Source organism: Puma concolor, chromosome E2 (genome assembly GCF_028749965.1).
Source record: "Puma concolor isolate L17-30 chromosome E2, mPumCon1.1.hap2, whole genome shotgun sequence".
In the NCBI taxonomy this organism is placed as follows: Eukaryota; Metazoa; Chordata; class Mammalia; order Carnivora; family Felidae; genus Puma; species Puma concolor.
In genome coordinates, this window is record NC_141681.1 from 47,515,281 (window position 1) to 47,788,236 (window position 272,956).

Consider the following 272,956-nt stretch of genomic DNA (forward strand, 5'->3'; position numbering starts at 1 on the left):
AAGGCTTGATGGCGGGACCCGCCTTATGAATCATTCATGATATGGCCCCGCCCACAGGCGGAGAACGCGCGCTCACGCGGGAGAGGGGACGCGGCTCGTACTTGGGCCGAAAGGGTGGTCCGGGAAGTGGACTCTGCGCAGGCGCCGAGCTCCCCTGGGCGGGTCTCAGCCCTTTCCTGGTTAGGAGGCGCGCGCGCGCGCGGGAGGGCGGCGGCGGCGGCGCGGTGCGCAAGCGCGGCAGGCAGTGCGCAGGCGCTGGGGGAGGGCGGGCTGAAGCAGCTGAAGCGGCGGCGGCGGCGGCGGCGGCGGAGGCTCGGGCAGAGGGGCGGGAGCTGCGGCGGGAGCGGACGGGCTGGTGGGCGAGCAAGAGGCGGCGGAATGGTGGACTACCACGCGGCGAACCAGTCGTACCAGTACGGCCCCAGCAGCGGGGGCAATGGCGCCGGCGGCGGAGGCAGCATGGGCGACTACATGGCCCAAGAAGACGACTGGGACCGGGACCTGCTGCTGGACCCGGCCTGGGAGAAGCAGCAGCGCAAGGTGCGCGGCCCGCGGGCCGGACGGGCTGGAAGGGGCGCTTCCGAGGGAGGCTGGGGGCCGGAGAGGGGGTTGGAGGGTCTTGAGAGACAATTGGAGGGGTCTGTGATGGGAATCGGGGGTGTTGAGAAGGAATTGGCGGGATTGGGAAGGGGTTTGGAGTCCTGAGAAGGAATTGTAGAACTTGGGCAAGGAATTGAGAGTCTGAAGAAATCATTGGCGGCCTAGTAGGGAATATGGAAGTCTGAAAAAACGAATCAGAGAGCCCGATGAAGGAATTGGACGGTCTGGGCGGGATATTGGGGGAAATCGAGAGAAGCTTGTAGCCTCTAAAATGGAATTGGGGTCTAAGGCGGGGTGGAAGGTTCAGAGGATGGTTGGGGGGTGCGGAGAGAAACGGGGGAGTTCTGGAATTCGTGGGCCAGGATGGAATTAATGTCGGGGAGCCTGAACAGGAGCTCGAAGATGGAGGGGGTTATTTGGAGTGCAGAAAGGTCCGAAGGTTGGGGTTGGGGGGAGTTCTAAAGGGGATGGAGATTCTGGAAGTCTGAAGATGGAGTAGGGGTGCTAAGAAAGGACTGTGGAGTCTGAAGAGTAGTGGGGGGGGGGGGAGACCTGGGAGACTTGGAAGATGAGAGGGGCAGAGGAAAGAAGTGGGTGTGAGACTGTGGCATGGGGTGTGAGGATGCGCAGGGGTGCGAACAGAAGAAGGGAGCCGTAAGAAGTGCTTGAAGGGTTGAGGATTATTTGGAGTGCCCTGTTCTAAAGGGAAGAGGAGAAGATTGGGAAGCAGGAGGAGTGAGGAATTGATGAACCGGGTGAAGGGGATGGTCCCTGGAGTGTTTGAAGAGGGGATTCTGAAGAACTGATTCAAGGTTGAAAAGCTAGGTAGGGGGTTGGATGGAGCCTAAGGAAAAGGTAGTGTGGAAAAGGTGAGCATGGTGGAGAGAATGTGAGCGACGGAATGGCGGGTAATGGGAGGGAGGTTAGTTTAGGAAAATGAAAGTCTCATTAGGAACACAGTGTGTGAGATGGACCGAGGAAGAGGAAGGAATTTGGAGGGGGGAGGGCTTTTAGAGGCGCAGTCCCGGGACTGCAAAGTGGGGTGGTGGGGGGAGGGAGAATAAGGGAGGAAGCGGCGAGTGTCCAGGAAGAATTGCGTCTTTGGGGGGAAAGGGGTGAAGGGACCCTAAAGCAGCGTCTGTTTTCAGGTGGCATGTTGGGGTGTGGAAGCAACTTAGGGGGGACCACAGTAGTGAAAGGGAGATCAAAAGGAGTGGGAGGCCCAGAGGAGGTAATTGGGGGGGGGGGGGGCGGGATAATTCAAGGTGGTTGAGGAGGGGAGCTCTCATGACAGAAGAGAGGGTTTGAGTGTGTGCAGGAAGAGCCAAAGAAAGGAGTGTGTTGGGTGGGTGTGTGTGTTGGGAGGGGTTGTGTAACGTGTGTGTGAAGAGAGTAGCAGGTACTCGAAGTTAGAGGCTTGTAATATGTTCTGGAGATCTGGGTTTCCTTCCCAGCTTTGTTGCTAATCAGTTTTGTGGCCCTGGGCAAGACCCTTGCTCTCTTAGTGCAGTTCTGTCATGTGTAAAATGAGGGGGGGCCGAAGGAGGCCCTTCTGTGATGCTGCAAAGATGGATGTGGCTGGTATTGGGACCTTGGAGGGTGGGCTTGGTGGAGTTTTTCAGGAACGTGGCGGGCAGACTCAAGGTGTTTGAGCGGTGAGCTGAGGAACGAGAGTGGAGAGTGTGACTGGAAGCCTCTTGAGGGTGTGAATTGGCACTCAGGGTCTCTTTGCAGGCCCCCCCGCCCCCCCAAGCATGGAGGGAGAGGGTGAAAGGAGCAGCTGTTCCAAGGCAGCCTGGGGTGGGGCCTGGCATAACCTTGAGTAAATTCCCAGCCTCTGCTTGAATTTCCTCGTCGGTAGTGGGGGTGGTGGTGGTCTTATCCATTGAGCCACCTACCTCAGGGTGGGCAGCTTGAGATAATCTGAACTATAAATGCTTTTTGAGGGTAGAGTGAGGTCTAGCCAGCAGCCACAACAATAATTTATTGCCTGAGGCAGTGCTGGGTTGGAAAAGGTTAAGAGTTGCCAAGAGACTTGGAAAGTCGGGAGAGGGACAGGGGACCACAGGATTATTTTCGAGAATTTCTGGGATCTGTCTTCTCCGGCTCCGGGTGCATGGGAAGGTGAATCCCTCTTTTCTCTCAGGTACTGGAGGTGAGGGAACCTTCCTTTTCCTTCCCTTCCTGTCTTCTACCCTTCCCCAAATGACTCCTTTTGCTAGCTCACTTCCACTCCCTTCTGGGAGTTAGGGTGTGTGCTCCTTCGTGGTTATAGTCTCCCTTGCACACTGGGTGAGGCCGGGGCGCCATTCATGTCTGCCTGGGTGGGAACGAGGACTCAATGGAACCCCAAGGCCTCGCTGCTCTGTGTTATTTTCCCTCTTCCTTTCCTTAAGGACTGGGCAAGGTTGAGGGAAAGGGTCGCTCACAGCATCCTCTAATACAAGTTGCTTACAGTTCTCGGTGAGGACCAGATTCTAGTATGTCCAGCTTTATACCTACTGCAGCAGATATTTACATGTAACTGTTCTTTGCAGGAAAATATTGCTTCGCTGCTGTGCACTCTTCTGTTATGGACCAGGGATCCTTTATGAAGGGGGGGGAGGGGGTAATGGAAAAGAATATATACATAAGTTTGGACTGTCCTTTCCCTTCTAAGAGGACTCTCCCCCTCCCCGCCCCCTGCTCCCTCCAAACAGTCTGGCTGAGTTTTTCGACATTACAGTGTCGCTTTAGTGAATAACAGGTTGCCCTTCTTGCCTCTCCAAGGCTGAGCCCCTGGCACTTGTGCATATACTCACATACTCTGAAAATCTGTGTCCAGGATAGCTGTAGTCCCTTCAAGTGTGTGGAATTGAATTCTTCTAGGGATTAGGCAAGGGTTGGTTCGAGTCAGGGTGTGTGTGTGTGGCTTCCGGTGAAGCCATTTGCCCTGACTTCTGAGACCCCTGTAACCAAGGCATTACCTGATAAGTAGGTTATGCAACATTTCTGACGTGGAAGGTCCTAGATTTTCTCCTGGGGATGGGCGAAGGACTGGTCTGGTTTTTGAGCAGATTCTCCAGCAATTACAGTTCTCGGCCACAGTTCTTTCTCCTAGTTGCCAAAAGGGGCCTGGGTAGCCTTGCTGCTACCCCTGCTCTCCAGGACAGGAGAGGTCTCTTGACAGCTCGTCCAGAACCTCCTCAGTAGATCAAGAAGAAATGCCTCCTTTGCTGGGCTTGCATGTTCATTGAAACATCACTGCTCACAGGGCAGGGCCTCACTGTTTAGATCCCTGACCTTTGGCTCCGGCTGTATTAAGGGTGAGTTAATTATTTGAACGTTCTGATGGTGTTTTGTTTTTCTCCGACAGGTTTTTTTTGTTGTTTTTTTTTTTTTTTTTTTTAAGGCTAACAATAGACGCCCCAAAGTAGCCATCTGTTATTTTGTTCCATTACTTTAATTGCTTCCCTCTTAGGATCTGGCTAAGACTGACAGGTCCTTAGCAGCTTTTAAAATTAAATAACATACCTACAAAAAATAAATAAATACATACATAAATCGATGACAAAAACTTAAACGAACTTAACTGTCATCTAGAAATGAGACTGCAAATATGGGAGGGGGACAGCTATGCTCCGCTCTCTCGGGAGACGGGTGGGGGAAGCCACTGAGCCACTAGCACTCTATTCCCTCCCCATCCCCTGACACTGTGTTTCGGAACACAGCTTTTCTGATGACTGCCAAAGAGGGGAGGTGTTGGGGGAATGGCCCCGGGAGTAACAGTGCCCCTGGTAGCCACTCACACTCACTCAGTCGAGAGCTGGTCTGTGAAGTGGGAGTGGTGCCTGCTGATACATCTAATCCTAGGCGGTCCAGGGTGGCAACCCAGGGTTGCCCTCTGCCTTTTGAAACACCCTCCCTGGTTCCAGCTTCCAAGACCAACAAGGAGGCTACCCTGGCAGCAGGGAGCTGACTCACCCTCCGGGTTGGGACTGGGGCTAAATGGTTTTATTTAAGGGCAGCCAATTGCCTGGCCTCAAGCAGACTTCCTTGTGGGGAAAGCGTTTGGTGACATGTTGGAGGAAAACAGCCCTGGAAATGAGGGTGATGTTTTAATATCGGTGTTGCTGGTGCTGTTAAACTCCCGAGATGCATTCAGGGAGGTCATTTGAGAGGTGCGAGTGCACTCTCAAAACGTCTTTTTAATCAGATTTCAGGGGAGCAGGGACCAGTCTGCATTCTGGTCTTAAGCCTCTGGGGTGGGGACCTCTGTCATTTAAAATTTAAACACATACTCCAGCCATGGCAGACTTTGGCCAGACGGCACTGTTTTCCAGTTACCTTAGTGAGTAGCAAGAGGACAGTAAAGCGAGTGGAACCAAAAGAGAATTGATTTGAGAAGGCGCAAGGAATTTCTGAGACTGTTGAGATGAATACGTTTGGCTTTTGCTGTATTGGTTGACAGTGTGCTGGGATTTGTACAAGCCTTTGACCAAATCTTAGGGTTCTTAAAACAAGGATTCCCTTACTGCCTCCACTGGGGGGGGAGGGGAAGGGCAAAAATAATAAGCGAGCAGCAGTTTGCACTAGTATCAATTGCTCCTTCAAGTTTTCTGAATAGCTAAGTAGCAACATGTTTAGCTCTTCCCTGGCATTTTGTATATTTTAACTTATTTATTGTGTGTGAGAGAGAGAGTGTGCACGCGAGCAGGGGAGGGGCAGAGAGAGAATCCCGAGAAGGCTCTGCACCGTCAGCTCAGAGCCTGATGCCGGGTTTGAACTCACAAACTGTAAGATCATGACCTGAGCCAAAATCAAGAGTCAGACACTTAACTGACTGAGCCACCCAGGCACCCCTAGTATATTCTAGACCAGTGTTTCCCCCCAGTTTATCCCTATTTTCTTCCCTTAGTGATGTCCATAGTCTCATCAGTCACATTCAAGTCCCTTCCCTCAGTTCACTCCCACTGCTTTTATTTATATATTTATTTTATGGAATAACAAAATACTCATGTTACCTTGTTTAAGCTCCTCTTCACCCCTTTTCTTTTTCCATGGAAATAAGAGGCAAGTGATAGCAAGGTGGTCATTCAATGGCAGTGGTGGCTGAAACACAGGTAGGTAGGCAGGCGGAAGTTTCTGCTTGAGCAGATTTCAAATTCTGTCATCCATGGAGGTTTGAAAGAAGTCTTTATAGCACGGGTGGTTTGAGAGTCCAAGATTAGTCCTCGTTTAGGAGGAGTTTAAAGTTTAAAACATCAAAGCACAGTTAGAAGGAAACTTAGTTTTACAGTGTTGGCAGTCTAGACGCCAATGGCCAGAATTTGTTATAAAGTGTCTGAAAGTGGCACAGTAACATGTGCTTTTCTTCAGGAAGGTTTATGAGTTACATTTTAGTCACTATCTCAGGTATCAAGGAGTGTTAGGGTTAGTGGATCAAGAGAAACAATCGTTTTAAATTCCAGACTCTGTAAAGAGTCATCTTATTGGGTGGAAAATTAACCAGCTGGCTGGGAGGAGAAGGATCTTGCCTCCCTCCATCCAGAAAGTGAAATCTTCATGTGAATTTAACTGGCAAGGGTGTCTTTACATCCGTGCTGGTGGGAAGTTTTATCCAAGTAGCGGTCTCCCTGGGATTATAAAAATCTGAGACATTTGTCTTGGTGTTGTGCCTTTTTTGGTTGTGTTCTTTCACGTCCTTCCCCCTCCCCTTCCTCTGTAAACAATCGATGCATTAACTTGGAATGTCCAGGGAAAGTCTTGAAAAGCTGGTTGGTGTAACTTGGTTGCCTTCTCTTTAGTGTGAGCAGCAGTTACTCTGGAAGAAGCCAGTGGCCTTTTTCTTAGGTGTAATTTATTGAAGTGACTGGGAAGCCAATGGATTGAGCTTATTTGGGATTCGCTATTTGCCACCTATTTCTGTGCTGGCATCTGCGTTTCTGGGATGAGCCCCATCCCCCCAAGAGTGAGGAACCATCCTGCGTTTCCAGAAGAGACGTGATTCCCCCAGCCAGAGCAGCTGCCGCCCCTGCCTCCTCGCACCTGCCCTTGTCTCCCTGTTTCCTAAACTTTAGTCATTTGTGATTTTTTCATACCATTTAAAATTTTTTATACACTTAAAACTTTCTTTAAGTCAATTTGCCTTAGTTTTAAAAGGAAAAGTTATATAAGTATGATAAATGAAAAACTCAGCCTCCCTGGCCATAAATAGAAGGAAACTGCGAAAATAAACATGCTGAGAACCAAACAATGTCCTTAAATTCTAGCTAGGTTTTATTCCTGCTGAAGGCTCTGGGCCTGAGGCCTGTTCTCTTTGTTAAAAAGAGAGATTGGCAAGTGTCAGTGAGGTGCTAAAGACCACCGTACCAAGCAGAGACTTTCTCTTTGAAGTAATCAGAAGGTTTACAAGAATATCAAAGGAATAAGCTCATGGTGATTCAAGGGTTAATGTAGGATGTGAATAATCCTTAAAATCTCCCAAGTGTGCATGCCACACTTGGAAAAAACGATCTCATTCAACCCTGGAAACATTCCAGGCAGAGTGACTTACCCAGGAACACACACCCAACCGTGCTGTACTTGAACACATCACTCAAGATCACAAGACTCTGGATTTATCTCTGCTTTCAAATGTTACGCGTTTTTGTTTGTTTTTGAAGAAAGCAGGGCCACTTTGTAAATACAAGAATTGTGGGCTTATCGCTTGCTCCTCACACAGCTTTCTTTTTAAGGCTCTGGCTTTCTTACACATAACATACACACTGAAAGTTTGGCTGCCCCCAGGAATAAACTGCACTGCTGTCCTGTTTGGGTATCTGAATCTTAGATTCTAAAAGGAAAGCAGTGCCCTCCTGCCGAGTTAAGAAAGGCTTATTTAAATGTTTTTCTTCCAAATAGCAGAGCAGAACAGATTCTTTGTTTTCCAGTGGAACTATGGACACAGGGCAGAAGTAGTTGGAAGTGGCCGTTACTACTTGGGGAACACAATGAAGTCATCTTGGGAAATATCGTTGACGGTGTTGAAATGATTGAATGGGATGCTAGAACACCAGCCACACAATAGCATTTGTGTCTTCAGCTTCGGGCAGGAATAAAGAAGACATTGTGGTTTGTTTTATGCTTTTTAAAGTCCCCCCCCCCCCCCCGAAGGTGTGGGTCTGAGTGATGTCTGTCACTGGCTTTCTAGTGGGTTTTTCTTTTCATCTTTCCCCCCCTCCTTGATGGCTGTTGAGAGTGGGTGGAAGCCACATTTCTAGGTGGATGGGAGGCTGTGCCAGGGGCAGGCGGTAGGCCTTGCTCCTCGTTCTCCACAAAGAGAACACATTTGGTTTTTTAATCTCCAAAAAAGCCTAAGATAGAGGGTTTTCATATCCTACCTCCTGAGTAGTGACTCTGATTTATAAATATCTTAATTAGCAGCCATCCAGGAGGGGGGCATAGCAGGAAGTAAAATGGATATATTTCTTTTCTCTTTTTTAAAAAATTATGTATATTTCATTTCGATGGCAGAGAAGGCCAAGTTGAGATTAGAAGAACCATCACGGGAGGAAGCTTGAAAGTGATTCAACCACCAGCCATGCTGGGAGGCTGAGGGGGTGTCACTCTAGGAGAGTTTGTGGGTCTTCAACCTGTGTTATTGAAACGACAGGCTTTTACCAAACGCCGAGGGTGGTGTTGGAAGTCTGCTTCAGTCAGTGTCATTGCCTCAGTCTGTGCGTGTGTAATAGTCAACATGTAAGTCTCTGATCAAAATCTGGGTATGAGTAAAAGGTGTTTAGTTGATGTCACCATGGAAACTGAGTCACTTATTGTTTTGGGGAGCGCCTCCATCCCAGAGGCAGCACTAATGGTGGAATGTTGGGCTGTTGGGCAGAAATCTGCCGCCAGCCGGTCTCCCAGGAAAGTCTCCACAGGCACAGTGGCCATGCTGGGTGGGTGGATGAGAAGCTTGTTTCCTGGTGCAGGAATCGGGCCGGGCCATTTTATCCCTGAAGGGCGTGCGTTTGCGCATGAGAGCGGGAGAAGAAAAAGAGTCCACCATGAAAGCCACTGTTGGCTTTGTGGCTGGGATGTGTGCTTTTTCTCCAGGCATTTAGAGTTGGAATCTCAGCTATGTGACTTCTTAATAGCAGGGCAGAATGTGCCTGCATCTTTTGCCTGCTTTCACAAACACTGACAAATTAAAAAGAACTCTGAAGTTTCCAGCAAATCCCAAGTGCAGTTCATTCCATGATAACATTAAAAACAAAAAAATCTACATCCTTCCTACCCCAACTCTGACAGTAAATAAACTTTTTTCTCCCTGTTACTTCCCCCTCTTTCCTTTAAGGGATTGAATACGTTTACATTAAACTCTGAATCTGATGAAAATATTTAAATGCTTTTACAAAGTACTTATTTGGCTCTTGCTGGCATGGATTGTGTTTGGAAGAGTCAGGTTTTCTGTTTTGTTTTGTTTTGTTTTGTTTTTTTAATTTTGTAGGCTTGTATGGTCTTCCAGTTCTGCCTTATGATATAAACTCAGTTTCAGAATTCAAAATGTCTGGAAGCAGCTGGTTTTCCAGGCTGGTTCAAGGGCGGTCTGATGAATCAACCCTTCTTACAGGCTGTCTGCTAACCAGTCCTGGAAGGTCTCCAGACGGTAAACATCACCAGGATTGTGAGGCAGGTTTTTTTTTCTTTTTCTTTTTCTTTTTTTTTGGTCATTTGAGCTATGCTGCCAAGTCTGGGAGGGTTTGACTTTCTGTAAAACAGAAAGGTCTGTATCAAGATGTCTTTTTCAGAGATGTCAGGCCTGAAGTCACCCAGCGCTATGTCTGCTGGTAGAGTGAGAGGAAATACCTAGCCTGATTTGGGGAGTGCGTTCTTGACCATTTTGGGAAACCGATTTTCCCCTTCCTTTTGTAACTTTCTTTAACTCACTGACACAAAGGCAGTCTGCAGAAAAGAATCCAGTCCGTCGATCCATTCTGGGGACGGTTGGCCCCAAGCTGCGTAATGTCAAGGAGCGGGGCCCGGCTCTTACCTGCTGCCCAGAAACACCGTAGAGATTCAAAGGGAACAAGCTTTCACCATAAAAATAGAAGACTCACTGCTCATTGAGTTCTCTTTTTGCAGCTACCTTAGACTTGAGAAAGTTCTGGGCCTCTTTAATAAACAACCACAAAGCAATGCTTGCCAAATACGGCCTGCTCCAGGGCTACAGGGTTAGCTTAGGAGACAGCTTTCTTGCCTAAAAATAAATGCGTGTTCCTATCAAACATTCCAAGCATTGTTTAAACATGAGACTTCTGAGTAGTAGTTCAGGCTTTGTGGGTTCACTTATATCAGAATGTGGGCAGTTTGGGGAGCCAGCTCCCCATTTTGGGATTGGCCAGTGGCCACCAAGGAAATCAGATGACCAAATGCAAACCATCTTCCATCTCATTTCTATATATTCTTGATCTATTTATAGGCTGATGGGGGAGACAGAGAGCAGGCATATAAGCAAAACTAGGCAATTTCAGACAAGATGGCGTGATGGGGGTGTCAATTAAATAATAATAGTCGCTAGCGTGTTACCCTGTGCTCGACTCTACCCTAAGCGCTCTACCTGGACTGTGAGGTAGGTATTGTTACCCTGACCAGACAGGTGCGGAAATGGGAGTTTAAGTCACTTACTCGAGTGACGGTGCCAGGATTGGAACCTGGAAGGTCTGGTTTTCAAGCCTGTGCTCCTGTATCTACATATACTACAGTCTGGTGATTGGGAATGGCTTGGGGAGAGGTGGGTGAGGGGACTAGGGCACAGCGCAGGCACTTTCGATCCAGAAGAAGATCTTGGAAGACATGATATTTTAGCTATTCCCTAAGGGATGAGGGAGGGAGCCAAGAAAGCATTATGGGTAGGCTGTTCCAAGCAGGGGGACGAATGTGTGGAGGCCATGAGGAACAGAAAGAAGGGCAGAGTGGCCATGTAGAAAAGGGCATGTAGAAAAGACAGTCACAGCTCTCTCAGAGCTTTTTTGTTGGAAATGGCGATGAGGCCTAGAGTCTACAAATTCAGTGCCTCTTAGATTCCATTAGTCCAGGAACCTCATGCTTCCAGGATTCTGGCCCTGCACCCCTTTCCTCTCGGGGCCCCTGGACCGGCCAAACCAGAACTGACTTCTGAAGTGGGAATCCTGGGACCGTGGAGCATGAAACTAAACAAAAGCTTCAATTATCTCTGTGCTCATTGCTGCAGTAGACACCTGTGTTTGATTAAAGCGTTGGTAACTTTCGAGTCTGGCGTTTTACAGCACCGTGGACTCATGTGGCCTTGTACTGTCTCTCGTAGAGAACTTAACTCTTACCCTCTGAACAAATTCCAGTTCCCTTCAGTCCCATCAAGAGACCGCTTGATTTATAAAGCATCTCTGGTAAAATGTTGTGGTTGCCTCTTTGAAGTGGGAAGCCAGGGAGCCTGATTTTTTTAACTGGCTCTTCTCCTGGGACTTCCCTTTCTCTGTAAATCCCTCTTCCATTTACTCAGTATTTCCGCCTTGTTTCTTTTGGTCAGGTGCAGCCGTAGCTAGCGTGGTCCTAGTTCCGGGAGACGTACATGCAGGCTGATTGGTTCTGAGACGTTCAGCTTTCCGTACCCCACTGGAAGCCAATCCAGTAACACCGTGGATTTCATTTTGCCCATGGCTGCCCATCTGAAGGCACGCCTGTCGGACTAGTTGTGTGGCTTTCACTCAGGGTGGGAGGAACAGCGACACAGCTCTGGGCTGTCGGTGGACACTGTGTACACACAGCACCCAGCAAGAAGCTGAGTTCACAGACCGTAAAGCGTCCACCTTGAACGTGGGCTGGGATTCCCTTTGCCCTGCCCTTTGTGCAGTTCGGCAGCAAAAATCATCCCTGTTGACAGACTAGAGAGGAGTGAATGAATATGAAACCGCCCTGTGATGGCATGGCCAGCCAGCTTCTTGGGCTGGAAAGAAGATGGCGAGGTTTCCACTCTCCTGGCAGAGTACCCATGTGAACTTGTTAAATCTTTTAAGTAGCTGTACAGGAGGGGAGATAAGTGCATGTGTTTTTATCCTTACCGCCTTAAATACAAAAATAAAACCTCCCCTTTGTAAAACCAGTTCAGAGTGGGAAGAAAGTGTAATGGCAAATGGAAAACGTGGCCAATTATATGGAGTCCTACCCCACGTCTGGGGTACAGCTGTAAGTTTCCACGGTGGGTGGCTTATTATGCATTTATGCTGAGCTGAACCTGCTCCAGGCTGTTCCTGCAGATAGAAAAGGAAAGGCTTGGGGGTGGGGGGGGTGGGGGGGGGTGAAAGAGCTGTCTCTTTCCATCACACTGTAAAGACTCAGAAGGTCTTTTGAAAGACTTTAGCACTTGTCACTTAGGTAGCAGAATTGGGGGCCGCAGAGCAAAGTGGGTCTGCATTTTATAGCCAGCCAGCATGTTGTGTAACATGAGTTGGGGCTTCATGGGCTGTGGAGTCCAGCACTCAGGTAGAAACATGACCGCCAGGGCCAGACAGCAACCCTCGCTGGGCCCCTCTGCAGAGCGGAGCTCCGCACTGAGCCTTCAGGGTTATGAGAGAAACCGGAGACCTAGCCCATGCTCTCAAGGAGCTCACGGTGTAGATGGGGAGAGAGCAAAGCCGCATGAGACTTCAGAAGGACACTAAGCTGCACGCCGACGAGCCCGCAGCACTCTAGCTGTGTCCCGGGAGAGCAAAGGGGTGAATAAGGGCAGGTGGGGTCAGTCATGGAAACTTTCATAAAGGAGGTGAGTGTTCAGGAGGGGTCGGCCTTTGCCCCAGCTGTGCACAGGTTTCTGGGGGAAGTATTAGGGGGTCTCTTGTGTGCGACTGAACAGTAGCCCTTAGATGTGTCTTACGAGCAGTCCTACCACTTCCTTCCGCTGATGAGCATTGTCTTTGGGGAGTTTCACGTTTGAGGCACCATGCTCGGTATATCTTAGCCATGCCTTGAAACCTCTGAACAGCCAGATCCCAGGGTCCGAATCCATATCCGTTCACAGGGCCTGTCACTTTCACGGCTGTCGTGGGCAGGCCAGACGTCCCACGTGGGAGTCTGCCCTGACTAAGCCTTTCCAGGGCATTTGTCTTCAGCTTGCTGATGGTCCCTTCACAATAAGCACAGGCCTGAGAAAAAGGAAGGGAGAGAGACTCGCTTCTTCGGTCCAGGAGTCTCTCCAAGCCTTGCGCCTCGTGGCCCATCCGGGTGTGTGATGTCACCACTGCCTCCTAGTCCAGACGACCACTCAGTTCTGTACTGAGATCACAGAAATGAGTAGGGTTGGTCCCCGACAGCCTGGTTGGTTGGTGTGCCACAGTTAACATGCTGTCCCTGGAATGAGGGTGGCCTGGAAGCGTTCTGCCTTGAAAGTTTATTCTTGCCTGCCAAGCTCGGCTTACAGGTGCTATTTTTTTCTTTAAATAAATGCCTTAGAGCTGGCTTGTGGAACTTAGACTTCCCATCCCAGGAAATACTCCAGTGTGTTTAAAAAAAAAAAAAAAAATACATTCATTCAGGTGCTCATGGCCAACTGTGTGATTCAACTAGTGCAGTGCCCTTGATATGCTTTTCCAAGATTGACATACTTGAGTTGCAGTCTGTGGCCCCATTGCAAGATAAGGTCAGGGTGGCTGCCCCATGCCTCGTTCTTTGTGTGGTTCCGGGTTGGGTTTTTCTCCCTTCAGTCATGATGCTTGAGAGCTGTGACACAGCTCGGCTCATGCAGGTGAAGTAGCAGCTGAAATCATCCAGTAGAACCTGGCCTCCTCCTTTAGACTGCCTGGGATCAGTAGGTTTGCTGTGGAAGGATTTGGTGGCAATGGTGAGGGGGGCAGGTGTTCCCCAGAATGAGCCAGTCTTTGTAGCTTGGCACCTAACTCTTTGTGCCGTTATGGAGAGAGAGCTGCAGGATATTAGCAGAGCCGGTGTGTTTCTTTATCCAGCTTATTATGGCTGCAAGGCGGGGTCCGCCTGACCATCCTTCGGGGGGGGGGGGGGGGACTTTTCCCCACTTCTGAAAGGCTGCAATGGAAGTGGACTTCCTTCGAGGAGAGAACCTGGGGCTCATTAGTTGTCGTTGGAGAACGCTTGCTCTGCCCACCTTTTGGGAGAGCTTTCTGGGGGAGGAGTTGCAGAATTTATAGGGTCACCAAGTTTCATGCGCGAACCCAGGCTCTGGGAAGAGCTGCCTGCTTAGCTAGTGGGTTAACCGATAGCACCCAGCCTACCCACCAGACTAGAGGAGGCGGCTCAGATGTCACTGGGATTCAGGCTGTCTCTTGGCCCAAGCAGCTGCAGCCTGGGAGGGGGCGTTGAGGGTGCTGAGCTCCTGTGGGAGGGGGTTCCTGTGCTTCCATCTCCATACTTGGTTCTGGTGACGGGACCAGAGGAAGTGAAAGGTGTGCGGTGGGAGGAGGGTCAGAGCACAGCCTTTAGAGGGAGACAGACCTGGGTTCTGCACCCATGCCCTCCACCTACTGGCTGTGTGACCCTGGGCAGGTGATAGAGGTTAAACCTCAGTGTCCTCCTTTGAACAGGATCATCATCCTACCTCAACAGGCTGACTCTAGAATTAAATGAGATAGTATATGTAAAACACCTGGCCCGGTGCCTGACACATTGTGCTCAATAAATGTAGCTTCTTAATGATTACAGCGGCTCACCATCCTGCGTGCAGGTGGGCCCTGCTTCTCGTATCTTCTCTTTAAAGGAGTTAAAGGGACCTGCTGAGACGTGCAGTTCAGTGGAAAGCCACAACATGTGCCCGCATTCCTAAGGTGCCCCCCCAGGGAGCTCTGAACCCTAAAACCTAGCCAGTACCTTCAAAGACGAATCCTCTGTCAAGTGACAACCCGCACTTGAGCCGTAAGTGACACAACCTCTCCCCAGCTTCTGAGGCCATCTGTGCCTCATTGCCTAGGAGGTAGCTTCTTGTTTCTGAGTTGCGAGTCCTGAACGGTTTCGTGTCTGGATGAGCCATAGGCAGTGCTGGCAAGGCTTTTTCATGAGTAACGCACAGCTTGTTATTAAGTTTGGGATAAGCCCAGGGGCTCTTTCCCTGGGTCCCCTTCTTTCCCTGTCCCCTTTCCTGCAAAGCAAAAAAAAAAAAAAAAAAAAAAAAACTTTATCCAGTCAAATTAGAAACAACCTCCAGCTTTGGGTCAGCCTGCTTTCTCTCAACTGGTAAGATGTAGAAAGAGGAGGAGCCTTTCGCTACTAACCCCCAAAATAATGATCCAGAAATGCTATCAAACGGCATAGAGGCGTGCGGGAGCCTGCGCCCAGTTGCTGACCCGGAACATGGGACCTTCTCTAGAGGGCTTAGCGGAGCCATGCCCCTTTCAGGCTCCTTCCCCGGTGCTTCTCACGCCTGCCGCTCCATCCTCTTTACCGCCTTCCTCCTGCCCCCCCTTCCCGAGGTCATTTCCTGATGCCATTCCTCAACTTAGCCCCTATCCCCCCCAAAAGCAATCAAATCCATAACCTAATAAGGCAAAAGAATGAGGAGAATGTCCGCCTCCCAGCCTCTCCCCTAACAGGGCGCAGGGCCGCAGCAAATTTGGAAATTGGAAAATGTTACAATGGAGGGGGCAACTGACTGGTGGGAGGGCTGGGCGTGCAGGCGGGACCCTGCCGGAGGGCCACCGGTTTGCGCCTTCCAAATCCAGCCGTGCACACCCCTCACACGGTAAAGTGTACCGAAAGGAACAGCCGAGTCAGCTGCACCTCCTGTCGGGATTCTCGCAAGGAGGAGAACCAGAGAACCGAAGGCACCGACATGAAGAGTCCTCAGTGGGAACCCCCTCGGAGAGGCACCCCTCGGTCACGACTGGGACTCTGCAAATCCAAACACTTTCTCCCTCTGAGATGAGCAGTTTTCTTCCCCTTGACTGTGCCAGGGTTAATTTAGCCTGAGCGTTAATTAAAACATGTCGACACTTAGAGTGGGGCCCCCCCAGAAACCTGTCACCCCTCCTACATCATTATCCTGGGCAAATTGACCTTCTCTGACGCAGTTTCCATTCTCCACTCAGGAGGAGGAACAAGCCCCTCTCTGCCTGGGAGCCTGGGGTGGGGTGGCTGGCTGGGCCAGACCTACTTTGTTTTGGAAGGTCAAGCTTAGTAATTAACCTGAACGCTTCTGGGAGGGGGGTGAAGGAGAAGGAACCAGCGCTAAAGATGTGCCAGGTCTTTCAAATTGCTAATTATCAGCAGGCATGAGGTCATACGTAAATATATCTAATTCTTTAGCTGTAATTAAGGTGCTCATTAAAAGCGCAGGGAAGTTTTGTTTTTTTTAAAGGAAAAAACACAAAAAGCCTTTGTTTCGACTTGACAGGATGGCTCAAAACAGGCGGAGGACTCAAGGCACAGGACTAGTTTCCTGCCTTAAGAACCTTTACAGGAAATTCACTGAAAACAATATTCTTGACCCTGCCAAAGAGGCAAACCTGGGGTGATGTCATTGTTTGAAGCTGTCACTGTGAGCCTGGCTTTGGGGGAGGAGGGTTGGTGGGATTAAAAAAGGAGTATGTGAGAGAGAGAGGGAGAGGGAGAGAGAGAGAGAGAGTGAGTGTGTGTGTGTGTGTGTGTGTGTGTGTGTGTGTGTGTGTTTAGCTGTCTGTACAAGAGGCAAGTCCATTGAAAAGCAGGGCAGGAGGGAAATCACAAGTGGGGGTCTTTGAAATATTCTTAGCTGTATTCAACTTTTCCAAGTTTAAAAAATTCTCTTACTATTTTTGCTCCTCAAAACGCTGCTGCCTTTTTTAAGAGACAGCCTTTTCTGAGCTGTTCCGCATTTAGTGCTTTCCTTTATAGTTGGATTTGTGGCCCACAAGGCAGGGCGCTGAGTTCGGCACTAGGTAAATGCTGCTGCTTTTCTGAGAACAAGAGGCCCCATCGTGGAGCGTGGAAGCCGAGACACAGGACTAGTTTAGTGTATCTGTTTCTTCCGCAAAAACCATTCTGGAAAACTACCCAATGCCAGTGAGTTGGCATCTATAAGTTGTTAATCTTCCCATGTGCCTCCAGGAACCGTCTGGAGCATCTCTGAAAAAAGGACAAACTTAGCATCTTGTCATTTTTCTTCTGGCTGGAAGTCTAACAGAGAGGCATAAACACAGTCTTAAAATGAAAGCAACAAAAATAAACTCAAACCAGCCCTGCATGAAGACATTAATGTAAAATATGCAAGCTGGCTTACTAGTTATGCGGCAGAAGACAGTCATAAGAAGATCCAGGCCTGGTTAAGGCGAGTTACGTCTTTTGAGGTGTCTTTTCCGTAGAATTCCAAATAAACCACGGGTGATTTACGCAGATGAGGTTATAATACGGTGTCTCATTTCATCCTTGCATAGTCCAGTTTCTTGATAAACCTCTGCAGTGCTAATACAGGAGCAGGGTACAGTTTAGAGTGCCCCCCACATGGTCCTCTCCTTAAACAACATCCTAACAGCTTTAGAGGGAAGTTTGGGGATTCAGTAGGAAATCCATGTAAGTTTCCTGGGGTTCACATCCTATGATCTGTTAGTATTCTTTCTTCCCCCGTCCACTCAACTGTTAGGTTAGAGATATAGCAAGAAAGAAAACCAGCGTAGCTCCTGTCCTCATAGAAGTTACATTCTGGAGGGGAAGATGGGCAATGAAATCAATAGTGAAAATGAACTGGATATTAGGGTGACATGTGCATGTGAATTTGGCCTTTGGTTTACTGTTCTCTTCGACATTGACCTCCAGGTGAGTCCTGAGTGTTTGGTTCCTGGTGTGTGGTTTCATAAGTTCCCCAAGGCTGAAGAGTCACCTTGGGATCCAGCCTTTCCTGGAACTATCCTGGTTTGAGACATGTTGCTGGAAAGAAATAACAGATGTAGGCAAGAAAGATGCTTCTCCTGGTCAAGGAAGCCAGAGTACGCCGGTGTCCCCTACCAGTGGCATTTAGACTTTGTGTGGGGGAAAAGCCTTGGTGGCTCAGTCTGGTCTTGAGTGGACGGATAGAAGAGTCTCAAAGCTGTAAGCCTGCTGTTTTTACTTAGATTGTGTGTGTATGTGAGGCAGCTGAGGGGGAGCTGGTGGAGATCATGATGGGGTGGTGGCAAAAACCACAGCCATTGCCTGGGAAGATTGTTGCCCTTGGATTTGCTCGGGCCACTGCTTGATTCTGGAGCTGCTCTGGGCATCTGGAGCCGTGGATTTATGGTAACTGGCAGGAACTGAGCCCCGCATGGCCTCAGGAAGTTGGTGAGGTTAGCACTGCTTTTTGATGGGCTGGTAACAGTCCCAGGGCTGACAGGTCATGCTTGTAGTTTTGTTCTTTGGGAGCATTCTGGAAATCATCTCTTGGAATGCTAGCTCGCTTGCTGATGAGGTAGAAGCAAGAGTTGAGGGAAGGAGGGAGAGGCAATTGCTGCCCAGCCAAAAATCTCAAGGCTCGGTCTTCAATGTATGGAAACTTTAGTGCTTTTCTGATCTTTAGTGGAAATAGCTGTTCACTCTTAGCACCAGTGGGAAAGTGTTGGCAGCCAAAGGGGGGTCATTCCTCTTGGGCCCCACGGAGCCAGTATATCCTGTGTGTCTAACATTTTCCTGACCATACCTTTGCCCCATCTCAGCCTCCCAGCCCCACTATTTGGAAAGAATGGCTCCTAGGTCTCCCAAGGAATTTAGTGTTTGTACTCTAGGGAGTTGGGGACCACGCAACACCCTCCACTCCCACCTGGGATTTCAGGTTGTCTCTGGGTCTTTGGGAGCACAGCATGGTGGGGTGGAGGCCACAGGAAGCTGGAAGTTGCAGGGAGGGGGTGCGCTTTGTCCTGGCCTGTAGCTTGTCATTCTGGGTGGGTGGTCCTGTCATTTGAGCCATTGTGAGAGGAATGGATGTGAGTGCTCCTGGTTTTCCTCTGGAGCTGAGGGACTGCTGTCCTGGATTATCATAGGGCAGGTGACAAAAACCAGTGAAGCAGCCTGGGTAGGGGTGGGGCAGCCACAATTCAACCCGTCTGATTGTGGCCAGGTGGGAATGAAGGCCTGGGACTTCATTTCCCAAGAATTTGGAACATAGTTTTATGAGGCAATTAGTTCAACTTAAAAGAAAAAAACCTGCAAACCATACAAAATGGAGCCTTTTGGGCCCCAAGAGTTACCCATTTGTGACCTCTGACCTTGGACATTTGCGTGCTCTTGATCCTGTCTGCCTCTCCTTCGAAAGTTCCTTCTTTCCTCTTGACTGGATTTCTGCTGCTTAATCCTCTTATTGAGAAGGCGAAAATCCATTTTCTTTTGCTCCTTGTTAACAGCTCTGATAAAAGGTGGTTGAAATGAATGGCAGTGAAAACGAGTTGCCTTATCTGTGATTTTCCATCTTTGGACCCTTCCATTTCCTTCCCCTCCACCCCGCCCCCCTTACCATAGATAATTAATTATTAGTAGGCTCTTCAAAATTCCTGTCACCGTGTGCTTGTTTTTAGGACCTGGCTCCATGTTTCTGTGAACAAAAATAGCAGAAAGTGTTTTTTTGTTGTTGTTTTTGCTTTAGAAGGCCCCATACAGCACTTGGATACAAAGGTGGCTGTTCTGCACACACAGTGACCCGGTGAACAATGCCAACGTTCAAAATAAACAGCCAGTTCAAAGTTTGCACCTAAGCAGCAGGTGTACAGAAATACTTAGGATGGATCACTTAAATTTGACTTCTGGAAGATACTGGCAATCTAGGTTTTGTGAAAGAGACCCAATTCTGAGATCTTTGTAGACAGGCCACAATGTGACACTAACTACTGATGAGGGTTGACGGATTTCTGAAAAATAGGATATACTAAGTGTGCGGTAAATTTGTCGATTTAAAAAATTTGACACTTACCCGTGAAAAATTCATATGTATTTTTTTTTTTCTAAGCTCTAATTGAGGCCCTTGTCAATTGTACGAATGGTCCCACAGAAAAGGATCCTTGTTGAACTTTGCATTTGAATTCGTCTGTCTGGGAAAAGCCAGGAAACTCTCCATAAAGGCATGGCTCTCAACTTTAACTTTTTTGGGCTCTGTTGCCTCCGCACTGGCTTGAGTATTTCCTGGCTCAATTGTTTTCTCAAGCTGGCCTTGGGTCCTTAGATGTTATTTGTGTGCCTAGAAATAGCTGGAGGAAAAATGGTTGTAATGCTTCACATTTCACGTTGCTCACAGGCTCTCCGCGGATGGAAACTCTCTCTGCAAGGGAAAGCGCTTCCCACCCAGAAAACCCGCTGGGTGCTGGAGCCTTCACTATATACCCCGGTGAGGAGGATGAGAAAGCTTCTAGCTGTCCACAGACTGTCAGGCCAAGGTTCCTTAGGATAGGGCTCAAAGCAGTAGAAGTTCTCCTGCTGCCACTCACATGGACCATGGGGGGGGGGGGGGACAAGGTTGTGTATTTTTTGATCTATGTCCTTTTGGTGGATTTGGAATGAACGGAGGAGGAAGGGAGTGAATTATGGAGAAGGGAGAGGTAGAGAAACACATCAATAAGGAGCAGAGGGTGAAGCCTTCTCACTAGTTTTAATTTATTTTATTTTTTATTTTTTCTTCTCACCAGTTTTAAGTAATTGATCCCAGCATGATTGATGGAGAAGATGGGGTGGTCCATCCACTAATTGTGTGTTTCTGTGTGTGTGTGTGTGTGTGTGTGTGTGTGTGTGTGTGTGTGTGTTTTAAGAGCTCTGCATTTTTTTTCTTAATGTTTATTTTTGAGAGAGAGAGAGGGAGAAGAGCGCACATGGGGGAGGGGCAGGGGGGGGAGATAGAGACTCTGAAGCAGACCTGCACTGTCAATTCAGAGCCCAACACAGGGCTTGAACTCATGAACTGTTGAGATCATGACCTGAGCCACCCACGTGCCCCCATCCATTCATTATTTACTGAGCATTTATCCAGTATGTGTCTGTCATAAACAGGTTACTGGGTAAAATCAAATATGCCTTTCTGTCCTCATGGAGCTTGTAGCCCAGTGGGGAAGATTGGCCCTTAAATAGCAACAACAGCAAAAATCCCAAATATTTAGGGTCTTGCAAGATGTGATCACTTTTATGAAGAAAAAGAGCAGAGCCCTTTAAGAGGGTACAGTGGGGCAGTTTGCTGTAGTTTGAGTAAGAGCCATTAGGGGATGGTGACTGGTTAATGAGACCTGGAGGGTGAGCAGCGGCCAGTTGGGGAGAAGAATGTCACAGGCAGGAGGACCTGAGGAGCGTGGGAAGAGAGGGAGAATGGGACCAGGGTGGCTGGGCCGAGTGGGGAGGGTAATGTGAGATGAGGTCGGAAAGGTGACGGTAGCCAGAACGTGCCTCCAGTCAGGATCTAGGGTTTTATTCTAAAAATTTTTTTTTATTTTACATTTATTTATTTTTGAGAAACAGAGTGAGACAAAGTGTGAGTGGGGGAGGGGCAGAGAGAGAAGGAGACACAGAATCTGAAGCAGGCTCCAGGCTCTGAACAAGCGGTCAGCACAGAGCCTGATGCGGGGCTCGAACCCACGAACTGTGAGATCATGACCTGAGCCGAAGTCAGACGCTCAACCGACTGAGCCACCCAGGCGTCCCAAGGGTTTTGTTCTAAATGCAGTTGAGAAAGCGTTGATTCCATAAATACTGATTTCGTGCCAGTCACTGTTTGGGGCACTGAGTACATAGCTGTGAAGAAAACCAGCAACACCAGCCCTTGCCTTCATGGGGCTCCCAGTCAAGTGGAACACCATGGAAGCATGTCTGTCTGTATTTCTTTCTTTTCTTTTCTTTTCTTTCTTTCTTTCTTTCTTTCTTTCTTTCTTTCTTTCTTTCTTTCCGTTTATATATATATTTTTGGGAGAGAGCACACAAGTGCAAGCAGGGGAGGGGCAGAGAGAGAGGGAGGGAGGGAATTCCAAGCAGGCTCTGCGCTGGCAGCTTAGAGCCTTGGTGGGGCTTAATCTCACGAACCCGTGAGATCCTGAGCTGAATTCAAGAGTCGGACACCTAATTGACTGAGCCTCCCAGGCGCCCCGATTGTGTTTTTCGGTGGAAGTGTGGCTGATGCACAATGTTCCATTAGTTTCAGGCATATGGCAGTAGTGATTGACAACTCTGTATGTTTTGCTGTGCTCACCACGGGTATAGCTGCCACCGGCCACCATAGAACACTATCACAGGACCACTTACTATGTTCCCTATGCTGTACTTTTTATCCCCATGACTTACTCATTCCATAACTGGAAGCCTGTACCTCCCACTCCCCTTCAGCCATTTTGCTCATCCTCCTTCCTCCTCCCCTCTGGCAACCATCGGTTTGTCCTCTGTATTTGTGGGTCTGTTTCTGCAATTTATTCATTTGTTGTTGTTGTTGTTGTTGTTGTTTTTTAGATTCCACATAATAAGTGTGTATTTGTCTTGCTCAGTCTGACTTGACTTAGCATAAGTCATCCACGTTAGGTCCATCCACGTTATTGCAGATGACAAGATCCCATTTCTTTTTTATGACTGAGTAATATTCCAGTGTGTGTGTGTGTGTGTGTGTGTGTGTGTGTGTGTGTGTGTGTGTGAGAGAGAGAGAGAGAGAGAGAGAGAGAGAGAATACACCATATCTTTATTCATCCATCTATCGATGAATACTTGCTTTGCTTCCATATGTTGGCAGTTGTAGATAACGCCACAGTAAACATAGGGTTTCGGCTTTTATTTCCACCTTACAAATGAGGCAAAAGATTCAGAGAGGTTGTGTGACTTGCCCAAGGGCACTCAGTCAGTAAACAGGAGAACCAAGAATCATACCGTGCTCTTGTTTGTCTTTCTGGGTATTTCTCCCATGCCGGGGCTGAGTGGTTGGTTTGCGTCTCTCTGACTTCATGTCCCTGGTAGTAGGACTTAGAGCAGAGCTCATGGCAGTCCTCCACGGACGTCAGGCATGTATTGGCACCAGAGCACCTACGATCTGGGTACTGGAGAACGGGGTATGGCAAGAGGACAGAGTTGGTGATGCCCCTGCTTCAGTAGCTGAGAGTCATGCCGGTCCACGGGCATTTCACCTTCACTTCTGTGTCTTAGATTGGATACAAGCATTTGGCTGAGCAGCTCGTCCAGGGGAGCCTGTCTAAACAGTGGTGTGGCGCTGGAGAGTTGACTCTCTGGCCAGACTAGGTGATGGCAGTAGGAGTTGTTCTCTGTGTTGCTGGTGGGAGGTGCCCAGCTACATTCCTTTGCAGACAAGCACAAACTAGATACTTTTGAGATTGAAGGCCTAAAACCAGCCAAAGAATTAATTCTGGTCTGAAAAGCATATGGTGAGAGTACAGCTAACCTGGCTTGGTTGTTGCTTCCTCGACTTTGTCGCTTATTTAATAAGCCTAGAAATGTGTCTCAAGAGGAAGGATTTTTGTGAACATCTTAAGCCATGTTCCTTATGGCTGACAGTAGAGGCCCCCGGCTAGCTAGGGCTCAACTCCCATTTTGCTGTCGTGTGCACTGCGGTTCGTGAGGTGCTGGGCAGAGGTTTCAGCTGCCACCATGGGGTTTTCTGATGAAAGGTCAGCTAGGTGGACCCAACTCTTCATCACCCAGCTAGGAGGCCTTGTAGCAGAGCAAGAGCAGAGCCTGGACACGGGGGCTCCTGCGGTGCACTGCGGGGCCAAGCGGAGGCCCGAAGTTGGTCCTGCTGTGTTCTCAGGCTCTCTCTGGCCTCGGAGGCTGTAGGCACGAACGTAGGCCGTGAAGCCAGAGAGGCTCTAATGCTGATCCTGGCCCTGTACTTACTGCCCGAGGCACCTTGGGCAAGGAAGCCTCGATTTCCTCACCTACAAAATGGGGCCAGTGATGTATCTTCCTAAGGCTTGTCAGGATCCAGCGAGGTGATGGTGTGGGGCTCGTCTGGCATGTGGTAGAGATCAGTACATGATGGCTGTTTTAATTACTAGTCTGTCTACTAGGATGGAGGTTGGGATGGAGTCTTTCTGAGGTTTCATCCTGTGGGATGTAGAGTCCCAATAAGAGTAGGGTGGGGTCAGGGACTATTTTTCAACTAGGAAACTGCAGCCAAAGATCTAAAGGAAGAGTGCTGTCTTAGGTGTAAATTTGAAGCCAGCTGCTCTTTGAAGATTGGCCTTGAGTTCTAGCAAGTTCAGCTGCTAGGTATGTCCGCATTAAGCATTGAAGGGGTCCTGGAAGTGAGTTTCCTAGAAAGAGGCAGCAATCTATTACTCATCCTGATTATGTCAGATGCAGGGCGGTGGATGGAGCCCCTGTGGCTTAGGGGCAGACTCCGTATTGCTGGCTGAGAAAGCCAAGGCGGGGAGAACGTGCGCCTTGTATGGCAGTGGCCTGCGAGTGGGCTGCAGACCTCGCTGAGAGAGGCCGCTGAGAGAGGCCGGTGGGCCCCTTAGGGCCTCTGAGGAGGAAGCTAGTGAGGTATTCTGTGTCCCTGCTGAGCACCGCATGTGTCCTTCCCTCTGGGAAGCCCCCCCCCCACCCCCTACCCCCCCTCCCGCCCTCCGGCAGGGCGTCTGTGGCCGGATGTGGAAGGTAAACAGGCAGCCAGCCCTTCTGCTCTACACTGCAGACAGGCCCAGAAAGGCCCCAAAGGCGCAAGCTGCAGCTTTTCATCTCAGGAAGCCTTGAGGTCCTCCTGGCTCTCCTGAAGCAGCCTCACTGTCCCTTTGCCAGGGCAGAACCAGGTGCTCCAGCGTCTGGGTGCCAGCGTGGCCAGGTGCTGATGATGCAGTTTGAGTAACAACCCCAGGCCCTCCTGTCCACTCTCTACTTGGGAGCCAGATAACATCCTGCTTGAAATCTCGATCGGTATCCCTTGCCCTTGGGACCAAATCTGGAAGTCCCCTCGGCCCTGTAGGACCTCCTCTCCCCTTCCCGTCCGACCACTATGCTCCAGGCACACCAGCTGCCTCTACTCCATGCTCTTTCCCACTTTCCTGCCTTCCCTCTCCAAATCCCCAATAATCCCAGCTCTTGCTCATTCTTTTTTTTTTTCATTCTTTTTTTTTTTAATGTTTATTTTGAGAGAAAGAGAGCACACACGTTCGGGGGAGGGGCAGAGAGAGAGAGAGCGAGAGAGAGAGAGAGAGAGAGAGAGAGAGAGAGAGAATCCCAAGCAGGCTCACCACTGTCAGTGTAGAGCCAGACACAGGGCCTGAACTCAGGAACCAAACCATGAGATCATGACCTGAGCCGATATCAAGTCGGGACACTTAACCAACCAAGCACCCAGGCGCCCCTTTTTTTCATTCTTTAGATCTAAGTTTATACTCCTCTTTGTTGGGAAGTCGTACCTGACCCCTCCAGCCTAAGGTTCGGTCCCTCTCTTAGGGGCATGTCTATTACCTCTACTTATCCCTCTAGGCTGAACCAACCTTTGCTCTCTCTGCTCACCGTGAGACTGTGAGGGCCTTGAGAACAGAGGCTGGATCTGTTTTGTCCACTGCTGTATCATGGGACAGGGTCTGCCAGATACAGGTGCTCAGTAAATAAATATCTATTGAATGAACAGACAAATAGCCAGCCCATCAGCCACCTCTCCACCCATCACTTGTTTTAATGTCTCTTGTGGGACAGTGCCTCTGTTTGGTGTTAGGGGTAGAGATTGATTGCCCGCAAGCCATCCTCTGAGAAGGAGGGTACTGTCACTCCCCAAGACCAGGCCGTCTCTGCAGGCCAGTTGAATCCCATCTAAAAGCTGGCCCTGTTGTAAGCTGTGTGCTCTGGAAGGTCCTAAGAAGTCCTCCCCTGGGTCACTTCCAGCCACAGTAGCCAGCTGTCCTCACGGAGTTGAGCGTCAATGCCTGTAGTGATGAAGCACAAATAGGATGCTTTTTGAGTGGGGAAAGGGGGGAAATCATCGTTAGAACAGAATCCTATTCTGTGCAAATATTTAACAAGCTAGATGTCCACACATTGTGTGCCAGGCACGGGTCTAGGCAGCAGGGACACAACGGTGATCGTGACAAGAAGAAGGCCCCTGCTCTCAAAATGGTATGGGTGGCTAAATGCAGGGAGACCTGTCTTTTTTTCTTTTTTTAAACTTTTTCTTTTTAGACAGAAATTGCTACCTGTAAGTCAAATTAACTTATATAGTAAGAGACAGTGAAGTGTTTTGTTTCTAGGGATAGCTAAAAACATCAAAACATAGCCCTGTGGTTTAGCAGACTAGCGACCTTCCTGAAACCCAGCTCACTATTGTACCGTGTTCTGAGGTAGCCCACTTGTCTCCGTGTCCTGAGCTGAGCCTGGAGACAGACGTGCAATACCAGGAAAGGAAGCGCGGTCTGGGCTATGTTTGGTGGTCATCGTTATTTCTGGAGCATTGGCAGAGAAGTCCGTACCATGGAAAATCTAGAGAAAGATAGGCTACACGATGTGGTTGAGCAGAATTCGATAGCTGCCCGTGGCTCTCCAGGCTCTCCATGGGACCCAGAACGACAGGCCACCCTGTGTCAGCTGTCAGGCTTGGCCTTGAGCTTTGTCTGCCTCGTCCCTCCACACCTTGTCACTGTTGGCGAGAGCCATCCTGGGGAATCGGCCACTCTGTGTTCCCGAGTCCGCGCCCCTGGGACCTTCTCTCTGTTCGGGACACAAAACCTGAGACTGTTTTTCCTTTTAAATGCAACTTTGTTCTGCAGGAGAGGAGAAAGGCAAGAAAGAGAGTGCTTGTTCATTTGACGATAGTGAGGTGTGGTCTGATACCCCTTTGAAAAGGGCCTCTTTGCCCCAGCGGCCTTTACCGGGTAATGAGAGGAGGGGGGCCCAGGGAACTCAGTGGGAAACTGAAGCCGGAGGGGAGGGTGAGTTCAGCTTCTACCTCGGAGCAGTGGAGTCTGCGTCTTTGTAGGAAAACAGAATGGTGCCGGATGGCCCACAAGGGAGGTTCTGTCCTGGGAAAAAGAAATGTCCTTGGATGTTGGCCTTCGGGCATTTAAAAAATCTGTAAGCCTTTGCTCCTCACTTCCCGTATACTTCTCAGCCCGCACAGCTCCTGCAGTCTGCTCTCCGCCATCTCTAGAGACTGGCTGGCTTCCACCTCCGAGGGGTGTGTGCGGCACCGCCTGGTCTGGATGGGTTTGTCCCTTCCCGTGTGCCAGGCATTGTGGTAGGAGCTGGGGATTCAGGTGGTGGCGCCTGCCCTCCTTTCTCAATCTCTGTGCAGTGCGTGATCTTCTCAAAACCCTCACACGCACCCACATGAGCACGTGTAGAAGTAGGGAGAATCGTAGGTACCCATCACCCAGCAGAGCAGCAGTTGTCAACATTTTGCCAAACTTGTTTTCATCATCTCCCAGCACGTTCCCCACTTCAGATTATTTTAAAGGCCACTCCAGACATCACTTATAAATGCTCCAGTGTGTTGGTCTGATATGGATATATGTATTTTATATAACCACGCCCTGTTACACTTGATGCTTCTGACCATGTCTTAAGGAAAAACCCAGAAACTCCTCCCCTTTGCCTTTCTTGACATCACCTTCTTTCTACTTTTCCGACTCTTCCTTCCCTCCCCTATCTCTGGCTCCTTTCCCTTTCCCTGCCTCTTAAATGTGGGCATTTCACAGTGTCCTTTTTCCCCCGGAGGATTTTATCCACCCTCCTCCCTGGCGTCTGGTGTCACCTCTCAGTGCATGACTCCCGTGTCTCTAGTCCCGACACACCTGTCGCTCTCCCATGCAATTATTTGCTCACACATCACTGTCCCCTGTTAGACTCTGACGTCCTTTGTGGGAGAACCTGGTCTATCTCCTCCCTGAACGCCTCGCACCAGCACCGCGCCCAACCATGGGAGAAGCTCAGGAGATGTTTGAATGGGTGACCGAGTAAGTGAATGCCTGTGGCATATCCCAAATAAACTTGTTTTCCAGAGCCTGCCTCGGGTCTTTCGTACCTGGCTTTGACATTGCCCCGTCCGTAGGTCATCCAGGTCAGCAGCCATGTTTTAACTGATTTCTTTCTCTGAATCCTAAGCTTCCTCCTTTCCTTTGCCACCGCTGCTGTCCTGACTCAAGACCACACACTTAAAAGTGCAGATTGTAGTCAGGCTTGGCATGACTTGCCGTGCCACCATTCACTGCCTTGAGCTGTGTGACTTCGGGGAAGTGCCTTAACTGCTCTGTGAGGATAGTGCCTGCCTCCGTGGGCTGTGGTCGGACCTCAGTGAGTTAACACTGGTGTGCCCTTTGCTCCACGTCTGTTACCCAGGAAGTGCTCTGACATCCGCTCCCAGCATCATCCCTGTTGTACCGTCCTTGCCCAGGCCTCCTGCTGCGGCCTCCCAGCTGGCCTCACTCCAGGCCCCTGGTTCATCTTGGTAGTGCCGTGAACATTATCTTTCTGAGACACTCACATCTAATCGGGTCACTGAGAAGCCTGCCCCACTGGCCAGAGAGCAACTTCTGAGTTCTTCAGCCTCTGTCTACCTTCTGACCCCAACTGACACCATCCCCTGCCACTTCTGAGGGGTCCCCAAACATCTGCATGTTTGTGTTTTTCGCTCTCGATGTTCCCACTACGTGGACCGACCTTCTTCCCAGGTCATCACCCTATCAGAATAGTGCTCCTCTTTCACAGCCCAGATCAGGTGTCACCTGCCCTCCGCTGTCCTCGGACCATACCGCCCGCCCTGCAGCGACTGGTTTTCCAGTGGCCCTCTCCAGCAGGACTGTGCACACCTCCAGGGTGGAACTGTCAGGTTCTGCAGGTCTCCCCAGACCCTTGGCTGTGATTCTCTTTACCTGAATCTCCGCTCCCCCAGGAAGTGGGAAAGCTACCTGAAGGCCAGTGTCACCTTAGTAGATGTTCAGTTAAATAAACAGTATTTTTCATGGTCTCCGCCTGTAGCTCTTTCTTTTTTGTTTTCTTGTCCCAGAGGAGAGGGTGCTATGGAAGTTAGAACTTATGGCAAGGGTTTGCTCCCACCGGAGAGAATGGCCGCCTACTTTGGCAACCCTGCTGTGAATTCAGGCTGCCTTTCTGTGGTTCTCCCCATCAGGTTCCATCTGTGGGCACCAGGCCAGACCCTGGGCGAACTTTGGGATACAGGCCTTCTTATCTTCCCTTTGTTTGTCGCTCCACCTTCCAGAAGGGAGCAGGCCTCCACCGTCAGGAATGGCAGCACATGTGGTGTGTGCCTTCCTCCAGCCGCCTGCCACCCACGGAGCAGAGAGGATCAAAGGCTTTAGCAGGGGAGGGGTGGGAAGGGCTTTCACGCCAGTGGTGCCAGAACTCCTCTTTCCCCTTCCGGAGCCCCACGGACAGAGCCGGGTCTTCCACTTGATCCGGTGGGATGTAGGGACTACCGTGGAAGGGCCGCAACCATTTGGAATAGATTTTGCACGGAGGATTTAAGATTTAAGGCAATGACATTTTTCAGCAGCACAACTGTTTTTCAAGTTGAATCTCACATGTCTCTGCCATATTATAAAATAGATAAAAGGAGCTGCTGAGGTTAAATTTGAGGAGGGGGCACCTGCCCTCACCCCCGGCACCCCTGAAGGCAGAGCTCTTTGGGGGAGGCTGTTTGAAAATCGCCTCTTGGTATGACTTTCAATTCTCCACTCTTGTTGGCCATGGAGTGTCCCTTTGTGAAGCCCATCGTGGTTCGCCCTCAGGCCTCTGTGTTTCTAAAGAAGGTAGCCGAGGGTGGTGCGTGGGTGATGGTCACCTCGTAGCCCTGGCTTCCTGGTCGTGTGGAGAGCAAGGTTTTGACAGAGGGCAGCACATGATAGTGGCTCTGCCTTCGGGGTCCTCTCCATCTTCACTGCTGTAACCCTGCCATCCGCACGGCCACCAGGGGGGTCTTCCTGCACCATAAATCGGGTCATGCTGCTCCCCCTGTGAGATCCTCCAGAGACTTCCTGTTGGTCTTAGAATGAGACCAGACCTCCCCGCCCCAACCCCGCCCCCGCCCCCATGGCCTGTAGGACACCCTGTGAACCAGCCCCTTCTGCTTGTCCTCCCTCTGTTCCAGCCATGCTCCTACTCAGTCAGTTGGCTCTTCTTGTTTGTTTAGGCTCGTTAGTCACCTCCACAGAGAGGTCTTCCTTGATTGGCTGAACTTGATTTTCGCCTCAGCTGCCCCCTCCTCCAGTTGCTCTTGCCACATTGCCCTGTTTAATTGCACCACCACAGTCCAATATCTTCTTTTCTGTTTCTTACCTCCTCCACTAGAGCGGAAACTTCGTGAGGGCCGGGAAGTTTGTCCGTTTTAATCTCAGTGCTCAGAATAATAGGTGGCATGTGTAGACACCCGATACATTTTTTTTTTTTTTTTTGAGAGAGAGAGAGAACATGCAAGAGAGAGTGGGGGGGAGGGGCAGAGAGAGGGGGACAGGGATCTGACACGGGCTCGAACTCATGAACCTTGAGATCACGACCTGAGCTGAAGTCAGACACTTAACCAACTGAGCCTCCCAGGTGCCCCAACACCGAATACATTTTAAGATTAGAATAAATGCTTGAGAGTTTGGGAAGGGCTCAGAGAAGTGTCTCCTCCTTCTGTGGGCCGGGGGCTGCCTGGGAAGGGTGTTCGATGCCAGCATTTTGGGCCCAAGCTGGGATGACTCCAGAATCCTGGGAGGCCCAGCCACCTTCTTTGGTTCTCACGCAGTGTCGAGGCACTGAGACCTGACCATCTTGTTCCCTGCTGGGTGGAAAGCCCGTGCCTGGCAGCACAGCTCCCGTCTCTCCTTTTTGGACTCCTCTGGGAGAGAGCAGGTGGTCGGGGCTCTCTGAACCCATAGAGGACTGGCTGTTCTGCTCCAGCCTGAAATTGATTTCCTCCAGGCCCTGCCTTGAACCAGGCCCTGTGAACAGAGGGAGGGGTCTAACCCAGGCCTCTCCTGCCACGTGTGAGGAGAGTGATAGAGCCACTTGGCCTGGGAGCCACCAACCTCCCCCCACTTCTAGAAGGCACACAATGGCAGTTGGGCTGCACCTTTGTTTTATGAGTCACCAGTGATAGCCTGTCATAAATTGTTATTTCCTATACTTTCAGAGCTTTATCAGGCCTCTCCTATGCAATCCGGGATTTGATGCAGGGTCAGTTAACACATTGTGTCGAAATCTGTCATTGTGCCCATATAAGGCAAACTCCTCGGGTTACTTTTTACCTTGGCAGAATCACAGGAATGTCAAGGTAACCAGGCCACCTCAGCATAGCTCTGATTCTCGTTGGGTCACCTGACTAGCCCTCCCTCTCCCATGACTCACCCTGCGGCCCAGCGCTGGGCCTCTGGTGCTGGCGGAGGATGGCATTGGCCAAGGGCCTCCGGGACTGCATTTGGTTTTGTGTCTTCGTTAGAGTGGATCGGATGAGAGAAAATATGTGAGGTACCTCACGTGGGGCCCGACACGGCAACAACCAGAAACAGAAAGCAGTCTCAGCCAGACTTGAGGTTGGTTAGGAGACGTGTGGATCCTGACCCTGACGCCTCCCAGCTGTGTGACTGTGGCAGATTGCTTCAGCTTTTAGCCTTATCTGTAAAATGTCGAGCATTGAGAACAAATTCTGGTAAGCAGTAAGTGTTCAATAAATGTGAGTCACTTGTACAGTTAGATTAGGGTGGGCCTTATACCCGACCCAGTCATAAAAACACCTCTTGCTGTCTTCGTCGATGGTTCGGCTCCTTAGCAGCGCTGATGGGGCAGGTGGACTGGTAGGCTGAGTCCTCCCTGGAAAGCCGAACCCACATCTTCACAGTGGTGCTCCATTACCTCCCCTCTTCCCAACGCACACGTGCACACAAAGGCACTCCTGTTGTGATGGGGCCGGGAGTCAGATCTGCCCCTGAGAGTGGCAGGGACCTCCCTGTCCTCTGACATCACACTGCTCCTGGAGACAGTCGCCCCTTACTGCGGTTTGGCGGGACCTCAGTGCCAGCCCCAGGAAGGCCTGTAGGTGGGGCGAGCCAGAGTGAGAGTCTAGCCCTGTCACTGTGCCAGGGTAAACGGTTTCACCATTTTTAATGGAGCAATTATGAGTCAGAGGTTTCAGTCTCTCTTTACTGGTTCCTCCCAGTCCTGTAATTACCCTTTGGCTATAGAACCTTCTTTTCGTTTCTCTTTTTTAAAGAAAAAATCCTCCTGAGACATGGGTTGATATTGTCTGTCTTGTATATTCAGGGGGACTAAGATGGAGTGAATATGGTAAAGGAAAAAAGAGGCCCCCCAAATCGAGAATGATTTCTTAGCCCACAGAAATTGTGCCCCCCACCCCCCACCGTCACAGGGCCAGGAAGTAGAGCTAGAGCCTGCTCACGTGAGGCTAAGGTCTAGAGTGGATAACTCTGAACACCACCAGTTACCTCTTGGCAAACTCCAAAATCTAAGCCAGGAATTTCTGGTCTGAGGCACCTCCCAGATTGACGATGGATTCATTCACTCTCTCAGCCAGTACTCACTGAGCCCATGTTCAGTGCCAGCCCCAAAGAGGAGTTGCACTGAGCCTCAGGAGAGGGCGGGCAGGCTGACGAGTACCCAGCACCTCCATGGGCCGCCTGCCAGGGCTCGTCCACTCAGAGATGAGAGGAATTGATCACGCAGATAATGCCCTCCCTATATTCTCGCGGCCTGCTTCTCAAAGGGATCATCTTACTCCCAGGCCTGAGAGCGGGAAGCCAGTGGGACAGAGCGCCCATGAAACAAGTGCATGTCCGTGAGCGCCGCCCCAGGCTCCGGTTTCCCCCACTGTGTCAAGAGCACAGATTTTCAGACCAGTCCAGTTCTGCCCTAGCCATGTCACTCACTCCAGACACCCCTCCCTGCCTTCACTGGAGGAGGTTTCTGACCTGATCGGTGGACCATTAAGTCAGAATGTTCCAAGACAAGAAAAAGGAAAAAGGATCACCAAGGAGTTTCGTGGTCAAAAGCGAAACCTGCACCACTGTTAGAAATCACTTGTAGGCCCAGCATGATTGCCCTTCCACCACCAAGGCCCAGTTTGTGGATCATGTAAGTTCCAGCAGGAAGCAGGCTGTCTTGCTAGAAGGTGAACAGAGGGAGAAATGGTGGTGTTTGCCCATATGCCCCTGCCTGCACACTCTTCTCACTTCTCAGTTCTGTTGGGGAGTCACTGGGGTGGGCCTCGGCTCAGGACGGAAGAAGCACTCGCCTGAATGACACTTGCGTCCCCTCAGTGCCCCCTCTGACCTTTTCTCCCCACATGCCAAATGCCTGTTATCTAGATAAGCAAGTTCATAGGCGGATTTGTCCATGATAAAACGTTGATTCTAAAGACTGGTTTTCTTAGGCACCTGTTCGGATTCCAAGACACACAGTCTAGGGGCCAGAATTGGCTCACTTGGCTATCTGTTTGAAGGATCAGAGTTTAAACCAGACGATCTTTAATCTCCCTTCCTACCCCGAAACCTGAGCTCAACTGTAAGCCATTGAAAGTAAATGGGGTTTTTGTAGCTCAGACTCCCTGTTCTCCAGGTGAAGGGCCCCTGTGCCTGATCGTTTCACAGCAAAATGCCACATTGGGCCAGAGGAGGCGGAGGGCATGTCCCCAGTCTGCTGCTGCCCTAATTTAAAAACTGCCTTTTGGGAGGTGGAAGTTTTCTTTCTCTTTTAAAGGTAGCTATTTCAGGTAGGCCTCACCCATCTCTTCTTCCTGTTAAAAAGCTTTCTTTTGAGAGCTGAGTGCCGCCTTCCACCTCCACCCCGTGGCCCCCACCTGCCTTTAGTTCAGACCCTTATCTCCCTGTGTACTCTCTGTGGGGAGGACCCAGTTCTTTGGAGTGTAATCTGAGTAGCTTTGGGTTGGTTGGTTGGTTGGTTGGTTGGTTTTCCATGTGTGGGATAGCTCCTGAAAAGGTCTGTTTGAGAATAGGGCACCTCCCTACCCTGGGCTGCCTACCCCCTGCTTCTCTGAGATTTCTTTTAGCTCCAAGGTCCAGTTCAGTCTAACAAATCCAAGGGTTGCGTAGTTCTAACTGGGCCTTGTATTCCTTCCTCACTTAGAGAATGCGAGAGTTTAATAAATTAGAGTGGTGGTTCTCAACCCTGGCAACGTTTTAGGCTCACTTGGTAAGCTTCCTGAATTCTGTTGCTCAAGACCCACCTTCAGGTCCTTCATTAGGCCTGGGGTGAAGTTTTGGCATTATTATGAAACTCTGAGGTCCATATATTTATTGTCAATTGATTTCCAGCAAGAGTAAAAGACATATTCAATGGGGAAAGAGTAGTCTTTTCAATAAATAGTGCTAAGACAACTGGATATCCACACGCAAATAATGGATGGAGTTGGACCCCTACCTCACACCATATACAAGATAACTCCAACTGGATCAAATATCTAAATATAAGAACTAAAACCATAAAACTTAGAAGAAAACGTAAGCATAAATCTTTGTGACCGTGGGGGCACTTGGGTGGCTCAGTCGGTTAAGTGTCCAACTCTTGATTTTGGCTCAGGTCATGATCTTACAGTTGTGAGATTGAGTCCTGCATCAGGCTCCGTGCTGAGTATAGAGCCTGCTTAAGATTCTCTCCCTCTGTCCTTCCCCTGCTTGCGCATACATGTGTGTGCTCTATCAAAAATAATAATAATAATAATTTTTAAAAATCTGTGTGATCTTGGATTAGGCAATGTTTATTAGATAGGACACCAAAAACACAAGCAACCAAAGAAAAATAGTTATATTAGACTTAGTGACAATTAAAAACTTTTTTTGCTTCAAAGGACACTCAGAAGGTAAAAGTAAAAAGACAATCTTCAGGATGGGAGAGAACATTTACAAATCATATATCTGATAAGAGTCTAGTGTCCAGAATATATAAAGAATGCCTGCAACATATCAATGAAAAGACAAATAACCCGTTAAAAAATGGACTAGAAGACAGATTTTCCAAAGAGGTTAATCAGATGCTCAGCATCATTAATTATTAGGGAAATGCAAATGAGACACCACCTCACACCCACTAGGAAGACTATAATCAAAAAGTCAGATAATAACAAGTGTTGGCAAGGATGTGGAGAAATTGGAATGCTCATATGTTGCTGATGGGAATGTAAAATGATGAAGCCTCTTTGGAAAACAGCTTGGTAGTTCCTCAAACGATTGAACGTAGAGTTGCCATATGATCCAGCAGTTAGACACCTAGGTATATACCCAGGGGAATTGGAAACACGTTGGCGCAAAAGCTTACACATGAATGTTTGTAGCAGCATTATTCATAATAGCATAAGTAGGAATGACCCAAATGTCCATCAACTTGAGAATGAATGGATAAACAAAATATGAGACATCCATAAAATAGAGTATTACTCAGACAAGAAGTGATGAAACACTCACTGATACAGGCTACAACGTGGGTTAACCTGGAAAGCACAATGAAAGAAGCCAGACACAAAGGTTACATACTGTATAATTCCATTTATATGAAATGTTCATAAAAGGCAAATGCATAGAGACAGAAAGTAGATTAGCAGTTGCCAGGAGCTAGCGGGGAAGGGGAGATAGGGAGTGCTCACAGTTTTGGGGTGATAAAAATGGTCTGGGATTAGATACTGGTGATAATTGTACAGCCTCATGAATAAGTTAAAGCTCACTGATTTTTATACTTTAAAAGGGTGGGTTTTATGGTATGTGAATTACAACTCAGTTTTAAAAAATTGGCTCTCCAAACTGTGCACTTGATTAAAAAGAATACACGCATACCTATGATACAGCAACTCTGCTTCCATATTGCGTTAGTTATCTACTGCTGGGTAGCAAATTGCCTCAAAGCCTGGTGGCTGAAAACAATATTCATTGTCTTAAAAACTGAGAGAGAGAGAAAATAACAAAAACCAGAAGAACTCACAGGTAATTCTAAGGTACAGCCAGGGTCGAGGACCTCTGGACTTCAAGGATCTCGGGAAGTGTGAAAAACCAGGTCTGATCATTATATTCCTTTGGTTTGGTAGTCGCGTGGCCAGGCTAAGGGAAGGGAGGTTTGGGGGAAGACCACTTTGTGTCGGCCGCCAGAGTGTAGCCAGCAATACTGGGGGTGTGTGGCTTCGCCCCTTTGGAACAGGAACTACACAGTAACGAATGGAACATCTACTGATCACTTACTCTCCGCAGGCTGTGCGTATTGCCCTATTGAATGCTCACACCGTGCCTCCTATTACCTTCATTTTACAAAGGAGGAAACTGAAGCTGAGGGAGATGACCTCTGTTTTCTAAGGCCTCGCAGAGTAAGTGGCGTGGCGAGGCGAGGATTTGAAGCCATGTTTGAGATTCGAGAGCCCTTGCTCTGGAGCACTGTGCCACTCTGTCCTCTCCTCAGCCTGCCTCGTAGCCTGCCCACTGCTACCCACCGCCTAGGTCCCGCCCTTGAGCCAGGGTCTCTGCAAGTCCAGTGGCCTTGATGCCTGAGTGAATGAGGCTCCTGAGGGTTCGCTCCTGTCCTTCTGTTGGAGTGGCAAGCCGCGAGCAGCATCTTCCGTGTCTTGCGTGTGGAATATCTGTAGCCCCAGGATTTATTTTTGTGAACTTTTGAAAGCAAGCAGTGTTAGCCCTAAATCTTGGGACTCTCACCAGTACAAAATGGGATTAGAAACCATGAAGTCATAAATGACTAGACATGAGAGGCCCCAAACACATTCCATTCATTGTAGGATTTACTAAGGACTAACTGTGCAAGGCAGTGGGGTCCTGCGGCAAACAGGACTCGGCTCTCATAGAGATTCTGGTAGGCTTGGGAGGAAGACTGGTTCTGGACAAAGGACATAATTTCTGAGAGAAATAAGTACAATGAATATGACCTACCGGAGTAAAGTGATTGTATGGTGCAGATGTCAAGGGCAAGGAAGACCTGGGGTGATGTCATCTGAGGGAAGTCCTGAGTGATGAGAAATAACGGGCCCTGTAAAGACCTACAGGAAAGTTTTCGACGAGCGCTTATTGCGAGGTAGGAACTACACGCAAGTCAGTCTGTTGGAGCGACAGCGTGCTCGCTTTCTGGTGCTTTACAGGGTGACTGGCCGAGGCAGGAACGTTGGCTGCCGGGGAGGGGGTGTGGGGGAAAGCTGGTTTCTGGATGGACACGCAGGACCTTTGGAATGTTCACTACTCCACTCTGCGGTATTTATACCTCTCCTCCGACTGGGAAGTCAGAGCTTTTTTGTGTAGGCTGAGAAAAGTCCGAATAAGGCAGCGTCGGGCCAGGACATAAGCAACATTCCATATTTCCCTGTAATTGCTTTCAAATTAGGTGATGTCGTCATGGGGCAGGCACACACAGCATGCCTGCTCTGCCCCTGGCTGGCTATGGATTGAGTCCTGGGCGGGCAGCTCACTGTGTCCCCGGTGCTGCGAAACCACCAGCCTCAGTTTCCCGTCCTGGCGGGGCTGCATCCATCTACGTTGTGGCCACGTTATCATGACCAGTCCGTTATCTGTTCTCAGCCTGCTCCCTGGTTTCTGTCCCCTTCAGATCTGGTAAAGGCAGTGGGTCTTCAAAAATAGTACTCACACATACGATCTCAGAACCGTCCAGAGGCTCACAGATCCCCTTGCTCCCTGGACGGTCCGTGTGGATGTTGCCAGGGTGATCGCCTTTTTGCCTGAGCCACTGGCAACCCAGATTCCCTTCGGCTGAGCTGTCGAGCCCTGAAAGGGCCTTTATGGTGGGAGCAGTTTCTGCTTTCAGGAACTGAAAAGATGCCCCGCTGGGGCTAGGCCTTGTCTGAAGCCTGGCAGTGGCCAGGCAGATGGGTGATAAGAAGGCTGGATGCCTGTCCTAGGAATAAATAGCCGTCCCTCCCTTGTGTCCAAGCCCCAGACACCCTTCCTGAGGACCCGTGGAAGCAGGAACCATGGGCAGCATCAGAGGCCACAGCAGGCAAGGTGGGAGTTCAGGAAGTGGGACGGCGCCCTCCCCCTCAAGGCAGCTGATGCCCCAGCGGAGCGGCAAACCCGACACGGTATTGCAGAGACGGGGTCTGAAAACTCCCAGCACCGTAGGGAGCCCTGTCTTGCCTCCGTGTACCCTGGGGGAGTTTGCCGTGACCAATTGCAGTCAGTCCTGGGCCTTGTGGGTCAGGCTGTCGGCCCGGGCTGTCCCGCGAAGGGGGTGGGCAGCGTACACGGTGGAAGGCGGGGGATGCGGTGTGAGGCAGCAAAGAGCTTTTCCTAAAATCGTGTGAAGCGTGGAGTCAATGGAATCCACATGTGAGCATCTGCCGCGTGAGTAGAAATAGTGCAGCCTTCGACCCTGGTCCGGGAGCCCTCTTTGCCGGGGCCGATCCTTGAAGCCAGTATGCTCGCCCCCGCCAAGGGACTGGGCTGAGCCTGCTTCCAGACCCAGACTGACTTTGCAAGAGACTCCCTTTATTCTGGGTTCAGTGGAATCCCAGCTCCCAACAGACATTTCCCTCCACACCACCCCCTTCAGTACTATGACCGTGTTTTGTAACAGGGAACGTGTTTTGTAACAGGAAGTCGTTGAGAAGAAGAGGGAAGGAAAGTTTTTTCAGCTGGGCAGCCTCATCCCACCAGGACCCTTTCCTCTCGCACTCACCATCACTGTGCCCACTGGAATGCCACTTGGTTGCTCTGTCTTAAGATGTTTGCTTCGGATTCAGTACTGCCCCAGAGTAGACAGGGTTTACCTCTTTGGGTTGGAGGAAGGAGTCATTGATGAATGGCTCATTAAAGCCCCCTGCTGCCACATTCCCGGCTGCTTAGGTCACCTCCAGAACAATATCCATCATTCATTCACCCAGCCACCCCACATCCTGGCCACTGGGAGGGGTCCTTGTGACACAGGAAGGACTTTATGGCCAGTGATGGCCTCCTCTCCCTCCCCCCACATACAGAGTGACAAAGCAGAAACCGCCCAGGGGCCCCTCTGAAGCTTGCAGTCCCCGGTGCACCACCGCACTGGGAGTGGTGACTGGGTCCCAAAGGAGCCAACAAGCTCCTCTTTCTCTTCTGCCGGCCCTCCCTCTCCCCCACTCACACCCTGTGCTATTTTAGCAACAAGAGAAGAATCTTGAACAGGCTGCCAGTGTGCAGAGGCAAGTTCTAAAGCCTCTTCTCTGTGGTTTTTTTTTTCACGTGTGTTCTCAAAGACAGACAAGTCCACATCCTTCCTTCCTCCCCAGATAGGCCGAGGGCTGGGCTCAGGCTCCCTTCTCACAATGGCAAGGACAGGCTGGGAGCAACAGGGCCACCACTGGCTTTGTTTTCGCTGCCTCACAGTGGGTCCAGGCCACCCTTGAAGAAGTAGGGGAGCTTTTGGAGGCATAGCTCTGCCTGCCCACCTCACTGTGTGAGCTCCCCTCCAGCTTGGGGGCTGAGGTGGGGCTGGGGCCTTCCTAACTCTGCTCTGCTGGCTCTGCTTTGCCAAGCGTACTTAGCGTCCCACTCAGGCCTTGTGGATGAGCGGCCGCCCCAAGTTTGAAACTGTTGATGAGCTCTGTGACCTTGGGCAAGTCACTTACCCCTCCTCACCTCAGTTTCCTCATCTGTAAAATGGAGATGATAATTTACACGATCATGAGGTTGGAGGTTTTAAAGAGTCCCTATGTAGAAATGGTAGGAAGCAGTAATTAGCGATGATTGCATAATTACCTTTAGCATGCCCCCCCCCCCAAATGTAAATTCTGCATCTGTTTCGCTTCTTCCCATGCCCAGTGTCTAGTAGGGGTTCCAAGTTGGGAATCAACCAAGTAAATTCATTGAGCACCTGAGGACAGGGCCACTGTTCTGAGTCCGTGCTTACCATGAAAATGGCCTTAACAGTAAAGCCTAGCTGAGCTCGATGCTCTTTGTCTTTTCCTCCTCCCACAGGGTGCCAGTAGCTCTGAACAACCCCCCCCCCCCCCAATAAAATAGAAACACTGAGCTTGTCTTTCTCAGTCACGACAGTTAGTATCTCCAGCATGGCTCCTCTGTCTTCCTCCCACTGCCGAGTTTCTCTTGGAGGCTTTTTACTCTCTTTTTTCCTGGTCCTCACGCATTGACCCTTGCCCCCTTCAGCTCTGTCCTCAGCCAGCAGCAGCCAATGTGACCTTTGGAAGGCCCTGTGAGGTAGGCCCCACCAGCCTCATGGCACAGCTTGCTCTACCTTGTTCCCTCTTTTTCTCTCTCCAGCCTCCTGGAGGGCCTTTGCACATGCTGTTCTTGTTATTTGCACAGTCTCCCTTATTTTTTGTCTTCACTCATTCTCAGTCCTATCAGAGTGGGAGAATTACCTCGGAAACTACCCCGTGTCTGCCCCTACCTAGATCAGGAGCTTGCATGCTGAATGGTCTTTCGCTCCCTTTCTGGGGGCAGCGGGGAAGAGGGCAAACGCATGACACCTTGGAGTGGGGCCTCTGGGGCTCAGAGGACCTGGCTTTAAGTCCGGCTCTGTAACTTTCCAGGTGCGTGACTCCCTGTGGTCAAGTCACAACACCTGTCCGACCCTTGGTTTCCTCATCTGTAAAATGAGCCCGTAGTGGCTCCTACCCCACAAGATAGTTATGCAGCTGGGAGAAATTAATACGTGACAAAGTGCCTAGAACAGTGCCCGGCACGTAGTGAGCTCTATAGAGGTGGCTGCTCCGGTCATTACTATTACTTTTCCTGCGGCTGTTATTTCTGTAGCTGAGCGGTCGCTTGATTACTGACATCCTCTCCCTGTTCAGACTGGGTGCTCCGTGAGAGTGCAGGCTGTGTCCACTTTTGCTCACTCCTCTGTCCTCGACACAGGACCTGGCCTGGGGTCGACCCCCAGCAAATGCTTGTCAAGGGAGTGGACGTGTTCCAACCCCACGGAAGCCTGGGGCATGCGGAGCAGTGGAACCTGTCAGCCGTTGGCTCAGCTGTTGGCTCTGTGGCTCAGCTGTTGGCTCTGTAGCTCAACGCTCTGAGAATTTTGCACAGCGGTGGGTGGTGTGGTGGGCACACGAGGCCTCTGTCTATTGAAACCACCCCTCCACACTGTCTACCCCACGCATCTTAGCCTAAACTGGTAGGGAGAGGAAGTGTCGAGTAGAGAGTCATTCTTGTGGCCAACTAGGAACAACCGAATGTTTAATGTCCCGTTCAAATCCCAGCTCCTCCTGCCCAGTCACTGCGTAAAGAAGTGGTGGTCTGGGGTTGATTCGTTCCCTGAAGATGGCCTTGTGAGGGCCCGTTCTCCTCGTCTGTGAGCCTCGAGTGTCAGCACGTGCCCGTCATCTTCCAGAAGGAGAAAACAGCCACGTGGGGCATAGGGGTGGGAGGCCTGTCGGTGGGGTTTCCATTCTGTCTGTGGCCGGCTCAGGAGAGAGTTCTTCCTTCTCGCCACCCAGGCCAGGCAAGCGGATACGCTTCCTAAGCACCTGCTCGGTATTCTGCTGAGGACGCTGCCTGCTTCCAGCTAGGGACACAGAAGTACAGGGCATAGTGACCGTTGACTTGAAAACAGGTCTTTTTTTGGACATACGTGTAATCCTGAGTGCTGACAGAATCTGTGCCAGGCACAGTTAAGTGATTAACTTGCATTATGTTGTTCGATCTTTATTTAAGAGAAGTTAACTGTCCCCACTTCATCATCGGACAACGTGAGGCTCATTGCTTATCCAGGGCTACCCTTCGGGCAGGTTGCCTCACCCGGCAGAGGCCAGATTTGAACCCAGGTCCGTGTGAGCCCCAAGCCCCAGAGCTCTTACGTGCTCCCCAGAGAAGATGAGCAAAGGATGGGGTACACGTTTGTGAGGACAGATAGCCTGAACCCCACGAGGCGAGTTTTGTTCCCAGCCTCCACAGGAAGAGGGTTTCCTGCAATTTCATTTCCTATCCAAACCATGGAGGTGGGGTAAGGGCCTTTGCAGAGAGGGAAGCAGCCACTGTGCATGCAGACAATTCATCTGGCATTAACTTTATGCCAGGTACTGTGTCGGGTGCTTTAAAGCCTCTCGCCCACTTAATCCTTGCAGCAGCTATGGGAGGTAGATTCTGGTGAGTCCATCGGACAGAAGGAAACTGAGGTGTAAGTAGGTCCGGGAGTTGGCATTGAGACCCAGACCTGTGCCCTTTGAGAGCACGTGGGCATAACCCAGGCAGGCTGAGGTGACGAGGGCTGCCGTTTAGACACGTTTCTGGCCCTGCGTGCAGACCAGGGGCCTACATCTTGGCCCCAGCAGCACTGGAGCACTGGGGAGCTTGCCCTCTGGGAATCGCCCTCTTCCGTCCTCAGCCTTGGGATACGATCGGTCGCTTTGCCACTCGCAGGTATCTTTCAGGTACGCGCACGGGCAGAGGCCGGCTTTCCTGGCCACTTCCTGCCCCAGCCCGGCCTGCTGCCGCCCACTGGTCTGTAGGACGGCTGAGTCGCGTCTCGCTGCCCAGCACCGCAGCTGGCTGTGCCTCAGACATTACAAGGGACGGAAGTCCTGCCCCCTTGGAGCTTGCACACGTGCAGGCAACCTCTAGTAACACACGGAATGACTAGAGAATGCTTTTGAGAGCGGCCGGGGGCTGCGTGGTGGCCAGGGCAGACAGGGGAAGGAGAGGATACTCTGGAAGCAGTGGCAGGATTTCAGGAAAGGAGGAGATCTGGGGAGGCACAGCGACGACCGGGGCCGTCATGTGCTCTGCGGGCTCCGCCATCGCGAATCCTCACGCTGACCGTGACTTGGGTGCTGTCCTCACCACCATGTTACAGACGGGGAGGCAGATGTTAAGGAAGGTCGGATGATGTTTCCATATGAGTAGTGTAACCAGCAGTCTGGCTCTGGTTTGTCTGAATTCAGAGCTGTATAGAGGGGGTTGGGGAATGAGGCAGAGAAGGCACATTCCTGCTTCCTCAGTGTGAGCACCTGCTTGGTGGCCAGAGTTCAGGCATGTGCGGAGGCAGAGGACAACACCCAACTGTAAGAGCCCGAGAGAAAGGTGCTATGATACCTGTGCAGAGGAGGGAGCATCCGAGTCAGAATCGGGTCGGGGTGAGCCAGTCGGTGTGGACGTCTCAGAGGAGCTGTGCTTCAGGCTGATCTTGAGGGATCAGCAGGTGCCAGTTTAGGAGAGGCGGAGGCAGGGTACAGGCACCCTTACTGAGGGGACAGCTCCACACAGGATGGGGTCTGTGTCCCCCGTGCAGAGGAACTCTTCACATCCACCGTTTGGGTTTGGAAGGAAACCTCATGCCCATCCTCGCTGCACGGCGTGTTGATTAGGCGGCTCCTTTGTCTGGGAGGGGCCTAGTGTTACGTCTGAATGAGCAGGAGTGGTAACAGTTGTCAAAACACATGGTGCTCCGCCAGAGGCTCCTTGGAAGCCCCTCGCCCCCCACGTGGCCTCTGCCTGCGCCTGGGCATGGAGCGTGTGCTTGTACGCTCCTGGCCCTCCGCCCACATCCATGCTGGCCACTGCAGATGGAGGTGGCAGGGTGGGGTGCGGGTTACGGGGGTTCTGTGAGAAACAGAAGCATGGCATTTTTCCCAGACCCTGCTGTGGGAGGCTAATTGGGCCGGTTTCCCCAGAAGGTGTCTAGACACGTCCACCTTTAACTGATGTGACGCGCTTCCTGGGGGCTGATGTCCGGTGACATGCCCGGCCAGCGGGGCCTGAGTGGCTGGTGCCCTGTACTGGGTGTTCTGGAGTTGGGATTTGGGATTTGGGTTGTTGTTTGTGGCCCTCTGAACCCGAATGCATCCTTTCATGTCCCAGCATCTGCGTGCCCTGTGTTTCAGACACTTCCTCAGATATGGCTGTCTAACTCTGGTGGGGGGGTGCCTACCTCCACTTGCCTTCCAGCCTCCTTAAGCTCCCCTAAGGTTTGGAAGGGTGGGATGTGGAATGTCCTCCCAAGGAATAGAGGCTTGCGCAGGGCTCAGAGGCTCTATGCTCCCGGTCTTTTAGGGGAGGCGCTTGCTGCCAGGCCACCCAAAACTCCAAGAGAGACTGACTTGAAGAAAACCTTACATTTACAGCAGGCTTTTATTTTCCATCTGCTTTCCTGTCTCAGGTCATCTCTGTGCCGGCAATGGCTCCTACCTGAGAGGGAAGGAAGCCAGCACCGGCTAGGACCTGTGGTCTCATCTGCCTGCTCGGGTCGGGGGAGGTGGTGAAGGGCTCTGTGTATCTGTCCCAAAGAATGTAAGAGCAGGGACCCTGTGTCTCGTTTCCATACCCGGGGTCTGGCGCTGAGTCACATTTGCGTGACTGGGTTCTAGTCCATGCTGTGCCACTTATCATCCAGACAATCGTGCGGTGGGTCTGCTAACTACCCTGAGCCTCGGTTTCCTCAGATTGACTTGCCTGGGTTGTTTAAGGATCAGAAACAGTGTATAGGAAGGCCCCGTGGTGGCCACTGTTGTCCCAGGGTCGGGGTGGTGGCCCAGCCCTTTTGTTAGAAGGCCCCAACAGTCACACTGACCCTCCAGGCCTCTCTCTCATGCTTCCCCAGACGTTCACAGCCTGGTGCAACTCCCACCTGAGGAAGGCTGGCACACAGATCGAGAACATCGATGAGGACTTTCGAGACGGGCTCAAGCTCATGCTCCTTCTGGAGGTCATTTCAGGTGAGTCTCCTGTGCAACGCAGCACACCCCACACCTGGAACAGGTGCCCTGTGCCACGTCCCGGGGACTCGGCCCACCCCAGCTGTCCCTAAGCTGCTGGGAAGAGACTGAGGCTTTGAACGACTGCACTGCAGCGCATCCAGGCGCTGGCCTGTGGGGGGAGGGCGGGCCAGAGTGCCATGGCGGCCAGTTCTGGAGGGCAGTAGGGACATTAAAGTTTCCCTTTCTCCCCCTCTTTCTCGGGGCGTGGCTCTCAGGTGAGCGGTTACCTAAGCCGGAGCGGGGCAAGATGAGAGTGCACAAAATCAACAATGTGAACAAAGCCCTGGACTTCATCGCCAGCAAAGGAGTCAAGCTGGTCTCCATCGGAGCAGAAGGTGAGCGGGGATGGGACAGCTCGGTCCCTGACTTGCAGGCTCAGAGCCTCAACCTCTGTACTCCAAGCAGGAGTTGTGTGGGTGGCAGAGAGAGCACTTGGTGGGGTATAAAGCCCCAGTATATACCCCAGCAGTGACCACAGTGACTGCCCTCGATGTGATCATTGGGTCCCCAAGCTCCTCCTCCCTTCCACCCACAGAATAATCTAACACTCGGGAATCCAGTGCCCCCAGTTATGTAGGGCAGGCCTCTTCTACAGGGCAGGAATGACTTTGTCCTGGACCCTGGACACCCTCATTGGCCCTTGTGCTGGGCCTCAGAAACACTGACAGTCACATCACCTGGCGTCCCTGTGCCTGGAGCACCTTTGCCCTTTGGCCCTGCCTGGTATCTGGAGATCTCAGGGGAGAAGGACTTTCGAGGCCCGGTGTCAGGGCTCTGGGGTGGGGAGTGCAGGTCCAAAGGTCAGTAACCAGACTTTTCTGGCTGCAGGACCTGAGGGAGTTTGGCCCCTGACTGGATACCCAGGACCCTCTGTGCCCCATGGGGACACCCAATACTGCGATTCTTCATTCTAGACCTTTCCACTAGAGCAACAACACGCTGCCCTCCAGCAGCCAGCTCGTCTCGAGCTCACAGGCGCTTTTGGAGATGAGGCGAGGCCTGATGGAGCCCAGAAGCTCCCTGTCAGCTTGCACTCACAGTTCAGCTCATTAGAGCAGGATTTCCTACACCCTGACATCCATGTTGTCCCAGCTTCTAGAAAAACAAAGAAAACTAATTGCTGTTAATGACAGGGCTCTGAGAGGTTGGCCAAGACTTGAGGCCAGAGTGTGCGTACTGAGTTCCAAGGCTCTGCCCCGGCTGGGACCTCTCGGGGAGGGGTGCCAAGCGTCACATGCCACAGTTGAGGTGGTTGGTGTTTGTTTAAAAAACAGCAAAACCCCCAAAATCAGTCGGCCTTCAGATTTTCTGTCCTTGCATGGATCTTTCCTCCTGGCTCCACTCCAGCCTCCTGCTTCTCACAGCTGCACTTACTTTGCTCAAATGCTAGCCTGTAAATACAGAGGGGTTAGAGGAGAGACCCGGTGGCATGCATCAGTCTTCATTTGGAGAAAAACTCCGTCTAAAAATGTTCTGCGTTCGTGCCCAGATTGGTTCACTCCCAGTCCCTGTGACCGCTGGGCCCCGGGAGAAAGCTGGAAAGCAGCTACTAGAGGTGCCCCGAGGGCTTCAGAATACCTGAGAGCCCCAGCCCCTGCCCTGCCTCCCATCGCCCTACCCTCCGCATGGTCTGGGCCGTAGCCAAAACATGACTGTCTTGTGGGGGCACAGCTATAGGTCCGGGAAGCGTCTGGTGCATGTGTCATGAGAGAATCCGTCTTCCTCCTGATGGGAGCTCTCTGAGCCCTCCATGATCAGCTTCCTTATGCAGCCGGCTGGGTGTGGGAGCTCCAGCCGCCTGTCCAGACTGCGTGCGTTCCCCTGCTGTGGAGTGCCTGGCACTTGGGAGGAACGCAGCATAGGTTTCCTGACTGGATGTCTCTGCCCTTGCCCCAGGCTGGAGAGACTCTGCCTGGTTTCCCTGTATGGGGTTCTTAGCCCTGGGAAAGGGCCCGGCAGACATTGTGTCCTTCCGTCCTTCCCCTGCCTCTGGGCAGTGGACTGTGCTTATTTTCTTATCCTGACACTCTCAAGACGAAAACCACCCTCTGCCATCAACCTGTGGCTTCTAGGGGGCGGAGGGAGGTTCTCCTCCGTTGTGGCTGATGGGCCCCACCCTTTCCTCTCGAGTGTGTCCTTGGGGAAGGCCTGGCCCTGTCCCCTGGGTGATCACTCTATCTCCTTTCCAAATCAAGCCCACCCTGGAGTTTTCTGTTCTCGAGGGTCTGTGAGCAAGGTCTCTCTTCCTGCACCTGCCGTGCTGAGACGTTGGGGTGCGGAAGGCATTTAGAGGGCTGCAGAGGCACATCTGGCTGGCAGACTCAGGGATGAGGCCACTTGCACTTCTCTTACCCAGCAGTAGACACATGGCGCCCTGAGCGTCGCCAAGATGATTTTTCTGTAAGCTACTGAAGCTGAAGACCATGTGGTACAGACCTTTAAGGCAACTCCCAGAAGTTTGAGAGTAGTTGTTCGGTTAGTGAAGAAAGCATGTACCTTCCCGGCTGGGCCTGGGGGCCGCTCTCCCTGTCCTGCAGCATCCTGTCTTTCACAAGGGCCGAGGCCAGGTACTGAGGGGCGATCTCAAAGGCAGGCAGTGAACAAGTAAACCAGCACATACGTGGTTACAAATGATGGTTAGCATGTGAGGGGCAGAGCAGGGTGCTGGCGAGAGAGGGGCACTGGGCGGGCACCTTCAGATTGGTGGTCGGTGGGGGTTATTTCGGAGAGGTGACAGCAGAGGCTTAGGGGATGGGAAGGACAGCCATCCGAGGAAAGGGTCAAGGGGTGCACTTCGTGAGGTCCTTCTAGCAAGAAAGCCTGGCTTGCCGAAAGGACACGGCCGGGGTGTGCCGGGCATCAAGGGGCAGGGTCACCCAGGGCAGGATTTGTAAGTGGGATTTGAGAACATGGGCTTCATTTTAGATGTAGTTGGGCTTCGGGCAGGTGAGTGGCACAAATCTGATGCACCTTTTAGGGGCGCCTGGGTGGTGCAGTCGGTTAAGCGTCCGACTTCAGCCAGGTCACGATCTTGCGGTCCGTGAGTTCGAGCCCCGCATCAGGCTCTGGGCTGATGGCTCAGAGCCTGGAGCCTGTTTCGATTCTGTGTCTCCCTCTCTCTCTGCCCCTCCCCCGCTCATGCTCTGTCTCTCTCTGTCCCAAAAATAAATAAACGTTGAAAAAAAAAATTTTTTTTTAAAGTGGGCACCCTGGCTGTTGTGTGGAGGTGGACTGCACGGGGCACGGAGGGGGAGGTGGTGTGTCGAGCTCTCGGGGGGAGACCACAGTGGCCTGAACAATGGTGGCAGCAGTGAGGTTGGAAGGAAGTGGGCAGATTCTCAACAGTAGTGCAGCACGCACCCGCCATGGGGAGACGCACCCTTGACGGCACGAGGGAGGTGCACACAGAGGGCTGGGAGTGCGGGCCCAGTGCCTGGGACACGTGTCAGGGAGGAGCGCTCTTTTGAGCTGGGCGAGACGATGGGCTGGCCGGGTGAGAACAGGCCTGCGTGGCGGACAGCACGTGCACGGGGGCCCGCAGGTGCTGAGCAGCAGAAGGCTTGGGGGACGGTGCTTCCCAGTGTCCGTGTAGCGTCTCCCAGGGAGGGTGGCGAACAGGCCTGGACGGCTCCCGTTGGACCATCGGAGCTAATCTCTATGTAGAGCCAGAAGGAGTCCCCTCTGGTTTCAGCAACCTTCTCACCCTCTGCCCCCTTCCGTGCATGCAGAGATTGTGGACGGCAACGCAAAGATGACCCTGGGAATGATCTGGACCATCATCCTCAGGTTCGCCATCCAGGACATCTCTGTGGAAGGTGAGAGCCTAAGGCCTGGCAAAGAACAGCCTCTTCTCCCTGTCCTGGTCCTGTCCAGGTTGGGGTGCGTTAGATGGTGATTTGGGGGTTTTGTCTTCATGCTTGAGGCTCTTCCGTGTTTCCCGGCATCACTCGCGGGGCCTGGCCCCGTGCAAGAGTGGTTAGTGAGATCTGGCCGGGGCTGTGGGTGAAGGGTCCCCAGCCAGCCGCCCAGCTCTGGCATCCACCCAGAGCCCTCTGGCTCCCATGGTCTCCGTCTCAGCGGACCCTCACACGACGCTTGTTGAGTGGGCATGAATGTCCCCATTTTCCAGTCAAGGAATCTGAGTCGCAGGGCAGACCAGTGGCAGAGTCAGGCCTGGCCTGGTTTTTTCGCGTTAGCGCCTACATGTTTCCGTTTGACACCCCCACCCTCAGACCTTTGCCTCCGTGAACCTGGGGCCAGTCCCTCCAAGCATGTGTGTGTGCTATGGTGTGAGCACAGTCATCCCGGCCAGCTTGGGGAGCGGGTTCCCGCAAAGGCCGCAGCGGTGACCCTGCACTCCGCGCTCCCGGAGCCGCCCACGGGGAGCAGACAGATGCCCTGGGCCCCTCCCTCACCACTTCCCTGAAGCCGCCGCCACATCTGGGAGACCCCGGGTGTGCAAGGCCCGGCGCTCAGGCCCCTTGGCTGGTTCTTCACCGTTCAGAAGAGTCCAAGGCCAGCATCAGGGGCTTGTTTGGCAGTGTGTTCTGGAGGGTAAAGGGACAGGCTTTGTGGGCAGAGACGTGGCGTGGTGTCCGGCCCTGGCCTGTCCTGTCACTACCACTTCCTGGGGTGACCCCGGGCAAGTGACTTCTCAGGGCTCGGTGTGCAGGCCAGTGGTTGGGATCAGCAGAGGTCTGCCGGGTGTCTGGAACAGGAGGGCCTCTTCCTGCTGGCCCTGCTGCTCTTCCGTCTGACTCCTGTGCCTGGGCTGAAAGTCTCGTTCGACGGGGCCGGGTTGTGGGGATGGGGTTTTGACCCCGCGCTCACCGTCCTTGTGCGTTCTGCAGAGACCTCCGCCAAGGAAGGGCTGCTTCTCTGGTGCCAGAGGAAGACGGCCCCATACAAGAATGTCAACGTGCAGAACTTCCACATCAGGTGAGTGCCCGGCCAGAGCACTCCAGCCCACCGCCTTCCCTCATCTCGCCCCAGGATGGAGTCCCATCCTCCCATTTGGCCCTCTTTCCCTTTCCCTGGTTCTGTCCCATGGGTCAGGGCGCACGCACTGGTCTCCCACGGTGGGCTGTTGCCCTCCACTGTAGGCCCATCCCATTCGGCGGGGTCTTGCACGTACAGGGCTCAGCAGGTCATGGCCATCCCGGAGGCCAGCACTCACTCATAAAGTACTAGCCACGGGTCAGGCGCCGGGCTAAGCGTTTACGTGTATTCACTCATTCAGTCCTCATAACAACCCAGCGAAGTGTAGCTACTCTTACTACCCCGCCTTACAGACATGGAAACTGAGGGAGTAGGAGATTATGGGACTTGCCCAAGGTCACACTGACGTTAAGTGCCAGAGGTGGGATCTCACCCCAGACCAGCTGGCTCTAGCAGTCATGCTCACGGCCACTCTGCCAGACGGTCTCCTTGCAGTGCCCGGCGCACGCACTATCTCAGTAAATGGGAATTAATTGTTCCTATGGGTGCCCCAGGCTATCAACACTTACGTCATGGGGAGAGGGCCCTCCTTTTAACCTTTGTCTTTCCATCCCCAGCTGGAAGGATGGCCTTGCCTTCAATGCACTGATCCACCGACACAGACCCGAGCTGATCGAGTATGACAAGCTGAGAAAGGTTTGCCTCTTGCACATCCCTCAGTGACCCAGAGATCCACAGAGTCTGACCCTGACTCTGGGTCACCTCTTCCACGCCCGTCTATTGCTGGCATCCAAAGGAGGATTCTGTGCTCACATGGGCAGGCTAAGAGGGCCTTGTGCCAGCCTGGGCCACCCAGGCTTGGTGGCTGATTCTTACCTCCCTTGCTCCCCTTGGGGACTATCCCCTTCTCCCCTTATGGGCATTGCGACTGCCCACGGTTATTTTGGGGCCTGGCCGGCCGTGCCTTCTGGGTCCCCTTCCTTAACCTTTTAGACTCTAGAAGCATTTCCTCTCTGCCTAGTGGAGAAAAAGGCTGAAGAATTCCAAGCCATCACTACCAGCAGGTGTTTCCCATGCAGGTTTCCATTCTCATTTGCCTTTACAAAGCTTGTGAGCCCGTAAGACCAAGGTCCTGCCCTCCAGGAGCTCCCAGCCAGTGGAGAAGGTGGGATAGTGTGTCCAGAGCAAACCAGCCCCATGAGGCCATGCACATGTGCTCAGGCTGAATGAGGGTGGGAAGTGGGTAGGGCCAGAGAGGTACTGCAGAGGAAGGAGGCCATGGTGAGCTGGCATGGTCCAGGAAGGGCCTCTGGAGGAGGAGGCAGCCTAGAGCCAAGGGGAGGGCATTCCCAGTGGGGGAAGCACGAGCCTGCACTTGACCTGTTCAAGCCCCTCTGAGGAATCGAATTGGGCTCTAGCTGAACATCAACTAAGGCACATGAGCGAGGGTCTTTAATCCTAGGAACAGTGGGGAGACCGTGTGAAGGCTGGACCATGGGAGCTCTCGGCTTACCCCTAACCTGTCACCCCCACGGTGTTCTCTCAGGTCTGGACCACACTTTCTGGGTTTCAGGACAAAGGTCTCAATCTGGGGGCCAGAGGGCTGGAAGTTGTGAGAAAAGAGCACACCTGCATTTTCTCTGGGGGAAAGGTCCACGCTTTTTCCCACAAAGATTCCCAGATGCATTCCTTTGAGGATTGACTGTATGTGGGTGCCCTCCTCCCCAATCCCCATAGCAGCACAGGGGGCCGAGAAGTGCCTAAAGAAGCCTTTCTAGCCCTGCCCCTTTCCAGGATGCCTCCCTTCCAGGCCTGCCTCGTTCTGTGCTCCTGCACCCTGCCCCTGACAAAGTCCTTCCTCCCTCCTTCACCTCCCTCCTCCCAGGATGACCCTGTCACCAACCTGAACAATGCCTTTGAAGTGGCCGAGAAATATCTAGACATCCCCAAGATGTTGGATGCAGAGGGTAAGTACATCCCTTTTGTTCAGTCACCACCCTGTTCTGCGGGCATGTGTTGCGGTAACTTCAAGGAGCTGGCGGCGCCAGTGAGAAGGGCTGGATGAATCTGGGTGAACCGGGGACAGTGGTGCTCCCTGGGAGCCAGAGAGGGAGCAGTCTGAGCAGACCAGTCAGGCTCAGGGATGGGGAAGCAGGGGAAGGAGGAGCTGGAAGATGACTGGTTGTGGGGGCCACGTCTCAGAACAGGACCCGCGTGTCCTGCTGGGGCCCTGTCGGAGTCCTGCCCCTCTCGTGGGATGGGCAAGCCAGGTGGCCAGGGAGGGGCTGGCTCCTGCAGACATCCAAGGCCGCTGTCTTCCCTGCTTGCCCCCGGCGTGGAGTCTGGAGTCCATCAAAGCGGAGTGTTTGTTTTTCCTTTCCGGCTTTGCTCCGTTTCCCAGCCGTGCACCACCCCCAGCCAGGACCCATGTCTCTGGCCTCTGGTGGCCCCGGGGGTTGACTGTCCAGCAGCCCCTTGAGGCCATTCTCAAAGAGAGGAAGTGGCCTCATTTTAATCCAGTTCCCACAGCCTTGGCCTTTCTAGAGACCACAGGGAATGGAAGGGCTGAGGGTATGGACAAGTCTCCTGGAGTCACTGGGGGTCACTGAATCCATTCTGAGGGTCCTTCTCCTGGGATGCCTGTGGCCTTAGGAGACTTTGGATCCCAGTGAGTGACCACCTCTCCCCCGCCCCCCACGCCCGCCCCTACTTGGGCAGTTTAACCCTTGTCGTTCACTTACAGACATCGTGAACACGGCCCGGCCCGACGAGAAGGCCATAATGACCTATGTGTCCAGCTTCTACCATGCCTTTTCGGGAGCGCAGAAGGTACCGGGCAGGGCCAGGCAGGCCCACCTCGCCGCCACTGCCCAATGCCGCCGCTGCCTCTCGCCTCCCACGCTCACCTCATTTCTCTTGCAGACGGCAGTGGCCTCTCTCCGACTGGAAGCCATCCCCCCCCGACTCCAGGCATCACTGCCCGTTTAGTCTTTGCTCACGGTATCTTTTGAGTGCCTGACCTGTGCCAGGCTATTCCAGGCACTGAGGATACAGTAGTGACTGAGTCAGGCAGGATCCCTGCTCTCATGGAGCTTACATTCCAGTGGGCATGGCCAACAACAGACATGTCCACAGATAAAAAGTCATTTCACATGGTGATAAGCACAGTAGAGCACGTAGGGCAGGATGGTGGGATAGAGATATCTGTGGGGCTGCTTCAGCTGGGGGCCCTGACAGGAGGCTTCTGCTGGGTGACGTGGGCAGCCACTTGGAGTGATGAGCAGGTGCTGCCGGATGAAGATCAGCAGGAAAAGCATTCCAAGCAGAGGGTAGAGCAAGTGCAAAGGCCCTGAGGCAGAAATGAGCTTGGCTTATTCAGGGAAGAGTGGAGAGGGAAAAAATGAGGTTGGAGATAATAACAGTGCCATGGTGTGTAGAATCACCATAGTCTGAGATCCGGAGTTCCATTCTAAGGGCCCTAGGAGACCGTTTGGTGGTCTGTTCTGGGGTAGTAGGTAGTTAATGTAAGACGTGATCTTACTGATGTTTCCAGAAAGATCAGTTAGCTTTTGACCCTTCTAGCCCTAAACCAGTCTTCCTTTTTTTCTTTTTTTTTTTAAATTCATTTCTTTACTAGAGAGAAAGAGAACAAGCAAATGGGGGAGCGGCAGAGAGGGAGAGGGAGAGTCCCAAGCAGGCTCTGCACTGTCAGTGTGCAGAGCCCAAGGCGGGGCTCGAACTCATGAACCATAAGATCATGACCTGAGCCGAAATCAAGAGTCGGATGCTTAACCGATTGAGCTACCCAGACGCCCCTTCCTTTGCCAGTAGCTAGTGTCACAAACCCAGGTCTGGTTAGAAAAGGACTCCACCTGTTCAGACTTCCCTCTTTCCCTCTACAAAACCTCAGCGATCCGTGTCCACACAGCCGGAGCCGGGGTTTGGCTTCCAGTCCAGAGCAAGCGCTATTCCTCCCGCATGAGCCTAGGGTCCGGCCCCGGCCGCCCTCCCTGCATCTTTCACTCTCTCCTGCCTCTCTCTCTCTCTTTCTCTCTCTCTCTGCGCAGATATTGTAGGCACTCTGAGGCCAGATGAGAAAGCCATCATGACTTACGTGTCCTGCTTCTACCACGCTTTCTCGGGGGCTCAAAAGGTGAGCTGGGGCGGGAGCACCCCTCGCTGCTGTGCCTGCAGACTTGCCCTCACTCTCCCCCGCATGTCCCCACCACCCACTTGTGGTTGGAGCCCCAGCATGGGGACTGACCTGGGTCGGGTTCTCGTGACTGTGGGCCTCTGGTTCCACCATTGAGCCTGCAGTCCAGTGCAGACACGGCACCGATATTCTCCCCGTGAATACGTTCCCCCCACTGCCAGGAGGGTGGTGGCATCCCAGCGGCTCTGGGTGGTCGAATCCCAGCAGAGCTGCAGTGCGGGCACTCGGTTGCCCTGCCCTCTCCGTGATCCACACCCAGACGCTTGCCCACCGCGCTGGCATCTCACTGGGGCTCCTTCCCTCCCAAATGCCCCAGGAAAGGCTTGGCATGAGCAGGTTAGACTCTCCTCTCAGCCTGTACCTGCCCACCCAGTTTGCCAGGCCCCTGTCCTTGGCGGCCCCGCTGACAGGAGCGGAGCATCAGAAGTGTCTGTTCCCAGCAGTGGCTGTCCGCTTCCATGGGAGAGAGGCCTGCTTGGAGGCCTGTGCACCTGTGTGCCCTCCCCTTGCCTCCTGGTCTCTGGTCTTGGGCAGTAGTATCCTCCCAATGACGTGATTTTGTGTCACCGATTAGAAACGGGCGGGGAAGAGGAGAAATTAGCTCTTGTTTCTTGAACACTTACTACGTGCTGGCAGTCCTCCAAGGACTCTGCACCTACAGGTTCTGGGACGGTCCTGCACACACCCCCGGGGCGTGGGTGCCAGTATCTTCACTTAAAAGGGGAGGAGACTGAAGTTCAGAGAGGTCACAGGGCAGGGGCTGCACCTGCTATTGCCTGTGGACCCTGCTCTGCCACCTCTTGGCAGTGTGACCTTGGATGGGTCACTTCCTCCGTTTCCCCATCTGTAGGAGGGTGAAACGAGTGCATGTAGGCAACGGGGTGAGTTAAAACCGCGCTGAGCCCCGTAAGTGCTCAGTAAATCATCGGGTGGCTGGAACAGCCTTGCAGGGCCTGCCCGTGCCCACCGTGGTCCTTCCAGCCCCGTGGCCAGAAACAGCTTCTCATAGCCTCTCACCACCTACCCAGCGTGTGACTGCAGCTCCTGTTTGGCGTGTTCTGCTGGAGGGCAGAGGAGGGGGGTGGGGGCGGGCAGCCACGGAAGATTCCAGGACTCAGACCCTGACTGACGGCACGTTGGCCACTGGACTCGCCGCTCTGCAGGCCCGAGCCAGCCCCGGCCCACCGCATCCCCCCCCCTTCTGCCCGGACCGCCCTCCTGTGCTCAGAGCCGAGCTCCGCTGTGGTTGGGGCTGGGCAGCCTTGAGGGATTTGTGGGAGTGGATACTGGCAGGAAAGCTCAGGCCAGAGCATCGGGCGTTTTTGAGGCAGCTGGGCCCCTCTTATGCGAGAAGCTGTTGGGAGCTGCCCATTCACCAAGGGACGTGCCACCTCCAGGCTTCTCCAGCACCGAGTCTGGCTTCCTCCGGCCTGTGTTTACGTCTCAAGACAGCCTTGTGATGCTTTTATTATTGCTTCTTGTCCTCGGGGACTCCATCCTGTCTCTTAAAAGAGTGCTCTCTGGCATTTGTTTTGTTTTATAAATACAAGGTGAACCCCAGGCCTGGCACCAAGCATGACTGTTCCCTCCTGATAGTTTATTTCTAGTCACTAAGCATTTACTCCTTATTCCTTTGTTCACTCACTCATTCATCAACTCTGAGTACCTAAAACATACCAAGCCCTGAGCTGGGTGCCGGGAATTCATCTGTGAAGCAGAGCACCGCTGACTAGCAGCTCCTGCCTTCGTGGGTCTGCCCGGCACGGTGGGTCTGAACATGGGGTGCCCGTTGTGTCTCCGAGCCAGCGGTCAGGGACTGACCTCTGGGACTCCCCCCACAAGCTGTGACCTTAGCTCTGCTTCCTGCACTCACCGGGGCTGGATGTTTATTGGCCGAGGCCCCTGTGCACCTCATCTCTGAGGAGCACTGCCTGGGGCTGCTGCTGTGTGTCCTGCGGCCTGACTCACGGTGTGTGCCCGTGTGCACACACACCAATCTCCGCTGGTCCCCACTCACCTCCCCGCCGGTCCCAGAAGCAGTGTGTGGATGGGAGAGGCTGGGCGTCGGTGCCTGCCGCTCGCGGGTCTGGAGCCATCCCCAAGCCTCTCTGTTTTCCTTCCCCGCCACTCTGTAGACCCTCCTCACTATTTCTGTTCCTGTTCTGTTGCCGTTTCAACTTCTCCTCTTGGACCCTTTCTGTGCTTCTTGAAAGGTACCTGGTCTTTCCTCTCCCCGTGTGGCGCCCCCCTTGCTCTCCTTCTTCTCCGCTCCTTGCATTCCCTCCCCCCTCCGCCCAAAGCAGGATGAGGGAGGACGTTGTCCTGTAGTTCTGAGCAGAGACTGGTCAGTCTCCACCACTCCCTGCTCTCTGGAGCGTGGCTCCCTTCTGCCCCCAGGATTGTGACTTCTGCCCAATGAGCCATCAACACCCACCTCCGAGGGGGGAATTAGGAAAGGCACACGTGTGCTTTGCCTGTGCACTGACCACGGACTTCTCTGGAGGGCACCATGCAGCTATCCAGTGCTTGGCCTTTCTGCCATGGACCTTCCCACCCAGGGCGAGACTCCAGGGCCAGGCCTAGCTAAGGTCCCCTCCGACACACAAGCCTTACCCAGCCTTCCTCCCTGAGGACCTGTTTATCCACTTCCCCATAGTGGGAGGGCTTTCCGGCCCTCAGCACCTCCGGGGTCCAGGCTGAGGGGCCCAGCTATCCGGGGAGGGGGTGGTGCCTTAGCAGTAGGGTATGGGGACTCCGGCGGAGCCTTTCAGGACATGGCTGCTCAGGGTACTGTCTTGCTGGAGCTGTGCTTCTCTCCTTCCTTCCTTGGGGAGTGCTGTGTGGGCTGTGGATGAGCCAGCTTCCAGGGGATGAGCCCTTCAGGAGGGAGGGTCACCAGCCCTCAGGCGGCCCTGACTGTGGTCTTCCTCTGCCCCAGGCGGAGACTGCTGCCAACCGGATCTGCAAGGTGCTGGCCGTGAACCAGGAGAATGAGCACCTCATGGAAGATTATGAGAGGCTGGCCAGCGACGTAAGTGCCACTCATCCCGCCCCTGGTGGCCCCACTAGAGCAGGAGGATTGGGTCACCTCTCGTTACCCTTGGCCGCAGGTCATGTGAAGCTTGCTGAGGGGCGAGCAGGTATGGCAGTGACACTTTCTAGATGAAGCTGGTATGTGACCTTCCAGGCTAGTTTCACAAGGCCTTAAGGGTCAGGCTGGCGTGTCACCTTGCTCCCTGGCTCCCTCCGTCTTGAGCTTGGGTTCTTACAGAGGTACTCAAGGAGAGTTCTTGAACACCCCCACCAGACACGGTGACAGGACTGGGCCTTGTCGTGGCGGGCCCTGTGCTCTCCACAACCGCCCTGGGAGGAGGGAACTCCTGTTACCCCCTTCTCCAAGCGGAGAAACAGACCCAGAGAGACTCAAGCACCAGGCATGCGGCTGGTGCAGTAGAGAGCCGGGGTTTGAACCCAGGCAGTCCCACTCCAGAGCCTGAACCCAGAAAGTCAGCTGGGAATGTGGGTGTTTAGTAATTGTCTTCTGGATTCCCTCCTGTGTGTTGAAAATTTCCATATTAAAAAAACAAAAGCATTGAAGCTCCCCGAGAGCCATGGTTTGACTGCTCTTCCAGACTAGTGGTTCCCAGACTTTGAAGTTGCATGGATCAGGAATATTTGGAAAAGTATTTGACAGCCAAACTATAGTGACCAGCTTTTTGTTTTGCCAAGTTAAGGATATTTTTAAAAGAAAAGGCTAACCAAGGTGCCTGATTGGCTCACTTGGTGGAGTGTGCAACTCTTGATCTTGGGGTTGTGATTCGAGCTCCACGTTGGGTATACAGATTACTTAAAAAAAAAAAAAAGAAAAAAGAAAAAGCTACCATTTGTTACCACCATCCTTTCTATCACCAAGAAAAAGTTAAAAGGTTATATCTTGGGATCCCATCCCTTCCTAAGAAAGGGCATTTGGCTCCTTGCATCAAGATATAAAGACACATAGATACCTTTTTCCTTGCTTTTTTCTTTTTGCCAGAACTTGGCATTTGGGAACCACTTCTTTTAAGTGTATCTACGGTAGACAATAGCTGGTTTTACTCTTCTAGAATGCCCGGTTTGTTTGCTTGTTTATACCCGGGCCTCACTCTATATGACAGATACAAGCGGCTCATCAAAACACACGTCACTTTTTTTTTTTTCAATTTTGCTTTCAAATTGAAAGGCCGTGCATGCTGCCTTGGCCTCCTTAGAGGAAGCCTGGCATGCGGTGGGCTCTTCCCTTGATGCGCTTACGGCCCACGAACGAGGCAGTGAGACGTCTCTCTCAGACGATGCTGAGCTCACTGAAATGGCGCTAGTGAGGTCATGTGGTGGGAGGTGATGGGAGGGATGCTGGAGTTGAGGCCCCCTTAGATCCGAGAAGAAGGAAGACCGGGAACAACGGCATGAACAGGAAGTAAGCAGAGAACAGCACGGCGGCTCACAGGGGGCGTGCATCCCCGTACTTCCCGGCCGTAGGATCCCAGTGGGGATCATGGGGAAGCCAGGCTGGGGAGCGGGGGTGATCCCCGAGACGGGACCCCTGAAGACCCATATCCCTTGCACCCGTGCGCGGGGCGAGGCCCTTCCCGGCACCCTGAGGCTTGTCGCGGGCCCACAGCTCCTGGAGTGGATCCGACGCACCATCCCCTGGCTGGAGGACCGCGTGCCGCAGAAGACCATGCAGGAGATGCAGCAGAAGCTGGAGGACTTCCGGGACTACCGGCGCGTCCACAAGCCGCCCAAGGTGCAGGAGAAGTGCCAGCTGGAGATCAACTTCAACACACTGCAGACCAAGCTGCGCCTCAGCAACCGGCCTGCCTTCATGCCCTCCGAGGGCAGGATGGTCTCGGTGAGCGCCGGGGGGGGGGGGGGGGGGGGGAGACCGGGGCCCGGGAGGCATAGCCCAACTCCCAGGCCAGCCTGTGGCCTGCAGAACTGCAGAGGGGCGGCTCTATACCACCCCAGGCTTATCGCAGGGCCAGCGCTGGCTTTCTTAACTAACAGGCACAGCCTATGGGGTGCAGGGGTGTGGTAGGGGGCCCGCTTGACCCTTCACCGCGGTCCACCTCCCCCATCACTCCTTAGAATTTTAAACCCACCCCCAAACCCACACCTTATTTTGTGTGGCATTATTTCACTTTGGACCCCCAGTTGGCCATGATTCCAGACCACCATGTGCTCAAGGCCCCTTTTCAGGAGAGGGATGGTATTCAGCGGACAGTCACCAGGCTCTCGTAGCGCCATCCATGGCATTCATTCATTGTCACTTATTCATTTAATGCAAAAACTGGATCGCACCTGCCGTGTGCCGGGGCCCGTCTAGACATCTGGATACAGCAAAGCAGGGGATAGAGGTGACCCCAGCCCCTTGCTGCTGCCCGCCTTCACCTCAGCATCCCTGGCCCCTTTGTGAGCCCTGTCCTCTCGTGTCCTCATAGGATATCAATAATGGCTGGCAGCACCTGGAGCAGGCAGAGAAAGGCTACGAGGAGTGGCTGCTGAATGAGATCCGCAGGCTGGAGCGGCTCGACCACCTGGCAGAGAAGTTCCGGCAGAAGGCCTCCATCCATGAGGCCTGGACCGATGGTACGGTCCCCCAGCTCCCTCGGGCACATGCACGCGTGTGCACCCACAGCGCCTCCTGTGTTGTTGGGTCTGTTTGTCAGACCCCCTTTTCCTGCTGCTTGGGGATGAGCCTGTCAGAAATGCCATTTCTGGGTTCACCCGGCCCCAGGCAGCAAGCAACACTTTGGAGCCAGGTCCTCCTTGCCGCCCACCCTGCTCTGGCCTCAGAGATTACTTCCAGGTGGGCCCCTTCCTGGATGATTGGAGGCTGTCATCTAGGAATGCGGCCGAACTTTATGCGACTCCATCGAGAAGTGACCCTATCCCTGTCCACTCTGCCGTGTCCTCCCCGAGGATGGTGGCCGTGCCGGGGCAAGGGAGTGGGCTCTCCCTTGTGACTGTGGACTTCACACTGAAGAGCGCGTGCTGGTTGGGCCTGTGTGCCTGAGCTTGGTCCTTAAGGGCAAGGCCAGGGAGCCGCCTCTTAGTTCTGTTGCCTGAGCTGCAGATGGAGCTTGCTGACCACCTGTGCCCCCCCCCCGGAGCTCCTCCTCCCCCGCAGCCACCTGTTCCCCGGCTCTGGGTGTGGGATCCCATCACATCCCCGGCCCTCGGTCAGGACCCGCACCGTGGTTGAGATCCCGAATTCCAGAGGTCTGAAAGCCTTTGGAAAATGGCCAGTGCCTGGGAAAGCCAAGAGCCGGGACTCATGCCCTCTCACTCTGGCTGCCTCCCTCCCGACTATGCCCTACCACCACCGCTCTTCCTGGCTGATGTCACACTTCTTGTGTTGCTCAGTGTGAGGTTTCATCCTTCCACCCCCACCGTCCCCCACGAGGCCCTCACTGAGCCTCTGGGGGCTCCTCCAGCCCCCATCTACCCAGCTGTGGGGCAGGCGGCCCCAGCACTGGCCAGATGCTGAGATCTTGCTAGAAGCACCCATTCGGAGCCCACCCCGCCCCCGCCGGCCTTCGAGCATGCTACTCTGTGGGATCCGTAGACCTGGGCCTACGTCCCCCATGTCCCTGGCTGCAGTTCAACTGATGCCCTCCTCACACCAGTGCAGGCCTCCGTTTTCCAGCAGCAGCGGCCAGATCCAGAGCAATACCCTAATCCAGCCTCTGCTGGGGAAAGAATGCGGAGGAGGCGACGAAGAGCCAGCTCGGGCCAGGGATGCAGGCGCCTCCTGCCTTGCAGAGGCGGCGTCCACGATGAGGGGGGTGTTGTCATTTGGTCCATCCCCTCATTTATTCATTCATTCGCCTCTTCCTTGAGCACAGCAGCTTCCCAGGTGGGCGAGGTCCCTGCCCAGGGAACTGACGAGCCAGCCGACCCTGGCATTTCTTTAGTCAGGGGGCCCTTGCGCACACAAGTGGGTTTTACAGCATCCGTGTTCCCCAGCTGGACTCCGCTCTCTCCTCCTGTCATTATCCATGTCTTGCATCTCCATTGTCTTCCCACCAGCGCTAGGTGGCTTCCCCATGGACCTCCCTTGGCCCATGTTATCAGCTCTTCAGTCCCTCACCTGGAGCCGCAGGAGGCTCTGGGAAGATGGTTTCCTGAGGCCGAGGGGTGTGGGTGTGATGGCCCGCCAGAGTTCCTTTCCTGGGAACGACTGGGACTGGCCTTCACTCAAAGGAGAAGTTGGCTCAGCCCCTAGCCAGGGCCCAACTGGTTCAGCGGCCTCCACACGCCCCTGTCGCACCCCTGCCTCCCTGCAGGCGCTTTGGCATCTGGCCTTCCGCCTCGCGTCAGCCTGGAGCCCCCAGGCGGGCTTGCCCACTCTCGTTCCCAAGACCTGAAGCTTCTGTCCCCTGAACCACTCGATTGTGCAACACGGGAGGACAGACTGACCTCCTGGCCCCTCTGTACTCCTGGGATCCAGCGGTAGTGGCCTTCTTTCCCCGGAGGGGTGGGCCCAGAGAGCGGGTTGAGCCACCATCATTCTGTGCCTCCCTCACCACCCGCCACAGCCTGCCGGGGCAAGGGTCCAGGTGGATGCTTTGCAGAGGGTTTTGGATTCTCTGGGGGAAAAGATAAAAATGAGCCCCTGGGTCCCTACTGTGGCTTCCCCTTGGCCTGAATCCAAGGCATCCATGGCCCCGGGCCATTCCTCCCGGATCCCCCCGCCCCGCCCGTGCACCCCTTGCCAGCTCTGTTGCAGAAACTCTGCTGAGGCAGAGAAGCGGTAACCTACTATTTGTGGTTCCCACCCTTGGGAGACAGCAGTTTGGGGAAGGGAATTGCAAGCTTGCCTTTGTGGCTAAGCCTCCTGCCCCAATGCCAGGCCCTGTCCTCGGGGTGGAGGAGATGCGATGGTGCTGGTTCGGCGCCCACCCTTCCCAAACGTCACCTCACTGAGACTGGACACCGCCGTCGGCCCCATTTTACAGATGAGGGGACAGGTGGGGAAAGGCCACGTGCCGTCCCTCCGCTCTGCGTTGCCGCTCTGGTGCCAAGCTGAGTGAGGAGCAGGGTCTCTGAGCTGCCACTCCAGGGGTACCCTGAGGTGGCTTGCCTGAAGCAGAACACCTTGAGGAGCCGGGGGTCCCAGTCACCTTCCCAGGCTGGCATTCTGCTCCCCCCACGTCTGCGATACCGCACCGCACCGCGCTTGCAGGGCTTACTTACTTGAGCTTCTGTCCTGGGGTATGTAATTAGCCAGGCTCCAGGACTAATAACAGTGTTCCTCTCTTCCTTCAAAGGGCCTGACAATGGGCCCCACCTCACTGCACACAGAAGGCCCGTGGGGATGGCGTAGGACACGTAGGTGTGTGATAGGACCCCACCCCGAGGGAGTGGGGCCCCTGGAGAACTCTGACACTCTCACACTTGCCCTCCCGTTGCTCTGCTGAGGCCTGGGCTGCACCCCCTGCCGCCTCTCCAGATGTCAGCCCTCCACAGATGGGTCCACCTTGGCAACCGTGGGAGAACTGTCCAGTTCTGGTCCACCAATAAAGGGCCCTAAGTTCGGAGCACGCAGGTTGGATTGGGATATCTGTCTCAGACCCACTGGCCCCACAGTGTCTCCTAGCTCCGTCCAGGATATACTTGGGCTTAGAGATCCCTTGAAAAGGCAAGGAAAAAGGTTCTGGAAGTTTCTAGCCTTCACAGCACCATCCCCAGTGAGGCAGGATGTAAGGTCCGTACCCCGTTTCCTTCCCTGTGGTCAGACGACCCTCTGGACTCCCACTGCCCTGTTGTCCGAACACCTCCTGCCGTCTGCCCCACCCCAGGAAAGGAGGCCATGCTGAAGCATCGGGACTACGAGACGGCCACCCTGTCAGACATCAAAGCCCTCATCCGAAAGCACGAGGCCTTCGAGAGCGACCTGGCCGCACACCAGGACCGCGTGGAGCAGATCGCAGCAATTGCCCAAGAGCTCAAGTATGTGTGGCCCGTCGTGTCCCTGCCCCACTGTGGGGGCAACGTCCCGAGGTCCAGCCCTCTCCACCCCCACCGTCTCGTTTCAGATGTCAGGGAAGGGCTTAAGGGATGATGCCCACCTTGTCTTAACCCCAGAGGAGGATAGTGGGACCTGTATTCTCAGGCAGAAGGTCTCTGAGCCCTTTCCTGATTGCTTAGGCTGTAGTAGTCCCTGAGACTCTACCTTTTGCCTGCCACACCAACCAGGACCCCCACCCCCACCCCCGCCCCCTGATGTGGTGGGCAGCCTAGCCCCTGCTGTTGCCACCCGCTCCGCCCTAAGGGGACTGGTCTGCACAGAGAGCCCATTGTTCTGCCCGGCCCCTTTCCTCTCTCGCTCAGAATACGCTTATTGTGCGAGCTTCCAGGCAGCGGGGTTCTTTGCCCTCCGTTCCCCGCCCCAGTCAGATAAACTTGTGCACACAATTAGTACACTGAACCTCCAGAGCCGGTGAATGGAGCCTTATTCCACCAGCACAGCGGCCAACGGCAGGGACGGCCCAGGGAGCGGGAGGCCGAGGCCATTACTTCATGGAAAATCTGCAGGCCCTGGAGGGGCGGCAAGGCTCCCAAAATAGCCGTCTGCTCAAAAATAGGATGCTTGGCTGGAGCTGCCCTTTCCGCAGACACCCCCACCCTGCCGGTCATCACTAAGGTTCTGCTTGCTCCTATGAGGCCAGCAGTGGTGCCTGGTGGAGCCCCTCGCCAGGCAGGGCCTGTTTCCTCCCTGACTCGCGCCCTCAGCACTGCCCAGTTGCTTTGAGGGTTCCCCATTTGCTCACTCGTGAGGCCTTCACCGTACTGGGAAGACACAGTCTCTACTGGTCACTATTAGGGGCACCTCTAGGGGTCTTGCAGCCTCTTCTAGGGTTGAGCCTCTGTCCCTGGCACACCCAGGTCGAGGAGAGTGAGGTCACATGTGAGATGCTCATAGGGGTCACGGGAGGTGGGCGTGTTCCACCACTGACAGGCGAGCTCCTAGAAGCTGGTGGGAAACAGTCTTGGAGTAAGTCCGTGGGCACAGAGAACGCTGTGTGGGACCTGTTACCCAGAGCCGGGGAGCAGGTGGTCACTGAGACAGCTTTTCTGGACCGTGGTGGCCCTGGACTGTTTGGGGTGCTGTCTGTTCCCCCCCAAAGATGAGTCAGAGAGCCAAGTGCTGGCCAGGGTGAGCCTGGACAGACAGCCTGGCTGAGCGTTGGTTAACAGCAACAAAAACTCAGAGCACTCGGTGCTCTACACGCACCAGCTCGTGTAATCCCTCAGCAGCCCCATGTTATGGAAGGGGAACTGAGGCACAGAGAGGCCAAGAGACTTGCCCAAGGTCACACTGCTGGGGAGTAGTTGAGACAGGACCAGAGCTCAGGCTGCCTACCCCTCTGTGGAGCACAGCCTTGTTGCCCCTCCTAGCCCCTTCTGGCCCCTGTGTCCCATCTGCCTGTCAGAGTCACCAGATGGTCCCCAGCCCCATCCCATGTCCTGTTCCTCCCAAAGTCGTTCCCTGCTGCCCACCCCTCATCAAGCCCCCAAGGTTTTGCCTGTACCCCGACTCCCTGGGAACCTCCCACTAAGAGGATCCGGTTCTGGAGCCCAGAGACTGATGGGAGGGGCAGAAGGCCATGCTGGTGGCTGAGGGGCCAAGGACTATTGTGACAGTCCACGTTTTTCTTAGGTATGTTGCTAGTTGCTTAGAATGACATTGCAGGCTCATTATCCATTTTTTCTTAGTGCCCATTAAAATAAAATAAACCGCTTTAGGGGAGCCTGGGTGGTTCAGTTGGTTAAGCATCTGACTCTTGGTTTCAGCTTAGGATTTCAGCAGCACCGACAGTACAGAGCCTGCTTGGGATTTCTCTCTCTCTGTCCCTCCCCAGGTCTTTCTCTCTCTCTCAAAATAAATAACCAAAAAGATTTTTTTTAATGAATAAACCCCTTTAACATCGCTGTTGCTACATTTACCTACTGGGTACCAGGGACTGTTCTCAGCACTTCATGTGCGCTAGATAACTGGATCTCCATGGTATCCCCACGCCTGTTTCACAGATGGGAAAACTGAGGTATCCAGAATAGGGAATTCACGCATTCGGGGTCACACAAGTAGAAAATCAAAGAGCCGGGATTCAAACCGAGGGAATTTGGCACCCATCCTTTAAACAGCGTGCTCTGCTAGACTTTTTTAAGCAAACAAAGCAATTAGATACAAGCTTCGTTGGGGGCCTCTGCATTAGTGTGTGGTGAGCCCTCCACCCCCACCCCTGCTGCCCCTCTGTTACCCCCTCCTACATTCCTCCTACCTGGGGAGGGTCATGGGCTAGCGGGGTCATTGAAGACTGATCACCTTAAATGTTCGTGTCCCCCGGCGCCAGGGGGAGGGCAGGACCCAGCACAGCCTTGACTGCCCCCTGCTGGGTGTCACTGCCCATGCTGTCCCCCCCCACCCCCACCCCCGCAGTGAGTTGGACTACTATGACTCCCACAATGTCAACACCCGGTGCCAGAAGATCTGCGACCAGTGGGACGCCCTTGGCTCTCTGACCCACAGCCGCAGGGAAGCCCTGGAGGTGAGGAGGGGCGACGTCCCCCGTGGAGCCCTGTGCCCCGAGACTCTCAGGACTGGGGGAGGGTGTGGGCGATGCCTGGACTCTTGAGCTTCCCCTGATGCTCCCTGAGGGAATATTCTCTGACCCTTTGGGGCCCTCGACCACCATCCACCCGCTCACCTCTGTCCCTTCCCTGCCCCGTATACCAGAAAACAGAGAAGCAGCTGGAGACCATTGACCAGCTGCATCTGGAGTATGCCAAGCGGGCAGCCCCCTTCAACAACTGGATGGAGAGCGCCATGGAGGACCTGCAGGACATGTTCATCGTCCACACCATCGAGGAGATCGAGGTCCGCTCCCACCCGCGCTTCTTGTGGGACTTCCAAGGGCCCGGGCTGCCCCTCACTCCTCCTTCTCCTTCCAGGGCCTGATCTCCGCCCACGACCAGTTCAAGTCGACACTGCCAGATGCCGACAGGGAGCGGGAGGCCATCCTGGCCATCCACAAGGAGGCCCAGAGGATCGCCGAGAGCAACCACATCAAACTGTCGGGCAGTAACCCCTATACCACCGTCACCCCGCAGATCATCAACTCCAAGTGGGAGAAGGTGGGCAGGCTCGCTGGTGGGACCAGGGCAGGGCTGGCCGGGTGAGGGCCCCGCCCCCGCCCCCTGCCGACTGCTGGTGCTCACACCCCCCACCCTCCCCCAGGTGCAACAGCTGGTGCCCAAGCGGGACCACGCCCTCCTAGAGGAGCAGAGCAAGCAGCAGTCCAACGAGCACCTCCGCCGCCAGTTCGCCAGCCAGGCCAACGTCGTGGGGCCCTGGATCCAGACCAAGATGGAGGTGAGGAGCCGGCGCCCCTCGCAGCAGGTCCCCGGGGCTCCCTGGTGGGTCTGCCGGGGCTCCCGCTCCGGGAGCGACAGCAGCCTCAGGATTGGGAGAGTCAGTGATTTCGTTGCTGGAAGTGGCAGCACCAGCCAGAGGGAATCTTGGTGGAGGAGGCAGGTGGAGGAGGGTTTGAGCCTCGGCCCTGCCCTGCCCGCTGACCAGGAGGTCAGGTACAATGTAACTTTTCCTTGGTGTTCTCATCTCCGAAAGGGGGTGGAAACAGCCCTGGCACTGCCTCAGCAGATGCTTAGGGCACTGCTCCGTGGTGGCCCCGTTACGAGCACTGGTGTCTCGGGCTGGGCGGTCCGAGCACAGACCTCTATGGCGGGCTCACCAGTGACCCTTGGGTCCCGGCCCAGGGAGCCTGTAATGATGCTGACGGCAGCTCTGGGTGTGCCTGGTGTGCCTTCCGAGTGCTCACCGCACGCCAGGCACCATGCTGGGAGGGGGCTGCGTGGCCACCGTGGGAACTCACGCTTCAGGTACTCGTGCTCAGAAGCACAGATTCTGAAGCCGGCCAGGCCTGGGTCCAGATCCTGCCCCTGCCTCTCACTGTGAACAGTTGCCATCTTTGGGCCTCACAGGGAGTCGAGGGAGTGCGGAGGTTGGGCATGGCGAGCCTTGGTCCAGAAACCGCCCCCGTGGCCGGTCGTGGCCGAGCGTCCGGTAGCCTCCCCGACTCAGCAGCACCCCATCCCATGCAGGAGATCGGGCGCATCTCCATCGAGATGAACGGGACCCTGGAGGACCAGCTGAACCACCTGAAGCGCTACGAGCGCAGCATCGTGGACTACAAGCCGAATCTGGACCTGCTCGAGCAACAGCACCAGCTCATCCAGGAGGCGCTCATCTTCGACAACAAGCACACCAACTACACCATGGAGGTAGGCCCGCCGGCCGCGCGGCCCAGGCCTTTATTCCAGACGGTTTTGCTCAGTAGAAAAGACGTCTGCCACTTTTTCTCTCTCCTTTTTCTCTGACCGAAAACACTAGATCAAGTGTGTACACATTTTTAAAAAATCAGTTTCCCACAATTCTTCCGTCACCGTGACAACACGGCCTCAGGACGCCCCCTGGAAGAGCCGGGAGGGGAGCACCTGCCCCACTGTGAGCTCAGCAGTTTTGTTCTATCCAGTCGGCGCGTGCACCCGCTTGCCGTGCCCAGGTTGAAGCGTCAGCCTCTTGGTAGCCTGAGCTTGTCCACAGTGACACTTTACCATTAAAATGCACAGATCAGAGAAACCCAGTGTTTCCCCAGAAAGCTGGTTAAACGCCGCCCACCATACCTCTGCGGCTTCCATGTGGATGCCGCACAGGTGCTGGGCCCTGGCCCTCACTGCTTCCGTCACAGGAGGACCCGAGCGCTTGGCAGGGGCACGGGGCGGTGCCGGGCCGGTATCCCCATGTGCACACGCGGTGCGCCGGAGAGCCTGGGGCTGGGGGCGTTTGGGAGAGCCAGGGCCAGCCCACCTCCGGGCCGCACGCCCTGTGTGAGGAGGGCCGGGTTCCAAGCCCCTGGCGGCCGCGGCTGCGGTAGACTTGGAGGCCGCCCCGGCCTGAGCCGTGGTCATCCCCTCGCCCCACCCCCAGCACATCCGCGTGGGCTGGGAGCAGCTGCTCACCACCATCGCCCGCACCATCAACGAGGTGGAGAACCAGATCCTCACCCGCGATGCCAAGGGCATCAGCCAGGAGCAGATGCAGGAGTTCCGGGCGTCCTTCAACCACTTCGACAAGGTGAGCGGTTTCCTCTGCCCCTGGCGTCTTCCCTCCCTGCTGTCGTCGTCCCATCCTGCCCCCACCGTCTCTGCATCTGTCCGTTCACCTCACAGTGCTGAGTACCAGTCACCACTCAGCGGGCTGGCAGGGCCCTGGCCGGCAGAGGGGGTGCAGGGGTGCGTCACCTTGACCCACAGCCTAGGTAGGGTTCCTCAGGATGAGGAAGGGGGGGGGTCCCAAGTCCTGGCCCCGGGGCCGTGCGTCCTCGCCAACCTGCCCATGAGACCCTGGGATGGACTCGGTCCTGGCACACCCGAGATCTGAGACCTGACCGTGCACCTGGCCCCCGCACACACAGAGCATTCTGAAAATTCAGGTCTGGTCTGGCAGGCCCGCTAGGAAGGCCCTGAGCGCCTGAGTTGGCTGCATTCCCCACCTGCCCTGCTGGGCCCGCGCATCACGAGGTGCACGCTCAGCTCTGCACTGTCTGGCGGGGACCTGGTGTCCCAAGCAGGATGGAGTGTAATCTTTTTCTCCCACCCCAAATCCCAGAGGCCAGGAGAGCGCCCTGTTCCCCCCGCCCAGGAGCCCCAGGACTCAGTGCTCAGTTCTGTACCACTCAGCTCCCACCCCTGCTCTGGCCGAGGCCTTGGGCAGAGGCCTCTGACCGCCCTCCCCCCGCTCCACCGTCCCTGGCCATCACCTTGTCCATGTCACCTCTAACTCTGTGTTTCCCCCCCCGATGTGTTCCCCTCCCCCCGCCCTCTGCATGTGACCCTGGCCCCTCTCCCCACGTCTCCGTGCCGGCCTGGTCTCCACACCGCCCCTCGCACACACCCGCCTTCGGACGCCCGGCAGGACCACGGCGGGGCGCTGGGGCCGGAGGAGTTCAAGGCCTGCCTCATCAGCCTGGGCTACGACGTGGAAAATGACCGGCAGGTACGCGCCCCCCTGGGCCCCAGCGGACTGTGGCATTAACTGCTCTTCTCTCTCTCTCTCCTTCTCTCTGTCTCCCCCCTCCCTCTCGCCACTCCACCCCTTGCCATGTGTGTGCCATTTCACCGGCTCTCTTGCCTCCTCCCTGCCCTGTGTCTCTCTGGACACCTTCCCCCTTACCTGGTCTCTCGGGGCCACCTCTGTCTCCCCGGCTCCCACCACTGTCCTGTTTCCCTGCTGTGCACATGGGGCGGCCCCTCTTGCCTACTCTGGGCCTGGCCTCCTCTGCTGTCCCTGCGTCCTCGAGCAGAAGCAGACAGGCAGCATGGACTCCGATGACTTCAGGGCTCTGCTTATCTCCACAGGATACAGCCTGGTATGCAGCCTCTGCCTCCCCCTCGCTGCTGTGCCTCTCCTCCCCCACTCCTCTGCCCCCTCTTCTCTGCGCAGCCTCCCCCCTCCTCCTCACCGCCTCCAGAGTTTCCGTGTCCTCGGGGACACTCCCCCACCAGAGCAGCGCGGCCTCGCCGCCTCCTCCTCTGCTGCCTCTGCTGGGCTGGGGTCTCTCCGATGACTCCCTGAGCTGCCCACCTCCTTTTCTGGAAGTCTCCAGAGAGAGGAGGTCAGGCCTCTGGCTCTCTCCCCTTTCTCTTTCTCTCTCTTTCTTTCTTTCTTCCCTACCCTCCAGAGCTAAGTCGTGAGCCTCGGGCTGAGGAGCAGTAGACTTGTTTGATCCATTTCCCAACTCCCACTTCCCAAAAACGTGGGTGGGGAGGACAGAGGGAGCATATCCCCAGTCTGGGCGAGTGGGCCCTTGGCCTGGGGAGCCAGAGCCCGTGGAGGCGGGCGGATGGCACGGGCTGACGGCAGGTGGCCCTGCTCTCCTGGCTCCGTTCCACTAGGCCGGGCCCTGCCCCGCTCCAATGCAGCCTGTCCCCCACCCCACTCCCCCTTGCAGGGCGACGCTGAGTTCAACCGCATCATGAGTGTGGTTGACCCCAACCACAGCGGCCTCGTGACCTTCCAAGCCTTCATTGACTTCATGTCAAGGGAGACCACCGACACAGACACGGCCGACCAAGTCATTGCCTCCTTCAAGGTCCTGGCAGGGGACAAGGTAAGCAGGAAAGGAAACCCCGGGGGCACCTGGGCTCCCGGCAGGGAGGGGCCCTTGCAGCCAGGACTGGGAGAGGGGGGCTGGGCAGAGCCGGTGGGGGTGGGGGTGGCTCACAGTCCCACCCTCCCACCCCTAGAACTTCATCACGGCCGAGGAGCTGCGGAGAGAACTGCCCCCCGACCAGGCCGAGTACTGCATCGCTCGCATGGCGCCGTACCAGGGCCCTGATGCTGTGCCTGGCGCCCTCGACTATAAGTCCTTCTCCACAGCCCTGTACGGAGAGAGTGACCTGTGAGGCCCCCACTGGAGAAACCCCAACCGAACGCCCCCTCCTCACAGCCTCCAGGAGGGGCTGGGGGAGCCCTCCGCCCTTCTCCCCGCTGTGGGGGCCTCCCAGGTCCTGTTCCTCTGACTCTGTATCTATGCAAAGCACTCTGTCAGTTCTTTCCGGGGGGTGGGGGTGGGGGTGGGGGGTGGGGTGGGCAGGGAGGGGCTGGGGCAGGCTCTCTCCTCTCTCTTTGTCTGTTGGCCCCCTCCCCCTGCATAGAGGTGAGGGAGACTTTCGGGGTCAGCGCTTCTGGTCTGGTAAATATATATGATGTGTTGTTTTGTTTTTTAACTATGTGGAGGGGACCATGGATTCCCACAGCAAAACAGGTCCCCTCCAGGCCCTAGGAATGCCCCCCACACTTTGTCCCTTCCCCTTGCCTACCCCCACCCACCACCACCACCACCACCACCACCACCACCACCACCACCACGAGGTCCCTTCAAGGCCTCCCACATCCAGGCCAAAGCCCTACGTGCCTTGTCCAGGAACCGCCCTGGCCTGCCGTGGGCCCTGCAGTGGGCCCAGCAGAGGGCGACACAGCTGCCCTACAGGAAAGAGGACCCCGCCTTGCTCCCTTCTTCCCTCTCCCCTCACCTGCGATTGCCAGGAGATGAGGGGGTGCAACTCAGCACCCTCCTTTTCTGCAATGGAGGAGTAGGGTTGGGCAGACCAGCCTCTCACCCCCACCCCCAGCCAGCCCCCACCTTGCTTTGTCCAGACATGTATATCTCTCAGATTTTTCTAAGGACCAAAAAGCAAAAACAAAAAAACAAAAAAAAAACAAAAAAAAAGAAAAAACACAAAACAACAAAAACAAAAAATGCACACACAAGAAAAACCTATAAAAAAGGAATTAAAAACTTTCAGAGAATTACTATTTACTTTATTAACTTACGGATTTATTATATAAATATATATTCACCTAGCAACACATCCTTGCCGCCTTCTGCTCTCATGATGAAGACATAGCTGATCTGCCGCCCTCCCCCAGCCCCTTCCCGCTTTTCCTCTCTGCCGTCTGTCATTGGGCATGGGTCTCTGGGGACCCTCCCGAGGTGGAGGGTGGGCTGCTGGCCTGGCTGCCTGTTAGTTGATGGGTTTTTCTCCCTCCCCCTCCTCCCCCCTCCCCATTTTTGAGTTTATTCTGATTGATTTGATTTTTTTTTTTTTTCTCGGTTTCTGGATAAACCACCCTTCTTGGGGACAGGATAATAAAACATGTAATATTTTTCAGAAGGATTCCTACGGTGTTCTCTCTTTTTCTGTCTCCCGTCTCCGTTCTCTGCTTAGCAGAGCCACGGGAGAACCTCTTCCCAGAGCAAGGCTGGGCCTGGGAGATCCCCGTCCCCGTGACTGTAAAAATGGGTGCTACCGGGGACCCGCTCTTGCCAGGCTCCGAGCGCTAAGTCGTGTAGCCTGCGCGAGAAGAGTGCCGTCGCCATCCCCGCGTCCGGATGGGGAGAGCAAAGCGCAGAGAAGTGCAGGGAGCCGCGTGGCCAGCATCGCCCGGCTGGTGGGCACTGGAGCCAGAAGCCTCTCCAGGCAGGCTGGCTCCCGCGGCGACGCTCCGAACCGCCGCTTCGCGCCAGAGCACCGGCCCCGCGTGCCGGGCAGAGGCGGAGGGGGTCCCGGCGGCTCTTCCGCCTCTGGCCGCAGGTGCTGCTAGGAGAAGGTGGCCACCTCCATCCACTGGGGGAGAGAGGACCGCCGGCTCGAGGCAGAGGTCCCTGGGGAGGACGCCCACCCGGCCGCCCCGAGCCGCTCCCTCCGGCCCAGGCTCACCTGTCTGCGGGTCAGGCAGACGACGCCCTCACCTCCCTCCAGCTGCCGGCTGCAGTGGCCTGTGCGGAGAGGGCGGGTTGAGCACCCGCCGGGGCGCGTGGGAGACCTCCTCCCCCTGGCCCACCCGCGCCCGGGCGGCACTCACGGAAGACGCAGGTGAGCTGGGCTGCGCACGACACGAAGCGCTCGAAGTCCACCTGCAGGCGGCTGTCCCGGTAGCGGCTGGTGAGGGCCTGGGTCAGCTGGTTGTTCAGGTGGAAGCCTAGGGGAGGCCACCGCTGAGCCTCGGCCGTCCCCGTGAGCCCCACCTCAGCGCCGCGCCCCACCGCGACTCTCCCCGGGGAAGACACCGAGCTGCTCCCGCCCCTCGAAGCCCAGCTCTGCCTCGTCCCCGCCGTGCGGCCGCGGGCAGCTCCCTTCACTTCTCCGTGCCGCGGCTTTCTCCTCTGTCAGACGGGGACGGTGACGGCCCCGACCCCGCAAGGCTGTGCGAAGATGCCCCACGTAGAGCTCAGAACAGTGGCACACAACGACTGTGTGTCAGTCTTATTGTTCTTTAAATTCTGGTGAGTTTCTGCTAATGGACCCTGGAGGATGTTTCTGTGCAGCAAAACGTCGTCAGTCCCACACAGAGCCTCTCTTCATACCCCTACCAGAGGCAATTTCTAAACTTTAGAAATCACCTGATAAAAATCACCTCTGATGACACATCTCAATAGGCTTTTGACAAGGCTTTTGACAGACCGCGTTGCAGGTCAGGTAACCCTCCGAGAGGCAGGGCTGCAGGACGGCTCCCCCTTCCCCCACGTGGCCACATAAACGCAGTTCTGAGGACAATTTCATGGGCTTCTGCTGCCTCCTAAAGCCCATCTCTGCCCCCTGTTCTGTGCCTTCGTTCACCAAAGAAACGCTTGTCTGGTGCCATCACCTGCTGGGCCTCGTGTGAGGTGCTGTGAACGGCCCGGAGGAGGTCGGGGGCCTGCAGCCCCACCCTGGCAGTGTGACCTCCCACAGCCCCCCGGCCTTCATCTGCCCTGAGCCAGGGGGGACCCTGGCCGGAGCCCAAGAAGAGGCCAGAACCCGTCAGCTGCCCCCTCACATTCCTACTGACCTCTCATGCAGACTGCTTCCTCTGGCCACTCTCGTGTGCTGCCTGGTGTGGGGTCCTGCCCGGGATCCCCTGCCGCTTGGGAAACCCCTCACGTGGTTCACTAGGTCCCTGCGACCCCTCCCCAGGGCCCCCATTGTCCTTAACCGCCCAGTGGCCTTCGCAGACCACGCCTCATCTACCCCTCCAACCCCTCCTGCACTTGGGCTTTGCGCTTTGTCTTGCCTCCCTGGTACGCGATGTTCCTTCTGCCCAGAACGCTCCTAAGCCTTGTGCCGCCTCCTTCAGGAAGCCCTCTCCGATCCCCCCGCCCTTCCCGCCTGCAGTGTGGAGCACCTCCTTGGCTCCCTGTGTCCACCCCGTCCCCACCCTGACCCCTCTGGGCTGTCCCTGTCCTTGGTGACTCTGGAAGCCGCTGGAGGTAAGGGAAGGGTTTCCGGTCACCACCAAACCCCCAGCGTCAGCCGGCACAGGACCAGAAGCAGAGCAGGTGTCCGGGGAACACGCAGAGTGCGGCTGAGCTGCACCAGGTCGCTTTTCTTGCTGACCTCCCTCCCCGAGACCGCCCACCATATCCAGGGGCCCCTGGAGCTTGCTTCCTGCTGGTCCCCTCCCCGGCGCTCCCTCCTCCATACACAGTGGGACCTTCCCTTTGCTCTTGGCTCCAGCCCCCCACATACCCTGACCTTAGACTTGCCTTATCTCCTTCCTCTCCTACATATTAAAAAAACGATTTTTCCAAGAGCCTAGGTCCTCATGAGGCCTCATAGAGCTTTGCTTTCTCACCCCACTGATCTTTCCTCTCTGACCACTGCCATCTCCCCACCCTCCTCCTCTGGCCACACCAGCCCCCTCTCTCATGTCCATTACCTGGCCCCTTGAAGCTGTTGCAGCGGGGCCCACGCTCTGATCTCAGGGCCTTTGCACAGGCTGCCCCTTCTGTCTAGACCACACCTGGTCCTGTGTCCCCGAGGTTCAGTCTCCCTTAGCACCCTGGTCCTTCCCTGACCGCTGTGTCCCAGGCCACCACCCCCCCCACACACACACACACATACACCTGCTTTCTTTTCCCGCCATAGCATGTGTTACCATCTGACCCAGATGATCTTGTTCGTCGCCTGTGTGCGGCACCAGAACGTCAACCCCCACCCGCAAGAGCGCTTTATCAGTCTTCTGCCTAGATTAACACCAGGCACGGACAAGAGGCCCAGTAATACGAACAGCACAAACCCTCCATCACCCCACGCTCTCGCCTCTGCTTCTGTCCGCCCGGGACTCCATTTCTGTCTCTGTGCCACACCTCCCAGCCTTCTATCTGACTCCATCTCCCCTCCGCTTGGGCTTTCTTGCATGTCTCTGGACTTCAAAGGTTCTCCCCCAGGGCCCCCCTGCCTCTCAGACTGGGTCACAGGCGGTCAGGCTTGCCTCCCATCCCCCATGTCTCACCCTGGGCTTCCGCTGTGGCAGATGAGCCCTGGGGAGGGGGGCGGCGGGGGCGGGGGGGGGGGCGACAGGGAGTTCCCTTCTGGTCCCAGCCCCTTCACGCACACACGCACATCCCTAACTTGCTTCAGAGCCCAGGGAAAGCCTTGCTCCCTGGCTCCGCCCCCTCGGGCCGGATTTTGTGCTACACAGAGGGAATGAGGCTGTTCCTCTCCTGGAAGAAGCCAGCCTTTCCTAAACCTTTGCCGGGGCAGTAACTAGAAGCAGCTTCCCCCCAGCGCTGAGCCCTGCAGGCTCCTCCCAGCTGCCCTGTGTCCTGGCCATTTTACACGGAGACTCCCTCAAGGAGAGGGACTCAGGTGCCCAAGGCCCCCCAGGGAGTAAGTACAGGCAGGATTCCAGCCCAAACTCAGGGGAATATGGGCCATTTTACCACAATGCCCTGGGGACCGGTGCCCGTCAGACACGGGCTCCCAGGCTTCCCCTCTCTTCCCCTTCTGGGAGGCCCTGCTCCAGGCCCCCAGCACCCTCCCGGGCCCATCCCCCCTCGCGCCCCGTCTCCCGAGGGCATCCAGTCCCGGCCAAGAGCTGGCAGCAAACCAAGGTGAGCAGGCAGCCAGGCCTGCGAGAGTGCAGCAGGTAGGCAAGGGAGCAGACCCGGCCCCGTGGCCCCGCCGCACACACCTGCCGCATTCAGCGCCAGCCTCAGCTCGTACGAGTTCATGGTTCCAGAGGCGTCCTCATCGAACTTGTCAAATGTGGCCTGGGCGGGGAGGCACGGGTCAGTCCCACCCCCCGAGCCCCCCAAGCCCCCTGAAAGGGGGACCTTGGAGGCCAGTCAGCCTGGGTGCCCACCCAGCTCCCTTTCTTCCTGGCTTCGGGCCCTGGGCAGGCAGCTCTACCACTTTGAGCCCGTTTCCCAGTCTGTGAAATGGGAATACTAGTAACGGCCAGACGGATTCCACCCACCAGGGGCTTCGAGAGGGCTCGGCACAGGGAGGCCCTGGACCACTCCCTCCTCCCGGGGCCGGAGAGGCGGGAATTAACACCTCCCGCTGGCAGACAAAGGCCCCTCAAGGGGAGGTGACTTGCCTAAGGTCGCAAGGCCAGAGGGGGGCCGACCTGGGAGCCGGGATTTCAAACCAGGACCAGAGCCTGTGTTTTCCACCCCTGAGCCACTTAGTGCCCCTGGAGGGACCACAGAAGGGCAGGTGGGACAAGGCCAGATCCCTCCAAGTCGTCCCTCCACGTTGGTATGACGTGGTCCACTTTCTCCTCCCCTGGGGCCCCGCGAGCCCACAGGGCACCTATGTCCTCGTTAGTAAAAGTGCCTTACCTTCCGGGAGGAGGTGGCTCCCCCAACCCTCCCCCCCTTACCTGCCACTCCAGGAGATGGCCCCAGAGCTGCTGGAAGTGGTGCAGGGTGAGGCTTTGCCCGTTCTGGGGATGGGGCATCTGGTTAAAGTCATTGTCCCCAGAAGGGGGACACGGGCCCCAGCATGCCCATCCTCCCCGTCCAGGCACTGCCCCCCTCATATACCCCAAAACACCGCAGCAGCTGCTCACAGGTCCTGAGCCCAATCTCTCGAGGGGTCCGGGCGTGGGACCTGGCTGCAGGAAACAAACGAAGCCGAGTACTTCCTGTGAGCTGGCCGTCATCACAAGTGCTGGGGACTGCCGCTATCCCCTACCGCTGTCCTCACGCCAGCAACTGAGGCTCAGAGAGCCAAGTGACCGCCGGGAACTGGCAGAGCCGACATGTGAACCCAGGCAAGGGGATTCCAAGCCCCTCGTGGCAGCTACGCCCCCTGCCTCCCTTCGAGAAAGGGGGTCCTTTTGAGTGGGGTGGCCTCAGTCCTGCCACAGGCCCCACACGTGGGAAGACGCTGTCAGGCTGAGTCCAGGGCTCCCGTGACCTGACTCCCAGCAGCATCATGAATTAACACACATGGGGGGTCCGTGGGGTCCACCCCGATCCCCAACTCACCAGGCTCCAGGGCGATGCTTAATAAGGTCTGGAGCTGAGGGGCGCTGAGTGCTTCCTCCTGCTCAAGGAGAGAGAAGGTGTGAGGCCATTCACTCAGGCCATTCGACAACACAGCACAGCTGGGGGCTGACCAAATTAGCATGCTGGGTGATGCTGGGGACACCGCAGTGACAGAGAGCTCATGGTCCAGGGAGAGCTAGAGACCTGTCCCCAGAGCAGACAGGGCTGCAGTGGAGAAGCACTGGGCCCCTGGAGTCCACAGCAGGCCTGCAGTTGACCAGCCCCGGGGGGAGAGTGTGGGAGAGCTTCCAGAGAAGGGCATGTTAGAAAGATGAGGCTTTAGCCGGGGCAGGGGGTGTGAAGGGAGAGAGGGCCATCCAGGCAAAGGTACACAGACTGAGCAAAGGCCCTGAGGCAGGGAAGAGCTGTGAGCATTTTGAGAGCAGAAAGTCAGGAGATTTAAGCACAGAGGGATGGAGAAACTAAAGCAAAATGAGACACCCAGGATGGTGGGGGCGGGGGGGTGTCGGTGTCCAAGGGGAGGGGTGGACTCCCTCTGCCCGGTCCCCCCATCCTCACCTCTCCGGCCAGCTCCTGAAATAGCTGCTCCAGCCCCAGCTCCAGGGGAACGTAGGGGACCTGTGGGGCAGGGTGGGGGTGGCATGGAGTTTAGTGCCGGCCCAGAGGACCCCCACCCGGTCCTGCCCCGCAGTGCCCATCCCCTGCAGCCCCTCACCAGGAGGGCGTGCAGGTCGGCGCTGATGACGTCATCGATCTCCCTGCAAATGACACAAGGAAAGTGGGGGAGGGGACGCTCCCCCCCCCCCCCCCGCGTCTGGGGCCCTGGGCAGATCCCCGCGGGGGTCCCGGGAAGCGGGGCCCTGGGGCTCCCGAGGGCGGGTCCGGGTGCCCCGGCTCACACGGCGGTGTGGCGGCGCTCGGAGAAGACGCGCAGCGTGAAGTCGGCCTCGTCGCCGGTGCGGGCGGCGCTGGGCACCACCAGGTAGTGGCCGGGGCGCAGGCGGCAGCGGCGGCTCACGTCGCGGCGGGCGCAGAAAGGCGAGCGGTCGGCGCGCAGCAGGCCGGGCAGGAGCGCGCGGCTGCGCGGGGAGTCCCACAGGCCCAGCAGCTGCGGGGCCAATGCGGCGCGATCGTGACCGTGACCCGGGCCGCCCGCGGTCACGCTGTCCGCCCGCCGCCCTGGCGCCGGGTGCCCGAGCCCCCGGGGCCGGGATCTGGGGGACCCCGCCGCGACCCACCTCCTCGGGGATCTGTAAGGAGGAAGAACGGGGCGAGTCAGACAGAGCCCCCCACACCTCCCTCTTCTTCCCATTCCCCCATCATCACGCCCCTGCCCCTCAGTCCCTGTCCCGGCCAGCCCATCTGCGACCCCCGCTGGACCGGGCTCCCGTCTGCGCCCTCGGCGACCTTCCCTGCCCCTCGTTCCCCACCCCCCACCCCCATGCCCTCGGCTCTGTCCTGTCTCTGACCTCCACCCCTTCAGCCTTCCCAGCCCCTCCACGCCTGTCCCCTGCTGCTTCCGCTAAGCCTTGGGGTCCCACCTGGAACACGTGGAAACCCACGGTGAGGTAAGTGAGGCCCTGGGCCCTCAGGCGCCTGCGGTTGCGCTGGATGAGTGACAGAAGGACGGTGCACTTGGGGATGCGGCCACCCCTCGCAGGGCCCCACGCTCCTGCCGCCCCCCAGCCCCCCCAGGGCCCCTCCTCATCATCGTCCTCTTCCTCATCGGGCTCCAGCAGCGTCAGTCGGAACTGGGGGTTGGTCCAGAAGGTCTCTAGCGGACGGGAGAGAGAGGGGGTCACCCGGCCTGCCACAGCCCTCCCCCCCTTGCTCGCTTCTTGGGGCGCCCTCCAGGCCTCACCGTTGCCAGGCTGGCTCCCGCCAGAGTTGAAGCCCCGCACCCAGCGGCCTTGGAAAGTGTGGATGTGCCAGCCACCCCCCGCTGGGCTCGGGCCCAGCACCTCGGGGCTCAGCGAGCAGACCTGGACGGTGTTGAAGCATCGGACGAAGTCCTCCAGCCCCATCCTGCCGGGTGGCCAGCGCTCAGGTCCTCCCCAGCCGCCACCTCCCCGGGGCCCCCGTCTGCCAAAGACCCCAGGATGACCCCCCCCCCCAACCACAACCCTCCCCGATTCCTCAAACATCGCCAAGTACCCATCAGTCCACCAGATGGTACCGCGTCTCCGGAAGGAACCCCAGATCGCTGAGCCCCCCAGCTCCCCCGGATCTCTCCAAGTCCCCGGCAATGCCCCACAGACAACCGAGCTCCATACACTCCTCCCCAATATTGCCAAACTGCCTTCAGCCCCCAAACATCAAGACCCTTGGGCTCTCAGCAGCTGGTATCCTTAAGCCCCTTAAAATGCCCCCGACACCAGCAAGCCTCCTACAATGGCCCTAAATGTTAGCCAGCCCCCTTCAGCCCTCCAAAGATTACTGCTCTTCCCAGTTCCCCTAATATTACTGCGAATTCTTCCTCGACTCCCCCAGATAGAACCCAACCCCGAAGTTACCACCATATGGACAGTTTCTAGCTGTTAAGACTCGTCCCCGTGAACGAGTCCCGTGTCCCTTCGAGCAGGCTTCGCCCCCTCCCTGAGCCCCGTCGGCCTGGCGCTGGTCCAGAGGCAGGGCTGGGCTGGGCTCCTCACCAGAACTCGCCATCCTCCTTTTTGACCAGCAGGGTGTCTCGGCACTCGGCGGGGAGCGCGTCCCAGCGTGGGCAGCTAGGGAGACTGGGGTGTGAGGGGAGGGCGGGCGGGTCCGAGCCCCCCGCCCACCCCGGATCCATCCCACCTGTCGCTCCAGGCCCCGGTCCACTCCACGCGGCCCCATGGGTTCCGCAGCCGCAGCAGCCGCACCTTGGTGAAGCCCAGGGACACCTGAGGACGGCATCATCCGTGGGCGGTGGCGCCGAGGCACCCCTGTAGCCCGTTCGCGGGGGATACTCACCTTGTATGTGCCCGTGACTGAATACGCGTGTCCCTTCACCAGCCCATCTTCGGTGCGGTACTCGCCCCGATCACTCTGGGCGGAGGACAGGGGATGCTGAGGCCACGATGGGGGGACAAGAGAGTGGCTGCTCCTCTCTGCCCCCCCCTTCTCCTGCCACCACAGCAGGAGTCAACCAGAGCTCCGAGAGGGCGTCAGATGGGGGAGTGAAGGCGAGAGGGGAAGGAGAGAGAGGAAGAGGAAGATGAGACAAAAATACTTGGAGAGGACAGAGACGTAGACAGAGAGAAAGATGCAGGCCAGAGACTGAAGGAGGCAGAGAAACCCAAAGGACCGGGAATCAGTAACTGAGCACAGGATTAAGCAAATGAATGAGTGAAGGAATTAGACCAATTCAGCGAATGACTATGTGATGGGGTCACAGATGAACGTATGACTCAAGCTGAGCCCACGAAAGTCAATCCTAAGACTTTCGCTGAAATTCTCAGAAAGAGGCTTTGCCTTAAAAAAAGCGGGGGCGGGGGCGGGCGCCTGGGTGGCTCAGTCGGTTAGGCCTCCGACTTCAGCTCGGGTCATCGGCTCAGGTCATGATCTCGCGGTCCGTGAGTTCGAGCCCCGCATCGGGCTCTGTGCTGACAGCTCAGAGCCTGGAGCCTGTTTCAGATTCTGTGTCTCCCTCTCTCTCTGACCCTCCCCTGTTCATACTCTGCCTCTCTCTGTCTCAAAAATAAACAAACATTAAAAAAAATTTTTTTTTTAAAAAACCACTTAAATAATAATAAAAACCGCTGGGGTGGTAGGAGGGACCCGCAGTTGTGGGAGCCCTTCGGAGCCCATGAGAGGAATGCCCCCCCAGGAATGAAACTAATCCGGAACCAGGAATAGAAAAACACATTCTCAACATCCACTGGATGAGCACCTGGATTCAGCTGTGCCTGAAGCCCGTTTGGTTATGAGAGCAAATACATTTCCTTTTGACTTGCCGGAGTTGGATGGGTGAGAAAGACCAGCCAACAGTGAACAGAACAGAGAAGAAGGCACAGGAGCCCACCCCCCCCCCCACCCCTCTCAAGCCCTGACTGTGCCCTGGTCCTGATGGGGGTTCCCATGGGGGTCTGACTCTCTCACCAGGGCAGTGGCGCCCACGAGGGACTCCTTGGCCAAGGCATGGCGCAGGGCAGAGAAGAGGCCTGGGGTGTCTCGCCTCAGGTAGAGTACCTCGCCCACGCCGCCTGTGAAGTCCACGAAGGCCTCATTCATGTGGCCGCCTCGCATCACCTCATAGGAGCCGTGGAGCCTGTGGGGGCAGGTCCGGGGTGGGAACGTCTCGGGCATGTAGGAGCATCTCACGCGCCGTCCCCGCCCCGGGACCTGGGGTCCCCTGGGGTGTGCGGGTCCAGGGGGCCAACCCTGACATCTGCAGACTCCCAAGGTGGGTAGGGGACTGTGGCACAGTCTGGAAGCCCTTGGAGATTGGACCTGTGGTCCCTGGGCCACAGGACTGTGTGATGTGGGAGATCACAGGAGACCTCTGCCAGAATTCTGGGCATCCCGGGAGCCGTGTCTGAAACTCTGAGTCTCCGGGAGATGTCTGCGTTGGGGGTGATCTCCATGGGGCTTGTGGGGGATTTCAGAGCCACAGCGTGGAGAAAAGCAAAGATCGAGGGTTCCATGGACTCCACTCAATATTTGGGAGGTGCTTTGGGCTTCCCAGTATAGTAGGAGAGATTTTTTTTCTGGATTCTCAGGTCCCCCAAGGGGGGAGATCTTAGCTCTGGTGGCTCCAGGGCCCGAGAGAGGAGATTTCAGGCTCCTGAGGAATTGCGAGTGTTGGTGGGTCTCTAGGAACGTTTTGTGTGAAATGTGGCTAGAGGGAGGTATTGATAATTTGGAGGCCCTCAGGGGATGGTGTGACCTCAGGGGCCTGGGAGCCGTGACGTGGTTGGGGACCCCTGGCGGGCTGTGTAGAGGGTCCCAGCCGTCCGCCTCCGGGGACCCCTTGTGGGGTGGGGCCTGCCAGCCGGGACGTGTGCTGGGTCCTTACTTGGCATAGGCCTTTTCCAGGAGCGGGGCCCAGAACTCGTTCCGCTGATCCGAGCGCACGAACATCAGCTTCCCGTCACGCACCGGCAGCCTGTCGTCCACCACGACGTCCACCCAGCGGCCAAACTGCCAGAGCTGGTGAGAGAAGGGCAGGGTCCAGGCTTCCAAGGACCCCACCCTCCGACCCCAAGCCCTGCCGCACCGGCCCGTGAATTACAGCCCCAAGGGGACAGTGTCAATGTCACCGTGGGGGAGACTGAGGCATGAACAGAGGTCCTGAGCTTTACCTGGAAGTGGAAGACACCTGCGTAGCCCCCTTGGAACCCCTGTCCAGGGGGCACCACCCGGCACAGGAGCCGGGGATACAGAGTGAGGGAGGCAGCGGCCGCAAGAAACCAGCAGTTACCTGGGGGGAGAGATGAGGACTGGGGGAGCCTGGAAAGAGGGAGACTGAGGCGTGGGGAGAGGAGAGCCTGAGGGGGAGACCCAGGGGCCGAGCCGGCAGGGACCCAGCTGCAACTTGCCGGCTCTGGCGGCCCCAGAGGGGTTCGGTGGTCTTACCTAGACGCCCCTGACACACGTCTGTTCGGCTCATATCCTCACAGATGAACTGGGGCTCGGCGCAAAACTCCTGGGGGGGTTGGGGGATTCCAGGCCTCAGCCAGGAAAGGGAGGGAAGGAGCAACTGAGAGGTCCGATGCCTGGGTCCCCTCCTGCCCTCGCTGCTCCAGGGCAATGAGCGCCTCCAACCCCGGGAGAGGCTTGTAAAGCCCGTGGACAGGGATTCGGCTTCCCTGGGCCTCGCCAGACCCGGGAGTCACGACAGCCAGCCCTCCTCCTCGTATCCGGGGCTCCCAGTCTCCTCCTCCCTCAGACCCAGGGGCCCAGCCCCCACAGCCCCCTCCTCCCTCGGACCCAGAAGCTCAGCACCCCGACAGCCCCCTCCTCCCTCAGACCCAGCGGCCCAGCCCCCACAGCCCCCAGCCACACATTACATGGGGCCTCAGCCATTCCACCCCTTTGGCCTTCTCCGAGTCCGGCCCCAGCTCATCGTAGCCAAGGGCATCGGGGCCAGCAGGGAAGTAAGGATCGCAGAACAGGATTCCCTCATCCAGGCAGGCTGCTCGGATTGCCTCGTATCTCTGGCCCCGAAAGGGCTTCGGGCCCCTGGTTCCAGGCCCTGCCTCCTCGTCCACCAGCTGGATAGTGACCCTCCTGCTGCCACACGCCATCGGGACACTCTGGGCTCCCAGGCTGGCCCCCGGGCCCTTTAACCTCCTGAGTCATGGGGGTGGGGCCTCCCCTCCATCAGAGCTCCGATGGGGGTCTTTAGGCAGCAAGGAGCCTTCCCTTGTTAATACTAATTGATGGTTTGGGGTGCTAGGCAGCGGGACGCCTCTTCTGTGGTTTCCTCCCCAGGGCGTGGGGCCTTCAGTTGTGGCTGGGCCAGAAACTTAATGGGCTTGGCCAACAGCAGGAGGGAAGGCGGGCAGAGCTGAGGGACAGAGAGTCCTGGAAGGAGGTCAGTGCGGGGGTGTGTTTCTGCCATCTCGTCCCTGCCTCTCCCTCTGTGGAGCTGGGGCCGCAGGGGTGAGGAGGGCGGTGTGTTTATCCTGCGTGTCTCCATCTCTCCTCGTCTCTCCATCAGACGGTTTCTCTCTCTGCCGTGGTGTCTCTCTTCTCTGTCTCGGCCTCACTGTCTCTGTCTCTGTCCATCTCTGTTGTCTCCTTTTGTCTTCCTCTGCTTTTATTTTCGCTGTTGTTGTTTTTAGCTCTGTTTTGGTTTTTGTCACTATATCTGTGTCTCTGTCTGTATCTCCCTCTGTCTCCATCCCTCTCTCCATATCTCTTTGGGGGTGTCTCGTTCTCTCTGTACCTTCTGTCTGGTGCATGCCTCCCAGTCCGTCCCTCACCACCCTTTTCTCTGCCCTGTAGCTTCTCAGGTCACCCACGGTGGACCCCGGGCCCCCTCTGGCTCACTCCTCCTGGGCCACCAGGACCCTGTCTCCCCCTTCCCCGACACGGCAGACCTCGGCCTGTTTGCCCCACACAGGGCTGACTGTGGAGGGCCCACTCTGCACCTACCTGCCCCGGGTCGGGAGGTGGGCCCACCGTGACCGTGACCGTGACCAGTGACACCCCACCCTACCCACGCGCCGCTCAGGGTCCAGTGGAGCGATATTTCCCCAAAAGGAAGCTGGAGCCTTTGGAAGAAGTGATAGAAATTGGTTCTGAGAGGCCACAAACTCACCAGTCTGGGTCCTGGCAGACTTTTACCCCCAGCGGGGGTCCCCTGCACTGTCACCTCTGTGGCAAGAGATGTCCCTGAGTCCTCAGGCATTCTTCCCTCCGAATGCACCGAAAGACACTGTCTGAGCCCCTGGCTGTGTGGCCACCAAACAGGGATCATAAAACAGGGTACTGTCCTGTAGAATTGCCAAGGCCACCCCCTCCCTCCCCCCACCCCCCGCCATGTGAGGCAGGTGACAGTGGTTTGGAACACCTGCCAGGGTTAAGAGCCAAGGGGCTGGGGTTCATGCCACTTACAGACTGTGTGTCTTGGGCAAGTCACTTAACCTCTCTGTGCCTCAGTTTCCTCATGTCTACAACAGGAACGATAACAATAGGACCAACGTCAGAGGGTTGTCGTGAGAAGCAAATGAGTGAACCCGAGGGACATGTTCAGAGCAGCACCTGACACGTGGATGCTCAGGAAACAGCTGTTCCCAGTGCATCTGAGGCCCCCATTCCCACCGAGAGGTCACAGCCCTTTCCCCTGTTTGCCCCCCAAGTACTACTACTAACAGTAGGAGGAAGCATTGAATAAAACCTGACACCTGGCAGTGAGCAGGAAACTGCCTGTGGAGACTGCCTGTCAGATCACAGACCGTTCGCCACCTGCCCGGCCCCTCCTGGCCTCCGTCCGCAGGTCCCCGCAGGTCCCCGCTGGCCACAGCTCTTCCTAGCTCCCTGCCGGCTGCCTGCCCTGGTGCAAGGCTCTGATCACATCCCACGAACAAGAGTTCGCTTGATTCTCCATCTCCCTCCTTACGTCCAGGGTCCCAGATACGCCTTCCCCCGCCAACGAAAGAAAAACGCATTGATGCCAGAGTCCTCCTGGACGTCTGTTGCTTTGGGAGCCGAGTATCCTCCACCGCTTTTTCTGGAATCGGCACCCCCAATACGTTTTGGGGATCCAAGGGTCCTTTAGTCTCAAGCCGTGTGGCTCCAGGACGGCTGGCCCCTCCCTCTAGCTCCGGGGAGGGGCGTTTGACCCAAACCAGCCAATCGGAGCAGCGCAGCCCTGGCCACACCCCCTGCTATTCCTGGGAGACTCCGGGCACGTGGCTTCTCTTTCTCTGGGTCCGGGAAGCTGGCGGGAGGGAAACCCGGAGCAGCCAGACTCCACCTCGGCCACCTTTGTCCTGAGACCCGTCCTGAGAATGAGGACAGCGCTGAGCAAAGCACCTCCAGGCGACAGGGAAAGATTCCATGAGCATAGTCTCTCAATGCGGATGTGCTTGAAGCCAGACTTTTACATTCAAGGAGCCAAGAAATTCTGCCCCTCTATTTTCCCCAGTTTTAATTTCAATTTAACGGTCTTTTTCTTTGTCGCTAGAAACCAAAAGAAACCTTTCCAATTTTCCGGGCATGATTTCTGCAACCATGCCCAGGACACTAATTCCCTACGGAGTAAGAGATCAGGTACTAGTTTCCTCCATTTCTACCCCTTACATAACCCGCAAAGTGTTCTTGCTTCACCAAGTTAGGGCTGCACTTGAGCCATTAAGACCAAAAAAAAAAAAAAAAAAAAAAAAAAAAAAAAAAAAATATATATATATATATATATATATATATATATATATATATATCTGTTACACACATAACAAATGGCAAATGCTTACTTTTTTTTTTTTAATTTTTTAAATGTTTATTTCTTTGAGAGAGAGAGAAGGAGACACAGATTCCGAAGCAGACTCCGACTCTGAGCTGTCAGCACAGAACCCGACGCGGGGCTCACACTCATGAACCGTGAGATGACGAGGAACTGAAGTCAGACGCTCAACCGACGGAGCCGCCCAGGCGCCCCAGAGCATGGCTTGTTTTTTGGTTTTTGGTTTTGTTTGTTTAATATTCTCCCATGGTGTAGAATTCCTTCTGAGAGGTTTTCTTGTAACAAATTACCCAGTAGTGAGCTTGTGTGAGGGGAAAGTCCTACCTCCAATTCCTGGCAGCTACTGATCCCTCCCCGGGGAGAACTGAGATCTGAACACAATACTGGGCTTACACCGATTAGCAGCTAGAGGCGAGTGTGCTGGAGAACGAAGGCCACCCCGACGGGGGAGCAGAGCGGAGACCTGCCCCGTCTGGACTAGCCAGAGACAGAGCAGTCGCTGACGATGATTCATAGGTAGGAACAAAAATAGCTTTGCAACCTGTCCTATAAGGTGTTTTTTTTTTTTTTTTAATGTATATTTATTTTTGAGAGAGAGAGGGAGAGGGAATTCGAGCAGAAGAAGGGCAACGAGAAGGTGAGAGAGAGAATTCCTAAGCAGACTCTGCACCGTCAGCGCAGAGCCTGATGTGGGGTTCGAACCCACGATCCATGAGGTCATGCCCTGAGCTGAAATCCAGAGCTGGACCCTTAACTGACTGAGCCACTCAGGCGCCCCTGATGTAATTTTGATGAAGTCCCCGCAGGCTATCCTTCTAGGTGCTCTGAACTCACCTTTCATGAAAGGTTCATTTCAGGGGCACCTGACCACATCCTTGAGGACCATTCGGTTAGCCATAGAGCTAACCAGGCAACTAGGGTCCTTCTGGAACCATCGAGCGATCACAGGATGATTTAGAATTCATGCCTTGGGCACCATTCCTGAAGGTGAATGATGAAGGTTCAGTAGATTCTGTTATTGTTTTTTGTTTGATTATTTTAAATGTTTTAGTTTTATTCTATTTTGAGAGAGAGAGAGAGAGAGAGAAAGCACAAGCAGGGGAAGGGCAGAAAGAATCCCAAGCAGGCTCCTCACTGAGGATGCGGGGCTTGAACTCACGAACCATGAGATCATGACCTGAGCTGAAGTTGGATGCTTACCCAACTGAGCCACCCAGGCGCCCTGAAGGTTCACTGGATTCTTACATACTGCTCAAACAAGGGTGGGGAGTATCTGAAATATTTGAGCCAACATTGCATGTTACCAGTTTCACCAATAACAGCCCATTTTTACACACATTACATTAACTTTTCTTTTTTTAAGTAAACTCTATGCCCAACGTGGGGCTTGAACGCATGACCCTGAGATCAAGGGTCCTTTGCTCTACCGACTGAGCCAGCCAGGGCACCCCCACTAAGTTAATCATTAATAAGCCACTCGATACACAAATGAAAACCCACTTCTAACATTTGTCATGCTAATTAATGGAGTCTCTTGTGTTTCTCAAAGGTAAATAGTTGAAGCTCTTGTAGTAACTGTCTATCGGACTTTTCACCGCATGCTGGCTATTTTGGAAGTGCGGATTTCGGCTTAGGTCACCTGAGGGTCCCTAGAGCATACCTTAATGACACATGTATTTGTATTGTCCTGTGTCTTAGGTTGAGTTCCTTAGAAGCGGACCCAGAGACAAAGAACTGCCTGCAAAAAGGCTCTTGTGGACCCTGAGGCGATACCCCCAAAAGGAAGTGAGGGGGGCAGGATTGGGCTGAGGGACGACTTGGTTGAGATAAGCCTCAGACAATGCTATGAGGAGACTTGGAGCCGGGGTGGCCACTCTACTGCTTGTCCCCAGTTGAAGCAGTGGGATCAGGACCCGTTTTATCTCCCAGGACCATCCAGTCACTGGCAGGGATCAGCCCCTGGGAGGGGCATGACCTTGGGTGAGGCCGTTCTCTGTGACTGAGGGCACATCCAGTGAGGGACACAGCGGAGAGATGTAGCAGCCTGAAGCCCCAGCCTCCTAGCTCTGTCCATGACCTAGCTCAGGTCATGATCTCACAGTTCGTGAGTGGGATCCTCGCATCAGGCTCTGTGCTGACAGGTCAGAGCCTGGAGCCTGCTTCGAATTCTGTGTCTCCTCCCTCTCTGCCCCTCCCCCACTTGCTCTCTCTCTCTCTCTCTCTCTCTCTCTTAAAATAAATGAAAAACATTTTTAAAAATGCATATAGGGGCGCCTGGGTGGCTCAGTCGGTTAAGCGGCCGACTTCGGCTCAGGTCATGATCTCGCGGTCCGTGAGTTCGAGCCCCGCGTCGGGCTCTGTGCTGACAGCTCAGAGCCTGGAGCCTGTTTCAGATTCTGTGTCTCCCTCTCTCTGACCCTCCCCAGTTCATGCTCTGTCTCTCTGTCTCAAAAATAAATAAAACGTTAAAAAAAATTTTTTTAATAAATAAAAAAATAAAAATGCATATAATTATAATGCATAGAATATATTATCAGAGCTATGTTAATAGAATTAAATTATGTTGTTATTAAATAAGAAAGAATGACACAGTAAACTAAGTATATAGAAGTTTTTAATACAACAAAGTGAGTGGAAGAAATAATAAACACAAAAGTAAATGTAAGTGAATTAGAGAATCAGAGAAATAATAAAAATGGATTCAGGCACTGTTGTATACTAAAACTTACAAACTATTGTTGAAAGAAATTAAAGAAGACCTCAGTAAATGGAAAGATATCCTATGTTCATGGATCCAAAGACTTAATATTGTTAAGATGACAATACTCCCCAAATTGGTCTACAGTACCTATCAAAATCACAGCTGATTTTGTTTTTCAGAAACTGACAAGGAAATTCTGAAGTTTATCCGGAAAGGGGCACCTGGGTGGCTCAACTGGTTGAGCGTCTGACATCGATCGGCTCAGGTCGTGATCTCGCGGTTCATGAGTTCAAGCCCCACATCAGGCTGCTGTCAGCGGTGGATCCCTCTTCAGATCCTCTCTCCCCCTCTCTCTGCCCTTTTCTCGCTTGTGCTCTCTTACAAATAAATAAACGTTAAAAAGATAAAGTTTGTATGGAAAAGCAAGGGACTCGATATTAACACAAGTTTGAAAAAGAACAAAGTTAAAGGACTCAAATCACACTAATCAAGATGGTATTATTAGGATAAGGACAGATGTGTAGATAAATGGAATAGATTTGAAATTCCAGAAAAAAAACCACATACATCTATGATCAAATATTGAGAAGTGCGTCAAGACAATACAATGATGAAAGAATAGTCTTTTCAACTGGAAATCCATGTGCAAAAGAATGAAGTTGGGCCCCTTCTTCACAACATACACACAAATTAAATCAAATGGTCTATATATTAAATATATACGCATATTTGAACTGAAAAAATTCTTTTCTTTTCTTTTTCTTTTTGAGAGAGAGAGAAAGAGTACAAGCTGGGGAGGGACAGAGAGAGAGAGGGAGACACAGAATCCAAAGCAGCTCCAGGCTCTGAGCTGTCAGCATAGAGCGTGATGCGGGGCTTTAACCCAGGAACCAGGAGATCATGAACTGAGCCGAAGTCCCTCGTTTAAGCGATGGAGCCACCCAGGCTCCCTCAAAAAATTCTTAAACGTTCCAAAATTACACGACACAGACAAATAAAATAAAAGTTAGTTCATTTAACAGACAGCCCTGGTGTACCAATAGCTGTAGATATTCTCAGGTCTCCCACTGGGAGAGGAAGAACCACCCAAAATATACAAAGAAGGGCCCAGAAAGAAGAGGGGCTGCTGCAGGTGGAAGATCTCAAGTACAGAAAAAGTTCAGATGCTGAAAGGACTCGAATTCGCCCAGATTTGGAAGTCCCACAAAGTTTTGCATCCTCAGACGAAACCAGGGTAATCCTACCTCCAGTACCGACTGCCAGCGTGGCAACTTCGACACGGGCCGCAAGGAGGCGACGTGTCCCTCGCAAGGAAGCCGGCCCGGAAACTACGGGCAAAACACTCCAGGGGCGTGGCCCCAGACTTGCCCAGACCCGGACCCGAGCCCCAGCCGCAGTGGGGGACCAGCCAGCGCGCCGGGTCTCCATCTCATAATAACGGACCCAGCCTGGCGACTGTCGCATCGCGGAGTCACGACTTCCCTCCACCCATACCCATTAAGTGATGAGCAGTCACCTTCGACTAGAAAATCGCCTGGCAGTGGGGGTTGACTGGGCGTCTGCGTGAGCGCCCACTACTCAGACACCCTGGTTGTCACACCGCAGGGCCAGGGCCCGCGGCCATCTGTGAGCACAGGTGGAGAAGAGTGGATGTGGGGCTCGTGAGGCCTGGTTGTGGTGTCCCCCTGCCTCCGCACCGCGCCACCCCCCCACCCGCCCTCGTCCCCACGCAGCTCCTCCGGGAGGTGCCGGTTCAGTGCGCGTCTGCCCCGGGGACACGGGCGGGAGCCTGTCCCCACTCCGCCACAGCTGGGAGGCCGGCGACGCCCCATCCGCTGCCCCGCCCAGGCCAGCTCCCCGCACCCCAGGCGGGAGAGCCGGGGTAGAGGTGAGACGAGGGGGGTAGCGGCGCGGGGAGCCCGCACAGGCCCAGGCACCGTCCCCACCATTTCGGGGTCTCAGGGACCAGACGTGCGGGGACTCGTTCGCCCCTTTGCAGACGCAGCGGCTCGGAGCTCCGATGTTCCGCAGAGGGGGCACCGAGGGGAGCTTGAGCCCCCTCCAAACCCCCATCAGCTGTCCCCACCGCACGACCGCCGGGCCGGGCCGGGACGCCCCGCAAAGCGCCGCTGGACACCAGCCAACGCCCACCTCCACCCGATCGCGACCCTCCGGAGGCGTCCCGGCCACAGACTGCCCTCCGAGGCCGCGGGGCCCCACTCCCGCCCCGGCCGCGGCATCGCTGTGACCCTTCGTCAGGGTCTTCCCCGCTCTGAACCTGCTCTCCGCGTCCAGACGAAGGACACCCGGGCACAGACGGGGCGCACACACGCGGACTGAAACTTTATTTGCCCTCCCGCGCCCGGGACCCCGGACCCCGGACCCCGGACCCCCGACCCCGCCGCCCGCCCGGAGGCTCAGAAGATCTTCACCGACTGCAGCTGCAGGTCCCCGCCCACCTCCAGGAGGCGCACGCGCGCCGGCGGGATCCGGTAGCGGAAGTGGTGGTACTCCGAGTCGCCGACCACCGCCTGCGGGGCCGAGGGGGGCGGGGCGTCAGGGGCCGCGGGGCCCCGAGTCCCCGGGCGCGAGATGGGCCCCGACGGCCGTACCTCTTGTCGTGGTCCTCACCTGGGCCACCTGTCTGGCGCGGACGCGCGCTTAAGGCGGTGGCTGTTACGGCCCCGCCGGCGGCGTCCACGGCCTCCCTCCGGCCGCTCGCACTGAACGTGGGGAAGGGCCTGGGTGCTGGACGCTGTGCAGCGACCACTCCCCGCGGACACGCGCGTCCCGGCCCAGTCGCCCAGCCATCCTGGCCCCTGCTCCGGGACACCAGGGCCCCGCTTCCCGCTAGGGGCCACCCACCCTCTGGGCGCTGGGCTCTTGCCGCCCCGTCCCTGCCACGGCCACACCCCTGCCTTCGGGCACACGTGGGGTTGCGCCAGGGGAAGAAGAGGGACGGACCGAACGTGGGCCCCGCCTTGGCCGGGCCTTTGCTCCCCACCTCCACCAAGAGCCTTCCTGGCTTGCCTGGACTGCAGGCGGGGCGGGGGTCTGGGCGCCCGCGCCTGTGGGTGGCAGGGACTCACCTTGAACCCTTCTTCGGTGGCGATGAGGAGCACGTCGAAGGGCTGCCCATGCTGGAAGGGAATGCCTGAGCCGCGCTCCTCCCGGCCCCAGGTGCCCTGCTCCAGGCTGTTGAAGACCACCGTGGACTCGTCCAGCCGCGGGTTGAAATGGAGGGCAGCCTCCCCGCCCGGCCCCTCGCCGCACAGCAGGTTCACATAGAACCTGGTAGTGGGGGCACGGAGGAGAGGATAAAGGTCACAGGCCAAGAAGCACCCTACCAAGATCAGGGACCAATGGTCAGGACTCCCCACCGCCAGGCCGTTCCAATTCATAGGCACCGGAGGAACGTCCCATGCCACAGGGGGAAGGGTTATGGGCTGGTGGCCAGGGACCCACCCTCCAGGGCGTCCAAAAGCTCCAGGGACCCTGGACCCGCGTGCACCTACGAGGGTCACTATGCTATGGCCCCGGGTGCCCCTCATATCCAAAGCCTCTAACGTTTGCCGTGGAGTCACGATGCCGATGGCCGGGGTGCTCTCTGTTCCTAGGGCGTCCCCCTTGCCAGAGGGCTGGGCACAGCACCACGGGCCCGCACGTTTGCAGGCACCGCAGATTCCCAGGAAGCCTGCCCTTCCCAGACCCGGAAGTCCTACGACCGACCGCTTCGGCCTCCCAGTGCCCAGGGCACCTCCGGGTCGCGGGACTTCTTTCCAGGGTTCCTGGCATTCAGACTGGGAGCCATAGGACTCTAGATGGGAGCCCTGGGATGGCTCTGGAAGCCCCAGATCCCTAGGGAGACGTAGGGACCCCAGCTACACAGCCACGGGACAAGTAAGTGAAGACTTCAGATTCCAGAAGGTCAGCGATGGCCCGGGGAGTCTAAGACCCTGTGGGCCAAGGTGACTCTGGTTCCCTCGTGTCTGGGCTGCAAGAAGTCCGAGCCAGCTGAGCCTGGACACCTCCCAGCCTTACCTCTGGGGCCTGGGGTCTCACCTGGCGGCCTTTTCCGGGACGACGCCGCGAATCCTCATCACGGTGCCCACCCGGATGCCCTCGGGCAGCGACGTCTTGTGGGGCACGTTCTGCAGGTTCAGCGGCGGGGAGTCCGAGGGAACCGGGGGCGCGGACGAGAGACACACGTGGGTCGGCCCCAGGCAGAAAGCATCCGGGACCCAGATCGGCAGAATCCGTGAGAAGAAAAGGCCCAGAGACCAAGGAGAGAGAGCCAGAGCCAGACCAAGAGTGGGAGAGCCAACCACGAGGGATCAACGGAGAAAGGGAGAATCCAGAGAGGCAGATGGGAGCATGGGAATGGGTTGGGTCCACCCGGGAGCCACAGCCCAGACCCTTGGTAGCACACCCCGGCACCCACTTTGTCCTTCCCGGCGGGACACCTCAGCCAGGCCCAGCCCCTCCCCGAGTCCTGTGCCGCTTAGGGTCCAAGCCACCCCCACCCCCACCCCACCCCCCCCGGCCCGACGCCCCCCGAAGGCACTCACAGAGCTTCCCGCCATGGCTGGGACGCTGGGGCGACAGGCGTGGCGGTGGGTATGGCTGCTGGGACCTTAAGTAGAAGCAGAAGCAGGGCGTGGCGGCCCCGCTGACTCACCCCCAGCCATTTCCACACCCGCAGCCCACACCTGGCACAGACCCTGGCCCTGGGGCCACCCGGCGGCCCAGCGCCTTCTTGCTGGGCCCGGGACTTCCCTCCACTCACTGAGGGTTCCCAGTCCACCGCCCGCCCCCTCCGTTGAGCTAAGAATCCTGAAGACAGTTAAGGGCGAACCGCCAAGGACAGAGGGCACCCAGGGGGCCACCATCCATCCCGGCCATGTCCCTGCCGCTTGGCCCAGGGGAAAGGGTCTTTGCCCATTTCATCTTGGACATCTGGGGCCCCGAGAGGCCCACCCGGGGCTGGAAGCGGGGGCCCCTCTCTCCCAGGCTGGGACCTGCGCCTTGGGCTGAGGACGCGTCCACCGAAATTCCAGCTCACGCTCCCTCGCGTGACGGTGACCCCGGCAAGGACAACACTGTGCCCGCGGGGCTCCGGGGGGCAGGACGTGTGCCTGATGAGCCGCGTCTCCCGGGGCCTAGAGCAGCGGCTGGTACACGGTCTGGGCTCCTCAAGTGCGCCTGAAAGACGAATAAGGAATGACACCAGCGCCTGGTCTGAGGCCCTGGGCGCCTGGCGCACACAGGACCTCCCCGAGCGCTCACCGCTAGCCGAGCGGGGAAGGGGATCACTCGCCCCCACTTCACAGACCAGGAAACCGAGGCTCAGACACGGGAGGCCGTTTGCCCGAAGGCGCACGGCCGGGCAATCCCTGGGTGAGTGTCTCTCTGCCCTTCTTCAACTCTGGCGGGTTCCGCCTTGTTTCTTCTGTCCCTGGGAATGCCCTGGTGTCTCTCCCTGGCCCTCTGGCTCGGACTCTCTCTCCCTCCCGGGTGGCCCTGTCTGCTTCTCTTCCTCCACGCCATGTCTCCTTCCTCCTCCCAGAATGGCTGCCGCTCTCCCAGCCAGGTTCGGGTGAGGGGAGGCAGAGGGGGGCCTTCCTGGGACCCAGCCGCGCCCTGACCCAGGAGCAGCGACGTGGGATCCTCCACTCAGGCCCACAGCCCAAGATTCCATAGTCCAAGATTCCAGAAGAAGAATCCAGGATGGGAAGGGTGGGGTCAGAGGGAGAATGCTGAAAGAAGGTTCTGGAAGGTAGGGAAGAGGCAGGGTGGGGCAGCCACCCTGAGCAGAACCCCCTCCCAGCAGCCCAGCAGGCCTCCTGTCCACCCCCACCACCCCCTCCCAGCCTCCACTCCTGCCCCCCACCCCCCACCCTCCAGGGGGAAGAGGCCTGGGGCAGAGACCAGAATGGAAACTCTGGGTGGAGACAACCAGACTCAGAACCTGATCTGCCACCTGACTGTCCCCCAGGCCTCCCAGACTCTCTCCATCCCCACACCACGTGAGGCACCCCGCGGGTGGCAGGGGGTGGCAGTTTGGGGGCCAGGACCTCACACAGGGAGGCCGGACAGCTGCGAGGCGGGTGGGGGTGGCTGCAAGCACCCCAGTGTTCAGAGGAGAAGAGGGAGGCAGAGAGTGGGGCACCCTCTCAGCCAAGGTCCCACAGTAGGGAAGCAGCCCGGGGCTGGGCCGGCGGGGGGCCCAGGTGGGGGCAGGGCCGGTCACCAGGACTTCCGGTAGAGAGGACAGGGGGCCCGAGGCCGGGGCACCCACACCCGGGAGCCGGCGTCCCCGAATCGAATCGTGGGCTCCACCTGTCTCGGATCTCAGGTTCGGGGTGTCCCCCTCGGCCGCCTCGCTCTCCACGTGCTCTTGGGGCCCAATGACTAGTCCTTCCCCAGATGTCTTCTTTGGGGCTGGATGTGTCTTCACACGCTGCCAACCTGCAAGTCCAGACTCGACTGTGACTTCGCTGTGGGCCCAAGTGTCAGCAGTCGATCTGTTATCAGTTGATGGCGGGCTCGTTTCTCAGAAGCCAGGCGCGCGCGCACGTGCCGGAGCCCCATTCTCTGGTGTGGATCATGTCTGCATCGGTTCTGGAATAATACTTTCAGGAGCACTGTTTCCATTCCCAGTGAGTCGTGACCGTGCCTGGGTCTCAGTCCTCGTGCTTTTCCCTGAGCGATGCCTCGCATTCCGAAGACGCGCAGGTTGTAACAGAATGAGGGTGGGATTCGAGAAACGTCCGGACCTGAGCAACCCCCACCCCCACCGAGTTTCCCGGAGCCCCAGAGACAGCCAGCCCCCCTCCGCCCGCCCGGGACAGCGCTGCCAGTCTGGGCGTCCCGTGGCCACCGTGTCATGTGTCCCGGGAGTGGAGAGGGGTGGCCAGCAGGCTGAGTCGGGGGACCTTCACCCTCCTGCAGGGAACAACTCTGGTGACTGAAAAGTAACCCCGTGTACCCACCGTGCTTGTGGGCATTGAAACCCCCAGGCTCTCTGCCAGGGTCAGCGTGTTGGGGACTTTGGGCCGGTTTTGTACACGCTGAACATCAGCCCGGGGACCGCTTTGGTTTTATGTTGTTTTGTGGGAAGATTTTGGTTTTGAAGTGAGTGATCTCCGCGCCCGGCGTGGGGCTGGCACTCCCCACCCAGAGGTCCGGGGTCCCAAGCTTCACGGAGCCAGCCAGGTGCCCCGCGGGGCTGCTTTGGTTTTGTGAGTGAGCCTTCCAAGGAGGAGAAAGACACTGCTCAAATCTGACTCTTTCTTAAGCGGTGAATCCACTGGAAACTTACACTTCTATTTCTGGATAGAATACATTTCCCCAACCCCATCACCGCGGAGGGAAGCATTTTCTGTCATGCTTGCTTCCATTGATAAACTGAGGTCGTTAAACTCTCTTACGTATTTTCAGCCACATGTGGGATTTACCGTGTTTTTTGTTTTGAAGTTTATTTATTTATTTTGAGAGATGGAGAAAGAGAGAGGGAGGCATGGAGAGAAAGACGAACACAGAGGATCCCAAGCACTGTCCGTGAGGAGCTGGGTGTGGGGCTGGAACCCATGAACCTTGAGATCGTGACCTGAGCTGAAATCCAGAGTTGGGTGCTTAACCGACTGAGCCGGCCAGGTGCCCCCCACCATGTATTAAATTTGAAGTGTTTCCCATCGTCCACTCAGTTCTTCCAAGTAATAAGGGATCGTGGTCCGTTTCCACGCCTGAGGTGGGAGTCCAGTGACCTGTTCTTTCCACCTTTCCTTCTTTCCTCCCCTCCCTCCCTTCCCCTCCCCTCCCCTCCCCTCCCTTCCCTTTGCTCTCCTTCCTTGGCTGAAGGATTGGGCCATCAGGTGGGGGGACAGGTGCTGTCTCTTGGTGGGGGGAGGGATGGGGCAGGTTAGCAGCTGGCCGAGGGGAGGGGACGCTGTTCAGCTGTCGTGTCAGAGGGAGTGAGTGAGGAGGGCTCTCAGAAGGGTGTGGTCCTCAGGACCTAGGGTGGAGGTGAGGGGAGAGGGGCGGCTGGACCTTGGGAACCCAGCCCCAGCAGGGGAGTCGGAGGTGTCTGTGCTGGGGAGGAAAGGGTCCCTGCGGGAGTGACTGCAGGGTCGGTTTCCACCACGGAAGGCAGAGTCTCTTCTGTGACATTCAGAGGGAAGAGTGCTAGTGTGGAAAGGGGAAAATGACCATGAACCTGACTGGCGGTATTTCATGAGGGGTTTTGGAGGGTGGGGGGGTGGGGGGTTTGCGTCTCCTTAAAATCTTTTTTATTACGTTAAAATATAAAAATATGGGTGACTCAGTCGGTTGAGCGTCAGACACTTGGTTTCTGCTCAGGTCATATCTAGGGTCATGGGATCGAGCCTCGGTGCTGAGCAGGGAGCCCGCTTGAGATGTTCTCTGTCTCTCCCTCTGCCCTCTCCCCTGCTTGTGCGCTCTCTCTAAAGTAAATAAAATAAAATATATACGTGTGGTGTCTAAATGGGTTGTCTCTCGATCAGATGGGGGTCCCCAAACGTGGGTGAGGATCACGTGGAAGCCAGTGGCATGGAGGTGAAAGGATTCACCTGAGGCGGAACAAAGGCGACGGAAGTTTATTGAACAGGCCCCAAGGGAGCAGCGGTCAGGACAGCAGAGGAGAGGCTGTCTGCAAGGAGGCAGTGGGCGGGGGGCGTATTTAAAGCGAGAAGGTGAGGAGGTGTGGGGACGTGTGAATTTTCCCTTTTTTTAATTAAAAAAATTGTTTTATGTTTATATTTTGAGAGAGAGAGAGAGAGAGAGAGAGAGAGAACACGCGCGTGCTTGCACATTAGCACGGAGGGGCAGAGAAAGAGGGAGACACAGAATCCCAAGCAGGCTCCAGGCTCTGAGCTGCCAGCACAGAGCCCTATGCAGGGCTCGAACCCACAAATGAAAGGTGAGATCATGACCTGAGCCCAAACCAAGAGTCGGGCGCTGAACCGACCCATCCCCACCCCCCATCCCCCCCACCCCCGGCGCCGGGCGCCCCACCATGTTAACCATTTTTCCCGTGTCCAGTTCAGTGGCACAAAATACATTCACACTGTTGTGTAGCCGCCCCCACCATCCGTCTCCAGAACTCTCTTCATCTTGCAAACCTGTAACTGGACCCGCTAAACACTAACTGCCCGGCTGCCCGGCCCCCGCCCCCCACTCCACCCCTCCTCCTACTTTGTGTCTCTATGAGGGGCCAGGTAGGAATGCAGCCTTTGCCCGTCTGTGACTGGTGAGTATTCTACACCCAAAGCGAAAGAAATACGGATGTAGAAACGTGTTTGTTGAAGGGTGCGAAACGTGCCACCCCCAAATATGCCCTTTTAGCATAAGGATTATTTTGAACTAAGAGCCCTTGCGAAACAGCGGAAGAAGGGCTTTCTACCCTCCCGTTTGCTGCCTGAAAACAAGAGATAAAAACTCTCACGTGACAGATACCTACCCTGTGCCAGTAGGAGAGTGACATTCTCATCCTAAGTTGAGACCCAGAGAATTCGATGCAAACAGGCCCTGTGAAAGTGATTCCAAGCGTCCCGCATAACGGCTGGGTTACTTCTCCACAGTTGCCTCTGTCCTTCAACTTAATATAAAAGCACGTGCGCTCAGCCATCCCCTTGAGGCTTCATTTCCTGCTGAGGGCTCTAGTGTGACGTAAAACTTAGGTAACCTGTCCGCCTGATACATCAGTTCAGGTCTCGGGGGCCCAGCGGGAACACTCCTTGGAGGGCAGAGGTCCCGTGTTTCCTCCCCTCCGATGGATAGATACGTGTCTGCGTTCATACATCCCCTACCTTGTCCCCCTGACAAGGCCTGGGAGCGGAGCCCGTGCCCAGATCTTGGTTCCTAAGGACTGCACCTTTCTCTGCGAAAGAAATGTGTAGAAAAGGCTGTCTCCAAGGCTCAAATGGGAAGGCATGAGATGTGCCAGGCATGAAGTTTTGGGGTGACGGGGGCTCGTGGGGTCCCGAGCTGACAGCCAAGAAAGAATTCTCGAAGAGGTCTTTGGTGCAAAAAGGTGATTTTATTAAAGCACGGGCACAGGACCCGTGGGCCGCTGCAGATGTGGGGGGGGGGGGGTGACTGTTTTACGGGGTGGGGGGCGGGTAGATAAAGTCAAGAGAGTTTCCAAAGAGGCTTTCACATGCTTACAGTCTTACTGGAGGCCTACCTATTGTCAATCTAAGACTGTTTTTCCCTCTAGCAAAGCATTAACATTAAGACAGTAGGAAGTTCAGGGTCCCCTGGGTGGCTCAGTTGGTTAAGCAGCCAGGCTCAAGTCGTGATCTCCGTTCGTGAGTTCAAGCCCTGCGATGGGCTCTATGCTGACAGCTTAGAGCCTGGAGCCTGCTTTGGATTCTGTGTCTTCCTCCCCCATTCCCTCTCTCTCTCTCTCTCTCTCAAAAATAAACATTAAAAAAACAAAAAAAGACTGTAAGGAGTTCCTGGACTTTAGGCAGGATGGGATTGCCTGTTTCTTATAAACTGGTGGAGACTCTTCCCAGTTTAGCCATTCGTTTGTCCTTTCCTGTTTTTGGGTAGTGGAGAGTGTGCAAGGAATATCACACATATCCCCCCCCGGGGTGGGGGGTGCTGTTAACCGGCACCTTGCCCTCAGCTTGCCCCACACCCCCTCATCGCCTGGAACAGCTTCCTGGGTCGGGAAAGGAGGAAGCGTTCACGGCACTGGGGCTCCTTGGACAGCCCCATGAGTCCATGGGCCCATACTGATGTGGTCTTACTCTGTCGGGGCTGCTATAACAAAAATCCCACCCACCGGCAGCTTACAAACATCAGGAATTTATTTCTCGTGGTTCTGGAGGCTGGGAAGTCCACGATCACGGAGCCAGCATATCGGGTGTCCGGTGTGAACCTGATTCCTGGTTCATAGATGGATCCTTCTTGCTCTGTCCTCACATGGCTGCAGGGACAAAGGAGCTCTCTGGGGTCCCTTTAGAAGAACACCAACCCCTACTCACCGGGGCTCGGCCTCCGTGACCTCATGTTCTCCCAAAGGCCCCATCTCCAGATACCATTCCCCTGGGGACGCGGTTTCACCAAGGGAATCTGGGGGCCACAAACATTCAGTCTATAGCAGATGTGCAGGAAGAAATGATAGAAATGATCAAAGTTTGCTGAAGAACGTGAGCTTTGCAAAATTTCCAGGCGCTTCCCACAAAATGCTTACTGATGACACAGGACAAATGGGTAACTTTACGGTGGGGAAGGGAAGCCGGGGAGGTTCCGCTAGTCACGTGATCCAAGACCACTCACCAGCGATGGGACACGTGAGGGGCCAGGCAGCTGGAGGAGGCAAGCGCTGTCGCTTCTGTGGCTCTTCAGCCCACAGTGCCTAACCTGTAGCTGGCGATGAGGGGACATCCGCCTCCAAGCTTCTCAAGTGTCAAGGTCTTGAAACACAAAGGAAGACTGAGGAGCCATTTCAAACTGAAGGCCAAGGAAACCAAGAAAGCCTGACGCCAAATCAAAGCCACGTTCTGATTTCTCCTCTCCCACCTGCCCCCCACCCTGGTCCTGAGGACCACCCTCTCCAAGCACCCTCCTCACCCATTCCCTCTGACCCCACAGTGGAATCGCACCCCCTCATCCCACTAGGGCCACCCAGATCCCCACCCACAAGAAGCAGTGCGGTCCCACCTGAAAGACTCTAACAGCCAATCCTTCAGGTAGGCAAAGGGAGAGGAAGGGAGGCAGGGAAGGGGAAGAGAGAGGAAGGGAGGGGAGGAGAAGAGAGAGGAGAGGAGTGGAGGGAAAGAGAGGGAAAGGGAGAGGAGGGGAAGGGAGGGGAAGGGAGGGGAATGGAAATGAGGAGAGTGGCCAGAGGGGATGGAGGGAAGGGAAGGAAAGGGGAGGGGAGGGGAGGAGAAAAAAAGGTAGGGGAGGGAGGGGGGGGAGAGGAGAAGGAAAGTGGGGGAAGAGAGGAGGGGAAGGTAGGGAGAGAAGGAAGGAGGGAGGGAGGGAGGAGGCAAAGGTGGAAGAGGAGGGAGCAAGTCCCTGCACTGCTAAATCCGGTGTGAAGTGAAAAATTACTTATGGCTTAGAAGAATTTATGGACAATGGAAAAACTTAAAACGTAACACAAGCTAAAGTCCCACATGTGGCTGAAAATACGTAAGAGAGTTTAACGACCTCAGTTTATCAATGGAAGCAAGCATGACAGAAAATGCTTCCCTCCGCGGTGATGGGGTTGGGGAAATGTATTCTATCCAGAAATAGAAGTGTAAGTTTCCAGTGGATTCACCGCTTAAGAAAGAGTCAGATTTGAGCAGTGTCTTTCTCCTCCTTGGAAGGCTCACTCACAAAACCAAAGCAGCCCCGCGGGGCACCTGGCTGGCTCCGTGAAGCTTGGGACCCCGGACCTCTGGGTGGGGAGTGCCAGCCCCACGCCGGGCGCGGAGATCACTCACTTCAAAACCAAAATCTTCCCACAAAACAACATAAAACCAAAGCGGCCCCCGGACTGATGTTCAGCGTGTACAAAACCGGCCCAAAGTCCCCAACACGCTGACCCTGGCAGAGAGCCTGGGGGTTTCAATGCCCACAAGCACGGTGGGTACACGGGGTTACTTTTCAGTCACCAGAGTTGTTCCCTGCAGGAGGGTGAAGGTCCCCCGACTCAGCCTGCTGGCCACCCCTCTCCACTCCCGGGACACATGACACGGTGGCCACGGGACGCCCAGACTGGCAGCGCTGTCCCGGGCGGGCGGAGGGGGGCTGGCTGTCTCTGGGGCTCGGGGAAACTCGGTGGGGGTGGGGGTTGCTCAGGTCCGGACGTTTCTCGAATCCCACCCTCATTCTGTTACAACCTGCGCGTCTTCGGAATGCGAGGCATCGCTCAGGGAAAAGCACGAGGACTGAGACCCAGGCACGGTCACGACTCACTGGGAATGGAAACAGTGCTCCTGAAAGTATTATTCCAGAACCGATGCAGACATGATCCACACCAGAGAATGGGGCTCTGGCACGTGCGCGCGCGCCTGGCTTCTGAGAAACGAGCCCGCCATCAACTGATAACAGATCGACTGCTGACACTTGGGCCCACAGCGAAGTCACAGTCGAGTCTGGACTTGCAGGTTGGCAGCGTGTGAAGACACATCCAGCCCCAAAGAAGACATCTGGGGAAGGACTAGTCATCGGGCCCCAAGAGCACGTGGAGAGCGAGGCGGCCGAGGGGGACACCCCGAACCTGAGATCCGAGACAGGTGGAGCCCACGATTCGATTCGGGGACGCCGGCTCCCGGGTGTGGGTGCCCCGGCCTCGGGCCCCCTGTCCTCTCTACCGGAAGTCCTGGTGACCGGCCCTGCCCCCACCTGGGCCCCCCGCCGGCCCAGCCCCGGGCTGCTTCCCTACTGTGGGACCTTGGCTGAGAGGGTGCCCCACTCTCTGCCTCCCTCTTCTCCTCTGAACACTGGGGTGCTTGCAGCCACCCCCACCCGCCTCGCAGCTGTCCGGCCTCCCTGTGTGAGGTCCTGGCCCCCAAACTGCCACCCCCTGCCACCCGCGGGGTGCCTCACGTGGTGTGGGGATGGAGAGAGTCTGGGAGGCCTGGGGGACAGTCAGGTGGCAGATCAGGTTCTGAGTCTGGTTGTCTCCACCCAGAGTTTCCATTCTGGTCTCTGCCCCAGGCCTCTTCCCCCTGGAGGGTGGGGGGTGGGGGGCAGGAGTGGAGGCTGGGAGGGGGTGGTGGGGGTGGACAGGAGGCCTGCTGGGCTGCTGGGAGGGGGTTCTGCTCAGGGTGGCTGCCCCACCCTGCCTCTTCCCTACCTTCCAGAACCTTCTTTCAGCATTCTCCCTCTGACCCCACCCTTCCCATCCTGGATTCTTCTTCTGGAATCTTGGACTATGGAATCTTGGGCTGTGGGCCTGAGTGGAGGATCCCACGTCGCTGCTCCTGGGTCAGGGCGCGGCTGGGTCCCAGGAAGGCCCCCCTCTGCCTCCCCTCACCCGAACCTGGCTGGGAGAGCGGCAGCCATTCTGGGAGGAGGAAGGAGACATGGCGTTGAGGAAGAGAAGCAGACAGGGCCACCCGGGAGGGAGAGAGAGTCCGAGCCAGAGGGCCAGGGAGAGACACCAGGGCATTCCCAGGGACAGAAGAAACAAGGCGGAACCCGCCAGAGTTGAAGAAGGGCAGAGAGACACTCACCCGGGGATTGCCCGGCCGTGCGCCTTCGGGCAAACGGCCTCCCGGCCTCCCGTGTCTGAGCCTCGGTTTCCTGGTCTGTGAAGTGGGGGCGAGTGATCCCCTTCCCCGCTCGGCTAGCGGTGAGCGCTCGGGGAGGTCCTGTGTGCGCCAGGCGCCCAGGGCCTCAGACCAGGCGCTGGTGTCATTCCTTATTCGTCTTTCAGGCGCACTTGAGGAGCCCAGACCGTGTACCAGCCGCTGCTCTAGGCCCCGGGAGACGCGGCTCATCAGGCACACGTCCTGCCCCCCGGAGCCCCGCGGGCACAGTGTTGTCCTTGCCGGGGTCACCGTCACGCGAGGGAGCGTGAGCTGGAATTTCGGTGGACGCGTCCTCAGCCCAAGGCGCAGGTCCCAGCCTGGGAGAGAGGGGCCCCCGCTTCCAGCCCCGGGTGGGCCTCTCGGGGCCCCAGATGTCCAAGATGAAATGGGCAAAGACCCTTTCCCCTGGGCCAAGCGGCAGGGACATGGCCGGGATGGATGGTGGCCCCCTGGGTGCCCTCTGTCCTTGGCGGTTCGCCCTTAACTGTCTTCAGGATTCTTAGCTCAACGGAGGGGGCGGGCGGTGGACTGGGAACCCTCAGTGAGTGGAGGGAAGTCCCGGGCCCAGCAAGAAGGCGCTGGGCCGCCGGGTGGCCCCAGGGCCAGGGTCTGTGCCAGGTGTGGGCTGCGGGTGTGGAAATGGCTGGGGGTGAGTCAGCGGGGCCGCCACGCCCTGCTTCTGCTTCTACTTAAGGTCCCAGCAGCCATACCCACCGCCACGCCTGTCGCCCCAGCGTCCCAGCCATGGCGGGAAGCTCTGTGAGTGCCTTCGGGGGGCGTCGGGGCCGGGGGGGGGGGGGGGGGGCTTGGACCCTAAGCGGCACAGGACTCGGGGAGGGGCTGGGCCTGGCTGAGGTGTCCCGCCGGGAAGGACAAAGTGGGTGCCGGGGTGTGCTACCAAGGGTCTGGGCTGTGGCTCCCGGGTGGACCCAACCCATTCCCATGCTCCCATCTGCCTCTCTGGATTCTCCCTTTCTCCGTTGATCCCTCGTGGTTGGCTCTCCCACTCTTGGTCTGGCTCTGGCTCTCTCTCCTTGGTCTCTGGGCCTTTTCTTCTCACGGATTCTGCCGATCTGGGTCCCGGATGCTTTCTGCCTGGGGCCGACCCACGTGTGTCTCTCGTCCGCGCCCCCGGTTCCCTCGGACTCCCCGCCGCTGAACCTGCAGAACGTGCCCCACAAGACGTCGCTGCCCGAGGGCATCCGGGTGGGCACCGTGATGAGGATTCGCGGCGTCGTCCCGGAAAAGGCCGCCAGGTGAGACCCCAGGCCCCAGAGGTAAGGCTGGGAGGTGTCCAGGCTCAGCTGGCTCGGACTTCTTGCAGCCCAGACACGAGGGAACCAGAGTCACCTTGGCCCACAGGGTCTTAGACTCCCCGGGCCATCGCTGACCTTCTGGAATCTGAAGTCTTCACTTACTTGTCCCGTGACTATGTAGCTGGGGTCCTTACGTCTCCCTAGGGATCTGGGGCTCCCAGAGCCATCCCAGGGCTCCCATCTAGAGTCCTATGGCTCCCAGTCTGAATGCCAGGAACCCTGGAAAGAAGTCCCGCGACCCGGAGGTGCCCTGGGCACCTGGGAGGCCGAAGCGGTCGGTCGTAGGACTTCCGGGTCTGGGAAGGGCAGGCTTCCTGGGAATCTGCGGTGCCTGCAAACGTGCGGGCTGTGGTGCTGTGCCCAGCCCTCTGGCAAGGGGGATGCCCTAGGAACAGAGAGCACCCCGGCCATCAGCATCGTGACTCCACGGCAAACGTTAGAGGCTTTGGATATGAGGGGCACCCGGGGCCATAGCATAGTGACCCTCGTAGGTGCACGCGGGTCCAGGGTCCCTGGAACTTTTGGACGCCCTGGAGGGTGGGTCCCTGGCCAGCAGCCCACAACCCTTCCCCCTGTGGCGTGGGACGTTCCTCCGGTGCCTATGAATTGGAACGGCCTGGCGGTGGGGAGTCCTGACCATTGGTCCCTGATCTTGGTAGGGTGCTTCTTGGCCTGTGACCTTTATCCTCTCCTCCCTGCCCCCACTACCAGGTTCTATGTGAACCTGCTGTGCGGCGAGGGGCCGGGCGGGGAGGCTGCCCTCCATTTCAACCCGCGGCTGGACGAGTCCACGGTGGTCTTCAACAGCCTGGAGCAGGGCACCTGGGGCCGGGAGGAGCGCGGCTCAGGCATTCCCTTCCAGCATGGGCAGCCCTTCGACGTGCTCCTCATCGCCACCGAAGAAGGGTTCAAGGTGAGTCCCTGCCACCCACAGGCGCGGGCGCCCAGACCCCCGCCCCGCCTGCAGTCCAGGCAAGCCAGGAAGGCTCTTGGTGGAGGTGGGGAGCAAAGGCCCGGCCAAGGCGGGGCCCACGTCCGGTCCGTCCCTCTTCTTCCCCTGGCGCAACCCCACGTGTGCCCGAAGGCAGGGGTGTGGCCGTGGCAGGGACGGGGCGGCAAGAGCCCAGCGCCCAGAGGGTGGGTGGCCCCTAGCGGGAAGCGGGGCCCTGGTGTCCCGGAGCAGGGGCCAGGATGGCTGGGCGACTGGGCCGGGACGCGCGTGTCCGCGGGGAGTGGTCGCTGCACAGCGTCCAGCACCCAGGCCCTTCCCCACGTTCAGTGCGAGCGGCCGGAGGGAGGCCGTGGACGCCGCCGGCGGGGCCGTAACAGCCACCGCCTTAAGCGCGCGTCCGCGCCAGACAGGTGGCCCAGGTGAGGACCACGACAAGAGGTACGGCCGTCGGGGCCCATCTCGCGCCCGGGGACTCGGGGCCCCGCGGCCCCTGACGCCCCGCCCCCCTCGGCCCCGCAGGCGGTGGTCGGCGACTCGGAGTACCACCACTTCCGCTACCGGATCCCGCCGGCGCGCGTGCGCCTCCTGGAGGTGGGCGGGGACCTGCAGCTGCAGTCGGTGAAGATCTTCTGAGCCTCCGGGCGGGCGGCGGGGTTGGGGGTCCGGGGTCCGGGGTCCCGGGCGCGGGAGGGCAAATAAAGTTTCAGTCCGCGTGTGTGCGCCCCGTCTGTGCCCGGGTGTCCTTCGTCTGGACGCGGAGAGCAGGTTCAGAGCGGGGAAGACCCTGACGAAGGGTCACAGCGATGCCGCGGCCGGGGCGGGAGTGGGGCCCCGCGGCCTCGGAGGGCAGTCTGTGGCCGGGACGTCTCCGGAGGGTCGCGATCGGGTGGAGGTGGGCGTTGGCTGGTGTCCAGCGGCGCTTTGCGGGGCGTCCCGGCCCGGCCCGGCGGTCGTGCGGTGGGGACAGCTGATGGGGGTTTGGAGGGGGCTCAAGCTCCCCTCGGTGCCCCCTCTGCGGAACATCGGAGCTCCGAGCCGCTGCGTCTGCAAAGGGGCGAACGAGTCCCCGCACGTCTGGTCCCTGAGACCCCGAAATGGTGAGGACGGTGCCTGGGCCTGTGCGGGCTCCCCGCGCCGCTACCCCCTCGTCTCACCTCTACCCGGGCTCTCCCGCCTGGGTTGCGGGGAGCGGGCCTGGGCGGGGTGGGCGGGGCAGCGGATGGGGCGTCGCCGGCCTCCCAGCTGTGGCGGAGTGGGGACAGGCTCCCGCCCGTGTCCCCGGGGCAGACGCGCACTGAACCGGCACCTCCCGGAGGAGCTGCGTGGGGACGAGTGGGGGTGGGGGGGTGGCGCGGTGCGGAGGCAGGGGGACACCACAACCAGGCCTCTGGGTCTCTGCGCGCTCAGGAGCCCCCTTCCCACCTTTCTTTCTACCTGTGCCCCTGGCCCTGCCCGAGTGACAACCAGGGAGTCGGGGTAGTGGGCGCTCACACGCAGACGCCCAGTCACCCCCCCACCCGCAGTCGGTGCATTTCTGGTCTTGGGCTGTCTGAGTCGCCACCCTGCAGGTACCGTCTCCCTCAGCCGTGGGAAGGAGCCCCGCTGGGTGGCAGCGCTCCAGTGTCGCATGATAGGCTAGGATCCAGAGCCCGGGACAATCCCCACCTACGCCCCAGGCGGGCTGTCCCACGCTTGGAGCCCGCCCCAGAGGTGACAGACCTCCCTTTCCCTGGGCCGCTGTGGGCTTTGCAGTCCTCACAAGCAGAGGATCGTTCCTGACCTGACAGGAAGCAGAGCGTAGGGTCTGAGCCTTTTCAGGACCCATTTTCTGCCCCTGAGATCCTTCCGGGGAAACCACCCTCCCCATACCGAGCCCTTGAGACTGTCTCTCTGGGTGGGATGGTGTAAGGAAGGGTCCCCTCTTGCAGTGGTGGACCCGAGAAAGTCTGAATTCCCCTAGCTCCCCAGGGCTCATTGTTGAATGACTTAGCATTCATTTTTATTTGCCAATGTCAAGTAGTTGTAATTAACAAAAGTGTTTCTAGAGATAACACATGGGTAGGGTGTAAATTTCCACAGATAGCAGTGGAGAGAAATTGTAGTTATTGGCAGAACTGTCAAAGGTGGTCAGAGGGGTGCCTCAGTGGCTCAGGTAGTTGTCTGACTTGGGCTCAGGTCATGATCTCGCAGTTCAGGGAGTTCAGTTCTTCCCCACCCCCCTCAAGCTCTCTCCTGACTGCTCAGAGCCTGGAGCTTGCAGCCCGCTTCCGATTCTGTGTCTCCTTCTGTGTCTGGCCCTCCCTGGTTCGTGCTCTATCTCTCAAAAATAAATAAACATTAGGGGCGCCTGGGTGGCGCAGTCGGTTGGTGTCCGACTTCAGCCAGGTCACGATCTCGCGGTCCGTGAGTTCGAGCCCCGCGTCGGGCTCTGGGCTGATGGCTCGGAGCCTGGAGCCTGTTTCCGATTCTGTGTCTCCCTCTCTCTCTGCCCCTCCCCCGTTCATGCTCTGTCTCTCTCTGTCCCAAAAATAAATAAACGTTGAAAAAAAAATTAAAAAAAAATAAATAAATAAACATTAAAAAAAAAAAAAAAAAAAAGGTGGTTGGGGTCCCCGGATTAGATGGTAGTGATCTATCCTGTTAATTTCTTGATTTTCACCTTTGCCTTAAAGTGGACAATCAGGAGAATGTTCTTGTTTGTGGAAAATACACAATAGAGTGTTTGAAGGTGATCAGGAAACATGTTGTCGACATACTCTGGAATGGGTGGTAGGAAAAAAAATTATTTTAATTCTGTATGCCAGACAGAAAAGAGTCTACTCCATTTTTTTTTAAGTTTATTTATTTATTTTGAGAGAGACAGAGAGAGACAGAAACAGAGAGGGCATGAGTGGGGGAGGAGCAGAGAGAGGGGAAGAATCCCAAGCAGGATCCTGGCTGTCAGCATGGAGCCCCAGATGGTGGGGGGGGGGGGGGGGGAGGGCTGGAACTCCCAAACCCTGAGATCTTGACCTGAACTGAGATCAAGAGTTGGAGGCTTGGGGCACCTGGGTGGCTCGGTTGGTTGAGTGTTCAACTTCGGCTCAGGTCATGATCTCAGAGTCCTTGAGTTCAAGCCCAGCGTCAGGCACAACTCAGAGCCTGGAGCCTGCTTCTGATTCTGTGTCTCCCTCTCTCTGCTCCTCCCCTGCTCATGCTATGTCTCTGTTTCTCAAAAGTAAGCAAGCATTAAAAAAATAGTAAAATAATCTTAATAAATAAATAAACTTTTAAAAAGATAAATAAAAATCTCTGCCTCAGTGGGTGGTTTTAAGGATTGAAAGAATGGTTAGCCCAGTGACTAACACATAGTAAGGATTCAAAAAAATGTTAACTATTGATTTCTTCTTTTTTTTAAGATTTTTATTTATTTATTTATTTTTATTTATTTTTTTTATTTAAAAAAAAATTTTATTATTATTTTTTTAACGTTTATTTATTTTTGAGACAGAGAGAGACAGAGCATGAATGGGGGAGGGTCAGAGAGAGGGAGACACAGAATCTGAAACAGGTTCCAGGCTCTGAGCTGTCAGCACAGAGCCCGACGCGGGGCTTGAACTCACGGAGTGTGAGATCGTGACCTGAGCTGAAGTCGGCCGCTTAACCGACTGAGCCACCCAGGCGCCCCCCAAAAAAATTTTTTTTTCAACGTTTATTTATTTTTGGGACAGAGAGAGACAGAGCATGAACGGGGGAGGGGCAGAGAGAGAGGGAGACACAGAATCGGAAACAGGCTCCAGGCTCTGAGCCATCAGCCCAGAGCCTGACGCGGGGCTCGAACTACCGGACCGCGAAATCGTGACCTGGCTGAAGTCGGACGCTTAACCGACTGCGCCACCCAGGCGCCCCAAGATTTTTATTTTTATTTTTTAACATTTATTTATTTTTGAGAGACAGAGCAAGAGTGGGGGAGGGGGAGAGAGAGAGGAGACACAGAATCCGAAGCAGGCTCCAGGCCCCACGCTGTCAGCACAGACCCCAACACAGGACTTGAACCCATGAACGGTGAGATCATGACCTGAGCCGAAGTCAGACACTCAACCGACTTGAGCCACCCAGGCGCCCCATTAAGATTTTATTTTTAAGTCATGTCTACACCCAACATGGGGTTCAAACTCATGACCTCGAGATCAAGAGTCACACTCTATGGAATGAGCCCACCAGGCGACCCAGCTCTTGATTTCTTCTTTGACACATGGGTCATCTGGAAGGGTGTTTTTATTTAATGTTTATTATTTTTGTGAGATAGAGAGTGAGCAGGGAGGAGCAGAGAGAGAGGGGGACAGAGGATCCAAATAGGGCTCTGTGCTGACAACAGAGAGCCTGATGTGGGGGCTCAAACTCATGAACTGTGAGATCACGACTCGAGCTGAAGTCGGACGCTCAACCAACTGAGCCACCCAGGTGCCCCTAGAAGGGTGTTTAATTTCTACATACTTGGAGATTTCCTAAATTTCTCTTTATGGTTGGCTTCCAACATAATTCCATTAAGGTCAGAGAACATACTTTCTATGATTTCAATTTGCATACATTTATTACGACTTATTTTATGGCCTTATTTTCTGGTCTACTCTGGAGAATTTCCAAGCGTGCTTGAAAATAGTGTGTATGTGTCCTGCTTTTGGTAAGCGGAGTGTTAGCTGTTAGGTAAAGTGATTGATAGTGTCTATGTATTCTCAATCCTTACTAATTTCTGTCTGGTTGTTCTATCAATTGCTAAAAGAGGGTTACTACAACTTAATAGCTGTTCAATAGTCTATTTGTCATGCATTTTGGGATCTCTTGTTAGTATACATTTTTACTTGATATGTATATATATATATATATATATATATATATATATGATGTATTTACTATATATGTACGTGTGTGTGTGTGTGTGTGTGTGTATCTGATGGATTGTCCCTTTTATCACTACAAAATGTCCCTCTTTGTCTCTAGTACAATTTCTTTTACATCTATTGTGTCTGAGAGTAATTCTGTCCTTCTTACTCTCTCATGGTTACTCTTGGCATGATATATCTTTTCTCATCCATTTACATTCAACTTACTGGTGTCTTAGATCTAAAGTGTGTCTTTTCTCTTAATCTTTTTTAATGTTTATTTATTTTTGAGAGAGAGAGAGAGAGAGAATGCAATTGGGGAGGAGCAGGGAGAGAGGGAGACACAGAATCCGAAGCAGGCTCCAGGCTCTGAACTGTCAGCACAGAGCCCAATGTGGGGCTTGGACTCACAAACTGAGAGATCATGACCTGAGCTGAAGTCAGTCGCCCAACCGACTGAGCCACCCAGGCTCCCCAAAAGTGTGTCTTTTATAGACAGCATATACTTGGATCTTGCTTTCTTTTTTTTTTATTATTAAAAAAAATTTTTTTTAACATTTATTCATTTTTTTTTTGAAAGGCAGAGAAAGACAGTGCGAATGGGTGAGGGGCAGAGAGAGAGGGAGACACAGAAACAGAAGCAGGCTTCTGTTACTCCGTAACTCAGCACCATAACATTTGTATGATCTTACACGGTTTCTGAAATTAGGATCCAGGAGTGGCCTACTTAGGGTGGTGTGGCTCTGATTTTCCATGGAGTTACATTCAAACATATGTGGAGTTGCAGTCATCTGAAAGAAGCTTTCCAAACTATTGCTGTGGCCAAACTCACCCATTGCCTGATTGAGTATGGCTCACAGGCTAAGAATAGGTTTTACATTTTTAAATAGGTGAAAACATAAAAGAAAGGATATTTCAAAACACTAAAACACTAAAAATTATATGGAATTCAAGTCTCAGTACCCATAACTCAAGGTTTTGGGTTTTGTTTTTGTTTTTTTGTAATGTTTTATTTATCTTTGAGAGAGAGAGTATGAACAGGGGAGGGACAGAGAGAGAGGGACACAGAGGATCTGAAGCGGATTCTGCACTGACAGCAGTGAGCCTGATGAGGGACTTGAACTCACGAACCATGAGATCATGACCTGAGCTGAAGTCTGAGTCTCAATTGACTGAGCCACCCAGACGCCCCCATGACTCAAGTTTTATGGGAACACAGCCAGGCTCCTGCATGTCCGCATTGCCTAATGGCTGCTTTTTTGATTCGTTAGTGCAGTCTCTGCCCTTTGATAGGAGTATTTATTTCATTTACACTTGGTGTAATTATTGATACAACTGGCTTTACGGCTGCCTTTTTTGCTCTTTGTTTTTACTCTCTGTTAATCTGTCACTACCTTCTTTTGTGTTAAACAATTCTTAGTGGACCGTTTAAATTCCTCTATTGGTTTTTTTAGCAGTATTTTTTGAAAGCTGGTTTTTGAGTGGTCACTCTAGTGATTACAATGTACCTCTTTACTTATGACGGTCAACTTCAATTTTCTTTTAAAGATTTTTTTTAAGTTTATTTATCTATCTTGAGAGAGAGAAAGAGAGAGAGCGTGAGCAGGGAAGAGGCAGAGAGAGGGAGAGAGAGAGAATCCCAAGCTGGCCCCGTGTTGACAGCATGGAGCCCCACGCAGGGCTCAGACTCACAAACCGTGAGATCATGACCTGAGCTGAAATCAAGAGTCGGACACTTAATTCACTGAGCCACCCAGGCGCCCCAAAACTGATTTAATTCCAGTAAAATATAGCAGCATTGCTCCGTACATCCCTATCCCCCCCCCCCCGCCTTGTGTGGTATTATTGTCATATATATAACATAGAGATGTGCTATGTACCCTACAACTTAGTATTATCACCTTCACTTTATACAATCATATTTTAAAAGAAATCAAAAGAAGTAAACAGAAAACATATATTTATATCATTAAAAAAATATCTATCTACATACTTCTAATTTCTGGGGCCCATTTCTCCCCGTGGATTTGAGTTTCTGTTTGATGTCAGTTTCTTTCAGTGTGAAGGACTTCCTTTAGCATTCCCTAGAGGGCAGCTCTGTTAACAATGAATTGTCAGCTTTCGTTTATCTGGGACTGTCCTTATTTTGCTTTCGGTTTTGAAATACAGTTTTGTTGAAGATAGAAGTATTTGTTGATAGTTTTCTTTTTCTTTTAGCGCCTTGACTGAGTCATGAAACTGCTCAGCTCCTTTCTGATCTTCTCTGATCCCAAAGACCTTGGTTGTTGGTTTTTTGTTTTTTGTTTTTTTTTTGGCTTTTTTTTTTTTTCTTAATGCTTATTTATTTTTGAGAGAGAGAGAGGGAGAGCAGGGGAGGGGCAGGGAGAGAGGGAGGCGGAGGATCCGAAGCTGCCTCTGCGCTGTCAGCACAGAGTGTGATGCAAGGCTCGAACTCATGAACTGTGAGATCATGACGTGGGCCAAAACCAAGGTCAGATGCATAACCGATTGAGCCACCCAGGCGCCCCTGACCTTCATTGTTTCTATAAAAAGGTAGCTATTAATTGTACTGCTGTTAACGCTGTACAAGACGAGCTGTTCTTCACTTCCTGCTTTCAAGGTTTTCTGTCTTTTATGTTTTTTACAGCAGTTTGACAATAATGGGTCTAGGTGTGGATCTCTTTGTATTTATCCTATTTGCAAGTCATTAAACTTCTTGGATCTGTAGATTAATGGCTTTTGTGAACTTTGGCAAGTCTGTAGCCATATTTCTTCAAACATGCTGCAGCAGCGATAGAAAACCAAACATAACCTCTCCAGCTCTTCCATCCCTCTTGCTGAGCCCCTCCAGGCTCTGCTACTGATTTGTTCCTCCGCTGACATCCCTGGGACATGCCAACCTGGGTAGTGGCTGCCCTAAGCATCCAACTTCATAATCTCTTAGTTGGTTAGTTAGAGCCCCACATGGGGCTTCCTGCTGTCAGCGAGGAGCCCGCTTTGGATCCTCTATTCCCCCCCCCCCCCATCCCCTGCTCTGCCCCTTCCCCCTCTCTAAAAAAATTTTTTTAATTAAATCTCCCCAGATGATTGCAATGTACAGCCACGTTTGAGAACTAGATTAAGGGAATAAATGAGACAATAAACAATGAATGAACGAACGAACAAATGAATAGACACGGAGAAATGCCTGAATAAACGGATAGGTGAACAAGTGAGGAAATGACAAAGGAATGAATGAATGGGTGAATGAAAGTGTAAACAAATGAACAAATGATTAAATCCATGCAAGGGTGTGGTGGTAAGAGGATGATTGGCTGGATGGTAGATGGTTAGTGGACAGATGGAGAGAGGAAATGGTAAATGAACGGACAAATAGTTGGAAATGAATAGAAGAATATATCATAAAGATATGGATGGATGACATGATAGGTAGAGAATGAAGAAATCGATGCCTAGTCAGAGGGATCAATGGCGCATGGAGAGATGGATAGATGGATGGATGGATGGATGGATGTGATGGAAGGCAGAGAATTGCACGGACAAATGGAGAGATGAACAGATCAATGAGTGAATGCAAGTTGGATGTCAGGATGGCTGAATGGACAGACAGACGGATGAGTGAATAAATAAATGGTTAGATGTTTGAATGGATGGATGGTCAGATGGCTGAGTGAAGGGTTGGGTGATGAATGGATGTACAAACGGCTGGATAGGTGGAGAGTTAGGTGACGGTGAGTGGACGAATGGTTGGATGTTTATTTGTTTTTTTGTGTTTTAGATTTTCAAAAAAAATTTTTAAGTAATCTCTGGGACGCCTGGGTGGTTCAGTCAGTTGAGCGTCCAACTCTTGATTTCCTCTTGGGTCACATTGTGAGGGTTGTGGGATGGAGCCCTGTGGCAGGCTCCACACTGAGCATGGAATCTGCTTGGGAGTCTCTCTCTCTCTCTCTCTCTCTCTCTCTCTCTCTCCCTCTGCTCTCCCCCCACCACCCCACAACTCTTGCTCTCTCTCGTTCTCTCTCTCTCAAAGTAAATAAATAAAAGTTCTAAAAATAATTTCTTTTAATTAAAAAAAAAGTAATGTCTACATCCGATGTGGGGCTCGAACTCACAACCTCGAGGTCAAGAGTTGCTGCCCCACCGACGGAGCCAGCCAGGCGTCCTTGACTGTGTACTTAGGTGGATAGATGAACATATGCTTGGATGGATGTTTGGAGAGATTTATGGATGTGGTGATGGATGAATGGACAGGTGGATACATGGACGGATGGAAAAACAGGTTGTATAGTGACCAAGAGTGTAGCCAGACCACCTTGATTTGAATCCTCATTCTGTCATTTATGTGCCGTGTGACCTTGGGCAATTTGCTTTACTTAAAAATTTTTTTTTTTTCAATGTTTATTTTTTTATTTTTGGGACAGAGAGAGACAGAGCATGAACGGGGGAGGGGCAGAGAGAGAGGGAGACACAGAATCGGAAACAGGCTCCAGGCTCCGAGCCATCAGCCCAGAGCCCGACGCACGCGGGGCTCGAACTCACGGACCGCGAGATCGTGACCTGGCTGAAGTCGGACGCTTAACCGACTGCGCCACCCAGGCGCCCCTTAAAAATTTTTTTTAATGTTTATTTAACTTTTTTTTTTTTTCTTTTTGAGAGAAAGAGAGAAACAGACCGTGAGCAGGGGAGGGGCAGAGAGAGAGAGAGAGACACAGAATCGAAAGCAGGCTCCAGGCTCTGAGCTCTCAGCCCGGCTGACGGAGCCACGCAGGCGCCCCTGCTTTATTTTAATTTGCCCGTTTCTTCATCTTTTCCAGAGGTACGATAATAATAGTTCCTATCTCCTGGTGTTTTTGTGAGGAGCAAATGAGTTGATACACTTCAAGCCCAAGATCTGTGTCTGGAATATTCCTAGATTTATTGTGATGGGAAGATCGATGGACAGGTGATGAGGTGGCTGGACAGTGTATGATCAAACCAAGGAAGGAAGGAACAGCGATACGGACGTTACGGACACGCATGAGACACCCTCAGACATTTTATTAAGGGCTTAGAAGAGAGTCCTGTGGGCTCTTTCTCTCTGTGTCCCCAAGAGTTATGGCTCTGGGAATAGATCAGATCTGGATATAGGACAAGTTGATATCACCCTGGATCTCTAGGACGTCCACGTTCTGGAAGGCCGAGAAGCGATGGGAATAGTCGAAGAGGTGCTGGCCGTTGGCGTAAACCTTGAAGCGATCTATGCCACAGCGAATGGACAGCTGCAGGGAGAGGGCAGGCTTGAGGCTAGGGCCAGGACATAGGCTCTGGAGGGAAGGGGGCGAAAGAGACCCCCGACTCACATCAAAGAATTTCCCAGGACCAAATGGGTTGTAGGAGATCTTCCTCTCCTCGGATCCCCACGAACCATTCAGGTAGCTGTTCCGGACCACGGTATCCTCGGTCAGACGGGAGTTAATGTGCAGAGCCATGTCCCCCGTGGACCCCACGATGAAGTTGATCGCAAAGCTGAAGGCAGGGAGGGAAGGAGGTGGGAGTCACACGGGGGCCAGTGCCTGGTTCTCCGAGGGAGGAGGGGGCCGGGGCCCAGACTCCTGGGTCTGAAGGAGGAAGCGGGCTGAGGATCCCCGCTTCAGTGCAGACTGGGTACCTCTTGCCTGTAGGGGGTATAAAGCCCTTGACTATGATGGTTCTTCGGGCCGTAAGCCCCCCTTGCAAGATCCTCCTGAATGGCACGGGCTGTGGGCGGAGAACATGGGGTCCTGTCACCTCTCAGGTCACCAGAAGCCAGAGGCAGGGACAAATTTTCAGAGATGGGTGCCCACTCCTAGGAAATGTCCCCAACTCCCGTCCCCTCCCGACTCTGGCCACCAGCCCCACCCTCTCCCCGCCTCCCGCCCCAACACCCTCTGCCCACTCTATTTCCCACCCTCTCAGAGCCCCCCTGCCCACCGTCGGCTCCGGCTTCCCCACAAACTGCCCACCACAGAGCCCTAAACGCCCACGGGACACGTTACCGGGTTGAAGATTGGGGGTCCCTCCATGGTCTGTGAGGTGAGGAAGGAGAGGTGTTATTCTAGAATATTTGACAAATATTTATGGCGCACCAACTATGTGCAGGTGTATCTCTGGGTGCTGGATTAGTACAACGGGGGGGGCCCACCTCCTTGACCCCCCTCGCACTTCTCACCACCCCTCCCCCCCCCACCCCAAGTGGCCACCCAATTCTCCCACTTACAGGCAGGTTACTTGGCAGTTGCTGGGTGTGTCCAGGACCCTATACAGATGAATGGAAGGCAGAAATGGTGAGGGGGGCTGGGGGGTCCTTCAGGCCACCAAGCCCCCACCACAAGAATTCCATCACCCATCGACAGGTACTTGCTGGGTTTGCCGGCGTGCCCATGGGTGTCTGTGGGCACAAAGGCGATGTGTGTAGGAAGGCAGGCAATGAGGGAGACCCCAAACTAGGGCCTGGGGGTGGGGGGTGTCAAGGATGCCTGCCCAGGGCAGCCCCACGACCGCGGTCCAAGAGAACTCTGGGGTCAGAGTGGCACCCAGGTGGCTCATTAATGGAGAGGAAATTGCCACGTTTAGGGATCTTCGGGACACAGTGACCCTGCACCCCTTTAGGGTGAGCCTGGTGCATTCTACTCTTGCGCCCTCCCTGGTCCTGCTTCCTCCTGTCTCTGTGCCTCGGTTCCCCCATCTGTAAAATGGGTCCGATGATCATCAGAGCACTTTCCCCGAGGAGGTGGGGGACGGGGGCGTACAGGCTGGGGAGCAGAGAGCCCTCAGCTGAAGGACATGGCTGGCGTCTAGAGTCCGAGGGCTGCTATGGGTGTTTTGGTGCCTGTCTGTCCACTGTGGACGTGGGAATGGGGTTTCTAGGTCATCGCGTGTGTCTCCGCTCAGCTTTTGCAGACGCTGCCCAGTCATTTCCAGGGGAGTGTCGGGCCAGTTCCCCCAGCCTCGCCCACAATTGGTATTGTGTGCCTTTCCCTCAATAGCTCTTCTCGTTGGGGGGGAGGGGGGGGTAGCTCATTGTGACTTGAAGTGAGTTTCTCTCCGGTGACTAGCAATGTTGGGCAACTTCTCATGGACTCGCCTACTATTCCCCGTGGCTTTTGTTCCTCCTTATCTTTGCTCCTTGACTCAGCTGACGGACTTCCTCCTCCTCCCGGAAGCCTTCCCCTCGGACTCCCCAAACCTCCTGTCTCCCACCCCAGCCTTGACCGCTTAGAGCCAACACTGCCTGGGGAAATGTCTTCCCAGTGGATTGTCTTAGTTGCCTCTGAGTCTGTGGCTCACCCAGCGAAGGGCCTGGCACGGAGCAGGTGCTCGGGGAAATAAAGGAGTAAGGGAATGAATTAAGGAAGGAAGCAGGCACATAAGTGAGGAGACGCCACCCACCTGGCTTGGCGGGGGGTTGCCGCCAATGAAATTGATTGATTGAAGCTCCAGGTCCCCATCCACTTGCAGGTGGGTGACCATCTGCAGGGGCAGCCGGTGCCCAAACTCATAGAAGGGATTTCCATTTACCACCACCTGGAGGGCAGGGGGTGAGGTCAGAGTTAGCCCCCATGACCTTGGGAAAGCAGAAACAGGAAGCAGGCAACAGAGATCTTTTTAACTCGGAGACACGTCTTGGGAACGAGCTGGGATAGCCACAGAGTCAGGAATCTCGGAGTCTGCAGGTCGGAGGTCAAGCCGGGGTCAAGGGGCAGCTCAGAGACCGGTGGTTGGGAGACAATGGAGAATGTAATCAGGAGAGCGATCGATCCCGAGATAATCAAGTCAGAGTTTTGGTTTCGGCGCCAAAGGAGATGGGCCCGAGTCTAGCTCTGACGCGTTGGCTGTGTGACCTCGGGGAAGTCATTCCACCTCTCTGAGCCTTTGGAGGCTCACCCTGGGATTGATGGGAACATTAAAACCCAGCCAGGCATGTCAAAGGCGTTGTGGAAATCCTGTGTGGAGCCTTGTTATCATATCTCAGCGTCCTTGATGTCCTCACGGTTCTATTTATGGCGCCAGGCAGGGGGCATGGGGCTGACAGCCAGCTCCGGAGGAGTCTTATTTCTGGACTTAGGTGCTGGTGCCACGGGTATGTTGTCTTTGTGAAACACCAGCGAGCTCTGTACACATGGCTCGCACTCTTTTGTGCACTTCAGTAACACATTTTAAAAAATACTTGCGATGCACCCCAGGTGGCTCCGTCGGTTAAGCGTCCGACTTCGGCTCAGGTCACGATCTCACGGTTTGTGGGTTCAAGCCCCGCGTCCGACTCTGTGCTGACAGCTCGGAGACTGGAGCCTGCTTCGGATTCGGTGTCTCCCTCTCTCTCTCTCTCTCTCTCTCTCTCTCTCTCTGCCCCTCCCCCGCTCACCCTCTTTCTCTCTCCATCTCAAAAATAAACAGGCATAAAAAATTTGTTGTAAATAAAGCTTAATAGAATTAAAAAATTAAGAAAATTAAAAATACTTGCATAGGGGCACCTGGGTGGCTCAGTCAGTGAAAGCGTCCAGCTTCAGCTCTGGTCATGATCTCATGGTTCAGTTCGTGGGTTCGAGCCCCATCTCTGGCTCTGTGCTGACAGCTCAGAGCCTGCTTCGGATTCTCTGTCTCCCTCTCTCTGGTCCTCCCCCACCGGCACTCAAGCATGTGCTCTCTCTCTCTCTCTCAAAAATAAAATAAACTTAAAAAAATACTTGCATCATAGTAATCAGTCACAGCGTGTGGGCCTTATCCGGAGGCGGAGTCAAACAAAGTGCAGACAAGACTCAGGTCATGATCTCACAGTTCGTGGGTTCGAGGCCTGTGTTGGGCTCTGTGCTGACAGTGCGGAGCCTGCTCAGGATTCTCTCTCGCTCCCTCTTTCTCTGCCCCTCGTCTGCTTGAGCCCTTGCCCTCATGCTCCCTCTCTCTCTCAAAACAAACTTTAAAACAACAACACACCTTAAGGTATTTATGAGGTCACCGGACGGCTGACAGGATGTGAGGGCCCCAGGAAGAATTGTCAGTGCTTGAGGTATGGTAACGGCCTTGTGACTATGTTCTTAAACACTGAAATATTTATGAATGAAATTATATCTGGGATTTGCTTTTAAATCAGATGAGAGGGAAGCGTCAGGGAAGGATGCAAACACAGGGGCCTGGAGCTCACGACCACTGGAGCTGGCCAAGGGGACCAGCGGGTCACTGCACCCGCGCCTCCTCTTGTGTGTGTTCAGGGTTCTCCAGAAGAAAGAGCAAGAATACGCATTTTGCAAGAATGCAGAGGAACAAAGCGATCAACGTTAAACATGACAAGGCTGCCCACGGTAGAGGAATAGGAATGAGGAACGTGAGAAAAAAAAAAATTGTTTAAGAGAAAAAGTGTTTAATAGGCAGGAAAGAAAGAAAAGAAAAAAGTGAGGTGGGAGGGGGGAGGGGAGAGGGAGGAGGGGAGGGGAGAGGGAGGAGGGGAGGAGAAGGAGGGGGAGAAGGGGAGGAGGGGGAGCAGGGGGAGGTACAGCTGGAAGAGAGGAAGACAGGGAGGAAGGAAGGTGGACAGGGAGGGAGAGGGAGGCAGCGGGGAGGAGGAAGGGGGGTTAGGGAGGAGGGAGGCCCCGCCCCCAAGCTCAGACCTTGTAGTGCTCGGCCTGGACCATGAACACCAGCTCAAAGGCGGTGCCCTTGCGGAAGGGCATGCTCCTTTTCTTCTCCTCGCTGCCCCATTTGCCACCTTGCATGGAGTTGAAGACCACCTTGTCCCAGCCATCGAAGCGGGGATTGAAGTGGAAGGCGATATCTGACCCCGAGTGCTGCCCCGCCACGAAGTTCACGGAGAACCTGGTGGGACAGGAAGGGCTGTTCCCCCGGCCCCACCTGCCTGCTCACCGGGCCCTCCTCCTGGAAGCCCGCTCAGACCTACCCAGTTCTCACTTCCCGAAGGGGCGGGAGGGGGGGTTGGGGGACCACGACAAAACGGGACAGCACACTTGGGCACTGCTGACCCGAGAGAGGGGGGCGGGGGTAGTGCCCTGGAGTCCAGGAGGACTGCCACGCTCATTCCCTTCCCTTAACCAGACCACGCCCCCCCCCCCCCCCCCCCCAGCCTCTCCCAACTTTAAATAAGACCACAACTGGGACTCCTGCATTTCCAAGGGCCGGGCACTGTCCTAGGAACCTCTCTGCTCCCTCCCTGACCTGGAGGCCTTTCCCCACCAGCAGCCAGGGGGGACCTAGGAACCCACACGACCCACCCCTTCCCTCGGGCCAGCATCCCTGAAGTTATTCCAAACTGGGCACACACCCCCCCACCTCAGGGCCTTTGCAAGGGCTGTTCTTTCTATCCGCCTATACTCCCAGGCTCCCTCCCTCCTCTTCTGTGGGTCTTTGAAGTGTTCCCACCCCGCTACTCTATTTAAAGGGACAATGCCATAGGGTCCCTCCCCCCCCCACATCCATTCCCCAACTCCTTTCCCAGTTTGTCTGCTTAGCACTTATCACCACTTTGATTTTTGATTTTGATTACAGATTTGATTTTTGTCTTTCACCTCTCCTCTCTACTAGGATGTCAGCTCCATGTGGGCAGAGATCTCGGCCCTGTCGACTGCTCTGTCCCCAGTGCCGAGGCACACAGCGGGCACAAAATGACCAAAAAACCAACGAGCGAGAAACAACAATGCCTTCAGCTCGCTTCCATCTTTATCACCATTTTAAGGCCCTAAAAAAATGTTAAGACTTATTTTATTTTTTTAAATTTTTTTTACTGTTTATTTTTTTATTTTTGAGACAGAGACAGAGCATGAACAGGGGAGGGGCAGAGAGAGAGAGAGGAGACACAGAATCTGAAACGGGCTCCAGGCTCTGAGCTGTCAGCACAGAGCCCGACACGGGGCTCGAACCCACAGACCGTGAGATCATGACCTGAGCCGAAGTCAGACGCTTAACCGACTGAGCCACCCAGGCGCCCCTGTTAAGACTTATGTTAGTGCTTACTTTCCAGTTTTACGCATTGAACCCTCAGGACAATCCCATTCTACAGCCGGGAACCTAAAGCACAGAGAGGCGTGGTGCCTTTCCCGGGTCACACAGTTGGCCAGTGACAGAGCTGGCCAGGCCGAGCCCAGAGCCTGTGATCTGAATTCATGCTATCACACCCATCAATTCCAGTCCAACATCCCAGCTCCCCGGGCCCGGGCTGCCTCTCTCCGTGAGCCTCCCTGACGCCTCCCAGCCCCCAGGCTCCCTGCTCCTGGTCACCGAGTCCTGGACGACCCAGGGGCTAGAGCTGATCTTTGGCCATCGGGTGCAGGGGCACAGAGGTCCCCTTCCCAAGCAGGAGGGAAGAAGGGCTTCTGCATTAGGGCGGAAGCCCCTGTTTGTAGCCCCTCCTAGCCTAGCCTGGCGGAGGGGAGTGCCTTACCTCTTCATGTGCTCGCTAGCCACTCCTTGGATGTAAACAGACATTCCGATGCAGAGACCACCCGGGATGGGCTTGTTGTAGGGCAGAGTCTGTGGAAGGGGCCTGGTGAGACTTTACCCCTCATCGAGAAGCCCCCCCGCACTCTCATTGGGACACTAGGGGTGAAGGGTCCGCGGGAAGGTGAAGAGAGCGGAGCGTCAGGTGTGGCTGTGAAGAGCCAGGGCGTCAGGATGGGAGTAAATCAAGCCCCAGGGTCAGTATCGGGTAAATCAGAGTCAAGGTTGGGGGCGAGGGCACCTCTGAGGAATCAGGATGAGAGGAAATTGGTGTGTGGGGTTCAGGGTGAAACTAAGCCGGGGCCCGCGGTTGGGGCCCGGGCCGCTATCTCACCGGGTTGTAGGTGGGCTGGTAGCCGGGTACAGGGACATAGGCCATCTTGAGAGTCTGGGCTGGTGGCTCGTCGTCCGGTGAGAAGAGGTGCAGGAGCGGGAATGGTGGCAGATGGCAGGAGGGGGGTGGCTCTTATACCGGAGGATAAGGGAGTGGCTGGCGGGGCAGGGTCCACAGGGCCCCTCTTCCGGGCATTCCCGGCTCCCATCTTTTTCTAGGGCACCCCCTTGTGTCCCCTTTCTTACTAGCCTCACTGGTAACCAGTCAGAACCCAGTTCATCTATCTGGGTCAGGTCAGGAGGACTCAGGTCAGAGCCCCCTCCTTCAGGCCCTTCCGCAAAGAGGAAGTGTAGTGAACTTCAGCCCCGCCAGGGCCTTATCAGAGCCCATAAAAGCCTGCCCAGACCTTTGTTAGCAGAGGGAGGGTGAGTCCAGGAGGGTTGGGCAGGGCAAGGCTGCAGGCGTGACCTGTGACAGATGGGCAATGGGAGTGGGTGAAAGGGAGGAGCTGGATGCCCTGGACACTCTTAGGAACTGCGGAAGGCATTTGCATGCCCACTGCATGCCGGACCCGTGCACACTGCACTCTATAGTTTTTAATTAATTAAATAATTAATTAAAAATTTTCTTAGCATTTACTCATTTTTGACAGAGCACGAGCAGGGGGAGGGGCACAGAGAAAGGGAGACACAGATCCCAAGCAGGCTCCGGGCTGTCAGCACAGAGCCGGACGCGGGGCTCGAACTCACAAACCACGAGAGCTGAAGTCGGCTGCCCAACCGAATGAGCCACCCGGGGGGCCCTGGACTGCATAGATCACGGCTTCTGGAGCCAGGGGTGCTGGGTTCAGATCTTGCCTTGGCCACTTCCTGGCTGTTTGGTCTTGCATTAGTTTGGCCTGAACCTCAATTTCCCGATTTGCCCAACTGTAAAATGGGGCTATTAGTAGTATTGACCTCACAGAAGCCTTGAAAGGAGTCACTCAGGGAATAAATGCTCAGAACAGGACTCGGCATATAGAAGGCATTAAATTAATCCTTGGCCTCTTGTACTCGTTCTAAACATAAACCCAGGAGGTTGGGCTTATCTACGGACATGAAAACCTGAAGCTTAAAGAAATGAGGCAGTTGGCCCGAGACTGGGTGTCAGCAGAACTCTAGCCAGACTCCAGCGTCGCATCCCATTAGGCTATGCAGTGAGTGGGTGCCAGGCAGGGTGAACGGAGCTCTGGAGCCTGGAGCAGGCAGGGGGACCAGCCACAGCCCTTAGGCCTGCAGAAGGCACTGACTTTTGCTTGCCCCGCCCCTGCCAGACTTTCTATTGGCCCTGGGCTGCCCACTGCCAGCTCTGAATGGGCATCGCCTGCGTGGCTCCCATTCCCATTGGCCAAATCTCTGTCCCCAACATTCAGCACCGCTGAGGGCCGTGGGCATAGGCGCATCTTGGCTCCTTGCTGTCTCTCCTCTCTTTGCAATAAAGACACCGGGTTCCTTAAGTACCTTTATTGTTTGGGTGAAGATAAGGCCCTGGGCATGAGGAAATCAGTGTCCCAGCTATAAATTGGAAATCAGGCATGAAGGCACGGAGACGACGATCCTCACTAATCCTCCTTCTCTGTGGATGAGGAAACGGCATGAGGTGGGACAAAGGGCAAGGCCTGGCCCTTGGGGGCTCTCAGAGCTTGGAGAAGTTCACGCTCTTCAGGTCCTTCTTCTCCAATGCAGCCTGGACAGACTTAACGATGTCCTGGGTTTGCAGCATGCTCATGTTCCAGGTGGCCTGGATGAAGAGGGTGGAGCATAATGGCAAGGGCAGGGAATGGAGTTGGGCCAATGAAAAACAGAGAAGAGACAGCACGCCAATCGGAGGGCAAGGCCTGCAGAGGTCTGCTTGCAGGGGCCCTGATTGGTCGCTCTGGGACTGGAGAGGGGCTGTGATTGGCTGGACGGAGAGCCTTACCACGTAGTTGAGACTCTCGGCCACGGAATGGTTGCGGGAGTAGATCAGGTTGACTTTGGTGCTCTGCACTGCCACAGGGCTCTTGGTGGAAATCTCTTCCGCCAGGGTGAAGGCTGCCTCAAGCATGTCCTCCTTGTTTGGGAACACCCGGCTGCGGACGAAGGGAATCCGTAATGGGGTGTGGGGGTTCTGGGAAGGTTCCCACGGATGAAGAATCGGCCAACCACAGTGGAAAGCGGAAAACCGCCCAGTGAGAGAGACCAATCAGAGCAGGGCACTGGACCCCAGAATAAAGAATTGACCACCCAGAGAGTGGAATCTGTGAAGATACGCGGGGACCCAAAGAGCCCTGCCCAGGTTGCGCCCGAGCCTTCAACCAGCCCAGGCCTCGGCCCCTACCTGACCAGACCACTGCCCAGGGCCTCATCAGCCATCATCTTGCGGGAAGTGAAGGCCAGCTCGTTGACCAGGCTGCAAGAAAGCGGGGAAAGCCTATCAGGGGACGGCCCTCATCCTGGCCCGGGAGATGCCCGGGGTCCCCTCCCTCGGCTGCTCTGCTCACCTCTGGTTTCCGATGACTTTGGGCAGTCGCTGCAGCGTTCCCACATCAGCTGCCAAACCTACGTCCACCTCCTGGGGCGGACCATGGTATCATGGCTTTGTCTGTGCCCGATACTGCCCCCCCACCGTGTAACCTCAGTGCCAGTGAAATCCCGCATTTACTGTAGAGGCACATTCCACACCCACCTCAGAGACTGCCCCCCCCCCCCCCCCCCCCCGCTCCCTTAGCCTCCCCTGTCACTGCTCTGCCCCCACCCAGCCACTCCCTGCCCAGCTCTATGCAAGATCCGAGGACACAGAAGCTCGGGGAGGATGGCTCACCTTCACCTGGAAGAAAGTATCCTGGGCACAGTACCGGATGTCACAAGCAGTGACGAGGTCCACGCCTGCGAGGTGGAGGCCAGGGGCATTAAGCAACCACATGAACCAACCCCTCCTCCCAGGTGGCGGGGTCGCACCCCTGGACCGAGTTGAGCTAGCAACTGATCTGAGGCTGGCGGTCACTGGCCGAGGCGGAAGGGCGGCAGCCAATAGGCGCCCGGCCAGCGTGGGTGCCCGGATGCGTGGCGGGTGTCTGCGTACTCACCCGCACCAATACAGGCCCCGTTGATGGCGGCGATCACCGGTTTAGGGCACTGCAAGGGAACGGAAGTGGGTGGTGGTCAGGGCTGGTCTGGAAGAGGTGGAGGGGGCTGGGGGTGGTGCCCTGCCTGCCCCTGCACCTTCTCGATGACATTGAAGCTCTCTTGGCATCTGCTGATGAGGTTACGGAGCTGCCAGCTGATGCGGGCCACATCATCTCCTTGGGGCTGGAGGATATCCGAAGCCATGTCCATGAGGTCGATGCCTGGTGGGGAGGCACGAGGAGACTCACGTAGTCCACCCCCCCACCCCCCCCCCCCCCGCCGCCCAGGCACCCTCCCTCCCCATCCACTGCCCCAACTAGCGGTCAGAACTCAGACTTGGCAGATTTGAACCCCCAAACCACCGCCAGTGTTTCGAGAAAGCCGCTCACACAGGGCTTTGCCAGGGATCGCATATGGGGTGTGAAATACATAAACGCTGACATTGATAGGGCCGTTACTCACTTTATCCTCACAACGACCCTATGAGGTGGCTATTACCATCGCCAGTTTTACTGGGAGTAAACTGAGGCACCGGACATTAAAGTCACTTGCCCAAGGTCACACTGGCTTGTGAGTAATGGCACTGGAATTGTAAGCCCGGGACCAGGCACTGGCTCCAGAGGTCATGCTTGTCACCATTATGCCAGATGGCACAGGAGACAGGCTTTTGGCAGGAGTCAGTGGTAGGAATGGTCCCTCAGAGAGAAGACGAGAGAGAGAGAGCAAGTTTTCGTGGCTCCAACTGCAAGACGATCCCAAGTCTAACCTTTGCTCCACTAATCCTTCTCCATGACCTCTACTCTGGCTAAAATACTTTCTCCTGGGCTCCCTGTTCCCTGCCCCGACCATTTCCCACACACAGCCAAGAGAACTTGTGAGCATGTCAGGGGGCCTTTTCTTCCCTCCCACCGCACTTACTTAGAAGAAAATACAAGGTATGTGCCGGGACCTTACCAGCCCTCCTGAACACTGTCCCTAGCCCATTCCTTTGGGCACAGAGGCCTCCAACCGTCCCAGGGCCGCCTGGGTGGCTCCGTCGGTGAAGCATGTGACTCTTGGTTTCAGCTCAGGGCACGATCTCGTGTGGCTCGTTGAGTTCGAGCCCCGTGTCAGGCTCCACACTGACTGTGCAGAGCCTGCTTGGGATTCTCTCTCTCCCTCTCTCTCTCTGTCCCTCCTCTGCTCTCTATCTCTCTAAATAAACAGATACACTTAAAAAAAAAGAAGAAGAAGAAGAAGAAGACTGACCCCATCATTCTGTCCAGGCCACAGCCCGAAAGTCATCTCCTCAGAGAAGCCCACCTCAGCCACGCGGGCTAAACAGCAGCCCCGTCATCCTCTATCTCACTTTCTCTGTCTCATCTCCTACACTGCCCTCTTGTTACCACAGAATTACGTGCTTATTTCGAGGGCCCATCTCCTTTTCCAGGACGTGAGCTCTATGAGTGGAGGAGTTTTGTCTTTTTGCCCACTCCCGCATCCCCAGTGCCTAAACTGAGCCCAGGGCACAGGAGGTGTTCAGTAAGCGAACAGTATAGGCAACAGTCCCTGCCCTCACTGAGCTGCCCCTCAGTGGGGGGAAGACAAACGAATAAGAAAATACATTTTGTCGGGTGGTGACAGTGCTAAAAGAAAATTACAGCAGGGAAGTGGAATGGAATGTGTGTGTGTGTGTGTGTGTGTGCAGTGAGGGCTGTTGCAGTATTAAATGGGGTGGTCATGGACCCTCTCATTGACAAAGTGACTTTTGAGTGAAGATCTGAGGAAGGAGAGGGAGGGAGCTATGGGGCTAGCTGGGATCAGAGTTCTAAATGCCAGAAAGGGCCAGCGCAAAGGTCCTGTGGTAGGAATGCCCCTGGGCTGTATGAGGAGCACGGGGGCGGTCAGCATCGCTGCAGTGTAGTGAGTGAAGGGGAAAGTGGGAAGAGCCAAGGTTGGAGAGCTTTACGGGGCAGAGGGTATGGGGCCTCACCGGCCAGGGGGCAAACTCTGGCTTGTTCTCTGAGGGAGGCGTTGCCAGGAGATGATTCTGAGCAGAATCATCCTTCACTTTTTTCTTCCTGGGGTTCATCCTTCTCGTCCCTTTGCCTCTGAACGATGCTATCTGACAAACCCGGAAAACCATTCCCACATCTGGCTACATCCCCGATCCTCTGGGGCTTCACTGCCTCCACAGCTGGTTGAAATAAGTGAGACCTGAGAATCTGGGGCTGAGGGGTAGGGCTGACTTGGTGCATGTTAAATACGCGGAAGACAGGATCGCGCCCCCGCCCCCAGCCTTGGCCAGGCCACTTCCTCCTCTGGGCCTTGGGTTTCTCCTGCACAAAATGGGGGTAACACCCTCCTGAGAGCTGATGGAGAGATGGCAACAATTAAAGGCGAGAGACAGCCCCAGAGGCCCTTCACACCCCACTAATGGCATCACAGTTACCATTTCGGCACCTGCTGGCTTCTGCGCCCACGTCTGTGAAGCCTGGGCGACTCCGCAGAACCCATGCTGACTCCCAGAGCAAGCCCAGCTTGGCACTCGGGACACCTCCTTTCAGTGGCTTTTCTGGCTTCCCTGCACCACCGGGACGCGCACACCCTGGCTTTTCCAACCCCTCGCAGTAAAGGACCCCAGACCATGGGATCAGGTGTCCCCCTCTAAGGTACAAACTACTCGGAGTGCCTGGGTGGTTCCGTCGGTGAAGTGTCCGACTTTGGCTCAGGTCACGATCTTGAGTTTCGTGAAATCGGGCCCCTTCGTCAGCTCCGCGCTCTCTCTCTCTCTCCCTTTCTCTCTGCCCCTCGCTCCCTCGAGCTCTTAAAAATATACATAATTATATACATAATACATATAATATATGTACGGACCTGTATATGCGTATATACATATATTACATATGCGTATATACATATATTACATATGCGTAATATGTTACGGACCTGCCCACCTATGACAACTGCACGCATGGTGTGGGTGGACAAGATATAAACCACTGCCCGACAGCATGGGGCAGATTCTGGAGGACGGAGGACGTCATCACTTAATTTCTTTCTTTTTTTTTTTTTAATTTTTTTTCTTAGCATTTATTTATTTTTGAGACAGAGAGAGACAGAGGATGAGCAGGAGAGGGTCAGAGAGAGAGGGAGACACAGAATCTGAAACAGGTTCCAGGCTCTGAGCTGTCAGCCCAGAGCCCGATGCGGGGCTCGAACTCCTGGACCGCGAGATCATGACCTGAGCCGAAGTCAGACGCCCAACTGACTGAGCCACCCAGGCGCCCCTCTTTTTTTTTTTTTTTTTAAAGCAGGCTTCACACCCAGCGCAGAGCCCAACGCAGGGCTTGAACTCATGACCCTGAGTTCAAGACCAAGAGTCAGGACGCTCAACCGACGGAGCCACCCAGGCGCCCTAGGAAGTTAGCACTTAAAAGAAGGGACTGGCACCAAGTGAGGTGGGGGTTGTTAAAGTTTCTAGACTGAGGCGAGGTTGCAAGTGGTGCTTGAAGAACCAGAAAACAGAGTCCAGGGTGACTGTAGCTGCTGGAAAGTGTGGGGGGAAATTCCAGAAAAGAAGAGAGAGCCAGAGAGGGGAGCCCCAAATTCTGTGGATAAGCTCTGCCCAAATCTCTTCCTGACCCATGAACCATGCATGCAGCCCAGCAAGAGATTTTAAAAACTGATTCCAACTCGGCTGCTAACACAGGAACCTCCACCCTCTCTGCCGGGTCCAGGATAGCATCCAAGTTCCCACGTCTTTCCATAGTCCAATATCCAGGGTACAATCCAAACTTATTCCAAATGCAAACAAAAAGAAGGATGAGACCCAGTTGTTCAAGAGAAAAGACGATGAACAAGGATTGACCCCAAAGTCACTCAGATGTTGGAATCGGGAAACAGGCACCTGGGTGGCTCAGCCAAGTGCCAACTCTTGATTTTGGCTCAGCTCATGATCTCACGGTCTATGAGATCGAGAACCCTCATCGGGCTCTGTGCTGACAACGCGGGGCCTACTTGGGATTCTCTCTCTCCCCCTCTCTCTCTGCCCCTCCCCTGTTCGTTCTCTTTTGCTCTTGCTTTCTCAAAATAAATGGGTAAGCTTTAAAGAGTTTTAAAACAGTGGTTATAACTATGATCAACAGTGCAAAGAAAAACATGCTTGCGACAAATAACGAGATACGCAACTTCAGTAGAGAAACGGCGAAATATAAAAAAGAACCAAATGGAAATTTGAGAACCAAAAACTACAGTATCTGAAATTAAAAAAAAAAAAGATCACTGGATGGGCTTCACAAGCAGAACAGCGATGACAAAGGAGTCAGTGAATGTGGTCAGGGGAAATGATCCCGTCTGAAGAACAGTCCTGTGGCACAATAAAACTTTGAACAGACATGTAATTGGAAATCAGCTCGTGTGTGTTAAATAATTATATGAAAGCATCTTATTATAATACACTTCAGTGACATGAAAAAAAACAACAACCGAGAGGTTAAGGGCCTTGGTCAAGATCAGACTTCAAAGCCCATCATCCTGTCCATATTCTGTTGGACTAACTTTGAGATTTGAATATTTTAAATTAAAGAGAAAAAAAAAGATAAAAGTGGAAGTTAGAAGCTGGTTAAAACCTTAATTAAGAAGCATTGTTTGGGGCACCCGAGTGGCTAAGTCAGTTAAGCATCCGACTTCGGCTCAGGTCATGATCTCACGGGTCATGGGTTCAAGCCCTGTGTTGAGCTCTGTGCCGACAGCTTGGAGCCTGTTTTGGATTGTGTCTCCCTTTCTCTCTGCCCTTCCCCCAGTTGCGTTCTGTGTGTGTCTCTCTCAAAAATAAATAAACATTAAAAAAAAAACAAAAAAAAAACATTGTTCCATTGCCAGGAGCAGTGGCAGGGGTGGGGGTGGAGAGCACCTGGTACCTGAAGTGAACAGTTTTCCTGCACCAGAGATCACCACAGCCCGGCAGTCAGGGTCTTGCGCTATCTTGTTGAAGCACTCCACCAGCTCTCTGTGGAGGGGCAAGGAGGAAAGGGCTGCTTATCCCCTGCCCTCAGGTCACCTGACCCCCACCCCCCACCCCTGCCCACTCCCTCAGCCCCTGCCTCCTCCTGCAGGCAGGCCTCGGTGATCTGCAGGCCCTACCTCCAGCAGGCCTTGTTGATGGCATTTCTCTTCTCAGGCCGGTTGAGCTGCACGTGGAGAATGTGTTTCTGAGCAGCGGTCACTCGAAGGGACTCATAGCTGTGGTCTGGCGCTTCTTTGGGGGCCTCTTCTTGTGCGTTGGAGCTCATGGGGCGAAGGCTAAGGCTGAGACCCCGAGGAGTGGGAGCCATCAGGCCTGGGGAGACAAAGGAAAGAAGAGCCTTTGATGACCCCAGGTTGGGGTCACAGACCCATCAAGGGCAGACGGCACACATTACTTCTCAGTGATGTCAGATTGGGGAACACAGGCCCCTAAGAAACCTCAGGGCAGGGGTGCGTGGGTGGCTCAGTCGGCTAAGCCTTGGGCTCTTGGTTTTGGCTCAGGTCATGATCTCACTATTCCTGAGTTCGAGCCCCAAACTGGGCTCTGCGCTCACAGCGCAGAGCCTGCTTAGGATTCTTTCTCTCCTTGCCCCCCTCCCCCCCCCCCCCCCCCCCCCCCGTGCTGTGCCACCTCACCCCCACTCGCTCTCTGTCTCTCTCAAAATAAATAAACTTAAAAAACAAAAACAAAAACAACTTGAAGATTAGAAGTGCACTTGTCAGTGGCCCCAGTGCCTGCACTACTTCGGACCATTTAGCATGGGAAGGAGGGACCCCAGACTGGGAATACCAAGCTGTCAGTCACCCTATTGTAAGACACAGGCCTGCAGAATTAGGGAGCTCTTTGGCTGGAAGCACGTGCACCCGTGTTGAAAGCGCTCAGACCGTGACCCGGGACAGGCTTCCCCACCCTACGGTGGCTACGACAGCACGACAGAGCTAAGGACTCCTAGAGGCCGAGGTGACTCACGCCGTATCAGCAGATCTCGGAACCTGAGAGAAACCGCCATCTCTGCCACCTCCGCCACTGAGCTGTAGTCGGAGTGACCAGACAGAAGGAAGTCAAGGGGGCGGGCGCGAGGCCACCATGTTTGGCAAGGGCATTGATGCCGCAGCCTGACTGGCGGTGACGCCAGTATTTCCGCCATCTTTACTAAGGGCAACCGGAAATAGTTTTCTGAGTTCGCCGATTACAGCTTAGAAATGAGACCTTTGCCCCAGTAGGAACCTGGCCTGTTGCTGCCGGATAATTCATCAGGGGACTGTCTTATAATGATGGAAAAATTGGAAACAGCTGAAATGTTCAAGGACGTAATGGCAGAATAACTGCAGCGCTGCAACTTTGTAATCATGCCCTTGTACCATGTTAACTGGAAAGAAAAAAATTATCTAGTACTGAGTATAACCCACATAAGGGAATGAAAAGATAGACAACAGACCAGCCAACAATGGGCTGTCTGTGTAATCTGTTTGAGCTCTCACACCAACAACAGGTCGCACCATTTTTCACTGTATGCAAAGGAAACCGGAGCTTGGGGAAGGAAAGTCGCTAGTTCAAGGTTATCTGGGCTTTAGGAGTAAAGAGGGGATTAATGTGGCTTTGAAGTTCATGTTCTTCAAATAATTTCTTTAAAAATAAAACCGGGGCGTCTAGGTAGCTCAACTGGTTGAGCAGCCGAATTTGGTTCAGGTCATGATCTCCCGGTTTGTGAGTTTGAGCCCAGCGTTGTGCTCTGTGCTGGCAGCTTGAGAGCCTGGACCCTGCTTCGGATTCTGTGTCTCCCTTTCTCTCTGCCCCTTCCCCGCTCATACTCTGTCTCTCTCTCTCTCTCAAAAATAAACATTAAAAAGAAATAAAAAAGTTTATGGCTGCAAGGAGACTGTAGTTTCTCCTTTCCAGATGCGGTCTGCAACACCCTGGTGAAGCAATTTATCCCATAAATGCCATGTGACTTCAGATGTTAATCTGTTTTAAAACCTCACGGGGGCGGGGGGGGGGAGGGGGGGCAGGTGCCTCAGCAGCTCAGTCAGTTCAGCTCAGATCATGATCTCATGGTTCGTGAGTTCAAGTCTTCAAGCCCTGCATCAGGTGAGCATGAGCCCTGCTTCAAGTAAACACAAGCTCTGCTTTGAGTGAGCCCTGCTTCTCTTTCTCTTTCTCTGCCCCTCACTCACTTGTGCCCTCTTTCTCTCTCAAAAACAAAACAAAAACTTCACAGTAAATCCCTGGGGCGCCTGGGTGGTTCAAGTCAGTTAAGCATCCAACTTGGAGCCCAACATGGGGCTTGAATTCACAAACCACCAACTTGGAGCCCAACGTGGGGCTTGAATTCACAAACCACGAGATCATGACGTGAGCCGAAGCCAGCTGCTCAACCTACTGAGCCACCCTGGTGCCCCTCAGACTTTGGATCTTGGCACAGGATCCAAGGGATCGAGCCCGATGCTGATAGCATGGAGCCTGCTTGGGATTCTCTCTCCCTCATCCCTTGTCCCTCCCCCCACCCCAGCTCTTGTGGTCTCAAAAGAAACTTAAAAAATAAAATCACAGAAAACTCCCTAACTGGTTTTTCCTAAGATATTTTTTACTCTGAGAAAGACAGAGCACGCGCGTGTGCGCGCGCGCACGTGCAAGGCAGGGGTAAAGAGGAAGAGAGAATCCCAAGCAGGCCTGGTGCTGTCAGGGCAGAGCCCAAAATGGGACTCGATCCCACAAACTGGGAGATCATGACCTGAACTGAAATCAAGAGTTGGACACTTAACCAAATGAACCACCCAAGTGCCCCAGCTAAGACTTTATTATTTTGTTTAATGTTTATTCATTTATGAGAGACAGAGAGACAGAATGTGAACGGGGGAGGGACAGAGAGGGAGACGCAGAATCCGAAGCAGCCTCCAGGCTCTAAAAGCTGTCAGCACAGAGCCTGATGCGGGGCTCCAACTCACGCACCGCTAGATCATGACCTGAGCTGAAGCCGGACGCTTAACTGAGCCACCCAGGCACCCCGCTAAGATTTTATTTTTAAATAATCTCTACACCAAATGTGGTCCTCAAACTTACAAACCTAAGACTGGGTCGCGTGCTCTTCCAACTGAGCCAGCCCACCGCCCGTGGGTTCTTTTCCTTTTTTTTTTTAACGTTTATTTATTTTTGAGACAGAGAGAGACAGAGCATGAATGGGGGAGGGGCAGAGAGAGAGGGAGACACGAAGCAGGATCCAGGCTCTGAGCTATCAGCCCAGAGCCCGATGTGGGGCTCGAACTCGCGGACCGTGAGATCGTGACCTGAGGTGAAGTCGGACGCTTAACCAGCTGAGCCACCCAGGCGCCCCCCGTGGGTTCTTTTTCAAGCGCACGTGCCAGACAAGGCACAATTAACTGTGCTTTTCACTTGCTCTTCTAGGAAGACTTCCCTCCAGCGTGAGTCAAGGTCCTTCAAGTAGGCTCCTCCCACCCTACCGCCTGCCAGGCCCCACCCCCCACCACACACACAGGTTCCTCTACAAGGATTGGGAGAGCACCCATCACATTGCAATGCTTACGGAAGCTAAAGATTAGATTTTACCTTCAGAATCAGGTAAATTAGGGCCCGCCCCAGGAGATACTGCGCAAGGGGTAAAGGAGGAAGCTGTGAGGTATGACACACAACACTGTTCAGCATGGGGCATTTTGTTAAAAGAAACCCTCAGGGCGCCTGGGCAGCTCAGTCCATGAAGGGTCTGACTTGGGCTCCAGTTGGGAGCCCGAAACTGGGCTCTGTGCTGTTACCAGAGACCGCTTCTGATCCTCTGCCCCATCTCTGCCCCTCCCCAACTCCTGCTCTGAAAACAAAAACCCCCATCCAGATAGAACTTTTAAGGGGAAAAATAAATCACCAAAAATTGTTAAAGGGATTGGGGAGACTTTCACCTTCATCTGAGGTCTTCATTTCCAACCTTATAAAAACACGTGGTGACTCGGCAGGATTAAGGCTTGTAGTTTGCTCTCTCAACGTTCTAAATTTCAGCAACATTTACTTTTAAAGTGACTCTCCCAACTAGATTGGGCTGGGCAGGGCCCATTAAGACCACCTCCGGCCCTCCCAGAGTTTCCTCAACAGACCCACCTCCTCCCAGCAGCCTCCTGGGGCTGTGGGCCTGGACCCCCAAGCTTCTCTCTGGGGCAGCAGAGGACCAGGTGGGAGGGATGCGGACACACCCTCGAATGCCAGTAAGCACGCAGTGTATTTTCCAAACAATTTTATTGAAATGTGCCAAGAGTACACGGGCAGCACAAATGTATGAACAGGAAAAAAAAAAAATCACATGTACAATAATTTTTTAAAAAGTGAAGGTTAATCTTGGGAGATATCAGTTCCCCTTCCCCTCCCCCTCCAGACTTCCAGCGTTTCCATTATGGTTAAGCCTACTAACCTAGCATTTAAAAAAAGGAATACAGGAACTTTTGCAAAAAAAAAAAAAAACAAAAACAAAAACAAAAAACCCAAAAAAAACAAAAAAACCCAAACAAACAGCATAAAGGAAAGAGAAATGTTTTCCTGCTCAGATGGGGCTCTTCCTAGGCACCTATTAGGAGGCGTGCTGAGCGGTGGAGAAACACAACTTCAGGGTGTAAGGGTACGGACCATCTGCGAGACAGAAAAAAGAAAGATTCGTCTGGGCCCCTCTCCAGAGGCTCTAACCACCCAGCACCCCCCCTTTCTGCCCATCTCTCCAATTCTGCAGACTGACTGCAGGGAATCTACCTGGTCACTGCCCAATGTCAGACTTAAAAAACAAGCCCAATACTGAAGGCGCCTTCCTCTCTCCTTCCTTCGATTCCACGGAGGATCCTAGTCCCAGCCCCTTAGCGGACTCCTTTCACCTGCTGGCCAGAATAGCCCCTTTCCTGGGTACTGCGCCAGCCTCCGTGACAGACACTACTGGGTGTTTACTGGCAGCTTCTGACGCACAGAACGCCAGTCCCAAGAGGACAAGTCTGAGTAAGTCTCAGGCTGGCAGAGTGGGTGGCAGCCAACAGCCGGCCTGGTCCTCCCATGGGGACCATCGGTCTAATCTCCTGGCGACCAGGTCCCCCTGCCCGTGTCACGAATGGTGAAGAGATCTCTGGGGGCCCTACCTTGGTGGCACGAAGGTCGGCTCTGGCCCGAAGCCAGCCTACCATGGGGCCACGAAGGGAACGGCTGCAGGACACACAGATACTCACTTGGGTTTTTCATCTGGTAATGATTCAGGAAGCCCAAAGTCTCCAGGGCGTCGCTCTTGGATTCCCACTCCAGCAGCCCCGAGGAGCTGCGCTCACCTGGTCACAATGCAGAGATCTTAGGCCGACCTGAGCAGGAGGCAGGGGGCCGCCCGTGCGCAACCAAGGGGTGGGGAACAAAGGCAAGGGCCGTTTACTCACTTTTGCCTGAGAATACTTTCACAGAAGATGGCCGTTTCACTCCCAGCTCATCGCAGATCTGCAAGAGATAGAAAACACGTTCAGAAACAGGAGTACCGCGTCGCAGGATTCAAGCAGCCCCGGGCGGGGAGCACTTACAATTTTCCTGGAGCATTTCTAAGCTTTGATCACACAACATACTCTAAGGTGGCCCCACGACCCAAAACATGTTTAGACACACTCCTCTTACTATGTTTTTACTAAAGTTAACTATCATCATCACAGTAGTAACTATTACTGTTACGTTGCCAACAACGGAGAACCTGCTTTTTAAAATTCCCGTCTCCAGCCACTTGTGTTGCTGAACTGAACAGCAACGTTTGAGGCCACGACAAGGTCTGAAGTCCATCTGTGCCATTCAGCCCTCCGCCCCTCACTGCCCCGGTTTCCTCAAACTAGGCCTTCACAGGCACCTCCCCTCTGATGTTATCTAGCCCCCGAAGGGCCTGACAACGTGGATGTTTGAGACTGGACTCTGACCACCGCTCTGTATCACCAGGGGAGGAGAAATCCTTTCCAGCAAAGAAGCCGCCCATCCTAGCTTGTGAGAAATGCAAACTAAGTCTGGTGTCAGTCTCAGCCCGTCTATCCTGGTTCCTGCTGCAACCCTGGGTCCCAACCCAGGGCCTGGCAGAGAGCAGGGGCTCCACAGAGATTTGCTGGAAGGCTAGAACAAACAGCCTATTCAGATGGCTGTGGTGAAGGACCAGCTCCACAGCACCCACCTCGAAGAAGTTCTCCTCGGTCACCTCCAGAGGGGCATTGAAGAAGTGTAGCACGTTGCTCGGGTGCTGGATGCGGTTCTTGGCTGCCTGCTCTGGAGTAGAGAACCGATTGTTCCTGGACTCGCTGAAGTCTTTGTAACTGCAGGACCCGTCTTCCAGCCCGTATGACTGCCCGGGCATGATGGCTGGTTGCTTGGAGACACTGTACCAGGGAAGGGGAGCTCTTTGTCAGACCCCAGGCCCTCCACCGGGGCCTCGTTCCAGTCTGCAGACGCCGTGCGCCCCAGGGGGCATCGCTCCACAGCAGAGGCGAGGCCCACACAGTTTTTCCCACTGCTTCAGCTGAACCCTGGGGAGTGTTCCCACCACACCCCACTCCTGCCCGGACAAGCAGCCAGCCTCGCTGTGCTCCTCTGCCAGGCCCTTTCCAGAGCAGCCACTTCCCACGTCCCTTCTTTCGCAGTTCCTCGCCAACATTCCCACGCCTGAAGAGACGAAGTACCTACCAGACGTTCAGCTTCTGCCCGAACATGAAGTTGTTATTGAGGTGAGTGATGGCTCGGTCCACAGCATAGCCGTCAGCCATTTCCACCATGGCGGCCCCCGGCTTGCTTTTCATGAATTTCACCTGGAGGACGGCACCCGTGATCAGTGCCATCGCCCGACCTCCAGGGACCCTGCACCACCCGTTCGGAGCGAGTTCGAAGCAAGAACTCCTGGCTCTGGAGCGAGGCTTCCACCTCCTCACTCGTGAGTGATGTTTCGAGAGAACGGAGAAGCGGGTCTGACCCACAGCGAGTGCTCAGCTCAACCGTGTTTCTCTAACCTCAGGCCGTGACCCCGGGAACGTGCACCACTTAACAAGCACAACAAAAGCCAGGGGCATGGCAAGAAAATAAAGCATCCGGCTCTCTTGGCTCCTGTCTGTCCCCTTCTCTGCCCCTCCCCGTCCCCTGCTCAGGTGTGCGCTTGCTCTCTCAAAAATACATTAAAAACAAAAAAGTCTCTCTGTGGGTGATACCATTAAAGACAGTAAAAACTGGTAACAGAGGCACTAAAGCCCAGTTCTCTGGCTCGGAGTCCCACTCCCACATAAAAGCCTGTGAACCTGGGCAAGTTATCACCCTCCGTGCCTTCATTCCCCTGTTCGTCTAATTAAGGATTCTAGTGCAATGCAAGTTACTACACGCCAAGCACTTTTAATAGTGCCAGACACACAAGGGAACGCTCAACCTGCACTTGGCCGCTAAGGCTAGGCCAGGGGCCGCAGGCTCAGACGCCTCCAGGACTCAGAAGGGTCTGACAGAGACGAAAGAGGCCACCTGGTCAGAGGTGAACGGCCACCTGTCACACAGGCAAGGCAGGAAGGCCCGGTGTTGCCAGATCATCTTAAGTTTTCTGGAGAAAATCCTCACTCGACGATCTTTAGCCATATGAAGTTGTATAAACCACATCCTTGTAGTATTAAGTATCAGCGCTTTTGTCTTAAAACGTTCTGGTCAACACCCCCAATGAACGAAATAACCAAACACCCACACGGTGAGGGCCAAACAAAATGCCTGCAGCTGGTCCCCTGCTTGAGTTTCCACTCTTTACCAGCTTGCCCCTAGCCAGGCTCCCTCTCCCACGGGAAGAGCATGAGGCTCGGGCCTGCCAGGTCTACGAGGAAAACGACGCACCGCACAGGAGCTCACCTTCTCCACGTTGCCATACAAGCAGAAGACATTGAAGACCCGATCACAGTTCATCTTAGATTGATCCAAGCCATAGACCATGAGCACAGGGCTGTCGGCGTGGGGGCCATACTCGGGTGGTGGGGGAGGGGGTGGGGGGTGCCCATACTGGGGGCCGTAGCGACTTGGGCCCCGGCGGTGACCCCCCACTGGTGGGCCCATCCTTCTCCCTTCGTAGTGAGGTGGGGGGGGCCCGTAGCCCTCATCATGGTAATGGCTGTGGTACCCACCGTGGGGCCCTCCTGGGGGGTGGGAAGGAAAGAGAGGGAGGACGGGTGAGAATTTGCGCGGCGGGCGGCGGGCAGGGGCACATGAGCCACGGGAGTCCACGGAGGGGAACCCCCTGCCCTCACCATATTCTGCGGGGTGATCTCCCAGGAGAGGGGGCTGTCTCTGGCGTTTGTTAGGGTTGCTGCCAGGGTCACCTGTGGACAGAGAAGACAGTCAGAGCCTAACTTGGAAAAAAGGGGTCTTCCCTCCTGACTAGGGGCTAACCTCAAAGTCCTTTGGTTCCTGCAAGCCTTAGGCAAACCCTCCCTTCCTCACCCGAGCTGCTGGGGCCTCCTTCCTGTGGCCTGACCCCGGGTGGGCATGAAGCCCGAGCCTCAAGACTGGAGCCCAGACTTCCCTTCCTTGGCCCATACGGAGCAGCTGGTTTCCTTTCTCTGAGAAGGAAGAGGCCTGCCTGTGGGCTCTCTCCCCTGCCCGGGCCCAAATGGGAGGCCCGTCTCTGGGGCCCTCTGGGAAGCCTGCGGATGCTACGGAAGCTGTCACGTCACGGAGACCGACAACATTTCTAAAGTAACTCCCAGTGAAGGGAGAGGAGCGAAGAGCAGGCGGACAACCAAGGGAGGGCAGGACAGACAGAAGATCAAATCTGGCCCGGGAAGTCCCAAGGTTCTAGGGGCTCTAGGCCCACCCAGCTCTCTGGGCCCCTTCTTCCTCAACTCTGGTCCTCCCCCCACCCGAATCCCTCCCCGTCACATCAGACCCAAGGAGAGGGACCGTAGGAAAGGACGAGCAGGGCAACATCAGAACCAGTTCAGTTGAGCAGTCGTATACAAGGCATCGACATTCTCAGACCCGGACGATGGCGCAGATCCACCCCAGACCCCAGGTGCGATTCATAGTCGCTACATGAATTTAACGCTTCAGCGCCAAACACTGTGCTAAGTGCTTTACAGACATCACCGCTTCTGAAATTCCTCACAACAACCCTATGAGGTAGGTACTATTTCAGCCCCGTTTTACAGATAAGGAACCTGAGCACTTAACTTTCAACTGAGCAGTTAAGAGACGTGTTGGCCCAAGGTCACAAAGCAAGTTAGCGGCCGAGCCGGGATTTGAACCCAGGTCTGGCAGACTCCAAACCCCACGGCTCGAGACCAACTGCCCTTTCCTGCCACCCAGCCTGGGTTTTTGTTTTCAACAATCAGTCATTACAAAGATGGAAAAGGGCTACTTACAGCAGAAGTACAGAGTACAATGTCCATTTGTCACAAAAAACAAATCTGTATTTTCTCTTACCATTGGACGCTTCAACAGTGAGTTAGCACAGTTCTGAAAGATGGCGTCCCATCAAACATACACTGCGACCCTGCATCACATGGTTTTACAGTCATAAATACAAGTTACGGTACACATCCGCTACAATTTTTTTTTAAGAATTGTTTTTTAAAAGTCAATGCTTTGATTAAATCAAAAATGGCTCACAGATGTTCTGTCCTCAGAAGATACCAGAAAAGTGGAAAATAAAGGTGTATGAAGTGGGTAGTGTCCCTCCATGTTGTCACCTCCTCACATTGTGTGCTGCAGTGCGGTGGTGCGGTGCTTCTGGCTGTGTAGCGCTCCGTGTGCGTGTCTCCTGGTTGTGAAGTGTGCCAGTGGCCCCACTATGCCCGCGCTTTTGGCCTTGGGAGCGCGCCCGGTTACCCGCCAGCAGGTAACTGTGTACCTCTGAGCTGTTTGGCTGTCTGGTTTTAGATCTGGTTTTTTTTTTTTTTTTTTTTGATTTTTTTTTTTTTTGTTGTTGTTGTGGTTTAAGTTTTTTTTTGGTTTCTGATCTCCGGTTGGTGCAGATTATGTTGGCAGCCGATGACTGCGGAAAAAATAAAAATATCAAAACAGAAAAGAAAAAAAAAGGCCCTCCCCAAACCAAAGGACTTAAAAACAAAAGCAAAAACCAAAAACCAACCCATATGGCGAGGAATGGAGAGAGGATCCTATTGTCTTGGAGGCCCATGGAATCTACTTCAGTCTATGAAACGTTCTCCGAAAAGAGCGCCGCTGGCTGGCTGGGAGAGCTCTGTTCTCTGTGTTTCCTACTTCTGTGTACATTCTCGGGTTCAAGTTTGCTTGGATTTTGGCTTTTTAATGTTTAATAAAAAAGCAGTGTCTGCTGCCATGTTGCGTCTCTTTCTCTCTTTGTCTCTGTCTGCCTCTGTCTCTGTGCTTGTAGCTGTTCCTTGGAGCACGGTGTGGTGTTCTTGATGTAGTGAGCTCAAGTCTGCGGCTGTTTCTGGGGACGTGGTGGAGGCTGCATGTTCTGTTCTCTCCAGGAAGAGCTAGTGGTTTCTACCCTGTGTGTTGGTGAGCAATGTGCAGAGGCAGAGCCGCTGAAGTACGGTCCCCGAGGGGTGGCGAAGCACCGCCTCACTCCAGGTCACCTCATCAGCTCTTGTGTTTGACCCCCAGCCTCGGGGCGGCCAAAGCTGAGAGGCATCGAAACCAATGCACAGCCGGCCCCTGCCACTAGCCCCTGCCGGTCTGCACATCTTCTATTTGTGTTCCTTGGAGAAGAAATGGTTGGTTGCCATGTTTCTGTTAGCGGTCATGTAATGCCATTGCCCGCTCTGGTACATTCACTCGGTCACCAATTTGCCTCTGATCTCTGGAGGGGCGGCCATGCCCACAGCGCCCATTGTGAGGGTCCTGGGGAAGAGTCTAGCCCACCCTGCCCACTGCTTCCCAGCTGCAAGGGCGAGCAAGACGGGCCTGCCTGGGAACGGGGGCCTCTGGCCTCCCAGAGCCTGTGAGAGGTCAGCGACCAGCCTCCTCCCTCAGCCCGCGGCCTAGTCCGACGTAGCAGACCAAGACAGAGATGGACGGTCCCGCTGAGGGGGTGCGGCTGGTGTTCAAAGGCAATCCTCCACCTCTCCCTCCTATCCAAGGCAGACCATTCTTGACAGATTCTAGGAAGGGGGTTGTCCATTTGGGCCCCCCGCAGAGATGCTGAGTCCCCTCTACAAGTGAGGTGAGGCGTGTCCGCCCTGCTCCAATCCGGGGTGTCTCACCTCCACAAGGTCAACTTGCTCAAAGGCTCTGCTCCGAGGGCCCAGGAGCCCTCACCGCCTCCCCCGGCTGCTCCCCGCCCCTCCCCCCACCAGCAGACCCTCTCAGTAGTGGAGAGCAAGAGGACCATTCCTGGCCCGGTGAGAATGGAGTCAGTGACCCTAAGCAGGGTCCTAGAAGGGAAGCAGCAGAATCCACCTGGGAGCCGCTATGGTTTATAAGCCATCGCCATGCCCTGTGCTCAGTGAGGGCCTGCTCCCCACCCCGTCGGAGCCTCTGCCTTGGCTCTACACCCTCCCCCACATCAAAGGGCCCCCAGCAGCAACTAGAACCTACAGAGGCCCCTTCATTCACCATCTCCCACTGGGGTGTCTTTTCCAAGAACTGACCGCCCCCCAGGCCCTCCCATGTCCACAGGGAGCCCAATGGCATTACATAACCCTGAGCCCGGGTCTATGAAGTGCGCTAGTCAAGTGAAGGCAAGGCGGGTGTGTTTAGAACAAAGTGGCCGTCAGGATTACCTTGTCCACTGAGATTGGGGTTTGTGTAGTCCCAAGTATCCTGATCGTTCTTGAACACATTCAAGCGTGTAGGCTGCAGAATGAGACACAGCTTGAAATTAGCCAGGCCCCAGCTCCTCTGGAAGTTGACTAGGGGCAGTCATTTCCCAGACCTACCTTTGCATATTCGATCTTCAGAGTGCAACAGCCCGAATAAATGTCAGCCCCGTTGAGCGAGGCTTTGGCCCGCTGGGCACTCTGCACAGAATCAAATGTGAGTACAGTTAAGGAAAACCGTGGGATGGGTGCTCTCTGGGAAGGGCTTTAAGTCGTCCCAGAAAGGGAGGACAAGAGAGCACCCGAAGACCATACTGCAGATGCGCTCTGGGATCAGTTCACTGCCCAGTCACCAGCCGCCTGCATGGAGGTGAGCTGGAGGGCTGCGTGGGTGGGCAGCCACTGCCCAGAGTTCCTGTCATCTGCACTCCCGGCCCAGAGTGGCAGCCGGCCCCCTCTGCCACCACCCCAGGCTTAGCCACTTTCTTCTTTAGCCCAGTCCTCTCCTACTCGTGCCACGTGCTTTGACCAAAGCTGGACAACCTCTGAAACATCAACCAGAGGATGCTCCTGCCTCGGAGCTCTGTCAGCGGCTTCCCACTGCACCCTGACGCATGTTTTAGAGCACTACGCAGGACACCCTACTGACTTCTTCCAGCGCCTGCAGTGAACCCTCACCCCGTCAGGCGGCAGGCCTTTTGCTTCCTCCTAAGGCTAAGCTCCCGCCCACCTGAGGACCCTGGCAGAAACCAGTACCTGTCTTGAACACCAGCTCCTACCTCCTCACAGAAACAGATCCACCTTGTCAGGTCTCCTGGTCACTGCCACCACCCCATTTCTACCCCTACCGCACTTCTGACCCTGAGTTTTCCACACTGTATTGCAGACTGTTTATTAACGACCTCTCCCATCAGACTGGGGACTCCATGAAGGCATCTGGCAGGCACTCAGGAAGTTCCACACTGGTTGAAAGGACAGAACGCTGCGGAGCCTTGTAAGAGCCCCCCACCTCAAAGAACACCCCTCCCCCAACAAAGGATATTCCACCATGGCCTGGACGCCATTCTTCCGGAAAATAACAATTCTCTGGACAGGGCCACAAGGATTGCAGATAGTATAAAGAACATCCTGTAAAAAGCACACGGGCAAGATGAAAGGGCACTGGCAGGTCAATCTGGCTCAGATGAGGGGACAGGAAGGGAAGAAGGAAGATCTCACAGAAGCATCTAAAACAAGGCTCGCTGGCACGCACCGTGGTAATTGAATAGATCGGGTTCAGGATGGTAAAGAGAAGCACGCTGTTGACGCTCCGGGAGTCGTCCGAGTCCCCGGGGCGGGAGATCTTCTGGCTGGTAGAGTAATTGACGAAAGCTGGGTGGCCAGCAATGTAGATTTGGTTGTCGGCTGCGTAGTTCACAGCATTGCAGGCCCCCAGCACATCTTCAAACTCCACCAACGCTTGTCTCTTTTTAGGCATTACTACCACATAGCTGGCAGAGAGAACACAGGTTTCAGTCCTCCCAGAACACAGGCAAGAGGAAGACGTTCCACTTTCCGTGAACTGACTCCTGTCTCTTGACCCCTCTACACCTTCATCATGGTTTCCTGACCTCCACACCCTGCACCTAAGTGGCACAACAGACAAAAGAGATGGTACCACCTCCTCTGAGAAGCCTTCCTTCCTGAACCCTCCTCCCCTGACTGAGTCACATGCCTTCTACGGGCTCCTGGACTTTCCCATCACAGTGCTGACCACTCTGGGTAGGCAGCTGTCTGGGAGGGGCCCAAGACGATCTCATCTGCTACTCTATTTCCAGCACCTACAGCGTGACAAATACACTTAGTAACTACTCGCTGAATGCGAGACTGCTGCCTAGAAACTACAGGCAGGAGAAAAAAAAAGGCAACAACAAAGACATGGAACTTACTAAAACCTGATCCCAAGTATGACAGCCAAAACCAAGAGTGGAGGAGTCCCAGGACATAGCCAAAGGACCCTGGGCCAAACCGGCCACCTCACTTCCAACCAGAAATTAAGAATGCATAGGACACTAAGGAGGTGACTTCTTTATGTCCAACCCCGGGGCTCTGACAGGAGTACCTGATGGGTCCAAATTCCTGCAAGGCCTCCACAAGGTCAGCTTCCACCACTCCGTCGATCAGGCCCCTGATGTGGACAACTGGGGAGGCAGGGGTTTTGTGTGGGTCATCGTAGTTCTCCTGAGAAAGGAAAACAACATCACTTCATTTCCTGCTGTACAAGATGGTGGCCCACTGCCCTCTGTGCTGTTGGGGACCTCATCAGATGAGACACTTAAGTGTCACACAGGGCAGACAACAAAGGATGGCCATACAAACCAATCAGCCTAAAAGGGTTTGGGGCCAGCTAAGCACAGGCCCTAAGTGGGTGGCTACTATCCCTATGGTTCCTGCTGCAGCTTCTGAGGAAGGCAGAATGGAGAACAAAGCATGTCCCACACCTTACATTCCTCCTAGAACTTTTCTCTTTCCACCCATCAAGGAAACCCTGGGAAAGGCTGGGATGGAGAGGGGACAGCAGTTTGCAAGAAGGGCTCAAACAGTACCCTGCTGCAATCTGAATCAGAACACTCCCACTGCATCCAACAGTCTCTTTGCCCTTTCCCCCCGCAGTGAAACAAGTTGCCAACATCAGTCAGCCAAGTATTACTGTTCCCCACACTCATCCCCACGTCCAGTCACGGTAAAACAGCCCGTGACCCAGAAGCTGTGAAAGCCAGGGCAGTCTTGACTGCTTCCAGTCTTTAATAACCCACCAAAATTTGTGTTGGAAAATACTGCCTAGGCCAGCCTGAAGAAAAAGACAAAAAAAAGGTCCTTCAGAAAGAAAAGAAACTCCAACCCACAGCAGCTAAAAACCAAGATCACTCCCTTGCAAGAAGCATCTTTCCACACACACACACAGAGCAGTCTTCCGAAATCAGGAGAAAAGTAACTTTCTAGTGTCTGCTGGGCTCTGGGCCCAACCTCCTGTCTGAGAGCCACCAAGCAGAAGCCAGTGGAACAGGGGCAGAATTGGATCCTATTTCAGGAATGAACCACACAAACCACAGGAGGCACACCCGCCTGAAGATGGTTACCAGCTCAGCGGTTTGCAGTTCCATTGCCCATAAATTCTAATCCTGTCCCCTCCCCCCCTCACTAGCTACAAGATCTAAACAAGTTTACTTCATCTTTACAAGTCCAGAATTGTTAATACCACCCTGTAGCTCACACAGAAAGAACTCTTAAAGATCTGGTTAGGGTATTTTTTTAATAGTGTGCAACAGGGCCTGGCACAGATTACACCACTAGTAAATCACAGCTACCGATCACCACGAAACCCTGGAAAACCCTGCAAATGGCTGAACGGGAGAGGACTTCATGAGGAGGAAATGGGCTCCGAGCCAGGAGGAACAAATGGTGGTCCTTTCCGACTAGGAGACCAAAAACGTTCACTCTCACCCTCAGGGAACATTTTAGTTCAGCAAACCAACTGCATCCAGTTAACTCCCGGAAATTGTAAGCAAACTTGTGGCCGTTCCAAAGTTAGTTCAATTCCCAAACGGCTAAAAAGACCTTCCACAAGCCTTCCTTCCGGTGTTCACTGCCCACAAAAATGGAGACACATTCCGTTCTGCGGGAACAGCCTCAAATAAGATCAACTTCTCTATTGAGACAAACTATGACACTATATGGATTAAACAGAGATCGGGCAGAATTCCCCACCCAAGCGCGGAAAAGGCCACCGCCCACCCATTCCCCGCTCACGCGGTGCCACCCCCGCCCCCACAACCGCCCACGAGGCCCGAGGACAAGAAGTGCGCTTGCGCATGAGGGCCGTGAATTAAACGATAAAGAAAAAAAAACGGCCCGGCCGCGTGCCTGGCCCCCCACACCCCAGCCCGCGGCGCCTGCGCACTGCGCCGCCCGCAGCGCGAGCTACTTCCTCCGCCTCCCACACCCCCGCTCAGAGTAGCGCGCACGCGCAAGCGTCTGTCCTCGCGCAAACCCCGCCGTTTGCCCAACGCCTGCCCCTCCCCCACCCCGTCACAGCGCGAGGGCCTGGGCGCGTGCGCAGAGGCCCCCCCACCAAATGAATACCCTCAAGGTGGAAATTTTTCCCTCCCTTCTCGGCCGTCCCTGGCGCCTAAGACCCTAGCCTCACCCCGCCGCCGCCGCCCGCCGCCCCGGCTCCTCCACCGCCGCCGCCACCGCCTCCGTGCTGGTCGCCAGCGTTGTCCGTCTTGAGCCGCTTAGGGGCTCGGCCTCCCTCACTGCCGCCGCCGTAGTAGCGGCCACCGCCGCCTCCGCCGCCCGCCGCCGCCATCTTCACCATCGCTCCCGACCGCCTCCGCTGCTCGTCCGGCTGCTGCCTCTGCTCCAACCGCCGACGCCGCTTCTCCGCCCGGGGCAGCAGCCTCCGCGACATGGCGGCGCAGAACCCGCCTCCCCCCGCCTCTCATTGGGGGAGGGACACGCCTGTCACCCGCCGCCCCCACCCGATAGGGGGAGCCACTGGTCCCGCCAAGGGGGGAGGGGAAGCCTCCGCACGCCTTGCGCAGCTATTGGATACAGCCCACGCCGTTCTGCAGGACGGCCCGCCCTCGTTTGTCTGGAACACTCCTTATAGGCGAGTGTTTTCTGCCAGTCATTTCGCCAATCCCACCGCCTTAAAATAAACTCCAATCTGATAGGTCGGGTTTCTGGCACGGCCTGGCCTCTTTTGGAGCACCTGATAGGAACGGCGCTCCCCACTCGCCTGAACAGCGCCGCCTTCTTTCCACTTTCATTGGCTTCCTCACTAATCCCTCAAGCCGAAACTTCTTAGTCTTCCAGTCACAGCGACTACCTTCCCGCGCCACTCGGCGAGGAGAAAAGGAAACCCCTCCCTTTTGCCACTCTCCAGTGGCTACTGCAGATGCCCGTCTTCTTCGTCTCTACTCGATTAGTCAATGAAGAGTGGAAAGGGTCCCCTCACTAGACAGTAGGACCACCGGTGGGTTTTGATTGGGTGAAAAAGGGAAGCCCTCCCCAGGCCGGGAGGCGCTCTTTGGCGCAGTCAAGGAAAGGATCGGAGGCAAGAGCGCAGGCGCGAACAGGCTTTCAGGCGTCTCTGGAGGCGGGGCGACCCTCTAAACGGGTGAAGGCCTGCAGTACCCCAAGTATTTATTAACATGCTGTGGGTTGCGCCTAGAAGGCTAGACCTAGACAGAGGGGCAGCTGCCAGTGCAGCTCTGTCCCCACCACTATACCTTATTCCTCTCCACCTCGGGCCTTTACAATGCCGGAGGAATTTCAATAACCCAAACTTAACCCTTTCGGTATAAAACCATTTGCTAGTGCTGATTGTCTTAGGACCCTGTCACGTTCCCGGGGGTCGTTTGACTGCTCCACCTCTAAATTCAGCCACAATAGTGCCTTTCAGTTTGCACACAGGGAAGGACCTTCCACGCACCATTTGACCTTTGCCTGTGCAGGTTCTTCCATCTGGAACACTTTGCCCACTGCCCCTCCTGCCGGAGGAGTAGTCCGTGCAGCAGTCTCCGCTCTGAAAAGCGTTCCTAGCCCATACCAGTCCTGACTCCAGGCCTGCCCTGTGATAACTCCTGACCACTCCGGCCAGTGGTTTCCACCCGACAGCCCTGACCTCTGTGGCTTGCCACAGTCCGGGGACTCTACTGCGTGGAAGTCCCGCGTGGGTAAGGGAGAGACAAGTCCCGCACGCGGCACAGCGCTTTCGCGCTCTGCAAAGGGGAGTCCTGGTGTTCTACTCGTCCGGCGGGGGCGGGTCTTCCTTCCGTGGAGACGGGGTAGGGACACCACGAAGATAATGCCCTTTCTCAGAGTCTCTAGGGTCCAACGACGCCCAACAGCCAGAACTTAGGGGCAGGGCCGGAGGCTGAGCCAGGATCCCGCCTAAGGGCTCTAATGTTATGGGGCTGACTGCTGGAGGTGGGAGACGCTGCGCTTGCAGAGGATCGAGTCGTGGGAAGTACGGGCGACCACCCCAAAGATGCTTTGGAACATTCCCAGTGGGTGAAAGAGGGTTCCCGAAACAGGAGTCCTCATGGAAACTAAGTTCGAAATGGGGTCAGTGGCACTAAGCGAGTGAGACAGGACTGGTGAGGGTCTGCGGGTTTGGGAAGATAAGAAAGTTGCGAGCGGGCTGATGAGGATCTAAATCAGTTCCCAGTCACACTGGGAAGACCCGAAAAGGCAAACCGAACGCACCGAGGGGCGGCGCAGCTCCTTCAACACGTGATCCGCGCGAGGGAAGCGAGGCGGGGCGGGTCCCACTGAAGGGCGGGGTCGCGAGGTCCCGACGTCAGAGGAATGCGGTGGGGGGAGGGGGGAGAGGGGCCCCTCCCCTCCCCGCCCCCGCGCCCGGCCCGTACGCCCCTCGCGCCGTCGCGCGCGGCCGGGACGCGGCGAAACCGTTCTCGGCGCCACACGTTCCGGGTCGCTCGCCAGCGGGCCCGCGCCCACGGCGGGCGACCCGGCGGCCGCGTTATCTGCACCGCCTCGCTCCCGGCCTCCGCCCCTCCCCCACCCCTTGCGCTCCGGCGGCCGGCGGCGGGCGGCGCCTCCCACCCATCCCCCTGCACCCCTCCCCGACCCCTCGCCCCCAGCCCCTACCAGCTCGGCGGCGAGCCTGGCCGGCCGTCCGGGATCGAAAAGAGAGCAGACACTGGGAAGTTTTGGGGGAGGGAGGGGCGGGCCTTAAAGGGACCACGACCTCTTTTCAGCCTGGAAAAAAAATACGGGGTGGGGGTGGGGGGAGAGATCCAGAGTTGCTCCGCGGTTGAATGGAGGGAATAACGCCAGAAAGGAACGGAAAGCCTTATGAGCCCTCACACGTTACACGTTAGGGATCCGGGTCCCTTTTCCCCAAACCCCTCAACACCCCCCCCCCCACACACACACTTTCCATCTCGGAAAGTCACGCCGTTGTTTGGCAGTGAGGCCTCATTCCTCCTGGTCAGCCAAGTGTTGTGTTAGTTGAGGTTAATGTTGGGGCGCACACTGTACAGATGAAGAAATGAGCTCAGGGGACGCAAGCGACTAATCCAGGACCCCCCCCCCCCCCCCCGCTTGTAAGTGGCCATAGCGGGCTCTGCCTGCCGCTGAAGACGAGTAACCACCACCGCACTGCAGTACCTGTTGTGGTTATGGGGGCTGCAATAGACAGTGGAGTTTAAGGGCGAAGGCTTTGGGGCCGCCAGCTCCAAATATGGAGGCTGCTCTTAGAACTCTTGTGGCCTTGGGAAAGTGGTTTAGCCTTTTGGGGCCTCTTTCCTGATCCAATGGTAATAGCGCCTGCCTTCTAGGGTGGTCTTGAGGGAGGGTGAGAATGTCTGGAAGCAGAGGGGCCTCAGGCCTACCCCCATTTCACAGATGAGGCAAACTGAGGCCCAGAGAAGGGAAAGACCAGTTGACATACACAAGGACACCTAGTCGCTCCCTTCCTTAACACCCGCAAGAAGTAATCTGACCGTTGTAGGCCCATCCGTGCCTAACCCTTTTCCACCTGTTCTTGATGGGGCACAAACAGTGGCTTTCCTTCTGTTCATCAAATGCTCAGAGCTCATTTCTGGCTTTGCACGGGCTCCTCTCTCTGCCTAGAATATTCTCCCCGATCTTTGCTCCTCATCAGACAGCCCGTAGCTCAAATGTCACTTCCTCACCATCCAGCATTGTTAGCAGCCATACGTTACTAAAACCATGGCTCCCCATTTATCTCTCCCTCTTTGTTCTTTTTTTTTTTTTTTTAATGTTTATTTCTTTATTTTTGGGAGACAGAGTGTGAGCTGGGGAAAGGCAGAGAGAGAGAGGGAGACACAGAATCCGAGGCAGGCTTGAGGCTCCAGGCTCCAAGCTCCAAAACTGTCAGCACTGAGCTAGTTGCGGGGCTTGAACTCAGAAACTGTGAGATCATGACCTGAGCCGAAGGCGATGCTTAACCCACTGAGCCGCCCAAGCACCCCTTTCCCTGTTTGTTCTTATTGCCACGTGAGGACGTCTAGTTATTTAATTTCTGTCCCTTCACTAAATCTGGGCTCTATGGGGGCTAGAAGTGGGTATGTTTTAATCATTCTAAGAATCTACCCTAGGGTCATTCATTCATTCATCCCAGGGGTGTTTATTGAGCCAACACTATTGGGGGGCACCTGGGATAAAATGCTCTACAAGGTACAGAAAACTCCCTCTGTCCTGGGGTTACGTTCTTTTTTTTTTTTTTTTTAATCCAAGTTAGTTAATGTATAGTGTAATAATGGTTTCAGAAGTAGAATCTAATGATTCATCACTTATATATAACACCCAGTGCTCATCACAAGTGCCCCCCTTAATGCCCATCACCCATCAGCCCATCCCCCACCCAGCTCCCCTCCAGCAACCTTCAGTTTGTTATTTGTACTTAAGAGTCTCTCATGGGTTTGCCTCCCTCTCTGTTTTTCTCTTATTTTTCCTTCCCTTCCCCTATGTTCATCTGTCTTGTTTCTTAAATTCCACACATGAGTGAAATCGTATATTTGTCTTTCTCCGACTGACTTATTTCGCTTAGCATAATACATTCTAGTTGCAGCCATGTTGTTGCAAATGGTAAGCTTCCATTCTTTTTGATCACTGAGTAACATTCCATTGTGTGTGTGTAACATCTTCTTTTTTTAATTTTTTTTATTTTTTTAATGTTTATTTATTTTTGAGACAGAGAGAGACAGAGCATGAGCGGGGGAGGGGCAGAGAGAGAGGGAGACACAGAATCCAAGGCAGGCTCCAGGCTCCGGGCCATCAGCACAGAGCCCGACGCGGGGCTCAAACTCGTCAACCGCAAGATCATGACCTGAGCCAAAGGCGGATGCTCAACCGACTGAGCCACCCAGGTGCCCCGTGTAACATTTTCTTTATCCGTTCATCGGTTGATGGAAACTTGGGCTCTTTCCATAATTTGGCTATAGTTGACTATATAGTTTGGCTTTGTTGATTACATTCTTTTTAAAATTTTATTTGTTTTTAAGTTGATTTATTTTGAGAGAGAGAATGCGCCTGTGAGCAAGGAAGGGGCAGAGAGAGAGAGGGAGAGAGAGAATCCCAAGCAGGCTCTGCACTGTCAGCGTGGAGCTTGCCGTGATGCTCAAACCCACAAACCATGAGATCATGACCTGAGCCGAAATCCAGAGTCGGATGCTCAACCCACTGAGCCACCCAGGCACCCCTCTTTTTTTTTTTTTTTTCTTTTTAACGTTTGCCAGTTACTTTGAGAGAGAGCACATGGGGGAAGGGGACGGACAGACAGAGGAGAGAGGGAGAATCTCAAGCAGGCGCTGACGTGGAGCCCAACATGGGGCTCTGTCTCCCCGAGATCATGACCTGAGCCAAAACCAAGAGTCAGAGGCTCAACTGACTGAGCTACCCAGGCGCCCCTCCTGGGGGTTATATTGTAGTGAAATACTTAAGTAAGACATTATATCACATGATGATAACTATTATTCAGAAATTAAAACAGGGAAGGAGGATGAGGAGTGTATGAGGGCAGTTTGCTCGAAAGGGTATTAAGAGAAAGCCTCACCAAGAAGGCAACATTCTGGCAAAGGCCTGAAGCAGGGAATTAGCATTCCGAGCAGAGGGAACAGTGCAAAGGCCCTGAGGTGAAAATGTGCCTGGTGTGTTCCAGGAATCGGCTTCGAGGCTGGAGTAGAATGGGGGGGGGGGGGGGACATGATAAGCGATGTTGCCAGAGAGGTGAGAGAAGGGGACAGTCCTAGAGAGGACTGAGCGGCCCCATGGGCTTGGGGAGGACTTTGACTTTTACTCTCAGGTGGGGCCGCTTGAGGCTTCCCAGCAGGGGAGGACCCTGACCTGGCTCAGGCCTTCACAAGAGCCCTGTGGCTGCATGGTGTGGGCGTGGGAAACACACCGCAGGAGGTGCGACAGGAGCCAGGAAGACAGGGAGGGGGCTGGTTCGGTGGAACAGTCTGGAGAAGAAGGTGGATGGGATCCGGGTGGGGCCGTGGAGGGGCTGAAGTGGGCCAGTTGTGGATCTGGTTTGAAAATAGAGCCCACAGGGGCGCCTGGGTGGCTCAGTCGGTTAAGCAGCCGACTTCGGCTCAGGTCATGATCTCGCGGTCCGTGAGTTCGAGCCCCGCGTCGGGCTCCGTGCTGACAGCTCAGAGCCTGGAGCCTGTTTCAGATTCTGTGTCTCCCTCTCTCTGACCCTCCCCTGTTCATGCTCTGTCTCTCCCTGTCTCAAAAATAAATAAAACGTTAAAAAAAATTTTTTAAAAAGAAAATAGAGCCCACAAAACGGGCTGAGGGGTCACATCTCCCCGTGATTCAAAATCATCCCCACTGCAGAGCTCACAGTGACGGCCAAGGGCCCCAGCTCCTTTTGGTGCTCTCTCCACCGTGAGATACCGCTTTTGGAAAGAGAATCTTTCTCTCCCTTTGACGCAGACCTGTCCCATGGCCTCCCAGGACCAGTCGTCCACATCAGTGATAGTTGGGGACACGTGTACCTGCTCTCAAACACCTGCGGCTGGCGGTGGGGTTGGGGGGCGGGGGGTTCCCCTGGCCTGTAACCTTTTTTCTCAGCCGCCAAAATGTCTTTTTTTTTTTTTTTTAGCTTTTATACAAGTCTATTTGTAAAACAGCACATACAACTAAAGCTAATTTGATTTTTAAAATCAAAGTTCATTTAGTGATAATATACATTTGATAATAAAATTGTAATAAAATACTGACATTTGATAGTTTACACAAAGTATCATTCCTGTAAATATCACATCGCATGTAAAATTTCATTAGGGGGCACCTGAGTGGCTCAGTCAGTTAAGCGTCTGACTTGATTTCCGCTCGAGCCATGATCTCATGGGTTGTGAGTTCGAGCCCTACGTCGGGCTCTGTGCTAGGGGCTTGGAGCCTGCTTAGGATTCTCTGCCTCTCTCTCTCTCTCTCTCTCTGTTTCTCTCAAAAATAAATAAACATTTAAAAAAATAAAGTTTAATTAGAAAGTTCATAGTTCACAAAAGTACACGTATTTTGTCGATAGCTCACAAGAACATTATCATAAATTTACTCAAGATACAGAACAAAATTCACAGGCTGGGCAGTACTACAAAATTTTATGCTGAGTCCACTAATATTTTTGTTAGTAAGGTATACCTGAAATAATTGAGATTACCAATGAATTGACACTTTATTGTATAACCAAAGTCCATACTGGTTTTACATCTAGTAATCAATTATTTCACCAATAATTTAAATGAGAAATCAAATCAAGCCCAAAACGGTGCCTGGGTGGTTCGGTCAGGTAGGCGTCCGACTTCCGCTCAGGTCATGATCTCGTGGTTCGCGGGTTCGGGCCCGGGTCGGCTCCGTGCTGACAGCTCAGAGCCTGGAGCCCGCTTCGGATTCTGTGTCTTCCTGTCTCTCTGCCCCTCCCTCGCTTGTGCTCTGTCTCTCTCTACCTCTCAAAAATAAATAAATGTTGTTTAAAAAATTTTTAAAAAGATAGTGGTATGTAAGTGGAAGAAGTTGGGTGACTTCAGCAAAAAGTACACTTTATTGCATAATGTTGTGTAGTTGATAGTTTAGTGGTAACATGTTTGTTTAGTGGTGTCCTGAGCAAAATACATTAAGTATTCTGAGTTGAGGGATCGTCACCTAATCAAAACTCCTTCATATGTTAAAATTTCCTTTTTAAAAAATTTTTTAATGTTTATTTATTTCTGAGAGAGAGAGAGACAGAGTGCCAGCAGGGGAGGGGCAGAGAGAGAGAGAGAGGGAGACACGGAATCGGAAGCAGGCTCCAGGCTCTGAGCCGTCAGCACAGAGCCCGACACGGGGCTCGAACTCACCAACTGCAAGATGGTGACCTGAGCCGAAGTCGGATGCCTAACCTTTTTATGAAGGTCATTTACTATTCATATATATAAAGAGTTGCTTCATTGTTTTCTGGTTTTGCTCCTAGAAGTTTTTTGAGACACTATATGGAACCAAAGTCTTGCTTAAAAATTGTAACGAAACACCCAGATAGTGAGCACTCAGCTTAACAAATAAAACATTAGCGGCATCTTGGGGTGCTCTCCATGTCCCTGTTCGACCACATCCACCATCTCTGCACTCAGACATAATTGCTATCCTGAATTTTGTCTCTATAGTGTTCTCGCTTTTGTTTATGGTTTTATGTACTCCAGAACAGTCTATGGTTTGTTTTCCCAGTTTGGAGCCCTAATAAAAATGAAATCATATTGTTTGTATTATGTTTTTGAGACTCATCTCTGATGGTCTTTGTTTGTTTTAGAGAAAGAGAGAGAGAGAGAGCGTGAGTTGGGGAGAGGGGAAGAGGGAGAGAGAGAGAATTTTAAGCAGGTTCCACGATCAGTGCAGAGCCTGGTTCGGGGCTCAATCCCACAACCCCGGGATCACGACCTGAGCCGAAATCAGGAGTTGGACGCTGAACCAACTGAGCCACCCAGGCACCCCCCAAATACCTCTTAGTTAATTCAGTGCTATGTAACGTTCCGTCGTATGATGTACCACAATTTATCAATTCTACTGATAGTGGGCGTTTGGGTGGTTCCTCGATAGTTGGTTCTAAGGAAGAAATGCTTGGTCTCTCCTAGATACTTCAAGGTAAAGGCAGAGTGGGATTTGGGACAGAGGTCGGCCATGACCAAAGTTGAGAAGGACTGTTGCCGTTGGCAGCCAGCGCTGCTCCCCTAGAAGCAATTTCAACCCATCATGAGGTAGGGGTACTGTGATGGCCCAGGAAGGGCCTTCTTTTTGGTTCTGACTCGTCACTGTGTTGATTTCTCACAAACTCGACCCACTTTGAAGTCATAATCTAGCCACTAGGAGGACATTCAGGATGGATCCCCCTTTCTTGCGTTGGTTGTCTCTTCTGCTTTAACATAAATAGTAAAAGAACCGAAAACAAGGATTGATGTGACACATTTTCCTAGAACTTGGCTCCCTCCAAGACCTAAGTCTTTTCTGATTTTGGCTGACTGAGCTTCTTGACCCACCTCCTTGGTAAAAATCAGTGATCTTTTTTTAATAATTTTTTTTTAACGTTTATTTATTTTTGAGACAGGGAGAGACAGAGCGTGAACGGGGGAGGGTCAGAGAGAGAGGGAGACACCGAATCTGAAACAGGCTCCAGGCTCTGAGCTGTCAGCACAGAGCCTGACGCGGGGCTCGAACTCACGGACCGCGAGATCATGACCTGAGCCGAAGTCGGCCGCCTAACCGACTGAGCCACCCAGGCACCCCTAAAAATCAGTGATGTTAAGGGCTGTTAGCGCTGTTAAAACTACACAGGGATACACTTGGAAAATGTAGAGAGACGGTGTCAACGTTGAGACCTTTCTGACGGACGAGGTGCCCAGAAGTAGCATTTTCGCCCAAGCCGTGATTTTTTCAGATGTCTTAAAGCTAGCCTTCCACCCCTACTCCCACCTCCGTATTTGCTATTGTGAGCATGATAGTCTTCCTTGATGGTGGGGCCATTTGTTTGGTAAATGAAGTATGGTGGGCGAGGAGTACTGTGAAGAAACAAACAAACGAACAAGAAAACGCTGCTTTAACCTTCTAGTATTGTCTTATGCACCTGGGTAAGAGTTTCCAGGGCATATGGGGGGGGGGGGGGTCGCAGGCTCACATGTCCATCTCCCGTCAACATTATTGGAGAATGTCAAATTGTTTTCCAAACTGCAATATCTATTCCCACTGGCAGTAAAGGAGAGGGTCTCATTCTTTCTGACGTCTGGGTAGTTTTCCTTGGGTCTAACGAGTCGCCACTGAATTTGTTCCCAGGCTTCTGGCGACCACCAGCGGTGCTGTAATGACCAGCCTGGGGCAAACGTTACTTTCCACAGAGGCGAGTGTCTCTCAGGTATATGCCTAGAAGTGCTGTCTCAGAGAGAATGTACATTGTATTGTATTAATGACTCTTCATTATTACATTATTTCCTTCTTTCTTTGGGTTTCTTCTGCTGTTCTCTCTCAACACTTCTTCTGTTGGGAAAACGCGTTAATTCAAAGGTTTTCTTCCTTTCCAGTACGAGCATTTGAGGATGATGAGAGAGCGAGAGGCGGGCTGAGGACAGTGGGAAAGCTAGCACACCCCTGTCCCCCCAGGTGGGAGGTGTGTGATATTCCTCAGGCACTCTTGGCTGTCCCAGGACAAAGGCAAGGAAAGAAAACAAATGACTGATAGAGATCACCGTCTTACAGGACATCAGTTTACAAATGTCTTGGTAAATTACAAGAAGGCAATCTTATCAATAGCTTAATCTCCAGAAACCTATAGACTCAGTTTCCTCAAGCCCCAGCATCACCCCTCCATAGTGATGTGGGGAATGAAGGCGAGGAGGAAATGGCAGGTAAAATTAAATTTCCTCATTACCTGTAGCCCATTGACAAATACTGGAGGCAAATACAGACTAGAACGTTTCTCCAGGGACCCCGTACCGTCCTGTCCTAAAGTTAATGCCTTAGTAGAGGGAAACAACCTTAGCTGGACAATAGCGAGGCTGCAGGTATCTTAGGAGTCCTCTTTAGCAGAGCAAATCCTTCTGGAAGCCTCCCTTTGCCTTTACCTCCCCCAACTCCTTAGTATATAAGCAGTCACTCTTCATAACCCCAACACAGCTTGTTCTGCCCATGGGTCCTGTTCCCGTGCTTTAATAAAACCACGTTTTTGCACCAAAGATGCGTTTAAGAATTATTTCTTGGTCGTTGGCTCCGGACCCCCCCCCCCCACCATCACCCCAAAACCTCATCAAGGCTGTGACTTTCCCTCTCCATGCTGACTTAGCTGCCTCCTCCAGTTAAAAAACATTTTTTTTTTAACGTTAATTTTGAGAGACAGAGACAGAGCATGAGTGGGGAGGGGGCAGAGAGAGGGGGAGACACAGAATCCGAAGCAGGCACCAGGCTCTGAGCTGTCAGCACAGAGCCCGACGCGGGGCTTGAACCCACGAACTGCGAGATCATGACCGGAGCCGAAGTCGGACGCTCAACCGACTGAGCCACCCAGGCACCCCTACGTTTACTTTATCTCGTTGAAAGTGAGTCTGTTGGGTGTGTGTGAGCGCACGCGTGCGTGTTCACATGCCGCTGGAATTGCTGGGGGAAGACAGGTTCCAGGCAGAGGGGAACCGCAAACACAGAAGCCCTGCAGGGAGAACTGAAGTGTCACCCGGTAGAACAGTGGTGGCGTGTGTGAGAGGAGACGAGTTCGGAGAGGTGATGGGGACAGGTGTGTGGCCTCCAGCGGGACATGGTGGGGATGCGGACGCTGGCCTGGAAAAAAGAACCACGAGAGTGACAAGGGGCTGGCCTGTTGATGTTGACCCTGACGTGGCTGGTGCCTTGAGTTCCCATTGGTGGCCGCTTGGTCAGAGGACACGGCGCATAGGTGGCTGGAGGCAGTGGTCTGTCCTGCCTGCAGCAGTGCACATCCAGCCCCTGTGCGGTTTCCCCAGGCGACCCGATCCCAGGTGATCAGGCCGCGTTCTTCGGCGCAACTGTGTCATTTTGGATTCTCTGGTGCTTTGGGCAGGACTCAGAGGCTGTGCTGGGGCCCTTCTGTACCCAGGTCCTTTCCAGTGGATAGCTGCAGCATTAGGTATCCTTCCTGCTGACGAAGACCGAAAGTGTAGACCCAACTCTTTCCAAGAGCCAGGTGAGAATTTCCAGAAATTACAAACTTCAGATTCACCTTAGCGTTGTAAGCGAAAGTGTTGTGATCAAGAATGAAAAACAAAACCAGATCAGATTAAAAAAAAAAAAAAGCGTTTTTATTGAGATACAGCCACTCTTTTAGAGAATACAACTTCGTGGTTTTTATTCACGAGGTTGGGCAAAGATCACCACTGTCTAATTCCAGAACTTTTTTGATCAGTCCCCAGAGAAACTCCACATCCTTTAGCAATCACCTGCCTTCAACCCATAGCAACCACGAACCTACTTTCTGTCTCTATGGATTTGCCGTATAAATGGAATCATAAAACACGTGACCTGTTGCGCTCAAGGCTCACCCATGTTATGGGATGTCCATCATCCCTTTTGGCAGCCAAATAATATTCCGCTGTAGGGACGTACCACATTTGTATTCATCAGTTGAATGCAAATTCTCCATGACTTCGGCTCCCAGTTCACTGGCTTCCATGCTGCCTCTCATCATTCTCTGTGATTTCCGCACCCAGGTAGGTGACCCTCGAACCATCCTGGCCTCTTGGTTCCAAGACCTCCTCTTCCCCAGGGACCTTGTCCTCCCCCCCCAGCCCCTCCCTCCCATGGGCGCCCCTACACCTTGTCTCTGTAACCGCAGCCTCTGAGAACTTCAGCTTCATGCATCTCACTCACCGCCCATCGTAGCCTGTCTTTCTAGTTCATTCCCTCCAAAACCTCAACTCCAACAGTTCGCTGACCCTCCCAATTTTCCTCTACCCCTCAGCCCCCTCATATCTTTACAGAGATTAAATTCCTTGACCAACAGATGATGATCACCCCCTCACACACACTCTCTGCACCCCTCTCTGCCTCACCATATTCATCTGTTGAAACTACATTCCTTATTAGATCTAAGGCTCCACCTGTGCGGCTGAATGTGGGTGGAGAAAAATACACAACCGTGGTAACTGGCCTTGCCTTAACATTTTTTTTTTTTTTGAATGTTTATTTTTGAGAGAGACAGCATGAGCGAGGGAGGGGCCGAGAGAGAGGGAGACACGGAATCCGAAGCGGGCTCCAGGCTCCGAGCTGTCAGCACAGAGCCCGAGGCGGGGCTCGAACCCACAAGCTGTGAGATCACGACCTGAGCCGAAGTCGGATGCTTAACCGACCGAGCCTTCCAGGCGCCCCATAGCCTTGCCTTAGACTCATGCTCGCCCGCTTGGAGCGGACCCACAGTGCTGCTCAGCAGGTTGGTCTGTGTCCCGGTTCCCCTGACTCTCCCAGATGACTTCTCCTCCACCCCGCAAGACCTTTCTCATCCTTGCTCTCAGCAGTGACCTCCTTCTTGCTTCCCGAGAGAACCACAGCCACCTTCCCACGGCGTCCCCCCCTCCTGAATCTTCACCCCCCCCCCCATTCCACCTTCTCTGTGCCTGGAGGGGGGGCAGAGCCAACCATATTCCCATCTGCTGGACCCCCTCCCCCCCCCCCCCCCCCGCCCCGTGCATATTCTCCTTTTTCTCTTCCCCCCATTCAAGAAATGGGTCCCCTGGGGGCTCCAGGGCTCCAGAGAGAAATGTGACAGGCCCGAGAGCAGAAATAGGTCAGCTCTCTTTTCTTTTCTTTTCTTTTTTTTAAAGCCTCTTCAGGGCTCTGAGCGGAAGTAGCTTCAAGGTCTGTTGGGTTTCAGATAGAAAGTTCAGGTGCCCTCAGGGGCTAATGAGTGAAGCCAGCCCAGTAGAGGAAAAGTTCTCAGTTACATTAAACAGTTGTGACACTTCCCCCCCCCCCACCACTTATAAGTGACACACAAGCAAGCACATATATTTAAAGCATACAAATTGATGAATGTTGGGTTATATATAAACCTGTGAGGGGCACCTGGGTGGCTCAGTTGCTTAAGCATCCGTCTCTTGATTTTGGCTCGGGTCGTGATCTCACAGTCCGCGGGATCGAGTCCTCTGTCTGGCTGTGTGCTGACAGCATGGAGCCTGCTTGGGATTCTCTCTCTCTCTCCCTCTCTCTCTTTCTCTGTCCCTCCCCTGCTCTCTCTCTCTCTCTCTCTCTCTCTCTCTCTCTGCCTCTCCCCTGCTCGCTGTCTCTTAAAAAATAATATGAAATGTTAAAAAAAAAAAAAAGAAAAGATCATGATGGTGAGAATGAACACATCCATCGTTCCCGAATTTCTTCATGCTTCTTGGTAAAGCCTCCACCCATAGCCCTCCTCCGCACACACTCCGCCCCGCACAAAGACAGATCCGCTTTCTGTAACCATTGGTTAGTTTGCATTTTCTGGAATGCAATTTATGTAGTATGTATTCCCACGTCTGGCTTTTTTGTTGTTGTTGTTGTTTTTCCACCCAGCATCATTGTTTTGAGATCCGTGCGTGTGGAACTAGGCCATTGCGTGGAACAGGTTAAGTCACCCCAGTTGGTTTATTGAGTCACCTGTTGGTTGGACATTGGGGTTGCTTCCAGTTTGGGGCCATTACAAATAGGAGTGCTTTGAACACTGGTGTACAAGTCTTTGTGTGAACATCGGCTGTCATTTCTCCAGCGTGTACCCCTAGGAGTGGATGCCTGGGGTCGTATATGGGAGTTACGCATCTAACTTTTTAGGAAGCTGCCGAGCGATTTTCCCCAAGTCATTGTACCCCATGTCATTTATTTCTTCATCACCGCCACCACCCCCACCATCATCAACAACCGGTGAAAATGAGTCTCTTTCTGAATTTGTTCATTCCTTCCTTTAACGGGTATCTATCGGGTACTGCTCCGTGCCTCGCCCTGTCCTAAGCACTGGGAATTCAGCTGCGCAGAAGGCACACAAAATTTCCTGTCCTTGGGGGGAGACGAGGGTTGACTTAGATGCTCTCAAAGCACAGGTGACATGGTGTAGAGGTTCGGAGCACACAGGTGCTCAGGAGATGGATGACCTGGGTCCGAATCCCGGCTCTGCCATTTCCTAGCTGCGATGGCCTCGGGCAAAGCCTCTTATCTCTGAGTAAAAAGGGAATGGGGATCGTGCAGTCTTCACCACCTGAGGTTGTGACATTGTTGGTTCGCCAAACTGGCCCCTACACACAGAGGACAAGGGGGGACCAAAGAAAGAGGCGGACCACTCCAGATGGGTAGGTGGCAGGTTTAATAAGCAAGGGAACTCACTTACAAGGCTTGTCTTGGGCTCCACAAGAGGAGTGGGTCTCTCACCCACCCTCCAGAATCTTAAAGTTGGCTTTTAAATTTTTTTTTTAATGTTTATTTACTTTTGAGATAGACAGACAGACTGCGAGTGGGTTAGGGGAAGAGAGAGAGGGAGACACAGAATCTGAAGCGGGCTCCAGGCTCCGAGCTGTCAGCACAGAGCCCGACGCGGGGCTCGAACTCACGAGCTGCGAGATCATGACCCGAGCTGAAGTCGGCCGCGCAACTGCCTGAGCCACCCGGGCACCCCCAGAATCTTCAAGTTTATACAGAGACCTTAATTGGACTTAGTCACGTATACCATCCACATGGTCTCAACGCCTTACTCTGTCAAGGCTACGTCCTTGGAACAGCTCCCACTGTGGGAACAGTGAGCAGAGGTACATTCTGTGGTCGGGGGAGGGAGGGAGGAGCCTCTGATTGGCTGAGTCCAGATCATGGGTCAACCAGCAGTCCTGTCCTGTGTGACGTCCCCCCATCCTCCACCCCTCATGACCGACTCTTACAATCTTACACATACCCCCCCCCACCCCCCACTGATTTATAAAGTCTCCCAGGCCAGGGGTCAGATTGCTGCAGGTGTTCACCTGTGTCCCCATGTGATTTAATAAAGACGATGTGCTAGCTGCTGCCTTATCGGATGGGAACACACAATGTTCTGTTTGGAAGATGACACAGGTGTCTCCTTGCCAAGCAGTGATCATGTCCAAGGCCATTCTGTTTTGGCGGACAGCTTTCCTCATTAGAAAGATTTTAGGGTTCAGTAAAGACAGGCTTTGTTGGCTATCGTTCAAGATTTGCTGGGTGACTTTAGTAAGGGCTTCTGTGTGTGCTATAATGTCCTCCTGACCAGGGGTGCCTGGGTGACTCAGTAGGTTGAGTGTCCGACATCGGCTCAGGTCATGATCTCGTGGCTCATGGGTTCGAGCCCCACATCGGGCTCTGTGCTGACAGTTCAGAGCTTGGAGCCTGTTTCGGATTCTGTGTCTCCCTCTCTCTCTGCCCCTCTCTTATTAGCGCTCCGTCTCTCTCTCAAAAAAATTAAAATAGGCATTAAAAAAATAAAAACAAAATAACGTCCTCCTGCCCAACCGAGGGAACAAAGATGGCCGCCAAACAATGGTACCAGTGGAAAGACATGACCACCTGGCCTTGAGGAGAGGGAGGCTGGCGGTTTTAGGAACTTGACCTGGTTGTACATACCCTACGCGTTGGCCAGGAGAGGCAGCACTGTCGGGTGTGAAGAGATGGACCGGGGGCTGGGTGGGCCAGACCAGGACCCCCACCTTCTCTCAAGGGAGCGTGCTCCATTCCGGGTATAACACATCTCCACAGGTCCCGCTTGCAGCGGGTTGGTGGGACCCAGTGGAGATTGAGGGGATCCCCCCTCATTCAGGGATTCGAACTAACCTCCCCATCCTGGGGGATGTCTCATCGCAAGTTCCAGTGGAGAACGCAGAGAACGCCTCTTTCCAGTGTGATAGGGTTCGGTGTTCTCAGCAGCCAAGCATGTCGACCTGCAGTGAGAATTGGGACAATGGCTGTTTCCCGTGACTTCCGTGCCTTTGTGGTGTCGGATGTCTCAGCAGGGGTGTCTAGTCTGGCATATGAGGCAACAAGTCCTACTGGTTGGTCATTCAAATGTATTAACGCCTGGGGAGAGTATTTAGTTCACCCAGCCAGGGTGGTTTTACCTGTTAGTAATTTAATCTGCTGGTTTTTTTTAATGTTTATTTATTTTTGAGAGAGAGAGAGATAGATAGAGACAGAGCACGAGTAGAGGAGGGGCAGAGAGAGAGGGAGACACAGAAGCCAAAAGCAGGCCCCAGGCTCCGAGCTGTCAGCACAGAGCCCGACGCGGGGCTCGAACTCACGGACCGCGAGATCATGACCTGAGCCGAAGTCGGCCGCCCAACCGACTGAGCCACCCAGGCGCCCCTTATTTTTATTTTTTAAAGATTTTATTTTTAAGTAATCTCTACACCCACAACCCTGAGGTCAAGAGTCACATGCCCTACAGACTGAGCCAAACAGGCGCCCCTCCCATGTAATTTAAAACATAAAAAGAATCCTAATTAGTTTAATATCTCTCTTTTATAAGGAGACAGAACACACCTTTTGAGATGTTCCAGGGACCATCTGGAAAATCCCAGAGTTAGTTCAAGGTTAACAAGATTTGGATTTAGATATGATTTGGGGGAAGTTTGTCAAAAATATCAAAAGGTTCTAAAGCACATGATTAAAGAGGATCATAGGTCACTGTGAAACAATCCTTAGTTATTCATTTAACCAGAGTGACAATGAGAGTAAGTTACATAATTGTAAAAACACTTAGTTCTTTTAATAGAGAAGAATCCGTTTTCTTAAGTCATCAAAGACCTGAAAAAGACAGCAAGAGGCACCGGAGATTATTTTGATAAGACTTGGAATCTGTTTTCCAGGCAGATTACCTAGGTAAAAACAAAACAAAACAAAACAAAACTTTCATAATCCCATCGAGAACACAGCACTGGTCCAAGAAAACTGTCCCTTTAGCAGAGAGAAAATTACATTTTGCTTTTACGTAACCACACCGCTGATACTGAAGCTTATTTTTCTTTAAGCCAATTAAATAGAGCTCTTTTACAAATTAATTTTGGCACCACCCATGGCCAAAAGGAAACCCGTGGAGGGAGGAAAACCACATTTACATAGCATACGTCTATAGATGTGCATAAACGTGTAGACAGAGACCCCATCCTGTCTACCATTCCAGAACCTCAGCCCTTGATGAGTAATCTTCTGGAGGCTGTGGACTAGCGAGGGAGCTTCTGTGGCAGCCTGTATTTTATTTATTTTTCAAGATTTTATTTTTATCTAAAAAAATTTTTTTTATTTATTTTTTTAATGTTTATTTATTTTTGAGACAGAGAGAGACACAGCATGAACGAGGGAGGGTCAGAAAGAGGGAGACACAGAATCTGAAACAGGCTCCAGGCTCTGAGCTGTCAGCACAGAGCCCGACGCGGGGCTCGAACTCACAGTCTGTGAGATCATGACCTGAGCCGAAGTCGGCCACTTAACCGACTGAGCCACCCAGGTGCCCCTAAAAATTTTTTTTTTTACATTTATTTATTTTTGAGAGACAGAGAGAGACAGAGCACACGTTGGGGAGGGGCAGAGAGAGGAGACACAGAATCCAAAGCAGGCTCCAGGGTCTGAACTGTCAGCACAGAGCCTGACTCAGGGCTCGAACTCACAAACCATGAGATCATGACCTGAGCCAAAGTCACTCAATGGACTGAGCCACCCATGTGCCCCTTAAAGATTTTATTTTTAGATCATCTCTACACCCAAGGTGGGGCTTGAACCTATAACCCAGAGAGCAAGAGTCGTGTGCTCCACCAACCAAGCCAGCCAGGCACCCCCCAGCGGACTGTGTTTTAAAAAGCCTTTTCCCCCACTTTTCCCCTCAGTCTTATGCAATTCTGGGCAGTGCTTACATGGCAAAGGCATGATAAGATTTACATCGTCAAGGGACCGGGAAAGAATTGCTAGTAGTTTTGGGACACATTTCTCTATTATCAGCAGTCTAGGGGAATCACTATTTAACATTTTCCTTTGTTTTAAGGCTCCAACGGTATGGGGCACGGGGCCCATCTCATTGTCAGGCGCCACAACATCCTCCCCTTTCCTCTCGTCACTTTCCCAGGGATTGTAGCTCTTAAATTTTTTTTTTAATGTTTATTCATTTTTGAGACAGAGGGAAAGAGAGAGAGCCAGAGCATGAGCGGGGAAAGGGCAGAGAGAGAGGGAGACACAGAATCCAAAGCAGGCTCCAGGCTCCGAGCTGTCAGCACAGAGCCCCATGTGGGGCTCGAACCCGCACACTGTGAGATCATGACCTGAGCTGAGGTCGGACACTTAACTGACGGAGCCACCCAGGCGCCCTGGGATTGTGCCTCTTAGCGTCCTAATCAGGCTTTGCACAAGTGCTCAGCTCTTAATCTGGGGCGGCTTGCGCCCTCCTAGCTTTGCCCAGCGGCACGCTACTTACTCTAAGTCTGCAACTTATTATTACTTTGTTTTCCTACCGTGCTGTGAGCCCCGAAGCCAGCAGAGTCATGGACAACCGCCTTCCTAACTTCAGCTCTTCCAACTTTCTAACCCAAGCTTCAGCCTCTGGTGCGCACTGCCCAGAGTAGCGGCCGGTCCACTGCGGCAGCTCCGTGCGCTGTGTGATGTGGGGAACAAAGGCAAAAGAAAAAGAAATTAAATGTCCTTGCAATTTACAGTCCATTGACAAGTCCTTGAGACAGGCAGGGTGACCTTCCTCTAGGATCTCAGCTGCCTCTATGAAGTTGACACTTCGCTAAGGGCAAAAGGCGATTTTAGCCCAGTACCCCCCCCCCCCCGAATCCTGTAAAGCTACTTTAACACATAAAAATTCCTTTGGAAACTTCCCTTATCTCACCCCGTCCCAAGCTTAGGGCCCACTGATATACATCTGAAGGGTCATATGACTCAGGTTTTATTAAACAGTGATAAATGACCTTTTTCTAACAACAGCTAGCCCCCTCAAGGTCCTGGAAACCTCGCTTCCAAAATTCTTTAGAGACATACCTTGTCCCTAACCTCCTCCCAACCCGAAGGTATGTTATCAGTCACCAGTCACAAACCCGGTGCAGCTCTTCCTGCCCAGGGGTCCAGTCCCTGTGCTTTTTTTTTTTTTTTTTTAATGTTTATTTATTTTTGAGAGAGAGAGAAAGAGAGAGAGATCGTGAGTGGGGAAGGGGCAGAGAGAAACAGAGACATAGAATCCCAAGCAGGCTCCAGGCTCTGAGCTATCAGCACAGAGCCCGACGGGGCTTGAACTCAGGAGCTGTGAGATCATGACCTGAGCCGAAGGTGAACACTCAACCAACCGAGCCACCCAGGTGCCCCAAAGTCCCCGTACTTTAATAAAACCACCTTTCTGCACTGATGATGTCTTTTTTTTTTTTTAATGTTTATTCATTTTTGAGAGACACAGAGTGTGAGTGGGGAAGGGGCAGAGAGAGAGGGAGACACAGAATCCGAAGCAGGCTCCAGGCTCCGAGCTGTCAGCACAGAGCCCCATGCAGGGCTCAAACTCACAAACCGTGAGATCATGACCTGAGCCGAAGCCGGACGCTCGACCGACTGAGCCACCCAGGCGCCCCTTGTTAATTGTTGGTTTGTGAACTGGCCCCGTACACAGAGGACAAGGGGAGACCAAAGAAAGAGGCGGACCAGTCCAGATGGGTAGGTGGCAGGTTTAATAAGCAAGGGAACTCACTTACAAGCCTTGTCTTGGGCGCCACAAGAGGAGGGGGTCTCCCCACCCACCCACCAGCATCTTAAACTGGACTCAGTCACGTATACCATCCACATGGTCTCAACAACACCTTACTCTGTCAAGGCTACGTCCTTGGAACAGCTCCCACTGCGGGAACAGCGGACAGAAGTACATTCCGTGGCTGGGGGTGGGGGGGTGGGAGGGAGGAGCCTCTGATTGGCTGAGTCCAGATCATGGGTCAACCAGCGGTCGTGTCCTCTTGATGACATCCTGGAACAGGCCTGCAAGCCACGAAGCATTAGCCACGATCATGTTGGGGCAGCCAGAGAATCTATAGGCAGAGCACAGGATGTTCCTCAATGGGGCGTGATGCGGTGGCTCATTGTGATTTTGATTTGCATTCCCCGAAAGATTGGTGAGAAACAGCATTTCCTCAGGTGCCTATTAGCCATTCGGGTATCTTCTTTGGAAAAATATCTATTTAAGTCCTTTGCCCGTTCTTAAATGGAGTGTCTGTTGCTGACTTTTAGGGATTCTGTGTATATTCTGAATATTAACCCCGTGTGATTTGCAAATATCTTCCCCCATACAATGGGCTGCCTTTTCACTCTGTTGATTGTTTCTTTGGACGCACAGATGTTTCTAATATTACATTCTTTGTTTTGTTTTAATTGCGCTTTTTTTTTTTTTTTTTTAAGTAATCTCTACCCCTAGCGTGGGGTTCGAACTCACCACCCCGGGATCCGGAGCTGCATGCTTCCCCGGACTGAGCCAGCCAGGCTCCCCACGCTTTTCACTTTGCTGTCGTCCAATTTTGTTTTTCTTTTGTTGCCTGGTCTTTTGGTGTCATATCCAAGAAATCATTGCCAAATCCTTTGTCATGAAGCTTTCCCCCTATTTTGTTCTTCTCAGGGTCTTCTAGCTTGAGTTCTTACATTTAGGTCTTTGGTTCATTTTAGGTTCATTTTTGTTTGTGGTGTTAGCTAAGGGTCCTCCTTCACACCTTCTCATGGGAAAAGGCTGTTCTTTTCCCATCAAATGAGCTGGGCACCCTTGTCAAAAATCGTTTGACCTTATATGCAAGGGTGTATTTTTAGAATTTGTGCTTTTAACAAGTTGCTGCCGAAGAACCGCTGATGTGCCTCTATAGTATCAGATTAAAAGTGAAACAGGAAGAGAGGTTACACTTTTTGAGAAGTCACCGACAGGGTGACCCCTCAACAAAACTTTGCCAGAAGCAAGAGAGTCAGAGGCTCGCATCTGGGGAAGATGTTCCAGGCAGAGAAGATAGCCGCGCAAAGGTCCTGGGGTGGGTGCGTGCCTGGCAGGTGCGGGGAACAGCGAGGAGGCCTGTTACAAGGAGTTACGTTTTCCTTGCAGGTTAAAATTTCCTCCCACCATGGTCAGACGCGGGCTCCAGTTAGATATCAAAAAATAAAAAGATTGAAAAAATAAAAAGCTGTGTCTCTCACAAACCTAAATTTTGGCTTGAGAGGTGAACCTGTGATTTATTTTTAAAATTTCCTTCTGGCTGCCATGTGGGTGGGAATCGGAGGGGATCCTCTGGACTAGGAGCCCGGAGACAGTGGAGGCTGGGCTAGACCAGGATGGGGGGCCATGGAAGGGGAGGATGGGGTGCACGGGAGGGGGAGAGGGAGGTGTCCAGGATGAGGATCCGGGCTCTAGTCTAGGGACTGGGGGATCATGAGGGCCCCCTGTAACGGGGACTAGAAGGAGGAGCTGTTTTGGGGGAGATGCTGTGGCCGGTTTGGGACATCGTGGGAGTGGAACCCCAAGAGGAGGCGTCCAGCCCAAAGCCCAGAGCTCCAGAATGAACCAGACACGGGGTGTGCCTCCACAGCCCTCCAGCAGGGGTACCCCAAACATCCACCACTTGTGTTTCACGTTCGCAAACGCTGCCACGTATCCACGCATCACCCACGGACTTAGTTACCGGGTAATTTTCTTGAAATCAGCTCAGATTTTGTTGTTGTTGTTGTTACTTCAACACATTTATTTAAACGGGAAATGTCAGGGGCGCCTGGTGGGCTCAGTTGGGACAACACGTGACTCTTGATCTCAGGGTTGTGAGTTTGAGCCCCACGTTGGGTGTGGAGGTTACTTAAAAATAAGATTGAGAAAAATAAATAAAATAAAATAATAAGCAGGAAATGCAGGAAATGTCATTTAAATCTAAGAGGTGCAAAGCCAGTATCATCTGTCATAAATAGAATATGGCAGCATAAATACCCCATGACTCAGCAAGGACCAAGAAGAGGTACCAAAAACATTGGGGGAAGGGCTGCTGGGGACAGGTTCTTCACAGGGTCTCAAAGTATCACCCACAGATGACATCATTCAAAGTGGGGGAGATCTGGCCGTCACTTCCTGTTGTGGGCAGAATTATGACCCCCCCAATTCATATATTTTTTTTAAGTTTTTAAGTTTATTTATTTTGAGAGAGAGAGAGCACAAGTGAGGGAAGGACAGAGAGAGAGGGAGAGAGAGACAGAATCCCAAGTAGGCTCTGCACCGCCAGCACAGAGCCGGCTGCGGGGCTCCAACTCACAAGCCATGAGATCGTGACCTGAGCCGAGATCCAGCATCAGATGCTTAACTGATGGAGCCACCAAGGCGCCCAGGAAATTCCTCTGTTGGAGTCCAAACCCTCAGTTCCTCAGAATGTGACTGTGTTTGGAGCAAGGATCTGCAGAGAGCTAATTAAGTTAAAATGAAGTCACACGGGTGGCCGTAATGCGCTATGAATGGTGTCCTTATAAAAAGACACGGACAGGGCGCCTGGGTTGCTCAGTCAGTTAATCGTCCTACTTCGGCTCAGGTCATGATGTCACAGTTTGTGAGTTCGAGCCCCGCGTGGGGCTCTGTGCTGACAGCTCGGAGCCTGGAGCCTGCTTGGGATTCTATGTCTCCCTCTCTCCGCCCCCCCCCCCCCCCACTCATGTCTCTCCCTCTCTCTCTCAAAAATAATCATTAAAAAAAAAAAATGTAACTAATGTAACATTGTGTATCAACTACACTTCAATGTAATAAACAAACAAGTAAATGTTTTAAAAAGGAGAAGAGATCAGGACACAGACACACGCAAAGGGAAAGCCGTGCATGTGAAGACGAAGGGAGAAAATGGCCATCCACAAGCCACAGGGAGAAGCCTCAGAGGAAACCAAACCTGCCAAGGCCCTGATCTTGGACTTCCAGCCTCGAGAATCTTTAACCACCCCATCTGTGGTTTGCTACTATGTCACCTTGATCAAACCAATATTCTCCTAACTCCCCAATATTCTCCTAACTCCACGGGCACAGTTAGCATCACTGATCAGGGGGCCCCTGACGGGCTGCACGGAGAGGGACACAGTGTCCCCCCACAGAGTACGCTTCTCTGAACTGTGGGACTGGCACCTAATAAGGACCAGACAAATCCAGAAGGTGGGATGGCCCACAACACATACTCACCCAGAATACAAAGAACTTCTACAGCTCAACAACAACAAAAACGCAAATAACCCAATTTAAAACTAGGCAAAGGGTTTGGATAGATATTTCTCCAAAGACGATGTACGGATGGCCAGCAAACATATGAAAAGATGCTCAACATCACTAATGCAAATCAGAACTACAATGAGACACACCTTCATGCTCATTGCGATGGCTACTCTACAAAAGAAACAAAAATGATCATGGAAAGTAGATGTCGGGAAGCATGTGGAGGAATCAGAACTCTTGTGTTTTGGGGACGCCTGGGTGGCTCAGTCAGTTGAGCGTCTGACGCTTGATTTCAGCTCAGGTTGTCATCCCAGGGTTATGGGATCGAGCCCGGCATGTGGCTCCATGCTGAGCACGGAGGCTGCCTGGGATTTTCTCTCCTCTCTCTCTCCCTCTGCCCCTCTCCCCTGCTTGCACTCTGTCACTAAAAAACAAAAACAAAACAAAACAAAACAAAAAAAGAACAAAAAAAACCCCACCCTCTTGTGCTTTGCTGGTGGGAATGTAAAATGGCACGGTTCCTATGGGAAAAAGTTTAGAGGTTCCTTTAAAAAATAAGACATAAAATTACCGTCGGATCCGGCCATTCCGCTTCTGGGTATTTATCTAATAGAAATGAAAGCAGGATCTTGAAAAAATGTTTGCACCCCTTGTTCATTGCAGCATTATTCGCAATAGCCAAGAGGGTGGGAACGACCCAATTTTCCATAGAAAGCTGACTGGAAAAGCAAAACGTGGTATATACATACAATGGACTATCATTAGGTCTTTATTATTATTTTAAGAGAACAAGAAACTTTTATTATTACAAATTTTTTTTAATGTTTTTTATTTTATTTTTGAGAGAGAGAGAAAGAGAGAGTGTGCACAAGCAGGGGAGAGGCAGAGAGAAAGAGAGAGAGAGAGAGACACCGAATCCGAAGCAGGCTCCAGGCTCCGAGCTGTCAGCACAGAGCCCCACGCGGGGCTCGAACTCACAAACTGTGACATCATGACCTGAGCCAAAGTAGGACGATTAACTGACTGAGCAACCCAGGCGCCAGTATTATTATTATTAATTATTATTATTAGTTTAATGCTTATTTATTATTGAGACAGAGCAGGGGGGCAGAGAGGGAGACACAGAATTGGAAGCAGGCTCCAGGCTCTGAGCTGTCAGCACAGAGCCCGACGCGGGGCTCGAACTCACCGACAGTGAGATCATGACCTGAGCCAAAAAGTCAGAAGCTCAGCCGACTGGGCCACCCAGGTGCTCCTATTTTTATTGTTTTCTTTAAGTTGGTTCCATGGCCAACATGGGGCTTGGAACTCTCGACCCTGAGATCAAGAGTCGCATGCGTGCCCTACCGACTGAGCCAGCCAGTTTAAAGACCGCTATTATTTGGTGTTTAGAAAGAAATCCTGGGGCTCCTGGATGGTTCAGTTGGTTAAGTGTCTGCCTTCCGCTCAGGTCATGATCTCACGGTTCATGAGTTCGAGCCCCACATCGGGCTGTCTGCTGTCAGTGCAGAGGCTGTTTCAGATCCTTTGTACCCCCCTCTCTCTCTCTCTGCCCCTCCCCTGCTCCCTGCTCTCTCAAAAATAAAAATCGGTCACACAACAATGTGAATACAGTTAACGCTACGGAACTGCACACCTAAAAACACTTTAGAGGGTAAATCTTGTATGATTCTTACTACAGTGATAAGAAATATATACACATGTACATAAGCGCATAATAAACAAACACAATACAATTCTCAGTGTCCTGCTTGCCCTGGAGGTTCTGGAAAAAGGAGATGGTCCCCTCACATCTCTTGGGTCTCTTGGGATGCAGCTACCCCACTGAGTTGTGTCTGAATCGTAAGATCAGAGGCCACATCCTGTAGCTCATCACCCCCCCCATCCCTGCTTCCTGCCCCACTCCCCAGTGTAGCCATTGTAAGCTTTCTGGCTTTTAAAAACAATTGCAGGGGCGCCTGGGTGGCGCAGTCGGTTAAGCGTCCGACTCCAGCCAGGTCACGATCTCGCGGTCCGTGAGTTCGAGCCCCGTGTCGGGCTCTGGGCTGATGGCTCAGAGCCTGGATCCTGTTTCCGATTCTGTGTCTCCCTCTCTCTCTGCCCCTCCCCCGTTCATGCTCTGTCTCTCTCTGTTCCAAAAATAAATAAACGTTGAAAAAAAAAATTAAAAAAAAAACAATTGCAAAGAACTCCTACCTGGCACGCCTTTTTTTTTTTTTTTTTTTTTTTTAACTTGTCTAAAATTACAGGGGCGCCTGGGTGGCGCAGTGGGTTAAGCGTCCGACTTCAGCCAGGTCACGATCTCGCAGTCCGTGAGTTCGAGCCCCACGTCGGCTCTGGGCTGATGGCTCAGAGCCTGGAGCCTGTTTCCGATTCTGTGTCTCCCTCTCTCTCTGCCCCTCCCCCGTTCATGCTCTGTCTCTCTCTGTCCCAAAAATAAATAAACGTTGAAAAAAAAAAAATAAAATAAAATTACAGAATTTTGATTATGAAATGCAAAATGTGAAACGTAAAATTTTAATGGCAATACATCTCTTCACGAAATGGACTGAGAGGGATTTTCCTATTTTTCTAGTTAATTCCTGTTATCGGTAGACGCATGTCCTTTGTCGCTAGAACAGGACTGGGCTGGATATTCGTTCTACTCCCTTTTTTTCTCTCTTGAAAAAAAAATTATTTATTTATTTGGAGAGAGAAAAAGCACGAGTCAGGGAGGAGCAGAGAGAGAGGGAGAGAGAGAGAGAGAGAGAGAGAGAGAATCCCAAGCAGGCTCTACACCGTTGGGGCTCGAACCCACAAACCATGAGATCATGACTTGAGCTGAAGTCAGAGGCTTAATAGACTGAGCCACTCAGGCGCCCCAATTTTTCTCTTTTATACGAAGTGCTGAGTCACTGGTAAGTTTCCCGCAGCTGCTGTAAGAAATGACTACAAACTCGGTGGCTGACGACAACAGAAATTTCTTCTCCTACAATTCCGGAGGCCAGGAGTCTGGAATCGGTATCCCCAGATTGAAATCAAGGTGTTGACAGGGCCTCACTCCTTCTGGAGGCGCTAAGAGAGAATCAGGTGGGCGCCTCTCCCGGCATCTGTGGCTGACGCCTTTCCTGGGCTTGTGACCGCCCACCCTCCACCCTTCAAGGCCACGTCTTCAAATCTCCCTCTGCCTCTCACAGGGACACGTGGGATTGCATTCGGAGCCCTCCCCCAGACAATCCAGAATAGCCTTCCCATTTTAAGATCCTTGACTTAAAACATCTGCATGGGGGCACCCGGGTGGCTCAGTCAATTAAGCGTCTGACTTCGGCTCAGGTCACGATCTCACCGTCTGTGAGCTCGAGCCCCTGCGTTCAGCTCTGTGCTGACAGCTCAGAGCCCGGAGCCTGCTTCGGATTCTGTGTCTCCCTCTCTCTGCCCCTCTCCCACTCATGCTCTGTTTCTCTTTCTCGCTTGACAATAAGTAAGCATTAAAAATAATTTTTAAAAAATCTGCAAAGACCCTGTTCCAAATAGGTAACACTCATGGATTCCAGAGGTTAGGACATGGGTGTCTTTTGGGGAGTCATTTTCAGTGTACCACAGAAACTCTGTATTTACTGCACACCTACTGTGTGCCAGGCATTTGTCTAGGCACGGAGAATACAGCTGTGAACAAGACAGAGATCCCTAGCCTCCCTAAGGCAGTCTAAGGCCACACTGTCCAAAATGGTAGCTCTCAGCCCCGTGTGGCTATTGAGCACTTGAAATGTGACTGGTCCCAATGGAGATGTGCTGAAATGTAAAATACACACTGGAGGGGCACTTGGGTGGTTCATTTAAGCATCTGACTCTTGATTTTGGCTCAGGTCACGATCTCGTGGTCGTGAGATCAAACCCCACCTCAGACTCTATGGTGGGAGGGCGTGGAACCTGCTTGAGAGTCTTTCCCTCTCCCTCTGCCCCTCTGCTTGCACACTCTCTCTCCTTCAAAAACCAAAGAAAGAAAAAAAAAGAAAAACATTAAAAAAGTACACACTGAGTTTGAATATTTAGCACGCACACAAAAAGAATGTTAAATAGCACGATAATTTTTGGATATATTTTTTTAAGGATTTTTTTATTCAAAAAAAATTTTTTAATGTTTATTTTTTAGAGAGAGAGCGTGAGCAGGGGAAGGGCAGAGAGAGAGGGAGACACGGAATCTGAAGCAGGCTCCAGGCTCTGAGCTGTCAGCACAGAGCCTGACTCAGGGCTCAAACTCATGGACAGTGAGATCATGACCTGAGCCAAAGCTGGACGTTTAACCGACTGAGTCACCCAGGCATCCCAACATATTATTTTAATTTTTAAGTAATCTCTACACCTAACGTGGGGCTCGAGCCCACGACCCTGAGATCAAGAGTCACACGCTCCTCTGACTGAGCCAGCCAGGAGCCCCTAATTTTTGGATATTGATCACATGTTACGAGTGATAACCTTTGGGATACACTGAGTTAAATCCAATAGGTTATTAAAGTTAATTTCACTTGAGTTTTTACTTTTCTGTAATGTAGCTACTAGAATATTTAGAATTGCATACCTAGCTTGCATTGTATTTCTCTTGGATGGTGCTGTGCTGTTCCAAGGGACGGGAGCCTATGGACAATTAACACAATAAATATGTACATTTTATGGTATGTTAGGAAGTGATCATTTCTATGGAAGAAAAATAAAGATTGGGGTAAGAGAGTATATCAGCTTCCTGTCACTGCTGTAACAAATTACCACAAATGTAGTGGCTCAAAAAACCACAAATGTATTATCTTGCAGTTCTAAAGGTCAGAAGTCCAAAACGGGTCTTAGGGCCTAAATCAAAGGCCAAATTCTTTCTGGAGGTTCCAGGGGGAAATCCATTCCCCGTCTTTTTCAGCTTCTAGACAAGTCTTTGGCTCCTGGCCACATCACTCTGACCTCTGCTTACAAAATCACATCTCCTTCTCTGACTCTGACCCTCCCACCTCCCTCCTAAGAGGACTCCTGTGATGTTACCGGTCCACCAGGATGATCCAGAATAATCTCCCCATGTCAAGATCATTCATTTGGTCACATATGTCAGGTCCCTTTGACCATGTAAGGTAACATATTCACAGATTTGGGGGATCAGGAGGTGGATGTCTTGGGGGGGGGCATTATTCTGCCTGCCGCAGGGAGGGTCAAGCCAGAGGAGGTGCAATTTTACACAGGGTGTCTGGGAGAGCCTCCCCGAGAAGGTGACAGCCACCCAAAGACCTGAAGGAACGGAGGGACGGAGCGATATAAATACTAGAGAATGGAGTAGCCAATGCAAAGGCCCAGAGGTGGGTCTGTTCCAGGGAACCTCGCGGCCTCCTGGCACCTAAACCAACAGGGGTCAGAAATCGGCGCCTCCCGAATCTTGCCTGAGGAACAGGAGGATGTGGGACCCCTTATCATAGTCCGTCTCTGGGCACAGTGTCTCTTGCCCATGGCTCCTCAAAGGGCAGTTGGACCTGTGGGGAGAGGCAGGAGCCTGGGTCAGAAGGACAGTGGGTCCAGCGGTCCCCTCCACCCGCAGTCCGGAGGGGCGATCACCTGGGCTCCGCGGTCCTGTCTGTCCTGTCTGTGCAGCGTTCGCCGGCTGTGCCACTGGCGCAGGGAGGCGCGGGCCTCAGAGCTGAGCCCCTGGGGTGCGCGGCCCACATCGGGCTGGTAGTGAGCAATGTGGTGCAGCGCCCCAAACCACGTGGTCAGGTAGTACCCGGCTAGGGGCAGGAAGGGGTGGTCAGCGCAGCTCTCGGGCTACGCTGGTGGCCGAGGTCCCCCTGCAGTTTAACCCTTGCTGTAGGGCGAGGCTGTTTGGCCCCAGGGCGCCCCCTGTGGGGTCCCGGCGTTCCGGGGTGGGGGCTCACCTTCTCCCCGCAGCTCGTCCGGATCCAAGAGCTCCATAAGAAACTCCACGTCCAGCTGCGTCTCCCCAATGTGCGGACTCCAGATCAGTTCTTCCGTCAGCGCGGGCAGGAAGGCGTCGGCCCCCAGGGGCTCTGGCGGAGCAGGACGGGCTCCGAGGTGGATGGCGGGCGTGCAGACCCCTCCGTCCGATCCCCAGAACACGAGTGCGGGCTGCCCTTCCACCTCGCTGGGCCGGCAAACGCCTCTCGGCGGATCCCCAGGCCCGCGTAGACGCCCCCTGCTAGAGCGGGTCACCCTCTCCCCTCGACGTGCACACTGGCGCCTCCCACCGCGCCTCCCCAATCCTCCAGCCACCGCACATCCGGGTAGACGCGGGTAAACCTTTACCTTGGTCCTCGCCCTGAGCCAGGCCCGCGTAAACGTCACTGCACACCTCCAGCAGCAGCGCCACCTTGCGGCGTGGGGCGCAGGCGGCGTGGAGGTGCTCCAGGCGCGCGTGGATGCGGCTCCGCAGGGCGGGGGCGGGGCCCTGCCCCTCAGGCCCCGCCCCCGCCCGCAGGGCTGTTTGTCGCTGCCGCAGTCGCCGCAGCTCCCGGGCTCGCAGCGTCCGGAGTCGCGTCCACAGGGCGGGCTTCAGGGGCTCCAGCACCGCCCGGCACAGGGCGGCCTCCAACGCGGCGCCTGTGAGGGGTTGAGGTCGGTGAGCGAAGGGCCGCCAGGCTGACCCACGTCCACCCTCTCGCTCCACTTGACCGTACCCTCCGCCCCCCCGCCCCCCAGCCCTCCCTGGCTTCTGGCCGCCCACAAGTGTAGACATGGGTGGGAACACGTGTGCAAGAGGGAGCCTGGGTGTGGAGTATGGCTGTCGCCCACGTGAGAGATGTTCCCGTAGGGAGGGAAAAGCACGTGAGTGGAAAAGCAAACAGGTGCACACGGATGGAGAGAAAGACGTTGGGTGTGAAACACACACGTAAGGCCCGGAGATGGCAAACGAGAACCCGAGTGGGTCGGGGCATTGGCCATAAATTCCCTCCCAGTCCTCCTTATTACCAAGATCCTCCTCCTTCTGGGGGACCCCAGGCCCCCGGCTCCCAAAGACAGCCCTGACGTCGGGGTCCTTTGACAAGTGATCCTGGAGGTCGGTAAGGAGGTGCCGCACATCCTGAAGCAGCTCTGTGGCTGGGTCCCCGGGCCTGTGGGGCCCTCCAGCATTTGAGGTGAGGCGGGCTCGAAGGCCCTGGAACTGCCTGCCCACGTAGTTGCTCCGGGCCCTGGCCAGAGCCTGGATGTGATGGGTGAGAACATCGTCAGGTCCTTTCTCTTCATCTTTGTAGCTGTCCTCGTCCTCGTCCTCGTCCTCCTTCTCTTTCTCCTCCACCAGGCTGGCTAGGGTTGGCCCAGGATGGTATCCTTCTGGGCTGAGCGGGCCTTCGACCCAGGAGACCCGGTGAGGGGCAGGGTTCCTGGGGGCTGGATGTGAGGAGAGGGTCGGGTCCCGCAGAACAGCGGCAATAGCTCCCTCATCCTTCAAGGGCCCAGGGCCCTGCCCCACCCAGCTAACCTGAACTGTGGCTTTCTGCAGTCCCTGGAGGTGTCTCTGCGGTGATCTGCTCCAAACCCCACCCTCCATGGGTCTCCAGGTACAGCTTGTTCACCACGGGGAGCACCTTCTCCGAGATGTTGAGTTGGACGCCGCCGGTCTGTGGAAGACCTGGGAGCCAGCACAACCGAGGTGTCCCAGATGTCCCAGGCGCCAGGCCTGGTTCCTTCAGGGTACCAGGAGAATTAATGCCCAGCCTCATTACCGAAGGAGCTGAGGCTTCGTCCCTGGTCCCTTGTCACTCAGGCCCAGGAGTCGAGCCTCCCACAGCTCTCTCAGACCCCCATTCTATCTTCCCTCAAACACAGAAGTCTGGTTCCTGAAGTGCCATCCTTCTGGACCAAGGAGGCTGGAAGGTGGCCTCTCACCTGTTTGTTGGTCTCCTGGCCTTAGAGTGGGAGGGGGCAAGAGCAGTGTTCTGGGCAAAACATCCCTGAGAAAAGATAATGGGAAGCTGCAGTGGGTGGGATGCCTTAGAGTTGGATCCCCCTTAGCCCTTTTGACGGGTAACCTGTACCTGCTGGCTGATAGGAAAGCCAGGAGATGGGGCAGGTCCGGCATACAGAGGTTAGAGTATTCCAGAGAAACACCTGAGGGTTGGGGGCAACAAAGGGCAAGGAAGAAAAGTTGAAGGGTGGCAGCCTCATCTTCCCTGGGACTCTCTCTTCCTCAGTTCTGCAGTCCCCCAACAGCCCTTCAACACAGGGAAATTTCTACCCCTTGAAGTCCCCATCTTTTCCTGTGTCTTTAGGCTTGCATCCCACTTATGCCACCAAATAGGATTTGGGAGATTATTTTGGAAGCAAAGCTCACCAAATTTGCTGTGGACTGGAAACTCAGGAGTAGGCTCCTTACCTCCAGGAAGCTTCTGGATCTGGTAGGTGCAGACTTCTCCTGGTGAAGCTCCTGTCCTCAACACCAGGACCTGGCTGGAGTTGTGTCCTGTGACCAGGAAACTCTGGTTCGGGGGTGGGGGTGGAGGCAAAGGTCATCTTGGAGAGGATTTGTGCTGATGTCTGTTACTTTTGCCTGCCCAGCATCCCATTTCCCTTATGTTGGGTTCCACTGGCCAAATTTCCTTTAGAGAAACCCACTTCCTCCCTTAGTGCCCATGGGTGGGACTAACTCTGTCCAAGCCCTAGGGGTGGTCTGTGACCTGACCTAGCCAATAGGATGACAGTGCTTTCTAACCACTGTGATTGGTTCAGAGATGGGCATGTGAATCAGGCCCAGCCAAAGGAAATCTTCCACGAGGTTTTTGCTGGAGGTCTTCGGCACAAGGACTCTTTTCACACTGGGATTGCTAAGCTTGTGAGATGTGGCCCTGAGCTGGGGACAGCCATCTCTGCCACCACAAGGAGGGAGCCCCCTCGAGAAGGAAGCTGTGTAGGCCCTAGTTGCCTTATCCTAATCCGTTCCCTGTCCCTTGCAGAACTGCAGGGTTGTGAGGGCCTCATCTGCCCAGCCGTAGAAGACGGATAATGACGTAGGTGGTGTTTCTCACCTCGGGTTTTATAACCCCCAGGGGAGCTTTAAACAATGTATTGCTACCCGGGGGCCCCCCTCTGTATGTTTTGAATCAATTGTGAAGGCTTTTGGTATTCCTGTTTCTTTTAACAGGCGCTTCCTTTCTCGTCTTCCTCCTGCCTGGAGCTCACACACGTGCTTGGACCCGGGGCAGCCACTGGGCAACCACGGAGGAAGTCCAAGAGAATTGCAAAAGCTGGCCTTGATGTCCCGAGCTGCTAAACTAGAGCCTGCAGCTGCCTTTCTGGTACAAAGAGCAGTGCCTATTTGCCTAAGCTACTGTGTGGATCGAGTGTTTGTTCCTCAAAACCCCAAACGGTCGGCTTTCCGCACAGTTTAAAGCAAAGCCAAGGGGTGCCTGGGTGGCTCAGTTGGTTGAGCGACCGACTTCGGCTCGGGTCACGATCTCACGGTTTGTGAGTTCGAGCCCCGCGTCGGCCTCTGCGCTGACGGCTCTCTCTGCCCCTCCTCCACTCATGCTCTCTCTCTGTCTCAGAAATAAGTAAACGTTAAAAAAATTTTTTTAAGCCAAGCCAAGACATGGGATGAAGAGAACTTTATAAGTCGTCTAATGCTCAGGATCCAGACATTGCTGAAATTCCCTTTCTTCCGGGGTTTTCAACCCACTTACTTTTCAGTAAGTGGCCTTTTTTGGTTTTCCCGGCTTGTGCTGTTTGTCACCAGCAAGCAGCGGAGTCCTGACTGACCCACGGTGTCATGGGGAGGGTCAGAGAGGGTCCCTGGCTGTGAGTACTCACCCCCGGTGGCCACAGCTCAAGAAGGGCTCCCGCATCCTGAGTAGCCAGCTCTGGGATCTGCCACACCCCCCGTGTCCTCTGCAGGCGAAGGAGTGGCTCTGGGGTCCCAAGGACCCCTAAGGGGGTCTCACCTGCTCCATTCACCTGTGGTGGAACCATCCTGGGACGTGCAGGGTCCAGGAGACCAGAGGTTAGAGATGGGCAGTTGGACACTAAGGTGGGGTCCAAGGTGCAGGGGGCAAGGGGCAGCCCAGGGGCGAGATGAGATTCAGGGTCCTATGGGGGGTGTGGGCATTGGATGGCTGGAAGGGCCTTCTGAATCCGGGGGCAGGAGTTGGAGACCCCAGCCCCCGCAGCTCTCACCTCTCCCCGTCGATGAGGCCTGCAGAGGCCTTGTCCTCCGGCTGGGCCATCCTCAGGATGCGGGAGGCCAGCAAGCCATGGTCTGGCCTCTGGCAGGGAGGAAGGTAAAGTTCAAGGCTGCTCCAATCCAAGGGTAATATTCACGATATAGCAGAGACCCTGACCGATCAGAATGGGCCCAAAGCCCCTCGCTGTGCCAGGTGTCAGTTCTTTAGCGGCTGGCTGGTGGGGAGATGTGGGGATCCCAGAAGGAAGGCCCGTGTGTCCTGGTGGGGAGGGGACAAGGGGAGGACCCAAACCAACAGCTATTTACCAAGCGGTACAGGAACACTTCAGATTTTGACAACCGGTGCTGCCATAATACAGACGCGGAGCAGTTGAGTAACAACCCCGTGTCTGGACAAGTGCTCCGCCCATGGTAGGCACTCTGTAAACGTGCCATCATGTTACAGACGTCCTCTTCTCCTCCCTTCCCAGACCACAGAAGGGCTCTCGGATATTCCCGCCCCCACCAACATTCTACTGTGAAAGTTTTCAAACGTTCAGAAAAAAGGAGAGAATTTTACAGGGAACATCCATGTACTCACTACCTAGATTTTATTGTAAGCACTTTGCTTTTTGCTTTGTGACACATCTGTCCCCTCTATCCACTGGACCTCAACTCTTAGTTTTTAAAAAAGGTTTTTTTCTGGGCGCCTGGGTGGCTCAGTCGGTTAAGCGTCCAACTTCGGCTCGGGTCATGATCTCATGGTCCATGGGTTCGAGCCCCGCATGGGGCTCTGTGCTGACAACTCAGAGCCCGGAGCCTGCTTCGGATTCTGTGTCTCTCTGTATCTCTGCCCCTCCCCTACTCATGCTCTGTCTCTCTCCATCTCTGAAAAATGAATAAATGTTTTAAAAAAAATTTTTTTTAAGATTTTTTTTAAGTGGGCTCCATGCCCAACATGGGGTTTGAACTCACAGCCCTGAGATCAAGAGTCGTATGCTCTATGGCTGGGCCAGCCAGGTGCCCCTATCAGGCCTCAACTCTTTTCTTTTTTTTTTTATAATTTTTTTTTAATGTTTTATTTTATTTTTGAGACAGAGAGAGACAGAGCATGAACGGGGAATGGGCAGAGAGAGAGGGAAACGTAGAATCCAAAGCAGACTCCAGGCTCTGAGCTGTCAGCACAGAGCCCGACGCGGGGCTCAAACTCACGGACCGTGAGGTCATGACCTGAGCCGAAGTCGGACGCTCAACCGACAGCCACCCAGGAGCCCCTGGGCCTCAACTCTTAAAGCCAATACACAATCCTAGCTACAGTGGGTTATGACTCAAGGTGGGCATTTTTGAATATTTTCCCTGCGGCAGTCCCAGGAGTGAGACATCTGCGGCCATTCATCTGTGCACCCAACAAACACTTAAGAAGTACAGGCCCAGACTGAGGTGCTAGCCCCGGGGGGAAGGTGATAGACAGGACGCTCTCGGGGGGCTTCCATTCTTGCTTGGGGTGGTATAGGAGGCGGGTAATAAATAGCTTGCTGACCAGAAACCCAGGGTTTGGGGAAGGGTGGGGACAGTGAGCAGGTGCTCAGTCCAGGGGAGAGCAGGCAGGAGTAGGCGCAGGGAGGCAGATGCTCGCCTGGGTCCCACAGAGGAGAAGACGTGGAGGAGGAGGAGGAGGACGGGGAGGGGGAGGGGGAGGAAGGGGAGGAGGCCGGTGGCGCTGGCCAGGGCAGCATACGGGCAGCAACCGGATACCGAAGGGAGGCAGTGGGGGGTGACAATGCCAGCTGCTCGGTCCCTGGGGACCCCTACCTGTTCTTCGAGGGGAGGCCTGGAGTAGCAGGAAGTGAAAGTGTTCCTCACAGAGAGAGGAAGCTGAGCGGGTGGGGGAAGAGGCGGGGCTGGGGGGGGTATCTGAAACCAACCTTCCCCTCTTTTGGGGGCTCAGACCTTAGGTGACCAGGCTTTGGAGGAAGGGACTCTGGCCATCTGGGGGCCCACGGGGAAGAGCCACGGGGCTGTCGCAGGCCCCGGAGTCCCCGTCAACACCCTCTGCTGTTTCTCGTAAGAGCCTGCAGGTGTTCTAGTCTCCCTGCCACCCGCCCTCCGGCTGCTTCCCCGTGTGCCCGCAGAAAGGAACTGGGAGGCTGGAGAGCTGATCGTTAGTTGTTTCTGTTTTTAATTTGTCTCCAATAAGCAACATTATCTGCCCCTCCCCGCATGGGAAGTGGGTCCCAAGGGAAGGGGACCGGCACCCGCTTCGGGCGTCGGAGACACAGACCAGGGAGGCCTTCAGGCTCAGCTCCCCCCACTGAGTGGGAGTGATGTTTGAGGGGCCCGCCCAGGGTAGGTTGGACTGGCCCTACTTGGCCACAGGCCCCGAGGAGCAGTGGAGGGCATGGGAGCCCTGGGAGCCCTGGGGCCCGGGGCGGAATAGTTAGGAGTTTAGAGGCGGCCCTGGCCCGGGAGCAGTTAGAGATGAGGGGAGGTTGACCCTCGGCCCTGCGGGTGGTTAGAGACCGCGGGCTGTTACAGCCGGACTGCCCAGGCCTCGGCCCCTGGGAGGTGTTAGAGATCTGCCAGGGTCAGGGGGCTGGGAACCCAGTTTTGAGAGGAAGTGGTTAAGAGACTGGGACGAGGTTCTGAGCTCCCCAGATGAGAGCTGCAAGTTAGAGGGGGCCAGGGCTGGCTGGGGCTCTGCTGTCCCAGATTTGCTGGGCATCCTTCCCCGGGGGACGTGGCTGTCACTGGGGTTTCTCTCCCTCCGAGGTTCTGGCCTCCTCCTTGGCAGGAGGTGGGGACTTCCTGGGCGAAGTTGAAGGGTTGGGGTTAGGGCTCCCCGACCCCGCCTGCTGGGCATCTATGCTGGCATGCTCCTTCCGGACGAGGTCCTCCAGTTCCTCCTGCGGGGGGCAAAGTTCACCGAGGTCAGAGGTCACCGTGCATCCTGGGGTCAGAGAACCTGCGGGGCAGGGGACTAGGGACTGGGCTCAGGGTGGGCCGAGGTGGCCCAACTCCTTACCTTCCATCCAAGGAGGTCAGCAAGGGCCAGGCAGCCCTGGTCACAGTCACCCAGCCAGGCCACGTCCCTGTGGGTGGGACAGTCAGAGCTCCCAGGCTTGTCCCAGGGCCCTGCCCGCTCTTCCCAGTCCGTGTATCTTCACACCCTCCCTCTCACCTTGGCCCTGACCCTCACAGGCCCAGGACTCACCGATAGGCCTTCTTGGAGTCGAAGTCCATGCCTCCTCCCAGGCCCATCATCATCCCCAGGAAAGGGTCAGTCTGTGGGGGCGGGCGGGGAGCTCAGAGCACAGACGCTGGAGCCAGGTGGCCTGGGTTTGTTCCCTGCTCTGTGACTTTGTTCAAGTGACTTGGCCTCTCTGAACCTCAGTTTCCTTATCTGTAGAGTAGGGGCAACTACCAAACCACTCCTAGCCCTGGACCGTCGGCGGGTTAATACTTAGAAAGTACTTAGGCGGCGTCTGGCTGGCTCAGTCGGTAGAGCACGCAACTGTCTTTTATTTTTTTATTTTTTGATGTTTATTTATTTTTGAAGGAGAGATAGAGCACAAGCAGGGGAGCGGCAGGGAGAGAGGGAGACACAGAATCTGAAACAGGCTCCAGGCTCTGAGCCGGCTCTGAGCCAGGCTCTGTCAGCATACAGCCGGACGTGGGGCTCAAACCCAGGAACCGTGAGATCATGACCTGAGCTGAAGTCGGACGCTTAACCGACTGAGCCACCCAGGCGCCCCTAGAGCACACAACTCTTAAGCTCAGGGTCATGAGTTCAAGCCCCATGTTGGGTGTGGAGCCGGCTTAAGATAAAAATTTTAAAAAAATTTTGTTTTTACATTTACTTTTGAGAGACAGAGAAAGACAGAGTGTGAGTAGGGGAGGGGCAGAGAGAGGGAGACACAGGATCCGAAGCAGACTCCAGGCTCCAAGCTGTCAGCACAGAGCCCGACTCAGGGCTCGAACTCACAAACCGTGAGATCATGGACCTGAGCCGAAGTCAGATGCATAACCGACTGGGCCACCCAGGCGCCCCAAGATAAAATTTTTAAAGATAAAAATAAATACAAAAAGGAAAGTGCTTAGGACAGCATCTGGCACATGGCATGTTTGGCCTGTTGGAGGAAGCAGCCCTCCCCAGGGATGAGGGAGGGAGGCCACCTCAGGAAAAGAGCCAAAAGAGGGAGGGGGCGCCTCCCGACCAACTCGCCCTGACTCTTCACTTGCAGGAGGCACAGAGCTCCTGTTCTGGCTCGGGTTGCTCTGAGTTGGGGTCTGTCACTTGGTTCAAAAGAGTCCCGAGCGACCCAGGGGCCTGTAGAATCTCCGAGTTGAGGTGGCCTGACCTCTGACCCTCCGGGTTCTGGAATCCCTGGCCTGAGCTGAGGGGTCCCAGGTCTCCAGGAAGGCAGCGAAAGGGAAAGTGGGACCCGGGTGGGGAGGGGGAGGGGAGAGAGGGGGGGCTCCAATAAGAGTCAACTCACCTGCCCGGTCTTCTCCTTGTTGATGAGCAGGCGCGGGGTAGACAGGGGTGCCCTGGGGGGTGGCGAGCCGAGTGGTAAGGACCTGTCCCGGCTCCCCCCCCCCCAGAGGCCCCCCCACGGTCCCCACTCCCAACCTACTTGCCGATGAGGGATGCAAAGGGCTGCACCTGCAGCGAGGTGCCCATGATGAGGAGAAGGTCCACCTTCAGGAAGTCCTACGAAGGGGGGGGCCGGTGAGGGTTCCCGAGGCTCAACCGACTGAGACTGCGCCGCCTCCCCCTGCTTGCCCACCCGCAGCTAGTTGGGGAAGCCACCTGCCCCCGGGCACGGCCCGGCTGCCCCTGCTTCGGGGGAGCGGGGAGCGTGGGGCGGGCCGGGGGTGGGGCACTTACTGACTGCATGCAGGAGAAGAACCTCGCCGGGAGGTTCTCACCGAAGAACACGATGTCTGAGGCAGAATTGGATGGACGCACGGACACAGACACAGAAAGAGAAGGTGAAACGGGAGGCAGAGACAGGCACATCGAGAGAGAGAGACAGAGAGAGAGAGAAAACAGGCAGGAGCAGGAGGCAGACCCGAGGGCAGCGGGGGCAGGGGCTATGGAACCCCTTCTCCGTGGGGGCAGATTCAGGGCACTGGTCAGGGACAGAGGGTGGCCAGGGGTGGGGTGGACGGGGCTCGTGGCGGGGGCGGGGGCGGGGGGGGGCCGGTCTCACCAGGCTTCACCACGCTGTGACATTTCTCACACTTGGGAGTCACCTCGGAGAAGATCTTCTCTGGGCGTGGGGAAGGGGAAGGGAGAGGACGGCGTGAGCCACTCCGGGCCCCGGGGTGTGGGGCTGCAGCCTGCCTGCCTCCTTCGTGGTCAGCAAACACGCCCCAGGCCCTGGGGGGCCTCCGGGGTGTCTGCCCTGCTCCCCTCTTAGACAGCCGCCCCCACCTCCCCCAACCCCAGGATTCCTGGGGTGTCTCCGGGCACCAGGCTACAGTTATTGAATTAAGAATAAACACAAGAACAGATGAACGAGCAGAAACTTGTCCTCAGAAGGGGCAAAGGAGCCCCCCCACCCCCACCTGGGCGAAAAAGCTCTCCGGGTGGGTCTGGGAGGGGAGCCCTATTTTCTCCTGGGTGAGAGGCCTAGTGCGTCCCAGGCCTGGTGCCAGAGAGGCAGGAATATGCAGATGACCCGGGGGTGGGGACACTTCCTTAGGCCCAGCTGCTTCCGGTCCCCTGGCTCTGTGACAGACACCTCCACACACACACACACACACACACACACACACACACACACACACCAGCGTTATGACAACCACGCTCCTTACTGCTTATTGATTAAGGACGCTGGGACGCGCTGGGACACGCTGTCACAGGCAATCCACAGAGCCCTAGCTGATTTGTCCCACTATTGGTTCCTTCTTTCGACATGTATTGACAGAGCACTGTTTTACTGCCTGTCATTTTCCGAGGGATGTCGGCACTGACAGCAGGAGATTGTGCGGCGGCGCGTGGGCCACTGCCGCCAGCGACACGGGACAGGGTCGCGTGCGTCGCCCCCCGCCCCTCCCCCCCCCCACCCCCGCGCGCCGGAGCTATTCAAGAATCGTCGCCCCAGGGGTGGTCAGCTGGCGTTTTAGCAGAAAGGCCACACTCCGGAGGCCCCGCTACAAATGCTGCAGCTGTCCCGTCTCACACGGACACCAGGGGCTTTGTGAAACCAGCATAAAGGGTGTCACAAATGGCTTCCCCTGGGTGAAATGCGTGACTTCTCAGCCGCACAATGGATGTCAGGCAAAGGCTCTCACTGGCATTTGAGAAATGTGGACTGGCCGAATTTTTTGCCGCCCCCCCCCTGCCTTTTTTTTTTTTTTGACACGCTGCCCTTCCACGAACAGGGACTCAGACTTTAGCAAGCCCCGTAGCCTGTGCCTCTAGGGCCAGCCCTCCGCCTTCATCCCTGACCGAGCCTCACACGCCATGGAATCTGCTTGCCCGAATCCGACTCACGGGCTATCGGGTCCTGTGCCTCTAGCACAGGGCTGTTCAACGTGGTGGTCGCGGCCCTGGCTTTTAACGTCTCAACTCATAAAAACGACAAGAAAGATGAAAAATTCAGTTCCGTGGTCACCTTGGCTGCCATACTGGAGAGCGCAGATCGGGAATATTTCCCTCCTCTCACTCTCAGAAAGTTCTATCAGACGGTTCTGCTCTTTGCAGAATGTAGCTGCGTTTGCCTCCAGGAGCCCCTCGTGTACGGTCAGATCAGAGCCCCTCAAAGGGCAAAGAGCGAGGGTGTCATGACCGCAGAGAACAGACCAACTGGGGGCCTCTGTGCCAACGCGCATCTGTGCGGGTGGCTGAATTCGGTCCGGAGCTCGCTTCCGTTATAGCCTGGTTGTGAGCTGGCGCTGGGACCGATGAAACCCCGCTGCCCCCTCCCATCTTGGGGGGCGGCCACTGTCTGCTAAGAAGAGCCACGGAGCAGGACAGAACGGGTGCCCGGGGGTGGGGGTGGGGGGGCATGGAGGCCCCGTCGGTGGCTGCTCGGCAGGGGGCCTGCACTCGAGGAGAGCCCGGGGCGCCTCACCTTTCATCCAGCTTAGCGTGTACTCCCGTCGGCAGAGGGCGCTGGTGCAGTGTGACGTGTAGAAGGTGCCGTGGGCCTCCACCAGGTCCTCGGGCTCCAGCCCCGCCACCCGCTCCAGGGTGTCTATGTTCTGCAGGGAGAGGAGGCAGCGGGAAGAGGCTCAGCAAGGAGACACATCCCTCCGGGGCAGCAGGCGGAGCGGGGCGTTGCCAGAAGCCCGCAAGGCGCAGGGTGTGCCTGTAAACTCCTCCGGCCGCCCCGGTAGTGCCACTGAAAGTGTCGAAGTCGCAGATGACTCAAGGTGGGGCCCAAACTCCTCTGTCTGTGAGCCCAGGCCCACGGCCACCGTCAGCCCGCATGGGGTTCTTCTGCACACTCAGACACCTCTCCTAACATCTTTCCGGAAATTTGTTTTGTCAGGGCCGCACAGCGTTAGTGCCACCTGCCAGAAATTTGTCGAAACTAACCTACAAACCTACAATGCCTCCGTTGTAAATAGAACCCCTCACATGTGGCATCCTTGTGCAGTGCGCAACCTGCACAGCTGTATGTGGCAGGCCTGGCCAAGCAGCAACATAAAGGAATCAGGAGGGTTTATTTGGTTCTTTGCCATCACCGTCTTCCTACTTAGCAGCCGGCTTTCTCGCCGGGGGCTGTTTCGGAGATGTCATATTAACTTGCGTTCTTTTAAGACACAGGTATTCTCCGTGTCAGATCAAGCAAGGCTATTCTTCTCTTCCACAGAGACATATGTGCTCTCATTTTGCCTCGAGCACGCAGCCCCTTGGGAGCAGCTTTTGTTTGCCCGCGAGGAATGCTGTAGAGGCAGGTGGTGACACAGCACACCCGCAGACGCCACACAGAGACGGCCGGTCACGTGCGGCCCGCAGCTGAGACTCCGCGAGCAGCCAAAAGGATTCTCTTTCAAGGGCAGACGGCCCCAGCCGCTCTCTCTGCTCCCTGCCAGCGATCAGCCTGTTCCCCAAATGCACAGACAAGAGCCACTGTTCCCAGACTCTCTGCAGCCTGTCCCCTCCCCCTGCATTAGTTTTCCCTTTGTTACTTGACTCCGTCTACTGCCTCGCTGGCTCGCTCGTGAGCCAGCAGTGTGCATGCAAATAAATAAAGGGCTTGTAAAAGAACTACTTAAATGCCTCTGTTATTCTCTCAGGCCACTTTTGATAGAGAAACCACAAACAAGAAAACAACGAGGCTGACCTGTATGTTCCGATATTCAAATGATCTCTCCAAGATGTTAAAAGGCACAGAAGAACAAAGGCTATGGGAAAACTATATATGAATGTGTCTATTTGTTTGCCTACGTATGGAATTTTTTTTTTTGAGAGAGAGAGGGGGAGCAGAGGAGGGGCAGAGAGAGGGAGAGAGAGAATCCCAAGCAGGCTCCACACTGCCAGCATAGAGCCCGACAAGGGGCTCGAACCCACGAACCGTGAGATCGTGACCTGAGCCGAAGTCGGACGCTTAACCGACTGAGCCACGCAGGCGCCTCTGAAGTCTGGATTTTCGTCTGGAATCTCTTGCTTTTTAAACTTTGGCTCACTTTTTGTTTCAAAACACCGTGTCCCCCCTGATGGACACGAAGGCAATGGCAGCTTTGAAAAAGCTGGGGCGCCTGGCTGGTTCAGCTGGTGGAGCGTGCAAATCTTGATCTCGGGGTTGTGAGTTCGAGTTCTCACGCTGGGTGTAGAGATTACTTAAAAATAAAATAGAGGGGCGCCTGGGTGGCTCAGTCGGTTAAGCGTCCGACTTCGGCTCAGGTCATGATCTTGCGGTCTGTGAGTTCGAGCCCCGCGTCAGGCTCTGTGCTGACGGCTCAGAGCCTGGAGCCTGTTTCAGATTCTGTGCCTCCCTCTCTCTGACCCTCCCCCGTTCATGCTCTGTCTCTCTCTGTCTCAAAAATAAATAAACGTTAAAAAAAAAAATTAAAAAAAAAATAAATAAAAAAATAAAATAGAAAGAAAGAAAGAAACAAACAAACAGAGAAAAAGAAAGGAAGAAGAAAAAGAAAGGAAGAAAGAGAAAGAAAGAAAGAAAGAAAGAAAGAAAGAAAGAAAGAAAGAGAAAGAAAGAGAGAAAAGAAAGAAGTGGCTATGGAAGGGTCTTCCACACAAGAAGCTAAAGAAAGCCAAGTACAAGCCCTGTGTGGAGTGTAGGTGCCACGTATATATTTAAAGGACCAGAAGCTGCCTTGCTGTGGCGCTCACAGTGGCTTGAGCCAACAGGGCGAGCGTTCTCATGTTTGAACGGATCCTTGTATCTTGAGATAAAAATAGCGTCATGCGGAGCTCCAAAAGCGCTGTGTCATCGCAATTCAGAAAGAAGTGAAGACAATGTGTTCCAGAAAACTGGGTCAGTGACTCAAAAAGCGGCCGAGGTTGACGGAGAGGGTGACAAGTGTGAAAGGCAAAGAACGGTTTCGTGACACATGAGGGGGGAACATGGTTCTCCACGTTTATCTGCTTTCTGTAACAGGCCCTTCTGGAGCGGCAGGTGCAGTTAAATCCGTGCACGAAATACCGCGAGTGGGGGAGAACCGCCCGCGCCCTCCCCCGGACCCCGGCGCGGATTTATGCCGGTTTCCACGCACACACAGCCTGCAGTCCGCTTGCTTCCCAGGGAGGGCTCACGGGGTTCTGCCTCAGGCACAGCCGGGCAGTGACCGCTCAGGGCGGCCTGCCGGCTCCACCTTCAAAACAGATTGGTAACCCGCACACTTCTCCCCTCCTGGGCCCCCACCCTGGGCCAGCCTCCATATTCTCCTGCTTGGACCGTCGCAGCAGCTTCCTCCCTGGTCTGTCCCCTATATGCAGCCGGAGGGACACCTGGCTCAGGTCCCGTCCCCTGTCCTGCGGCACCGTCCTACTCAGCAGCCCCCAGATCCCCCGCGGTCTGTCCCTGTCACCTCACTGAGCTCGCCTCCTCCATTCTCTACTGCCGTCCTCTCTGCTCATTCAGATCCAGCGTCTCGAACACGCCGAATACGGTCTCACCTCAGGACCTTTGCCCTGGCTGTTCCCTTCGGCTGGAACACACTCTCCCCTCCAGGTCTTTGTCTAAATGGCCCCTTCTCGGTGAGGCCTTCCCTGACACCTTGTTGACAAGATGTCCTCCTTATCCATCTTGCCCAGTGTCTCTCTCCCCACATGAGATGAGCAGCTCTGGGGGGGCGGGGATGTCGCTGCCAGCAGGGCCTGGCACGGGGCCTGCGCTCTGTAAACACTCGTGGCGGAAGAGGACTACCAGGGCCGTGCTGCAGATTTCAGGCAATCGTGCCCGGAAGGCACTGGGCTTCGAGTGAGCGTTTTGTATCATGTCTGAGCCACGTCCCGTGGATAAAACTGACTCTGGGAAGAGAGGTCGGGTTTTTGCTGAGCCGGGGGGGGGGGGGGGTGTCCTCCTGGAAGGAGGCGGCTGTCCCTTCCCCGGCTGCCACCACCAGCCCTGGGCAGCTAGGCAGGAGCGCCTGACCCCATCTGAGAAATCTGGACTTAAAAATTCATCCTCCCCCTGGTGGCAGCCTCGCGGGCTGCAGGCTCCACACAGCCAGGTGCGGGGAGAAGTATTAGGACTCCCGTTCACGCTCAGGTATTCTCTCTCTTTTATGATTTTGGGCTCTGAGGTCTCACGTAGAGCGTGATATCACTGCTACATTATGTAATGGATTAAAAATAATTGTCTTAATGTCTTTCTTTTTGAAAGAGAGAGACGGAGGGAAAGCAGACCGGGGAGGGACAGAGAGAGAGGGAGACACAGAATCTAAAGCAGGCTTCAGCACCGAGCCCGACACAGGGCTGGACGCAGGGCTCAACCCCACGAGCCGGGAGATCATGACCTAAGCCAAAGTCGGATGCTTACCCGCCTGAGCCACCCAGGCGCCCCACATCGAGTAACTTCAATGCGTATTCACAGGCACTCGTAAAACACGTATTCATAAAACGAAGGTAGAGGCGCAGTTTTTACCGTTAGGGGTGCGAGACCCCCAAAACATCTTGCTGACTAGTCCAGAAGCCAACAAGGTGAGCCGTCCTTGCCAGAGAACCCCAGGGCGAGGCCTTGGCTAAGCACCTGACACGCGTGAGCCATGGCCTGTGGCATGTACAACGCCTTAGGGCACATTATTCAAAGGTGCCCCTTCCTAACGGCTCCGTGTCCAGCAGTTGCAAAATGGTCATAATGCACAGATCCGGTTAGACCGAGTCACTCCGTGGCCGGGTGCGGAAACTCCTAACCAAACACGAGATCTACAGTGCCCGTGGCAGCCCCCAGACGTGAGGTCCTGTCTCACTACGCACGGGATGGCTCCCAGAGGAGCTCGCTGTCGTGCCACCACGGACCCGAAGGGTGAAGCCGTCCTGGCCTCTGCTTCACAGAAGGGGAAACCGAGGCTGAGAGGGGGTAAGGGACGCACTGCGGGCCAGGGGGCGGGGCACTGAGGCTCCAGGACCACCCGGCCAGCCCTCCTCCCAGGGACGCCCACGGCCGCCTACCTGCGTGTAGCAGCGCAGAAGCAGCCCTTTCTCCTTCAGCAGGCGGATGAAGTAGTGACAGACGGTCGGCTGCGGGGGAGCAATGGGAACATCGTGATAATGACACAGCACGTTCGGCATGAGCCAGGAACTGTTCTAGGCGCTCTGGCTGTTTTACCTCATGGAACCGTCACACGTCGGTCTGGGGGGGGGGTTGGGGGGGGGCATGGACCGCCACCAGCCCCATTTCACAGACGAGGAAACTGAGGCACAGCTTGCCAGATCGCACAGGTGCAGAGTTGGGATCCGTACACAATCGGCCTGGCTCCCGTCTGGGGTCTTACGTGTACTGTTAATTCAGGTAAGCCTTCCAAGAGGTTTCATAGGCTATCATCAGCTTCATTTTACAGATGAGAAAACTGAGGCTCAAGGTCACAAGGGCAGGAAGTGAGCGACCAGGAGTTGGACCCAGGCAGCCTAGGGCCCATGCGACATTTGTCTGAGAGGCCCCAGGGGAAGCCTTCCCATGCCTTGCTGTTCCCCCAAGCTTTCCTGTCCACCAGGGAAAAGAGAGCTCACCTTGAACTGTCCAGGGTAGAGTTCCTTGGCAAGAGCAAAGAAGGGCTCTGGATGTTTCTGTGGGAGAGAGAACCGGAATCCTGATGGTGCGCTGAGCCCTGCGGTCAGGGGATCCCTTCCCCCCACCATTACAGACGTTCCTCCCCAGGCAACACACACCTTGAAGTAGCCAATCTCAAAGATGGCCTCCGGGTAGGGAAGACGGTATTTCTCCAGGTTGGCGTAGAGGCCCGTGGATGGGGAGCGGAAGTCAGGGATGCCCGCGGCTGGGGGAGGAGGGGCAGGGTCAGGGACCTCGGCCCCATCTATACCACATCCTCCTCTGTCAAGGGCCCAGACGTGGCTCCCCCCAGCCTCTGAAAGGGGGGCCCCCCAACGTGGGAATGGCTACTGGGGGAAGGGAGGCACTTACACGTGGAGATCCCAGCTCCCACCAAACAGATGACCCTGCGACCTGGAGGAAAGGAGTTTATGCATCATGTGACAGTGTGCTCAGCCCCCCAATGACAACGTCCTAGCCCCCAAGACTGTTTACTCAGTCTTGAGAGAGAGTAAACTCTCTCAAGTTTAGCCAGGCCCTGGGGCCAACATTTCAGATGCATGGATGGCCTTCCCAGTCACCTCGAGGCAGGGGGAGTTAACGCGCCCATTATACAGATGAGGAAACCAGGGCTCAGGGAGAGCAAGGGTCACACAGTCAACCGAAGGAAGAGCCAGCATGGGGACAAGGAATCTACGGGTTGAAATGATGCCAACTTAGATTCGAGAAAAGGCCACTCAGAGGGAAGTTTCTCCTTCTGACTAGTTCTAGAGAAAGCACACGAGATCTTAGTGAGAAGGCTGGGGGGCACAGGTGTCCTGGCGAAGAGCTACGGCTTATTGTAAAAAAACCTCTGGCCACACCTCACCTTTTTTTCCCCCTTAACTGTTTGTTTGTTTTTGAGAAAGAGAAAACACAAGCGGGAGAGGGGCAGAGAGCAGGGGAGACACAGAATCCGAAGCAGGCTCCAGGCTCTGAGCTGTCTGCACAGAGCCCGATGGGGGGCTCCAACCCGCGAACCGTGAGATCATGACCTGAGCCGAAGTTGGACACTTAACCAACTGAGCCACCCCGGCGCCCCCACGCCTCACCGTTTGGACACAGTCTTGGATGACCATCTATTTCTAGCATATCATACACATTCTTTCCTGCTCACCGGTGAGGAGGGAGGTGTCTTAGTTCAGATCTCCCCTCTGGGCTTCAGCTTCCTGCTCTGTAAGATGGGCATCCTTACAGTACTGACTTCACGGGGCCGTCGAGAGAATGAATTCATTCATGTAAAGCTTAGATCAGTGCCCGGCACTGAGCAAACACTATATACGTGTTTCTGTTATTCTTTTGAGTCGATTGTACTTCGTGAGACCCAGGATTTGTACACATGTAGGCACTTTGTTCCGCCATTTCCCCCAGCTTTCAGAAAAGAAGATAGGAAGGGGGGCCTGGGCGGCTCAGTCAGTTGAGCGCCCGACTCTTGATTGCCTGACTCTTGATCTCGGTTCAGGTCATGATCTCCACTGTTCGTGAGATCAAGCCCTGCATTGGGCTCTGTGCTGACAGCGTGGAGCCTGCTTGGGATTCTCTCTCTCTCTCTCTCTCTCTCTCTCTCTGCTCCTCCCCCTCTCAAGATAAATAAATAAACTAAAAAAAAATTATAAAAAGAAAAGAAAACGGGAAGACACGGTAGGAGTTAAATCATTTCAAAAATACTCGGGGCTGTGCAGAAATAGTCCTATCGCCTCGTCAGCTGCTGGCTGGCGGACAGCCCTGCCACGCGGTACCCTGGCACCTGCCCATCGCTGATGGACAGACACAAGTGTGAGGCCCCTGAACTGGCTACCTCCGGTGTGTCCTGTGAAAAAGAGGACGGCAAGGGTGACGAGGCCCTCCGCTCCGGGATGCCCTCGGGCCAGGCACAGCTGGGGCCAGCTGGGGCCACACGGGAGGGAGCACGTGGTCTGGATTCAGGGGGCCTGGGGTCAAGTCCTGACTGCCTCTTGCCAGCTGTGTGACCCTGCAGCCAGTCACGGCCTCTCTGGGCCTCTGCTTCCTGCTCTGTCCAGATCACCCTTGCGATGACCTCACAGGTACAATGTGAAGATCAAATGACGGGGCGCCTATCAAGTGCTTAGCTCGGTTGCTGGCATATGGTGAGGGCTCGGTTAACTGCTGTCCTTTACTGTTGCCCCTCATAGGCGGCCTTATAGACAACTGTCCTAAAACCCAGGTGTAGGAGGACGGAAGGAACAAAAGCTTTGTGGCCAATTCCTGTGTTCTCCATGGGGCGCACCCTGGCCAGGAGGAGCCCTGCAGACGGCTGGCCGGCCTGCCCCGGGGGAGGGAGGCTCAGGGCACGAAGCCTGGACGCCCGAGCAGGGAGCAGGCAGCAGCCCGAGGACAGGGAAACGGGAGAAGACGTCCTCAACAAAAGGCTGTTCAGGACCCTCAAAGGGTCGATTGTTCTAGTTGAGGACTGCCGAGGGCCCGGTTTCCCAGACTCTGGTGACCTCAACTTGCGAGAAATATACATGACACTGACACGGTGACCTAGTAGAGAGGCACCCACGTACCAGCCCTGAAACACGCTTCCTGTAATACTTGTCATAGGGTCCGCGGATCTTGCTCTGTTCCGGGCCCTCTTCCAGACATTTCCATCTCTGTTAATTTATGGCACCCTAAGGACCCTACGAGGTATTCCTATTGGCATCACCTTCATTCTATCAAACAGGCCCGGCCGATCAGCAATGGATGTGTGACCCGGGTCTGGCCAATCAGAGACACGGAGATGGGTTTTGGGATAGGAGTCTGACCCAACGTGGCCCCAACTGGAGCCACTCTCTGCTCTTTGGCCTGGACCATTTTGCTCGAACCACTGGAAGAAAGATGCCCTCTTCGGTGGGAGGGGCTAGCCCTGGCCTTCGGGACTGCCAGGTGCCACCTCTACCTCAACATGAACCCCGGACGGGGTTATTAAGGTTTCTGACATCATGGAAGCCTCTGAATCCAGCAGTGCTCAGTGCTAGGTTTTAGTTAGAGGGGCGGCACCCTCTTTCCGGTGTAATAAGCCGTGTGCGTTGGGCTCCTCGTGTTACTTGCCAACAAAAGGTGTGACTGGCGAATGGCTCAAGTGGCCGGGGCAAAAGCAAGTCAGGGGCAACGCAGGCCCGGGTCTTACAGCGCTCGCTCTGCATGTAGCGGGTCACCCCTTCCAGGGTCAGCTCGTCCAGCAGCCGCTCCTTCTGGGTGCCCAGGCCCAGCGTCTGGGAGAAGAAATGCCGCAGGAAGTCCACTGGCCAAAAAGCAGAGAGAGAACAGCAGGGTGGGCGTTCAGTCGGGGTGCTCAGGGGCCCCGTCCCGGGATCCCCCACCCCCCCTCCCGCAACCAGGGACCTCGGGCGCTGGCTCCGCACCCATTATGACATACTTTGAACGTCACCTTCGGTGGCGGCGAGGGGCAGAAATGGGATCCCTGCCCGAGGCGGCTCCCCCGGGACCCTGTTCCCGGGGAAGATACTCACTCTCGGCCTCTCCGCCAGCCGCTCCTCCCTCAGTGTCTGAATCTGAGTCCTGGAAGGGGTGGGGGTGGGGTGAGCAGGCCCCAGAAGTGGGGTGAGGGAGGGAGGAGAGGGGAGGGTGGCACCCGGGTCTGGGGGAAAAGCCTCCGGCTGGGAGTGGGCCCAAGGAAGTGAGGTGCGGTGGGGGGCCGGCGTGCGGGCTCTGGGGTGGGCTGCCTGGGCTGGAAACCTGGTCCTCCTACTCCCGAGGAGCGCGCAGCGGCCTGTGCGTTCCCGGCTGTTCTGAGCCTGACGCTCTGTATCTCGGGAATGGAGCTCGGAGGGCACTGCCTCGGAGGGCCACCTGAGATGAAGTGGTTAACCTACGAGAGGTGCTCCAAGCAGCAGCCTGCGGGGTTCTGGCACCCCTGCAGCCCTCCTCACTCCAGTCTCTCCTGTGAATGATGCCAGTAGAGACGCCTTGGTCCTCACCCTGGGGCCCTGGGCTCTCCTGCTCGAAGCCCCGGACACCACCTTTCCGACACATCCATCTCATTGTATACTCCTCCCCTCGATCAGGCCCCCAGATGGCGGGTCTGAGACTCTGTCCTGCGCCTTCCCTACTTCCTCTCTCCACCTTTCCTGGGCTAGCTGCCTCATGGCCTTGGCCCGGGCATTGATGATGCTACCTCTTTGTCCCTGGATACCGGGTTCCCGCAGCCTCCTGGATGCCTCCCCTGAAGTGACCCCTGCCCTCTCTTTCCCACTGTGTTCCAAACTGGCCTTAGCATCTCTCCTGAACCTGTTCTTCCTCCTAGGTCCTAGCTCAGTGTGGCTTCTGTCCCCGAGTCTTTGTTTCCTTCTCCTGCCCTCCTGCCATGATGTGTCCCCCTGCCCAGGGCTCCACCTGGGTCCAGCCTGTTCCCCCTCCGGGGTCCCTGTCCTGGCCTCCTCCCTGAGCTCCCAGCCTCAGCCTTCACCTCCGATCTACTCGATGGCCCTCGGGGTGATGGCCTGGCTGTGTCAGGCCACCACCCCCTCGGCTCCAAGGGCCCCTCTTACTGGCTTCTCCAGTCTAACCGTCCAATCACCCCCGCGTATGGAGTCTGCCATGATGTTAGCTCCAAGATGGCAGGGACTTTTCGTGTTCACCGCCGGATGCCCAGCACCAACCAACAACAGGGTCTGGCCCCTGGCAGTTGCTCCAGAACCATCCACCACTGAACGAACGGATACCTGCTGTGCGCAGGGCTGGGTCCTGCAATGGACCGCGCAAAAACCACAGTTCTGACCAACCCATTCTCCTGCTTAAAACCCCTCCGACCAGCCCCTCCCCCATCATTCTCTGCTCTGGTTCCAAGCCTTTTTGAATAGGAACTGCCCTTCCAGACGTATTTACATTTTTTTTTTTTAATTATTGCTTTCTAAGATTACATAAGCTTTGCAAAAACTCTGGCCATTAGACAATGTACGACTTGAGACGCTTGCCTCGAGTTCCCTCACCCACCCCGGGTCAATATAACCACTATTAACAGCAGAATGGCAATCGCTCTAGATTTTTTTCTCTGCCTATAAAACTCACTATTTTTCCAGAAATGGGTCCTACCATAGTACGATGCTGCACCTCGCGGTTTCCGCAGAACAATATACTATAGATCCAGCTCCTCCTTTAAAAAAGCTACATAGTGTTGCATTGTAAGGACGCACTATACTTCATTTAACCCGTCTGCTGACAGCCATTTGGGCTGTTTCCAGTTTTGGCCTGTCACAGACAATGCTGCAATTTACATCCTCGGATCTCTCTTTCTGGGACTGAGGATCCCTTTTGAACATTAAACCTTTTGCTGTGACAGTGGTTGAGCCCTAGGAGCCAGGCGAGGGAGAAGCCCTGGCCTGGCAGGAGGCTTTTACCCCCTCAGCGTGGCCCTGCCCCGCATCTGTCAGGGGCTTTAAGCATTCCAGCTTCGGCGCTGCCCTACATCTGAACAGTGATCTCGCGTCTGTGGGTGGCCTGGCATTCTTTCAGCAGCGGACAGTGAGGCACTGTGGAAGGACTCGAGGGCCCTGCCCCGCGTGTGGGAGCCATTTGGCCTAAGGGGGAGCCGGAGGTGCTGGTGGGGCCTTCAAGCCTCTGTGAGGTGTCGTGTCTACCTCTCCCTGAGGTGTCTGGAAGGCAACGTGCCAGGTGCTGTAGGTTGCAAAGCAGTCCCTGCTCTTCTAGCTGGGGGACAGAGGACAAGTCGCTTAACAGCTCTGCCTCGGACTCCTCATCTGTAAAATGGCCACAATAGGCCTTGCTCCCCCCAGGGATTCTGGGAAGATGAAATGAGATGATGTACACAGAGCACTGAGCAGAGTACCTGGCTGGAATAAGGACTCAATAAATGCTAACCTCGAATATAACAAGCTAACCACTCCCAGCCACCTGACTGCTGACCACATTACACCCTTCGTGTCCCCCAGTCTTTGCACAAGCTGTATCCTCTGCATGGAGTGCCATTTCTCACTCTGCCTAAGAAAATTCTAAGTCACTCTTCGCTCACTGTGATGCGTCTGTATCTCAGTCTGACTCCTAGCCCAGCCTGTGGATTCCTCCTGGGAAGGGACTGGCTGGAATCCCTGTGGCCCCACAAAGTTTACTCTTCCTCGAGCTACTTTCAGAATCACCCTGTAGGGTCATTTTCTAGTCACTTGTCCATGAGATCTGTGAGTTCTGTGATCAAAACTGGATACCTGTCTCTTCCATGCCCAGCATAAATGAAGTTCAGAAAGGACAGGGGTAGGGGGCAAGGAAAGAGAAAAGTTTGGGAGGGCAGGCCTGGAGTTAAGGGGGCACACCCCTCTCTGACAATTCCCAGAATCCACCATTCCCCAGGAGGCTGAACCGGGAGGTGGGGCAAGGGACTGGGGCAGTGAGCTGAGGGCCCTGGGGTAACTGTCTCCCCTCTGCCACCTCCCCCCCAGTGTGGGGTGCGGGAATGAGTCCATCTCTCTCCTTCCCTCCACCCTTCCCCAAATCTCACCTGAGCCTCCTGCACCTTCCCTGCCTGGGTCTCCAGAGGGTCAGAGGCTGGGGGAGGAGGGGGAGCAGACGTGGTTACAGTGCGGGGCACAGTTAAGGGGGAATGAAGGGCTTCAAAGCAGAAGGGCAGGGGGCAAGAAGACCCACCAACCTAATTATACTGGGATGGGAGGTGGTGGCAAAAATGGAGCAGAGGGAGGGAAGGGATGGAGGGGGAAGCAGATATTACAGTGGACAGTACTGGCAGGAGAGGTGGTTAGTGAGGGACAAAGAGCCTGGGACAGGAAGGTTTAGGAGAGGGAGGAGAAAGTAAGGCATACAGGGCAGGATGAGGACTTAGGAGAAGTGAGGAAGGAAATAGTGAGTGAGTGAGTGTGTGTGTGTGTGTGTGTGTGAGCGCGCGCGAATCCAGGGAGGGTTAGGTTTACAGAGGGAAGTTTGAAAAGGAAGACAAGAGATAAGAGATACTCTGACTAGAGACGAATTTAGAAAGTGAGGTGCAGTGGGGATGGTATGTTTATGGGGGACGCAGGAACTAGAGGGAAGAGATAGGAAGGGACGCCAGGGGTCCCCTAGCATCCTACAATTCCCCCTAACAACCAGGTACCCTTAGCAACCGGGTCTGCGGCAATCTAAATCCTTAGCAACGAGGGTCCCCAGCAACCAAGGTGCGAGAAACAGGCGATCGTTAGTAACTTGGGGGACGTGGCAAACGGACCCTCAAAATCTCGCGACCCAGAAACCCAACAATCTAGCAGGATGGATCACTTGGCAACGACCTCCCGTACCCCCAATCCCACTCTCCGCCATGCAGTCCCAACCTCCAGCCCCACCATGCCCATTCTCGGGCCCCGGGGCCTGCAGCCCTCAGCCAGGCCCCGGCGCGGCCCGACCCTCCCACCGGGGCCCCCGACTCACGGTCCGGCTCGGCCATGGGCGCGGGGCGGGGGCCCTCGGTGCTGTCACCGACTGCTCTGTCCCGTGACGGCACCGGAAACAGGAGGGGCAGAGACCAGGCAGAGAACTACAACTCCCGGCAACCATCGCGGATGCATACAGGCTTTCACACAACGTCCGGGGAGCGGCTCTTAAGTTAGAAAGACTTGCGGACAGGAGGACTACGAGTCCCAGAGGGCTCCGCGCCGGCAGCCATGTTGGTAAAGGGCGCCCGGAAAATGTGGGAATGGGTAGAGAGTCGCGGTCCATCTGAATACTCTGATTGGTCAGGGTGTGGTAAGGGGGCGGGGCGCGTACTCTTTACCTCACTCTGATTGGATAAATCAGGGGGAGTGTTGGGGAATTCCCCGCAGGGCGGAAGCGCCAGGACTTCAGGCAGAGCTTAGTTATAGGCGGGCGGCCGCTGGGACCCCTGAGGCGTCGGGGGCTATGGCGGGGGTCGCGTGCTTGGGGAAAGTTGCGGAGGCCGACGAATGGTGCGACAGTGGACTGGGCTCTCTGGGTCCGGACGCAGCAGCCCCCGGAGGACCGGGGCTGGGCGCCGAGCTGGGCCCGGGTCTGTCGTGGGCGCCCCTCGTCTTCGGCTACATCACTGAAGATGGGGACACGTGAGTGAACCTTAGGCTGCCAAACCGGGCCCAAGGATCCGACGTCTGATTCCTTATTAGTCTCTGAACCCGGCTTCCTAACCTTTCACTCCTAAATCTGACTTGTGATGCTTGACTTTCTGATCCCTAACCGCCAAGCCCTAACCTCAGTAAAAGCAATTTACTGTCCAACTTTGATCTTAGCGCCTTAATTTCTGATCTTCCTTTCTTGAACTCTGGTTCATAGAGAGCTCCACATCCCTATCCATTGATCCCAAAACTCTATTGATCTTCCTGACCTTATTCCTGAGACCTTTGTTAGAGCTGTAGTTCAGACACCCCCCCCCCCCCCCCCCCCGACCTCCTACCTCCAAATATGATCTTTGATCCTTAGCTCCTGCTTTATGAGCCTGGGACTTAGATTTCCAAAATTAATACTTGGCCTTGACTCCAAGATTCTACCTTCTGAGCACTGATCTTAAAATCTTACATTCAAAGAGAAAACGTAAGCTCCATTATAGCAGGGTTCACGTGTGAAATATTTATTGAACACTACCAGGTTCCAGGGCCTATTTTAGGTGCTGTGATAAAGCAGTGAAGAAAACGGACAAAAGCTTAAACCCTTGTGGAGTTTGCGTTCCAAGGGTGGGTATATCGATAGGACAGATGGACTGACAGGAAGACAGGAAGGAAGCGGGGAGGGAAAAAAGGAGAAAGAAGGAAAGAAAGGGTCCGAGAAGGAAAGAAAGACACAAAGTGAGAATGAGCGAAAGAGAGAGGAAAGGAAGAAAGACAGAAAAATGAAAACAATATAAAAGAAAGGCAGGGAAACGGTATGTCTGAAGGTAGTAAGGTCTTTGGGAAAAAATAAAGCAGGAAAATGAGACCAGTGAATTATTTGGGGGGGGGAGCACTCCATGTAGAAGGGACAATGGTTGTAAAGGCCCCTGTGACGGATTGTACTGGGTTTTTTGTTCATTGTGTTCACTCTTCTGTCCTCAGTGACCGAACAGTGCTTGACCCATAATACGCACTCAGGAAATAGTGATCTTTTTGAAGAACCAGCTTAGGTTTCATTAATTTTCTTTATTGGGTTTTTGCTTTCTATTTCATTGATCTCTGTTCTGACTTTCATTCTTGCCCTTCTTTTGCTTACTTTGGGTTTAATTTGTTCTCTTTCTTTTTTTTGTTTCTTAAGGTGCCAGCTGAGCTTATCCATTTGAGACCTTTCTTTTCTAATATAGGTGTTTCATGCTATAAATTTCCCATAGTACTGCTTTAGCAGTCTCACAAATTCTGATATACTGTGTTTTCATTTTCATTTAATTCAATATACTTTCTAATTTCTCTTTTGATTTCTTCTTTGGCCAGTGGATTATTTAGAAGTGTGTTATTTAGTTTCAAGGTATTTGGAAGGTCTTCCAAATGTCCCTTTTTAAATTGATTTTTTAAAAAGTTTTATTTATTTAAGCCCCTACACCCCATGCGGGGCTTGAACTCATGACCCCAGGATCAGGAGTCACATGATCTTCTGACTGAGCCAGCCAGGTGCCCTTTTTTTTTTTTAAATTGCTTTTCAATTTAATTCCATTGTAGACTGAGAACATACTTTATGTGACTTGAATCCTCTTAAACTTATTGAGAATTGTTTTATGGTGGAGAACATTATGTGTGCACTTGAATGGATATTCTGTTGTTGGGTACAGTGTTCTCTATTTTTTTAAAAAAACTTTTTAATGTTTATTTATTTTTGAGAGAGAGACAGAGACAGAGAGAGTGCCAGCAGGGGAGAAGCAGAGAGAGAGGGAGATACAGAATCCAAAGCAGGCTCCAGGCTCCCAGCTGTCAGCACAGTGCCCGACGCAGGGCTCGAACTCAAGAGCCATGAGATCATGACCCGAGCTGAAGTCGAATGCTTAACCGACTAAAATTTTTAAGTAATCTCTACTCCCAACGTGCGGCTCAAACTGACAACCTAGAACTCACAACCATGCTTTACTGACTGAGCCAGCCAGGCCCTCTGGCTTTACTAACTTTCTCTTTGTTCTGTTATTTAAATGGTTGGCCAATTGTGGCCTCCAGGCAAAATCTGGCCAGCCATCTGCTTTCGTAAGGCTGTGAGCTAAGAATGGTTTTTACATTTTCAATGGTTGAAAAAAATCAGAAGAGAAGAAGAATATTTTGCCGCAAGTGAAAGTTATGTGAAATTCACATTTCAGACTGCACAAAGAAAGTTATGTTGGAATACGGCCATGCGGGGTCATTTATATATTGCCAGTGGCTGCTTTTGTATCACAAGTGCAGAGCTGAGTAGGTAAAAAGAGACACGGTAGGATCCACAAAGCCTAAAATCTTTAACTGGCCTTTATAGAAAAAGTTTGCTGACTTCTGCTTTTTTGGGCTTATATGTCATTTCACATAGGGTAAAAGATGAAAGAACTTTAGAAGAGAATATATTTCCATCTGTCCCCTCCTGGCCTCGACGTTATTGTTGCCATACATTCCACTTACACGTGTGTCCTAAACTCCCCCATACTTTGTTAGTATTTTTGTTTAAACAGTCAGCTATTTTTCCAAATTACCTTCTGAAGAGCCTTACAGTAACAAGAGAAAAAAAATCTTCCATATTTACCCACATAGTTACTATTTTCAGTTTTCGTTATTCTTCTCTGTCAGTTCGTATTGTGGTCTGATGTCATTTTCCTTTTGCTCGCAGATTTCCTTTAATGTTGCTTTGGCGATATGGGTCTGCTGCTGATGAGTTTTCTCGGCGTCATTAGTTTGTCTTCATGTTTGAAAGACGTTTTCGCTGGGTTAAAGAATTCTGGGTTGACTGTCTTTGAATACTTGAAAGTGGTGCTCCGTTGTGTTCCCTTGCCTTATTTTTATTTTTCTGTACTTAAAGTAGTTTTGCCTCTGGCTCGTGTGAAATTTTTGTTTTCATCATTGGTTTTGAACAGGACTTTTATGTTGGGCCTTTGCATAGGTTTTTTTTGTTTTTGTTTTTTTGTCTTTTTGTTTTTTTTTTTCAGTATTTCTTGTTCTTGGGAGTCATTGAGCTTCTTGGATCTGTGGATTTGGAAAATTAAATTAAGTGTCTGACTTCGGCTCAGGTCACGATCTCGCAGTTTCTGAGTTCAAGCCCCGCAACCAGCTCAGTGCCAACAGCTCAGAGCCTGGAGCCGGCTTTGGATTCTGTGTCTCCGTCTCTCTCCGCCCCTACCTGCTCGCAGTCTGTCTCTTTCTCTCTCTTTCAAAAATAAATAAACGTTAAAAAAAAATGTTCTCTTGTGTTTCATTAAGAATAGCTCTTATGGTGAAGTCTTCAAGTTTGCTAATCTTTTTTTCCTGTGGTGTTTAATCTGCTACTAATCCCACCCAGTGTATTTTTCATTTCAGATGCTATAGTTTTTATCCCTAGGAGTTTGGTTTGAGTCTTTTTTTTTTTTTTTTTTTTTATCATCCATGTCTCTACTTAACTTTTTGAATGTTTGAGATTCACTTATAATGAACTCTTTTAATGTTTTTGTTCGTTAATTCCAACATCTGGGTCATTTCTGGGTCAATTTCAACTGATTGATCCTTCTCATTATGGATCATGTTTTCCTGCTTATTTACCTACCTGGTAATCTTTGATTAGATGCCAAATATTGTGAATTTTACCTTGTTAGGCCAGCAAGTTGTGGATTCCTATAAATACTGTTGAGTGTTGTTTTGGGATGCAGTTAAACTACTTGTAAGCAGTTCGGGCTATCTGGGCGGCTTGGTTGGTTGAGTGTCTGACTTCTGCTCAGGTCACGATCTCACGGTTAGTGAGTTTGAGCCCCACATCGGGCTCGGTACTGATAGCTTAGAACCTGGAGCCTGCTTGGGATCCTGTGTCTCCCTCTCTCTCTCTGCCCCCCTTCCTCACTTGCCTTCTGTCTGTCTCTCTCTCTCTCTCTTTCTCTCTCTCTCAAAAGTAGATAAACATTAAAAAGAAAAAAAAACCCAACTACTTGTAAGCGGATTGATCCTTTGGGGTTTTGCTTTCATGATTTGTTGGGTGGGTCCTGAGCAGCCCTCATCTAGGGCTTATTATTCCCCACAACTGAGGTAAGAACCTTCCAGAGTATTCTACCCAAGGTCCTTGGGTTTTTCCTAGTCTGATTGGTGGGAACAGGCATTATTCCTGGTCTCCTGTGAGCGGTGGGCATGTTTCCCTAATCTTTTTGGATGGTTTCTTCACACCCCTGCATTAATCAGCACTCTCCCAAATACTCGAGAGGCCCCTCTGTAGACCCCCCAGGGTCTCTCCCTGTTCAGCCCTCTCCTCTTGGGTTCTCTGTCCTCTGACTCTAGCTGCCTGCCTTCCCCAGCCTCCCCTCCTTCTTGCCTCGTATGCAATCTGCGAGGCCCCTCTCTGTGCGGTGTCTACTCTCAAGATGGTAAACTTGGCAATCAGTTGAAGGGCTCACCTCATTTTGTTTCCTCTTTAGGGATCATGGTCATTCATTGCATGAGGACTAGTATCTGGAAAACTGTTGCTTCCTATACCATAGTTTGTCAGATTTTTTTGGTTGATTCAGATGGGAGGGAAATCTGGTCCCTGTTATTTCGTCTTGGGAGGCAGTAGAAGTCCTACTTAATACACACCGATTAGGGGCGCCTGGGTGGCTCAGTTGGTTAAGCATCCGACTTCAGCTCAGGTCATGATCTCGCGGTTCGTGGGTTCGAGCCCCGCATCGGGCTCCACGCCCACAGTGCGGAAGCTTGCTTGGGATTCTCTCTCTCTCTCCCTCTCTCTGCCCTTCCCCCACTCTCACTTTTTCTCTCTCTCTCTCTCAAAGTAAATAAATAAACTTTAAAAAATTTTTAAAAACCAAAGCACTGATTAAACAAATATGCTGACTTAACTGACCTGACCCTCCTAGATTCCTGACAGTTGGTTCCAGACTTCTGTGCTCTGCTCCCTGTTTTTGTCTTCAGGGCATTGCACCTGGCAGTGATTCATCAGCATGAGCCCTTCCTGGATTTCCTCCTAGGCTTCGCGGCTGGCACCGAGTACCTGGACTTGCAGAATGACCTGGGCCAGGTGAGCCCCCCGGGGACAGTTTAGGGCTTGGGACTGGGTTCTCCGTGCACCCCCTGATCCCTGCCCTCTGCTCCCGCAGACAGCCCTTCACCTGGCAGCCATCCTGGGGGAGGCCTCCACAGTGGAGAAGTTGTACGCGGCGGGTGCCGGGTTGCGTGTGGCGGAGCGCGGGGGCCACACGGCACTGCACCTGGCCTGTCGCATGAGGGCACACGCCTGCGCCCGTGTGCTACTCCAGCCCCGTCCCCGGTGCGCCAGGGGAGCCCCCAACACCTACCTCGCTCAGGGCCCCGACCGCACCTCTGACGCCGACCGCCTGCCTGTCGCCTCGTACCCCGACCCCGACTCGGAGAAGGAAGATGACGAGAGCGAGGAGGATTGGAAGCTGCAGCTGGAGGCTGAAAACTATGAGGGTGAGGGGTTCTCAGGCACCGGGCAGGGCTCGGGCTCCCAGGCGGAGCGAGAATTCCTGGCTCTGGGCTCGGTTCTCCTGACTCCAGACCCAGCCCCTTGGGGAATAATACCGAGGCTTCAGGAGCCCAGGCATTGGGAACGGTCCCCCGTCGAGCCCCAGATTACTGAGACTTGGTCATGTGGAGCTCGGAACCCGGACCACTTGGGACCCAGACCTGTCACCCACAGGCCTGGAGCCACTAAGATCCGGTTGTTGGGTCCAGCTTGCCCAGCCTGAAGGCACAGCTCCCGCCCTCTCACCAGCCACAGGTTCCAGCCCGCCCGGGACGAGGGAACTGAAGGCCCAGGTTCCCAGAGATTGACACTGGGTTCAAGGACAGCCCTCAGCCAGGCCTCATGAGAAAAAAGGCATCTGAGTCTCGGCTCCCCCACCTCTAAGCCCGACTGCCTGGACCTAAGCCCCTTCCACAAAGGGACTGAGATCACCCAGGACCCTGTGTCTAGGGCCCTCTCCACCTTCCAAGGTCGCAGGCCCTTCAACTACTCGGGACCCAGGAATTTGGGGTCCAGGCCCTTTGTGAAGTAAAGACCAGAGACTCGGTCTCCTGGTCCCAAGATCCAGGCCTCCTGTCCAAAGCCCCCAGGCTCTTCATCCATAAGCCCCAGACATGCCACAAGCCGGGCATTGGCACCCCCAGTAAGTTCCAGACCACCGAGACGTAGGCATTTGGGCTGCAGAAGCCTGTTTGACATACCCAGGAAATCAGGAGCTGTACCCCAAACTCAGTCTCCTCAGGCCACAAAGCCATCCCCTGGGACCTTGGCATTTGAGGCCCAGGCCCCTCACCCCCATCGTCCGACACCTGTCGCCCTATCCACAGGCCATACCCCGCTTCACGTGGCCGTCATCCACAAAGACGCAGAGATGGTCCGGCTGCTCCGGGAGGCTGGAGCTGACCTCAACAAACCGGTGAGCTGCCCTGGGGAGAGGATGTGGCAGGGAGGCTTGGCCCCCAGAGTGGGGCAGGGCCTCCCTGACCCCTCTGTTGCGCCTCGCAGGAGCCCACGTGCGGCCGGAGCCCCCTGCACTTGGCAGTGGAGGCCCAAGCAGCCGACGTGCTGGAGCTTCTCCTGAGGGCAGGGGCCGACCCTGCCGCCCGCATGTATGGTGGCCGCACCCCACTGGGTAGTGCCACGCTCCGGCCCAACCCCATCCTCGCCCGCCTTCTCCGTGCACATGGAGCCGCCGAGCCCGAGGACGAGGATGACAGACCCGGCCCCTGCAGCAGCAGTAGCGACAGTGACAGCGGGGACGAGGGCGTGAGTGGGGGGCCAGGACCGAGCGGCCCAGCCGGGGGGTCAGGGTAAACGGGCAGACGGGAAGGGGGAGAAGAGACATTAGGCAGCACGTTGAGACTGACCTCGGGCTGCTGTGATTCGAGAACTCGGGCAGCTGTGCAGGGAGACCTGGGCAGGGGTGGTGGGGAGCACGCGGGTAGTGGTGGTGGGGAACCGAAGGCAAGGGCAGAGGTGGAACTCGGGCAGAGTTAGAGAAAAGACCTCGATCGTGGTGACTGATAATGGTACTGGTTGGCAATGGTGGCTGACAGCGTAGGGAGTGATCTCACAGGGCAGGAGTCGGAGAACTCAGGCTCCGGGAAGCACTGATTCCAACCCTGGCAGCAGTGGGGAGAGACCTCCGGTGAGGAGGTTGCATTGGAGAACCCAGGTGGCAGAGACCCCACTCTGGGCAGGGACGATGTTGGGGGGGCGGCGAGGAATCTGGGTAGAGGCAGAGGGAGGGGGCGGAGGAGGGAGACCCCAGTGGCTGTGGCTGCCTAAGTACTGGCAAAGCAGTGGGGCCGGAGCCCAGGCAGTGGTGGTGGGAGAACACAGGTGACCTTGAACGTGGTGTGTGGAAAACTAAGAGCAGGGAAGTTGAAGGATGACTGGGCGAGCTGGGGCTTCGAGACAAGACCCAGCTGTCGGGGTGGGTGGAAGCAGCTGGACAGCAGGCGGGGTGACAGCCGCCTGAGCCCCTGTGCCTGCCCCCTTTGTCCCCAGGATGAATACGACGACATCGTGGTCCACAGTGGCCGCGGCCAAAACCGGCTACCTCCCACCCCAGCCTCAAAACCTCTCCCTGATGACCCCGTCTGACCTCATTGTTAATAGGATTTCCAATTTAATAAAATCCCAGTTCTGACAACCAGAGACCGTTCCCGGGTCCCCGTCTGTCTAACATCAAGTGCCACACGAGCCTTAGCGGTTTTCTTTGTGCTTTATTCACTCGGCAGGGTTGGAGTGGGTGGCCGGGTGTTTCCCGAGTCGGTTGGAGCCCAGCCCCTCTACCCAGCTCAGACTCGGCCCCTCGGGCCTCGTCGCGTGGCACACCTGTCCCCCCATTCCTTCAGGCTGGGGAACAGAGTGGGGTGTTAGGCGAGCTTTGGGGGTCAACAGTCATAAGCCATAGGGTGTGTCAGGAAGGAGGACGCGAGGTCGGGGGTCATCCCTCCCTCCTGATCTCCTCCCGGAGAAGCTCCGTTGCCTTCTTTAGCTCATCTCGCACGTGCTCCAGCCGCACCGTGTCATGCTCCTGGGGGGATCAGAAACGGGTTGATCAGCCCACCCATCTTCAAGGGCAGGCCCCCTCAGGAGTCACCCACGAATGTGGGCCATGTCAGTTTGCATGCCGGCAGCCGGCAGCGGTCCTCTAGTCCCCACGGACTGCGGTGGTGACCGCAGTGGAAGAGTTAGACTGGCCAACGTGGCCAGCGGTGCAGTCTGCGTGGACCGCCACGGCCAACGACAGCAGGTGGGGCTAGTAAAGGGGCCCTGACCCATTTGTGAGGTGCTGGCCGGTTAGGCTGCTGCCGCCAGTCATGGGGACGTCTTTCTTTCCACGGCCCAGCAGTGGTGTCCACCTGTGGTCCAGCGAACCGAGCACGGCAGCCACTTTTCACGTGGCCAGACGGCGCGTTACTGACTATGGTGGCGGCTAACTCGGACGCTTCCGCGCGATTCTGGTGGCCATCTTGGTTACTGTACTCTTGGTGTGGAAGCCATCTTGGCCAAGCAGGGGCCTTGCTCGGATGTCGCTGCCTAGTCCTGGTGTCCGTTCCGGTCACCATGGTCCATTTGTGGTGGACAGTGGCCGTTTACGGCCCAACTGGTACCCATTTGGTAGTCGACTCCACTGGCCGTTTGGCCTACCCCGCTTGCCCGTGGCCTCCACTCACCTCCCTCTCGGAAGCCTCTTCCTTCTCCTCCTGCTTGGGCCCGGCTTCTGGCTGGCGGAGGCGGTGGTGATGCGGCGAGTCCTCGTGCCTTTCTCCTCCACCTGCCTCGGCCTCCTGCCACAGGCCGTGGCCCGTGCCCAGCACCTGCACACCCTTCTCCTCGGCCTCAAACTGGGCTGTCTCCTCGTCACTGGCCTGCTCTGCCACTCGCTTGTGGGGCCCCCCTCCACCCTCTGGGCGCCGCTTCCACGGGCCTTCGAAGGGTTCCACGGGCCCCCTCTTCTTCCTCTCCTCCTCCTCCTCCTCCCGCTCCTGCTCCTCCTCCTCCTCCTCCTGGTGGAGCCGGCTATGGAGCTGCTCGCGGATGGTCTGTTCCCGCACCTCAGACTTGTGGGCCCTCTCGGCTGCCTCTTCCTCATCCCTCGCTTCCTGGCTGGACCTCATCTTCCCAGCCTCTTGCTTCTTGAAATCCCCAACCAGTAGGCCTTTCTCTTTGGTGGACACACAGCCGTAGGGCTCTGTCTCACACATCTCTGGTGGAAAGAGAGAGGATGCTCTCTGTGCAGCAGAATCGGGAACCGGACCTGGAGGAGTTCTGGGGCCTGCCCGAGGCCCCACAGGGGGGCTGCCCAAAACCGGGAGAGGAGGGTCAGGTCTGGGGGATGTTCTCTGCCCCCATCCCGTACCTCTGCAGGGACCCCCCAGGGTGGGGCTGGAGGCCGGACGGGACACCGGGCGTGCCGTGCCAGCCCAGGCAAGGGGGCCCTGGGATGAGACCACCTTTCCTCCAGGCAGCCCCGGCCGGAACCCCGGGTGGGGTGGGGGCCCCCGAGAGGCTCTGGGGCCTGGGCCCTCCTTACCTTTGTGGAGGAGAGCTGTGCAGGGGCTTCTCTGGGCCTGGCCCAGCGTCAGCACTTCTGTGACCACTTCTGCCAGACAGCGGGTCAGCTGGGCGTGAAGGGTCAGAGGGGAGGTTGAGGGTAGGGCAGACGGGAGGAATGAGAGCAGTGGGAAGTTTGGGAGGGAGATGATCATGGAGGCCGGTCAGGGAGGGCCAGGGTCTGGGGAAGATGAGGCAGGGCAAGGGGTCTGCACTCCTCACCTCTTCCTTGGAAGGTCTTGGCGCCAAGGGAGCAGCGGTGGCTGTGGAAGAAGGAGGTGGGTGCTTGTACCCTCGGTACCCCGCGGGCACTGTCCTCGGTGCTGATCCACGGTCCTCTCCCCAGCCTACCTGCCAGGTGCACCGTCCCTACCTGGAAGCTCAGCCCGTGAAGTCTCTAGTCCAACCCCAATGGGTGCACCGTTCCCGCCCCCCGCACCCCCAGTCCCTGGTCCCTGAGCTGGCCGCAGAGGTGTCCTCTCCAGTTCCTGGCACTCACCGGCCCCCGGCAGCAGCGCCAGAAGCAGGGGCAGCGGCAGCAACAGCAGCAGCACGGAGGCGGGCCCGCGGTTCTGCATGGTGGGGCGTCGGGACCAGGGTGCTCGGCGCCGCGCCGGACGGCGCGGCAGCTCCTTATAACCCGCGCCAGTGGCCCCGCGGGGGAGGAAGTGACGTCATCACCGCCCCTTCCCCGCCCGCGCCGGGGTGACAGCTGCCGGGCGGCCACCCGCCGGAGACCCTCAATTATTCATGGAGACCCACGTCCCGCACCCGCTCCTCTTCCAGCTAATGGTCCCGGAGCGTCAGCATGGAGGGAGGGTGCTTCCCCCAGAGAGACACAAGAGACACGGTCTGTTGAGCTTAAGGCTGCACGGGGAGGGCGACCTGAGTTCGAATCCAGCGGCAGCCATTCACAGATAGACCTCAGGCAACTCCTTCCCTTCTTTGGCCTTTTCCTCATCTGGAGATTTGGGGGTCCTAAACCTACTTCCGCAGAGGTGGTGGCTGGGTTCCGCCTGAATCCCAGCTCCACCACGGCCAGCTGTGCAGCCTGGGAAAACTGCCAGACCTCTCTAGGATTGGGTTTATGCTTTGTGAGACAGCGCGGGTGGCCACCTGCCCCACAGGTGAGGGGTAAATACATAACGGGTGCGTAAGGTCATTTCGACAGTGTCTGGCCCTGGGAACTACACCCGTCCCAGCACCCTCAGTCCAGTAGCTTTTGTTGAGCACCTACTATATGCCCCGCCCTCTCAGAAAGCCCGGGTGACGGCAGTGAACAAGCAGGCAAACTTCCCTGTCCTCTCGGGGCCGACATTTGAGAAGGGGAAGACACAACGCTCAACTCCGCGCCTATAAGGAAGGAGGAAATGACCACAGACGCCTGCATCACACAGCGCGAGCGGCTTTTCCTTTGGCCGGCCAGGGAAGTCCTCTCTGAGGAGGTGATATGTGGGCTAAGGCCTGAGTCACAAAATGGAGGCAATCACACAAGATTGAGGGGAAGAGTAGCCACAGAAGGGACTAGCCAGCGCAAAGGTCGGAGTCAAGAATGAGTCTGCAGACTGGGGCGCCTGGGCGGCTCAGTCAGTTAAGTGTCTGACTTCAGCTCAGGTCACGATCTCGTGGTTTGTGAGTTTGAGCCTCACGTCGGGCTCTGTGCTGACAGCTCAGAGCCTGGAGCCTGCTTCAGATTCTGTGTCTCCCTCTCTCTCCGTTCCCCCACGCTCACATTGTCTCTCTCTCTCTCTCTCAAAAATAAATAAAGATTAATTAAAAAAAAAAGAGTCTGCAGAGTTAGGACAGCAAGATCAGAGCACGAGAGAGAGGAGGTGGGTTGAAACGGAAGGCAGGGGGCAGACCACGCAGGGCTCTGTGGATCACGGGGACAGCTCTGTCCTTTCCCCTGAGATGGAGCTACATGAGGGCTCCAAGCGGGGGAGGGATGTGACCAGACATAGGTGTCCACAGGGTCGCTCTGGCTGCGTGGGGGCGGGGGAGTGAGGAGATGGTGGAGGGGCTGTCGTGCTCTCCAGATGGGGAGAAAACAGTGGACAGGACCGGGGAGGGACCAGGGAGGAAGAGAGTAAGGGCGGATTCTGGTAATGGTTTAGAGGAGCTGCCAGGGTCTGACCTACGTGGGCACGAAGGGAGCAGAGAGTGACCGAAGGGCTGTGGCCTGAAGAACTGGAAGGCAGTTCCATGTACCAAGACAGGCACAGCGAGGGGAAGAACGAGTTCTGCTTCGTGGAGTTTGTGCTGCCTACTGGACCCCACCCCCCCCAACCCCCTGCAGTGGAGATGGGGGAGTGAGGTTGAAACTGGGGTCAGTGCAAGGTGCCCCTTGTCCTAGAGCAAGGGAGAGGCCTTGCACCCTCTCAGTTCCTGAGGTGGCCCCCAAGTTGCCCTCCGTGTGCTCTGGGGGCTGCTGGACATTCTTGGCCATGGTCCCTGTGGCCACAGACCCTATGATGGTTTAGTACCTCTGACCAACTGCCCAGCACCCCCGCAGGTCGGCCAGGGTCATCTCCCTTGCTCACGGATCCACAAAGGCCTTGGTTCTGACCATTTATTGGGGACTTTTCTGCTAAGTACTGGGGGAGGGAAGAAGGAAGGACGTTTGGAGGCCTCTTCCTCTCCTTCCCCCATCCCTACAACCTTTAAATCCCCAGGCATCCTGCTTTCCGGTGCAGGCTGGGACCACCAGTGACAACAGGGTCACCGGCTGATTCTGAGGAAGTACGGAAGTAGGAAAGGGGCCCGGGCACGGAGCCGGTGTGAGGAATGCAGATGTCAGGACGGGCTTAGGAAAACGGGTCCCAGGTCTCCAGGGTCCCCTGAGCTCCAGGAAGCGGCAACAGCCCTGCTGACCGATGGCGGTGAGCTCTCAGCTCGAAGCGGGCCGGCCCGGGAGCCTGGGCTTCTGGGGCTGGTTGGGGCCGATGTACTGGAGAGGCACGTGGGTGGGGGCCGTGATCCGATCGGTGCCAAGGTAGGGCTGGAGGGCAGGGGGCACGAGGACCGAGCCGTCCTGGGGACAGAGCAGGCCTCAGGATGCTGCCACTGACCCGGGCCTCCACCCTCGGCCTCCCCGGGTGGGATCCTTCCACCGCTCACCTCCCGCTGGTTGCTCTCCAGGAGGGCGATGAGCAGGCGAGGGACGGCACAGGCTGTGGCGTTCACCTGGGGGAGAGGCGTGCTCGCGTCCGCGACGACCTCTCCTGCCCCGGAGAGGCCGAGGGGGTGTGGGCCTCAGGGAGCGGAGGCTCTCGGGAGGCTAGGCGAGAGGGGGCGGGCGCTTACTGTGTGGGCAAACTGCAGCTCCCCGGCCTCCTTCTGGAACATGATGTGCAGCCGGCGGCTCTGGAAGTCCGTGCAGTTGGAAGCACTGGTGACCTGGGTGCGGGGAGGGGTGGGCTGAGAGGATCACCTGTGGGGGGTCCGGTCCCGGTCCCCCACTGCGTCCCCACCGCGGTGGGGGCTCACCTCGCCAAAGCGGCCGCGGCCCGGCATCCAGGCCTCGATATCGAACTTGCGGTAGGCGGGGAGGCCCAGTTCCTGGGTGGGCATGTCCAGGACGCTGCGGCGGAAGAGAAAGTCGTGGCGAAGGTCAGTGAGAGGCAAGAGGAGGTGGCAGCAGTGGTGGAGGAGGAGGGGGAGGAGGGAGAAGGCACGGGGGGGGGTGATGGAAGAGAAGATAGCCAAAAAAGAGGAAAATGGAAGCGAAAAAGGAGGCGGAGCTGGTGGCGAAGAGGGCACAGAGGCGAGGCACGGGGCAGTGGAGAAGGCGGAAGGGGAGCGGATTGTGGGGGGAGGACGGGGAGGAGAGTGGGCATGTGGCCACTCTCAGCACCCTGGGTCTGTAACGGGTCACCGAGAGGAAAAGCCCACATCGCCCGGCCTCTCTGGAAGCCAGGTGTGACGGATAGGACGGGAGGGCGTGGGGCCACCCACCAGGTCCTGCCTGAAAGGGAAGGGGGCGCCCCTGCCCTCCCCGCCGAGCCCAGGCAGTGAGGAGCCCCTTGGGGTGAAGTGCCGATGAGGCAACACCGAGGGATGGGAGCCACGAGAGGGAAGGGGCCCGGGTCCCCATCCCCGGGGCACCCTGTGCCACTCAGGCTGCTGTCACCGTCCTATGGTCCCACACGGGAGGTTACAGACTGACAGATACGTATCCCGTGTGTATTCCTGACACGGGGCAAGGGGGCGGAGGGAGAGGAGGTGATGAGGGCGTGTAAAGTGGGGAGCACCTAGCCAGCCCATCCCTCCTCCCTCACCCCCACCCTTCTCCGCACCGGAAGTGCAGGCCCAGCTCCGTCAAGATCTCCATCTGCAGGGACAGGAACTCCTCCAGCAGCTGTGAGCTCTGCTCCAGCCCAGGGCCTGTCACCCCGAACATCTCCACCTGGGGCAGTGCAGTGGGCACAGGAGTCAGAAGGCCCCCAGCCACTGGAGTGAGCCCTCCTCCCCAGGTCGCAGCTACACCAACCTTGGTGAAATGGTGCACTCGATACAGTCCCCATGGCTCCTTCCCTGTGTCTGTCTCAGCCCGGTAGCAGGTACTGGAACAAACCATCCTGGGCCGGGGTGGGGGGGCAGGGGAGGTAGAGTCAGGGAGGGGAGAGGGAATGTCACAGTGGGGGACAAGATCTAAAGGAACCGGACATCGGGGCGCCCGGGTGGCTCAGTCGGTTGAGCGGCCGACTTCGGCTCAGGTCATGATCTTGCGGTCCGTGAGTTCGAGCCCCGCGTCGGGCTCTGGGCTGACCGCTCAGAGCCTGGAGCCTGTCTCGGATTCTGTGTCTCCCTCTCTCTCTCTGACCCTCCCCCGTTCATGCTCTGTCTCTCTCTGTCTCAAAAATAAATAAACGTTAAAAAAAAAAATTAAAATAAATAAATAAAGGAACTGGACATCACCTGATTGGCAGGTCCCTGAAGGCCACGGAGTGGTCCATGAAGTAGCCTGGGAGGAGAGAGAAACAGAATGTGTCAGCCAGGATGGGTCACCACCATCCACAGGAAATCTCTGTGACAATTAGAAAAGGTGTCCTAGGGGCGCCTGGGTGGCACAGTCGGTTAAGTGTCCGACTTCAGCCAGGTCACGATCTCGCGGTCCGGGAGTTCGAGCCCCGCGTCAGGCCCTGGGCTGATGGCTCAGAGCCTGGAGCCTGTTTCCGATTCTGTGTCTCCCTCCCTCTCTGCCCCTCCCCCGTTCATGCTCTGTCTCTCTCTGTCCTAAAAATAAATAAACGTTGGAAAAAAAAATTAAAAAAAAAAAAAAAAAAAAAAGAAAAGGTGTCCTCTCTGGTAGACACGACCTCCCGTCAGGGCATGGGGCTGGATCCTCACTGTACTGTTGTGCAGTAAACAACCTACACAACTGTACAGGCTGGCCCTGGGGGTCACTGAGACATCCTAGGCAGGCAGCTGTCACCCCCAGGATGCTCCTGGTTATCCCCCTACAATCCCTCCTGCTCTGAGGACACTGGAGGTATCCTCATCCCTGCTGCTGCCCCCAGGCAGGTGCTTACCAGCGAGCCCCACCTCTGCTGTCCCAGCCAGGCTTAGGTCTTCGAAGCGGGATGGGTCAATATTGTAAATTTGGGATGGGTTGGCATTTGGTGTCATCCCACAGCCTTCCTGGGGAGGAGGCCAAGCCACACAGGTCAGGGGACAGATAACCTCAGCCTCCTTTTGCAGGAACAAGCCCCGCGCCTCCCCAGGAAGCACCTGGAGTTGCCCACCCTCAACCCAGTCCCAGGGCCGTCTCTGCAGGGGAGACAGGCTGTTCTTCACGCCTGGGGTCCCCGGAACAGGGCCTGGCACGCAGCTGGGTGCGGGGGGCACTCACAAACACAGCTCCCCGGAGAAGGTCTGGCACTGTCATGGGAGTGAAGCCCTGTAAACGGGAAGGGGGCGGGGTGAGGGCACGGCCAGGACCCCCACCAGACCAGGGACACTGCAGAGTGGGCCAGTGACTCCCGCTTGTCCTTCAAAACCCATTCCGCCTCAGAGGAGATTGAAGGAGCTTCAACTGGCTTGGAGCCAGTAGGCTTGGAGCTGGCTTCGGGACCCTGGTGTCCCTGCCGCCGGGGCCCTCTCTGTCGGTGCTTTGCGGTTTCCTCTCACTGCATCCCACACAGGGTAGCGGGAGGTGTAGTTAGAGCTTTCTGTGGCTCCCCAGTGCCCTCAGGAAATGGCCTGAGGCCACGGTCAACAGCCCATGCCTTGAGCCCCCCCCAACCCCTCCCATTCGAGCAACACCTCCTTTACACTACGGCAGGTGGTGAGGTCCCAGGCACAGGCCCTAGGGCCGGCTCCAAGCAGCAGCCGTGAGATCTTGGGCTAGTGACGCCCTCTCCGGCCTTAATTTCTCCATCCCTGAAGTGGGAATAAGAGCATCTACCTCATAATGTTGCTATAAGAATTAAATGTGTCGGTAATACACGTAAAGCTCTGAAATAATGGCTGGAGCACAGGGAACGCCCTCCTCCCCGTCTTGAGCCCTCTGAGTCACTGTCGATGTCACCCCCTCCAGGCAGCCCTCCCATCCCGACCCATACCCGCTGGATGAGCTTGTTGAGGGTGAAGTTGACCAGGCCGTGCTGCAGGAGGGCCCCGGCCCCACGGAGATAATAGGAGCGGTGGCCGGACACGTGGGACAGGCGCCTGGGAGACAGACGGGCGGACAGGCGGGTGTGTGTGGGCCGGGGCTGGTGGGGGAAGAGGGGGACCCGAGCACCCTGAGGCCGAGGCCAGGTGCCAGGCGGGGGACCGGGCATCAAACATTCATGCGGGGTGAGGCCCGGGCGGCTCCACACCTGGTGCTGAGCCAGCTGCTGGGGCGGGGAGGGCGGAGGGGGCGCGAGCGGGCGGAGCTCACTTCTGCCGGATGATGTCAAGTTTCTCCGCGATTTCCAGGTGGCCCCGGGGTTGGAAGGAGAATGCTGGATCCGGATGAGAAGCGGTGGAATAAGGAGTCGGGAGAGAGACACAGAACGGGGACACAGACAGGATGAGAGAGCCAGCAGGAGGGAGAGGCAGTAAGAGGGAGCGAGGGAGACAGAGGGAAAGGGAGAGAGGAGGGAGAGAGAGAGAGAGAGAGAGGAGAGGGCGGCAGAGGCGGGACTGGCAAAGGGAGAGATGGCGAGAGACGCGGAGCCGAGGTGGAAAAGGAGAGAGAAGGGAAAGGGAAGAGAACGTTAGGAGGAGGTGAGAAAGAGGTGGGTGGGTACAGAGAGTCAGAGCCAAAGAGAGAGAGAGAGAGAGAGACACCGGAGTCAGGGAGGAAAACCCAAGGGAAACAGCCAAAGCGAGCCAGGGACAGACTGCCATATACACACAGGGCAGGAGGCAGAAGGAGGGGAGCACCGGCCACGTCCCACACCCCAGGGACACCACCCAGCCTCGGCTCCGGGCCTGGGGGCCGGCCCACCTGGCTTGTCTCCGACCACGTGGAGCACCCGGGCCTGGCTCTCGTCCCCGACGGGCTGCAGGGACACAACGGGAGTCACGGGGAGGGTGGTCCCGGGCGGGCCCCTGGGCTCCACCGCCACCCGGCACCGCGCTCACCACATCCGGGTGGGTCTGGTTGGGCAGCCTCAGCGCCCGCAGGTAGAACTCCTCTTCAAGCTGAGTCTCCTTGGGGTACAGGACCATGAGCTGCTTGCGGATCTCTCGGCCGTGGGCCCGCAGACTCTGATACTGGGGGTCCTGGGCAGGGGGACAAGCCGGGTCAGTCCAGGAGAGGGCGGGGGGGTCCCTCAACCAGTCTGACCTTGGGCCTTGCCGGCACAACCCCTGTGGTCGGCACCCACTCTCTCTTCAGCCCAACATCCTGAATTTCTGTTTGGGAAATTCCCTCACCTCACCTCACCACCACACGGCAAGTCCAGGGGGCCGTGACTCAGGCCTGGCCTACCAGAACATTCTATTGCCTGGGCCACAGCGATTGGCTCGAAGACAGGCACGTGATCCGAGCCCCAGGACCAGGGGTGCAGCGATCAGGGAAGCGGTCCCCTTCGGGCCCCACCCCGCCTCCCCTTTCTCTAAGGGCAGAAAGCCGGTCTGGGAACAAGGGGGAACTAGAACCAGATATAAGCCAGCCTCTTAGGTGTCAGGAACCAACAGATTCACTTGGATCACTAATCCTGTTTGTTGTCTTCGGTCACAAGGTAGGAATCACGACCCCCGTGGCACCTGCCCACTCCCCCCAGGGGCAGGACACCGGCCCTCGGGAGTACCTGCTGCACTTGAGTGTTGTCCCGGTTGACCTGGTAGAAGAGAGACGGAGGGGGTGATCAAGTTCGTAAAGCTGGGGCCGGGGAGGAGGGAAGAAAGGAGGGGTGAAAGGTCAAACAGGGCCGGGTGGGGTGGGGTGAATTCCTTGCTCTGTGGGTGCCTGGCTGGACAGACCTTCCTCCCCTCGGTGCCTCAGTTTCTCAGTAAAGCTGGGAGGAGGCAAGATAATGGAAGAGTAGCCACACCCGCAGCTCTGTTCATTGAGCCCGTCCCTGCTGTCACACGGCTCTCACGCGGTCCTATTTCTTCACAACCTGCTCCGTGAAGTTGGCATCGGCGTGCTTCCCATTGCGTAGATAAGAAAATCGAGGCTAGGAGCGGTAAAGCTGGTGAACCTGAACCTTCCTCGAGCCAGAGCGGCAGGCGGTATCAGGCAGACCCGGGTCTGAATGTCGGGTGCCTACCCGCTCCGTGTCCCTTGGGCAAATCTCTCGTCTGCTCCGAGCCTCGGTATTCCCACCTGTGAAAGGGGATAACAGGACCTCCCCAGCAGGGCTGTTGAATGGCTTCCCCGAGCAGATGAGTTGGCACTCATGGAACGTGAACTGTGACCAATTTTGTTGTGGTCACTGGCTGCCTGCCCGTGATGCACGTAGTCTGGGGCCTGGCACTTACGTAGGAGGGTCACTGGGAGGTGTAACTAGTTTTGCAGTCGGCCTTCTAGCGGACTGGCGAAAAGCAGCCCGAGGGCCTGGGTGCGAATCCTGCCTCGCCCACTTTCCGGCTGCGACGCTCAGGCACATGCTAACCTCTTGGGAGCCTGGTTGTAAACTGGGTTTGTATTGTTCCTGTCTCACAGAGTTGGGAGGGTTCAGAGGAGGAAAGCATCTAGAACAGTGCCTGGCACACAGTGATTGCTATATAAACAGCTGCTATTATTTTTATGATTACTCTTTTCAGCGCCCTGAGGCAGATGCTCTTGGCTGTCTAGCCCAAGACTACTCAAGCCACAGAAGTCCTGTTTTCTGCCTCTGGCAGTCATGTGAAGAGACACGGTACTACGCGGCCATCTTGGGCTGTGAGAGGGGAAACTGAGGTCAAATCAACATAGTGAAGCCTCACCCACCTAGGACCCCCTCCCTTCCCCTGCCGCTCACCATCAGGGCCCGTACTGCCTCAGCCACAGCCCCCTTCTCTTCCTCCAGACTCCGGATCTGCTCCCGCAGCTGCCTCAGCTCCTGCCATGCTGAGATCTGGGGGAGGACACAGGAGGGAAAGGGGTGAAGGCGCCACTGTCTCCTGCCCCTTCTCGCTGGAGCCTCCCCCTGCTGGCCACCTGGAGCCCAGCAGCCAGGCTCTCCTCGTTCCCTTCTGTACTAGGCTTCCTGATGTAAAGCACACGGCTGCCCAGACGTAAGACACATTTCCCAGCCTCCTTTGCAGCTGCTTGTGCTCACGTGTCCAAGATCAACCAATGGACGTGAGTGGAAGGGGAAAGTGTGACTCTTGGGTCACCTCCTTGAAGACAAGTCCCCATGCTGAGCTTTCTCTCACTCCCCTTGGACTGGATGACAGGCTCTGAAGCACAGCCAAACCGGACAGCATCCTAAGGGACGCGGAGCAGGAGGGTGAAAGGACCCAGGCACTCAGGGGCACAGAGCTGAGGCCCCGCCAGCACTCACCTCTAAGTCTCAGAGAAGAGAGAGGCAGCCTCTGTCCTATGGGGCTGCTGCGCTCAACCCGTCCCCTCCAACAAAGCAGGCTCAGCTCTGGTTCGCGGGCACACCTACTGCCTTGAGGCGCCTCTGTGAGCCCGCAGCCCTGGGCAAACCCCTCTGTCCTCTCTGGCTGCAGTTTTCCCTCTGACAAAATGGTGCAAACAGCACTGTCCTACCTCCCCGGGGCTGGCAACTGGGAGGGGGAGCAGGCCATAAGGTGGTTTGCTGCCCACTGGGTGGCTCCCCCGGATGTCCCCTGGACACTCACCATGCGCAAGAGTAACTCTAGGAAAAACATCCCCCTCCTGAATCTGCTCCTCCTCCAGGGACAGCCCCACAAACTCCCATCCCCGGCCGCAGGACCCTGAGCCTCCTGCCGGATGCCACCCCAGCCCTGTGGCCAGGTTCCGTGTCCCGACGTTTCTGCCTCCTGAACGTCCATCGCGTCTGTCCTCCTCCCATCCCCTGACTCCTGCCCCTCTCTGCTCCAGATCCTGTCATCAGCCACGAGGACCGCTGTGCTATCCTCCCAGCCTTCAGGCTCACCTCCTCCAATCCAGCCTGAGCTCTTACACAATCCCTCTCCTGCCTGGAGGCACCCATAGCCCCCCAGTGCCCCTAGGAACAATTCACGTGCCTTGTTATTGCCCATAAAGCCACATGCCATTTTCCTCTTCACATTTCATGCCCTAAAGAAGTGTTTTTAGAGCTTTGGGATGTGATCCATTAGCGGGTTATAAATAATTCAAGACTGCTAAACCAGCACTTTAAGAAACTGTGGTAAAATATAAAGTTCAGCATTTTATGGGACGCCTGGGTGAATCAGTCGGTTAAGTGCCCGACTCTTGGTTTCAGCTCAGGTCATGATCTTATAGTTTGTGGGTTCAAGCTCTACATTGGGCTCTGTGCTAACAGGGCGGAGGCTGCTTGGGATTCCGCCTCTCTCCTGCTCACTCTCTCTCTCAAAATAAATAAATAAACGTTTAAAAAAATACATAAAGTTGGGCGCCGGGGTGGCTCAGTCGGTTGAGCGTCCCACTTCAGCTCAGGACATGATCTTGCAGTTAGTGAGTTCAAGCCCCACGAACTCTGTGCTGACAACTCAGAGCCTGGAGCCTGCTTCCGATTCTGTGTCTCCCGCTCTCTCTGCCCCTCCCCTGCTCATGCTCTGTCTCTCTCCCAAAACTAAATAAACATAAAAAATTTTTAAAAATACATAAAGTGTAGCATTTCAACCATTTTTAAGAGTACAGTTCAACGGCACTAAGTATATTCACACTGTTGTGCAGCCATCCCCACCATCCATCTCCAGAACTTTATCTTCACAAACTGAAATGCTATACCCATTAAACACTATCTCCCTGTTCCCCTCTCCCCAGCCCCTGGCAACCGTCACTCTATTTCCTGTCTCTGTGCATTGGACCACTCTAGGTACCTTGCGTGAATGGAATTATCCGGCTTTTGTCTTTTTGTGACCGCCTTAGTTCACTTAGCGTCATGTCCTCAAGGTTCATTCATGTTCTAGCATGTGTCAGAATTTTCTTCCCTTTGGAAGGCTGAATCATATCCCACTGTGTGTACCGTAGGCCATTTTATCTATTCATCCGTCAGTGGGCACTTGGGTTGCTCCCAAGGTCTAGTAATAATGGTGACTCTGCTTCTTGTTCCCTGGCACGTAGTATTATATTATTCACCACCTCATTATCAAAGCCTGGGACATAGTAGATGCTCCCTAAGCAGCTGTTCGGCAGAACCATTAATTAAATAATTATTTAAATGCTTGCTACCTGTGGGGCAGGTGCAGGGTTCTTACTCTCCAGAGGCAACCCCCTCTCCACCCTCGTCTAATTCACATCCCTGTCCCTCAATTTCTTCCCCCTCCCCTATTTTCTTTTGTGGTCTTCAGGAAGCCTGGCAGGAGGCTGGAGCACAGAGAACATCGGCACGTAGTTAAGTTCCTAAGCGCAAAGTAGGTACTCAGTACGCTTTACGGAACAGGCGCATGGTGGGTGGGTACACAGTAGGGCCCTAGCACTCCGTGGATAACTGGCACATCTATGGGTGCCAAGCACAACATACTGGCTAAACTTGGGAAGAAACGGAAATTCCTGCAGTAGTTTCGCCTCCTGCTGGACAGTATCTCGCAAGCCCCGTTCCGCCCCGCAGCTGACGGCCGGCGCAAGCGCACTCACGATCGCGGGCAGGTCTTCGGGCCGCAGCTCCCCCTTGCGGAGCTGCAGGGCGCGCGCGGCCTCTTCCGGGCATGCGCACAGAGGTTCCATGTCCAGATGAGGGAGCGCGCTGTAGCCCTCGCGCGCGTGCTCGTACAGGAGGTTCCGGTCTCGTCTCTCCGTGGCAAAAGTTCTTCTTGGGCTATGGCTGCCGATGCAGCCTCTCCGGGAACGAAGACCCCGACCAGCCACCAAAGGCCACAAGCGCCGCGCCATGGACGCCGCCATCTTGGACAGGGGACAAGGAGTCACGCACCCTTCGTCCCGCCCCCTCCGCGTTTAGACCAATTGCAAAGCAGCCGTCCTGCCAATCAGACGCTGGATGGGGTGAGCGCCTCTCGAGCCTCAAATACAGTGCGATGAGAAACATCGACTGTGATTGACTCTGTCGTTGACCAATCGTCATCTGTGCCCCGCCCCTTCAGCGTGCACGGGAGGCAGAACCAGCCAATCCCTGCCGGGGTGACCTCCGGAAGGGGCAAGAGGCAGATTCAGCGTGCCTGCGGACCCTGCAAGGGTCGGTGAAGTTGATGGAAATCATTGGATTCTACCAGTCTCCCGGGCCCTCTCCTCAGTTTCCCTTCTGCTTCTGTGTGCGGGGGGCGGGAGAGTTTGTTGGGTGCCCACTCAGAGCGAAACTAAATTTACCGAGGGAATTTCTGTCAGCAACGTGTGGGGTTGCAGTTAGACCGTCGAGGAAATTCCTTGGATTTAATCAGAAGGCTCTGAGGACGTGGTGGGGAGAATTTGGGCCCTTGTCCGGCTACGGCCACTTTTTCCTTTTTCCTTCCTGATGCTCATATCCCCTCACACAGGGACCCTGCAGGCGGTGGGATGTCCTGGTCCGGTCTTCTCCGTGGCCTCAACACGTCCCTAAATTATGGTAAGTTAGGGGCTTGAGCTGCAGAGACGCAGCAGGATAAGGGCTATCCCCGCCGGGACTTGTGTGCCTCTGCCGCAGCCCCGGGGGAATCGGGTTAAATTAGGGATGGATGGATACACGGTGGGTTTTAGCAGAGCTCGGGCTGCGGGGGGAAGAGGTGGGAAGTGGTTGCCTTGGGGGCTACTATGCGTCGTCAGGGGGCATCAGGAGTTTGGGTCAGTTGCTGATTTCTTCAGCAGGTACTTATTAAATTCCGTGGGTGAGACATCCAAGCAAAGCGCTTGGCTCATTCATTCAGCTGATATGTATTTTTTTTAATTCTTAATTTTTAATTTTTTTAAAAGTTTAAATCCAAGTTAGTTAACATATAATGTAATAATGATGTCAGAAGTGGAATTTAGTGATTTATTACTTACATATAACACCCAGTACTCATCCCAACAAGTGCCCTCCTTAATGCCCCTCCCCCCCATTTAGCCCATCCTCCCCACCCTACACCCCCTCCAGCAGCCCTGAGTTCTCTGTATTTAAGGGTCTCTTATAGTTTGTCTCGCTTTCTGTTTTTATCTTAGTTTTGCTTCCCTTCCTCTATCTTCATATGTTTTGTTTTTTAAATTCCACGTATGAGTGAAATCATATGATGTTTGTCTTTTTGTGGCTGACTTATTTTGCTTAGCATAATACACTCTAGTTCCATCCATGTTGTTGCAAATGGCAAGATTCCGTTCTTTTTGATCGCTGAGTAATATTCCATTGTGTGTATGTGTATATACCACATCTTTTTAAAAAATTTTTCTTTAATGTTTATTTTTGAGAGAGCATGACTGGGGGGGGGGTGGCGGGGAGACACCGAATCTGAAGCAGGCTCCAGATTCTGAGCTGTCAGTCAGCACAGAGCCCGACATGGGGCTCGAACTCAAAAACCAAGAGATCATGACCTGAGCTGAAGTTGGACACTTAACCGACAGAGCCACCCAGGTGCCCCTTCTTTATCCATTCGTCAGTCGATGGACATTTGGGCTCTTTCCATACTTTGGCTATTGTCGATAGCGCTGCTATAAACATTGGGGGGCATGTGCCCCTTCGAATCAGCATTTATGTATCCTTTGCATAAATACCTAGTAGTGCAATTGCTGGGTCATAGGGTAGTTCTATTTTTAATTTTTTGAGGAACCTCCATGCTGTTTTCCAGAGTGGCTGCACCAATTTGCATTCCCTGATGATGAGCATCTTCTCATTGTATCTGTTGGCCATCCGGATGTCTTCTTTGGAGAAGTGTCTATTCATGACTTTTGCCCATTTCTTCACTGTATTGTCTTTTGGGTGTTGAGTTTGATAAGTTCTTTATAGATTTTGGATACTAACCCTTCATCTGATGTGTCATTTGCAAATATCTTCTCCCATTCTGTCGGTTGCCTTTTAGTTTTGCTGATTGTTTCCTTCGCTGTGCAGAAGCTTCTTATCTTGATGAAGTCCCAATAGTTCATTTTTGCTTTTGTTTCCCTTACCACTGGAGACATGTCAAGTAAGAAGTTGCTGTGACCAAGGTCAAAGAGGTTGTTGCCTGTTTTCTCCTCTAGGATTTTGATGGTTCCTTTCGTACGTTTAGGTCTTTCACCCATTTTGAATTTATTTTCGTGTATGGTCTTAGAAAGTGGTCCAGGTTCATTCTTCTGTATGTTGCTGTCCAGTTTTCCCAGCACCATTTCCTGAAGAGACTGTCTTTTTTCCATTGGATATTCTTTCCTGCTTTGTCAAAGACTAGTTGGCCATCCGTTTGTGGGTCCATTTCTGGGTTCTCTAGTCTGTTCCATTGATCTGAGTGTCTGTTTTTGTGCCAGTACCATCCTGTCTTGATGATTACAGCTTTGTAATACAGCTTGAAGTCCGGGACTGTGATGCCTCCTGCTTTGGTTTTCTTTTTCAACATTACTTTGGCCATTCGGGGTCTTTTGTGGGTCCATACAAATTTTAAGATCGTTTGGGGTGCCTGGATGGCTCAGTCTGTTAAGTGTCCAACCAGCTCAGGTCATGATCTCCCCCTTCTGAGTTCGAGTCCCGTGTGGGGCTCTGTGCTGACAGCTCAGAGCCTGGAGCCTGCTTCGGATTCTGTGTCTCCCTCTCGCTCTGCCCCTCCCCTGCTCTCACTGTGTCTCTCTCAAAAATAAATAAACATTAAAAAAAAATAATACAAAGAAAACTTTAAGATTGTTCTAGCTCTGTGAAGAATGCTGGTGTCATTTCGATAGGGATTGCATCGAATATGTAGATTGCTTTGGGTAGTATTGACATTTTAACAATATTCGTTCTCCCAAGCTGACTCGATATGCGTCCCTCGTGGCAGCCTTTACACACCATACTCAGGAGGGAGATTCGATCATGGTGTTTGTGATACAGTGAGGCCACTGAGCGGCAGTCTTACTCAAGGGCACGCCACTAGGAAGAGACTCCTAGGAACGTCTCAGCCCCTTTGAGGATTCTGCTGTAATATGAGACACAGAATATGAGCCAGGGCCTTCCCTGGATGTGGAGGGAGCATAAAGTTTGTGTGTGAAATGAGTGTGCCAGGGAGGAGGAGGGACACCTCCCGGAAACACCCCACTGGGTTGCTGTGGGGCAGGCACAAGTTAATATAGGTACGATGCATAGAACAGTACGTGACATGGTGTGAATCTGTTTGCTTTTTTTTTTTTTTTTTTTTTTTTAATCTTCATTGATTTTTGAGAGAGAGACAGAGCATGAGCAGGGGAAGGGCAGAGAGAGAGGGAGACACCGAATCCGAAGCAGTCTCCAGGCTCCAGAGCCCGACTCAGGGCTCCAACCCATCAACCCATGAGATCATGACCTGAGCCGAAGTCAGACACCCCACCGACTGAGCCACCCAGGCGCCCCTGAGTCTGTTTGTGTTTGTTACTGATTTTAAACAGCATTAAAGTCAGTATCTTCCTTGCGAATAAAATGAGTTAATTCACGTTAAACGTTTAAGATAGAACCTGACCTGTGGCGGTTGCTCAGTAAACGTTTTTGCTAATACTAGCAACCACCTCTGGACGTAAACAAATCCGTCCTTGTAAAGTGCTCGCAACAGGGCCTAGAAGCCTTATGCGTTGCCTTCATTGGGATGATAACCCCCCTGCGCCCTCCCGGTTGTGTGTCTCCAGGCCTAGCCCTGGTCCCGCAGCTCGGGGCCGCCCGCCCCATGGCCACCCTGAACCAGATGCACCGCCGGGGGCTTCCGAAGCGACCGCCTGCCCCTCCGGGCCCCACGGAGGGCCGGCCGCAGCTGAAGGGCGTGGTTCTGCGCACGTTCATCCGGAAGCCCAAGAAACCCAACTCGGCCAATCGCAAATGCTGCCGCGTGCGGCTCAGCACCGGCCAAGAGGCCGTGTGCTTCATCCCCGGAGAGGGCCACAGCCTGCAGGAGCACCACGTCGTGCTCGTGAAGGGCGGCCGCACCCAGGACCTGCCCGGCGTGAAGCTCACCATCGTGCGCGGCAAGTACGATTGTGGCCACGTGCAGAAGAAGAAGTGACCGCCAGGGCCGCCGGCGGCCGGGGCTTCCCCCAGAACGAGAACCTTCCTCTCCAGGTGCCTGTGGAGTCCTTGGGAAGCTATCCCAGCCCTGGAAGGACCTGGTCCTTGATTCAAATCCTGGCCTCGCCTCTTCCATCTGGAACGCTGCTTGCCTGTGGGGGTTCTGGGTGTGAATTGGGAAGAGGCACCCCCTGGCCACACCCTTGCCTTCCCTGTAGAGCGGTGGCTGGGGGGGGGGGGGGGGGCCTCTTCTGTTGGGATAAGGCCCTGGCTCTGTACTGCCATCTGCTGGGGAGGAATGGCAATAAAAAACGCCCCTACCCCCATGATTGTGATGTGAACCCTCCTGCACGGTATTTACCCTCTGCGTGGTATTAAGCCTGTGACATCCCCCGTGGGCCTCGATTTCCTCCAGAAAATAGCTCCACTCACATATCCCCCTTCTTGGTATAAATTCAATGCTCTAAGTGCATAACACATGCTCCCCTACTTTAAGCTGCTGGTAGGCAGCGCTGGGTCCACCTTGTTCCCTTCCCCGCAGGCCCAGGATCTGTGCAAAGAGAGCCCGGCCCTCGAGCTTCCCCCTCTGTGGAAGGGGCATTGAAAGGATCGGTCGGGATGCGCTGCTGCCCACATGGGAGCTGCTCTCCTAGGTTATTTTCAGACTCAACACCCACCTGGATCCGAATCCTGCCTCTCCCTCCTTGTTCTGTGACTTCGCGCTGTTCCCGCGCTGGGCCTCAGTTTCCTCCCTCAGGAAATGGCACCGGGAGTGATACTGACCTCACCTGATCACGCGCTTGACCATGTTCGACTTTAAGATTTGGGAGTCGTCCTTCTCACGGCTCTGTGCAAGTCCTGCCTTCCCTGCTTACTGCCCAGGTGACCTTGGGCAGGTCATGTAAGCTCTGAGCCTGTTTCCTCCTGGACTAAAGAACAGGGCCTGCATGGAGCTTAGCATACCTCCTGAAGTTCTCACGGCTGGAAATATCCCACAAGGCCTCTTAGGATCAGGGCTGGGGGCAGACGGGGCATTGACTACAGACAGTGGTCCCCCATCACTTCACGTTTCGCACCAATTTTATGGAGCCAGGGTGTTGGCTGTGCCCAGCCGGGGAGATGGCAGGAGACACGAGGGGAGGCTGGCAGGCGCGCTTTCCCTTGTGGCACACTGGCTCCAGTGGTATGTTACCCCGCAGGAGGGGAGCTGCGCCTGAGGTAGGAGGCGGGGTGGGGGGCGTGGTCTGGACTGGTCTGGACTGGTCTGAAAGTTTCAGACCAGACTCAGCCTGGTCCAAAGGGCAGGTGCCGATGGGTGGTGCCCACAGAGGTTGCCCAGGGCCCCACAGCTGAACCCCAGAGACTCCCAAAACCACAGAAAGGGTTCCTTTTGATATCCCTGTTGGTCACCTCAAGGACAGACCACCCTGACTCCCAACTCCCTGCCAGCGATTGGCTTACCCCAGACGGTCAGCAGCTTTCCCTACGATTAGAAATCCTGGTTTGGCCTGTTTTTTGACCCCGGCTACCAACTGATGTCCACGTATCTAAGCAAAGAATTTGCAAAGGAAACCTCTCTGATTACCCCCTGACTCCCCACCCTCTACCCCAGAAAGCTGTGAGCAGTCTTGTTGGACCTCTGGTTTCTTTTTGTTTCTTTCTTTTTTATTTTATTTATTTTGAGAGAGAGAGCATGAGCGAGGGGAGGGCAGAGAGAGGGAGAGAGAATCCCAAGCAGGCTCTGCACTGTCCGCACGGAACCCGACACAGGGCTCGATCTCACAAACCACGAGGTCACGTCTTGAGCTGAGATCAAGAGGCAGACACTCAACCTACTGAGCCACCCAGGCGCCCTAGATCCCTGGTTTCTTACACAGCATGTGTGATACCATGCTGAAGCAGCAAGTGGGGTTCACTGGAGGTGTGCCAGGAATGGGCCACATGGGACCCTCACTGTCCACAGGCATCCGGCTCCCGACTGCAAAGCTGTCTTTGACTGATGATGTCTGGCAGACGGCAGTACACTCTGGAAGGCTGGCTCAGGCTGGTCGGCTAGGACAGGCGGACCCTGACCCTCACACTGGAGTGGGTCACGAGGGCGCCGTAGTGCCCTACCCAGGAACGCGTGTCCCTCCCATACTGCTCGAAAGACACGTATCGGATGCCCTTGCCAAAGTTGGTGAAGACATGAGACACCTGTATGGGGAAGGAGAGCGGGAGGTTGAGGAGCTGTGGGGCCCCGCCTTCCTCCACCTCAACAGGCACGCCCCAAGGATCAAGTAGGTACCAGGCCCTGCTCTAGGTGCTGGGGCTACAGCAGCGAAGAACAACCTGGTGAACCTGACAGTCTAGTCGGGGACTCAGACCCTGAAGACAGCTGGGGGTAAGAGGCAGAGGGTAAGGTAGGCAGGAGGGTGGGGTTGTAAAGTGAGTGAGCAAAGGCATCACTAAGGCAACACTAGAGCAGAAACCCAAAGGAGGGGAGAGAGCCATGCGGGGATTAGGACACAGACAACGAGTGTTTGGAACAGAGGAACGGTCAGTGCAAAAGCCCTGGGGTAGAAGTGTATCTGGAGCAAATGAGAGAACAGGAGATGGGTCAGTGAGGTAAGGGGCAGATCACGTGGGGCCTTGTGGGCCATGGAAGATCTTTGGCTTCTGGCGCTTCTTATCCTTTGCGAAACTTTTTTACGGAGATAATATTCACCTAACAAAATGCACCATTTCAACTGCACAATTTAGTGGCTTTTACCTATATTCACAATGTTATGTAACTATCACCACTATCCAATTCTGGAACATTTCCATCAGCCCAGAAAGAAGCCTCATATCCGTTAGCTGTCACTTCCAATCCCTCCCTTCCCCTAGCCTTGGCGATCGCTAGTCTGTCTGCTTTCTCTCTGTAGGGATTTGCTTATTCTGGACATTTCATACAACTGCACTCCTACAAGATGTGGCCTCTTGTGTCTGGCACAAGGCAGTCTGGACCCACCTGTCGGCAGCCTCTCTCAGTCCACTGAAGGACCGGGTTGGGGGAGGCCGAGAACTTGACCACTTCGTGTTCGTACACGTCCAGGAGGCGGACCCGGAGCCGGTAGATGCAGCCACAGTTCTCGCGGGCACCCCACCTGCCAGGTCGTGGTGAGCCTTGATGTCCCCGCCACCCACCCGGTCTCTGGGGCCGGGAGAGGGAGGCTGAGGACTAAGCCTCCCTGCACTTGGGTGAGGGTCGCACACACCCACCCTGCACATGGAGAGATCAATCCTGGAAATTTGCGGGGAAGAGCCTGGGTGCCCCTGGGGTGGATTCTAGAGGCTTTGTGGTGTGTGTGTGTGTGTGTGTGTGTGTGTGTGTGTGTCTGGGAGGAACCACCGCCCCCAGGGGAGGAGAAGCCTGGGTATTTCTGGGGAGGAGCCAGAGCCCCAGGGAAGAAACCAGACTTTGATGGAGGACTGAGAGCTTGAAGGAAGAGCCCGAGTGCTCTGGAACCAGTGCCTCCATCCCAACTCTGCCCCCCTGAGTCTCAGTTCTCAGGGCACAGTGCTCCAAAGATTCCTGGGGCCTTGGGTGTCCATAAACCCTTAGGGTCCGTACTGAGTGTGGGCGATGAGGGAGGAGTGGGCGAGATGGGGCACCAGCCAATGGCCCCCATGTCAACAACCCTGGGGCCTGCTGACGGGGGACAGGGAAGAGTGCAGAGTGGGGGCTCTGGGCTCATCAAAACCCTGCCCCTCCCTGCCTCTGCAACTGTGAGAGCATCACTTCCCCCCACCTCAGCCTCACTCCAGGAGCACAGTAGCAGTGGCCAGCCCAGGGGGTTGATGGGGGCCCAGGTGAACCCCTTCTGTGCGACTGCTGCCACCACGGGTGACGCTTGGGGCAGGTTGCCATTCTCTCCTCACCAGTCGGCCACACAGATCTCGATCTGGGCGCTGTCCAGCAGCTCCTGCCACACCCCCTCCATCACCAAGTCCACAAGCTGCCTCTTGAAGCACCATCTGGAAAGAGGAGATGGTGTAGGGATGAGGCAGAAAGTCACAGCCCAGAAATCACCTCCTCCAAGAAGCCTCCCTTGGGGTTTGCTCTACTAGACAAGATATATGATGGGCTGGGCAATCCCATTGGCCTCTCACATCCCCTCCACCATTCTCCACCAGGCTCTAGGCTCCGGATACAGGCTGACCTGTATGTCCCTAACATTTGTGGGAACTGCGACAGGAGTACAAATGGATGCTCAACATTGAGCGGGCAATCCTGGAGTCTCCTAAAGTGCGGGGGCCCAAGTCTGAGGGTGTACTGCCTGTGTGGACTGGTCTCCCTTGCTCTCCCCTTCCTGTTGGGTCCCAGATGGGTCCCACCTCCCAGATGGGAAGCTCTAGCAGGAGGGAAGGGAGAGAGGAGAGTAAAATCAGGTTATGTGGCCTCCTGGCTCCCTCCCAATGGATCACCGTGGGACTGCTACGTCTCTTCATGAAAGGATACAGCTCCACGGGACCCTCTCCTCACAGCCTTCTCTGTCTCAGGTTTAGGAGCTGCGTCCTCCCCTTACCTTTGTCAGGCCCAGGGCTGGTAATGCCCCTTCCCCTCACTGTTACTAGCCTAAGGTTCACGCAGTCTCCCCTGTGGTCTGCCTACCCCTCTGTAAACAGTCCCCCCCTAATTTGAACATGCCGTCATAATAGAAATAGCGTAGCGGAAGAGAACAGAGTGCTCGGGGACAGACCTAGGTATATTTGGCAACTTCGTTAGCGATAGAAGCGGCACGCCGTATTCAAAGGTGGATTAAAGATCTAAACGTGAAAGATAAAACTATGAGGCTACTAGAAGAGACTATGAGAGAATACTGTTGGGTAGGGACTGTTTTTTTTTTACCCAAAATTTCAAAAACACATTCTAAAGCAAAAAAGCAATGCATTTGATATGTGAAAATAACAACCAAGAACACCAGGGACACAGTTGATACAGATAGTAGACGGCCAGGACGGACAAGGGGCTAAAATATACGAGGAATTCTCGTATAACAAGAATAAGACATCAACCCTAATAGAAAAGATGAATGGGCAATTTCCAAAAGAGGGATTCCAAAAGGCTAACAAGCACTTGGAGAGATGCTTAATTATTAGTAAATCAAAACATGCAAATTAAAACGTCAATGAGACATCACTTCATGCCCAATATACTGGCAACTACTAGCGAGCTGGATGATGCCACATGAGAATGGTTGAATATGGGGGGAGGGAACAAGGAAAATGGGTAAGAGGTAGGAGAACAGAGAGAATCAACCAGTCAACTGTTCTGATGTCTTCATAGAACTTATCACCATCAGAAGCTCTGGCGCCAGACCACCTGGGCCCAGATCTCAGCTCCGCCATTTACTAGATGTTGGCTACGTTTTGTGCCTGTTATAAAGTGGAGATAATCATACTATCTGTGTCACAGGGCTGTTGCCAGGATTCAAAGAGTTATATGTAAATGTTTGTCGTTTTGTTGTCATTATTATTTCACTGTTTTATGTGTTTAATGTCTCCCCCGCCGCATTTCTGAATTTTCCTGGTATCTCTCTGGCATATAAAACAGGGCCTGGTACTGGCAGGCCCTCAACAAATATTTGACTGAGTAAATCAATGAGGGAAAGAGAGGATGTAGGTGGGGTCCCCTTCCCAACTCAGGGCCCTTGCCCCAGGGATCAGGGGCCACTCACTGGAAAGAAGTCACGAAGCAGGTCTGGGAAGGAGCCCCCGGCACCAGTGTTAGGTTCTTTTCCACGGCCCAGCCATTCCCGCCGTGCTCCACCTCCCAGCCTCTGAAGCCCTCTGTGGGATACAACAACCTTGAAGACGAGGAATTCACCTGCCGCTCGCCCAGCCGACCGCCCGCCACAGCTCAGCTTGCCCCGCCCATCGACTCCTCCCTCCTGCGCTCCGCCCCCGGTTTCTTCCACTCTGGCCCCGCCTCCCAGACGCGGGCATTCCTGTTCCCACCCTACCACCGCGTCATTCAGCCCTGCCCTTCCACTCAACTCGTCCTCAGCCCCACTCGGCCCCGCCTCCAGTTCTGTCTCCCTTCATCTACTTCATTTACCCACTTGGACTTCTCCCTAACTGCGGGCTCTTGCCATCAAGGTCCCATCCCCTCTTACGGCAGCCTCCTGGCTCCCCCTGCCTTGGGCCCGCCCACTCGCTCAGTTCCCCCTCCCCACAGGCTCTCAATGCGGCCTCATATTTCCATGCAAGCTCCGCCCCCGCCAGCCACCCAATTGGCTTTCCCCGAGTCCTCCCCGGCTCCTCCCCCTTTAACCCCGCCCACTGTATCTACAGTCCAAGCACGTGTCATTCCTGCCGGGGCCCGACTCTTGGCTCCTCCAGCTTTCTCGCCCATCCAGTTCGTCTTCCTTCACTGCCCACAGCACCTGCCCCCACCCCCCGCCCCAGTCCATCTCTTTCCCCCCACCACCCTGGCCAGTTTCCCAGTCTCCTCTTCCCTCGGCCACGCCCCCTGGCTGCCTGCCCGGCCCCGCCCTGCCTCATTATCCTGACCACGCCCACTAAGCCAAGCTCGGCCCCCCCCCCCAACACTCCGGTCTCCCCGGCCCCGCCCCTGGCTCCGCCCCCGGCACGCACGCTCTCCGCAGGAGTTGAAGATGAGGTTGCGGCCGAGGGGTGCGCGCAGGCAGTAACGCGCCAAGGCGCAGAGCGGGAACTCCTCGTCCTCGTTGTTGGGCGGGCAACGCTGGGCCACGGCGTAGAGTGCGCGGCCCTCGGCGCTGCGGTCGCGGGCTAGCTGCAGCAGCCACACGGTGGGCCCGTCCACCACGTCGCGCCAGGCGCGGCACACTGCGCGGCAGCGCGTCACTAATGCGCGCGGCGGCACGTGGCTCAGCACCTGCACGAGCAGCTCCGGGGGCAGCGCGTCCAAGGCTATGGGCTGGTCCGCGGGCAGCCGCCGCCGTGAAGGCCGGGCGCCCATCTCAGGCCGCCGGAATCCTGCGGGTCGAGAGGGGTCAGCAGGTCAGGGCAATTTGGCCTCCCTTCATCTCTCCCAGGACGCAAGGTCCCTGCAGCTTGACCATGACCCCACCAGCTCCGGTGGAGGACCAGGGGACTGCTAGGGCCGTGAAAACCGGGTACCTATTTCCTGACCGTTCATTGGCTCTGGGCCGATCGGTTTCCCACCTTTCCCCCTCGAGCAAAATACCCCTGGTCTGACCATGACCCCCACTACCGCTCACCACGGCTTCCATGTCTGGCCGGTGCACTTGAGTCAGGCTAGTCAGTTTACGTGTATGACCACGAACACACAGAAAAACCCACCGAGGAGGAAACCATCTCCACCCCCATCGCCCAGCCGGCTCCCAACTCCTTGGGCCTTTGGAACTTCTTAACTGTCTTCAGCAAAACCCATTTCCTTGCTCTCTTCGCTGAACATTCTTGTCATCTTGCTCTCACCAAAACCCAGCTCTCCTGTGACCCTTCCAAATGGGTGAATCTTGCTCCTTGGTGCTACTTCCAGACCATTCTCCCATCCTCCCCTCAAACTCCCCAGCTATGATTCCTGTGTCATCAGAATAGGCGGTTCATTAGGCCGCCTTGTGCACCATCTGCTGACCCAGATCACTACTCACTTCATGACTTTAGCTTCAGGCTCACTGCCACCCACGCTGCTCTTCTCAACATCCCTGGTCATTTCCACATCCAGGTATATGATCCTTCCTTGGGCCACCGGCCTCTCTGTTCTCTGACCTGCTCTCTTCTCCCTTCTATGGTCACACCTAGACCTTGTCTCAATAACCACAGATTCTTCAAGACCTCAATCTCCTTGTCAACCATCACCCTTTCTCTCTCCAGCTCTTTCCTTCCAGTGCCCCAGACCCCCACAATCCTTCCAGCCCACTGTGATTCCCCCATCCTTTGTGTCTACATCCTTTTCACTGCCCCTCATCCCCCCAAGTCCTCGTGTCTTCCTTATCCAGTTTAAACTGCTCAGATACTCGTTAAAAACATTCTTTGCATACATCCTGGCCTCCGGCTTCCTCCGACACGTGACCTTGGTTCAATCAGCCCCCTGCCTACCCAACTTTAAGGTCGCCAAAGAACACACAACTCCACTGGCTGGTCTCACTTCAAGGTTGTGAACTTGACCCACACGGGCCAGCCCAGGCTCCTCCTCTCTATACATAACTATTTCGCACCTTCTCCCCCAGCGCTAGCCTAGCTTATCACACCCTGCCTTCCACCTCTTCACTTTCCCCTTGCTTTCTTATTTTGCAGAAAAAAATACAAGCAATGAGAAGTGAACTTTCACACGTACCCATCACCCAATCTACCAGCTACCTGCCCCGTGGCCTCTGTGCTTTCCCCTCTGATTGCCCTGCAAACGTCAGCCCCCACCCCCAGCCCCCGGCTCAGCCTGCTCCCACCCCTCCCGCTCATTCCAGGCCTCAGTCTCAAGTTCTCCTCACTCTCTGCCACGCCTTGGATTCCCCCTTCGCACTGGATCATTCTCAGCAGTCCACACAGTCATCCCTCTCGTCTGAAAACAAACCCTCTCTTCACTTCACCTCCCCTTTCAGCTCTGGCCCCATTTCTTTGCTCCTCTCTCTCTCTCTCTCTTTTTAAATTTAATTTTTAAATGTTTTTCTTTAAAAAAAATTTTAACGTTTATTTATTTTTGAGAGACAGAAAGACAGAGCATGAGCAGGGGAGGGGCAGAGAGAGAGAAGGAGACACAGAATCTGAAGCAGGCTCCAGGCTCTGAGCCATCAGCACAGAGCCCGACGTGGGCCTCGAACCCACGGACCGTGAGATCATGACCTGAGCTGAAGTAGGATGCTTAACCGACTGAATCACCCAGGCACCCCTCTTTGCTCCTCTTTATGGTGAAACTTCTCAAAAAAGCTGTCTCCAGTCTCTGCCTCCATATTTTCTACTTCTGTTCTCTTTTAAATCTTGTCTAATCAGGCTTCGCCCCCCTGACATGCCAAGGTCACCAGTGACCCCCTCGGTGCTAAATCAAAGTCAGAGTTCAGTCCTCACCTTGCTGGACCTGTTGAGCAGCACTTGCCATTGAGGGTTATTCCCTCTTCACTTGGCTCCAAGCCCCACAACCTCTGGACCCCTCCGAGTTTGCCTGGTGGCTCCTGCTGAGTCTCCTTGACTGTCCATCCTCCCTCTGATCTGGCAACGTCAGGGACTGGTATTTGAACCTCCTGTATTCTCCATCACCACTCACTCCCTTGGGGAATCTTGCCCATTCGTACACTTCCCACCTGGCTCATCACTGTCTCCCTGCTTCTTTCCCCAGGTGTCTGTTCCTCACTAGTAGCCAGGTCGGGGTGAGCACCCGAGTCAGGTCCTGTCCCTGTCCTGCTCAGAGCCCGCCCCCCCCCTCGGGCTCCACCTCACTCAGAATAAAGGCAGAGTCCTCACTGTGGCCCACAAGCTCCCACACAGTCTGCCCCCATCACCTCCTTGCCCTCATCTCCCCCTTACCCCCTCTGCCCAGCGACACCAGCCCCCACACCCCAGGCCCTTCGCATGGGCTGTTCCTGCCACCCGGATCCAGAGGATTTCTAGGCTCACCTCGAGACTTCCAAGTCTTTGCTCAAATGTCAAGTTCTCCATGAGACCATCCTTGGCCGCCTTGTTTACAATTTCAGGGCCTCCTGATCACCACCTACTCCCCCTTCCTTTATCCTTATTTTATACCTCTCTAAAGCCCTTATCACCTCTTAACACACCACACACACAAGTATATATAATCTACTTTACTTTCTTTATTGCCTGTCTCCCTAACTGCATTATAATCACCATGGGGAAGAGTTATTGTTTCTTTTGTATATTACACACCACACCGTCCACCCCAGTGCCTGACACATAGTAAGTGTTCAATGAACAGATGTTCACGGAATGAACAAATGAATCATCACATCAGAAACCCACTCCACAGATGAGGAAACTGAGGCACGGCAAGGTGAAACACCTTTATTTAGCAAGAACTCAGTGATGGAGCTCAAGACCTAGTGAGAAACTCATTCCATTTTCTCCATCGGGGCAGAACTGCCTCGCGATAAACACCTTGTGGCTGGATCCTGGCCAGCCTGGGTTCAAGTTCTGGCTCTGCCGCTAGGTGGTTATGTGACCGAGGTCACATCACTCAACCTCTTAGTGCCGTTTCCTTCTCTGAGAACGAGGATGGTAACAGTACCTACTGCACGGGATTGTTGTAAAGACGAAACGGGTTCATGTTTGTAAAGCACTTAAGAAAAACCGCTGTGTCTCAGAAATGAGTGACATTAAATTAACATTGAACGCCAAATTATGTTAGTTGCTATTATTATTACCCATCATAAAAGAATGACGAAGAGCCATTTAGCTATGATTTTTTTCATCTGGTGACATTTATTGGGCCTTTATTAAGCGACTGTGCCGCGCATTTAAGCTGGGTCATCTCACTGAATCCCATCATCTTGTGTAATGGGCAAACCGATCACAGGAGGTTGCCCCGGGTTAACAGGCTCCAACGATCTAATGCTTGTTATGTTGTTATGTTGTCTAACGTCGGGAGGTGCTCAACTCCTGACAGCTGTTATTATTTTTAAATAAGTTGATTAAGGTTTTGTTAAGAAGCCTGCGTCGGGCTAGTGATCCACCCACATGGGTCCTGATACCCCCCTTCACCCTGATTCGGTGATTGGTTATAAGACAGGCTTCAAGAGACAGGGTGTGCTTTTCCCCAAGTGGTTCTTAGTTGCATTAATAATTAGCAACAATTTAATACCAAGCTTACCAATTTGCCTGTCATGGACGTGAAACTCATCAGAGTGTGGTTTCCTGGCTTGGCTCTCCTTAAGAATGTGCTGATCAAAAAAAAAAAAAAAAGAATGTGCTGGACACTGGCGAACAAGGGATCTCTGGAGCTGGGGTGGCCTCCTCACAAGATGAGTGCGGGCAGACTTTGCCAAGGAGCAAGGACCTTCAAGTGATGTACCTTACGAGCCCTGAGTATACAAAATGCTTGTCTGGGTGGGGGGGAGTGGGGGGCGCCTGGATGGCTCAGTCGGTTAAGCGTCCAACTTTGGCTCAGGTCATGATCTCACAGTTTGTGGGTTCGAGCCCTGTGCTGGACTCTGTGCTGACAGCTCAGAGCCTGGAACCTGCTTTGGATTCTGTTGACTCCCTCGCTCTCTGCCCCTCCCCCGTGTGTGTGTGTGTGTGTGTGTGTGTGCGCACGCGCGCGCGCACTCTCTCTCTCTAAACTAAATAAATACACATTTAAAAACAAAACAAATTGCTTAAAGGGCCATAAGGAGCCTTATGGCCATAATAACCACACGGCTGAATGCCAACTATTGGCTGAGCCAGTATGGGACACGTAAGGCACAACAATGCCCTGCTGTCAGAGTGTTTGGGGCTGCGTATGTTGGGGGGGGGGGGAGGGGTGTGGTTATTTTACTGGCCGGCACAGCGACCAGGGGATGCTGCTGGCAGGCAGTTTCCAGGACCCGTGACGCTCTGCAGACCACGATGGCTATAGTGACATATCCTACGTCACATGCTTTTCTGTGACTTGACTGCCCTCCATTAAGAGTCCACACCCCTCCCCTTGACACGGGCAGACCTCTGTGACTGCTTCAACTTTCAGAGCACCACAGATGTGACATCGCTAAGGGATTTCCAAGGCGGGGTCGTAAAAGATACAGGTCACTGCCTGGCTCTCTTGGGACAGGTGCCTTGGGAGCCCTGACTCCAGTGGGTGCGCGGGCTAAATGGTTAACAAGGAGGAGAAAAAGAGTCTGGGTCCATAGCGTTTACTGACGTCTGGGCAAATGCACCCGCCGCCGCTCATCGCAAGCTACCAACATGAAGTCCCCGAACTGTGGGGCTGGAGAGCTGCCCACAGTCTTGGTCTCACAAGCCGGCTCCAGGACACCCCTGCCCGAGTCATTGCTTAAGTCTGGCTGCCCTGAAGTCATCGCACTGGAGAGACCCCGTGAATTCAGGCGGAGAAAAGTCTGGGGAGCCCCAGCTGTTTGAGTCACGTCCCGGGGGCTAGACACAGGGGCGAATAAGCCTTCAGGTGACCCAACCCCAGTCACTGTCAGACGGCACTGCGTGTGAGCCTCTAAGAACAGCTTAGCTGAGCCCAGCCAACCCCCAGAGCCGTGAAATAAAGGTTATCGTTTTAGGTCACTATGTTTTGAGTAGTCTGTTATGCAGCACTAACTAAATGGGACAAGGCTCAGTGACCTGCACTGTGTGGGATGGTACCTTCCACAGAGAACTGTCCTGCCCCAAAAGCCAAAAGAGCCCCCGCCCGGTAAGAAACAGCAGGCACCCTGAGTGCAGACACAGACCAATCTGGGTTCCAATCCCAACTACCCACTTCCTTGCCTATGAAACGTATTTATCTCCTTTGAGCCTAGGAAACGTAATTCGGGAATAGCATGTGTTTTTGGTTTCTTTGATTTTTTGTTTAAGTTTACTGATTTATGTTGGGAGAGACAGAGGCAGGACAAGCAGGGAAGGGGCAGAGAGAGAGGGAGAATGCCAAGCAGGCTGTCAGCCTGCAGACAGCGCAGAGCCCAATGCGGGGCTTGAACTCACAAAATCAAGAGTCGACCCTTAACCGGCTGAGCCACCCAGGCGCCCTTGATTTTTTGTTTTCGAACAATGCTGTTGTTAAGTACTGACTACTAGCATATTATCATTTTTTAATTCAGAAATCTACTTTATTTATATTTGTTGCCTGTTTACGGGGCTAATTCTTTTTCTCCATCGTTTTCTTTTTGGTGGTAAAACCCATGTAACATAAAGTTTAGCATCATAACCCTTTTTAAGTGTACAGTTCAGTGATATTAAATATATTAACGTGTCACCATCCCTGCCATCCATCTCCAAAAGTCTTTTCACCTTGTAAAACAGTAATTCCCCACCACCCCCTTCCCTCTTGCCCCCGCTAACCACTGTCCTTTTCGTCTGTATGATTTCGACCACTCTAAGTAACTCACGTAAGAGGAATAATCATACAGCACCGGTTTGTGATTGGCCTGTTCACTTAGCGTAATGTCCTCAAGGTTCACTCGTGTTGTAGCATAAATCAGAATTCCTTTCCTTTTTAAAAAAATTTGATGAGAGAGTGGGGCAGGGGCAGAGAGAGTCTCCAGCAGGCTCCATGCCTCGCGTGGAGCCCGACTCGAGGCTTGATCCCACGACCCTGATATCATGACCTGAGCCAAAATCAAGAGTTGGATGCTTAACCGACTGAACCACCCAGGCGTCCCAGAATTCCCTTCCTTTTTAAGCTGCTTAATATTCCATTTTGCTGATCCATTCATCGGCTGTTGGACATGGGCCGCTTCCACGTTTTAGCTATTCTGACGATAGGTATTTTTGTTGGTGTGATACCTTTATTTCATTTTATTTAACCATCCGGAGTCTTTTGCACCTTGAGATTGTGGTCGATGACACGATGGCCCACTTCATGGTGACCACATGTGCTGAAGGGCAACAACAAATTCTCTGCCATTGGGGCGCCTGGCTGGCTCCTTCGGTGGAGCCTGTGACTCTTGATCTCGAGGTTGTGAGTTTGAGCCCCGCGTTGGGTGTAGAGATTACCTGAAAATAAAATCTTAAGAAAAAAAAATCTCTGCTAAGAGAATTTCAGGCAGCATTAAAAATTCTAACTGGGCAGGGGCACCTGGGTGGCTCAGTCGGTTGAGCATCCGACTCTTGATCTCAGCACAGGTCATGATCTCAGGGCTCGTGAGTTCAAGCCCCGCATCGGGCTCTGTGCCGATGGCGCAGAATTCTGTGTCTCCTTCTCTCTGCCCCTCACCTGCTTGTGCGTTCTTTCTCAAAATAAATAAATAAACTTAAAAATACATATATGCTTTTTTCTTTTTTTTTTTTTACATTTTTTATTTTTTGAGACGTAGAGAGAGAGCACAAGCGGGGTAAGGGCAGAGAGAGAATGAGACACAGAATCCGAAGCAGACTCCAGGCTCCGAGCTGTCAGCACAGAGCCCGACGCGGGGCTCGAACTCACAAACCATGAGATCATGTCCTGAGCAGAAGTCAGACGCTCAACCGACTGAGCCACTCAGGCGCCCCCAAAATACATATATATTAAAAAGAAATTCTAAGCAGGCAGAGATGTACTCATTTAGAAAGGATTTTGTTTCCGTTTCCTGACCCGAGGCCTGGCTATATGTGTGTGTTAAATATTCATCAGGCTGTACAGCTTGAGTCTTTTCTGTAAAAGGTTTAGGAGAAACCCTAACAATAAGCAGAGAGGGTAGTCCACGGAAAGGGACAAAAAGATGTCAGAGAAGCTCTCCCCAGACTTGCCAAACAAAATATGGGACTATTTAAAGCAAAGGCGTCCCTAGAAACTAGTAAGCTCGCTTATCTCTCTCCTCAGCAGTTCCTCAAATTGTGTGGGGCCAGTGGCCTTTTTATAGTGACTGGAAAATATTGCCCCAAAATACCTCCATGACTCAGTGATGACACCATTGACATGGTTTGTTTGCTGGAGTCCACTCACAATAACCATTATTTTATGATTTTTTTTTTTTCTGGCTCTGGGAGTTGCCTGGGCGCAGGTCGGCAGTTCTCGGGGGCTGGAGTGCAGTTGTCATCCGGCAGGGGTGTGGCTGGGTCATCTGAGGGCTTATTCAGTCCCCTGCCTGGCGCCTGGGATGGGGAGCCTCGAACAGCTGGGGCTTGGCAGGCTCTTGTCTATCTCCATACAGTCTCTCCAGCTAAAGCCTACTTTTGTCAAAGGCCAAATAATACAATTTCATTTTCTTTCTTTCTTTTCCCTAAATGTTTATTTTTGAGAGAGAGAGAAAAAGCGAGCGCACCGGGGGGGGGGGGGGTGGTGGCAGAGAGAGGGAGGTGGACAGAGGATCTGAACGGGGCTCTGTGCTGATAACACAGAGCCCGATGTGGGGCTTGAACTCAAGAACTATGAGATCATGACCTGAGCCGAAGTTGGACGCTTAACTGACTAAGCCACCCGGGAGCTCCTAGAATTTCATTTTCAAGGCTCATGATTCATTAAGTGGTCTTCATTTTATAGGATGTTCGTCCTTCATTAATTTTATTACTGAATTTGTATTGATTTTACCTTTATCAATTTTAGCATCATTTTTAAAGATTATTTAATTTTTTCAATTTTTATTTATTTTGAGAGAGATGGAGAGCAAGTAGGGGAGGAGCAGAAAGAGAGGGAGACAGAATCCCAGGCAGGTTCCACACCACCAGCTTGGAGCCTGACCTGGGGCTCGAACCCACAAACTGCGAGATCATGACGCCAGCTGAAGCCAAGAGTCAGGCGCTCAACCGATGAGCCACCCAGGCTAAAATTTTAGCATTTTAGCATTATTGTGAGAGGGAGAGAGAGGGCACAAGTGACTGAGGGGCAGAGAGAGAGAGAGAGAGAGAGAGAGAAGAGAGAGAGAGAGAGAGAGAAGCAGGGCTCACCCCAAGCGGGGCTCGAGCCCACGAACCATGAGATCATATGCTTAACATTCTTTCCTAGAATCCCATACAAATGGAATCATATAACATACCCGTTCAGCGCGGGTGCTGTGAGGAGTTGGCAGAGCTCAGACGGGGCAGGGAGCTTCACATGTGCCCACTCCCCTCCCCTGGGTACCCTCTCCCCAAGGCGAATCCACAGAGGCATATACTGCCTCATAGTTCCCCCTTGGCCAAACTGGAGTTTGGCCATTTAAACTTTTCTGTGCCGGCTGACAGGTTGAATTTCCCCAGTAGAGGGCGCCAGAGGAACACGACAGGCAGAAGGCTTTTTTTTTTTTTTTTTCTTTCTTCTTCTTTTTTTTTTTTTTTTTCCTTCCAGCTTCGTCGCCCCAGGGCAGCTTCTCAGGCACCTGCAGCGTGCAAGCTTCTGCCGTGCCTGCCAGCACCCCGCGGCCAGCGCCGTCCCCTGGTGCCCCCCCTCAGGCGGTTTCCTATTGCCCCGAGCGCCCCACTTCTTGCGAACTGCATTCCCCAGCATCCCGCTGGACAGACTTCTGGCAAGTTCCGGAGGGGGGCCTTTCCATCAAGTTCAAGGTGCAGCACGACCGGGGCTGGGGGCGGCCCCTATGCCCTTTGTGAGCCTCCTCCAAGAGTTCTCGAATGAGATCAGGGTCTGGGACTGTCATCTTTCTCAAGCTCTCAGTCTTTTTTTTTTTTTTTTTTTTAATGTTTATTTTTGAGAGAGAGCGTGCAAGTGGGGGAGGACTGAGAGAGAAGATCCTGAGGCCGGCTCCGTGCTGACAGCAGAGAGCCTGATGCGGGGCTCCAACTTGTGGACCGCCAGACCATGACCTGAACAGAAGCCAGAGGCTTAACCCACCGCGCCACCCAGGCGCCCTCAAGCTTTCAGTCTTGGATCACAGAGGTGGTACTGCTCCTGATCTCTGCTATTTCTATATTCTTTAGCATTCTGTTCATTTCTTAGTAGCTATTTTCCCTGCTATAATTAATAATTCTGTCTATTAAACGTTCTCCCTTCAATTTACTGCCTGGTTTCTGTCTCCCGATTGGACTCTGGCTGTACATACAGTATGTTCCCCTGTGTCTTCTTTCCTTCAGGATAACGTCTCTGTGATCCGCCCACGTTGTTGCATGCGTCAGTCGGTACTTGGATCCTTTTTATCGCTGAGGAGTATTCCATCGAGCAGATAAACCACAATCTGTTTATCCACTCACCATGATGGGACATCGGGCTCTTTCCCATTTGGGGCTATTATGAATAAAGCTGCAATGAACATTCAGGTACAAGTGTTTGTATGGACATACATGTTCATTTTTCATGAGCAAATACCCAGGAGGGACATTCTCGGATCATACAGTAAGTGTATATTTCACTTGACAAAAAAACACCCAATAGGTTTTCTCGGCAACAATGGGCCGTTCTCAGTCCCTTCAACGATGTGTTCTCAGTCTAGGTGCAGTTGCCAGGACCACGTGTTGTCAATTGTCTTTTTAATTTTTGACAGAATGGCTTGTTTTTCGTGCCCTCGGGGGAGTTTCCCCTACCTGACATCTTCCTTTATTAATTTTAAGTCTTTGCTCTTGAACCATAGCGCTGATGTTGTTTCTCAATAAGCCGAGATCAGAATTCTTTGCTCTTAAGAATTACATGCAGGTTCAAAGATTTGATGTGGCTTCCCTTTCAAGAAGTCAGACGAGCTGCTGATAATCAGGGCCTATGCTGGCTTTTATCAGTCTTTGGGTTGATTTCAAAAAAGATTTTTTTAGTGTTTATTTTTGAGAGAGAGAGAGCAAGTGGGGGAGGGACAGAGAGAGAAGGAGACACAGAATCTGAAGCAGGCTCCAGGCTCCAGGCTCCAAGCTGTCAGCACAGAGCCGGAAGTGGGGCTCAAACCCACGAACTGTGAGATCATGACCTGAACCAAAGTCAGATGCTTAACGAACTGAGCCATCCAGAAAGGATGCCTTTTTATTTAAAAAAAAAAACATTTTTTTTAATGCTTATTTATTTTTGAGAGAAATAGAGTGTGAGCAGGGGAGGGACAGAGAGAGAAGGAGACACAGAATCCGAAGCAGGCTCCAGGCTCCGAGCTGTGAGCACAGAGCCTGATGTGGGGCTTGAACTCACAAACCTCAAGACCATGACCTGAGCCAAAGTCAGATGCTCAACTGACCAAGCCACCCAGGCACCCCTGGAAGGGATGCCTTAAAAAAAGAAAAAAAAAGAAAAGAGAGAGAAAATCTTGGCTCAGTCGGTTAAGCGGCCGACTTTGGCTCAGGTCATGATCTCGAGGTTCATGGGTTCAAGTCCCCCATCGGGTTCTGCACTGATACTGCAGAGTCTGCTTGGGATTCTCTCTCTCTTACTCTCTCTCTGCCCCTCCCCAACATGTGCTCTCTCTCTCTCTCTCTCAAAATAAATAAATAAACTTTAAAAATACTAAAAAAAAATAATAATAAATAAAGCTTTAAAAAAAAGCCATCCCTTCTGGGTGAATCCATCCCTGGGGTAGCCTGGCCTGGCAGTGAGAGCAAGGGCTGGGTTTGGGCCCCCACTCACACTGCTGCCCCTGGCTGGCCTCTTAACAGTAACAGTCCTATGTGCCTGATACTGTGCTCGATGCCCTGGAAACGGTATCCCAGGAAAACCAAGTTCAAATGCCTCCAACAGACAGGCAGTATCCTTTTCTTTTTTTTAAAGTTTATTTATTTTGAGGGACAGGGAGCAAGGGAGGGGCAGAGAGAAAGGGAGAGGGAGAGAGACAGAATCCCAAACAGGTTCTGCCCCCATGAGCACCAAGCCAAAGTGGGGCTCGAACTCACAAACTGGGAGATCTCTTCCCGAGCTGAAGCCAAGAATAGGACGCTTAACTCCCAGACGGGCAGTATCCTTTTTAAAAAAATTTTCTTTAATGTTTACTTGTTTTTGAAAGAGAGAGAGAGAGAGAGAGAGAGAGAGAGAGAGAGCGCATGAGCAGGGGAGGAGCAGAGAGAGAGGGAGACACAGAATCTGAAACAGGCTCCAGGCTCCGAGCTGTCAGCACACAGCCCGACGCGGGGCTCGAACTCACAAACCGTGAGATCATGACCTGAGCCGAAGCCGGACGCTCAACCGACGGAGCCACCCAGGCGCCCCTGGGATGGGCAGTATCTTAAACGAGGCCGCTGGGTAGGAGGAAAGAGAGTGGTGGTGCTTGGCAAACCAGAAGGTACAGCCAGCCTGAAGTCTGTGCCAATCTGTACTCTGGCTCCTTTACCGCCAAGTAGGAAGGTTGGCCTGCTTTGGCCACATCTTCCAGTTTGTTCAAAAGAAACTGGAAACCCCAGTTTCCATGTGAAGTCACCCAATTTTTAAAGGTTAGCAATGCATTAGAAAAAAACTAAGGCACCGTATGGGCCAGATAACAGACAGATCTGCAGACCCAGGAACTGAATGGGTGTGGCCATTTGTGACTTCTGTATTATCCCAGTTGATCACACCAGGAGGAAACTGAGGCCCGGAGAGGCAAAATGACTCCCAAAAGGTCACACAGCAGTCAGACCGTGGACCGGGGATTGGAATCTGGGCAGCCTGATCTCCCTCTCAAAGGGCGTCCTCTCTATGGACGGCAAAGAAATGCAAACGCAAAGTAAACAGGAGGAAGCCCATCCACAAAAAAGGAATGCCACTGTTTTCCAGAAAGACAGAAGTGTAGGGGCCCAAGTGTTGGGTCCAGAAAGACCCAAGTGTAGGGGCCAGGGTCAAACTCAAAGTGGGCACAATGGAGCCTCAAGGAGGCTAACCCTAACCTCAAGAGGCTTTGGACCCAGAGCCAGCGGTCGAGGGGGGCCAGGCTGGGGTAGGTGTGCAGGCAGAGAGTGAGAGAGCAGAGTGAGGACAGAGGTCGGCCCGTCTTCGCAATGACTGCGCCTGTGGGCTCCCCACTCCCTCTCCTGCTCCCCACGTGCTTCGCCACACAGGTCTCCGGCTGCCCAACATTCATCCACGGGAAAAACGAAACCATACTGGAGGACTGTTCTCTAAAGAAACTGCATGAAGGCATCTCTTCCCGCCCACGGATCTTGTCCCCGGGCTTTCATAAAATCACCTTTTTGCACCAAAGACGTCTTCAAGAATTCTTTCTTGGCCGGAGCCCACGACCACCACCCATACCCCCAAGACCCCATCAATCACAACCTGAGCTAAAACCAAGAGTCGGACGCTTAACTGACTGAGCCACCCAGGCGCTCCTATTCTTCACCATTCTAAATGTCAGCAAGGTGGTTCTTCTGTTCTAAGCCAGCTCGGTTGGAAGGAATGGTCTGGAAAGGCCTTATTCAAATACATGACGACTGGCAGACTGGATGTGCCGGAGAGACCTCAGTGGCGACTGCTCATTTCTACTTTAAAAGATCTCTCCGGGCGCCTGAGTGGCTCAGCCGGTTGAGTGGTTAAGCCTCCGACTTCGGCTCAGGTCATGATCTCACAGCTCGTGAGTTCGAGCCCCGCATCGGGTGCTGTGCTGACAGCTTGGAGCCTGGAGCCTGTTTCAGATTGTCTCCCTCTCTTTCTCTCTGCGTGTCCCTCCCCTGCTCACGCTCTGTCTCTCCCTCTCCCTCGAAAATAAATAAACGTTAAAAAAAGAAATAAAGAAACTGCATGAAGCCTCTGGGAGCTCACTCCCAGCAAAGACTGGCTTCTCCCTCCTAACACCAAGTGCTGTCCCCAAACACAGTTCTCAGTCATCCCTTCAACTAGACTAAGAAGCCAGTGGGAAAGCAGGACTATATTTATAACAGCCCCAAATTTCAAAACAGTTACTTATTTTTTAAGATTTTATTTTTAAGTAATCTCTACACCCAACGTGGGGCTCGAATTCATGACCCCGAGATCAAGAGTCATGTGCTCTACCGACTGAGCCGGCCCCATCAGACCAGTTACTTTGATTTAAAAAAAATTTTTTTTTAATGTTTATTTATTTTTGAGAGACAGACAGAGCGCAAGTGGGGGAGGGGCAGAGAGAGAGGGAGACAGAATCCCAAGCAGACTCCATGCCGTCAGCACAGAGCCCAGTGCGGGACTTGAACCCACGAACCGCGAGATCATGACCTGAGCCGAAACCAGGAGTCAGACGCTTAACCAACTGAGCCACCCAGGCGCCCCAGAAATTCTCAATCCTTTCTAAACAAGGGGCCCATACACGCATTTTGCATTGGGCCCTGCAAATTGGTACATTTGCCCTGGGTACATTTAGATTAGAGAAGATACTCAAAACACCGTAAGAACAGGATATTATAAAAGGAAGAATGTTTTCTAGAAGAAAAAAAATTCCCCAAAAGTAGATTGGATGAGTTAGAACCCAGAAAATACCTCTCTCAAAAGGGAAAAATTAAAGGGGCACCCGGCTGGCTCAGTCAGTGGAGCATGTGACTTGATCTCATGGTTTTGAGTTTGAGCTCCACGTTCTTTTGCAGAGATCGCTTAGAAAAACTTAAAAATATAAAATCCTGGGGCGCCTGGGTGGCGCAGTCGGTTAAGCGTCCGACTTCAGCCAGGTCACGATCTCGCGGTCCGTGAGTTCGAGCCCCGCGTCGGGCTCTGGGCTGACGGCTCAGAGCCTGGAGCCTGTTTCCGATTCTGTGTCTCCCTCTCTCTCTGCCCCTCCCCCGTTCATGCTCTGTCTCTCTCTGTCCCAAAAATAAATAAACGTTGGAAAAAAATACAAAATCCTAGAGACTCCTGGGTGGCTCAGTCTGTTGAGCATCCGACTCTTGGTTTCGGCTCAGGTTACGATCTCGTGGTTTCATGGGTTCGAGCCCTGCATTGGGCCCTGCACGGGCAGTGCAGAGTCGGCTTGGGATTTTCTGTCTCCCTCTCTGTCTGCCCCTCCCTTGTTTGCACTACCTCTGTCTCTCTCAGAATAAGTAAATACACTTAAAAAAAAAAAACAATTTAGAAAAAAAGGGAAAAATTAAAGCTCTGACAAACTGCAGGAAAAACAAAAAACTGCTTAAGAAAATCGTGGTCCAAATATATACACTAACTGTATCCATGTTATGTCAATTTGACAATATGCAAGAAAAAAGAATCAATTTGACCTGGAGGCTAGAGACATTCTCACTAAAATAGGGACATTCTTCTTAAAAAAAAAAAAAAAAAAAAAAATATATATATATATATATATATATATATGTACACACATGTATGTATATGTATATATGTATCTGAGTATATACATATAAATATATATATACACCTCACATATAACATTGTGTAAATTTAAAGTGTATGTGTTGATTTGATACATTTATGTATTGCAAGATGATTACCACTTTAGCATTAGCTAGCACCTCCAATCATGTCACCTAATTATCGTTTCTTTTTTGTGGTGAGAACATTTAAGATCTGGTCTCTTAGGGGGCGCCTGGGTGGCGCAGTCGGTTAAGCGTCCGACTTCAGCCAGGTCACGATCTCGCGGTCCGTGAGTTCGAGCCCCGCGTCGGGCTCTGGGCTGATGGCTCAGAGCCTGGAGCCTGTTTCCGATTCTGTGTCTCCCTCTCTCTCTGCCCCTCGCCCGTTCATGCTCTGTCTCTCTCTGTCCCAAAAGTAAATAAACGTTGGAAAAAAAAAAATTAAAAAAAAAAAAAAGATCTGGTCTCTTAGCATAAAGACTGTCTTCTCAACAAACGGTGATGGGAAATCTACATGCAAAAAGATGAGTTTAAGCCTTTATCTCATACCACACACAAATATCAACTCAAAATAAACCATACACCTGAATGTAAGAGTTACAACCATAAAAACTTAGAAGAAAATAGGAGAAAACTCTAATGATCTTGGGTCAAGCAAAGACTTCGTAGATACGACACCAAACGTGTGATTCGTATAAGGAAAACAATGGACGAATTAAACATCTTCAAAATTTAAAACTTTTGCGCTTAAAGGACACCAGTGAGAAAATGAAAAGACAAGCTATAGAGTGGCAGAATTATGTCTGCAAATCATGTATCTGATAAAGGACTCGTATCCAGAATATATAAAGAACACTTAAAATTCAACAGTATGACAAACAAACCACTTTAAAAATAGACACAGAATTTGAGGAGACATTTCACCAAAGACGATACGTGTATGACTAACGAGCACATGAAAAGATGCTCAACATCATTAGTCATTAAGGAACTCCAAATTAAAGTCACGATGAGACACCATGTCAGGCCCACCGGAATGGCTACTGTTCAAAAGATTGGCCAGTACCCGGAGAAACTGGAACCCCCGCGTGTTGCCGATGGGAACATGAAATGGGACAGCCACTTGGGGAAACAGGCAGTTTCTCTGAAAGGTGAACATTAACAAAAACAGCTCAGCATAAACTTTCCACGAAACACAGCAATTCTATCACGAGACTACCTGCCCACGAGACATGAAAACACGTGTCCACGCACAGGCTTGATTGCAAACGTTCACAGCAACATTATCCATTTGGAAACGATCCGAACGTCCGTCCGCTGGTGAATGGATAAACAAAACGTGGTCTCTCCGCACAACGGCACACTGATCGGCAGCACGAAGAACCAAGAATGGGTACACACCACGATATGAATGAACCCCGAAACAGCATGCTAAGTGAAAAAAGCCAGACACACACACACACACACACACACACACCACACACACAAACCCCACATACTGTATGATATATTTACATGAAATGTCCCCAAAGGACATATCTAAAGTTACAGAAAGATTAGTCGTTGCCTGGGGCTGGGCTGGGGAACGGGGAAGTGACCACAAATAGGCACAGGGGATATTCTGGAGGTGACAGAAATGCTCTAAAACTGGTGATAGCTGCACGACTCTGTAAATTCACTAAAAAATCACTGAATTGCACACTTTAGAGGGCTGACTTTTATGGTATGTAAATTACACCTCACTGAAGCTGTCAGGAAAACCCTGGAAACTCTACAGTGAAAGCATCTAAGACTTAAATATGGTAACAGAACAGACTGTAGATGTTATCAACCTTGACACTGTGAAAATAAATGTACAAGGAACAAAAGATGGGAAACCAAGGCGGGAGGAGGGGAAACCAAGATGCTTGGCTCACCTGCTTCACGTCACGGGACTCAAAAGTTGCCAGAATAAGAAAAAGAAGTGAAGCATAACATTTGAAGTTACAAAGGTCAATAGCGAATAATCTTTAAAAAGTACGATTATTGTTTTCTGAGGTTTTTTTTCAATATTTGTTTATTTATTTTGAGAGAGAGCGCGCAAGGGAGGGCAGGGGAGGGGCACAGAGAGAGGAAGAGAGAATCCCAAGCAGGCTCCTCCTGCCACAGGGCTCAACCCCACCCGAGCCAAAACCAACTGAACCGCGCAGGTGCCCCTGAAGCAGACTCCACACTGTCAGCGCAGAGCCCGATGGTGGAGTTCGAACTCACAAACCGCGAGATCATGACCCGAGCCAAAATCAAGAGTAGGACGCTCAACCGGCTGAGCCACCTAGGTGCCCTAGATGGGCATTTTTTACTGAAGTTGAAAATGTGTGCCTGCCCCGGGACCCAGCCATTTGACCCCAGAGCCGGGAAACACACACTAGAATGTTCATGACAGAATTGTCTCTGACAGCTTCGGTCTGGAAATGACCCATCCATCCACTGGAGGATGTAGGAGTAAATTAAGGTGGTCACAGAACGGCGGCAAGGCACCTAGAACGTTGAGTCCTGGGACACCCGGGCAGCTTGAATTGCGCGGGGCAGCCCTGGTCTACGACACATATGGTCCCCAGGGTAATTCGGGTAATTCCAGACCTCCACTACTTCTAAAGTTTCCTGCTTGGATGATAAACTATATACTCCCACCCATGGTGCTACTCTTAGAAAGTTCGCAAACAGGCTAAACTAATAAAGTGTCGTTAATATCCACACGTGGGTACTAAAACCATATAAAGAAGAACAAAATAGGGGCGCCTGGGTGGCTCCGCCGGTTGAGCGTCCGGCTTCGGCTCAGGTCATGATCGCATGGTTCGCGAGTTCAAGCCGCGCGTCGGGCTGTGTGCTGACAGCTCAGAGCCTGGAGCCTGCTTCGGATTCTGTGTGTCTCTCTCTCAAAAATAAAAAAAATAAACATAACAAAAAACAAAACAAAACAGAGCAAAATAGGAACGTGAGTATCGTAAAAGTCAGGGCGCTGGTTTCCCCTGTGGGGAGGGAGAGGGCTATTAACCAGGTGCCCACAGGGAAGCTTCTGGGGGCTGACGATGTTCTTGCTGCTGACCTGGGCCCTGGTTCCATATTTTACAATTATTTGTTAAACTGTTCATCTCTTTTATATACTTCTCTGTATTGATGTTATAATTCACCATTTAAAAAATATTAATGCTATCTGGGGCGCCTGGGTGGCGCAGTCGGTTAAGCGTCCGACTTCAGCCAGGTCACGATCTCGCGGTCCGGGAGTTCGAGCCCCGCGTCAGGCTCTGGGCTGATGGCTCAGAGCCTGGAGCCTGTTTCCGATTCTGTGTCTCCCTCTCTCTCTGCCCCTCCCCCGTTCATACTCTGTCTCTCTCTGTCCCAAAAATAAATAAACGTTGAAAAAAAAATTTAAAAAATATTAATGCTATCAATAAACACCACTGATGTTATTGAACCCAGGAAGTAAAGTCTCACTGCATCTTTGCGCAAATTATAATTCACATTTGCCAAGTGCTTTCTTTGGGTAAGGCACTCTGGAAAATTCTTTCTGTGCATCATCTCATTCCCAGGAGGCAGCAGTGATATTTCTGGGCGAGGAGGCATCACCAGGCTAGTAAGGGACATTGCTTTCGGAAATTGCTGGTGACAGCCCGCAGAGAAAGTGGCATTGTGGGGAAGGTGAGTGTCGCAGGTTCTATATGGTCAGTCACTCCTGGGCCAGCCCCACCCCAAACTCTTGTTCATGACCTTGGGGGAACGGGCTTCCCTCTCTGAGTGGATTTTCCTCTCCGTAAAATGAGAAATGTGCAGGTCCCCATCTCCTCTCCCCAGTCCCCAAATCCAAAAGCCTGGAAAACCGGAAGTCTTTCCCAGACCCATTTGGTGGCAGGGCTGAGTCACACTGGTGTGAGATTTGACTATCCCGGTGAGTAGGTCACGCATTGGTCACGATCTCACGGGTGGTGAGTTCCAGCCCCGCATCGGGCTCTGCTCTAATAGAGCTGAGCCTGCTTCGTATCCTCTGTCCCCAGCTCTCTCTCTCTGCCCCTCCCCCGCTCACACTCTCTCAAAAATAAACATTTAAAAAAAGAAACAAGAAAATAAAAAAAAGAAAGAAAAAGCCTTCATAAACTACCAGCTACGGTTAACCGCACAGTAACTGCTCTCGGCACGTTGGCAAGGGCTTTATCGAATCTCACAGAAGCCTCACGAACAGCTCCAGGAGGGAGGTACCAATTTTTCAGCCGGGGAAACTGAGCCTTGGAGAAGGGGAGCCACGGACCCAAGGTCACCTGACACAAAAGCCGCAGAGCCGGGCTTTGAACCTGACTCTTGGTCTCAGCTCAGGTCATGATCTCGTGGTTTGTGGGTTTGAGCCCCACATCGGGCTCCATGCTAATGGTGCGGAGCCTGCTTGGGATTCTCTCTATCCCTCTCTCTCTGCCCCTCCCCTTCTCTCTCTCTTTCTCAAAATAAATTAATAAACTTAAAAAATATTTTAAAAAGTAAAAGATAAAATACTGCCCCCCCCAAATAAAATAAAAAAGATCAAACACTGCTTCCCCCTTTCCGTGCTCTTAAAGATATTGCTTTTATATATATAGGAAATAAAAAGGCAGACTCATTTCTATTTGATTTGTGAATCACATCTATAACTTGATTGGATGAAAAAATTCGTATTTAAATAAATACAAAAACTTTATTAAAAAATATTGGGGCGCCTGGGTGGCTCAGTGGGTTGAGCACTGGACTCTTGGTATTGGCTCAGGTCATGATTTCACTGATGGTGAAATTGAGCCCTGCGTGGGGCTCTGCGCTGACAGTACAGAGCCTGTTTGGGGTTCTCTCTCCCTCTCTCTGCCCCTCCCCCACTTGCGCGCGCGTGCGCGCGCGCTCTCTCTCTCTCTCTCTCTCAAATAAATAAACTTACAAAATATTATTAAAGAAGGAGCGCCTGGGTGGTTGAACCCTGGACTCTTGATTTCGGCTCAGGTCAGGATCCCAGGGCCCTATGTAAGCCCGGAGCCTGCTTAAGATTCTGTCTCTCTCCCTCTGACCCTCTCTCCCCTGCTCACGCTCTCTCTAAAATTAAAAGAAAAAAAAAATTATTAAAATAGATTCATCAGCCAGGCCTCACAAAATGGGGAGTCAAACAGATCCTATAAATATTTCAAAGAACAAGAAAGACGTTTAAAACACTTTTTTGAAGTTATGAAAGCAGCCAATAGGGAAACTGCGAGCAATGTGCGATTAATTACAAATAATTTTAACTGGCCGTGGGGCCGGGGTCTGTTGCTTAAGGGGCTGTTTTTGCTGCAAAGCTTCGTCTGCCTCATTTGTCTTTTGTTCTTGGGTGGTACTGGGGCACTTTAAAAAAGTATTTATTTTAAAAGTAGGTGCCTAATATTGCAGCCTTTCAAAATTGCTAGTTAACAGATGCTCTCTAAACTTGAAGGATCCAGACTGAAAGAACAAGATATGGAGCGTTAAGAAATATTACTGAACGCTGCAAAAGTTAACTTAGAAGAACAAAATTTAAATCGGGAGGAGCGGCCGCAGCTAAAAACAAACTGTGCCCAAGTTGCTAAATGGAGAAACGGGGCTCTGAGCCTTCTGATTCACCGATTTGGCGAAGGGGCTGCCAGCCAGAAGAAACAGAAGAAACCAGAGCTGGTAAAAGGGGTCTGGCCTCTCGCCGGCTGCGGAGTACACGTGTTGGTCGGGTACGTTTTGGGGGGAGGGGGAGTTTCTTCCACCGTGGCCTCTGCCCAGGAGCAGCTGGGTGGAAGGCGTGGGCGTCAGAGGACCCGTTTTAAGCCCTTTCCGCACGACCTGGGGCTTTCAAACGTGCGTCCGTGCGACTCTGGACTTAAAGGGGCGGAAGTTGGCTGGGACAGCCTAGGACCCGGGCAGGGCAGGAGAAGGGGCGCTGGGGAACAAGGACTCCGGGGGGACCCGCCCCTCCCGCGGGGGCCCGGGGGCGTTAGTCCTTCCCCGGGCGCCCCGGGGGCGAGTGGGACTGGACACCCGTCCCGACCTGCGTCCCTACCTGTCCCGGCGCTCACCTGGCGGCCCGCTCGGAGGCGGCGGCGGGCTAAGATCCCTTTCCCCACCCTGCTCTGGGAGGCAGTCAGGGGGGCTCCCTGGGATCGGCCCCGCCCAGGGAGCCCCGGGACCCGCAGTCTGGGCAGTCGGTCCTCTGCGGGGGCCGGCGGCTCCGGGATCCGCGGGCGGGCGGCTGCGGCGGGCGGGAGCGAGGCAGGGGCGGGATCCGGGAGGCTGCAGGCGCCGGGGGAGGGCCCAGCTGCCGCCTGGCGGGGCGGGGAGGACGCTCAGCCCCCGCTCTCCGGGACCCGGGGGCCCGCCCCTTGGAGAGCTTACACTCCCCGCCCCCCCCCCTCCCCACACCACGCGCGTCCCTGCCGCCAAGCGCCCGGCGATCTGATACCGGGTCCCGGTCCCCCCCCCCACCCCCCCAGCCACCTCCTCCCAGCGAGGTCCACCTCCCCAAGAGCCTCCGCCGCGGGAATGGTTCCAGCTGCTTCCTCCCCCCCAAATCTTGTTGCCTCCTCGTTCCGGCCTCCTTGCCTACAGCCGCCTCCGCCATTCAAAACGTCTCTCCCGCCATCTGGCCAGTGCTGTAAATGGCTTAGCTGTGACTCCGACCCTGGGCCTGGTTTTGAAACATTGGATCAAGTTCCTATCCCCAGGGATTCTCTCGCATTTACACTGCGTCCCCAGCGTAGAGTCTCAGAAGCCCGGCTTGTGCTTGAGGAGGACCTCTCTGCCACGCGTACTTCACTGCGGCAACGACAGCCCGCGTGCCCCCACTTTGGAAACCTGCCCCCTTCCCTGAAAACCACTGAAATATCCGAGGTTCAGTAGCAGCAAGGATGGGACCACGACCCATTTCTCTCTTGACCTCCTGGGCAGTCACTTTCCTTCCGATCGCCCTAGATCGCCCAAGGGACCTCAAATGACTGACCCGAGACATCCTAGAGCCAGACTTCGGAACGCCAGGCCTTCCTCGCGCTAGCAAACCATTGCTGGTCCCAGTTCCCCCAGAGCTCGCTCACAGCAAGCACTGTGCTAAAAGCTTTATATGTATGACCCCAAAGACGCCCCTCGTGAGAAACTGAGGCCCAGAGTTAGGTGGTCTATGCACGCGTTGCAAGTCCCTTGTTTGGGGGTCACATAACAGGCAAGGGTTGGAGCTTGGGTTCCCCAGGCCCCCCTCTGCTAGAAGCCTCAGCGAGGCGCCACAGCGCCATCGTGAGGATGGCGCGGATCCTGCGTGTGTAGCGCTCAATAAATGTGACCTCTTATTGTACCAACCGCCTCACCAAGCCTTTCTACTGTACTCAAACATTTTTAGTATCGATCCACACACGGTCCCTTACTTAAAGGGCTTAGGCTATGGTTGGAGTCCGGACTTTTTTTTTTTTTTTTTTTTAATGATTATACCATATCCGGTGTTCTGCGGTATTCCCCTCAGGGGCTGGTGGGTGCTCCACATCACGTGATACTTCTGTTTCAAAGCGTATAGAGAGGGGAAGACACACTAAGTGGAATAGAAGTTGTAAATAACCTGATGTCAGTTTAGTCACGTCTTCCTGCTTGAAGAGTTTGGGGGCCCAATTCCTGAAGGTTCGTTTTCGTTTGTGCATAAGAGATTGTGGTGGTGCGTTTTTACATGGATACCATTATTAAGCACCTACTGTGAACCAGGTACAGACTACATAGATTGTACAAGTTCACAGGCACTGGACAATTTATTTCAACAAAGAATGCGGTTTATTACAGATAAATTAGAAAAAACACAGAGGGTCCCCAGTAAAAGGATCATCAAAGGATGCTAAAAATCATTGGTAAAATGTTGCAGAACACTCCAGAATTATTACCCAACAGATGACTTATGCACTACAAAGGGGGAAAATGTACCTACCCACCCTCAACCAAATGATCAAACAAATCTGCAACAGTGGGACAGTAAGACATCAAGTATCTCTTTTTGGTTTTTCATTTTTTAAATGCTTATTTATTTTTGAGAAAGAGAGAGAGACAGAGCGTGAGCGGGGAGGGGCAGAGAGAGAGGGAGACACAGATTCCAAAGCAGGCTCTAGGCTCTGAGCCGTCAGCACAGAGCCCAACGAGGAGCTCGAACTCATGAACCTCTAGATCATGACCTGAGCCAAAGTCGAGATCATGACCTGAGCCGACCTGAGCCGAAGTCAGACGCTTAACCGACTGAGCCCCCCAGGCGCCCCGACATCAAGTAATCTCTTGATGTGGCACTATAGGACGTACACAAAATTGGGGCTCCTGGGGGGCTCAGTCACTTAAGCTTTCCACTCTTGATTTTGGCTCAGGTCATGATCTCACGGTTTGTGGGTTCCAGGCCTTTGTCAGGCACTGCACTGACAGCTCAGAGACTGCTTGGGATTCTTTCTCTCCCTCTCTCTCTCTCTCTCTCTCTGCCCCTCCCCTGCTTGAGCGCCCCCCCCCCAAAATAAATAAACTTAAAAGAAAAAAAAAGCACACAAAATTACCCATGCAGAATTCTTGTGGAAAAAAAAATAATAAGTTAACCCTGCATTTAATAACAAGGAAACAACCAGACATGGCAAACGGGGAATATATACCAGGTAACTGGTCCGTACTTTTCAAAAAAGTCAACATGACAAACCAAAAAAGACACCAGAGAGACATCACCCGAACACGGTGTGTGCACCCTGACTGGACCCTGTCTGGTGAGGCTTGCTTGTTCCTTGTCAATCTCAGAAGAGGGACAAGGCTAGTGTCTGTAGGTGATGGGGGGGGGGGGTGTTTCCTGCTATAAATGCTGGCCCGTTTCCCTCCAGGCCTCTGCCCTGAGTTGGAGCATGAATGGAAGCTTTGTGTCTGTGTGTGGGCCTTGCGTTCGGGCTGGCCCCACATGTGGGGGCGAGAGGCCAGGAGCCCCACTTCTGGTTGCCCCTCCCACCCTCCACGAGCACCAGAATAGGACCGGCTTTTTTCAGAAGCCAGCACCCACCCTAGTTAGCATCTCGGGCTGTCAGAGAGCTGGACCTCTTTGGGGAACCGCCCTCTGGTTCTGATTTCCCTGCATGTGAATGTTGGTAGTCGGGTAGAAGGGGGCAAGACGGGGTACAGAAAGCATGGACAGACTATCGTCTGAGCCTGTCTTAGCTACGTTTTCTCACTCTCGTCTGCTCCCTATTACCCTGGTGGCGCTGGGCTCCCTCTCCCCTGCAGCCCTTTCCTGAATGCAGTGACCTCCTCACGCCATTCATGTCCCCAAGCCTCTACCTGATCTGTCTGCCAGGAATGTGTTAGGATCTGTCGTGTGTGGATGGTGTCTGTGGGGCCGAATAATGACCCCCTAAAGACCTAATCATGCCCTAGTCCTTGGGACTTGTGAACGTCACCTTCTAGGCACAAGGGATTTTGCAGATGTGATTGAGCTGAGGATCCTGAGATGGGGAGGTGGCCCTGGGTTACCTGGCTGGGAGTAAAGCCCAGGAGTGAAGGTGGCCTCTAGAAGCTGGAAAAGGCAAGGACGCGGCTCTCCACCCAGTGCCTCCGGAAGGGACCAGCCCTGCCAACGCCTTGACTTTAGCCAGGTGAAAGTGGTGTCGGACCTCCAGCCCCCGGAAATGTACAAGAAGAAATTTCGTAGTTTTAAGCCACTAAAGCTATTGGCGATTTCTTGCAGAGGCTGCGGGAAATGAATACAGCTTTCAAGCCCAAGCCCATCGCCATTGTCGGTTGATTTCCCTTTTTATGCACTTACTTTATACAAATGAGGGTGTGTTAAGCATCTGATTACTGAGTGATCCGAGGGGGTCACTTCGTGGTCTCACCGTGTGGTCAGTGCCCTTGTGGGTGAGGGTCGAAATGGACAAGGCGGGAGTCACAGACGGGCAGCTCTGGGGGCATCAGGCCTGCGAGTAGGTTTCGTTCAGCTCCAGTGTTTTTAAGCTTCTCGTTGTATTCGTTTTGATCAGGATGATATATTTGCGTTGTATAAAATTTTTAATGTATTAAAGAGGTTTCCAGTGCTAATTTCTCTTCTGCCACTGCCCTCAATTACCCCCAGTTTTCCCCTGGATTCTGAGATTCTCATGCAGAGATTTTTTCTATACATATACAAGGAATGTCATATACACACCCTGTAAACAAACAACAACATACCGTATACTCCGACACTTTGCATTTATCATTGAACGGTTTCATGGTCTTTCAATATCACTGTGTAGAGAGCTTCCTTTTTTTGTTTTTGGTAACAGCCACATAGATCTCCATTGTATGGATGTACCTGATATTTTTCTCTTGTCCCTTATTGACAGAAATATAGGGCGTTTCCAATATTTCATTATTACAAACAGTGCTACCAAACCCAGTGTGTGTCATCCAATATCTTTATGATCAATTCTACTATATCAAACAGTATACATTTCTAGAAATTGAACCGCCAGATCAAGAGGTATGTACATGGTTATAATTTGTATTTTATTTATTTGTTTGTTTATTAATGTTTTTTAATGTTTTAATTTTGAGAGAGAGAGAGACAGGGACAGAGCGTGAGCGGGGGAGGGACAGAGAGAGGGAGACACAGAATCCCAAACAGGCTCCAGGCTCTGAGCCGTCAGCACAGAGCCTGACGCGGGGCTCGAACTCACCAACCGTAAGATCATTATGTGAGCCGAGGTCGGATGCTTCACAGACTAAGCCACACGGGTGGCCTTATTTATTGTATTTTATTTATTTTTTGTTGATTTTTGAAAGAGAGAGTGTGTGTGTGTTCGAGAGCAGGGGAGGGGCAGAGAGAGAGGGAGAGGGAGACAGAGAATCTGAAGCAGGCTCTGGGCTGACAGCAGAGAGCCCACTGTGGGGCTGGAACTCACACGAGCTGTGAGATCATGACCTGAGCCGAAGTCAGACCCTCAACCAACTGAGCCACTCAGTGCCCCAAGGCTATAATTTTTAAAAGGCACAAATAGGGGGGCCTGGGTGGCTCAGTCAGTTAAGCATCTGACTTCAGCTCAGGTCATGACTCATGATTCGTGAGTTCGAGCCCCACGTAACCAACCACCCAAGTCAAGAAATAGAACATTTCCAGGGGCGCCTGGGTGGTTCAGCCAGTTAAGTGTCTGACTTCGGCTCAGGTCATGATCTCCCAGTTCAAGAGTTCGATCCCCGCATTGGGCTCTGTGCTAATAGCTCGGAGCCTCGGACCTGCTCTGGATTCTGTGTCTCCCTCTCTCTGCCCCTCCCCTACTCACTCTCTCTCTCTCTCAAAAATAAATAAACATTAAAAAACGTTTTTAAAGGCCCAGTAGCAGTGTTGCTGAGGTTGTGGAGAAACGGAAACCCTCATACGCTAATCATGCTGGTGGGAATGTAAAATGGTGGGGATGCTTTGAAAAACAGTCTGGTAGTCCCTCAAAAAGTTGAACGCAGAATTGCCATGTGACCTGCAGTTCTCCTCCTAGGTATATACTGAAGAGAGTGGAAAACCTCCGTCCACACGAAAACACGTACACAAATGTTCGTAGCGAGATTGTTCATAATGGCCCAAGGTGGAAATGACGGCCACGTCCATAACGTTGCCACAACGTCCTGGCAGAATGAAGAAGTATAATGTGGGGGAGCCACACGGTGGAATCACCAGAGTGGATTATTCGTCCGTAACAGGGAAGGCAGTACCGATCCATGCTACAACATGGATGAACCTTGAAAGCACATGGCAAGTGAAAGGGGCCAGATGCAAAAGACCACGTGTTGTATCGATTCTTTTTATGTGGAATGACCAGAAGAGGCAAATTCATAGACACAGAAAGTAGATTAGTGGTTGCCAGGGGCTAGGGGATTGGCGAGCATGAGGTGATAGAATGTTCCGGAACTGGTGTTGGTAATTACCCAACGTTGTCAGGGTACTAGAAACCAGTAGGTCATCCCCTTTTATTCTTTTTCTTTCTCTCTTCCTTTTTTTATTGAGAGAGAGAGAGAGCAGGGTAGAGGGACAGAGGGAGAGAGAGAGAATTTTAAGCGGGCTCCATACTCAGCACGGAGCCTGACGCGGGGCTTGATCCTACAACCCTGGGATCGTGACCCAAGCTGAGATCAAGAGTCCGATGCTCAACTGACTGAGCCATCCAGGTGCCCCTGAGTCATACACTTTTAGATGATGACATTTTTTCTGTTATGTGAATTATATCTCAATAAAAAAAAGTGATACTTACAGTATGTGCATAAAATATTGTTAGCTGCTGCAAAATTACCCATTCCCGACCAGTAATGCATGTGAGCAGCCATTTTTTGTTTTTGTTCTTTTTTTAAAGTAGACTTCATGCTGGGCCCAGGGCCTAAACTCGTGACCCTGAGATCAAGACCTGAGCTTGAGATCAAAGGTTGGACATTTATGCGGCGCCTGGGTGGCCCAGTTGGTTAAGCCTCTGCCTTCGCCTCAGGTCATGATCTCACAGTTCGTGAGTTTGAGCCCGGAGTCCAGCTCTGTGCCGACAGCTCGGAGCCTGGAGTCTGTTTCGGATTCTGTGTCTCCCTCTCTCTCTGCCTCTTCCCCTGCTCTCTCTCTCTCTCAAAAATAAATAACATTTAAAAAATTAAAAAAAAAAAAAAAGAGTTGGACATTTAACCACTGAACCACTCAGGCGCTCCCGTGTTTCTGTGCTTCTAGATTCTCTAACATCCGCGAGGCTTGTGTCCAGACACGAATACTAACTAATCTTTGCTCTTGGGGGAAAAAGAAATCATTCAACAGTTATTCCTCTTATCCAGATTTCCCTAACCACTCAAACACCCCTTCCCGATGCCAATCTAATAGGAGACGCTTGCAAATGTCGTAAAGACCTCAACAGACAAACTGGTTGCGTGATCTTATGGTGATTACGAAACCAATTTCTTGTGCTGACACGTGTCGCGAGTGCGCTGACGCCATGCGTTTACATTGGTTTCTTTGTTATTGTCGCTCCAATTTGTATTCTTCTTTCCTCTGGGAGTTCGATTTTATTCACTCAAGGAGAAGAGGCAGGGTTACTGCCTCAGAGCTGCCGAGGTTCTGGGGGCAGGTGGGTGGCCAGTGATTCAGGATCAGTGATGAGAATAGGGCGGGAGGAGGGGAGAGGCGGGGGGCGGGGGGGCAGCGGAGGGGAGCGGGGGTAGTGGGGAGAGCAACGTGGTTGTTGCTCAGGGACTGTCCTCGGGTTTGGCTCTGAACAAGCAGATGGGTTTTGTTTCCCGTCCAGGTCATGCCTCCTCTTAGTGTCGAGAGCACCTCGCACATAGCACAGGCTGGTGGGCCTACTCTGCTCTTTGTTCTTTCTTTCTTTCTCATATTTATTTATTTTGAGAGAGAGAGAGAGAGAGAGAGAGAGAGAGAGAAAGCATGAGCAGGGGAGAGGCAGAGAGAGGAGACACAGAATCCCAAGCAGGCTCCAGGCTCTGAGCTGTCAGCACAGGCTCGAACCCACGAAGCGAGAGATCATGACCTGAGCCAAAGTCGGACGCTCAACCGACTGAGCCACCCAGGTGCCCCTGTTTAGTCTTTTTTAAGCGCAGGACGCAAAGGCATTAGCTGCGTTCATCATGCCTCCCAACCATCACTATTCCGTTTTCTTAAAATTTTCATTGCTTCACACGAAAACTCCATACCCGTTAATCGGTAATTCCCCATTCCCTCCCCCCCACGGTCCCTGGCAACCCCTGATCTGCTTTTTGTGTCTATGAATTTGCCTATTCTAGACAGTTCATGTAAGTAGGATCATGTGATATTTGTTCCTCTGGGTCCGGCTTCTTTACGTGTGAACATAAGGGAAGGGAAGCAAAAATAATATAAAAACAGAGAGGAAGACAAACCGTATGAGATTCTTTTTTTTTTTTTTAATTTTTTTTTTTAACGTTTATTTATTTTTGAGACAGAGAGAGAGCATGAACGGGGGAGGGTCAGAGAGAGAGAGGGAGACACAGAATCTGAAACAGGCTCCAGGCCCTGAGCTGTCAGCACAGAGCCCGACACGGGGCTCGAACTCACGGACCGCGAGATCGTGACCTGAGCCGAAGTCAGACGCTTAACCGACTGAGCCACCCAGGCTCCCCTGAGATTCTTAAATACAGAGAACAAACTGATGGCTGCTGGCGGGGTGTTGGGTGGGGGGATGGGCTAAACAGGTGAGGGAACACTAAGGAGGACACTTGCTGGGATGTGCACTGGGTGTTCTATGTCAGTGATGAATCACTAAATTCTATTCCCGAAAACATCATTACACTATACGTTAACTAACTTGGACTCAAATGAAAACAAACAAACGAACAAACAGCTGGCCGCTCTTGTCTTAGTGATGGCAGAGTTAAGGGACCAGTTAATAAATCAGCAACACGTCTGCACAGGTGACAGTGTGCAGATTTGCGGGGCGGGGAGTTCAATGTAAACACATTTCAGAGAGAGGAAGATCTTCTGAACGAAACAGGAAGTTGGCAGATGATGGGGTTCAGGACATGCTACCCCAAAATGTGGCACCTTGGCAGATGGAATGGTTTAAGCTGAAGGAGTCTGAGACAATGGCAGGCAGGAAGGTCACTCCGACGTCCTCCCCCTTTGCCCTTTTTGCCCGAAACAGCTCATAAAACCCCCACGTGAGGGCGCCTGGGTGGCTCGGTCAGTTAAGCATCTGACTTCTGCTCAGGTCTTGATCTCATGGTTCGTGAGTTCGAGACCCGCTTTGGGGTGAGCATAAGCCCTGCTTCTCTCTCTCTCTTTCTCTCTCTCTCTCGCCTTCTCTGCCTCCCCCCCACCCTCTCTCTCTCAAAAACAAAAACAAAAACAACATGTGACAGCTGCTGTCCCTGTACCCAGAAGAAAGGAGCATCTATGTCACTTCTCTGAGGACAGGAAGAACCCTAACCAACAGGCCTTGCTAAGTCTGCCCCGGTTACCAGTTACCTCCGAGTCCTTGACCTACCACATCCCTCCACGACTGCCCTCCCTTCGTCAAATCTAGCGTAAAAAGGCACCAGCCTGTTTCTTGGGGGCCTCCTTGTCTTATGAGGGTTCCCATGGCACATAAAACTGAACGCGTGTCCCCTTCTGTTAATCCGTCTTCGTCAGTTTAATCTCAGACCCTGCCAGGGACTCTAAGAGGGTCAAGGAAAACTCTCTCGTCCCCTACCTGAGAAGCCCATTTCGGGGAACGGAGGGCACGAGACTACAGCTATAATAGGAACTGGTGTGGACAGTCAGTAGATTCGGGCTACAGGCGGAGGGGCACCCACAGATCTGAAGGTACGCACGATGGGGTTTTGGGGTGACGGTGGGGTCCGGAGCCGACGGCCAAGAAAGAATTCTTGAAGACGTCTTTGATCTTCAAAATCAATGGTCAGTAAAATCAATGGTGATTTTATTAAAGCACGGGGACAGGACCCGTGGGCAGGAAGAGCTGCACTGGGGTCGAGACGGGTAACTGATTACATACCTTCAGGTTGGGAGGGGATCAGGGATAGAGTGAGTCTCGAAGGTATTTGGGGAGCAAGGTTGCCGGACCTTGAAGGGCTAGCTGTTGCTAGGGAAACGCCATATTACTATTTAGTAGAACCTCAGTCATGGGACCCTTCAGATGTATATGCGGGGGCCATAAGCTTGGAGTATGATTGCCAGCATGTATCTCGGGGGAGTGGAGATAAAGGAAGTTTCCAAAGGAATTTTTCTATGTTAAAGGAACTTAGAGGAGCCTGGGGGGTCAAGATACCCTGAAGCCAAGATTCCCTTTCGCCCCCGGCAAAGTGTCAGCATGGGGCAGCTGAGCTCCTAGAGGTCACTCTGCCAGTTTCAAGGACTTGTCAATGGGCTGTGGGCAGTAAGGGAAGCTCATTTTTCATTCGCCTTAGTTTCCCACATCACCGTGGCAAGCACTTAAGCCCCTTTCCTTTGTTCTCGGGGAGCCAGGAGTGTCCGAGGAATATCACACAGATCCCCGCTGGGGGGGGGGGGGGAGGGGTGCCAGCCTGCGTTTTGCTCTCAGCTCTCTCCCTCGTCATACACGTGGCGTGAGCACCGAGAAAATATTCCCAGGGCATGCACCGTCCAGGGTGCGCTTCTTCCCAGGTAGGAGCGTTGGCACTAAGGTCAGTGTCGCGGGTAGATAGCGGTGGATGGAAGGCGTGGGGGGAGCAGAGTAGCGCGTGGGGTGCTCCCTCCCTCCCTCGGTCCCCCACAAATCTCCCCGCGTGGTCTACCGGATCGTCTATGGCCGCTATAACAAATCGCCACACACTCAGTAGTTTAATGTTTTTGGTTTGGTATTTCTGAGAGAGAGAGAGACAGAGACAGACTGTTGGGGGGGGGGGCGCAGAGAGAGAGAGAGAGAGAGGGGGAAACCCAGAACCCGAAGCAGGCTCCAGGCTCGGGGCTGTCAGCACGGAGCCCCACACGGGGCTGGAACCCACGGACCGGACCTCGAGACCATGACCTGAGCCAAAGTCAGACCCTGAACTGACTGAGCTGACCAGGCGCCCCAAACTTAGTGGTTTAAAAGGACCCATATGTATTCCCCCACGGTTCTGGAGGTCAGAAGTCCAAAATCGGTTTCTCTGGGCTGGAGTCCAGGTGTTTGTGCCTGCATTCCTTCCGGAGGCTCTCGGGGAGCTTCTGTTCTCTGCCTTTCCCGGCTTCTTCTGGAGGTGGGCCGGCACTCCTCGCTTGTGGCCCCAGTGTTCCAGCCTTGGGTCCCTTCATCCCCCTCTAACCCCCTGATAAGGACACACGTGATTTCACTCAGGGCCCGCCTGGATGATCTAGAAGAATCTCCTCCTCCCAGACCCTGTAAAGTCCCTTTTGGCATATAAGGGACTTCTCAGTAATTTGGCAAATAAACATTTACAAGTTCCGGGGATTAGGACCTGGATGACTTGGGGCCCATTATTCCGCCTACCACAGGCTGTAGTTCTTTATAGAGTAGTCTGGGCCCTAATAGTTATGACACAGTCATCTGTAATAGTTATGACACAATTAGTTATGACACAGAACCATGGGTTCTGAAATCTTAGGTGCCAGCTGCTGGGCTAAGAGCCCTATGTACGTGGCTTCTTTTTCTAATATTTATTTATTTATTTTGAGAGTGAGAGAATGGGGGAGGGGCAGAAAGAGAGAGAGAGAGAGAGAGGGAGACAGAGAATCCCAAGGAGTCTCCAGGCTGCCAGCACAGAGCCTAACGCGGGGCTCGAACTCACGAACCATGACATCACAACCAAAGGCCGGAATGAAGAGTCGGATGCAAATAGGGGCGCCTGGGTGGCTCAGTCGGTTGAGCCTCCGACTTCGGCTCAGGTCATGATCTCACAGCTCGTGAGTTCGAGCCCCGCGTCGGGCTCTGTGCTGACAGCTCAGAGCCTGGAGCCTGCTTCCGATTCTGCGTCTCCCTCTCTCTCTGCCCCTAACCCACTCGCATTCTGTCTCTGTCTCTCTCAAAAATAAATAAAGATTAAAAAAAAAAAGTCGAATGCAAACCGACTGAGCACCCCCAGGCACCCCGGTACATGTAAGGCCCCTAGCAACCTCTGAGGAAGGTTCCCGGGCTGTCCTGAAGGTACAGGCCCAGACAACTCCAGAAGGGGAGAAGCCGGGATCCGACCCGGGAGCCCGCACCTGCCATCCTGGGCTGAGCGGTCTAGAAGCAGGAGAACCACGATCACCCTCAGGTGCCCCCTTCCCAGGACAGAAGTTTCCTGAGACTTTGTATGCGTTGAATCCTGTAAATTGGTTCGTGGAGCTGTTGAGTCTCCGCGAACTCCTCCCGACGTCACTTTGTGAAGTTGGCCTCCCCAGCCGGAGAGGCGCTGCTGAAGCAGAGGACTAAGACCCTGGGGTGACCCGTTGGTGCCTGCGCCCCGCGGGGGCTCCCTGAACACCGTGGGCTCGGGGCCTGCCTGTGCAAATCATACTTCCGGGGGAACACTGTGCATCGTTTTCTCTCAGGCCGTCTGGCCAAATATCGAGTGTCTGTAACCGGGATCTCCTTTGAAGATTCAGGCGTAGAAAGAAAGGCAGCCAGTCAGTAGCTTTCATCACGCTGACCAGTTGAGGCTGGGAGCCAGAGGCCCTGCTGGCCCAGGAGAAGGGAATTTGAAAAGAAATGTATGAATCTGGAGGTGCCTGGGTGGCTCAGTCGTTGAAGCGTCCGACTCTTGCTTTCGCTCAGGTCATGAGCTCACGGTTTGTGGGTTCGAGCCCCACATTGGGCTCTGTGCTGTCAGCACAGAGCCAGCTTCTGATCCTTGGTCCCCCTGTGCTCTAGCGATGGTGTGTCCTATGATTTATATGAGAGAATATATATATTTATTGACAATTATAATATGTTTTGGGGGGGAACCAAAGGTATGTACTAGGTAAACCAATTTATAAGATCTTGGTTATCATTTTATCATCCATCAGAATGAGGCTAAATAAAAAAAAAAAGAGGGTGTTGATTAGGAGATGCATGAACAGATTATTACATAATCTTTTTGGGTTTCGGAAAAGCTGAGATTTAGCTGTTCTCACAGGGACCCAAGTTAGAAGTTTATTTTGCTCTCCCTATTTCTTCCCACGCTGATAAAATGGCCTTGCTCTGTGAAATCAGCCGGGGACCTCGGTTCCTTTTAGGCGTTGGTCTCGGCTGTGTGATCATCACTACCACACTCCACATGACCCTGCCTGGCTGCAAAGGAATGTGGGAAATGTAGGGTTTCTTTTTTTTGGGGGGGTGTCTTATGCCTAATCAAAGTCTGTTACTATTGTGTTAGTTGGTTAGCTACTGCTGTGTAACAAACTACCCTACTCCCCCCACCCCCAACTTAGTGACTTAAAACAACAGACCCTATCGTATATTTGCCGTGGTCAGGAACGTGGTGCCCCCGGCTCAGGGTGTCTCCCAGCAACTCATCCTGGGGAGGCAGATGGCTTCTAGACGGCCACAGAGGACACAGCGTCCGTGTGAGCGTTCTGGTGTCACTGGGGGAGACGTTCGTCCGTGGAAAAGACTGATTACTGTTTTCACTTAATCTTCAAAGTGTTAAAATTACCAATAAAAAACATCATCTTCCTTAACCTTCGACACTTCGAATATTATTCGAATATTACTTCCGAATATTATTCTATTTAGAAATCTAGTAAATTTCAACGGTTACTTTTCGGGGAAGTGTTTGATTAATGTTCAACCAGTTCCAGTTTCAACGGCTTCATATCCCATTTAGAATCTTAATTAATTTCCCTTAAGTGTTCTGCTTTCACAAACTTAAACCATTCGATTTTCTTTGGACGCTCAACAGAAGCGCCTAAGAAACAAAACCTTCCCAGGGACTTAACTCTCGTAATAAATTATAAGAATATCAAGATCTTTTCAACATTCTAGTACCGTTTACTCACCTAGAAACATTCTTTCACGTTTCAGTGAAAAATTACAAGTCTGAAATAATGGATTACTCAATTATGCACTTTATGTTGGAAGGCTTACATCTACAGGATAAATTTGTCACAGTTTTTGCTTATGCCAAATTCTCTTAAGCATTACAAATACTTTAAATGCCAAGTCTCCCGGATGATTCTTAACCATAACACAGAAGTATTAATTCTGTGGGCTCGAGTGACTTTCTCCCTTTATGAATTAATTTATTGTTTAAGTAGGATCTCCTACCAACCTGGGGCTTGAACTCAGGACCCTGAGATCAAGAGTCAGGTGCTCTACCTCTGAGCCAGCCGGGCGCCCCAGCTTTCTCTTTTTAATTATAAGCCTGGCTTACAACTGAGCATTAAAAGACACTCGTAAGGAAAATTTTATTGGCAAGGTGAGGTTAAGTCTTGGCCAGAGGTTTGGGGCTGGAATGGAGCTCTGATTTTCTAGTTATGGAAAAAAAAAAAAAGGCAACAGAAAAACATCCCCCAAACAACCGAGCCCTCTTTAAATAGTTACCATAACAAAGGGGCTCTGGGGCTATAAAGTTTTGCATCTCAGCTCAGGGTGTACCATGACCTCATACGTGTGCATTTCACGGCACTACAGGCTTGCTCACAGCTGGATCGGCGTCAGCTGCTGTCTCCCGCCAGCTCCTTGCCGCGTTCTTTCCCCGGTCTCCAGTCTCGCCGTCAGGCCTGGCCACGAGGCCTGGAGACAGTTAAACGACCTCCAATGTGTTGAAGGCATCCCTCACGCTCCCTCTGTCTGGTTCTGTCTGGGCCAGGCTGAAGAGGGGGTCGTGACCGGGGCGGTCCCGGAGGGTCCCTTGGGGATGAAAGATCAGGGATCTGGAGATTGTCCCCGGGATGAATCAGCTCTCACCACAATGGCACGCCGGGAGGGTGCAACTAGCCTGGAATTGACCAGCCTTGTGGTGGGGAGGTGGGGGGGGGGAGTTGCCTGGGTCCTGCCTTGGAGGAGCTACATGAGTCAGAACCAAGGTGAGAGGTGATCCTGCCCGACCCAGAACCCACTGGCCCCAGAAGTAGGGCAGATTCTGCGTACCTCTTGAAGGCAAGAAACTGCCTTTGAGTTGGATGCGGTGTGGGAGAAGGGGAGAGAGAGAAGTCCAAGGAGGAGAGAGAGAGAGAAGGCCAAGGTCTTGGATCCGAGTGGTTGTTGAACACAGGGGCCTTTTCCTGAAGGTGGCCTGGGGAAGAGGTGGGGGTGGGGAGAAGAGCGGGGGCCCAACATCAGTTTTTTCTGGGCGTGTGCTAGGAACTTCAAGGCACAGTGTCTTTTTTCTTTTTAAGTTTATTTATTGTGAGTGAAAGAGAGCGAGAGAGAAAGAATCTCAAGCAGGCCCCTCCCTGTCAGCGCAAGAGCCCAACGTGGGGCTCGGTCCCATGAACCTTGAGATCATGACCTGATCTGAAGTTGGGCACTTAACCGGCTGAGCCATCCAAGTGCTCCTGGGTTTTACCTCTTTAAGACTTAGCTTGGGCTAATTACTGCCCTGGAGAAGTCAGGGAGCCTAAGCTGGGATGACTGGAGGGGGGAGGTGGGGATGGCTGGGGAGACCTAGGGGAGGCAGGAAGTGGATGCTGAGACTTCTGAGGATCCTCTGGGCACGATGATGCCCTCAGGGAAGATTTCAAGGGCAAGGCCGCTGAGCCAGTGTGGGCACGTGGCAGGGACAGGCACTGCTGGGCAGCAGGGCTGTGTGGGTATGGGGCAGGGGTGAGTAGGCTGCAGGAGGCCGGGGCACCTTTCTTACTCCGACTCCTGCACAAGATGCCTCGGATCTGTGGCACCGTAGAAATGACACATGGGGGAGTATGATCCCTGCTGCATCCGGGAACTGCCCTGTGATGGGCCATGAGTCCCCACCAGCCCCAGGGGGGTGGTCCACAGCCAAGTTATGTCATGGAGAAGGCTCGCTGTTTCTCTGTCCCCTCCATCATCTTTAGCACATTGGCTTTTATCCTCCAAGACGACAGCCTCAGCTGCACGTATCGTAACCACACAGAGGCGGGAAGAAGTGGGAAGTCAAGGTCACCCAGCAGAGCTCCCGCGCTCAGAACTGGTCACATGGCCACCTTTTCGGTACAGGACTTGGCAAGAGCAAGCATCCAGCCGAGGAGGACAGGTGAGCCGTGGCCGGCAGACGCTAGGTCGTCTCCTGAGGCTGGCCCGTTGCTCTACTGACAGAAAGATCAGGGTTGTTAGCCGGGAAGGGGGGACAGTCGGCCAGTAACACACCTGCCACAGTGGGATGAGGGGCGGCGTCTGCGATCTTTACTAATGTCACGGTCGGGCAGCGCCCAGTCATTACTGACCCAGGCTGGGCACTCCAGCTGGGTTTTAGAAGCGCCCTGTGTGCCCCTTTGGTGGATTACGGGGCGACGAGGTGGTGCCGAGGAGGAGCAAAGGAGAGGAGGGCACTCCGCAGTGGATATTCACCAACCCGTGCAAAGTGTTGCAATATTTTAACGACCCGTGTGGCGGACAGAGGGGCCTGGCTCCAGAACCCCATAAAGCCAATCGAGAGCCCAGCCTCGTCCCCCATTTTCTCCGGGATTCTCTAGGGCTGCACAAGAAGGCGGAACATTTTTCACACGAGAAAACAGGCTTGGGGAGGGGAGCCGATTGGAGCTGCCCGAGAGGAGTTACGGTGGCTTCTTAGCACTAAGAACGTGCCTCTACTTTAGGAACAATAATAATATTATAGCAGTAATCTGTCGATTGTCCCTCTGGGCAGGGCCTTGTTCTAAGCACATCACACATGTTAACACACAACTTAATATGATACGTTATATAGGTACATAGAGAAAACAGCGTAGATACAGTGTTAACAGGTAGATACTGTTATTGGAGCCATTATGCAGAGGAGGAAGCTGTGAGAAATCAAGTGCTTTGGTGGTGCCTGGGCGGCTCAGTCGGTTAAGCATCAGACTTTGGCTCAGTTCATGATCTCCCGGCTTGTGAGTTCGAGCCCCACGTGGGGTTCCGTGCTGACAGCTCGGAACCCGGAGCCTGCTTCAGATTCTGTGTCTCCCTCTCTCTGCCCCGCACCCCCTCTTTCTCTCAAAAATAAATAAACATTAAAAAACATATTAAAAAAAACTAAGCTCTTTGCTTAGGGCAGTGGTTCTCAACTGGGGTGATTTTGCCGCTCAGGGGACATTTGGGGGTATCTAGAGACATTTGCGGTTGTCACAACTCAGGGGAAGGAATGCTACTGGTAGCTAGCGGCTAGAGGCCAGGGACGCTGCCCAGCCGTCTACGATTCCCAAACCCAGGATTGTCTCGGCATAAAGGTCAGTAGTGCCAAGGTTGAGAAACACTGTCTTAGAGACACGCGCACCTGGGACCCCCGAGGCGTGTATGAGAACGGTCACAGCGGCGACGAGCGGTTGTCCCCACACTGGCGATGTTGCGCATGTCCGTTCAGGGTGGAAGAGGCGCTCGCACTGTTGTTTTTTGTTTTTTGTTTTTTGTTTTTTGTTTTTTGTTTTTTGTTCCCCCCGCCCCCCCCCCCCCCCCCCGCACTGTTGTTTCTTCACGTGGTGGATGAAATTAACAAACAATCGCTATCTGGATCAAAACGGGCGAATCTTATCAATGTCGAATGAAAGAAGCGGGTCATAGAAGGATACATGTGCTGTATCCTTACATTTACATAAAGTTCAAAAGCAGGGGCGCCTCGCTGGGTCAGATGGGAGAGCACGTCTCAACTCTTGATCTCGGGGTCGTGGGTTGTGTAAATTCAAGCCCCACGTCGGGTGTAGAGATTACCTAAAATAAATAAACTTAAAAAAAAAAAAAGTTCAGGGGCGCCCGGGTGGCTCAGTCGGTGAAGCGTCATGATCTTGCGTCAGTGAGTTCAAGCCCCCAGCCAGGTTCTGGGCTGACAGCCTGCTGGGGATTCTGTGTCTCCCTTTCTCTCTGCTCCCCCCCACCCCCCACCAACTCTGTCTCTCTCTCAAAAATAAACATAAAAAAAAAAAAAGTAAACACATACATACACACAGTCGTTGACATGTAGAGGTTCCCAGGAGACAGACTCTGAGTTGGGGGTCTGCAGAACCAGCAGGTGGTTAGTGGGGGGGCGCTCTCTGGGACACCCGTGTGGGGAAGGGAGGCGCTGGGAGAAGCTGATAAGTTTGCAACAAGGGCCCCAGTCCAGCCTATGGGGAACCTAGAACTGGGATGGCCTTCTGGGTTGTCCCTAACTGAGGCTTCGAAGCAGGCTTTTGCGCCTCCTATGGACCAGACACAGAATGTGAGCTGCCCCTCAGAAGCATAAGCTGGAGCAAGATGGTTCTCTACAACTGAGGGTGCTGTCCAGATGCTCAGCTGTCAGCCGCCGGCGTTCTTGGCAGCCGGTAGAAAGAATGCCTCCATCCTGAAGAGGGGGGTCTGAGCCGCATATTAGAGCTTCCACTCCACCTTTGTACCTATGACAATTCTACAGGAAAAATGCAAAAGAAAATTGGGGTGCCTGGGTGGCTCAGTCAGTTAAGCATCCGATTCTCAATTTCGGCTCAGCTCATGACCTCACGGTTCATGGGATCGAGCCCCGAGTCGAGCTCTGTGCTGACAGCATGGAACCTACTTGGGATTCTCTCTCCCCTGCCCTCTCTGCCCCTGCCCTGCTCTCACTTGTATACTCTCTCTCTCAAAATAAATATATAAACATTTTTTAAAATAATTGTAAAAAATTTAAAATAATATTTCTTAATGTAATACACCATATTAACAAATTACAGGGGTCCCTGGCTGGCTCAGTCTGTAGACCATCCAACTCTTGATCTCAGGGTCATGAGTCCAAGCCCCATGTTGGACATGGAGCCCACTTAAAAACAACAACGAATTATAGACGAGAAAACATTGGATGGAATTCAAGACTCTTTTATAAGAAAACCTTCATGACCAACTAGAGATAAAATGGAATCGTAAACCTGATATAAGGAGTCTGCCTGTGACAAATACCCAAGCTAATTAGAGACATTTCCTGTAAAGAACCAAGAGGAAATTTTAGCAAGTCTGCTGGATGTAAGATCAACAGGCAAAAAGAAAAAAAAAAAAAGAATAGCACCCGGAAAATAAAAGCAATGACCAATGAGAGAATGTAATTCGTAGAAAAGGTTCCATTCTCTTATACAACAGAAAAGTAAGATGCACGGGCCAAAGGCCAAGAAAAGATGTTGGAGCTCATTTTGGAATAAATGATGAGACTTAATGAAAGGACAACAGGGGTGACCTCAGCAAGGAGACAGATACTATGTCACACAGGAGTTAAGGTGAATGAATCAGACCAGACACAGAAGAACAACTATTGTAAGATTCCACTTAAACGAGGTGCCTGTAGGCAAAAGTATAGAGACAGAGAGTAGAGTAGAGGGGCTGGGAGGAGGGGGAATGGGGAGTTAGTATTTAATGGGTACATTAATTAATTAATTAATTAATTAAAATGTTTGGGGTGATGATGAAGTTCTGGCAATGGATGCTGGAAGTTCTACCACGTTGTAAGTGCGGTTCATGCCCTTGAATCTTCACATTTAAGAATGGTTAAGGGGCGCTTGGCTGGCTCAGTCGGTGGAGCGTGCGACTCTTGATCTCAAGGCTGTAAGTTCGAGCCCCACGTTGGGCGTAGAGATTACTAACTAACAACAACAACAACAACAAGGTTACAGTGGAAAATTTGCTATGTTTTGGCAATGACCCCTGAGGGAACTATACAAAAAAAAAAAAATTAGATACATGTAAACCGATTCGGCTATGTGTACCGAACGTAATGTTGAGTGAAAAAAGGGCAAGGTTCGAAAGGTACGCGAAAAATGACATTCTCTGTGAAGATTAGGATTCTCTGAAAATGTGGCCAGGTGTCATAGAGACTCAAAATCATAGCAATTGAAACAAGATAGAAGTTTATTTCTCTCTTCGGGAAAATTCTGTTGTAGGCTGGGCAGGTGGGGCATGAGGGTCGGCTGTTTCGGGCTTCTCATTCTGCCGACCTTAGGATGTGGCTCTTGTCCTCATGGCCCATGGTGTGTGGTGCCAGCCATGACGTCACATCCACCTTCCAGGAAGCAGGAATGCTGAAGAGGCGGGGCGCCTGGGTGGCTCAGTCGGTTAAGCATCTGACTTCGGCTCAGGTCATGATCTCACGGTTTGTGGGTTCGAGCCCCCCCTGTCTGGCTCTGTGCCGACAGCTTGGAGCCTGCTTCAGATTCTGTGTTTCTCTCCCTCTCGGTCCCTCTTCTGCTTGCACCCTCTCTCTCTCTGTCTCTCTCTCAAAAAAAAAATAAACATTAAAGAAAAGGAAAAGAATACTGCAGAGGAGATGGAAAGACCATGCTTCCCTCCACCTCGAAGTCCCATTTCGCGCCTGGGTGGCGCAGTCAGTTAAGCGTCCGACTTCAGCCAGGTCACGATCTCGCGGTCCGTGAGTTCGAGCCCCGCGTCGGGCTCTGGGCTGATGGCTCGGAGCCTGGAGCCTGTTTCCGATTCTGTGTCTCCCTCTCTCTCTGCCCCTCCCCCGTTCATGCTCTGTCTCTCTCTGTCCCAAAAATAAATAAACGTTGAAAAAAAAAAAAAAGAAGTCCCATTTCAGAGAAGTTCCACACATTCCTTTCCTTTACACCCTGTTGGCTGGAACTTAGTCACGTGGCCACGCTTGGCT

At 53.9% G+C, this 272,956-nt stretch overlaps 14 protein-coding genes and 5 long non-coding RNA genes across 42 annotated transcripts; 7 read left to right on the forward strand and 12 right to left on the reverse strand.

Annotated features, from left to right (window-relative positions):
• The first annotated feature begins 296 nt into the window (after positions 1-296).
• ACTN4 (actinin alpha 4) lies at positions 297-71,072 on the forward strand. Of its 7 annotated transcripts, none has more exons than XM_086689689.1 (22): positions 297-540; positions 43,963-44,077; positions 44,335-44,454; positions 47,848-47,934; positions 48,970-49,057; positions 49,675-49,753; positions 50,943-51,024; positions 53,125-53,210; positions 56,209-56,301; positions 57,928-58,158; positions 58,748-58,895; positions 62,111-62,261; positions 64,753-64,861; positions 65,050-65,190; positions 65,265-65,447; positions 65,551-65,685; positions 66,435-66,614; positions 67,321-67,467; positions 68,308-68,388; positions 68,696-68,761; positions 69,344-69,502; positions 69,639-71,072. In XM_086689689.1, exons 1-22 carry the CDS (start codon positions 379-381, stop codon positions 69,795-69,797), a joined length of 2,802 nt encoding a protein of 933 aa, XP_086545815.1. In that variant the 5' UTR covers positions 297-378; the 3' UTR covers positions 69,798-71,072. The 7 variants fall into 7 exon arrangements, with proteins under 7 accessions (XP_086545815.1, XP_086545811.1, XP_086545813.1 ...); XM_086689687.1 differs by lacking the exon at positions 53,125-53,210 and adding an exon at positions 51,801-51,886 and having other exon boundaries at positions 298-540; XM_086689685.1 differs by lacking the exon at positions 68,308-68,388.
• On the reverse strand, positions 24,617-38,607 carry LOC112851159 (uncharacterized). Its single transcript, XR_015244857.1, has 4 exons — positions 38,104-38,607; positions 36,351-36,423; positions 30,805-31,072; positions 24,617-25,391 (listed from the first exon to the last, which is right to left on the reverse strand). It is a non-coding gene; the product is annotated as an uncharacterized LOC112851159 (long non-coding RNA).
• On the reverse strand, positions 70,964-84,630 carry CAPN12 (calpain 12). 5 transcript variants are annotated; one of them, XM_086689691.1, is made up of 22 exons: positions 84,222-84,630; positions 83,421-83,553; positions 81,731-81,800; positions 81,457-81,575; positions 81,171-81,304; positions 80,255-80,423; positions 79,127-79,201; positions 78,971-79,056; positions 78,826-78,900; positions 78,036-78,199; positions 77,716-77,948; positions 77,413-77,424; positions 77,074-77,282; positions 76,890-76,932; positions 76,733-76,792; positions 76,154-76,211; positions 75,707-75,777; positions 75,544-75,606; positions 74,851-74,929; positions 71,761-71,877; positions 71,616-71,674; positions 70,964-71,492 (listed from the first exon to the last, which is right to left on the reverse strand). In XM_086689691.1, the coding sequence occupies exons 2-22, from the start codon at positions 83,508-83,510 to the stop codon at positions 71,202-71,204; spliced, it is 2,277 nt and encodes a 758-aa protein (XP_086545817.1). In that variant the 5' UTR covers positions 83,511-83,553; positions 84,222-84,630; the 3' UTR covers positions 70,964-71,201. The 5 variants fall into 5 exon arrangements, with proteins under 5 accessions (XP_086545817.1, XP_086545816.1, XP_086545818.1 ...); XM_086689690.1 differs by lacking the exons at positions 83,421-83,553; positions 84,222-84,630 and adding an exon at positions 82,165-83,373; XM_086689692.1 differs by lacking the exons at positions 83,421-83,553; positions 84,222-84,630 and adding an exon at positions 82,165-83,372 and having other exon boundaries at positions 71,353-71,522.
• Positions 76,959-78,907, forward strand: LOC147573590 (uncharacterized). 2 transcript variants are annotated; one of them, XR_015244856.1, is made up of 3 exons: positions 76,959-77,444; positions 77,667-77,742; positions 78,029-78,907. It is a non-coding gene; the product is annotated as an uncharacterized LOC147573590 (long non-coding RNA). The 2 variants fall into 2 exon arrangements; XR_015244855.1 differs by having other exon boundaries at positions 76,960-77,156.
• Positions 84,631-85,116: 486 nt separating the features above from the next.
• Positions 85,117-88,176, forward strand: LOC147573591 (uncharacterized). The gene is made up of 2 exons (XR_015244858.1): positions 85,117-85,580; positions 87,945-88,176. It is a non-coding gene; the product is annotated as an uncharacterized LOC147573591 (long non-coding RNA).
• A 1,904-nt stretch (positions 88,177-90,080) lies between these two features.
• Positions 90,081-92,915, reverse strand: LOC147573592 (galectin-7-like). Its single transcript, XM_086689695.1, has 5 exons — positions 92,784-92,915; positions 92,334-92,398; positions 91,828-91,916; positions 90,855-91,056; positions 90,081-90,296 (listed from the first exon to the last, which is right to left on the reverse strand). The coding sequence occupies exons 2-5, from the start codon at positions 92,346-92,348 to the stop codon at positions 90,183-90,185; spliced, it is 420 nt and encodes a 139-aa protein (XP_086545821.1). The 5' UTR covers positions 92,349-92,398; positions 92,784-92,915; the 3' UTR covers positions 90,081-90,182.
• A 74-nt stretch (positions 92,916-92,989) lies between these two features.
• LOC147573593 (uncharacterized) lies at positions 92,990-96,253 on the forward strand. The gene is made up of 2 exons (XR_015244859.1): positions 92,990-93,162; positions 94,192-96,253. It is a non-coding gene; the product is annotated as an uncharacterized LOC147573593 (long non-coding RNA).
• A 2,062-nt stretch (positions 96,254-98,315) lies between these two features.
• LOC147573594 (uncharacterized) lies at positions 98,316-102,144 on the reverse strand. The gene is made up of 2 exons (XR_015244860.1): positions 99,457-102,144; positions 98,316-99,209 (listed from the first exon to the last, which is right to left on the reverse strand). It is a non-coding gene; the product is annotated as an uncharacterized LOC147573594 (long non-coding RNA).
• A 74-nt stretch (positions 102,145-102,218) lies between these two features.
• LOC112851085 (galectin-7) lies at positions 102,219-105,037 on the forward strand. The gene is made up of 5 exons (XM_025914621.2): positions 102,219-102,350; positions 102,736-102,800; positions 103,209-103,297; positions 104,069-104,270; positions 104,829-105,037. The coding sequence occupies exons 2-5, from the start codon at positions 102,786-102,788 to the stop codon at positions 104,940-104,942; spliced, it is 420 nt and encodes a 139-aa protein (XP_025770406.1). The 5' UTR covers positions 102,219-102,350; positions 102,736-102,785; the 3' UTR covers positions 104,943-105,037.
• A 9,138-nt stretch (positions 105,038-114,175) lies between these two features.
• LGALS4 (galectin 4) lies at positions 114,176-121,511 on the reverse strand. Its single transcript, XM_086689697.1, has 9 exons — positions 120,966-121,511; positions 120,576-120,664; positions 118,792-118,996; positions 116,579-116,713; positions 115,407-115,445; positions 115,186-115,215; positions 114,819-114,907; positions 114,511-114,676; positions 114,176-114,429 (listed from the first exon to the last, which is right to left on the reverse strand). Exons 1-9 carry the CDS (start codon positions 121,008-121,010, stop codon positions 114,283-114,285), a joined length of 945 nt encoding a protein of 314 aa, XP_086545823.1. The 5' UTR covers positions 121,011-121,511; the 3' UTR covers positions 114,176-114,282.
• A 941-nt stretch (positions 121,512-122,452) lies between these two features.
• ECH1 (enoyl-CoA hydratase 1) lies at positions 122,453-130,243 on the reverse strand. Its single transcript, XM_086689696.1, has 10 exons — positions 130,089-130,243; positions 129,236-129,431; positions 129,013-129,101; positions 124,208-124,332; positions 124,072-124,120; positions 123,807-123,871; positions 123,487-123,557; positions 123,324-123,395; positions 122,925-123,075; positions 122,453-122,744 (listed from the first exon to the last, which is right to left on the reverse strand). Exons 1-10 carry the CDS (start codon positions 130,126-130,128, stop codon positions 122,640-122,642), a joined length of 963 nt encoding a protein of 320 aa, XP_086545822.1. The 5' UTR covers positions 130,129-130,243; the 3' UTR covers positions 122,453-122,639.
• Positions 130,244-133,341: 3,098 nt separating this feature from the next.
• Positions 133,342-147,639, reverse strand: HNRNPL (heterogeneous nuclear ribonucleoprotein L). 4 transcript variants are annotated; one of them, XM_086689699.1, is made up of 13 exons: positions 145,053-145,331; positions 142,968-143,086; positions 142,119-142,356; positions 141,907-141,994; positions 140,987-141,081; positions 140,831-140,903; positions 137,372-137,443; positions 136,980-137,260; positions 135,792-135,913; positions 135,286-135,487; positions 134,522-134,579; positions 134,324-134,419; positions 133,342-133,745 (listed from the first exon to the last, which is right to left on the reverse strand). In XM_086689699.1, exons 1-13 carry the CDS (start codon positions 145,314-145,316, stop codon positions 133,687-133,689), a joined length of 1,767 nt encoding a protein of 588 aa, XP_086545825.1. In that variant the 5' UTR covers positions 145,317-145,331; the 3' UTR covers positions 133,342-133,686. The 4 variants fall into 4 exon arrangements, with proteins under 4 accessions (XP_086545825.1, XP_086545826.1, XP_086545824.1 ...); XM_086689700.1 differs by lacking the exon at positions 145,053-145,331 and adding an exon at positions 147,524-147,639 and having other exon boundaries at positions 136,980-137,443; XM_086689698.1 differs by having other exon boundaries at positions 136,980-137,443; positions 145,053-145,333.
• Positions 147,640-172,872: 25,233 nt separating this feature from the next.
• On the reverse strand, positions 172,873-180,694 carry RINL (Ras and Rab interactor like). Of its 2 annotated transcripts, none has more exons than XM_086689703.1 (12): positions 180,502-180,694; positions 178,704-178,792; positions 178,341-178,500; positions 176,911-177,013; positions 176,573-176,645; positions 176,424-176,488; positions 176,017-176,166; positions 175,506-175,925; positions 174,843-175,136; positions 174,455-174,586; positions 174,138-174,307; positions 172,873-174,055 (listed from the first exon to the last, which is right to left on the reverse strand). In XM_086689703.1, the coding sequence occupies exons 2-12, from the start codon at positions 178,751-178,753 to the stop codon at positions 173,996-173,998; spliced, it is 1,677 nt and encodes a 558-aa protein (XP_086545829.1). In that variant the 5' UTR covers positions 178,754-178,792; positions 180,502-180,694; the 3' UTR covers positions 172,873-173,995. The 2 variants fall into 2 exon arrangements, with proteins under 2 accessions (XP_086545829.1, XP_086545828.1); XM_086689702.1 differs by having other exon boundaries at positions 178,704-178,969.
• Positions 180,695-180,850: 156 nt separating this feature from the next.
• On the reverse strand, positions 180,851-198,449 carry SIRT2 (sirtuin 2). Of its 7 annotated transcripts, XM_086689710.1 has the most exons (18): positions 198,309-198,415; positions 197,375-197,438; positions 194,756-194,807; positions 194,393-194,441; positions 194,050-194,163; positions 191,250-191,291; positions 190,997-191,103; positions 190,838-190,894; positions 190,280-190,348; positions 185,772-185,901; positions 185,192-185,266; positions 183,903-183,962; positions 183,578-183,633; positions 183,324-183,400; positions 183,186-183,237; positions 181,901-181,971; positions 181,712-181,778; positions 180,851-181,592 (listed from the first exon to the last, which is right to left on the reverse strand). In XM_086689710.1, exons 1-18 carry the CDS (start codon positions 198,322-198,324, stop codon positions 181,434-181,436), a joined length of 1,317 nt encoding a protein of 438 aa, XP_086545836.1. In that variant the 5' UTR covers positions 198,325-198,415; the 3' UTR covers positions 180,851-181,433. The 7 variants fall into 7 exon arrangements, with proteins under 7 accessions (XP_086545836.1, XP_086545831.1, XP_086545837.1 ...); XM_086689705.1 differs by lacking the exon at positions 197,375-197,438 and having other exon boundaries at positions 194,756-194,820; positions 198,305-198,449; XM_086689711.1 differs by lacking the exon at positions 197,375-197,438 and having other exon boundaries at positions 194,619-194,820; positions 198,305-198,320.
• Positions 198,450-198,682: 233 nt separating this feature from the next.
• Positions 198,683-206,636, forward strand: NFKBIB (NFKB inhibitor beta). Of its 2 annotated transcripts, none has more exons than XM_086689712.1 (6): positions 198,683-198,955; positions 203,903-204,008; positions 204,295-204,421; positions 205,304-205,392; positions 205,482-205,742; positions 206,487-206,636. In XM_086689712.1, the coding sequence occupies exons 1-6, from the start codon at positions 198,777-198,779 to the stop codon at positions 206,580-206,582; spliced, it is 858 nt and encodes a 285-aa protein (XP_086545838.1). In that variant the 5' UTR covers positions 198,683-198,776; the 3' UTR covers positions 206,583-206,636. The 2 variants fall into 2 exon arrangements, with proteins under 2 accessions (XP_086545838.1, XP_025770396.1); XM_025914611.2 differs by having other exon boundaries at positions 198,685-198,955; positions 204,088-204,421.
• Positions 206,637-206,684: 48 nt separating this feature from the next.
• CCER2 (coiled-coil glutamate rich protein 2) lies at positions 206,685-210,953 on the reverse strand. The gene is made up of 5 exons (XM_025914918.2): positions 209,041-210,953; positions 208,764-208,804; positions 208,522-208,609; positions 207,662-208,194; positions 206,685-207,018 (listed from the first exon to the last, which is right to left on the reverse strand). Exons 1-5 carry the CDS (start codon positions 209,117-209,119, stop codon positions 206,929-206,931), a joined length of 831 nt encoding a protein of 276 aa, XP_025770703.1. The 5' UTR covers positions 209,120-210,953; the 3' UTR covers positions 206,685-206,928.
• A 143-nt stretch (positions 210,954-211,096) lies between these two features.
• On the reverse strand, positions 211,097-220,990 carry SARS2 (seryl-tRNA synthetase 2, mitochondrial). Its single transcript, XM_086689704.1, has 16 exons — positions 220,693-220,990; positions 217,940-218,035; positions 216,785-216,814; positions 216,114-216,254; positions 215,977-216,031; positions 215,425-215,488; positions 215,105-215,210; positions 214,393-214,440; positions 214,073-214,181; positions 213,459-213,504; positions 213,031-213,118; positions 212,837-212,946; positions 212,028-212,121; positions 211,845-211,937; positions 211,659-211,724; positions 211,097-211,572 (listed from the first exon to the last, which is right to left on the reverse strand). The coding sequence occupies exons 1-16, from the start codon at positions 220,957-220,959 to the stop codon at positions 211,429-211,431; spliced, it is 1,557 nt and encodes a 518-aa protein (XP_086545830.1). The 5' UTR covers positions 220,960-220,990; the 3' UTR covers positions 211,097-211,428.
• A 144-nt stretch (positions 220,991-221,134) lies between these two features.
• Positions 221,135-225,489, forward strand: MRPS12 (mitochondrial ribosomal protein S12). Its single transcript, XM_086689713.1, has 3 exons — positions 221,135-221,248; positions 221,547-221,614; positions 224,776-225,489. The coding sequence occupies exons 2-3, from the start codon at positions 221,566-221,568 to the stop codon at positions 225,144-225,146; spliced, it is 420 nt and encodes a 139-aa protein (XP_086545839.1). The 5' UTR covers positions 221,135-221,248; positions 221,547-221,565; the 3' UTR covers positions 225,147-225,489.
• Positions 225,490-226,786: 1,297 nt separating this feature from the next.
• Positions 226,787-253,023, reverse strand: FBXO17 (F-box protein 17). Of its 2 annotated transcripts, XM_086689714.1 has the most exons (7): positions 252,889-253,014; positions 238,593-238,775; positions 231,770-232,132; positions 230,851-230,962; positions 229,052-229,147; positions 228,141-228,276; positions 226,787-227,344 (listed from the first exon to the last, which is right to left on the reverse strand). In XM_086689714.1, exons 3-7 carry the CDS (start codon positions 232,113-232,115, stop codon positions 227,201-227,203), a joined length of 834 nt encoding a protein of 277 aa, XP_086545840.1. In that variant the 5' UTR covers positions 232,116-232,132; positions 238,593-238,775; positions 252,889-253,014; the 3' UTR covers positions 226,787-227,200. The 2 variants fall into 2 exon arrangements, with proteins under 2 accessions (XP_086545840.1, XP_025770410.1); XM_025914625.2 differs by lacking the exon at positions 238,593-238,775 and having other exon boundaries at positions 252,889-253,023.
• Positions 253,024-272,956: the final 19,933 nt, after the last annotated feature.

Excerpts from the sequence above, each read along its gene's own strand:
- ACTN4 (XM_086689689.1), top strand. The coding sequence starts at position 379 with ATGGTGGACTACCACGCGGCGAACCAGTCGTACCAGTACGGCCCCAGC. Across the intron at positions 51,025-53,124 it reads CAAGATGTTGGATGCAGAGG|ATATTGTAGGCACTCTGAGG; the intron begins GTAAGTACATCC and ends CTCTCTGCGCAG. Across the intron at positions 65,448-65,550 it reads TCAACTCCAAGTGGGAGAAG|GTGCAACAGCTGGTGCCCAA; the intron begins GTGGGCAGGCTC and ends ACCCTCCCCCAG.
- CAPN12 (XM_086689690.1), bottom strand. The coding sequence starts at position 82,401 with ATGGCGTGTGGCAGCAGGAGGGTCACTATCCAGCTGGTGGACGAGGAG. Across the intron at positions 78,200-78,825 it reads AAGGAGGATGGCGAGTTCTG|GATGGGGCTGGAGGACTTCG; the intron begins GTGAGGAGCCCA and ends GCCACCCGGCAG. Across the intron at positions 76,933-77,073 it reads GAGCGCCGCCACACCGCCGT|GGAGATCGATGACGTCATCA; the intron begins GTGAGCCGGGGC and ends TGTCATTTGCAG.
- LOC147573592 (XM_086689695.1), bottom strand. Across the intron at positions 91,057-91,827 it reads GTCCCGGAAAAGGCCGCCAG|GTTCTATGTGAACCTGCTGT; the intron begins GTGAGACCCCAG and ends CCCCACTACCAG. Across the intron at positions 90,297-90,854 it reads CCACCGAAGAAGGGTTCAAG|GCGGTGGTCGGCGACTCGGA; the intron begins GTGAGTCCCTGC and ends TCGGCCCCGCAG.
- LOC112851085 (XM_025914621.2), top strand. Across the intron at positions 103,298-104,068 it reads GTCCCGGAAAAGGCCGCCAG|GTTCTATGTGAACCTGCTGT; the intron begins GTGAGACCCCAG and ends CCCCACTACCAG. Across the intron at positions 104,271-104,828 it reads CCACCGAAGAAGGGTTCAAG|GCGGTGGTCGGCGACTCGGA; the intron begins GTGAGTCCCTGC and ends TCGGCCCCGCAG.
- LGALS4 (XM_086689697.1), bottom strand. The coding sequence starts at position 121,010 with ATGGCCTATGTCCCTGTACCCGGCTACCAGCCCACCTACAACCCG. Across the intron at positions 120,665-120,965 it reads ACCAGCCCACCTACAACCCG|ACTCTGCCCTACAACAAGCC; the intron begins GTGAGATAGCGG and ends CCCCTTCCACAG. Across the intron at positions 114,677-114,818 it reads ATACCCCCTACAGGCAAGAG|CTTTGCGATCAACTTCATCG; the intron begins GTACCCAGTCTG and ends CCCTGCCTTCAG.
- ECH1 (XM_086689696.1), bottom strand. The coding sequence starts at position 130,128 with ATGGCGGTTTCTCTCAGGTTCCGAGATCTGCTGATACGGC. Across the intron at positions 129,102-129,235 it reads ATCAACAAGGCCTGCTGGAG|AGAGCTGGTGGAGTGCTTCA; the intron begins GTAGGGCCTGCA and ends GCCCCTCCACAG. Across the intron at positions 124,121-124,207 it reads GCTTCAATGTCATCGAGAAG|TGCCCTAAACCGGTGATCGC; the intron begins GTGCAGGGGCAG and ends GTTCCCTTGCAG.
- HNRNPL (XM_086689698.1), bottom strand. The coding sequence starts at position 145,316 with ATGTCGCGGAGGCTGCTGCCCCGGGCGGAGAAGCGGCGTCGGCGGTTG. Across the intron at positions 140,904-140,986 it reads TGAAGATCGAATATGCAAAG|CCTACACGCTTGAATGTGTT; the intron begins GTAGGTCTGGGA and ends CTCATTCTGCAG. Across the intron at positions 133,746-134,323 it reads TTACCAGATGAAAAACCCAA|ATGGTCCGTACCCTTACACC; the intron begins GTGAGTATCTGT and ends TCTGTCTCGCAG.
- RINL (XM_086689703.1), bottom strand. The coding sequence starts at position 178,753 with ATGGCCCAGCCGGAGGACAAGGCCTCTGCAGGCCTCATCGACGGGGAG. Across the intron at positions 175,137-175,505 it reads CCAGAAGGAGGAGGATCTTG|GCGCCGCGTTGGAGGCCGCC; the intron begins GTAATAAGGAGG and ends AACCCCTCACAG. Across the intron at positions 174,056-174,137 it reads GACAGGACCGCGGAGCCCAG|GTCCAACTGCCCTTTGAGGA; the intron begins GTGATCGCCCCT and ends CTCTCCCCACAG.
- SIRT2 (XM_086689705.1), bottom strand. The coding sequence starts at position 198,434 with ATGGTTGCCGGGAGTTGTAGTTCTCTGCCTGGTCTCTGCCCCTCCTGT. Across the intron at positions 190,895-190,996 it reads TTGAGATTGGCTACTTCAAG|AAACATCCAGAGCCCTTCTT; the intron begins GTGTGTGTTGCC and ends TCTCTCCCACAG. Across the intron at positions 183,634-183,902 it reads TCACAGCGTGGTGAAGCCTG|ACATCGTGTTCTTCGGTGAG; the intron begins GTGAGACCGGCC and ends ATTCTGCCTCAG.
- NFKBIB (XM_025914611.2), top strand. The coding sequence starts at position 198,777 with ATGGCGGGGGTCGCGTGCTTGGGGAAAGTTGCGGAGGCCGACGAATGG. Across the intron at positions 204,422-205,303 it reads GGAGGCTGAAAACTATGAGG|GCCATACCCCGCTTCACGTG; the intron begins GTGAGGGGTTCT and ends CCCTATCCACAG. Across the intron at positions 205,743-206,486 it reads GTGACAGCGGGGACGAGGGC|GATGAATACGACGACATCGT; the intron begins GTGAGTGGGGGG and ends CTTTGTCCCCAG.
- CCER2 (XM_025914918.2), bottom strand. The coding sequence starts at position 209,119 with ATGCAGAACCGCGGGCCCGCCTCCGTGCTGCTGCTGTTGCTGCCGCTG. Across the intron at positions 208,610-208,763 it reads CAAGACCTTCCAAGGAAGAG|CTGACCCGCTGTCTGGCAGA; the intron begins GTGAGGAGTGCA and ends CTTCACGCCCAG. Across the intron at positions 208,195-208,521 it reads CACAGCTCTCCTCCACAAAG|AGATGTGTGAGACAGAGCCC; the intron begins GTAAGGAGGGCC and ends TCTTTCCACCAG.
- SARS2 (XM_086689704.1), bottom strand. The coding sequence starts at position 220,959 with ATGGCGGCGTCCATGGCGCGGCGCTTGTGGCCTTTGGTGGCTGGTCGG. Across the intron at positions 215,211-215,424 it reads CTTGACATCATCCGGCAGAA|GCGCCTGTCCCACGTGTCCG; the intron begins GTGAGCTCCGCC and ends TCTGTCTCCCAG. Across the intron at positions 214,182-214,392 it reads TTCTCCGGGGAGCTGTGTTT|GAAGGCTGTGGGATGACACC; the intron begins GTGAGTGCCCCC and ends CCTCCTCCCCAG.
- MRPS12 (XM_086689713.1), top strand. The coding sequence starts at position 221,566 with ATGTCCTGGTCCGGTCTTCTCCGTGGCCTCAACACGTCCCTAAATTAT. Across the intron at positions 221,615-224,775 it reads CAACACGTCCCTAAATTATG|GCCTAGCCCTGGTCCCGCAG; the intron begins GTAAGTTAGGGG and ends GTGTGTCTCCAG.
- FBXO17 (XM_025914625.2), bottom strand. The coding sequence starts at position 232,115 with ATGGGCGCCCGGCCTTCACGGCGGCGGCTGCCCGCGGACCAGCCCATA. Across the intron at positions 230,963-231,769 it reads CTTCAACTCCTGCGGAGAGC|AGGGCTTCAGAGGCTGGGAG; the intron begins GTGCGTGCCGGG and ends TGTATCCCACAG. Across the intron at positions 229,148-230,850 it reads TGCTTCGTGACTTCTTTCCA|ATGGTGCTTCAAGAGGCAGC; the intron begins GTGAGTGGCCCC and ends TCCTCTTTCCAG.